This window comes from Ambystoma mexicanum, chromosome 11, assembly GCF_040938575.1.
Source record: "Ambystoma mexicanum isolate Mex_15411 chromosome 11, UKY_AmexF1_1, whole genome shotgun sequence".
Classification (NCBI taxonomy): Eukaryota; Metazoa; Chordata; class Amphibia; order Caudata; family Ambystomatidae; genus Ambystoma; species Ambystoma mexicanum.
In genome coordinates this window covers 195,935,557-196,223,914 of record NC_090934.1, presented here as the reverse complement: position 1 = coordinate 196,223,914, position 288,358 = coordinate 195,935,557, and the positions used below count along the sequence as shown (strand labels likewise).

Genomic DNA, 288,358 nt, shown 5'->3' with positions numbered 1-288,358 from the left:
CTTTAGAAGGGCTTAGGAACTCCCCTAAACAACGTTATCCTCTCCAATATTGTAACAAAAAGCGAGAGCGAATGGCTCCTTGCTATATTTAGCATTTGTCGACCTAACCCCATCATTCAACAGAGTAAATAGAGACACAAGATTGAGAAAAAAGAATAGGCAAGGATGTTGTAGTTTCCTAATCAACATCGTGAGACAGCCCCATAATGACACTCAAGTCCAAGTTCGTCTGAACATCAACGGCTCTATGTCCGGAGAGCTTTCCCCTAATCGTGGCCTAAGGAAAGGTTGCGTTTGGCACAAGAACTTTTAACATCTATATTAATACAGATTTAGGAAAAATGCTGGTCCATTGCTCGTCTCTCCCCCAGCGCCTTTGCCATGTTGACATTCAAAATCTAGTTAACGCTGATAACATGGCTTGTGCAAGCTCCAGCTGGGCTACAAAGATCATTGGTTTCACTGCTTACCCACTTACAGGATTGAAATTTGGTGCTTAATGTTTACAAGATGAAAATCATCACCACTAGAAATAAAATCCCCAAAGCCCAATTGGCCCATAGGAAACTGAAAGTTAGAAGAGGTGTCTTCACTATAATATTTGGGTGTTAGCACCAGGCACAGTATTCCTGTAAGGTCCACTTGGTCTTTCCCAACTTAATGAAATTCCTAAATAGAAGGGACAGACTACATTTTTTACGGTTAAGATTGAATTTACTTCTCACATTGGAGGTTTTAGGTGGCCGTCACAGGTTACTATCGAACAAGCGAAGGACAAGAACAGCTTGGAGTTGTTAAAATAGCTATTTACCACATTTCCCTACTTTTACTACATTTATGGTGTATATTTTGCTCTTTTTGTATGTAACAGATCCACGATTTCACGCAAAAACCTCTGATTTCATATACTGAGCTGTACACATTCTCCACTGACCATTGCAGCACTAAAATATGTTCACATGATTGCAGATATTTGTGGGATAAAATGTCATCTATGCTGTTTTGTTCTATTCGTTTTCTGCGTTCACTTTAGCAATTGAAAGAATTGAAAATTAAATATCCGTATTGTATACTTGTATAATTTATAAACCATAACACGATCAAACAATGTAAAACATAATATATACTAAGCCCCAAAACTGTGCATTTGAGATAATGTCCACGCACTTATAATATTATCCACAAGATGTCAATGTCGTACAACAAAAAACCTTTGCAAATGTAGGTGTGAGTGCAAAATGGATGGTCACAATTCCTGTTCTGTCTGCCTTTTTCATGATGAAAGCAATTCTATCCCTCTTCCCAGGCTAATCATAACCTGTTCATCTTTACAGCCGATATCTGACTGTGACACTGTATTCAATGTGCAAACCATGCCTTGCCAGAGCTCCTTCTCTGCTCTTGGAATACTGCCAAACAAGCAGAGGCGTAGCCAGGATTGTCTATCAAGTGGGGCCTGAAGCTAATGTAGTTGGGCCCACTGCAGTGGCATTAAAATCTTTAAATGCCCATAAAGCGCTGCAGAGTGGGCATTTTACAGATTTTGCGTGGACCTTGCCCGCTCAGGCCTTACCCTGTCTACGCCTCTGCGAATTACTGTCCTTCAGATGCTCGGGGCACTGTTAATTTGTTTGCATTGTTTTAATGCATGTCTGTAGCTTTGTACCTTTCAGTAGAGCAGTGGTCTTCAAACTGGAACCTGGTCCCCCTAGGGGGGCCTGAAGGAATTCCAGGGGGAGCCCTGACTCGTTAAAAATGATTAAGATAACTGTTTTTAATATAACAAATAAGCAGACTGATTATGGTTATATTTTCTATTAGTACCAGGTGAGGGGGGTCTGGCAGCCTCCCAGCCAATGGGGAGGCTCAGAATGTGGGTGTTACCAGACAGTAATCCCACTGTCCTGAGCATCCTCAGGGCTGGTGGCTGCCAGATGCCCTCGCCGGGGAATCAGGTAAGTCTTCCCCTCCCCCCTCCCACAGAATTCCCTCCCTGCCTTCCCACCCCCACTTACCTTCATTTCTGTCCATTTTGGGAACAGACGTGCTGGGAACACTTTGGTCCACAGTGTGTCCACTCCCGATCTGCGACAGGCCGTCATGGAAAGGAAGAAAGGACTACATATAAGTCCCTTCTCTCCTTTCCATGCCAGCAATGTTTTGTTTACCTATTTTTTGAATGGCCGCCATGGACAGGGAAAATGAACTTAGTTTTTCCTTCCCCGGCTGCCATTTATTGACTTTCTTTTTCTGTTACGAAACGAGGGAGCATTTTGGAACAGAACAAAATGCTTTTAGTACCCCGGTCTTATGGGCCAGGGTACTAATAGCAATAAGCCCTTCAAAGGGCGGGGCATCATCACTTCGGGTAATGCCTCAGGGACTTTGTTAAGGCCCTCGGAAATTACCTGAAGTGGTAATGCCCCCCCTGCTCGGGTCTTACTGCTTAATTAAAAGCAGTCACCTTAATCCTTTTTTAAAGAGACTGTGGCACCCCGGATCATTTATTGGACGCTGTAGGGAGGCCAACTCCCAGGTAAGGGACCGGGATACAGAAGCAATACTATTACTCAAGGGGGGGACACAGTATGAAAAGATATGAACACTGTGGGATGTTTCAACCCACTAGTCCAGGCCCTGCAACATTACTGTGCATTGCTTGCAGCAGAAACATCAGAATGGCTGCCGGAAAGCATGCTGCTCGCTAAAAATCACCAGAAAGTGCACAGTAACAATCTGAAAAATAGGCCGCCATCCACTTTTGCCTATGTCAGTGGTAACACTGGAGACCACTGCCAAAACCCATCATTTGGCTGCACGCAGAGCAAAATCATTGCAAAAGAAACACACAGCTGTTTTAAAAATCTGTTTTTCCCTGGCCTGTGCTCTGAGTTCAGACAAAGGGCTCCCTTGAGCTGAAAGGAAATGCTAATTTGGGGTGTCAATAGAAACTGCCCTGGCAGGAAGGAGGCCATGTGACTCTCTGACTCAGCCAAGACCTTGGAGGCGGGCCAGACTGAAAATGTGGATTTGACATTGGATTAAATATATGTTTAAGGAAAATACTTCTAAATATTGTCCCGAATGACAAAAATATGAAACTTAGAGATTATTAAAATGAAAAATGTGCTCACAGTTTAAAACTAATCTGGAATCTGTGCGATGTTCTGAGACTGAACACAAATGTTTTTAATATTGTAGCTAGTGTGGTTGGCCTAGGAACCTGACAAATTACATAAGTATGACCAGATGGTATGTGCATGTACATGCAAAAAATTGTACAGATCCGAAAATGTGCAACCAACCAAACGCGCGAAAAAAACTGTCATTTGTGAACCGAAACTCGTAGGAACATGGGACTTGAACAGAGACGTGCCTTAATCAATCTATCATGTAAATATGTATTATGAACAAGTTGTGCATATGGGAAATATGTTTTTTGGGAAAAATTGATTTTTGAAGTAAAAGCAAAGGGGAGATTCTTCCCTAGGTTGTAAATGGCAGCATCACTATGACACATGATGATACACTGTTCCCTTCTCAAATCAGGGGACAGGGAATTCTCTGACCTATCAGATCGTTAGAGGGTTCGGCATTTACAATCAGCCTCCCCACCCACTTTGGAAAATGGATAAATAGGGACTGTTGAGGACCCACAGACACACTTTCTCACTCATCAACGCATCCCCTGGCGAAGCACCCTACAGGAAGACCAAGACTCCAGATCCAGACTCTAGAACCAGACTCTGGAACCCTGAAGCAGAGGCCCAATCCAACAAGCTGAACCCTTTTCAGCAGGCCTTTAAAAACCTTGCAAACCTGATTTTAACCCCTAAACTTCTGAGTTCCATATCTTCATATTGCATAGTGGGAGGAATGAGTAGTAACAGGGGGAAAGAGTGATTACATTGTCTTTGGTTGAATTCATATCAAGTTTATTTCTGTGTTGCATTCTTTCCTATCATTGCATTTCCTTGAACCCATACAAAGTATTCTCTGCTACATTATTCTTCCTATTCCTACTCCTAATTGATTAAAGAGATTGTTGATATTGTAAGATTACCCATTGCCGATCATTGTTCATATTCATAAGTGTGATATTCAGATATTATCCATATTTATAAAAGTGTGACATACCTTTTATTCAATTCTTGAAATAAATCTTTTAATTTGCAAATCAAACCTATTTCTTGGTTCAGTGAGTCCGGGGGAATTCAAAGAGAGGGGCGTTATATAAGGGTACATCATCCAGAATGAAACAAATTTTTGATATACAAATATATAAATAAGGGTTTCCATTGGGCATCCCATACTAGGCATTGACTTAGCTGGAGCGCTGGATTGAAATCACTTACAATACCACGGCACTAGAGCATGTTGCTTTTCATCCTTAGACAATCAAAAAGTGTGGAATCTTTGCTGTAACCACAGTAGATGCCTGAGCTCTGTGCATCTCCTTTGTTTTTCTCACAGCTTCTAGCTGTCCAGCCACTCAGCATGCTTGGAATGGAGGCTCTAAACTGCCTTTAAAGGATGTATCCTAAGCATACCGTTGAGACTTGAACACTCTGGGAATAAAATGGAAAAGCTGTGCCACAGGAACCCCTAGATGAGGCTGCCCTAACCCCCACTCCCAACACACGCTCCCATAGCGCTAGCCCAATTACCCTGGCTCGTTTGTGTCCTAGGTGACCTCTATCCTCATTTGTGGCCCACATCTATGTCACGGGAGCACTAACTTGGGTGGTGGTCACCTAATAAACAATTGAGCCATTTGGTGTGGGCGCTGATGCGAATCAGAGACGTCTTTATGGGAGGGCAAATACCCTCGCCTGAAGGGACCACCTGGCTGCTAGCTTGAAAGCAGTTAGTTAGGACCCATTATTAACAAAACATAGCAGGATATGATTTATGGTGTGCTGCTGAAGTTCTAAAACTGCTGCATTGTTCACAACTACACTCTTTTCTGATTAAATAATCTGGTAAAGATTTCTGCGTTCACTGTAGAACACACGCTGGTCCAGATTCTAAAACCTTTTTTTGGTGCAAGTGAGGAAAGGCGCTAATGCATCTCATCAATTAATACGACAAATAATCGGCACCCAAATGCATGAATCACAACTGAATGTGCGCATTTTTTACATAATTTTATCATCTTAGATGTCACATTCAGATGACTTTTTTCACTTTCTTTGCTCATTTGCACAAATAAGGAGACATTTCTTCGCATTTCAATGTGCACCCCAAAATCACAAATAGTATGTGCTTTCAAATGTGCAAAAATGAAAGATCTCCCATTGCGCCTGTTTGGTCTAGGAGCAAGGGAAGACAAAATGAGCAATAGGTTAATTTCTTTACCTTTCATGCATTTTGTTTGAATCTGGGAGGGCAGCGGTGTAGCCAATGTTCTCCCACTTGCATTTCTATCCTTCAAAGAAGGATAGAAATGCATTTGTATTTTTTACTACATTTCACAGGTGGGCCTGTGACTCTGAACCATGCTCCAAGAACCCATGTGGGTGCTGGAAGCCTGTAACACATTGGTTCCAGGAGCATTCTCCTGACACTAATGTATTTAAGGGGGCTGGGCAGAGCATCTTTGTTCTACTGGTCAGCCACCTCGGAAATGTGCAAGTTACCGTTCAGATGAAGGTGACCGGCGCTTTTCTGAAATGAGAGTAAATGAGAAAATCTCATCCTTTGCACTTTTTTTATGTGCACAAAATTTTGAGAATCTGCCCAAGTTTGTCTTTTCACTATAGCACAACTCCTGGAGCAGTCTCACCCTCCTGTAAGGAATATATTGATCACGTGCAATCCTGAAAGTTGAAATGCATGTTCAGAAGATCAGTAGTGTGTTTAACACATATTACAGAGATTGGTGCTCATATGCCACATGACAGTACCAAATTCAAGCAAGATAGACCCAGCCTTTGCAATGTCTGGGGTTGATAAATGTGCATGTATGTATACGTTTGTGATAGTAACACCTGCTACACAACAAATCAATATACCTCATTAGACAGTGCTACCTATAAAACGTAGTACGTATTTGACAAAGAAAGATGTCTTATCTTCTCTCATACTGGTGCCAATTTATATCCCATTCCCTGATCCTTCTTTTTTATGTAAGCAATTTGAGTGAAAGGGTTATGTAGAGAATAGAGCTGACCAAATGTCACCGGTACTTCTGCACGTCATAAACACAAGCCGACACGTCTGTGTGTTGGGTAATATAAAGCTTTAAAATACAATAGAAAACCCAGATTAGATATTTTAGGCACACACCAATAGATATTCTGGTACTTTCCTTTTACATAACAGGCTTCTATAAGGTTTTGTTTTTAAATGTTTTCAGGTCAGGTTCTTAAGAGATTTGTGTAGAAATCAAAGTCAGTTCTGCAAACAAAGTATATTATTTTCGTTCATGAAAGCCAAGCATTGACACATAATTGTACATTGCTAAGAACTGGGAAACAATGGGCCTCATTACAAGCATGGCAATCTGGGAACTACAGTACCGGTAAGCATGCCGGTACCTTAGTTCCCGGACCGCCATACTACGTACTCTGCTCGCAGGTGCCGTTTCACCTGCCAGGTTTTTCCTGGCGGGTGTAATGGCACCCGCGAGCAGAGCATGTCAGATGCACCGGCACAACTCTGTATGTGCCGGTGCATCCAACCTCCCCATCCCCATTCAGCCCCATGGGGCAGAATGGGGATCAGGAGGCCCTTGATTCCGGCACCCCGCAAATGGGCAATTACCAGGTCTGCCGAGCTCAGCATGACCCGGTTCTTGCCCATTCACGGGTGCCGGAAAAAATGCAACTCTGGCGGAAGCTGTGCCCTTAATAAGGGCACAGCTACCACCGGAGTTGTAATGAGGCCCAATGTGTCAAGTCCAGACATTGCCGACTGGCTGAAATCCCAACTTCACCTGATAGCCAACATGTGTGACCCTGGGAAATTAATTTAATCTTGTGGTGCCCAACCTGACAAAATTGCCATTCTCTAAGAATTTCAGGTTGTCATACCCTAAAAGTGATTTAGTTCCCAGGATAGTCCCTTCAAAAAGAAATGTCGTCTCACTCGCTCTGTAACTAGCTATAGTGTTGCTTCATGTATAATAATAGGGCCTTCATATATTGCACACCACAAAGTCATTTGTTTCTTCCCTGACTAATATCAGTACAACATTGAAAAAATAGCTCTCTTCTGATCTCAGTCTAGGCTAGCATGCATGCACCTTTATGGTAACTTCTAATTTATAGCAACTATCTTTTCTAAGCAGGGGCTGGGTGAGGGGGATAGCTCAGGGGCAACGTGTTTGTCTTGAAAGTTAGACCGCGCAGCACAACACAGGTTTCTACCCGATCCCAACCTTCTCTCTGGTATTAAGCGTGTCATAAACAAACAATTATAATTATGTAACGGTATGTGCACCTTTCCCAATACGTCCAGGCTGTCTGCATGCTTGAGCAATTTTACATTCTGCTAATATGAATAATATGTCTGTGCTGGGGTAAATGTACCTTTTTATACGGTAATTGATCTGTGTCCTGCATTTAAAACTCTTCCATCCCAGTGCCTATTAGGTAGAAATAAAGCACCACCCATCATCTGAAACTATTGAATTGAAGTGTAGCAAGAAGGGAGATGGGATGTGAGGAGGGTTACATAACCTGTGTGTGTTTTCTCACCCACCCTTTGACTGCCCTTGGCCATTCTAGTCCTTATGGCCATTCCCACCCAGTACCGGCCCATTGAAGCCCAAAATACATCCTCCTAGGACTTCTTTCAGCTAGCTTAATTAAGCTGTAATATCAAACATAATCCTGCCAGTGTTCTTTCTAAACAGTCTTCTCAGAGTAAATGGCTTAATGGCCGCTGTAAGTGTGTTACCGGTGCAGTAAATGAGCTTTTACAGAGTGTGCCTTCAGCCACTTGATTTATAAGCAGTATACATGTCCTTGCACTGAAGTCTTGACAAAAACAAGTATTGGCAAAGGAAACAGTTTTGGCTTGTTTTGATTCCAGCAAGTCTGAAGAGGAGGGTAAGAGGACTGGAAAGGAGTACCCACACATATTTTGATTGCTCTGGGCATCATATCAAGCTATGGGTTGTGATTGCATTGTGGGGGGTTGCATGACCAGAGATTCTGGATCCCTTCATTTTTTGGTTTGGAGAGGGGAGTGACAAAGGCCTTTGTGCCCCATGCCCCATATCTCCTTCAGATGGCTATGTGGTGCTTCAATAGTTTTGTGCCTGCAAAGAAGCTGGTTCGCAGACACAGCCAGCCATGGGCCTCACTTCCAAAATCATGTTTACTTTATTTTCATATGAACAGGTTCTAGTCGTCGTTAGTAATTGGCACATCGACACCACCCACCACTCATTCTCATTTTCACCCAGCTCAGGCCCCGTGGACATTTTCAGAAGCACCATTAACATCCGGTGCAGGGGAACCAACCAATCAGCTCCCGCCAATGCCAGGACTGAAAGGACACTAAGAGCCTGCAATCGGACTGATCTGCTACCTCCCCCGCGGTATTGATGTCACTGTCACGGTCCCCTTCTTTCTCTGCATGCCCTCTAAGCTCTTCTCTAATCCTCCCCATTCCTGTCCTCTCCACTTCAACCAAACTTAGCTTAGTCGCCCTGTGCTCCCATCGACCTAAGGGACACCGACTCATCTTGGTAGGACGTTAATGGCCAAGCCTGCAAATGAGACCGGGTGTTCATGCGACATACAATCCATGTGCCAAACCTTCTCCCAAGCTGTTCATTCACTCCGCATGCACCTAACATCTTACCAGCACTCACAGATGGCTGCAGTGAACTGGCCTATAGAGAACTCTGGAGCACCCTGGGCCTCTTTTGTGCCTTATTTCCATTGGTTCCCATAGGAAAAGGGTTGAGCCTGCTGAAAATGTGTAAAATGGGACCACTTTGAACATTATTTCTATGGCCTTTTTTGGTCCCCACTCCACCCCTGCTTGCAAAACAACATCTCGTTTCCTCAAAGGCATTCAAACATAGACACAATAATTAGCAGGCAGGTGAGTGAGACAGACACCTCTGCAGTGAAAAGGTTGCCAAGAAAAAAATTGTATAAAATGCAGCTGAAAATGTTAAACGGGAAATCATATTGTGCCTCCTTTCTAATGTATATTGGCCTAAGCCTAGTCGCTCTACGAAGAAAACCGCGTTGCAAAGTTCTGATTTTAGATCGACTTCGCCGCCATTTTAGGATCATCCGCCATTTTGATTTCTGTTCATATGTAATTCTGTGTTCTAAAATGGTGGACTGTGTTTCCAACTTGCAACCGAGCCTTCCTGACCTTTGCACCTAGTTAATGGTTAGACTGTCTGCGGGCTGAATGTTTAGACTGGGTAATGAGACCTTGGGCCTCATTACGACCCAGGCGCTAATGGGTTAACAGCACCGTAAAAGGTTGCGGTGCTGTTAACCTATTAGCGCCTAATTACGAGGTCCCTTTGCGGGACCCGACCTTAACGGCTGGTGTAGACCAGCCGTTAATGTAGGGACCCGCAAAGGGACCTTGGTGCTAATTACGGTGCTGCAATTTGCAGCACCGTACTTAGCGCCTTCCCCATTCCCATTGAGCCCTATGGGGCAAAAATGGGAATGGGGAAGGGCCTTGGAGGAAGGGGGAATTACCACCCCGCCAACCTTGTAATGGGGTGGTAATTCCCCCTTTCTCCATGGCGGAGTCGGTAACTTACCGGCATGGACCATGGTGCTGATAGCACCATGGTCTTCCGCCAGGGTCGTAATGAGGCCCATTGTGTCCTCACATATGACAGGCAGGGTTTAATCAATTTACACTGGGCATAACTTTGTTTTAACTTCTGTTCAAGCCACTGGTGGATTTTGTTAATAATCTCTTGATTTCTGATTATATCATTGTTTAAAATGAAATAACTATGCCAGTGCTGCTTTCCAAAACGTTTTACATGGCAGACTTTCAATGCAACATGGAAGCGTGTTTGGTTTAAACTGTGGGCATATTATTTATTTATTTATTTATTTATGTATTTATTTATTTATTGTTACATTTATTTACAGCGCACACAGGCCAGAGGCATCTAGACATTAGTTACAGAAAGTGCATTGTACCATTCACAAGTGCTGTAATACGCATATGAGTTACACAGTGTGTGTTCAGTCTTGTGGAGCCTCGCCTCATGGTACAGGGCCCAAATCAGATGTGCAATAAGCAAAGAGGACAAAATCAGTCAGTGTATACATTCTGGAAGAGCCTTGCCTCATAGCACGGGGGGCTACTTCAGGGTGCAGAAAAGCAAGAAAGACATAATTGGTGCAAATATGTCATTTGAGAGAGCCTCACTTCATTGGCATAGTGAGGTAGGTAGCAGTCAAGAAACACGTGCAGCGCAGGCTGATAAGTCATACAAAATGCAAATTCAGCGCACAGCAGCAAAGTCCGAGAAGAAGTGTGAATGATACATCTAATTGAATTGGGATATGGAACTGTATCGGGAAACCACACCAGTGGTCTAGGGCTGTAGGGATCGGCGCAGCAGGTCATGCTCGCAACCGGTACATGGTGGGGATGATAAGCATAGTCCGTGTAAATTTATTGAAGTCACCTTCAGCCCGTCGGGATGTGCACAAGGGCATGGAGGTCGTAGAGCATGCCATTCGGCGTATCCAGGGGGAAAGAGGAAAGGAATAGGGTAGTCATCAACAGGTCAGGCAGATGTGTGGAGAGGTAAAGATGAGCAACACTGTTGTGGTGTGCTGGATAAGGTAGTAGGGAAAGTGGGGCGCATCAGGCAGAGGCTTACCTTTGATGCAGTAGTGCGATAGAATGTAACAAAGTGTCGGGGGAAATTCTGCCGGGGTCGGCCGGGCCGTCCGCAGACCTCCGGGCAGGGAGGCCCCAACTCCTCCCGTGTATATCTCGGATCGAGACAGAGTATGAGGCACACACAAGGAGCAAGGCAACTTCTGCTGTTTATTATGCAAACGGCAGGGATGGGTCAAGGAGCGCACGCGTTCGTCCTGACACACACAATCGTGGGGCTCGCAGGCCCTTTTTACTGTATTATGACGCGCTACTTGCGTCATGTCAAAAAGTTAGCAAAAAACCTATCGCCACTCTTAATTGGTTGCTCGAGTGGTAGGGTTAGTATAGTACACATATAGAGAATGATATTAGTGGACAAGGTGTAGTCAGGTGGTATATCTGGGTTGTCCCTACAATTAGATACATAAGAATTGTTACATGAAGACTCCTGAGGATTGGCTAATATTACTGACGTCTGAGATAAGAGCCCCATGTTCTGATTGGTGCACCCGTGAGCTCCCCAGCCTGGGACCACCGTTGTTCCCAGCTCTCGGTGTACCTGTGATTGCAACAATGTTTCAATATGGGTACGTGCAAACAATGTGAGGATTTATTCATAGGTGGAAGGCTGACCGCTCCCACTGTAGCAGATGTCCATTGAGCCTTTCAAGTGTATTGGCCTGTGTCTCGTAGCGAGGGACCCAGACGCCTTTTTCCTCCTGGGCTTTGGCATCTCGTCAGGTTCGGCTTGGTCACGTGGGGAGGGACCGTGAAAGAGGCAGAATTCTGCACAATTAATATTGCTTTTTCTACTGCGCGTCTGGTTTAATTTGCCGGCGTGACTTTAACGTTGGTGCGCGGGGTGCGAGGTTGCAACATCGTGCCTTTGATGATGTGTTCTTGGACTGTGAGTTTGCAACATTACGACCTTGGCTGGTTGCTCCACTGGGTTCTTTCTGCAGGATCAGCAACCTGACTCGTGCTTTGTTAATGTCCACGGGAGCTCTTGGTTGAGGCCTACTTGGGCCTGGTGCATAATTAGTCCGTTTGGTGCATAGGTGCTTTTAGGTTATAATAGCATATATTTCCATGACCAGTATCGTGTTTCCAGTATATCTCTATAGTGGTAATGGGTTTCAAGAGAAGCGTGAGCAAGCGTTATAAATGAGTTCATGATGCGTCTTGCGTTTCTGCATTCTGAAAGCCTATATAAAAATAATAAAGATGCACGTCCGTGAATATGCCTGTCGCCTACGTCAGAGCACTGAGTATGTTCTTCGTGTAGATTGGTGTGGAAATGTTCAGTGTGTATATTTGTACAGAAGTGCTTCCCGTTGTCTAGGTCGTCATGGCATCTCTAACGACGTGTGGATTTTAGTCTAGCTGATCCGAACCGCAGGTGTCGGCATGGCCAGTGCGGGCTGTTGGGCAGGCAGATGGACACATCCGTATGTTCCTGTACCAGGGTATTTGGTCGTCTGGTAAATGGACAAACTCTTCTCGTGGCGGGTGTCTGGGCCGTGACCCTCTAGGCCAAGCGCGAGAGGTGAAGGACGGGAGCCTGGTTTTCCATTCTCCCACTTCAGTCCCCCCTCTGGTCGACTTGTCGACCACAAACATATCCTTCTCGTTATCTCCTCTTACTCTCCATATCTTAGTTATCCCTCCGAGATGTCCATAATGGTTTACATGATCTTCAAATGACCAATACATATATTCACATGTTCCTCCAGGAGTACAGTATACCCATCTTCCTATGTAGCTCCTGGGGTTCCTTGGGTTCTCGATCTTCACTGATGGTGGGTCTAGATGGTTGGTGATGATTTGGGTGCGCAGCTTCTCCCTCTCTTGTATTATCACCCCTGTATGCTGGCCATCATCTGCTGGCATCAAGGGGTGCATTCCCACCATTTCCAGCAGCTCGTCAGTCGTGCGTGCCTTCCGGGCTTTCCAAAATCTAATTATGATCAAAGTAGCTCCAGCCAAAATAGTACACCCCACTATTATTTTCAGTCCATCTGACAGCCAAGATGGCATCCATGACCATAATAGTGAAAACCAGCTCTTATCCTTGTTTACACCGTTACTCTCGTCCATCATTTTGGAGTGCATCTGGGCCAATTGTGATACTGCTTCTGTCAGTGTACCATTGTCAGCATCGTTGGCAGGTATGAACGTGCAGCAAGATTGTCCTATCTTTGCACAAACTCCTCCTTCCATTGCTGTGAGAAGGTCCAGTACATATCTGTTCTGTAGTGCTACCATCCTTACAGCTCGCAGCTCCTCTTTAATTGCGTTGAACCCATTTACAGTTGAATTGATGGTCATCATTAGTTCCCATCTGGTTATTTGGAGCCATTTTGCGTTTGCGTATGCTTGCAGTCCCGGATGTATTATTGAGGAGAAAAACATTGCTGCTCTGCTGAATAGTCTGTGTTCTGGCGGTATTGACGTTAGTTCCGTTTCCGACCTTCCCCACAGGTAATTTCCTGTCAGTGGCTCTCCTTGTCGTTTTCTCCTATTTAGGACAGTATCTTCGCTGTTGGTCTTGTTCTCTTGCTCCTTCTGGAGTGGTGCAGATCTCTTCCGTCTCTTATCCCCTTCATCCATTTTAGGAAATTTCGCCACATTGACATGCTTCTTAGGTACCACTAGTGATGGTACATTGACGTGTACCATTGTGCACACACCATTCCACAGGGGAGGCAGTGTATGATATGCCTTTTCTCCACAGGCCCAATAATGGTCCATTATTACTGCTGTTCCCGCTCCCCCCTCAGGTAACTCCATCACGCTTGCACAATTGGTGTTATATCCTATGTCCACCTCTCCTTTATGCTGGTAGCATACTTTGGGCGCAGTCAATGGTAGTATTGTTATTGGGTCTTCATCTTCTTCTACCCACGTGAGCATTGGTACGTACTTTATCCACGTCGTCCAACATCGATGATTGTGTGTCTCGATGGTTGAGATAGTTTCTTTTGTTACCATGTTGCTGCCAATTACTCCTATCTCCCAGCTGTTGTCCAGATACACCTTTCCTGTTATCGTCAGTAGCGGCCTTTCCCATCATCCTTGTTTACCCGGAACTTCAGTGGCGTACCAATCACATGGTAGATACTGCAGTGTTACCTTCTTTGTTTCTCCTTTTGCAGGGCCGCTTGTTATGTATTTGAATGCTTCAGCATGTAAACTGGTCTTGTGGTAACTCAGATAGGTCTTAAGGAAGTTGTTTTCATATGGGTATGAGTCTCGTGTTTTCCATGTCATGTGCACTACTGTTCCTTGAAATCTTCCTTTCGTTTGGAACAGGGCCAAATATATTATGCACTGTGCTGTCTTTCCATCTATTTCAGTGGCAACAAATGTTCGTGAAGCGCTCATGGCGTATGGTATTAATGAGCAAACGTAACAGCTATCCTCAGTTGTCTGCTTACCAATGCGGGTCATGTGCTGGTACCATATGTTGTTTGTGACGTGTGCTGAATCTTGTACATAATTATCAATACCTTTATTGTCAGAGTATGTGTTGCGTTTAACTCTATTTAGCTTGGGTGCAATGTTACTATTACCACCTGACGTAACACCTGTTGCAGCAGGGAACGCGGGTATATTAGGTTTGGGTGCAGCAAAAAAATGGATAGCATAGCTGTACTGCCAGACAGAGGCAGCCAAGAACCCGGTGATCATAAAAATCCCTATTATTTTTATTACATATGCTAATTTCACCGGCATTTGCTCTTACCTTGCTGCAGTCCTGGCAGCGTATTCTTGTGACGTTAAAGTTGCCCGCCTAAAAATTCTCAAAAGTGCTCGTTATTAAATGTTAGTTTTGTTTCTTTAAGCTCTCCCTATCAAGTAGTCATTCAGTGCCCAGGTGAAGAGCTGCTCCCACGCTACCCTAAGTGATCGGTCTCTTAGGACCGGCAAGTATGGGCGGAGGTGGGGCATGTAATTTTCTATGGCCAGGAGGAAGGCTGTGTAGTAGACACGTACCCTTCTCCTTTTTAAGTATGTTGGCCTTTTTATTTCGTATACAAATTGGTGTGACAATTCTTCTGGGTAGTTATCGTCTGGCAGCACCATCTACGCCTGCACACTGAATTCGTTAATTAGCTTTTCTTACAATACAATATTACGCAGTTCCTGTATGTGCGAGAGAAAAAAGAGAACATTCACGTGTTTACATGTGTATTGGTGCAAGCAATGTCCTTAAGTTTTAATTACAATTGTACTTAGCAGTCAATGGGGGGGGGTTTTCTCAACTGGCGGGATTGTTTTTACTCTTTGAGCGTGTGACCATAGGGTGGGCAGTATGGGGATCACCCTTTTCTTCGTCAGTTATTGTCTCCAAGGGAACAATTGGGTCGTCGTCTGTGATGGAACTTTCTTCCGCTGTCGGGGATGTTGTTACTGTCCTTCCAATGGACCTGTCGTTGGCGCTGGGGCGGGTCTGCAGTTTGTAGATTTTTACGTCATGTAGGTGGTTCCAGGCACGCTTATCCTTTAGTTTTACTGCTCTTGTTGATACGTCCTCTACCAGATGGGGGCCAGTGAACCTCTTCTGGTTCCACTTTCTATTGAAATTGCGAAGTAGTACGTGGTCACCTTTGGCAAGTTTGCACAAGTTCTCCTTTCCCAATTCTGTATTTTCGTCTTTTTCTTGGTTGCTGGTAGACCCGCCCCGTGTGCGCTCGAGCTGTTGAGACACAAACACGACACTAGTAATCAAAGAAGACACATATTGATACATTTCATCACCTAACACATTTGCTGAACTTTCGTGGTCGGTGAATGCCCTTGACGTTGGTGTTAGGGGAAGGCGCATTTGGCGTCCAGTAACCACTTCGTGTGGGGTGAGGTGGTGGTCGGACCCTGGCCTGTTTCTAAGTTCAAACAATGCTAACGGAAGGCAATACAACCAACTTTTCTTTGTTGTTTGTTGTATTTTAGCAATTGCCTCCTTCAATAAGCCATTCAGGCGTTCACATACACCATTAGCCTGTGGGTGGTATGCACATGCAAATTTGTGTTTAATGTTCAGCAGGGATGTGATATGCTGGAACATTTCGTTTGCGAAATGTGGGCCATTGTCTGATCTTAACACCTCGCACACTCCCCACCTGGGGAAGACCTCCCTTACTATGAATTTGGCTGCTCTAAACGCATCAGGGTGTGAACAGGGCCCTGCTTCAATCCACCTAGAAAATGGGCATACTACTACAATCATATACCTATTACCTTGACATATGTTGATCATATCAACATAGTCAATGTGAAGGTGTCGAAAAGGTCCTTCTGGCCGGGGTATTGTACCTCTTATCACTTTTAAAGTATGACCGGCCGTAAACTGTTGACATGTGAGGCAATTGCTGATAAAATTTGACACATGAGAGGTTAACTCGGGACAAAACCAATCTTCTCTAATTCGTGCTGCAATTATTTCCTTGCCTGTATGGGCAGGGTGATGTAATTGGCTCAGGGCGGTATTTAACAGTGCCAACGGTATTACAACTTTCCCAGTGCCACCCTGGCGCCATAGTGCGTCAGTTGGTGACATTGTGCATCCTCTTTTCACCCATACTTCTTTTTCTGCCATTGGAGCAGCCGCTTGTAGTTCCATAATCTGTGTGGCTGGGAGATGGGTGTACCCTTCTCTTATTAACATCTCCCTAGCTATTCCCCTCCCTCTCCCTCTCTGTGAGTCTGTAGGGTTCCATATCTCACCAAAATATGCAGCATATTTCGCATGTGCGTCTGCTGCTGCATTTCCCTTTGAGACGTAGTCTTCTCCATTTGTGTGTGCGGTGCATTTTACCAGGGCTAGTTCTTGGGGGTCGTTTATTACTTCAATTAGTTCAGCCAACAAGAGGGCATGTTGTACTGGAGTGCCATCAGCTCTCCTAAACCCTCTTCTTCTCCATTTTGATAGCCCTGAGTGGACAGTTGATGTAACATATGCACTGTCAGAATATATAGTTACTCTTTTATTAAAACTTTCCTTTAATGCCAATATTAGTGCAACCAGTTCCGCGGCTTGAGCAGAGTAATGCTGTGGTAATTGTACACACTTCATAGCCACACACACCGGCGCCTCCATCATTTTTACTACTGCTGCCCCAGTCCTCCTTATCCCATCTCCTTGATCAATAGTTGATGACCCATCAATAAACAAAAGCTCACCTCCCTCTAGTGCGTTTTCTTCAACTTTCCTAGTACATGAGTACATCTCAGTTACTTGGGTGCAGTCGTGGGCGTAATCTCCCTCTTCAATTACTTCTGCTAGGAACCTTGCAGGGTTAACCGTGCTACATCTAACAATTGCTAGTTCAGCTTTGGACAAAATAATCTCATAACCTGATGCCCTCTGTGTCGTTAGTGTGGACTTAGGTTTATTCAATATCGCAAATAGTGCATGTTCCACAAATAGTGTAGTTGGACACCCCATAGTTATTGCTGATGCTTTTTCTACTGCAAAAGCAGCTGCAGCAAGACCTTGTTCACAAGAGAAGTGGCCTAACATTATAGGGTCTAAGTGACCGCTGTAAAATGCTACTGGTTTATAGCCCATGCTAGTTTTTTGGGCCAACACTGCTTTCATCACTGCTGAGTCGCAATGTGAAAATATGAAAAAGCGCCGCTCATAGTCTGGGGATGCCAGTACTGGAGCAGTTGATATCGCGTCTTTTAATTCGTCAAATGCCTCCCTCATTTCCATAGTCCACCCCAACTTTTTCTCCCCTTTATTTGCTTCCTTCAAACCCTCAAGCAGGGGTCCTATGTATGAGCTGTAATCAAATACCCATGCTCTACAGTAGTTGCACAGCCCCAGAAATTGCTGTAGTTCTCTCACAGTCTGTGGCACGGGAGTGCTTGAGATTGCCTGTGCTCTTTGTGGTGCAATCCTTCTTCCATGTTGAGATATCAGTTGTCCAATGTAAAGTACCTGTTCCTGACAGTATTGTATCTTTTCCATGTCTACCTTATACCCCTTTTCAGCCAATATTGTCAACATTTTTAAGGAGTCCTCTCTACATTTACTTTCGTTTGTACTGCAAATTATTATGTCATCCACATACTGTAACACTGTGCTTTCCACCTCAACGTTACCCAAATCCATCTGTATTACTCTATTGAAAATTGAGGGTGATTCACAATACCCCTGTGGTAATCTGGTATGTTTCCACTTTGTATTTCGGTAAGTAAAGCTTGTCAAATCTTGTGAGTCTGGGTGTAATGGTATTGAGAAAAAAGCATTTTTAAGGTCAATCACTGTAAATCGTGATGCTTCTGCTGGAATGCCACACAATATTGTGGCCGGGTTTGCTGTTACTGGATACTCTGCTTCTACTATGTTGTTCAAGGGTCTGAGGTCCTGTATGAAGCGCCAAGACCCCCCTTTAGCCTTGCGCACCGGGTATACAGCTGTGTTACATGGTGATTCTGAGGGGACCAATATGCCATTGTTTATAAGGGCCGTTATGGTTTCATATATGCCCTCATCTGCCTCTTTTGACAATGGGTACTGTTTCACTCTTGGTAGTATGGCACCCTTTTTCAATTTTATCCTTACACCCCCTATGCTTTTTATGCATCCCACGTCATAAGGGCTAATAGTCCATAATGATTTGGGCACCTTTGACATATCTTCCTTAAAAAATGGGACTGGGGTGCCTGCGGGTGCCTCAAGTGCCATTGCAATTTTCTGTGCTACTTGTTTGTGAGCCACTCTTAGCCATATTTCTACACTCATCATGAACACCATTTCACCTTCCTCCTTTTCTTCTGAAAACAGCTCTTCATCTGACACCTGGGTCAGCCTACATCCTTCTGCTAGTGCTATCACCGCCCTCCATGCTCTCCCTTCTTTATCTTGGGCGTGCACAGCAACATAATCAGCTGTTGCAATAATGCTCTCAATGTCCACTCCAAACACCTTCCCTTCCTGTTCATTAGCTGGTGTTTCTGGTCGGAATAGATAGGCTGCTGGCCTCCTCCATATTTTCCCTCCTATCCCTGGCATCCATGCAAATGCCATGTCTGTTCCATACTGGAATAGCTCGCCATCTACTGGCTCTGCCCTAATCGCTATCTGTCCACAGTATGCTTGCAAAATCTGTCGTGCTGTGAGCATGTTAATCCCTGGAGTAGAGCAAATTATGCCATCCTCTGTAAAGGAGATCGTCATATTCAACCTGTTCATTATGTCTCTCCCCAGTATATTTACTGGTGAGGCACTATAATACAAAAGTGGGACTGACAGATCATGATCTCCAATAGATAAGGGAACGTTATCAGTAAATGGAACCAACCCTTTAGCCCCAGAAAATCCTTGGGTGTTCATGGCTTCGCCTGACATCTTAAATTTACCTTCCCTTATGCAAGACCGGGTTGCCCCGGTGTCAACAAGGAATGATAATTTTTTGTCACCTATCGTTACCTCTATGCGTGGCTCCTCCGCACTATTAGGTGTTATTGACAGGATGGGACACACCAAGGCCGTCTGTGGGCTGACCTATTGGGGGTATAATGATTGGCCATTCCCTGTGTAAGGGTTGTGTCCCAACACCGTCACCCCACCCAATTGTGTTCGTTCAGTTTGGGGTGGTGGTTGTATTAACGCCACTTGTTGTTGTGGCGGCGTCAGTTGCTGTGTTATTTGTTGTTGTGGCAGTGAATAGGTTTGTGGCTGTCGTGTTTGTTGTTGTTGGTCACTCCCTTGTTGTGACGTCTGCTGTTGGTGTATGCCCTGCTGTTCTTGTGAGGTCCTAGGTTGTGCTTGTTCATTCCATGCTGGTGTTCCTGGCCTGACCCTACATGTACGTGACATGTGTCCTAATAGTCCGCAGCTCCAACACACGGGTGGTTCCCTGTTTTGCCATGGGAAGCTCCCTGTGTTGTCCTGGTATACGGGTTGCCCTGTGGGGTAGTAATTTCTGATTCCCCCAGCCTGTTGCTGGGTATTATATCCATATCCTCTCCCCCTCATAAACCCTCCTCTCCCTCTGTTATAGCTATAATACCCAGTTCCTTGCATTGGGTACCCTCCTCCCATGTTTGGTGCATGTAATTGCAGAGGCGGCACTTGCTGTATTACACCTTGTGGAGGCGCTATTTGAGCTGGATCTTGTGCAGCCACTACTTGCGTTGGGCTTTGGGCCATTGGTGTGGGCGTAGTTATTAGTGCCCCTTCCATTGTATATTTAGTAAGTTTTTTCTGTACTAATTTGGCCTCTTCTGTTTTCCTGTCCTCCTCCTTTTGTTTCATTTTTCCTTGCCATGTCCTGCAGTGATGTACTATAGTCAGTTGTATTTCTGGCCATGGTTTTGCTTCCATTCCCACTACTTTCTTTAGTTGTTTCTGAACTCCTTCTGGGAGCCCTTGTACTAGTATATGATAAAATATGGCTGGTGTTTTGTCCCATTGTTCTCTAGTTTCCATGCGCCACTTCTCTTGAATATCCTGGATATAATCAACAGGATCCTCATTTTCACCCATCTTACGGGAAGTAATGGCTCCTATGTCTGATGTGTCTGGGTACTGTACTCTCAGTGCCTGCCATAGCGCATGTCTGCAGTTTGCAAATGGTGCGCCATCATGCGATGTGTTTGTTATTGTTACCCCATGGAATCCCGCTCTTTTCCAAATGTCATCCGCTCTGTCCCCTAATATTGATATCAACAGGCCCTTCACATCTCCTACTGCTAGCTTCTGTCCTGCGGTGTGTTTTTCCATTTCATATATCCACTTACCCGCACCTCCACTTAATGATGGGAGCCTACATTTTATATTTTCCTTATCCGTATGTTTCCAGGGTACGTACTGTGGTCTAACCCCTCCTCTCTCCAGCAGTGGCATTACATTCTGTCTTGTGTCACCCTTTACGCTCCATGATATTGAGTCTTCACACCCCTCCTCTTCCCCCATTTCTTTTACTACTTCAAATTCTTCCTTACTACCTTTGCCCCTACCCCCCTCTTCTTCCTTTCCCCTTCTTTCATCATTCCCTGTGTTCAATATGGGTATGTTTATTTGTCTGTCTTGCCTGCGACTAGGGAGGTCCCTAAGCCGACATGCATAAGGTGTAAGTTCGTTCATGAAGGGCGCGAGCTTTATTCTGTGCAGAGAGCGTGCGGTGGTTGAACATGTAGGTAGCGACGTGGGAGGGCGGCGTGATGGGGATGTGGGTGGCGTGGTTTCATTGGTTAGTGTTTCCCCTATTCTTTTCGTTTCCTCCTTACTTCTCTCCATCTCCCCCCATCTTCTACTTATCCAGGGCGAATCTATGTTCGTTCTAGTGAGGTACAGTTTATCTAAGCTTTCCCTTTCACTCTTTCTCCCATCCTTCTCCACTCCTTCTTCCTCCTCACTGCAAAATTCATTCATATATGGCACCCCCCACTCTGCCTTTTTTCCTTTTATTGTTACTGTTTTCAAATCTATTAGGTCTCTTTCTCCCCTTTCGTTGTTACCAACTGTCCCCCCTAGTGCTGATGTCGTTGCTACCTCCCTGCTTTTATATACATCTCCCCATCTTTCACTCTCCCTACCCCTCCCTTCTCTTCCTTCTTCACTTCTCTCCTCCATTTCCCTACTATTTTCCTCCCTTTTCCTTTTTAATTCCTCCATTACTTCGTTGCTCATCTGTTCCAATATCCTTTCATCCTCTCTCTTCCTTTCCCATTTCACCCTTTCTCTTTCTACTATACTCTCTATTACCTTCCCCTCTTCATATTTTTTAGCTGTCTCAGATATTATCCTCCTCCTCCATATTTCCATTTCTTTTTCCTTTTCTTCTTCTTCCTTCTTCTTCTCTCTCAGCACTACTCTTGATACCCTATCTGCTGCTGCTTTTACCCTTTCAGCTTCTCTCTTTTGCTCCTCACTTCGTTCCCTTAATCTTTCCAATTCGTCCTTACCTTCTTTCCTTTTCCTCACTCTCTCTCTTTCCTCCCTCTCAAGTTGTTTGATCAGTTCATTCTGCTCATCCCTTAGTTTTGCTAATCTTTCCTCCAAAATCTCTTCCTTCTGCCGTAGTAGCTCCTCTCCCCTCATTTCACTCTCTCTGGCATCATCCTCGTTTGTTCTCCTTACCGCCTCCCTTTCTTCTCCAGTTAGTGAGCCTCGTAATTTCAACAATATCTGTGCAGCTACCCACTCATCGTTTCCTATCTCTACAGTCTGCTCTTCTCTAATCCTCCCTTCCCCCATTGGTATCTTCCCATGAGCCACATATGGTGGAGGGCTGTATGCCGGGTTTGAGTATCCTTCAGCCGCCCTTAACTGTCCTTCTATTTCTCCTAATTCTCTTAAAGGGTACAACCCTCCTCCCTCTGTTTTCACTCCCGATGTTATAGGTATCTCATTGCTCGGTTCCTTTTTTATGTCGTCTGATTTATCAACCTTTTCTCCTCCCTGTCTTTCGTTCCCCGTATTCTTTGTGTTGTCGCACTCCTTTTCCCCACCCGTTCCTTCTTTCTTAATCTCCTTTTCTTCCGGTGTTTCCCCCATAGTGAACATTCCATTTGGTCCTGGTCGAGACCCCTGGAACATCCTCCATAAGTTAAACACCTCCACGTGGTTTGCCAACTTCTTCCCCTTGTATGTATTGTGCAGATGGTTCAGTAGTGAATGTTGGGCATATGGATCGAAACTACCATTAGGCGGCCATGGTGTTAACATTTTGTTGTCTGTCCCCTGGGTCCACTCTATGCTGTACTTAATTAACTTCTCCCTGTGTGGTGGCAGTGTGGTGCATATGTGCTGTAGTGGGGTAGTGAGGGTGTTCCCCCACCCTCCCGACCCTTTCCCGTATGACATGGTTGCACTCCCCTTGTTACTCTCCCCCTTACTAGCAGTTTACAATATACAACCTTGTATTGCTTACCTCGCCCCGCAAGTGTGGGGACTTACGACAATCCTTTGACAAATTATGCAATAATAATAAATATGATGTTATATTGTATTCCTTCCCCTACGGCCCCCTGCGGCCGAAGCGCACGCAGCCCCCTGCGGCTGCGTACCCCTTACGACGATCTTATACAGTCGTCCTGTTTCTTCGTTCTCCTCCCCCTTTTACACTTGCCGTGGCCGGCGTTCTCCGTGCGCAGCCACGCCCCTTTCCCCTTCTTCTTCCGACCCACTGGTTTATATTTTATCTCCGTATCAGCTCCTTTATCATGCTTCTCTTCCCCACCACTCTCAAACCCAATGTTCCTTATGCTCGCGATATCCTATTAAATCCCTACTGGTGACGTCACCGATTTCTTCGAGCTACTGGTATATTCGTGTTATGTTCTTTAAATTCAAAATACACTTGCAATCTACCCCGCTAACCCCACAGCTGTCTTCCTGTCTCTCCTGGAACAAGGTAATCTCATCAATACTATAACCGGACTGCGCACGCTGCGTCGCCTCGCGTGTGATACGCCCCTCAACAGGAGGGCTTAACCAGCCAATTATCTTCCGTTTTGGGCAACTACGTAACTAGCCACCGCCCACAGGGAAACGTCATCTACCTATCGAGTTTCTTGCTCGAACAATAGGGAACCTCATCTACTCATTGAATAATAAATGTCAAATCGTAGGAAACCACACACCCACCCTCACACGTAGTCGCGATTTAGGCCAATCAGTGTCTTACGAGCGGCTGCACGTGATGTTTTCGTGCCCCGCCCCCCTTTTTCGCGTAACGTTAGCTCACTGTTACGAGCGGCTGCACGTGATGTTTTCGTGCCCCGCCCCCTCTTTCGCGTAACGTTAGCCGCCTGCTCTCGCACTCGTCTCGCTACCATTCATTCCATTAGCAACACTCAGTTAAACCTTCGCCGCTTTACAATACCTCCCTCCTCCCTTATTTACTTCCTCCCCCTCCCTCACAATTTTGCATTGCTTGTTGTGCGTGTCATGCTCACCAAGTTCTCTCGATGCAGGGCCGCTCGACTGCGTGCACCCCTCCAAGCGGCTCGTCACCTCCCCTCGTCTGGACCACGTCTGGACACTCGCCGACCGCGGGCGGGATACTTCTCAACCGGCTCCCGAGGGCCAATATCCGGATTGCGCTGTCCGGTCCTCTCGCAGCTCCGCGATGGTCCTGTAGTCCTCAGAAGGGGGCAACGGCAGAGGGGGCCGCGCCGCCGGGCCTCCTCGCAGCGGGAGTGCCTGGAAAAATTAAAAATAAAAGTCGATCTTAAACAGATCTCAGCAGTGCCTCCAACTTGTCGGGGGGAAATTCTGCCGGGGTCGGCCGGGCCGTCCACAGACCTCCGGGCAGGGAGGCCCCAACTCCTCCCGTGTATATCTCGGATCGAGACAGAGTATGAGGCACACACAAGGAGCAAGGCAACTTCTGCTGTTTATTATGCAAACGGCAGGGATGGGTCAAGGAGCGCACGCGTTCGTCCTGACACACACAATCGTGGGGCTCGCAGGCCCTTTTTACTGTATTATGACGCGCTACTTGCGTCATGTCAAAAAGTTAGCAAAAAACCTATCGCCACTCTTAATTGGTTGCTCGAGTGGTAGGGTTAGTATAGTACACATATAGAGAATGATATTAGTGGACAAGGTGTAGTCAGGTGGTATATCTGGGTTGTCCCTACAATTAGATACATAAGAATTGTTACATGAAGACTCCTGAGGATTGGCTAATATTACTGACGTCTGAGATAAGAGCCCCATGTTCTGATTGGTGCACCCGTGAGCTCCCCAGCCTGGGACCACCGTTGTTCCCAGCTCTCGGTGTACCTGTGATTGCAACAATGTTTCAATATGGGTACGTGCAAACAATGTGAGGATTTATTCATAGGTGGAAGGCTGACCGCTCCCACTGTAGCAGATGTCCATTGAGCCTTTCAAGTGTATTGGCCTGTGTCTCGTAGCGAGGGACCCAGACGCCTTTTTCCTCCTGGGCTTTGGCATCTCGTCAGGTTCGGCTTGGTCACGTGGGGAGGGACCGTGAAAGAGGCAGAATTCTGCACAATTAATATTGCTTTTTCTACTGCGCGTCTGGTTTAATTTGCCGGCGTGACTTTAACGTTGGTGCGCGGGGTGCGAGGTTGCAACATCGTGCCTTTGATGATGTGTTCTTGGACTGTGAGTTTGCAACATTACGACCTTGGCTGGTTGCTCCACTGGGTTCTTTCTGCAGGATCAGCAACCTGACTCGTGCTTTGTTAATGTCCACGGGAGCTCTTGGTTGAGGCCTACTTGGGCCTGGTGCATAATTAGTCCGTTTGGTGCATAGGTGCTTTTAGGTTATAATAGCATATATTTCCATGACCAGTATCGTGTTTCCAGTATATCTCTATAGTGGTAATGGGTTTCAAGAGAAGCGTGAGCAAGCGTTATAAATGAGTTCATGATGCGTCTTGCGTTTCTGCATTCTGAAAGCCTATATAAAAATAATAAAGATGCACGTCCGTGAATATGCCTGTCGCCTACGTCAGAGCACTGAGTATGTTCTTCGTGTAGATTGGTGTGGAAATGTTCAGTGTGTATATTTGTACAGAAGTGCTTCCCGTTGTCTAGGTCGTCATGGCATCTCTAACGACGTGTGGATTTTAGTCTAGCTGATCCGAACCGCAGGTGTCGGCATGGCCAGTGCGGGCTGTTGGGCAGGCAGATGGACACATCCGTATGTTCCTGTACCAGGGTATTTGGTCGTCTGGTAAATGGACAAACTCTTCTCGTGGCGGGTGTCTGGGCCGTGACCCTCTAGGCCAAGCGCGAGAGGTGAAGGACGGGAGCCTGGTTTTCCATTCTCCCACTTCAAAAGGATGGCAGATCATCATAGCTGGACTCACTGGGTCATGGTTGTTGTTACAGCCTTTCATGGACGGACAGGGCCAAACATGGGTCTCAGCCCCCGTCCTTAGAAGTAGGCCTTTGAAGGGGGCCAGCATCACCTGCCGCCTCCCTGGAGGCAGCTCCTTTTGTACGTAGGGTTGCAAGTCAAAGGCAGTCAAGGGTAATCAATCCAGCAAGCCCACATCTGGAGAGAAGTTTATTGTCGGAGGGACAGCCATCTTTAAAGGGCTTGTGGTGGTAATCAAAGACAGCCCAGCCGGGCTTACCTTTCGCATGGATCTCACGTAGCAGGGGTCCAGAAAGCACTCCTGTGCCTCAATCTTAATGCAGCAGGGTCAGACAGGGGGGGCCTGCCCCTGGCCCTAGAAGTAGGCATTGTAAGAGGCCGACAGAGCTTTTGAATGTTGCTTGCTGCCTTAGATGAATGGGGAATTGGAAATCATACCCGACTTAGTTTATTGACCATAAACAACATGGACTTTAGGGACAATGGGCCCGGTTACAAGGTCAGCAGTGTGTTAAAAAGTGGGGGTAATTCCGTTGCCACTATTATTTGGTGGCAACAGACTTTCTGCCATTTTGCTGCACTGAAAAATTCCATGTTTAGAACTTGACATGGAGGATTTAGCCACAGCTAAAATTGTAAAATCTCTACTATAAGGCCAAAAATCTTCTGAAATACCAGGACAGAATGACAGCCTGCAGTTATTGAGCCAAAATCCACATGGAGACCTGCAGACTCAAAAAATGAGGGTTAATATTGCCTTCTCACTGCTTGAAATCCAGTGTTAATTCCACCACATGACCAAGTGGTGGTAATTATAAAGAAATGTACAGTAAATCTTTAATCTAGGTATGTTCCTGAGTGTAGCTAGGATATTGAGCCTGGGTGAATTTTAGCCCACAAACATTATATTTATGTAGCAAATGGATTGAATTTAGCCGTGACCTAAATTCACCCTCCTCTAAACTTAGCTGCATCTCTGCAAACAAAAAATCAGCCAGGATGTGTGGGTATGTATCAAAATCCACGCTCTTCAGAACTAGCCGAAAGCACTGCCACCTGCCCACACAAATCTACTATCCGACGCAATAACATTTGGTCTAGATGCACACATAATGTTTATCCTGCTCTCAGACTCTCCCTAGACTACCTCTCAACACCCATCCGCTACATGCACTACTCTAAGACACATTGCACAACACATATGCCATGAAAATGTGGCTATCCCTTACAACAGAATTTGGTCTAGCTGCACACATAAATGTTTTCTCCTGCTCTTACATACTCTCCAGACTACCGCACCCATCCACCACATACACTGCACAACACCTTTGCCATAAGAATGCAGCTATCCTTCATGATACAATTCAGTCTAGCTGCACACATAATGCCTCTCCTGCTCTCACATGCTCCCTGTACTTCCTCTCAGCACCCATCCTGTTGCTCAGCTCCACATTGGTGATTCGCAGGGACTTGGCCACCCCTACGTATCTTTGTATTGGCTAAAATGCACACACGTGTTCTAAACCACTCTGACAACATTCCCATGCCTGGACCTCTGCCCCCCGAGGAAATTCAACCTATGGCGCGTTGGGGCCATAGCAATGCTGAATGGAGCTATACAAATGACAATTACATTACAACATTGCATTGCACTTTCAAATGAATTATTGACACATTCATTATGTGGGGGGATAAAATTTTAAGAGGGCTTAGGTTGGCCTCCCCAACAATATGTGTAGTTTCTTTATTATAGGGGACTGGTTTGCTCCTTTGTGTAGAGTTATTCACAAGAGTAGTGTGCAAAACAGAGTGATATAACGTCACTGTGCAATTGTAACAGAACATACACTGAATATACTTTGGTCAGGACTGTATGCCATAACCAAAGAGGGTTAGGATGCCAAACCCTAGCATGCTCAATATCTGTGTCATCGAAGTAGATGCACCACTATGGGCCTCATTACACGGTAGGCGGAGGACCAAGGTACTATTAGCACCTTGGTCCATGCCGGTAAAATACTGGCACCGCCTTAGTGGAAAGGGGAATTACCGCCCTATTCCAAGGTTGGCGGGGTGGTAATTCCCCCTTCCCCCATTGCCCTTCCCCATTCCCATTTTTGCCCCATAGGGCTCTATGGGAATGGGGAAGGCGCTAATTACTGTGCCGCAAATTGCGGTACCGTAATTAGCACCCTGGTCCCTTTCGGGTTGGTATTTAATGCCTGCTAAACAGCAGGCATTGAAGTACCTACCCGCAAAGGGACCTCGTAGTAAGGCGGTAAGGGTTAATGGTCACCGGTACCATTACCGGTGCTCGTTAACCCTTACCGCCTTCCTTGTAATGAGGCCCTATTTCTGTGACTTAGGTATATACTGTTCTCTTGTATCTTCCATTTAGTGGTATCATGATTGTCACTGTTTCTCCTGCATTCCTGTTCACTGCTCAAAGCCTACAGCCACAGGAGCAGAAAAGTAATGAGGAGTAGGTGAGGGTCTAAGCATGTCAAGTGGAGGGAAGCAGTGGGCGTGAGGGTGTCAAGCCATAGTGGGCCATTCGAAATAAGTGCTCCTGAAGACTGCAAAGCTCACAGCTAAACACAGCATAATTTACTTTTTTCAATAGCTATTGCTGGAATTAGAAGGAATGAGGTTGGCCCAGATGGGAGAAAAATGGACTGGGTGATAATCATTTAAAATGAGATCAGGTGGCAGTTGGCACTGAAAGTTAAAACATGCCGAATGACCCTCTGTCAAAAAACATGCAGTGGCAGCCTGTGCAGTGGCCTTGTTGGCATACGAGATGGTAATGAAGCTCTACTCTGAATGGTAGATGGAGATGTTTCACATGTGACTCAAGACCACTGTCACTGTTGGAATAATAATAATCTTATCAGGCCTAGCAATGAGGCTCACCATTTAAGAAGCACTGAGAAGAAGAAACTACCCACAGATGGCTCAGTGGATGAACATTGGCAGGCCATGCATAGACTGATGGCACTCCTATCCACTTACACACACACACACACGAACACGCACACACGTCTTTGTGCTCAGCAATGGAATCACCAAATCTGGCATCCACCTATTTGGTGGACCTTACATACCTGCATTACGTCACTTGGCAAAACTGCTCTGTGCATGAAGCACACATTGAGCAGTTGTTGAGCAGTTATACAAAATGCAATGCAGGAAGACTGCCCTGCCTGGATGATATTTATTGTTATTTTAGGGTGTGCAGGCTTAGCAGCAGTCTGGGCGATGGGGAACCTGGGATGTGCCTTGTCCCTCAGGCCATGCCCTGCCTACACCATTGGTTACACCATTTGCTGCTCCCTTCATTGGACCATCTATAAACCATAAATGGTTCTGGCAGTGTTGCCATGTACATTTCTACCACTGTTCAGTGCCAGGGGATGAGATACTCCATCTATGGGGCGTCCAATTGCAGACTCTTTGCACAGAATTTACTCTACAGCCATGCCCAAACCAGTAATCTTGCAGAGCCCATTACCTCTCGGGACAGTACAATTCGACTTTTTTACTTTGCTCCAATGTGCACTGCCAATATCACAGCCAGAAAGATGTGCATGAGAACATAATAAATATGATGCCTAACAAACTCTGTGTGAAAACATATCCTACAGAAAGGTTGTTGCTATTCAAAATTACCCTGCACAAGTGGCACATGGTTATTCAGTCTCAGGTATTAAATTCATTGACATTAGCTCATAAATGTAAGTAGATTCATTTAGTAGATGTAAATCATATTAAATAAAAGACAAATATTCCATCTCTTAAAACCACACCTTTCCATGAGTATTTTTTTCCAAGTATTTTAAGAGCAATCCAACCGATGGTGTGGGGCAAGGGGTCCCTTCTATGGTCAATGGGAGCACTAAGGGGTCCTCAGGGAGCACTGGCATGAGCTGAGGGAGGACTTGCACTTTTTGAGGGACACTGGTGATGCCAAGGATTGACTGTGAAGGACTGACTTCCCACTGGATGGGGATAAGAAATGTATCAAACACTAATGCTTAGTCATATATGTTTGATTTGACTTTGCTAATGGTTAAAAAAGATATATTTTTTATTTGGTAGACCGTGTGACTCCACTCATAATTCAAGATGAGAAAGCGCTATAGCCGTAAGCAGTAAGTGGTATTCAATCCCTTTTTTATGGCGTGCTTAACAGTGAAGAGATTTTCATTACAGGGGATATTGTGATTTGTATAAAGTCAATTTTCTGGATAGCTTTAATGCTGCAGGCATATATTTATGTCTGAATTTATTGATGAAGCAGAAGACCTTTCAAACAAAAACAGCATGTAGGGTGAAGCATGACAAAAGCAGTCCAGTTGCTGAGTGTTTTGCAAACTGGATAGAGGATTTGAGAAATGAGAACAAAATGAACAGGGTATGTGCTAATTAGACACATGAGGAGGAGTCCAGCACTAGCCTTGGGGTGGATAAGTAAGAGGGAACCCAAAACCAACCAGCACATGCGTGTACAGAGAAGGACCCTAGTACCACACACGGGAGGATAGCAGCAGTATTTCCTATTAACAGGACAACAGCATGTGCTCCTACCACATGCCCTGGCCCCAGAGTTTGACAGTAAGGTTTGGTTACATATGTCTCTACTATCAATCACAGTGCTGAAATCCTGTGTGACGATTTAGAACATGTATGTACACCAAGCAAGTGACGCAGTTGCTGGAGATCACGAATGGGAGAGGATTGGACACAGGGTATTGGGAGAAAAGCAAGGTGTTAATGGCCTTAAAGGAGAGGTGGTATTTCAAGGATCTGTGACAAGCAGGTGTATAAACAGGCTGCAAGGACAGCTAGGAGATACCCTTTAGACTGTGCCTTATAATGATGCATCATGGAGGAAGTCAGTGAAGGAAACAAGGGGACACCTGAGCACTATACACTGCAGAATACTCCTACATCCAACCCACATACAAATGCACTCCCACCTTTCAACAGTAATAGCCACTCAAAATCTCTAGTCATAGTGATTACCAGACACACCTCCTACCATACCATGTCACAAGTCAGTCTAATGATCTGGTATATTTAGATTATGTTTGGTATGTTTCTTTGGTACTGCACCAACCAACCAACGACTGTAGTGGTCTCAGAGCCCCAAGGCTTGCCCGATGGTTGGCATATTTGTGTCCCTCCTGGGATACCCAGACCTTAGACTGTGGAGGGGAAAAGAAGCAATGAAAAGTAAGGGGATGGTAAAGAGGCAATAGGTAAAACATACAAACTGGAAGGAAGGAATGCAGAGGGGGGAAGAATGTTCTGTGCTATCCTGGGTGCATCTAAGTCCTGCTAGTGGCACCATCAATCTATTTTGCAGGAAGAAATGTTGTGTCTCAAGTGTTTGGAATTAATTGAACTGTGTTTGAGGCCGAGTCGTTAGGAAATACGGGAATGATAAATAGAAAAATGTTTGGTTGTATGATGGGCTAGCACAAGTGTTTGGTATGGCTACACCACTGCATCACTGCTGGGAAACCTAATCATACCATAAACTGTGCAGATAACTACATTCCCATGACATATGCTAAACCATTTTTCTTAGTCATAAGTTAAAAAAAGAAACCAGTATGTTGAGTAGGAAAATGCCACTCAAACCTTTTGCTTCCCTTCTCATCCTAAAGGCCATACATGCACTGCCCACTCCCCTATTTGACAGTGCCACCATCACTCATGCCTGTTAGGGTAATCTGGCAAGCATGGGAATCCTTGGATCATCTTCCAAACAATAACTATATCAGTCCTTAACATGTGCTCTTGTGTCTTTTATTTTTTTCCTGTCTGTTTTGTTTTGTCCCTACTCTATGTCACATTCTTTATTTTACACCCTCGTAAAATGGCTCACCACCTGTTCTTAGCTTTGTTCTACTGCACAGTCACCCTTTGGGGAAATGCTTGTGTCGCCTGTAAATGTGTTACTGTAAGTCATGTCTGATCAAAACCGACATCCCTATTCTTAGAATAAATACGAATAGACATGTTCCCTATATATTCTGCATGACGCCTTCATAAACGCCAGACAGACGATTCATGCAAAATCACCCTAGTGAGGAACTTGTTCTCCCTTTTGTAACAAGGACACTTCTCTACCAAAATCATGAAAAGAAAATGAATGGGTTGTACTAGGCCATGTCCTAACAGTTACGCAAAAACGACTTCCATTAACTGTTCTCCTTTTCTTACATCAAATCGCCTGCTCAGCATTCAGGCGGGTGTAACACTAACATACTGATTCCATGGCGCATTAGTCCAGCTATCTTAGTCTATTTCAGCCAGATCATGTCAAAAGCACAATAAGCGCTGTTGCTACCTTAAACATTATATTTAAGAAGACAATTCTAACAGTTATTCTTTTGTGCAAGTCATGGGAACCCTATATATACTCTGTCATTTGTCCGACTGCTTGTTTCCATCAATACAATTAAGTTATTGTACTGCTCAAGGCTATGAATCCGCTGTCCAACATCAATTACTCTATTGGTTCATCAACCACCAGTCTACAGAATCACAGTACCCATTTATCAAATGCATGATTTGATGCAGGAACTTTGCTTACATGTAAAGGTTGGAATCCAGGGAATGCCTCCTAAAATGGGTCTCACTCTCCATGTTTTGTGCATGCTATATTGCTGCCTGTATTGTGTCTGTGATCTAAATTCAAATCTCAGGTGACCGTTGCTTCTTTTCATTTATATGGTTAATTCCTCCTTTTGTAGCCCAACTCCTCCTGCTGTATTCATTCTTCCCTTTATATACTAGGTTCCACCTAATCTCTCTCACTGTTGCTCACTGTAACACCCCATCTCAGGAATGTTCCATGTTGTCATGCCATGCAAAGTATATGAACATCCACTGTTTTTTTTGTATATCTGATGCAATCCTCTGCTATAGCTGACCTCTGTCAAGAATCACCTGCATGTTCACCCCTGCAATCTACCAGTCAGTCTATAAGAAACAAAACTAGCACTGAGCACTAACCTACATGTATGTACACATGCAAAGATTTAGGGGAAAGACATCAGACCTCATTCTACTGGAAACCACCAATCAGCAGAAGACGACACTACATTCAGAGTGTATAGAGAGTTTGAAATTGCTGAGAGCTATTTAGCTCCTGTTTAGAGCCAGGGAATCCTGGTTGGCTTGACACCAACAGCTACCAGGAGCTACCTTTGACTCCCCAAGAAGGACTTTAAAGCTTAATCGATCATATATAATTGGTAAGGTTATAGTTGGCATTTTATATGGGAGTCACATTTGTGGTGCATTATATAACAGCTGGTTCCCCAGAGGTAGCTCCTGCTTACTGAGTGATTCTGAATACAGAAGAGCTGCTTCAGCTCCTGCTAGTCAATTCTTTATTTCGCACCTTGATATGATCCCACTACTTATACTTACATGGGTCTGGAGGAAGATCATAAGACCAAACCAACAAGGGCCTTCATTTGTATGAAAACGCACATTCTGCATATTACACTCTGCTCATAAGCCAATATGTGAACGTTTGAAAGACACTTTTCAGTATAAGGGCGCAGAAGGAGGAGACTGACATGCAGGTGGCTTGATTGGGGCTATAGAGTTTTATTCAAGCACATGAAAAGAACATATCTCTAACTTTCCCTACCTCTAAGAGGGGTTTCCCTACCTAAACTAAAATACTTAGGGATTTACCAGAAGGTCGTTAACTTAAAGAGTCCTCCATCCTTTGTCAAATCCTATGTCTGTCCCTTACACTCTCTGAACCAAACAGTGTCTACTCAAAGTTCTTCCTCCAGGAGAATGACTCCCTTCTCCTGGTATTTAGGCTCAAAAGTTCGAAAGGAAACACAAGGGTTTTCTTCTTCAATTGTGTTCCAGGGGGAAAGACTCCCTTTCACCTGGATGCCAGTTCCAAAAGTATAATTCTCAAAATGATAGTTCACAAAAACCCTTGTTCACAAGATTTACCAGCGGGAATGTCTCCCTTCCCCAGGTTGAGAGACCACCATACATTTCACCAAACTCTGCAGGGTGGATGGCTTCCTTTCCCTGGTGTATTTGCAATGATTCCTGGTGGGTGAGTACAAGGTGAATGATTCCCTTCTCCTGGAATGATTCAACAGGATTACACAGTCCAGGGCGGATGACTCCCTTCCTGCGATGCTGCTTTCACCAGTCCTTCTGATTGGATAGTCACTGCTTCATATCTGGATTGATGCAGTTCAACTGCTCTCTGGACAATAGCACACAGCAGGTTCTCTAACTGCAGCTCAATTTCGGGTGTTCCCAAGGACTCAACCCTTTTTCTACTTTTCTGTTTAATCTTTCTATCTGTGCTCTCTTCTTTGAGGTCCCATATCCATGGTAGGTGGAACTTGTTTTACATCTACAACTTGTTAGCCCATTCTTATCGCTTAGACAGCTGCATTGATAAAATACACATTTGGGTGGTAAAAAAGTTGACTGCAAATGAAACCAAGCAAACTGAAATTTTGTTTCACAGAACAGTTGGACCTACATGAGATGTAGACAAATTCCTGCCTTGCCCTACGTTTCTCTGTTGTGTTCATCCATGCACCCAATAATATTGTTTGAATTAAAGAAAGTAAAGAAAATATTCTTCTTTTTGGTAAACAAGCTTAACATAGTTCTCCCTTTTGCCTCAAGGAAAGACCTGGCATCCATAGTGGAGACTTAATGAACTTGCTTATGGGTTAGGGGCATTCACCACACATGTGCTTCCCTACTCCTGCTACAACCGGTGCAAAATATAGCGGTGTGCTTGATTTTAAAACTTTATAAGTGAAACTAGGTCTCAATAATACATTCCTTGTTGTTTTTATGACTGGTAAAGGACAAGGGGCCTCATTCCGAGTACGGCGCTAACCAATGGCGCTATTAACGCCTTGGTTGACGCCGTACCCGGACCGGCAGCGCCTTGGTGGATGGCAGAATTACCGCCCCATTCCAAGGTTGGCGGGGCGGTAATTCCCCAATCCCCATTTACCCTTCCCAATTCCCATTCTTGCCCCATAGGGCATAATGGGAGTGGGGAAGGCGTTAATTACGCCACCGTAAATTACGGTGGTGTAATTAACATCAAGGTCCCTTAGCGCCATGGTTTTTAACACCTGCTAAAAGCAGGTGTTAAAACCTCCATGGCGCAAAGGGAACTCGGAGTATGGCGGTAAGGGATTACCGCCACCGCTCTCGTTAGCGGTGGCCGCTATCCCTTACCGCCATACTCGGAATGAGGCCCAAGGTGCTATGCAAAACTCTACCACTTGTAAGGATGCAGAAGGAGGAGACCAACACTCAGGTGGTATAGTGATTGGAATAGACTTTACTAGCAGAAGTACCCTTTCTTCGAATGGGTTCTGTAGACAGATATGATAACACTGATCCTGTAGGTCGCTGTTCCGATTCGCTTATCACTTGATGTGGTGCTTTGCACCCTGAAGTAAACTACACTGAGAATGGGTGCATGTGGCTGGCAGACGTACCTCGGAGCAGTCATTGGGGAGAGGCGAGAGTTGGTGTGCTACTGCATACTGGGACCTTCTGTCCTCTCTACTCACCTGTAGCCTCACCCTGGTGTGTAGCAGTTCATTGTGGTGCATTGCAGTGCAAATATCTTGGAAACTGTGCATAATAGGGCCTGGACCTCGAGTTTTGTTCCTCGTTTCGGGACCGGTCCTGCTACGACCACATTGATGCTTTGACAATTTCAGGCAACTGTCTCATGTGTGCAGGTGCCGAAATCCAGGGAAAGCTTTGGTGTGTGCAAATGACACATAGCTAGTAATGTCTGGAGGGTTCTGGCAGGTAACTATGCAAAATGTGGTGCAGATTGATGAAATGGTGTGGAATTGTATATGGAACAATGATTCGCCACAAATCCCACCACAAACAAACACATTTTTACTTTTACATATTTAAATGAAGATAAAGATAAAAACCTAGCTTTCCCTAATAGGGGATTCCTGCATCAGCTAAAACAATAAGGCTCTATCAGAATGTCCGGGTAAATCAATAGTACACTTTCTTGTGTCAAAAACCCTACTTCTGTCCCTCACACTTAAAACTAAACTAAAGTAGCCCTTCTTGATCCAGATGAATGAGTCCCTTCTTCTGGACTGAAGATAGAAGTTTACTTGCAGGTTTTGAATTCTTCTCACAAGAAATGGTTCCCTTCTCCTGGTCCAAATTGTCCTCCAATGAAATAGACAACGTTCTAGCACTTGCCTCCTTTTGTAGGCACACTGTCACTCAAGATGACACAAAATACAAAGCACAAAGATAATGTTCCACACCAAGAGTGGGAATTATTCCCTTACCCTGGCCATGTTCACCAGGAGAATGCCTCCCTTCTGGTATCTTGACTTCCCAGGTTTAACACAACTGGGAGGAATGGCTCCCTTCCCCTGGGCTGTTTTCACTTGAATATACAGTTCAACTCTACCAGGGGGAATGGCTCCTTTCCCCTGGTCTCTATCTCACAGTTCAATACTTTCAGTCTTTCACTTTTAGTATTCCCAAACCCAGGTGTATCTGTTGGTTTGGTTTGGCAGACCATGTCTGCTCTCCGGCCAGGTACTGCCATGCACAAGATGACTTGTACTTCTCCTCTCTGGTGCGTGTAGGTCCCAGACCCGTGTTTCTTTACTGCTGTTATTTGGCAGACCGATTCACTCTCCTGCCAGGTACTGCCACAGAGAAGATGGCTTATACTTCTCCCCTTTTGTGGGAGCAGGTCCCAGACCCACATTTCTTAAATGCTTTGGTTTTACAGACCTGCTTCACTCCCCTGCCGGGTACTGTCATGAAGAATGCCACTGGGACTTCTCCTCTTTTGTGGATGCAGGTCCCAGAACCGTGTTTTTCTCGCTTTACATTCGGCTTTTTTAATATTTGTGTTCTCGCCAGGGCTTCCCCTCTCGGTCCTGCTATGTGGGTTCAATGTCTCTGTGGCCCCACCAATCATCCCGGCAATCCCGGTACCCTCAGGGTTGTTGCTGGTGTGCTCCGGTCGGTCTCTGGGTATTCCGTGGCTTCGTTCATATTCTGGCATACTGCGGTGGCTCCACAGACTCTGTCTGCCTTCTTGCTTGCTCCAGACCTCTGCTTAGACAGCTTCCAAGTTGGTCCTTCAGCATCGGACCGTGTCAGCGTTTCCGCCTTCTCGCCAGCATCCTGGTCCGCAGCCTCTTCAGTCTTCCTTGCCAAACCGCTTCCAACCAGTGGTTCCTCTCAGGAGGGCTTGACCAACCGGTAAGGCCTTTGTTCCTTCTTATGATGAATGGGCAAAGATAGCAAGACTGCTCATTCAAGTTCTCACTGGTGCTCTTCATTGTTCCGCGCCTCCTCCTCGGCCCAGCACTTGTGAAGTAGGACTTTCTTAGGTAATCCCTATTTTACTATCCTCAGTATGTGTTAAGCTTTCAGTTTTACAGAAACACATGGAAGTATGGGATATGGAGTTCGGATATAGAGAAGGAGAAGGGGTATATGGTGTGAGTGAAAGGTTGGAATACCACATTCTCCCAAGATGTCCGCCCTTGTCTGCAGAGGAGGAGTCTCTCCCATGAGATCATCCCACTGAATACTACCCCCTGGGGTACTATCGGGTAGCGGCCTCATCTTCCTGGCCACATGAGAAGTGGCTCTGCCTCGGCAAGAAGTGACAACATCTTGTGATTCGTCGCACATTCAAATATGAAAATTGAGCATTTACATATTGGCTGAGAGGATTTACCTTCTGTAAGGTGGCAGAATTTCTAGTGTCCCGTGGTCTCAAGTATACTGTTTTTTACAAGTTAAAGGTCCTATTTGGTATTTTCATTTGAGGGTTTGCTTTATAAAGCATGATGAATATGTAGCATGCCATGTTTTTTTTCTTAGGCTTTCTTTCCCAAAGATTTTTATTGAAACAGATTGAATAACGTTATATGCAAATATTTTTCATTTTTTCCCCAGAGTTCCAGAATCTAGAAATGAAGAATGTGTAGCTGAAAGAAGAGTTACTTGTCAAATTTGTAAGGGTAGCTAGAACCATCACCATTATCACCAGTATCACGAGCATCACTGCAGAAGATACCATTGTTTGTCTTCAGTGAAGACCTGCGGTTCAAATATTGAAGACTCAATAGGAGCAGAGATCGTAGAAGGCAGTGAGTGCAATGTTGAAGATTCAACAGAACACGGACCACATACATGCACTGCTGGAGCAGTGGTTGCTGAGGAAAACTGGAGAACCATGACAAGGGAACTACCAAAAAGAGTAAAGAGAGACTATCTGGGCAAGCCAAACAATGTATCTGATGTTGATATTTCAGTGTTCTTTCCAGAGACAGAAGAAGACTTTGAAACCCAGCATAACAGTGACACTGAAGAGCATTGGCTTATTCCAGAGGTAGAACAAATAGCTGAAGATATGGACGAATGGATTTCTCAAGATTTGGATGAAGCTACAGAACAGCTGGAATCAAAAACTTTACCAACTGACAAAAAAGCCTATCAATTGGTTAGATGGCTATGTCTATTTTTGATGGTGTGGCAAGCCCGCTTTTTTAACTCTGATATTGCAATTGAAGCTTTGTTGCAATTCTTCAAAGATCTGATGTATATTTTTGCTGTTCCAGATGGAATCATTGCATTAATTATTCCCATTCTACCATGTGGAATTTATGCCACAAATAAACTTCTAGGTTGTACTAAAGACCCCTTTACAAAGATTGTTTTTGTAGAAAATGTTACACTTTGTATTCAATCAATGACTGATTTGAGTCCATAAAATGTGTATTTTTAAAATACCCATGGCAGAGAAACCATTATCAAAAAACAACTTGCAAGGAACCACTTTTGAAGGCAGTCACCTTGCCTTCAGGAAAGAAGAAACTATATCGATTTAAATGGTATTGCTATAGATCTATTAAAGACTCTTTGGTAGAAATGGTGATGCGTCCAGGGTTTGAGGATCACTGTGGGCAATGGAGGCAAAGGCATATTCCAGATGGGATTCAGGAGGACATTATGGATGGGCATATATGGAAGGTTTTTAATGGACTAAAGTATGACTTTTTCACAAAGGAAATATCTTATGACCTAATGCTGAATGTGGATTGGTTTCGTCCATTCAAACACGTACAGTATTCTGTTGGAGCAATATACCTAACTATTTTGAATTTACCAAAATCAGAACGTTTTAAGAGAAGAAATGTAATTCTAGTTGGCATTATACCACACATGACCAAAGAGCCAAAAACAAATACATTTCTCTCATGTCTGATTGAGGATTTAAAAGAAGCATGGGTGCATGGTTTAAGTTTGAAGTCACACAAACAAGGCAAATTTACTACTTTTTACCTTGCTCTTATTCGAATTGGTTGCGACATCCCAGCTTGCCGTAAAATATGTGGATTTTTAGGCCATGCTGCATACCGTGGCTGCTCAAAATGTTGGAAATATTTTCCTGGTCAATTTGAAGGGAGTAACTAGGGTGGCTTTATGCGAGAACAGGACTGGCCAGAAAGAACACATGATAAAAATGTTGAGTGGTGTGGAAAAATTCAGAATGCAAAAAGTAGAAAGGAAGCAGAAGATTTTGAGCGACAATATGGTGTACGTTACGCTGTTTTCTTAGGTCTCCCATATTTTGATATTGTACAAATGCACATTGTAGACCTAATGCACAATCTTTTTCTGGGAACAGCAAAGCGAATGGTTGACATTTGGAAACAGACGGGTATGCTATCAATTGAAGATATGAAGGATATTCAACAAAAAATTGATGACTTTGTTGTGCCCTCAGATTTAGGAAATATACCCTACAAGATACAATCTGGATTTGCTGATTTTACTGCGGATCAGTGGAAAAACTGGACACTTTATTTTTCTATTCCTTGTTTGCAAGATGTTTTGCCATCTCAGCACTTGGATGCTTGGAAACACTATGTGAGAGCATGCCATCTGCTATGCTCGCATGTCATTTTGCAAGAAACGGTTGAACAGGCAGACAGTGAACTTATTAAATTCTGTATTTCATTTGAAGAACTGTATGGATCTAACTATGTAACACCTAACATGCATTAACATGGTCATTTTAAATAATGCATATTAAACTGTTGCCCAATCAGTACCTTCTGGCTTTTTAGCTTTGATCGATATAATGGAATTTTGGGAAATCAGCCCTCCAATCAAAGATCTGTTGAACTACAGATGATGCAACGGTTTTTAAAAGATGGCTCGATGTTCTCCAAAGTGATTGAAGGTACAGAGGAAGAAAATAAAATGGTTGAAGACCACCTCAATAAAATGCATGCTACTCAATCTCGTGGTACTCTTAAGGATTTGGTGGCAGGAGACTTTCTAGAGCTTTGCAGGGACTCTTCTTGTGTGACTGCAATTCAGAGTCCACCCATCTCCTCTGGAAGAGCAATAGTTTATCTAAAAAAAAACACTTTGGCATTTAAAACCATTGGTTCTGATGAAATTGCAAACTATGTACGAGGCAATATAGCCCACACTTGACTTTTCAGTTGTGCCATCATGCTTTAAAATAAATCAACTACAGAATAGTGGTGATCTTTTGGGAAGCAAAGAATCAAGAAGATACAGGTCCTCATTTATAATGGCTTACTGGCCAGACAGAAATGGGGCCATTTACTCTGCTCCTGCAAGGCACCAGGTGCTTGCTGCTGGCCAAATCCTATATTTCATAGAACATAATCTTGTGTTCTTAGATGGGTCTATCCACAAACACATTCTAGCAAGAGTCCGGTGGTACCATGAAGTTGATCCCCCATTCAAGAATGACTATGGTTTTCCTGTCCATGTATTCTATCTGAATATCTACAGTCCAGAATTTGCTGCATCCTTTATTCCTGTTCAGAGGATTCGATGTAAAATTATCACAAAGACAGAGACCCTGAAGATCACAAATGTCACTAAGCAAGTTCTCCTTGCCATTCCAAGAGATCACTTTGCAGGCTGTCAGCAAAGTGATCTTGAATGACCGAAAGTAAGGTCTGAAGCAGTAATTGTATAAAGTGTGCGTTTTCTTTTTCCATTTCTGAAGATTATCAGTAGCCACATTCTACCAATGGTTCTCCTCTTCCTTTCTTTCAGAGACATAGTGTAGTCGCTCATTGTGAGCGGTCAGCCACTCTGTGCTAATGGTTCTTGTCTTGCTTTCTTCAAATCAGAGGCATAGTGAAGAGGCTCGGTGTGAGCGGTCAGCCACACTGTACTAATGGTTCTCTTTTTTCTTTCTTCAAATCAAAGGTATAGCGATGGTGCTTGATGTGCGTGGTCAGCCACACGGCTCTAATGGTACGTTTCTTACTTTCTTTAAATCAGAGGCATACTAAGGCTCTCGCGTTGAATGGTCAGCCACACTCTGCTAATAGTTCTATTCTTGCCTGTTTCAAATCAGAGGAATAGTGAAGTCGCTCACTGTGAGCGGTCAGCCACATTGTGCTAATTTTTCTCCTCTTGCTTTCTTCAAATCAGAGTCATAGTGAAGGCGCTCGCTGTGAGCGGTCAGCCACACTGTGCTAATGGTTCTCTTTTTTTCTTTCTTCAAATCTGAGGCATAGTGCAGGCGCTCGCTTTGAGCGGCCAGCCACACTGTGCTAATGGTTCTCTTTTTTCTTTCTTCAAATCAGAGTCATAGTGAAGGCGCTCGCTGTGAGCAGTCAGCCACACTGTTATAATGGTTCTCATCTTTCTTTCTTTAAATTAGAGGCATAGTGAAGGCGCTCGCTGTGAGCGGTCAGCCACACTGTGCTAATGGTTCTTGTCTTTCTTTCTTTCTTTCTTTAAATCAGAGGCATAGTGGAGGCGCTCACATTGAGTTGCCAGCTAGACTATGCTAATGGTTCTCGTCTTGCTTTCTTCAAATCAGAGGCATAGTGAAGGCGCTCGCTGTGAGCGGCCAGCCACACTGTGCTAATGGTTCTCTTTTTTCTTTCTTCAAATCAGAGGCATAGCGAAGGCGCTCGCTTTGAGCGGCCAGTCACACTGTGCTAATGGTACTCTTTTTTCTTTCTTCAAATCAGAGGCATAGCAATGGTGCTTGATGTGCGTGGTCAGCCACACGGCTCTAATGGTACGTTTCTTACTTTCTTTAAATCAGCGGCATAGTAAGGCTCTTGCGTTGAGTGGTCAGCCACACCCCGCTAATAGTTATATTCTTGCCTGTTTCAAATGAGAGGCATAGTGAAGGCGCTCGTTGTTAGCAGTCAGCCACACTTTGCTAATGTTTCTCTTCTTTCTTTATTTAAATCAGGGGCATAGTAAAGGTGCTCGCTTTGAGCGGCCAGCCACACTGTGCTGATGGTGCTCTTCTTTCCTTCTCACTAATCAGAGGCATAGGGAACTTGCTCACTGTTAGCGGTCAGCTACAGTCTACCAAGGGGTTCTCTTTTTGCTTTCTTTGAATCAGAGGCATAGTGAAGGTGCTCACTGTGAGCATGCAGCACACTCTTCTAATTGATCTCTTCTTGCTTTCTTTGAAAAAGAGGCCTAAAGAAGGCACTCGCTGTGAGTGGTCAGCCACACTGAGTTAAGGGTTCTCTTCTTGCTTTCTTTAAATCCGAGGTATAATGAAGGCACTCACTATGAGCAGTCCACCACAGTCAGTTTCTCATTTTGCTTTCTTTAAATCAGAGGCTTGGAGAAGGCGCTCGCTGTGAGCAGTTAGTCACACCCTGCTAAGGTTTCTCTTTTTGCTTTCTTTGAAACAGAGGCCTAAAGAAGGCACTTGCTGTGAGAGGTCAGCTACACTGTGCTAATGATTCTGGTCTTGCTTTCTTCAAATCAGAGGCATAGCGATGGTGCTTGATGTGCTTGGTCAGCCACGCTGTGCTAATGGTCCTTTTCTGGTTTTCTTTAAATTAGCAACATAGTAAGGCTCTTGCGTTGAGTGGTCAGCCACACCCTGCTAATAGTTATATTCTTGCCTGTTTCAAATCAGAGACATAGTGAAGGCGCTCGTGTTGAGTGGTCAGCCACACTGTGCTAATGGTTCTCTTCTTTCTTTCTTTAAATCAGAGGCATAGCAAAGGCGCTCACTTTGAGCGGCCAGCCACAATTTGCTAATGGTTCTCTTCTTTCTTTCTTTAAATCAGAGGCATAGTGAAGGCGCTCGCTTTGAGCGGCCAGCCACACTGTGCTAATGGTTCTCTACTTTCTTTCTTTAAATCAGAGGCATAGTGAAGGCGCTCGCTTTGAGCGGCCAGCCACACTGTGCAAATGGTACTATTCTTGGCTTCTTTAAATCAGAGGTATAGTGAAGGATACACTGTGAGCGGTCAGCCAGATTGTGCCTATGCTACTCTTCAGAGGCGTAGGGAACTTGCTCGCTGTTAGCGATCAGCCATAGTCTACAAAGGGGTTCTCTTCTTGCTTTCTTTAAATCTGAGGCATAATGAAGGCACTCACTATGAGCCGTCCACCACAGTCATTGTTTCTTTTCTTGCTTTCTCTCAATCAGAGGCATAATATAGGCATCCTCTGTGAGCACTCATTCACTCTGTTACTGGTTCTCTTCTTATTTCTTTCTTTCAATCAAAGACATTCTGGAGGTGCATGTTGGGAGTGGTTGTCCTATTGACTTCTTTGAAACAGAGGAATAGGGAGAAGGCATACACTCTGACACATTTGCCCGATTCCAATTGTTTTCTTACTTTCTTCAAATCAGAATCATGGTGGTGGGGCACAATCCGAATGGTCAACTCCTCTATTTTAAGGGTTGTATGTGTGCTTTCTATGATCAGTGACATTGCAAAACTGCCAGCTATTAGCAGTCAGCCTGCTGTGGTAATGTTTTTCTTGTTGATTTCTTCAAATAGGAGGTATGTTGGAGGTAGACCCTTAAAACAGTCTGCACAGCTATGTTTGCTGCTCCATTCTTGCTTTCTTCAAATGAGACGTACAGATTCTCTCACTGAACACTCTACAAATGGTTTCCATGCTTTCTTTAAATCAGACTATTGAACTCGCTCCATTCAAGTTTAAGGCTGATATGATATCATCCTCTTGGGGGGCCTTAAAGCTGAAAGGATGTTTGTAAGTGTATCTAGTGTTATGGTTCTGATCATGCATCTTGGTGACCTGTGCAAAGGGATGGTGAAGATGTCAATGCTGGACACAGTGTCATCAATCTGGCTTCAGATCTTTTTTTGATTTATCTTTGAAGGAGTCATTGATTGTGTTATATCTGGCTGTAGATGCGGGCATTGTAAGAACTCTTAGGAGGATGAAGCACAGCTTTATGGCCTTGTAGAGGGTTTCACTGTTATTGGAAACTCTGGCTACGATTGCTGTGTAGTAATGTATTTAGGCTGTGATGTTGAGGGCCCTTCTTGCATATTGAGTAGACAGTTGGTCTAGTAGCAAAGTCTTCCAGTCACTTGGATTTTCTCCATATCTTTTCTTGCTGGTGGTTTGTGTGTTTATTTTTTGAGCTATTTTGTGTACACAGGTGAAGACAGCTTTGTTTTATTGGCTCGTAGGTTCAGTGGTGTATGGTTACTAGGTGCAGTGGTATGTGTGTGTGTATGGGCCTCTGTGTGTGTTAGATTATCAGTGCATGTGTACTTGAGCTTGCCAAGCACAGTGTTGATATAAGATGATATTGGATGATGGGGCTGAAGGCGGATGTCAGGATGGTGAGGTATTCTTCACAATATGATGCTAAAATGTCTGATGCACAGGCTGAATGTGATGGAGCTGGATGGGTATGGTGAGTTCCGTCTAATTTTAGAGGTGAGAGAATACTGAGTGAGAACAAGAGCGAATGGAAGGATTAGATTCTATCTCTTGCATGGAGGGAGGTAGCAGTCAGGTTGCCCTTAGAAAACCTGCACTTTTAGCTACCCTGGCAAACCGAAAAACGAAAGTCTACCCTGGTGGATTTTCCATATTTAATGAAAAATGTGTGATTAACTTTGTTACTCACATTTGAAACTGTGTTGTTTAACTTTGAGTCTGAGCAACAGCACATAAAGTAGTTATGTGCATACCGGTAAAGTTTTCGCCTTCTCCTTCCATCTTCGCGTACCCCAACCACACAGTATTCCACACCTCTAACCTAAGTACATTTACATTTCTCTATAATGGTATGCATCAGACCATTTTCCACAGTTTTGAAGATTATTGTATGTTCAGTTAAATTCAAATTTTATGTAAAAGCCAATCATAAAGTATGGTAATTATGCTAAGTGGTGGTTTTGAGATACTTGCTATGTGTAAATATATATATATATGTGTGAGTAATATGTGTTTTTCTTACTCAAATGTAACAAAATAAACAATTTATTGAAAATCCGGTATTTATGTCACACATTTCTAATTCATGCCAAGGGCAGCTGCCTTAAAGAGGTGCCCTAGGTGAACACAATGTATCACTGATCTGACAACAAAAACACAAAGTGGCTTGAATAGGACCCACACATTTCAGCTTGCCATGCCAGCTGCATCATTTATGTTAGGCTTCTCTGCACAATCAAGAGCAACATTCAGGTAATAAACAGGTGTATCCTGTCAGCCCTGCTAGCGTCACCGATCGATAATCATCAACAGAGATGCTGCATTTCTGTCTACGCTATGGAGCTCACCAGGAAAAAACTTGGCCTGTTTATGGGCCATAAGTACTTGTACGGCACTGGGAGTGACTGAACATACACTTTTGATAAGCTCAGATTCGGTTCATATGTATTCGCATAAATTCAAGAACAAGAACTGTGACTGGAGCCTAAAGGTATGGCACCAATCCATGAGATGGGATAGCATGAACTGGTTTTACTGTTTGAGAGTGGCACCATTTCACTGTGTTCAATCCGCACTCTTATTATGTTTTTGGGTAAACGGTACCTAAAGAGGATTTTGTATTATTTGTAGCCAGACTCACTCGGGAGAAGGTTCATTTTGTATGCACTTTCTAGTATGCGCATTCTGATCTTCATCATTGTGACCCAGGATTCTTTGTATGGACATGACTGGTGCTGCCTGAGTGTCTTCACTAGTGTGGCACATCAGAATTTTGTGTTGCAAAAAATAAACATTTGTCATTGCATAAGTTTCCCTGGTAAACTGTTCAGTATGGAACTCAATGGCTTCTTTAATCTGTGTGAGATGATTCTTGGAGGTACCTAGTCTCTATCTTGAAGGAAAGTATAGCATGTTGATTTTAAGATTAACCCTGAGTATTTGTATATATTACAAATAAAGCTCTACATGCAGAGCAATTGGTAAAGAGGAGCACAGGTTGAGATTCTCTCTGCTGAGGCATATCTACCCCACCAATGGTTTCTCTCTCTGACCTTGGACATGCAATGGGAAGAAGTTGAATAAGCATTCTTTCCAGCGCCTATTTCTTTCATTTCCTTTTCTGGGTAGTTACGTAAACAAATAATAAACCCCCTACTCTACACAATGACGTGCAACTTAACAGGCATCCTTCCTTCTTAAGATTCTTAAAAGATAATCTTCCTCTGGTACTGTCACGTTCAATGGGGTAGCCAGGATCACTGAACTTACCAAGGAGATGTGGTGGAGCAATCAGACATCAAGAATTTCAGAGAAAGTTTGGCAACCCTTCGAAAGGCCAAGCGCACTTCCTGGTTCTCTTTTATTTTGGCTTGGCTGCAATTGTTAGCTGCAGGGCAGGTCCACACAGGTCAAAAGCAGGAAGGCTTGTTGTAAAAATGTGTTTGTAATGTCAGAGAAGTTGCTTGTATTTCACCCTGTTTGTGAAACCCTTTTTGTAAAAGAAGTGGTACACCCTCTCCCTTTCTTTCTTTTGTATTATCCATCACCTTTGCTGGTAAGTTTGTCAGAATGCGGCATCTTATGAAGCATCATTAAATTGTTCATGTCTAAAAAATTGCTCACCACCACTCAACACTTCATTTCATGGCTAAAAACCAACACACACATCTTGTAATTGTATTTTCCAGTGCTGAAAGCACAAACATTTACCACTCCCCACAGATGACATGGTAGCCACTGAGCTGAGCTCTCTCTCCCATTATGCCACCATGTGGGAGAATTACTACCCAGATGGTGACATGATGAGAGAGAGCTCCACCCAGGATAGTACTTTTCTACCTAACAAGCTAAGCTCACCTGAATCCTGAAGAAAATTTGTTTTGGTAACTTCTATGCATGCCTTATGCACCAATAGGGCCATGGGGGATAAAAGCAATGTCTTTCAGGGTGCTGGTACTGGATGGTGGTAGTACGCGAATTAGATACAGGCGTTGGAAGGGCGGTGGGAGGGCAGCAGTGAATGTTTTGTAACTATATCCCGGCCATGAGCATGATGCTGCGTTTGGGGGTCTGCAAATACATGGTACCAAGTTTGTCCCCACGTTCCCCTGTTTTCTGTAGATTAGAAGTGGACATGTTTTCTTTTTAATGCATGAAAGAATTACATAGATTTAACTATCCTAATGGGCTATGTCATTCCTTGCGTTTGTGGTGGTGGTGATGAGGCTACAACACTCTAACATTTCCAGCTTTTCGAATTGTGAAGCTGTGTTCGAGATACACTGTGAAGGGTTGCTTATACTTTCCTTTCCACCTCTGTTTATGTAGCATTCGTCTGCTCCTAACTATTACTCATTTCGAGATAATTGTTTTGTAGGCTTTGCTTGGATGGGCCATTATCTTTATTTTGATCATAATTGTTATTCTAAGACTCATTAATGTGTGTGGATGGTAGTTGAGATCACGAGCATCCCATGGCATACTCTTCACTGTGCTATTTCTCTCTGTTCTTCAGTATGTGCTATCTGCAACCATCTCCACCTTTGGCCTCAGAGAAAGCAGACTGAACCTCATCCTCTCCCTCCACTGATCAGCCGGGAATACCTGAGTGTATACCTGAGCATATCATTTACCTTGCACACAAGAGTGTGTAGAAGGTGGAGTTGTTGATGAATGAGAGTTAGATCTGTTCATTTTACCGCATACAATTCTGACATCCCCAGAGCAAACAGCACCCATTGTGGCTGTTGTAAAATGACAACATACTGCACACCTCTCCAAACCCCTGGCACATGTGGGTGCTCTGTAATGGTTGGCACTCAGGTTGACCACTTGTCAGTCACAGGAAATGTTATGTGGGTATATATCATGCAAGATGGTCACAGTGATTTTATTTCCCCCGCAAGTACAGCTTAGCCAGCCCAGCCAAAATTCTGTTATTGGGGTGTGCCCGATAAATACCATGCTCAATAAATACACTAATGCCCTAATAATAAAAATAATAATAATAATAATAATAATAATAATAATAATAATAATAATAATAATAATAATAATAATAATATTTGCACACAAGTTTATCTATTTAGCTCAACTCCAATGGCCTACCAGGGTTAGTAAGGAAACACTGAAGAATCTCATGCATGATCAGTAGTTTCACACTGTCCTCTCTATTTCATATTACTTGCAAGTCTACTCAAGATTGTGGCTACTTGGACTATCTGTAATGGAATGGAAGAACACATTGGCCCTCATTACGACCCTGGCGGAAATCAAAAAACGATGGCGGAAATGCAATACCGCCATCGAATAGCGCTCGGTGCGACTATGACCCGTCACCGTAAAGTACGATGCCATTAGCGACACCGTAGTGAACGCCAACGCTAACTGCACCAAGTACGCGCGCGCGCCATGCCAAACCGTAATTAGCACCATGGCACAAGGGTACGCGAATTCCGACCCTAGCGGACATGTACTTAACGCCATCAAGCACGGCGGAAAGTACCATTCCGCCATGGTGAGAAGTACGGCATCGCGAATCAACCGTAAACGGCCCCACTGAGTGCCTGTACACCGCTCCCTGGCCACATAGTACAACTCCCCGTAGGTGCAACAAAGTCACAATGCAACCAGTGAAATGTACAAGTCACCCATGCATGCCAACGAACAAAAGAATCACAAGAGGGGCCAATGGGAGCTGCAGGGCACAGATGGCACGAATACAGAAGCTATACCAATGGACATGACCTCAGTCTCCCACCAAGAAACGCACGCAAACACAGGCACCTGTGACCAGCAATATTCCGATAATCACATCATTCCACCAATCCACCTGGCTGACCGGCATCTGTTACACAAAACCTAATCCCCCGCCCCTGAGCATGACATCATTCAAACAGTCATATTGGCAGCCCTCACCCCTGACCTCACTGGGCTTCGTAGGCAAACGCCCCCAGCACAGTACCACGCAACTATACTCCGAAGCTGGAACCCACTGCAGATCTCCTCACAATACATCGCTCCCCAAATAGGAATATGCCACATCACTTGCAAAGAAGAACGCTACACGGCCCATATCAGAATAGAAATTTAATGCACAACAAATTCACCAAGCCCATACAGCCATTAGGCCATGAACTCCAAAACACATTACACCATTGTGGGCTGCATCCGCAATAAATGACCAGCTACTTCTTGTGTGACGCCCTGTTCCTTCATGGTACACAGGGGCTACATTCTCGTACGAAAAGGCAACATGGAAGCGCCTAGAACCGCAGGGCTGTCCCAATAGGGAGGCACTAGTCCAGCTGAAAGGCCGAAATGTTGCTCCGAGCCACTAGTACTGCGTAAGGGCATGTGGCCCATTGGCGATCGTCCCATAAGATCGTAATGCTGCTCCACTGATTAACACGAAGCAGCAGGTGTCGGGAGTAAAACCCATCTGCAGGAGTGGCATACAGATGGCAGTGGCAAAAGGGGAGGAGATACCTGTCAACCAAAAGAAAAGAAAAAGAATAGAATGGCCATCAGAACTACATTCGAACAACTCACTTCAATGATCACACTAGATCCACAGCCATATGCATGCTAGCCCACTCCAAAGGATCATCACCACCCCAAAACCACTTGGGACTCATAACTATCCATATCGAGGTGAAAACACCATCACAAACGAGTGTACCTGTGCATGCGTCTGTGAAAACAGAATCCATCAGATGGGATTGGTAACGTGCATGGACACAAGTGTCTGAAGGCGCGTCGAGACAGGGAGGGCTCAACAAGGCCAGATAGACGATGGTCCCACTATGGCAGCCCTGCATCACATAGCGCAGGGGAGGCGGACAGATTCCAAGAAGCCCTGTACATGGCAAACACCGTATCAAATCATCTGTCCATGCATCCATTCATCATTCCCTCATCCCGTAATGATAACGCCTGTTTCCATACTCACATAACATGTGAGAACTCCATTGAGTCTGTGCGTCATGCAGCCTGCAAAATCCACTGTGCCCCAGCCCGTAATTCCAGTGTTGTGAAGTAACATGTATTTGGGAACGTCCGGCCTCATCATCCACTTCGCTATTGCGCATCCCAAACTATTCATATCAATCATTGCATCCTCGCCATGGCCCCTGTCCCAAGGACACTGAACAATAGAACGTTATATTTGCAGTCAGACCTGTGGGCATCTCCTCGCCGCTAGCTGAAGACCGAAAGCGCCGCCCTTCGAATTCCTCATTTGCAACATCACGTCGAAAAGGCATCTGTGGCCGCTTGAAATCACAAATTAATCCATCTAGTGCGGCTGTGTGTGAAAATGGCAACTGCCTTCACTCACAAATGGGAGGCCCCGCCCGTCGGTGAACCTCGGTACAGTGATGCATGAGGGCCACCGTTACTCGAGTACTACGTTCCACTGACCCTTCACAAGTCTGTTCGCGACTGCAAAGAATGCATGTGAAACAATGGGACCATAGCCGAATGAACATATCAACCAATGTTACACGGCCATCGGGTACTAATACATGATTGTAATCGCAAGATGCCATTCCTCGAATTGCAGCGTTGTGTGCGGGACGTGCTCGCCCAAAGGGGAGAGCAGCTTGCACAGGTGGAATGAATCACCACAGGTGGAGGCCATACAGCCTGAAAACACATAAATTGCACACCCAGTCTCCTCCCACAACCACACCCACTCCGAAATGCTACCAGCAGGACTCGCGATGTTGGCCCTGGGGGACCTGATAGCACTGCAAGTACTCCAACTCCAAGAAGAAGACGAACACCAACTACAACCGGCCGCACGGAGGAGACGCAGGAGGAGGAGGAGGGCAAGGCAGGGCAAGCAAGGGCTGCCAGCACAGCCACTACCACCACGCAGGCAGCCCGCAATCCCACGCCTCCGAGCACATCCGTTCAACCTCACTGATGAGCAGATCCACACCCTCTACCGTTTGGACCGGGACACCATAGCCGCCATTGTGGACATGACACAGGCTGACCTTGTCAGCATGATAGATAGCCCAACCGCCATCCCACCCCTACTGAAGGTGGTGTCTGTACTCCACTTCCTGGCCACAGGCACCTACCAGCACACAGTCGGACAGTTGCATGGCATTTCTCAGCCACTGTTCTCACGGACACTATTGCAAGTGCTCGATGCCCTCCTGCAGCACGCAGACGACTACATCTCTCTACCACGCTCGGAGCAGGAAATAACCAACACAAAAGTGGGATTCCATGCACTTGGCGGCATACCGGGTTGCATTGGTGCCATCGACTGCACCCATGTGGAATTGGTCGTCCCACATGCCATGGAGGCCCAGTACCGCAACCGAAAACAATTTCATTCACTGAATGTACAAATGGTGTGTGACTCCAACAGGATCATTGCACATTGTTGTGCCCGATTCCCTGGATCAACCCATGATTCTATGGTCTTGAGGAACTCTACAATACCACGCTACATGGAGCGACACGCAGGGAACAGATCCTGGCTACTCGGTGAGTCTCATTTCATGCATGATGATGTGGGGTATATGATGCGGCAATGACCTGGCAGGAAGGGGGGGGGGTGCGTACGTAGCAATGGCATTCCACATAATTCGTTTATCGTCCACATACAGGTGATGCCGGATATCCACTGAAGAGATGGCTCCTCACACCAGTCCGGAACCCACGGGACCAGCATGAGGAGGACTACAACCATGCCCACTCACGTACCCGTGTAGTCATTGAACAGGCATTCGGCCTACTGAAGACCCGTTTCCGGTGCCTCAGCAGGTCTGGCGGGGCACTCCTGTACCGCCATGAGAAGGTTGCAAAGATGGTGATGGCATGTGTCATGCTCCATAACATGTGCGTAAGTAGAAATGTGCCCATGCCCCCTGACGCAGAACTGCAAGCACCTGAAGATGGTCATGATGAGGGTGGGGATGTGGCAGCACCTCAAGGAGTCTGCGAGGCACAGGAGGGCCGTGAAATTCGTCAGCATCTCATAGATGCATGCTTCTAGCACTCACGCCTGGTGGCTGATACATGGACACGGGACTCGTGGCACTGTGTCTGTCTGGTACATGCACAATATGGACTGTACGCCTATGATGGCCTAGTACACAAAGATCATTGTCCACACATCTCATTGTTTGATCGTGCATTGTTTATGGCATATGTGATATCATGTTGAACACCCTATCGACCCGCCACCCAAGTGAGCCCAACACACCCCCTCCACCCTCCTACCTCCCCTCCGAACACCAGTGTCCAAAGATGCTCATTGTCAGTGGCCAGTCGCTATTGCAAGCCCCCTCTGCGGGTATCAGGGGCACCCCTGCCTGTGGAGCGCAGGTTCCTCCCAGATCTACGTTGGGGGCTGCCCTGGACGGAACTTGCAACGGATGATGTCTCTGCCTGCTCACGTCCATGCATGTCCCTAAGGGTTTGTGAGAGCTCAGTGAGCACACGGCGCACTGCGGCAAGTTCGGCACATACGTCTTTGGACGTCGCATGCAGTTCCCCCCTCAGGCTCTCGGTGCTTCTCTCCATTTGGACTCTCAGGCTCTCGGTGCTACTCTCCATTTGGACTCTCAGGCTCTCGGTGCTACTCTCCATTTGGACTCTCAGGCTCTCGGTGCTACTCTCCATTTGTGCCCTAAGTGTCTCAGTTGATGTTTCTATGTCTGCCTTGGTGCCCCCACATCCATCGGCATGGTCCTTGAGGAGCGTGGCCAGTTGCTGCTGTTGCACGATTAACTGGTCGATGGACTGTTCCCTCTGCTGGGCCATGGCCATTTGCGGTGTTGTCACAGAGGGGCTGTTCGCCTCATGTTGCCCTGCCACAGGGCTTGTGGGGGATGGCCAGTCGTCGTCTTGTGGGTGCCCCTGCGTGGTATCCTCATGGTGTACGGGATGGAACAGACAGGGGGATTGGGACAGGTCATGGATGGATCTGACTTCGACATCCCCGTCTTCTGTGTCGGAGCATGCTGCCATTAATGGGGTGTCACCTATGGTGCTGCTGCCACCAGAGGCAGTACCTTCTGTGGCATCCATTGGGGGGACCTGTGGTGGTGCTGTTGTGGGCATGCTGGCTGCTGGGGTGCCTGTTGATGTTCCCTCCTGTGTGCTGCCACTTGATATGTGCTGCTGCCGTGTCTTGATGCGTGCAGCTGAGGTGGAGGGTCTTTGGCCGTCGGTCTTGGCCCTCTTTGCAGGTGTGCTGGTAGGGGTGTCCTGGAGCTCGTCGTTTGGATCGGACCCTGTGGTGGAGTAAAGGAGGGCGAGCGTTATTAATGGGTCTGTGGGAATTGGAATGGCAATGTATCACATGCATTGGGGTGGTACCTGAGGGTGATTTGGGTCGGGGCCTTGGAGGTGCTTTCATTTGTGTGTGGAGTGAGGGTGCAGTTGTTTGGCAGCCTGCAGTTAGGGTGTGCCTGCTGCACGTGTAGTGGGTGTTTTTGGGGTTTTTACTTATTTATGTATTTATTGTGAGTTTTAAAGTGCGCTATCAGGCCAATGTGTGTGGACGTTCTCCTGGCCATGTGTTGCTGTTGCGCTATGTGGACACATGTGAGTCACATGATTGGACATTGTGGATTTGGCATGGTTTTATTTGGGCCACCGGATGTCTGCACTCCTTTCTCCATCCCTCCGACTCCCTCTATGCTCTCCATTCCAATGGTGGAGGCACAGATTTCTTCCCAGGGGGTCAACTTGATGGGTGATTCCGACCCTCCCCCGGTGGCTGTGGCAATGTTGCGGTTGGCAGAAAGTATGCTACGGACGCGTATCCGCAGGTCGTCCCACCGCTTCCTGCATTGCTGTGGGTTGCGGGGTGCGGTCCCCACCGCACTTACCCGCTGTGCCACCAGGGCCCATATGGCCTTCTTGTTCGCAAGTGCCGTCCTGGTCATTTGCGTGGAGAAGACGGCGGCGGCATTCTCCTGGAGGGTCTCTGTAAGCACGGTGAGTTCCTCACGGGAGAAGTGGACCTGCCGCTTGCGGTCGCACGCTTTCTTCGCTACTTTTCCCATTTTTCTTGGTTTCACTGGGGTGGATGACGGGTTGGGATGTGTCTCAGGGTGGTGTTTTTAGTGGTTGTGTGTATTTTGTGGTTTTATAGGTGTACAGGGTGTTGTTTCCCGTTCCGGGCCCATGTTTTTACTTCCGTTTCCGTATATTTACGGTCACCGTACTTTCCGGTTGGCGCTCACTGCGGTGTCCGCTATGATGGGTGGCGGTATTGCACCTAGGGCGCCGTACGGCGGCGGTGTGGGCCGTTTTGGGGTCATTTCCGCCATCGCGGACTTTGCACTTCCGCCATGGCGTGGTGCTCGTGCCCGATGGGTCGGAATGGGCCGCACTTTGCTCCATCGTGCAATGGCGGAAACGCTATTTACGCTGTGGCGGTCCGGTCAGTCACTTTCCGCCAGGGTCGTAATGAGGGCCATTATCTTGCCTGCAATGGAACAGAAAAAAAAACAAGGAAATCTAATTCTTTAGAACGGTTTACAGATTGTTAATCTTTTGCAATTTGGCAAACCGTTACCATATTTCTGATACCATATTTCTGATACAGTTTACTTGTAAAATGTTGTAAAGATGTGATTTTACACACAGTTTATGATGATGTAAACAATTGCATACACTCAACAAACGATATGTACAAATGAACAACAAACATTGATTTTTCAAAGGTTTAGAACGTTATTGTAAACTGTTGTAAATATTTTTCATGGTTTACAAAACATACGCAAACCTTTGAAAACCATACAGTTGATATGGTTTATGAACATGTAAAATATTGTAAACCCAATGTTTCACCTGTAGTTTACATAATTTAGAGTACTTTGCAAACATGATGTTCACTCATCTGAATGTCATGTAAACATAAAGTAAACCTGAAGTATACTGAAGGTTTGCAAGAGCACTGTAAAGTGTTGTAAACATAAAGTTCTGCAATTGTTTGCAAATGTAGGAAAATGTGTAAACCATCGTTTTCATGCAGTGAAAGTATTTCACATCACAAGTTTTAAAAAAACAAGCATTGGCAATGACAATAGTTTTGAAATGTACTGATGTTCTTTGCATGTAGCATTTATAGGCACCTGGGCGCAAGGAGGAGAGTGCAAAGTTCCAAAGGAGGATGCGATAAGGGATGCAGATTGAGAAGGGGTATAGAGCAAGGGAGGAAGCCATTGATAGCGAGTGCCATTGATGATGAGCAAGAGGAAATATGAGCGAGAATGGGTCAGAGTGAGAGGGTAGAAAGAGAGAGTGTGAGAGGTAGGGGATAGGCAGCGGGGTAAATGAGAGTGGAGGAATAGAGGGGGTAGAGTGCAGTTAGTTGGGTAGGGGAAATAAAAGGTGTAGGATGGGCAAGCCAGAGAGAAGGGGTATGGTACATGGTGGGGGTAAAGAGAGAAGGGGTAGGGTTGAGTAGAGAAAGAGGGGTAGGATGGGTGTTGGTACAGAGAGAGGGGTAGGATGGGTGTGTATAGAGAGAGAGGAAGGGCCTGCTAAGAGTCAAAGCGACTTGAAGATTGGAACTTCCATACTCCATACTTTATATTTTGTAAAATATACCCAGGTGACCTCGTTCATAAATGAATTTCCTTTGCGTTCGTTTTCTATTTAAGTTGAGTTCTTGAGTGGCAAATTGGCAGAAATGTGTCTGGCGTGTGTATGCATTACACAGTCTGCACATGGCCCCTTTGGTGCACACAGTATAGTTCGTCATATCCCATTACTAGGGTAATTCCACATTTGAATGGGGTGGTGAAACTGCTGGAGCATAAACTATTATTGCCCCATTGTGCATGATAATATCAGGTGTAAAATGGGTTCTGGGTGAGCGGATCATAATAACACACTCAACATCATATTGCCTGTAAGTGCAAAAGATAGCACGAGAATATGCGTGGGGATTTTTTTCACCACCTCTGACTGAAGCTGGCATTTACATGTGCGCCACACCCCGCATTACATCGATGGAAAGAGTGACCGGAAGCGGAAGTGCCCCATCCCATGAGAGTAGATCCTTCACATCCAGTCAGATTAACTGCGGCTGGGCGGGGCCTGTGTGTGTTAGGGTCAGGAGGCTTGACAGGAAGGTGGATGCGGGGAGTCTGGAATGGAGGAGGGGGGAGGAGGTGATGCTGAATCGGTTGAGGATAGGGCATGTGGGGCTGAATGACTGTCTGTTTCGAGTCGGGAAGCGTGAGTCGAGGGACTGTGCGGTGTGTGGGGTGCCTGAGACTGTGGGACATTTTTTGCTTAGGTGTGAGAGACATGTTGAAGAGAGAGAATTGATGAGGGTTCGGTTGACTGCGTTGGGTGTGGCTGAGCTGAGTGGGAGGGCTTTGCTGGGAGGTGACGGGGTGAGAGGCAGGAGGAGGACCAGTATGATGTTGGATTTTGTGAGGCAGACGGGGCGGTGGGAGGAGTTGTGAGTTTATGTGTGCTAAGTATTGATTGGTGGGTCTGGTGCACATCATCCTTTAGGATGGGGAAGCGCCTGCGTGGGTCCGCCCACGCCTCCGATAATTGAGAAGAAGAAGAAGTAAACACGTGTGTGAGAAGGACGCCTGCACCAGGCGAGCAGCACTGCATACATATCCTATTGTGTACTCAACACCTGGTTAAATCAGGTGGACTGCTCCGTGTGTTTTAAATACAGAACATGCCACCTTCCTACCCCGCCATGCACCTCCTCTGCATGGGGGAGTTATTTTTATTTTTGCAGAAAATACATGCACCCTGTTCATTTGAACCGAACCTATGTACAACCAAGGGCCCCCAGGATTTGCGACGCAAATCGCTGTATTTTAAAAAAGGTTACTTATGATCAATCACTCCTTATCCCCGTGCTGCCCCGCCCAGGTGAGGCAGTGCGAGTCATGGCGTATTTATGAACGTTATTTGTTCGGTGACACAGTTAAAGGCTGACATTTGAAGCACCTTGGACTTATTTTGCAGCACGCCCATTATTCGCAAGCACGCTCTTATGCGGATGTGTTTTGGATGCCTTCAAGCTGTACCAGATGGTTAAAAATAACCTAAAATAGCGTAAAGGCGTTTTGCATTACATAGCATAACGCAAACGTCATCTGTGTCCTCTGACTCATAACATACAGTTATTTAAAAAAATACTTTTTGTCCTCAATTTTTCAAATAGCGTCCTGTAATACACAACCCTCTGACAAACACAGACTAATGTACACGCATGACACGGATGAAAGTGGCACACATCGCCTAAAGTGACAGGGCGCCGCAAAAAGGCCCGAGTGCCACTTCAGAGTCCCTCCGCCCTCCTCACCCATCCTGTCAAGATTCGGACCACAACAGAGTCGAGAAGTACTCCCGAAAAGCACATGTTCCGCCTAACTGCACTCTCTGGCACGTCACCGGCACCGCGGCTGATGTCGTGTAACCCCCAGGAGAGAGCTGCCATTAGGAGCTGGTAGTCGAATCTAAATACTCCTGATTAAAGGCGTCAGCTGGTCAAAATGTATGCACATTAAATTGCGCTCTTATAAAAAAAACCTTGACAGGAAGGGGGAGCTACAAATAACTGTAGCTCGAGAAGCAGACAAGCAGAATCTCACCAGGCATAAAAATAAGAAACATTGCTGTCCTCACGCAGTTCAGAGAAGGGAGGCTTGCCCCCGTCTCCTCCTCCAAAAGAGATCAGCCCGCGGCTCCAGCATTGAAAGTCACACAGACAGACGTGTGGCAAGAGACAGTAATCCTCATTGGGAGAAAATACGTTAAACAAGCCACTATTGGATTCATCCGGGAATTAGTGCTTTGGGGATTTGCATGCCACAGCATTTCCAGTTGTCATGACAACCACAAAGTCTGCTTCTTGACACCCCTTTCTTATCTGTGACAGTGGTGCTGGGGATATTCTGGGGGTCTCAAGTTTGTTCCCTGTGTAACGAGAGGGAGAAGTGATGATCAAATGACTTGTGAAAGCAGGGGCACCTCCTGAAAAGTAAGGGAAGAGGTGTGCAGGTGAACAGAAAACAAGTCACGGGAATAGGACCAGTGAAATCGTAACCCCAATCTATGTGGGCCAATTTACTTGGGCACTCATTTTACTGACCTTGGAAGGAAGAAAGATTGAGCGTCTGGGGCAAGATTGTATCTTATTTAGTACCACCTAAGACCCTGCTATCCACTCTAACAAACCTATAGTTTGCAGTATCGCCACTCTATATCCTGCAATAGGCGGCATCAAGTTAACAGAGGCCTAAACACGTGGGATAATGGGACGGCCCTCTCCTCTGTGCACGTGGTGCATTTACGCAGTGGGCCTGCTTTGTAAACACCTGTGTGGGCCTCTCTTATTGCACGTAGTTCTGTGTGGTCATGCACATACCCGTGTCTGGCTGTGCCTCCCTATTTGTGCGTGTATTTGTGTGTCACATATGCATATCCCGGCTCATGCTGTGTACCTGTGACTGTGCATGTCTTAACGAGATACTCTGTGTTTCCATCTTTACACCTGTAAATATGAACGTAAAAAAAAGAGAGAGTTTTGCTTTGCAACAATAATTTAATCAGACAGGTTGAATATTGCTAATTTTTCACAGAGTTATATCGCACAGAGAACACTACTTAGTACAGAGAAAATATGCATAATACAACTAAACTCGTGGTCGTCGTGCACCATTCGCATAACAGCAACTGGCATCGACTCTAGAAACAAATCGACTGCTCACTGTCAAGCAAGGAAAGAAAGTTCTTCCTGTGGCTCTCAAACTATGTCATGAGTCCTGCGGAAATCAGAACGAGGCTGCGTTTTGCTGGAAATAAGTGGCGTGAAGTTCCAGGGAAGGTTTCTGTCGAATGCAGAGCACCACGTGACTCAGACCATTGGCACGCCACGCCTCTCTCCAGGTGTCGCCGATTTCATGTGACTCTCCACTTGCTCCAGCGGTGAGTGTGCAAGGCGACTCTCCCAGGGTCTCAAGTAAGGGAGTGGTATGTGACTCTCCTAATTTGGTTAGTGGTGGATTTCAAGTTGCTCTCCTGGGGTCTCAGCTGTATGACTCTTCAATTCCCAAGGTGGCTCAGGCAGAGAGGATTTCATGACACCACCCAGATGTCCCAAACAGTGGATATTTATGACTGTCGTCAGGGAATCTGGGACCACTGGGATTTTATTTGACTCTGAAGACATGTCGGTCATAAGCATATCGTATACTTCTGATAGTGCATAAGACAATACTCATTACATTCTTGGCTCACCGCTGACTATCCTGGCTAGGGATGATAGGAGTTAAAGGTTAACATTACTGGAGGGCCTCAGGTTGCCCACCACTGCTTTAGGGAATCTGAGACAATGGCAATTTCTCGTGACTCTACTGGTGTCCCAAACAGTGGGAATTTCACACAACTCAATTCTCCCTAAGCCATGTGACTGCAAAAGTGCATCGGCCTCTGGAGGGCCCATGCCTTTCTCGGGGTGTCTCAACAAAAGTAGCCTTTGTGCACCTCAGGCAATGGCAGTCCCTTTCTTGCAAGCGTTGTTGGAATAGTCGGTGTGTGTTAGCTCCTGAGGACTAATCGGAGGGATCATATTGCCAGTGTGGCAGGGATGTTCCTGGGCATAGGTTGGTAGAGGGGGGTGACAAATAAAGGAGTCCGTTTTCCAAGAGGTTGAAAAATTACTTGTAAGACTTCATGCAGAGCAGGGTCTGTTGGTTAAAGGGGACTGGTTGGCTACTATTTCTGGCTGTGGTTTTGATGGGGCATTTTTAGAGGGTATTACATTATTTGAGTGGATTTTTTGGCAGGTGGAATTCGAAACCGGTGCTTCCTGATAATAAGAGTATAGTGAGGCTTTTCCTGCCAATTCTGAATACCACAGTGGGTAGGGTTGTTTGTTGATAAAGGAAGCGCGTTGGCAGGGGCTTACATGAGGAGGAACCTATTCCATTCTGATGGGACTGTTCAGGAGTCCAGAAGGAGTGCTAACTCGGAATTTTCTCTGTCGAGCTCCTCAGAACTGCAATGTCCATTAAGTTTGTAAGCAAGTGGAGGACGCAGGTCAAAGATTGATACAACTGAGGCTGCGAATCTCAAGATTGCGGAAGTACTTATTAATTCACTCATTTATCCCATTATTTCATTGTACGTGATTTACATCTTGACTACCAAGGATGCAAGACAAAGCTTCTGCTATTGTATACTATATTGCAGTGGTTCATAAAGCACACGTTTGTGTGCACCTTACTGGAAAATGGTTAAGTCCTTCCTCGCAAGGCGATAATCAATAGGAAATCAGTGGTGCACTCAGATATCAGCTATGACTTCCCTGTCTCTTACTATTAGAGTGGACAGTGGTCAATAAGTGTCTCGGTTTAGGTAGCCACCCTGAAAGCACTTTATGGATTAGCAGGTGTAGACATGCCCCAATGGTTCTGCAGGCATGCAGAAGGCTGGAAAAGCAGACTAGAGGTCTAGGCCATCACTAGAGGTCTAGACCCTCGCCATTAGCAGCTCTACAATCAGTAATATGGATATTGAGAAAGAGGGCAGGACTGGGTACACAAGCACATTAGTGGCTGGTTTCGGGACGAAGGGTGGTTCCTTTTTTGTTTGAACTTAAAGGCTTTGGAAAGCAATCGTGGACTCCAAGGGTCAGGGGACTTTTGGGAGCTGAAATGACTCAGGGTTGCATCATCGACACCTATACCAGGAAGCTAATGTGTAGACACCTTGGATGCGGGTAAATGTTGGTCACAGTTACTATAATAGCTAAAGACTGAAATGGGGTCTGATGCTTCAGGAATCTTGATCGAGGTGTAAGATTGCCTTCTTGTGATCGACAGGCTGTGGATAGGCCACTTGTGTTGTAATTTGCTTGCTGACTGTTACATATATGGTGGTTGTGTTTGTTCCACCATCTAGTGGAGCTGAGTTTGTCTCTGAAGTTGTCACAGTTGACACTGGCACATGGAGAAAGGGGCAAGATGGCACCTGCTGCTGCTGCTTCCTGTCATTATAGTTTTCCACTTCCTGCGCCACAAGTGAATGCTCTGTTGTATTGCTGGTGTCTACTGCCCCACTGCTATCGATTGTTATGGTTGTGGTGCTGACAGAGCTGGAGAGGAGTGTTGTCATTTTAGTTTTTTCCCTGGTAATCACTGTTACTGTTGTGTTGATTCTAGTGATCTCCTTGATTATTATTTTTGTTGTTGGCATTGCTTTGACATTCCTCATTTCCGCTGTTGTTATGATTTTGGTTTCTGTTTCAGTTTGTATTATTGTAATTGTGGGCATACGTCTCATTGAAGAAGTGGATTGGACAGGCTTGGATGCAATGCCTCTCACTTTTATTTTTTCTTTCATGCCTGTTTCTGAATCTGTGACTGGTGTAGCTGATGTTCTTGTCGAACCATTGAGTGTTGAAGTATCTTCAACATCATCAGATGTTGAACCGTAAAATGGTGCGATGTTGAGTTTTAAATCTTGAGGTACTGCGCTGTCGCCTGTTGCACTGTCTAGTCTTGAAGATTTGCGTCTCTGATCTACGGTTTTTCTTGTGGAATGTGTTGGCATGATCGGTGTTGAGACAACAATCTCATCAGATGATGAATCATCAAGTGATGACTCTGTGGTTATTAATATGTCATCGGTTGAATCAACAGGCGTCACCTCTTGAGGTGTTAACGAGTTGGATGTTAAATCATCAGGTGTTAACTCTTCCTGTGTTCTGCTGTCAAGTTCTGAGGTGTCAGGTGATAAATCATCCGTTCCTGTAGGGGTAGGTGTTGAAGTATCAGGTGCTTCTGCTATTTTCATTTCCCATGTATCTTTCTTTACTTTTTTCATGTTTTCAGTGGGTTTATTTATTGCCACACTTGTTGAAGTTTGGTTTGTTGAAGACTGTTGTATATTAATTGTTGATCTTGAAACTGGTGCTGAGGCCTTTGCCTTTGTGGTCATTGTTTTTGTTTTTGTTTCAGTTGGTGAAGTCTGAATTCTAGATGCCTGAGTTTTCTTGAGTGGTTTTGGTTCTGGTTTTAGGTGTGCTGTTTTTGTTTCAGCTATTTTCATATCCCTTGTATCTTTCTTTACTTTTTTCATGTTTTCAGTAGGTTTATTTATTTCCACACTTGTTAAAGTTTGGTTTGTTGAAAACTTTTGTGTTTTGTTCACTGATGTTGAAACTGCTGTTGAGGGCCTTGCCTTTGTGGTTAAAGTTTTTGTTTTTGTTTCTGCTGTTGAACTCTGAATTGTAGTTGCCGTAGTCGCGTTGCGTGGTTTTGCTGCTGTTTTTATGGGTGCTGTTTCTGCTATTTCCATATCCCTTGTATCTTTCTTTATATTTTTCATGTTTTCAGCAGGTTTTTTTATTGCCACACGTGTTAATGTTTGGTTTGTTGAAGACTGTTGTGTATTGATTGTTGATGTTAAAACTGCTGTTGAGGCCCTTGCCTCTATGGTCATTGTTTCTGGTTTTGATTCTGTTTTTGAAGTCTGAATTGTAATTGCCCGAGTTGTCTTGCGTGGTTTTGCTCTTGGTATTCTGGGTGCTGTTTTTGTTTCTGCTATTTTCATATCCCGTGTATCTTTCTTTACTTTTTTGATGTTTTTAGTAGGTTTTTTTATTACCACACGTGTTAATGTTTTTTTTGTTGAAGACTTTTGTGTATTGATTGTTGATGTTAAAACTGCTGTTGAGGCCCTTGCCTCTATAATCATTTTTTCTGGTTTTGTTTCTGTTTTTGAAGTCTGAATTGTAATTGCCCGAGTTGTCTTACGTGGTTTTCTTCTTGGTATTCTGCGTGCTGTTTTTGTTTCTGCTATTTTCATATCCAGTGTATCTTTCTTTACTTTTTTCATGTTTTTAGTAGGTTTTTTTATTGCCACACGTGTTAATGTTTTTTTTGTTGAAAACTGTTGTTTATTGATTGTTGATATTAAAACTGCTGTTGAGGCCCTTGCCTCTATAATCATTTTTTCTGGTTTTGTTTCTGTTTTTGAAGTCTGAATTGTAATTGCCCGAGTTGTCTTACGTGGTTTTCTTCTTGGTATTCTGCGTGCTGTTTTTGTTTCTGCTATTTTCATATCCCGTGTATCTTTCTTTACTTTTTTCATGTTTTTAGTAGGTTTTTTTATTGCCACACCTGTTAATGTTTTTTTTGTTGAAAACTGTTGTTTATTGATTGTTGATGTTAAAACTGCTGTTAAGGCATTTGCCTTTATGGTCATTGTTTCTGGTTTTGTTTCTGTTTTTGAAGTCTGAATTGTAATTGCCCGAGTTGTCTTGCGTGGCTTTATTCTTGGTATTTTACGCGCTGTTTTTGTTTCTGCTATTTTCATATCCCTTGTATCTTTCTTTACTTTTTTCATGTTTTTAGTAGGTTTCTTTGTAGCCACACTTGTTAATGTTTTTTTTGTTGAAAACTGTTTTTTATTGATTGTTGATGTTAAAACTGCTTTTGAGGCACTTGCCTCTGTGGTAATTGTTTCTGGTTTTGTTTCTGTTTTTAAAGTCTGAATTGTAATTGCCCGAGTTGTCTTGCGTGGTTTTGCTCTTGGTATTCTGGGTGCTGTTTTTGCTTCTGCTATTTTCATATCCCTTGTATCTTTCTTTACTTTTTTCATGTTTTCAGTAGGTTTTTTTATTGTTGTCTTCTGTGCTTTTGTTTCTAGTGCTGTTGTTGTCTGAGATGTTGTTGTTGTCTCTGTTGTCTTCTGTGTTACTGTTGTCATTGGTGCTTGTTTCAGGGCTGCTATTGTTGTTGCTTCTGGAATAGGAGTAAGCGAAGTAGTTTCTGGATCTGGAACACAAGCAGATATATTGGATCATCTACAGAGAATTAGGGTCTGAATGCTGATACAAAAAGCATTTTGCTCTGACAATAAAGTCCTTTTTTGTCTACTTTCTCTACACGCTTTTATATTCCCATGTCAGATTTTTGCAAATGAAACAAACACAGTAAGTCACTTTCTGTCCACGTAAGAGTTAAAGTCTTTCATCCACTATTCACCAACCCACATGCTCCAAATCCCAGACTCAAAATGGGGATTAACACAGCCACTCCAAAATCAAAATTTTGTGGATTTACTGCCATAAAAGTGGCAGCAACAGTAAATGAGTTTGCCAATATTTCCAAACACATAATGATAACCACTGAATTGAAAATATAAAATAACAACAAAAGTTGAATAATGCCTTTTTAACATGGCATTATTTTCTGATGCTAAAGCCACCATAGCGAGGTAAGAAGAATCAATTCACGGTTCATAATTCACAGTATTTATATTTTGTTATTTGATCATAACCACCTGCAATCTGTTTACATACCCTGAGCCAAGAGAAAGGGAGAACTTTAAAAGAAGCGTGCACAGTACAACATTAAACAATGACTGGCTGTTAGGGAGAATTCTCATTTTATGGCTAATTTCCCTTACCTATAGAGTCCCCCAGCAGCTTTGCTGGATTTGAAGGGTTTGTTTTTTTCTCCTGCTAAGAGTCAGAATCTTTTTTTCACTCTTAGGCATATTTGCTACGTGTGTTCTAGACAGATTTTTTTGTGTTTAATGCCTATGGGGTTTATCTCACACTCATAGGAACCATCTTTATCCACATGTGTTACACAGCACCATCCGTGCCATAACACAGGGGTGTCGTAGGGACCCCCAAACATAGACTCCATACCCTGAGACTGACTACTGTCTCCCAGGGCATGTAAAGTCCCCATTGACTTTACTAGTCACTCTTTATGAACAAAACCAGTACAACCCATCTTACTATGGAGGTACTGGAAAGGGTTAATAGTTTTTCCCTTATGTTCATTTTCGAGAGGGTACCGTACAGTCCCTCTCTCAAAGGTTTCTGGCTGGTGTCAGTGGTTACTACCAAAAATATTTGACCGCAAATATTTTCCTATGGAATTTTCCCATTGTTTGAGGCTACCACATTTACTGACAGCCTCTAACATACCGCTGGTTTATTTTTATATTAACTTTACTCCGGTAGGTTCTACTTGCCAGAACTTTTATATAAATTATTTCTCGTGTCTTTCTCTAAAATCCTAACCCTGGTCGGGGATCCTTTGTTCGTCCTTTTGGCGGGCTTCTCCCAAGAAGCCCTCTTTTCGGCGCCACTGAGTCTGGGCTGGACCCATTGTGTGGGAGGGGGAGTAGGACCCCTGGATAGGGTTGCCTCAGCAACCCATGTCTTGCTCTGCCCTGATAGGCTGGAGGGTCTCCCGCCAGGATGACCACTCCACTGTGTGAGTGACTGCTAGGCTGTATGAATGGGGATCTTTTTGCATAAAAGCAGGGTCCTGAGGACTGGTAGAGCAAGACGTCGCCACTGGAACTAAGAAGCCGAAGAGGAGAGAAGCCAAAGACACCTGCATCAACTGAACCACCGGTGAAGCCCTGCTGCAGCGTCTCACCACTTTTCTCCACACGACGAGAGAAGATCTTCATCTGCAATAGCCTTCTTCCCTTGAGCTGGTGGGGCCAACCAGTTTGCCAATCCCCTTCCCGGACCTGCCTTGGTCAAATTGCCAGTGCCCAGCACACGGAGACCGGATAACCAGGCACCCGTCCCGTCCACCTGGACCGCGATTTAAAGGAGCGTACCTTTTATTTTGTTTGGCAGCACAGGGGCTGGTTTCATCCCTGGGTAGTGCAATAACTCGAACCTTCCTCCATGAAGAAAGCCTCTCTTCCTCTGCTGAATCCCCAGAACTGCAGGAACAACCACCACCGCAGGAGCCTCTTCTTCATTTTAAGGTACTTTGTTCCGCCAGGCCTCCCTTTTCGTTTGGTAGTGCTAAAGGTGTTTTAAATCCTTTACCTACCTGTTGGTTTGGCCGCCCCTATCACCTAACATTGTCTTTCACCTTCTGCAAACCAACTTTTCAAATCGTTTAACAAAGACTTGACTGCAGCTATAAGAACATTTTGCTCCTGGGCACTTTGCCCTGTACCACTGACTCTGGCACAGGCCTATTGACTCTGGCTAAATCTGTTACAACTACCTTCTCTAGATTGCTTCTCACCTAGAAATGTGTTTGTGCACCTAACTCTTATAACCACCTTTTCCTTCCCACTTTCAAAACGTGTGAAGTGCCATTTTGCTCAGTTATCACCTAAGTATAATACATGCTAAAGTACTGCCTTGCCTAAACTTGTTCACAATCTTATTGGGAAGTGTTGCTAGGGTGACTAAGAGTATATTCCTGTATAACTTGTCCTTTCTCTCCCTTGTGAGAAATTGATAGAGTGCCATTTGTGTTTGGTTTTCTCAGTTTTCACTCTTGCTCAAACTTGTATACAATTTAACTAGGGAGTTGTGTATACTGTTCTTGACTGATTTTAACTTGCTTTAAGAACTGTGTTTTATGTGTTTAACTAGAAGTGTATAATATATATATATATAGTCTTTTTATCTTTTTAATACAAAGCTTCGGTCAGTGTTTCCTTGTCCCATAGTACTGTAGTCGTACTGTGTAAACCCTGAATACTGCTCATCTCCCTCTTGAGATAAGTCTGACTGCTTAGCCACAGCTACCAACTAAATCTTTGTGGTACAGACTGATATCAAAGGGGATTTATTGCTCATACCTGTAGTCTTAATCTTCTGTAGTGCTCCCTAAGGGAACTGCACAGGATTCTGCCTAACACTGGTGTACAGCGGTGAGGATAAAAGTATTGGATTTACATTTTAGTGTGCTGCTAGTACCTTGGTTCAATTAACCACAAGACAAACAATCACAAAAAAGTTTATTTTAAACAAAGTCAAAGTATAGAAAGTTACAGCCAGGAGACCCTCCTTACTAATACTGCTGATTATTTAAGGGATCTGTGTAGACAGAGAGGTCTTCCTGTCAAAGACATCAGAAATGATTGATAGACTGTTAGGAAAACAAAGTCTGGATAGTGGTGCTGTAGTGCCCACTACTCCAGCAAACACTTGAAACACTTGTGTATAGGCGCGTTACAAATGCCATATCATAGCATATCATATCATATCATATCATAAATGTAGCAAACATTGAGGATGATAATGTTGATGATGTTATTGTTGTAGCAGATGAGGAAGAGGAGGATAACCATGTCACCCCCTCTGGCCCTCTGCTTGCTCAAAGGCCTCAACCTGTGGCTACTGGACCATTGTCAATTCCCACATTAAGTCCTGAATGTATCACCCTAGAAAAATGAGACTTGAGCTAGAATTCAAAAGAATTAGTGCCCAAACTGAACAGAGACATCAGGTACTAAGGCTCAAATAATTGGAGCTCAATCATGAGCTAGAGATGAAGAAACTGTCTTTGGAAAATGCTTCTCTTCCCAAATCCTATAGATCTTCCAGTCCAAAAAGACCCCAGATGCCTAAAGAGATTGTGGGTATGTATGAACCTAAGTTGGATGTATTAGATTGGTTAGCTATGTTTGAATACAAACATGGGCTCCAGGATATCACAGGGAAACAGTTGATCCCCTGGTTATTCTCTAGGCTCCCCCCTGTTGCATCTGATGTGGTAATGGAGTTGGGGGAGGTGGATAGGATGGATTATGAATATGTAAAGCTAGCTTTGATAGCTAGATTTGGGAAGACCCCTTCCCAGTACTTTAAGAGGTTTAGGACCCTCAAAAAGCATGATGGTACCCCTTGGGCTACCTGGGTGAATGAATGTTTGAAAAACCTAGAGGGTTGGATTAAGGGTTACAGAGTGAATACGTATGAGGGAATGAGAAATCTTGTTATGTTGGAGTCTATTTATGATGCCTGCTCTCCTGAGCTCAGGCAGCACTTGGCTGATTCTAAGGAAATGGATCCTAGAAAGTTAGGCAAGGCTGCTGACTTACTGGTTGCCAACAGGGCCACTCACAAGGAATCTGGGGCAACTCAGAAGAAGGATGCGGGGAAGCAGCCACCAAAAGAGAACCAAGAGAATTATAATACCTCCCATCCCAAAGAGGGCCACAAACAACAAAATAACCAGGGTAAACCCCAAGGGAAACCAAATAGGGCTAGTGAGTCCTCCGGTGCTCAACCAGAGGGAGGTCAGCAGAAGCCACCATTCCAGAGAGCATTTGGAAAATGCTATGTCTGTGGGTCAACTGACCATATCAAAGGAGATCCCAGGTGCAAGGGAAAACCTGCAGGGATCGGCACTGCCTCCTTACTCTTCTCCCAAGAGGAAGAAGTACAAATGGCTAGTCACCTTGAATTCTTTGCTGAAGAACCCTTGAGTCTTCAAGCAACTGTATCCTTAGAGTCGATGGGTCTGGTAAGCAAACGGAATATTGGTGTGTATGACTCCCTTCCAGAAAACTCTAAAGTATATTTATTTATTTTATTTTTTTATTTTTTTTTATTGACATTTATTCAGCGAACACCTGAATTTTATTTAAGTTTCGACTGCCGTTAGTTCGTCCAAATTTCGCAGAAAAGGCTTCCTACAGATCTACCAAAACCTCTGTGCTGGTCAGAGATTGCCCTGTCTTTTCTCAGCAAAACGGGATCAGTGCGGACCTCTAAGTAGGAGATGGAATGGAGAATGCCTCGTTGATCTGTCGGAGTGTTAGTTCGATTAAGTTTGCCATGGCACCATCCACTTGGTGGTTTCTCCTGATATCAGTCTATTCCATAGATAATATTCTTGCATCACCCACGGATTCAAAATCAGAGGTAAAAGGTAGGTAGATCTGTTTTGTTTAGTGTTGGGGCAGAATGTTACCAGATGTTTTAGGGTTTCCTCCACCTCATTTTTTTGCATAGCCGGCAACCCTGTTTACCTGCGACACCCCGGATTGTTAGAATTTCCTGTGTTAACCGTATGTTTAATCTTGTTTTCATGAACAGAATTCTTTTTCTCTTTTCTGGGAATTTGGCAACGTAGTTCAGTGGCTTTTTCAGTTTGTTAAACGTAGGAGGAAGAAGGATTAAAAGTTTATTCGCTAATGCTTTTTCTATCGTGCTGATCCAGTCCATTTCTTCGATTTTTTGTTTGATTCTATCCGGATTTTCTTTTAGGTCTAATTCTGTACATGCTATTTCGGACAACTTTTCTTTTCTGTTTTTGACCCACTTTTTGAGTGGTTTGCATTTACCGCTTTCCAGTTCTTCTTTGATGATGATGTATGCGGGTAGGGAGTCTGCCAGGATTATTTTTCTGTAAAGTCTCGTGGCGCTTTGATCAACTATTGAAGCAAGAGAAACTAGACCCAGTTCTCTTCGAATGGCTGCCATTGACGTTGACTTTGGTAGGCCAAGGATGGCTTTCCAGACCAGACCTTCCAACTTGTACATATCATCTGAGGGATAAAGAGTGAGGCTTCCATTCGGTACGCCAGCGTCAGTACCACTTTTGTCTTGTAGAAGTTGATTGCCGGAATTAATGAGAACTTCCCAAACTTCTTATCAACCATTCTCATTTGTGATGTTAGTCTTTTGGCTTTGTCCTAGAGCATGTCTTGCATTGCCATATCTGTTTGTGAATTGTCTATTTGGACTCCCAGTTATCTGATGTTTTTTACAATTTCGATCTTAATGTTCTCTAGGTGCCAACCTGCTGTTTCGATTGTTTCTTCGGGAGTTTCTCAAATATCATGATTTTTTTTTTGTTTATTTCAAGATGGTTTTCATCAATATATTTTGCCAGGTTAGTTAGTTTACGTCGCAGTCCGATTTTTGTCTGGTCAATCAGGATCACATTGTCCGCATACACGGGATGGTGGTTTTTCCTATTTTCGGTAGAAAGGTCCTGATGCTGATTTCGGAGTGTTGGAAATCTCCCAAGAATGTGATAAATAGGGCTGGAGCCAGGGGGCAACCCTGTTTGACCCCTCTTTTGACCTTGATTTCCTCTGACAGTGTTCCTTGTTGGTTTAGCTTAACTCTTATGGTGGTTTGCGAGTGAAGCACTTTGAGTGGGTTGAGTACAACTTGGGGGCAATTCCAGGTGTCGAGTTTCAACCACAACATGTTCCAGTCTATCTTATCGAAAGCTTTCGACAGATCAACCAAAGCTAAATAGACATTTGCTGCCCCTTCCTTGACTTTTGCTTTCAGGATATTGATTAACAAGATGTTGATTGATGTGGTGCTGTTTTTTTGAAAGCCCGTTTGCAGATTATCCTTGCATGGACCAGTTTTTTCCCAGGCTCGGAAGTGGTCCAGCAGGAGAGAGGAGAACATTGTTCCTCTGATATCAAGGAGTGCAATCGGCCTGTAGCTTTCGGGGTCTTCCCGACTGCCCTTCTTATAAATTGGGATGATGGCGGCTTTCTGTCATGTCTCAGGAATTTGGTGTTTTCTTTTACATTCCCCAAAGATCTTCCCGATCACTTCTGACCACTCTTTAGGGTATTGTTTGAGGATGATGTTTGTCAGGCCATCCGGCCCAGGGGCTCTTGATCTTTTGAGATTCCTAATTTTTGTTTCAATGTCTTCAGGGTTCGACACATTCACCCAAGTCGGGTTAAAGTTGTGCTCTGTCAGGCAGGGAGTTTCCTTAGGCTCGTCGAACTCCATCGTGAAGTACTCTATCCATTTGGCTTCCGAAACTACATTGCTCTGCGTTGTACTCGATGCGGGATTGATGTTTTTTATCAGCGACCAAAATTCGCTTGATTTATTAGTTGCCAATCTTTTCATCATTTCTTCCGGGTCCTGTAGGTATTGTGCTGCTCTTTGTTGTTTACGGCAGCCATCGTATCTTTTTTTTCCAACTGCCAGGTTGCCCAGTCTTCTTTGGTATTTGTTTTCTTTGCCCTTCTTTTTAATTGTCGCCCCAGTTTCCTTTGCTCCACCAAAGCTTTATTATAAGCGTGGTTAGGCTTATCTTGTCCCATCCGTCTTCCTACAGCTGGGTTTTGGTAGGCTAATAGGAGCGGAAGGTAGTTAGGTCTCTCGTCTACCATGCTTAACTGGTTCTACTGAATTTTCTGGTCCCAGGACATTTTGATTTTCAGGATGTCTGCTTCTGTTAGGCATAGTAGTGTTTGTTGGCAGTTTACTTCGGTGGCGATGAGGTAGGCTGCTTTTTCTGGTCTCCTTCCTTGCCATGTACATGAGAGTAAGTTGTGGTCGTTGTTAACAGTTCATAGAACCTTGAAGCTCACGATACTGGATATGAGGCTGGCTGTGGTGAATATGTAATCTAGTGTCGCTTTCGAGGAACAGCGTTTCCAAGTAGGAATGTTGGTTTGGTTCGGAAAGAGTGAGGCTATGTTTTGGGTGTTCCTTGAGCTGATAATTTCCATCCATGCTTTCCCACATTCCAAGGTTGCATCTGTTGGCTCGGGACGTTGGTTGACAGTTGACAGCCCCTGTTGATCTTCATTACAGTTCGCGTTGAAATCTCCACATACGAGGGTTTCAATTTCCTCAAACTCTTCGTAGAGTTGGTCAATGGTTGCTCCCATAGTTGAGGTCGTCCGTTGGGGGTTTCAGTAGCAATTTATGATTGCTAGAAGATTCAACTGACCTCCTTGATTCTTCCAGTTGAGTTGAGACCATGTTGTCAGGATCACCACCATTTCATAGGTTTCCTTGCACTTCTGGGGTTCTGCCAGGACGAGGCCTGTTTTAATTGCTGTTAATAAGCCCGACGACGGTCTACCTAAGAGGCCCTTGACTGCTGGAGAAATTTCCACAGAGAAACTGTCGACCGTGGGTTTGTCTACCAGCCATGTCGCTTGCAGACAGAGTATGTCATATGTGCCTAAGTTCACATCTCCCGAAATCGTTAAATGTGCACGACCTCTCGTGTTCCAGGATCCAGGGGTAAAGTTACCCTTGTCGGACCGCTCCTCTCCGTTGGCTACAACAGTGCATTTCTTGAGGCCCGGCCCTGGTCACTGCTATTTGGCACTTTTCTTGGTCCAGGTCGATGTAAATCAGTTCAAGGGACCTTTCGGTTGAGTTGAATCTAAAGTCTTTGTATTGGTCTTTGTGTCGAAAACTTTGGAAGTGAAGTCGCTTCTTGGGCGGAGTTCCTCGTCTTCCTTTCTTCTGGTTCTTGTTGATCGGTTATCCTGGTTGTAATACTTTTTTTCTGAGGCACGCTTTTGCTTCATTTTTTCGTCTTCATCTTTCCGGATCCGATCAATTTGTCGTTTTTCATTTCTTTGGCCATGCATGGTCGTTCCCCATGCTGTTTCTTCCGCCCTTGGAATTTTCCATCGATTGTGACGATAGAGATCCTCTGTTTTTGAATGGTAGTGCGCTTCATACTTTCTTGGTCTTTTCTTCTCTGTGTCTCGCTCGTTTCTTTCAGGCTTGTTTATTTCAGTCAAGCGGAAGCCCATCTGGTCTAATTCTTTGAATGCGGACTGCTCAATATGTGTGATTCCCGCTGTTTTTACATGCAGATATGCTTTGGCTATTTTATCACTGTGGTATGGTTCCACTAACTTGAGATCTTCAGTTCTTATGTTCCTTAATGATTTAGCTCTCTTCATTATCTGCAAGACTGTTGGTCGATTTAGTATTAGATATTCTTTTTTTGAATCTAATTGCTCAAGCTTGAATAGGCGGGTCTCTTCGTTCCTTTTGGATTCCCTATTCTCTGTTTCTCTTGTTGAGTGCTGATACCCGGGACTGCCTCTGACTCTTGACCTTGCTCTTTGGATTGTCCGTTGATCCTCTTTCAGAAATCCGCGGTTGCTCTGTAGAACATCCCCTTTTTTTTATCACTGTCGCACTCCGGTGCACATTGTCCCAATGTTCATTCTCTTTGCCAGATTTTGTTGGTTCTCCAGCATCTTTTTTTTTGGGTGTTTAAATTGAACTTGTTGGACATCATTGTGTCATCTTGCTTTACTTCTGTTGTATTTTTATCCCAGTGTTGTGATACATTTATTAGAGCCGAGTCTGTCATAAAGTCCTCCACTGTTCTTGGTGATCTTAGTGAGAGGGCGTCAGCTGGGGGTTCTTCATCGAGGATTTGGTTCTCCTCTACATGAGACCCTGTTTTCTTGAGTTTTACAACTGGTTATTCCCTTGACGTCTTATGTCCCTTGGCTGGCTTTTTGCTTGAGGTATTTAACATGTCTTTTTTTTTGTTTTGAAGAAGGTTCTCTTGATTTTTCCCTGCAGCTATAGCCAATGTTTTGCATTCCCTGTTCGCCATCTGAGGTTGTAATTCGTGCGGTTTGTGTAACTGCGAGGAGTGGGGTGTTGACAGTTTTCTGGTCAGTAACTCCATGCTTTCAATTTTTCTTTCAAGGGCCTCGATTTTACTTTCCCAGGTTTTTTGGTGGATGCTTTTCTGATCCTCCATGGCCGTTATGTAGCTTTCTACGTGTGACATTTTTGATATCATGTTTGCAAGGATTGCTGTGTTATCTTGAATCTCCTCTTTTATGGCTTTGTATAATTTACAAAATGGAGCTAGTACAATGGACACCGCGGACATGATTCCTATCATGTCCGGCTTCTTATTTGGAGAGTCTTTCTGTATCGCTGCGGCTATGTCACTTAAGTGGCAATTTTTAGGGGAGGATTGAATTTTCTCGGTTCTTTTTGAAATACCTGGAGTGCCCATTGCTGCACGCTCCGTCGAGGAGCTTAGATCCTGATCCATCACTGTTCGACCAGCCGAAGATCTTAGATTCGTTTGAGAGGAGTCTTGTTGACGTCTGTCCAAGTTCAAAGACTTTGGAGGGGGCGTGCTTAGGAGACCCATCGCCAAGTGGGGATTGGTCCATGCGAGCCGAGGCTCTTTTTCTCCCACGGCAATGTGCCACCTTTGGGCCTCCTGCAGTGATTGTATGGAAAGTGTCGGATGCCTCCTTGCCACCACCCCACCATCTTTTGTGACGGCTGAGCTCGTCTGCACCCCCTTTTTGTTTGTTTTGAGTAGGTCATTTGGTGCTGTGGCCTTCGGGACAGTGTCGTTTTCTGTTATGCCCGGGGCCGTTTGCCCCCCCTTTTCATTTTTGGGGTTGTGTTTTCTCCCATAATTCTTTTGTTCAAGTTTGCTATCTGTTGGGTCTTTTCCTCCGCCGGTTTTGCTGTTGGTGCCCCAATTGGGTCCGTTTTCCTCAGTTTTAACCCCGGCGGGTTTTCTTGTGCCACTTCAAGCATCTCTGCATCGGAAAACTCAGTCTCAGCCGTCAACTTTCTTTTATATTGTTGGGTGAAAAAGGCATTTACTGGGCACGATAGTAGTGGAGTAGGCAGGTTTCTGGGCGTAGTTCCTCTCCTTTTGATCGCCTTTACTCCATCACTGCCCCTGTCCTTCAGATCCTTAGTCGGGAGTTTGTTTGCTTGGTTCGGGTTGTTCTTTGGTGGTTTTTGCCCCTTTTCTGTTTTAGTTCTTTTTTTTCTTTGTTTATTTTCTGCTAACATTAGTTGCTCCCCCTCTGTTTCCTTGTTGGAGTCTTCTAGTTCACTAGCCTTGTTACACGCTGAAATTTTATCTCCATCTTCAAAGACATCATCATTCTCTGTTAGGGAGAAATCTCTGTTAAGGCAAATTTCCCAAACCTAGTGAGTCCACCAGCAGCTTTACTGGATTTTTTGGGGTTTATTTTTTTCTCCTGCAAAGAGTGAGACTCTTTTTCACCCACTGTTAGGCATGATTTGAGAATGTCCTTTGACTATGTAATGTGTTTTATGGGCTATGGGGTCTTTTACTCCATAGGGCTTTGTGTGTTTTTGGTATGTGTGTTACACAGCACCCTCAGTGCAGTAACACAGGGGTGCCATAGTGACCCCCAAACATAGACTCCATACCCTGGGAATGACTACTGTCTCCCAGGGCATGCAAAGTCACCATTGGCTTCACTAGTCTCAAATTGTGAACAGAACCAGTACAAACCATCATATTGTGGAAGTACTGGTCGGGGTAATTCGATTGCCCCTGGGTCTGTTTTCCAAGGGGGCACTGTCCAATTCCCCCTTGTCGAGTTTCTGGCTGGTGGCAATGGATACCACGCGAAATATTCCACCGGAATATTTCCTATGGGATTTTTCCATTCATTTTAAACGCACCACTTTTTGGTGCAACGTTAAAGATACCGCCGGGTTATTTATTTAATATTTTTTTTTTGTTGCCAGGACTCGGTTTTAAAATGGCGTTTGTGTTCGCCTCTGAAACTCTAACCCAAGACGAGCCCTTTGTTCCACTTTTTGGCGGGCTTCTCCACGAAAGCCCTCCAAATGGTGGCACTCTGTCTGGGGTCACAAGGATGTGTGGGAGGGGGATTAGGCACCCTGGACTGAGTTGCCTTGGCAACTCAAGTCGCACTCTTGTGTGATTGGCCCAGTGGTGAGCCGCCCGGCTCACCACTTAGCATGTTTGAGTGACAGCTAGGCTGTTGAATGGGGTTTTTTCTGCATAAAAGCAGGGCTTTGGCGACTGTAACTTCAGAAGTCGCCACAGGACCTAAAGAATCCAAAGAGGGGAGAAGCTGAGCCATCTACAATGACGACACCACCGGTGGAGCCCTGCTGTACGAACTCACCACTTCCCCGATGACAGAGGAGATCTTCTTCCAGGAGAGTCTTCTTCCCCTTGAGATGGTGGGACCAACCAGTTCACCTTTTTCCCCTTCCTGGATCGTCTCGTGGTCGAATCGCCTATGCCAAGCACCCCGGTGGCCGGATAGCCACGCTTCACCACTACCGCGAATAAAAGGGTCGTACCTTTTAACCGGGAAACTGCACGTCAGTGCAACGACCTCCAGCTTTCCTACATGTCGAGATCATCTCTTCCCCTGGACGAAGCTCTGACTTGCACCCGCTGCCAGGAACAACTGCCCCCGCAGGAGCTTTCTCACCATTTCAGGTACTGTGTCCCGCCTGGTCTCCCTTGCAACAGACTGTCCAAGGTGTCCCGTAAATCCTTGACTCTCTATCCTGGGGTGACCTCGGACCTGCTAACATTACCTTTCTGACTTGATCCAACCTCTTTTGACTTTTCTGCAAAGACTTTGAGTGCATTTCCACTGTATGATCTTGGGCACATTCCGCCTTGCTCTCTCCAAGAGTGGGCTGGCCTATGAACTTTTGCTCTACAGTAGACCCTGCCTTTCTTGACTTGCTGTGGTTTCTTAAAAGTGTTGGTACTGTGTGTTTTTCCTATTCTGCCTTTTCTCTCCCTTTTTAAACAAATTATTGGAGTGCCATCTACAGTTACGCTCTCACCTCTGTTTTGCTAAATAAGTGGTGTCTTAACCTAGACTTGTCGAATAATTAACTAGGGAGGTGGATATACTTATAGTGACTGTGTTTGAACTTACTTGACATATTAGTGCCAGTGTATTTTTACAAGTGTGTTTTAAATAAATCATTATATACTTTTATAGCAAAGCTCTGGGCAGTGTTTGCTTGTTCTACTGTATTTTTAGCCCTGTTGTGTATACTCTATATACTGCTAACTCTTCTTGAGAGAAGTCTGACTGCTCAGCCACAGCTACCAGGTAAATCTGGGTGGTGCAGACTGCTACCAATTGGGTTTACTTCTTACTCCTGTGGTCTTAAACTTTTTGCAGTGATCCCTAAGGGAACTGCACAGGTTTCAGATCTCAATGATCTTTTTATTTCCCTTGTCCAGCTTTTTCTCACCAGCTGATGATTTGGCCCTGTTGGGTGAGCAGGGGACTTGGCATTTGTTGGTGTAGTGAATCATCGCTTTGGTTTTGATGATCTTCTGCACAATGTCCGTGCTGTTTATTGAATCCAAAGGCGGCGTTGTTAAATTTTTTACGTTGTTTTGGGAGTGCAGACTTATCGTGTAATCTAAAGATTTGCTGCGTTTTTTCCCCCCTTGTTGCCCTTCCTCACCCTAGCCCGGCAAATGTCGGCTCTCTTCTGGGCTTGCTTCTCCATCTAATGTAATCGATTTGATAGGGGATTTGATAGGGGAGGGGGGATCCTATCACACGGGGCTTCCTTATCCCTCCCCACCAGCGGGGGTGCAGCGTTGGCAACGCTGTCACTGCTCCGCACCTCCCAGGGTTCTGCTCCTGAGGTCCCACCCCTCCACCTCTCCCCACTGCTGAGGTCCCGCTTGGGTCCGGCGAGGGCCGTCCTCCGACAGCCCTCGCACTGGATCCACTCGTCCCGTGAAGGCGGACTACACATGGCAGCGGAGATGGAAGAGGGGCGCGGCCTTCTTTCCTCAGCGGCGGTATCTTCTGCGGCGCTGGTCTCCTTGCACTCGCGGTCGCCGCCTCAACCTGTGCTCCGGCTCCAGCTCCCGGGCCATGGAGGCCCTCCCCTGCCGGCGGCATCGGAGAGCTGGGGGGAACCATCCACGGGACTTTCGGGACTTTCGCCGATGGCCACAGTGCAGGTAGCGGTGATAGCTCTTGTTTCTTACCCCTAGCTCCCTGGGGTACTTCGGTATGGAGGTCCGCCACTTCCCGGGAGCCTTCCAGGTTAATAGCTTCGATGATTCTTACTAGGCGGGAGTTTGGTGATCAGGTCCGCCTCGCTCCTCTCATTTTCATGTTGCGGGGTAAGCTTGGGGGTAGGCGTTGGCATGGCTTTCCCTTTGGTCGCCGTTGCCCGCACTTCCGGCTCAATTGAGCTCTTGCTTCGCATCTGCAGCGGACTGATGCAGACAGGCTCTCCACCTCGGCTCACCAGCTCCGCTCACCACTCTGCGGTGTGTTGGGTCAGATATAGGCACTTCATGAACTATGAAGTGGATAGGCTGCACACTGCTGCAGACTGGCTCTCCACCTCGGCTCACCAGCTCTGCTCACCGCTCCGCGGTGTGTTGGGTCAGATATGGGCACTTTCTGAACAATGATGTGGATAGGCTGCACACTGCTGCAGACTGGCTCTCCACCTCGGCTCACATGGACAGTGTTCTTGTCAATGGTTAGGATACTCCTGCCAGGAGAGACACTGGGGCCAGCAGAACAGTAGTGGATGAAAGCTTTTTCAAGCCTGAGGATGTTGCTAAGGCACCCAAAGGCCCCACTAAATTTTCTGGAGGTCCTGTCCAGTTGGTTCCTATTCTACCAGCCTTCATTCAGTGTAATAACATGACAATGAAGATTCCTGTCAGTTTTCTGACTGAGGTGCCTGGTAGAGTCCTGTTGGGGAATGATCTAAAAACTGTAGGAGTAGTATACAGTACCCCAGGCCTCCCAGTATGGAGAAGCAGAGCCAAACCAAATTTGCTAGAGAGGCCACCTTAAGGGACCACTCTAAGCCTGTGGAACCCTCTACAGAGAACCCTACTACAAGCCCTGGTGTTAGTAAGCTGACCTCTAACCCAGGCAAATGTCAGGCTAGGATATTAGGGAAATGGGAGGCCCAACCAAGCTCCATCATTGTTCCCCCAGTTTTAAAGTCTCTGACTCCCCCTGCTTCTGAGGATCAGGTGGATATACCAACTGGGCCCCCCTCTAGGCCTAGGAGAACTGGTCATTCTCAGTGCTGGTGGACCCCCAGAAAAGAAAAGCCTAAGGCCAAAAACCTTCAGACTGCTGGACCTTCTAAAGAAGACTCCAACCCAAATCCTAGTATTAGGAGGGAAACTCCTAAAGTAGGTAAAGTGAGATCTAAGAGGAAGGGGAAGCATGTACCTTGTCTATCCCCAGCCTCTCCACGCAAGAGGCCTAAGACCCAACCTGCTCCCAACAGAGAGGTGGTGAGGAACCCTGGAGGCCCCTCTAGATCTAAGGGAATCCTTTATAAGGACCCCTTGAAAAAGCCTATCACAGGTTCAGGAGTTGTACCAACTTCCGAGGGACTGGTCAACCAGATCCCCTATAGATTTAAAAAGAAAGATGTTTCTCCAAGGGTTTGTCGGTCATATAGCTTACAAAGGAAAATCTTTAATTTTACCATTGAGCACAGGTCAGGATGTCACCACCAAAATGCTGATGGTCTCTCTAGGATGTTTTGTAACCGACTAGAGGTAAGAGACTCATCCAGGAGTGGATTAGATCCTCCTGTCTCTTAGTCTCGGGGGGCGAGTGATAGGAAGAATTCTCATTCTATGGCTAATTTCCCTTAGCTATAGAGTCCCCCAGCAGCTTTGCTGGATGTGAAGGGTTTATTTTTTTCTCCTGCTAAGAGTGAGACTCTTTTTTACACTCTTAGGCATATTTGCTACGTGTGTTCTAGGATATTTTGTTGTGTTTAATGCCTATGGGGTTTATCTCACCCTCATAGGAACCATCTTCATCCACATGTGTTACACAGCACCATCTGTGCCGTGACACAGGGGTGTTGTAGCGACCCCCAAACATAGACTCCATACCCTGGGACTGACTACTGTCTCCCAGGGCATGTAAAGTCCCCAATGAGCTTACTAGTCACTCTTTATGAACAAAACCAGTACAACCCATCTTACTATGGAGGTACTGAAAAGGGTTAATAGTTTTTCCCTTATGTTCATTTTCGAGATGGTACCTTACAGTCCCTCTCTCAAATGATTCTGGCTGGTGGCAGTGGTTACTACCAAAAATATTCAACCGTGAATATTTTCCTATGGGATTTGCCCATTTTTCGAGGCTACCACATTTACTGAAAACCTCTAACATACTGCCGGTTTATTTTTATATTAACTTTACTCCGGTAGGTTTTATTTGCCAGAACTTTTATATAAATTCTTTCTCGTGTGTTTCTCTAAAATCCTAACCCAGGTCAGGGATCCTTTGTTCGTCCTTTTGGCGGGCTTCTCCCAAGAAGCCCTCCTTTCGGCGCCACTGAGTCTGGGGTGGACCCATTGTGTTGGAGGGGGCGTAGGCCTCAGCAACCAATGTCGCACTCTGACCTGATAGGCTGGAGGGTCTCCCGCCAGGATGACCACTCCACTGTGTGAGTGACAGCTAGGCTGTATGAATGGGGATCTTTTTGCTTAAAAGCAGGGTTCTGAGGACTGGAAGAGCAAGACATCACCACTGGAACTAAGAAGCTGAAGAGGAGAGAAGCCAGAGACACCTGAATCAACTGAACCACCGGTGAAGCCCTGATGCAGCGTCTCACCACTTTTCTCCACATGACGAGAGAAGATCTTCATCTGCAAGAGCCTTCTTCCCTTGAGCTGGTGGGGCCAACCAGTTTGCCAATCGCCTTCCCGGACCTGCCTTGGTTGAATCGCCAGTGCCCTGCACTTGGAGACCAGATATCCAGGCACCCGTCCACTCGGACCGCGATTTAAAGGAGCGTACCTTTTATTTTGTTTGGCAGCAAGGCGGCTGCTTTCATCCCTGTGTAGTGCAGTAACTCAAACCTTCCTCCACGACGAGAGCCTCTCTTCCTCTGCTGGATCCCGGGAACTGCAGGAACTACCAGGCACAACCGCCACCGCTGGAGCCTCTTCTTCATTTTAAGGTACTTTGTTCCGCCAGGCCTCCCTTTTCGTTTGGTAGTGCTAAAGGTGTTTTAAATCCTTTACCTACCTGTTGGGTTGGCTGCCCCTCTCACCTAACATAGTCTTTCATCTTCTGCAAAAAAAACCTTTCGAATCGTTTAACAAAGACTTGACTGCAGCTACAAGAACATTTTGCTCCTGGGCACTTTGCCCTGTACCACTGACTCTGACACAGGCCTATTGACTCTGGCTAAATCTTTTACAACTGCCTTCTCTAGATTGCTTCTCACCTAGAAATGTGTTGGTGCACCTCTTATAACCACCACTTTCAAAACTTGTGAAGTGGCGTTTTTCTCGGTTTTCACCTAAGTATAATACATGCTAAAGTACTGCTTGCCTAAACTTGTTCACAATCTTATTGGGAAGTGTTGCGTGGGTGACTAAGAGTATATTCCTGTATAACTTGTCCTTTCCCTCCCTTGTGAGAAATTGAAAGAGTACCATTTGTGTTTGGTTTTCACTGTGCTTTTTTGCTCAGTTTTCACTCTTGCTCACACTTGTCTACAATTTAACTAGGGAGTTGTGTATACTTTTCCTGACTGATTTTAACTTGCTTTAAGAACTGTGATTTATGTGTTTAACTAGAAGTGTGTAAAATAAAAATATATATTCTTTTTAATACAAAGCTTTGGTCAGTGTTTCCTTGTACCATAGTACTGTAGTCCTACTGTGTAAACCCCGAATACTGCTCATCTCTCTCTTGAGATAAGTCTGACTGCTTAGCCACAGCTACCAACTAAATCTTTGTGGTACAGACTGATACCAAAGGGGATTTATTGCTCATAGCTGTAGTCTTAATCTTCTGTAGTGCTCCCTAAGGGAACTGCACAGGATTCTGCCTAACACTGGCAAAGCCTATAGTTTTGTCATTTTTATAGGCATGGTATAGGCATTTGCCAGACATTACCCTTATAAGCCCAGGTATATAAATCCAGGGTCAATGCAAGCCATTTACCACCAATGGGGTGTCAAAGGGTCACCTGCTCATGGGGGTCATGTAATCTTAGCTCCCCCACTTGCGTTGTGATGAGCGGATGCCTGTGTCATTTTACTGGAACCGTCCGCCTGCATGCAAATTTCATTCAGCATTCTTATGGGCCCTTGCAAATACTTGTTTAGCATTCTGTTCTTCATTAGCAGACCATTTAAATGGAGCGATATGATTGCATCAGTTTCTGACATCAGAGAAAAAAATGTCACTTATCTACCCAAATCTGTACCCTCTCTCAAGACAACTAAAGACAGTTGAACAAAAGAAAACTTTACAAACCATCTCACTTATTTTCACGTTTGCTTATCTCAATCTTACTAGTGTGCTAGTCTACTCCATGGCCTTGCCAACTATGCTTTTTCACCTCTTAAAGTCCTCAACTTGCTGTCCATATACTCTTCAACCTTCACCGCTTCAACTCTGTAAAGACTGGAGGGGGGAATCCTGCTCTCTATATGACAGAGGAGAGGCACAGAAAACCCCAGCCAAGATTCTCGATTTGGTATCGTGGATAAGCAATCAAGGCTTAAGCTCTCAGGAGGAGATGCAGGCTGGTTCTTAAGTGCATTGTAGTCCCCAAGTACCCACAAAGGAATGTCCACGCACTATGTTATTGAAAACATACCCTTTATATAAATAAGGTTCATGTTATGTACACAATCACAATAACACACTTTGTGCTCCAACAATTCTAAAATGGTAAATATATACAGGTTCTATGTGGTATCATTATTACTCTGATTCCATTAAAATGCATCAACTGTAGTCAGTTCAAATGTCATACAAGTCAGTTAATAAAGTGAACCAACAATAGACGTAGGAGGAAAGCAGGTTGGTTAAAACAATAGGCAGAATACTGACCTCTACCAATAGACACAGTTATGTGTGAGAATCCCCCCCACCTGGGCAACTTGTAAATAAAGATATAATACAAGCCCAGTCCATATATTGTTTATGTGAGTCTTATTTTCCTCTAAAAAGATTCTACAGCCCCAATGTAACTGGTTAAGCAGAGTTCGACGTTGGGTCGTCGACGGATCCTTCTTGAGCGGCTCCTTTTAAGGCAGGAGCCACGGATTGTCAAGATCCCACACGGAAATGGTGAACAAAGGCGTCGAGGCAGCAACTTCCGTCTTGGCGGTGTTCATCGACGATCGGTCATGGACATCCTGCGAAGATGAGGTGTGCAGTGCACCTCAAGGACGATAGTTCATTGCCGCAAAGAGTCTATGAAGAACTTTTGCCCAGCAAGGGCGTCTAGTCATAGTCGTCTCTGCGGTCTTCAGGTGGCAAGAAACCTACCGGCGGATACTCCTCGGTGCGTTGACGACCTTGACTTTCTCCGGTGGGACAAATCGGTCACCAGTGATGAGCGAGGGAATCCTTCATTCAAAGTATTCTTAGGCAAAGGACTACTGTGGCTCCGGTCGGCGACGGTAATGGTCTTCAATGTCCGGGCGCTTCGCTTCGTGATTTCAGGGCGTTCCCCGTCTCCAGTCGGCAGCCTTTCAAGGACTGTCTTCCAGGGCGCTTCAGCGAAAGTTAGCTGAATGATGGTCCCTGGTAGCTCAGGAAGAGTTCTCCTAGCCAGGTCCTCCCTTGGATCAGTTCCTTGAAGGCACACAAGCTTTCAGATTGGCAAAGGAAAGCAGCAGCAATTCTTCTTCCAGTGGGTTTCAAGGTTAAGCATCAAGCATCAACTTCAGCTTCTGAACGGTTTCCATCAGTGAGAGGTCCCCAGAAATAGTGTTGGTCTCCCATTTACTCTGGTGGGTCACACTCAGACAACAATCATTCAGAAGGGCATTCAGGCAGGCAGGCAGCCAATCAGGCTCACAGTGCATTCAGGCCATTCTCCTCCCTCCAGACACTCACAACAAGGAATATGTATTGGGACAAGTACCCAGCCATCCAGCACTCCAGACTGCATTCATACAAGTTTCAGGCAGGGCTGTCTCAGTCTTTGTGTCACATTCCAGAAACCAGACACCCATAACAAGAAGAGCATATTGGTCACACACTCCATTCAACCAGGTTCTACCCCAAGTGCGTACCCACAACATATAGTCACTGGGAAGGCTCAAACCGATGGGGCCTGGACTTCCCCACAATACAATATATGAAACGTCCACCCAACAGCCAGTCAGGGGGAATGGACAGAGTCAGGGCTTCCCAGGACTTTGGGAAAAACAAGGTAACCGGCAATAAAAGCAAGAGGCCACAGGGGCCATCTTGTCTTTTATCAGGAATCATCTGATTCCAATGTCAGGGCCTGGGTATCCCAAAATGGAGGATACTCAGAGCACCTGTCAAATTCAGAATGGAGCTGCCACCAGCCAATACCCTGCTCTGTGGGCCACTACCCATGGGTGCCATAAGGGTATCCCAAGGGTCGCACCAAATCAAAAAGAGGAAGAGCTGCACTGCCAGGAGTCCCACATGGACTCCTGGGCAGAAAATAACACAGAACAAACACGAAAAAGGACTACAGAACAATGACAGTGAGACCCTGCCCCTCCAATGCATTTCCAGCATCACAGTCGCCCCCCCAGACTGAGGGTAGAGTGCCTAATCTCCCACAAGATAGACACCCTCATTCAGACGGTCAACATACCTTCTGGAAAGGCCATCTGCATTATCGTGACTCTTCCCTGGTCTATGCTCTATGGTGAAGTCTAGCCCTTGCAGGCTAATTAACCACCTGAGCAGTTTTGGGTTTTCACCCTTCATCTGCATAAGCTACTCAGGGGCTTATGGTCTGTTTGGACCTTGAAGGTAGACCCCGTAAGGTAGGGCCTAAAACGCCTAAGGCTCCAAACTATACTGAATCATTCCTTTTCAACGGTAGCCCACCTAAATTCTCTAACCTTGAGTTGTCTACTGATGAATATGATCGGATGTCCCCTTCCTTTGTCATCTAACTGGAACACGACAGCTCCAATTCTGTTGTCGCAGGCAATCGTCTGGACGATAAAGGGTTTGCTGTAATCAGGCGCACACAACACAGGTGCCCTACACAGACTTTCTTTCAAGCCAACAAAGGCCCTCTGACAGTCTTCTGTCCAATTAACCTTCCTCGGTAATTTGGGCGAATTCAGAGCTGTCAGAGGGGCAGCTACCATTCCATAGTGAGCCATGAAGTTGCGATAATACCCAGTCAGGCCACAAAAGGTTCTTACCTGGGTTTAAGAAGTGGGATTCTCCCAGTCATGTACATCCTGTACCTTACTGGGTAGAGTTTGGATTCAACCCCCTCCCACCTCTTGACCAAGATAAGTGACTTTGCCCTGAGCTGTCTGCACTTGGTGGCCTTGATAGTGAGGTTAGCCCTTTTCAAGGCCTGCAACACCTTATTCAGGTGAGTCAAATGCTCTTCCCAGGTGGAATTGTAGACAGCAATGTTGTCTAAATAGGCCACACAAAAGGTCCCCAGCCCCCTGAGGCCTGGTTGACTAATCTCTGGAAGGTGGCAGGTGCATTTTCCAACCTAAAAGGCATGACTCTAAACTGGTAGAGCCCTTCTGGTGTTGAGAATGCAATATTTTCCTTGGCATGGTCAGTCAGATCTATGTGCCAATAGCCTGAGGTAAGGTCAAAGATGCTCACAAATTTGGCGGCACCTATGGTGTCCACAAGCTCATCAGCCCTTGGCAAAGGGTGCACGTCAGTTTTTTGGTGACGGCATTAATTCCTCCGTATTCCACATAGAACCACCAATCCTTGGTACCTGCCTGGGAACTTGCCTTGGGGACAAGGACCATTGGACTGGTACAGGGACTGGTTGAGGGTTCAATAACACCCAGATTCAACATCTTTGCGACCTCAACCTGGATGGGGTTCTTAACAGTGTCTGACATCCTGTAGCATCTGCTTTTGACAGGTATTCTGTCACCAGTGTCAATTTTGTGACTGCACCATGGGATGAGGCCTGGTGTCAGTGAGAACAGAGGGGCATACTGCCAGAGCAAAGCCCTGCAGGCCCTCTCCTGCTCTGGTGTCAGATCTGGAGAGAGATACACTCCCTCCACTGAGCCATCCTGAGGGTTGCTATGCAGCAAATCAGGAAGGGGCTCACTCTCATCCTCTTCTGCTCTGAAGCTAGCAAGAGACATGAGACTCCAGCTCGCCTATGGAAAGGCTTGAGCCTGTTGATGTGGAATACATGAGGGGCTACCCCAGGGACTCCCATGTCAACCAGATAATTGACTTTGCCCATTTTAGAGATTATCCTGAAGGGTCCATTCCATTTATCTGCCAACGCTAGAGGCTTGGCAGGCTCCATCATAAGGATCTCCTGTCCTGGACTCCAATCGATTTGTAATGCTTTAAGGTCATGCCAGTATTTGTTCAATTCCTGGCTTGCCTTAAGGTTCACTGTTGCCTGACCCATCATCTGTGTCATCCTCCGTCTGAGGCCTAACAAATAGTCCCCCACTTGTTTGGCAGGACCTGGAGGGGTGGCTTCTAAACCTTCTCTGATCAAGGCAAGGGGCCCGCTCATGGGATGGCCACAGAGTGACCAACACCCTCTTCAGGTAGCTCTCTGTAAGTCAACAGCAGGCATGGCAGGAGGAGATCCCATTTCCTCCTCAGGGGCTCTTCCAAAACACCCAGTATGCCCTTGAGAGTTTTGCTTAATCTCCCAACCACACAGTTGGTCTGTCAGTGGTAAGTGGTGGAGAACTTGTAGGTTACACCATACACTTTCCACATCGTTTTCATGTAACTCGACATGAAGTTGGATCCTCTGTCAGTTACAACCTCTTTAGGGAATCAACCTCTGGTAAAAATGTCTGGGACTGCCCTGTAAACCACCTTGGCAGTAACAGTCCGAAGGGGTATAGCCTCTGGGTACCTGGTGGCATGATCTAACAAGACCAGTCCCTTCAGCTGGAGAGATAGACACAGTTTTGTGTGAGGATCCACCCACCTTGCCAACCTCTAAATAAAGATATAATACATACAAGCCCAGTCCATATATTGTTTATGTGAGTCTTTTTTCTCTCTAAAAAAGTTCTACCACCCCAATGCACCTGGTTAAGCAGAGTTCGATGTTGGGTCATCGACAGATCCTTTCCTGAGCAGCTCCCTTTAAGGCAGGAGCCACAGATCATTGAGATCCCACAAGGAAATGGTGAACAAAGGCATCGAGGCAGTAGCTTCAGTCTTGCCAGTGCTCGTCGACGATCGGTCGTGGACGTCCTGCGAAGATGAGGTGTGCAGTGCACCTCGAGGATGATAGTTCGTTGCCGCAAAGAGTCTATGAAGAACTTTGGCCCAGCAAGGGTGTTGAGTCATAGTCGTCTCTGCGGTCTTCAGGTGGCGGGACACCCACCAGCGGATTCTCCTCGGCGCGTCGACGGCCTTGACTTTCTCCGGCGGGACAAAGCAGTCATCAGTGATGAGCAAGGGAGCCCTTCGTTCAAAGTGTTCTTAGGCAAAGGAGCACTGCGGCCCGGTCAGCGACGGTGGTTGTCGACCAGTGATAGACTTCAATGTCCGGGCACTTTGCTTCGTGATTCCGCGGCGGTCCCCAACTCCGGTCGGCAGCCTTTCGAGGACTGACTTCCAGGGCGCTTCGGCAAAGGATAGCTGGTGCACAATGGTCCCTCATAGCTCAGAGAGAGGTATCCTAGCCAGGTCCTATCTTGGATCAGTTCCTTGAAGGCACAGCAGCTTTCAGATTAGCGAAGGACAGCAACAGAAATTCTTCTTCTTCCAGTGGGCTTCAAGGTTAAGCATCAAGTATCTACTTCAGCTTCTGAACAATTTCGATCAGTGAGAGTTCCCCAGAAATACTGTTGGTCTCCCATTCACTCTGCTGGGTCACACTCAGGCAACCAATCATTCAGAAGGGCATTCAGGCAGGTTGGCAGCCAATCATGCTCACAGTGCATTCAGGCCATTCTCCTCCCTCCAGACACTCACAATAAGGAATGTGTATTGGGACAAGTACCAAGCCATTCAGCACTCCGCATTACATTCTTACCAGTTTCGGGCAGGGCTGTCTCAGTCTTTGTGTTACATACCAGAAACCAGACACCCATAACAAGAAGTGCACACTCCATTCACCCAGTCTGGCATGGACTTCCCCACAGTACCATTTATGGAACTTCCACTCAACAGCCAATCAGGGGGAAGGGACAGAGTCAGGGCTTCCCTGGACTTTGGGAAAAACAAGATAACAGGCAATCGAAAGCAAGAGGCTACAGGGGCCATCTTGTCCTCTATCAGGAACCAACAGATTCCAATAGCAGGGCCTTGGTATCTCAAAATGGAGGATACTCAGAGCACCTGTCAAATTCAGCATGGAGCTGCCACCAGCCCATACCCTGCTCTTTGGGCCACACACAGGTGCCCAAAAACAACCTCTACAGCTACAGGTTTGTACCTCCAACCATGGGTGCCATAAGGGTATCCCAAGGGTCTGTACACCAAACCAAAAAGAGGAAGAGCTGCACTGCTCCCACATGGACTCCTGGGAAAAACAATAACAGAACATACACGAAAAAGGACTACAGAACAAGGACAGGGAGAGCCTGTCCCTCCAATGCATTTCCAGCATCACAACCTCCCCAGCCTGACATCAGCTAAACTTGTCATCTGTCAGACAGACTCCTAACAGAGACACTCCTGCCAAAGAAATATAGTTCGAGACATGCAAGAATTTCACAAGGAACTGACTCCTGCTTCCTTCAATGCAGAACTTTGTCACACACCCATTCATGATACACTTGTTTATTAAAAAATATTTTATTCGTTATTCACTAATGTTTTAAAACTAGGCCCAATCAATGTGGCCACTTGCATCTCCAAAACAAAGATCAACACTTGACCTCTGATCTAATACACATTCAAATGTGTATTTTATTTATTTTATTTTATTTGTTCATTTATATAGCGCAGCTAACCCTCAGGTATCAGGGCACGTTGCATATGGTTACACATTGAATACATGACAGACAACAACAACAAAAAGTAGTGCATAGAACAGTTACAGACACTTCATAGATGTGGGCAGTTTACATATATATACAAGTTGCCAAGATGATGGTTGCAATTATGATGTCTCCTGAGTTAGGAGCCAATTGTTTGCATTGTTCCTGAAGCAATAAAATGATGGTTCTTCTCTAAGGGCTATGGGCAGGGAGTTCCAAGGTTTTGCCACTAAAACAGTGAAGCTGCTACCCCTCGCTTTCTGTAATTTTAATGTGGGAACTTTGCGACAGTATAACTGAGAGGTCCTGGTGGGTTGTTCAGAAAGGATTCTTGAGAATTTACAGGCCACATATTTGGGAGCTGAGTTAAAAAGGCATTTATGGGTGAGTGCTAAAGTTTTGAATGGGATTCTATCCCTAATTGAAAGCCAATGTGCATTCCGTCTTGGTGAGTTCTTGGGATGTTTAGAGCAGTTCTAAGGGCATTATTTTGGAGTATTTGCAGTTTTTTTTTATGTTTCGCTTATTGGTTCCTAAGTACAGGGCATTGCAATAATCTAGTTTAGATAAAATAAGCACTCTGGCCAAGGTGATGCAGCTTTCTGTCGACAGGAAAGGTCTGCAGGCGTTTATTAGTTTGCATGTATAGGCTGTGGCAGATGCAGTTGCATTAACTTGTCTAATCAAAGTGAGGAGTCAAGGTAAACTCCAAGTGTTTTCACATCCTTGGATACATTAATGTTGATTCCATCAATGTTGAAAGATTTGAACTGGTTATCTAGTTTATTTGATCTGATCTGGGAGCCAATGAGAAATAACTTCGTCTTATCTCATTTAGGCAGAGGCCATGTGTGGCCATCCATGCTTGGATGATTAGGTTGATTTTGTTCAGTAATTTCATGTCAGTGTCAGAGGGCCTCATTATAAGGCTGACGCTCCCGTAATGAAGGATGCCGGTACAGGACCGGCACCCTTCATTACGGGAGCGCCTATTACGAGGTTCCCTTGCGGGACCCGGAACAGAGTCTGGTAAAACCAGACGTCCTTTCCGGGTTGCGCGAGGGGACCAAGTAGCTAATAACGGGCCCTCTATTTGCAGGCCCGTTATAAACTCCATCCCCATTCCCATTGAGCCCTATGAGGGCTCAAATGGGAATGGGGAAGGGTTTTTCCAATGAGGATTTACCTGGGCCTCCATGGCTGGAACAGCCCGGTAAGTCCTCATTGGCGGAACCCGCTAATGGAGCCCAGTATGGAGGCAACCATGCCCTTATTAAGGGCATGGCTGCCTCCATACTCGTAATGAGGCCCATAGTCTCTGGTGATAGGGATAAGGATTTTGGTGTCATCTGCATAATTATTGTAGGTGACACCCAAATTGTCAAGGTTATCAAATAGGGGCTTAGTGAAAATATTATAGAGCGTCAGTGAGACGCATGAGCCCTGTGGTACCCCGCATGTGACCGGTGCTGGATCGGCCGCTGCAGTGGGTGCGAACACTCTCATGGTTCTGTTGTCCAGGAAGGACTGTATCCACGCGGTTGCTTCGGTTGAGAAATGAGCTGCTGAAGATAGTTGTTTGAATAATACTTTGTGATTGACTAAATCAAATGCGCCGTGAGGTCACGTAAGAGAAGGAGTGCTAGTTTGCCTTTATCTCTCAGGTCACCCATCTGAGTTTTCAGATCTCGCTGGGCTGTAATCTTTAGCTGCCTCTTGGATGGTTGTTGCAGGGAAGATATCCCCCTGGCATCTCAATGGTTTGTGGCTAGTTATTATGCATTCTACACAAGTGATTGGGAGAGGGGAGCATTTAAATAGATTACAAGGTTTTGAGGATGAAGTCTTTGTCTCGGGTGGATATAAGTCAGAGGTGACACTTAGTTTTTTCTTTTACATTTTTGCTTGTAGAAGCGCTAATTTGTCAAGCAAAGCTTTTTGTATGTTAGTGCACCAGGTCTTATCTTTGGTGCACGCTTCTGGCAGTGGAATGGGGGACTCTAGTTCTCTAAGGATGGTGAATAGTTCTCTAGTTCCTGATTTAGCTTTCTTGATTCTGTTATTGTAGGTGTCACCTTTGGTCTGGTGAATAGCAGTTTTGTAGCAATTAGAGGCATTTGTGAATTTTTCTTTGTTCGATGTTGAAGGGAGATTTTTCCATAAAGTTTCAGCAATTCTTTTATTGTTGCGTAAAGTTTTGAGGTTAGGGGTGAACCAGGAGTTTAGGTGAAAGCGTGGCTTGGCTTTGTATATTTTCAATGGTGCTACAATATCAATGGCTTGGTTTAGCATTAGGTTGTAAAGCTCCACTAAAGGTGATTGGACTATGTTAATGATAGGGTGATTGACGATGGTTTGTAATTAAGGTAGTAGTTTCTCTACTGTAATATTACGGTTATTTCTGGTGAGTGCCGGTGGAGCCGAAAAGTTGCGGTGGTTTTGTAGAATGTTGTTCTGTAGGGTGAAAGAAATGTTTGTGGTGGTCAGGTAATGCACATACTCCAATTATACAAGAAAGAAGATCAAAAAAGTGCTTGTGAATAAAGTGCAAATGTCTGTGGTAAAATAATAACATGTTGAACGAGAACATAGGACAAGTCAATCATAAATGACACAAACAAAACATATACATCACATAATTGATTTAAGCTTGTCAGTAGTCGAACTTGACCAAAAGAGAAATCAAGATGTTGCTCTAACATACACATTGCATGCCATGATTAATGTTATCAAAGCAATCAGATTACTGAGATACTACTCTCCAGGGATAAGCTCTGGTAGGGTCCTGGATAGCCTTTAGACGAATCATCATGTGGCTCCTCCCTGCCCAGCCTCTATAGGAAGGGCCAGGGTCTATGTTCTACTGCACATGTGCCTACGTCCCTATTCAATGCGCATACACTTCATGAATTCTCCTGACTCCTCTGAAGAGCCAAGGGGTTAGCAAAAGCTTCCTTCTGGGACATTTCGGAGGGGCAAAGACTTTCAGAAAACGCCTTCATCAGGGCAGGACTTTATAGAAAGGGCACTTCAATCAAACATACACCGTCATTAGAAAAGGTGACTAATATGAAAGTGCTTACTGTAACTGAGTTGCCTGTGTGCATGCTGCTACAGTCAGTTGTTACCCAACTGACCTTTCATCAGCTCCAAACTGAGTACCCACATCGGCTCTCACTCCCAGACAAAGGGTGAAAAGATGGTTTCAAACCCGTCATAATGTTTCTCCCGATTCTGTAATAAACCAACATACGGCACTGAACAAAGTACATTGGTACAAACAGCTGGGGACTCGTCTGTCCAAACCATCACCAACAACAAGTGCCAGTGCCAAAACGTTTTGAGTTTAAACACAGATGAAAGGCAAGTGTTTCTCCTCACTAAACTCCATTTAACATAGCTCAACCAGTATAGGGGCTCTGCGGATTAATAAAAAGACAAAAAAGAGGGAATGTATCATCTCGATCCTTGCTACACACAGCATGCCTGCCCTTGAATCCTATTTGACTATTTTGCCTTCTTTTGTACAGCATGCACAGTATGAGCTTGCTTTGTTTACCAGGCAGTTTTTATTCTGTGCGGTACAGGCTCCCCATATACTACTTGCTGCGGAAGCTGATCAGACAGAGGGCAAAGTCAAAACCTATCCTCATCATCTTCAAAATGATACACAGGCTTGTCCCACCATACCTATCGCCCCATCAAACTCCCTGCTCTCCCCCTTGCTCCCTACAATCATCCTTGGCTCACATTCTTGCTATCTCTTGTGCACCCTGTGCTCCCTCGCATTTCCGCTCTCTTCCTCTCCTCTCCTAGCTCCCATACTCTGGAATGCTTGTCCTCTACTTCTCTGCACTCTCACTCTATTGCTATTTAAGTCCAACTTCCTAGCACTCCTCCTTTCTGAAGAACCACTTGCATAGCATTTTACGCCACCACATCTGCCTGTTCTCCTTTCCCCCTAACTCTCTAAAACAACCCCACGGCATGCATCCCTCACCCCATCATTCTTAACTTAGCATTTCCTCCACTCGCCATCCTATATCATGCTCCTTGTCCCAGGTTTATGTTTCTACCTCCTTTGCATCATATGGTTTTATATCCATATTCCATCACCCATTGTTAGTGACACTGGCCTCCGGCTCTGTAAATCAACGTTAAAAGCTTTTGGCAGCATTTCCTGTGCCAAAAACGCAATGTTCATCAAACAAATAAACGAATAACTAAAATATTTGACACGCACAAAGGGGTTTGCATTCATTGTGCAACTTCAAAGGTTTCTTTGCATCATCTATGCTAACAGGATGTATGCCAGTGTCAAACAATGACAAAGAGTGGGTGATCATATCACACAGCATATTTTGTTGTGCGTATTTAAATTCTGAAAGTGCATTTGCAAAACCCAGAGGATATTTTGAGTCTCACATTAACATATATTTCTAGCAACTAGAGAAAAGAAAATATGTGCTCCTTGGTCTAATTTGCAGACGGGCTCACATTCAGGCTTCAACACCTAACTAAACTATGTGATCCAGAAACAAATATTTGCTCACTCTGAGCTTTATCTGTCGATCTTAAAAGTCCCTGTAAGTGATTCATTCACAGTGCAGTACATTCAAAACGAATCTAAGTATTATTACTATTATTACTACTATTATTATTATTATTATTATTATTATTATTATTAGTAGTAGTTTTGGTTTTAAGTAACCCTTCAGCTTTCATAACAAACTGATTATCCTAGCCAAGTAGTATAAAATTACAATTCTTGTATAGTGAAAAACGAGTTCTCTAAAATCGTTCTAGCAATAAATATTATTTGTATTATTAGTAGCCGGCGACAGTCAAGCAGAATGCAACACGCATTCTGATTGGCTCTCGCCGGGTCCTTACCCGGCCAAGAATCCTTCGATTCTCAGCCAGGACTTCAGCTGCCTTGTCTCCTCGGCAGGGGGGTGTGGCAGCCCCTCAGCCAATGAGGAGGCTTAAAGTGGGGCCATCCCCGCTCCGAGCCTCCCCACGGCTGAGAGGCTGCATCCCCCCCCAGCTGGGGACTCGGGTACGCTTTTATTTATTTATTTTTTTTCCTTCCCTCCCTCCTCCCTACCCGGTAAGGTACCGGCACGGTTCGTTCCGGGCCCCCACATTGCGAGTTTGCTCGCAGGTGGCGGTATGCACATCTGGGTCAGACCAGAGGTGCATAACGCCACCCGCGAGCAGACCAGAATGCTAACAACGATTCCGTCATTAACGGGTCCGTTGTTAGCATCCTCCCAACTCCCATTGAGCCCTACGGGGGCTCGAATGGGGATGTACCGGGTCCCGAGAAAAGGGAATTAACGGGCCCGAAAAAGTCGGAATGGCCCGCTAATTCCCTTTTTTCGGGACCCGGACATGAGTTTGGAGGCAGCCATGCCGCAAAGAACAGCATGGCTACCTCCAAACACGCAATGAGGCCAACTGACATGGGAGACTACGGCGCAGTGACGCACAGAAAGGTATGTTTATTATTATTTTTGTTTATTAAACACTCTTAGCAACCGCGTAGGAACTTATTGAGTGCTGAGAGGTGAGGGGGAGTGCGAAAGGTGGCTCTGGCAGCAACACTCAGGCTGCTCGGAATGCAGGCTTATACAATATAATGCAACCCGCATTCCGAGATTCCTGATTGGCCAGCGCCACCTTCTAGGGTGCTAATGAACGTTTTTTGTGTATCGAGCATCCTGCCTCCTGTAAGTGAAGAGAAAAATGTTTTGGACACTTAATTTCAAGTGTGATTAATTTGTGAAGAGATGAGATTGAAGGATGGAGATGAAGAAGGGAATACAATATAAATAGATATTTCTGGAATAGTTTATTTTTGGAATACATATGATGTATATTTTTGGAATGTGTTATGCATATATATTTGGAAACTTTGTATTGTAATTGTGTATGGTTTTACTTCAAAGCAATATATATATATATATATATATATATATATATATATATATATATATATATATATATATATATATATATGTTTTGCTAACTGTTTTTGCACTTCCTTTGGTTGACAGAAGCGTGCTTCGGACTGGTTTAAGCTATGATGCCATCAGACTTAAATTTGCTTTGTAACATCATTTGTTGCCACTTAAAAAACAATCCAGAATTTAACTTGTACATTCAAACAAGAACCCAATGTTACCATGACCTTTCAGGACTTTGCTAAAAGCAGCAGGAATATTCCCCTTGAAGAAGTTCATCCCATTTGCAAGTGAAGCGATGGTCCCTGGAATGCCCCTCTTCACCCCTATGAACATGACTTCCTGGAGAGTCAAGAACTCAAAAAGTCAATAATTATTCGACAACCGCCAAGTGCACCACTGAATGACACGTATGCAGAGAGGTATTCTCTCAGACAGCCATTACAACCCTATCCAGTGAATGTCTTTAAGGATAAAGGTGCCTCAACAGTGATTATGGATCCATATACCATAATCGAGCACATTGACTGAATGCAGAGATACCACTTTGCTGACGTCCTTAATGACACCACGACATAGCTGCTTTAGTCATGAAGCACACTCGCAGTCATACACAGCTTACACAAATATACACTCGTACACACGAACAACACGCCTACACAGTTCTGTAAATAGAGGACCGATACATGTACATACTGTCAAAGCTTTTATTATTTTCCTCATTAGCCAAGTGCAGCAACACTAAATGCAAGGCAACAAAGAGATCCTAAGGAAGCTTGCTGATACTTATGGCAATCAACCCTATGGAACTACAGGAGTATATAAGGAACCTGGTAGGACCATGTGTCACAAACCTATGGGAAACATAGCACAATATAAGCGTGTAGAAATCATATTACAAGTCTAATGAAAATCACAGAAGGCCTCAAGCTACAGGACACAAGACGAGGGAGGCAGACTCAGGTTGCACAAAATGGGAAGGCCAGGCTCACAGCCAAGGTCAGAGATAAACAAGCATATTCCAAACTTCAATCTATAAGGGACCAGCTGCAAAAAATCAGAATAAATCCTCATAATTGCAGACCCCGAGAGCTCAATTTTGTGGTCCACAACTACGTGATGTGGTCGAGCTAGACAATGGGTATTCACCCGCGGTGGGAAGATGACAGTTTTCAGCAACCCGGACGAGAAGTGAAACAAATGTTGCAACGTGGAGCGCACTCTCATAGGCAAAGGTGCTATTGCTACCAGATGCATTTGGGACACATAGTCATGGTACGTCAACATGAAGAGGTGCACAGAGGGCTGAGAACCAAACTGGGTCCCAGGCCTAGGGAGACCAGATCTAACTAATGAAGGGACAGAAATCCGGGGGTGGACAGCAGAGGACAAGGGCCAATGGTAAGTCTGCGACCCTGCAACAATGTATTAGACACTTTCATGGTGAAGGATTAGACTAGCCACCTGACATGAGAGGGCTAATCAACGGAGGTGCCTATAGGCGATCTATACTGTATACCACTCCGAGCACCCAACCAGAAAGTGGGATAGGTTTTTGTGGGACTTCCCAGGTGATGATGCCATCTGGTATCAAAACTGGGAAACACATCTGTAACTTCTGGAGAACTCTGTCCTGTATGATCCATGTTGGTTTTTATAATAAACAACAGTTCTATCTTTCCCTTGGCTGAGTCCTCTGTTTATTCTGGGGAAAGGTTTGTTGGGCGCTTGAGCACTGGAAGAGTAAGCTCTTAGCCATCCCCAGACTTCTGGCATACCGGTTTTCTCTCCAACAAGTTGGTAGCAGAGGACGGTTAGGCTACGCCTGGTCGGCACAAAGCCGCCTCCCCCACCGCAGAGCCTTTATGGCTGCAGGACAACTTGTGGGTTTCGAGAAGACAGGGAACGCACGCCATGTGCACGGGGCATCAGGAGCCAGCTTGGAAATATCCTGTCTGTGGTCCGTGAAGGGTCCAGCAGACCAGAAGGGTGGCATGGAAGCTTTGGAAGATACGATAGACGAACAGCATCAGCAGATCGTGGAGTATAAGTATTGACTCAGCCAGACAGCAACTAAGGCGAGTGAGGAAAGTGATGGGGTGTGAGGGTGGTATTGAGCATTGTTGAGTACTGTTGGAGTGTTGTCGAGTATTGTCTAGCTTAGTGGGGAAAGGAGCAGAGGTAATTTCAGTGGTTAGGGCACATTCGGTCTTGAGGGAAACAGTGAATCACCTAGATTATTGACTTAAGGACACGGATGACAGAAGTTGCATGAATATTGGATTCCCTGTGGGTTGGGCATTCTAGCTCGGTCCATAGATGACAGTATCCCTGTAGGGTCTAGCAAAGGGGGCTGGCCTAGTTTCGGGAAGTTATTTGTCTGGTTAAGTCTTGAGGAGGTGTTTTAACTGCAAGGCAACGCTCCAGATACAGATTGAACACAGAGAATATTAGTATCCCCTGTTAGGAGGCAGGAAGACAGCTGTGGGTTCATGTGAGATTTTTAAAAAATGTCTATGTAAGTGAGACCTTACCATTGTGTGTGCTGTACGGGATCTTCAGCACTACCTTGTTTAGTAAGTTGGTGATGTCACCCATTAGGTTTGGGCATAGCACTTGGAAAGCACAAGGTGTTGTGGAAGCAATGGTAAGAAACTTGGGATTGACAGAGGAGGTTGTCCAGTGGCGGTGCACTGAAGGTGCATGTACAAGATTGGTGGGTGTGCCTGAGGGGGCAGAGAGTTGCAGAAGGGCGGTGCGTGGAGCACGCCTGGCAGGTTGCTTTGGGGCTAGAGAAGCTCAAGAAAAGTTGAACGAATTGCCATGTTATGTTATAGTTTCTACCAACAGCGGAGTGTCGAAAACCTTGATTTGAGGTCAAGTGTCAGGAAACTGCTTCAGTCCCAACACGTGGGCAAGAATATAACTCATTTACGGGCCAGATTTCCTAGCATTAACTCCTCCTCTCATCTGAGCGCTCAGTTAACTGCGCCAAGTACTCCTAACTCCATGAAAATCTGCCGTTTAGCAATGAAACGTGTTGGAAATTACCATGGAAACAAGATTCTTCCGCGTTCATTCAGTCACATGTCTTTTCACGTTGAACATTGTTTTCCCCTGTCACATGATTCATGATTTCCACTTATGCCCTGCCCATCCTGGAATCACTGCTTCTGAATTTGTTTTCTACGGCCATTGAACTTTGTTTAAGAACTGCTTTCTTGATTACCTACCCGGCTGCGCCCCACTGATTCTTCTTGTCTTGCTCCCTGTCTGTCTGTACTCGAATTGCAGTTTACGACCTTGGAACGCTTTTTGACCCGCTATGCCTGCTGATGTGGTTCTTCTTTTTGCCCGCACGGATATTGACCCGGAACTCTTGACCATTCTTCCTGCCCGCTCAGTGTGCTGTCCATGCACTCATCCAATAACTACCCCCGCACTACCTTACCTTGTAACTCTCTTCCCCACATGTACTTGGACTGCTTCAGGAAATACATTAGGCGTCCTCGTGCCGGCGGGAGTTAGGAGGAGCATTTCTTCGCTGGAACTTGGACTGCTTCTTGGGAACTCTGCTAGGCGTCCTCGTGCCGGCGGGTGTTAGGAGGAGCTTTCTTCACACCATTGGTACAAGGACTTTTGTAACAGAGGTTAGGTCTCACCATCTTCCATTCCTCTCCAAGCCTTCTTCTACCTGCAGTGCCCCACCCTTGGACATATGGTAAGAGGCATTGTCTTGTTATGTCATATTGCTAATTTCCTTGTTTAATACTAACCGTTTATTATATTGTTAACATTTCATAGGATACGCCTATTGCTCATCTTCAGGAACATAGATCTTATTATTGGAACATTACCTGCTAACCCAAAGGTACTAATTCATTGATCTTGCCCTGTCAAGTATTCAAGTGCATATGTTGGTACTAATCTTGACCTTCCTTTACAGGTCACCGGTATCCTGTGGTGTACATCCATCTTTGGGTCAATTAACTCCTCAGGCGATGGTTTTAACATCCATGAGTGGTGCATTGGCAGAAATAACTTGTCGGCTACACGGCGGGTTCAACAACCGGAGCAGAACTCAATCAAGAATCCTTCAGAGTTCTGACATATTCAGAAGTCTTATTTCTGAATGGACGTTTCCACAGACCCGTTGACCACCCTGGCTCAGAAAGTGGCAGACCTAAGGGCTGATATGACAGCTGCTCATGAAGCCACTCAACGAAATCTTCTTGAATTTTGTGCCAGTATGCAACTTAGTGGCGCAAGCACCTCGGGGACAGCAGCACCCTCAGATTCTGCTTCACACGGTCCTTCCAATAGACAGGAGGGTACCCCTGTGTTTATGGCGGCTCAGTTCTCTCTTCCTCCACCGGAACGTTTTCATAGTGACCCTAAGCACTATCGTACCTTCATTAAACAGTGTAAACTACACTTTTTGTGTCAACCTTCCTCCTTTCCGGACTCTAACACCAAATTGGCTTTCATCCTGTCCTATTTAGGTGGTACAGCAGTGGTTTGGGCTAATCCATTACTGCAACAAGAAAGCCAATTGCTTCATGATTGTGATGCATTAATCACAGCCATGTCACGGGTATTCGATACCAGATACAAAACCGAAGCTAATGATTTGGAGCTTCTGTCTTTGCAGCAAAGGGACACCCCTTTGTTGGCTTATCTTGCTCGTTTCAACCAATTGGTCGCAGAAACGGGGTGGCCAGATGAAAAGAAAGCCGCTCTGATCTATAAGGGTTTGTCGGACACATTGAAAGATGTCTTAGCCACGGTTCCGTTGGTGCCCTCCACATTCCCTGAATTATTGGACCTTGTTTTGCAAATAGACACCCAGAGGTCGGAAAGGAAAGGGGTAAAAAGAAGCATGTTCCTCGCTCCGCCTCCTGTATCTGTGCCATCCGCATTGGAGGGGGAACCCATGCAGATCGGGGCTATTTGGGGTCCTGGGGGAACCCATGCAGATCGGGCCTATTTGGGGTCCTTTGTCCTCCGAGGAAAGGGAACAACGCAAGAAGAACAATTTGTGTTTCTATTGCGGTTCCGTGGAGCATTTCCTAAGAGAATGCCTGAAAAAACCTAAGAAGCAGGGAAACACCAAAGACCAGCAATAGAGGGAGCCCCTTTGCCGAGCATGGATCATCAGGGTTCCTGCTTATCAGTACCTTTTGTTTTACATGCCCACTTGACTGTTCTGTCTGAGAATTCATGGTCGGTTCAGCCGGTTTTGGACTCTGGCGCAACTGGGAATTACATTGATGCACAATATGTACAAGACTGGAATATCCTGGTCACCCGTAAGGATCATTCAGAACTAGTCAGGGCCATGGATGGTACCTCATTGTTATCAGGTCTGGTCACTGAACGTACCGTCAACCTTGTCATGACCCTCGCCTCAGGTCATGTGGAAGAGATACATTTTTATGTCATTGCAGCACCTCAGTTCAAACTCATTCTGGGTTTGCCATGGTTAGTGTTGCATAACCCCTTGGTGGACTGGAAATCCGGTATAGTCAGGTTCACATCTAGTCATTGTGAAAATCACTGTTTTGGTCATGAATCCAAAACGTCCAGTCCATGTTTTTATGCTGCTGGATGTAGCATCAGTGGTTGGGGGCATATCCTCTGTCCATCTACCCAAGGAATAGGAAAGGTTTCGGGACATCTTTGATAAGGTAGAGGCAGAGAAGTTACCATTGCATCGCCCTTACGATTGTCCTATCGATCTTGTGGAAGGGGCCAGGATACCCTCAGGGAGAGTATATTCCTTGACACAAAAGGAGAATGTGGTTCTGAAAGAATATCTGGACAAAGCCATGGAAAACGGTTTTATACATCTATCTCATTCTCCGGCTGTCTCTCCTCTCTTCTTTGTGCCCAAGAAGGAGGGGGATTTGCATCCATGTATTGATTATCGGGAACTCAATGCTGTGACTATACATAATCAATATCCAATACGTTTCATATCAGTTTTGCTTGACCAATTGGGTACCTCAGAATACTTCACGGGATGAGTGGAAAATGGCATTTAAGACCAAATATGGCCTTTCTGAGTACTTGTTTATGCCATTTGGACTTTGCAATGCCCCGGCCATCTTCCAGAGATTCATAAATGACGTACTGAGCGACATGCTTGATAGATACGTAGTGGTTTATCTGGATGATATCCCGATATATTCCCTATCATACCAAGAACATGTCAAACATGTATCCAACTGTCTTACAACGGTTAAGAGAAAACTGGTTGTATGCCAAGCTGGATAAATGTTTGTTCCATGTTAAGGAAGTGGAGTTCCTAGGTTATGACATAAATAATGTTGGGATCAAGATGAGTGATGTGAAGGTGAAGGCCGTGTTTGAGTGGCCTACCCCTACCTCAGTCAAAACCTTGCAGTCGTTTCTTGGTTTTGCAAACTTTTACCAGCAGTTTATCTGGTCTTTTTCAGAAACCGTCGGGCCATTGACGGCGTTAACCAGCAATAAACGTCAGTTCATATGGAGTAAGCAGGCTCAACTAGCGCTTGAGGCCTTGAAGGTGGCTTTCACGACCACACCTGTCTTACAACACCCGTATCCCAGACTTCCATTTCATGTGGAGGCTGACACCTCAGAAGTTGCGGTTGGGGCGGTCCTCTCTGAAGTGTGCAGCGATTCTGGTCTCCTACATCCAGTAGCGTATCACTCAAGGAAACTAACACAGTACGAGCAGAATTATATAGTCACGGAACGTGAACTCCTAGCGTTTAGGGATGCATTCAAAGTTTGGGGACACCATCTACTTCGGTACTGTTTCTCCTGTACAGGTGTACACCGATCATCAGAATCTATTTGCATTACAATCATTGAAATGCACTACAGCCCGCCATGCCAGATGGCACAAATTCTTCTCCATGTACAATTTCGTGTTAACTTACTGTCCTGGTCAGTTCAACTCAAAGGCTGATGCCCATTCAAGGTTCTCCATCCCGGACATGGAATGATACCGTCCTTCTTGATAACCAGGTGGTCTGTTCTTGAACCTTGCAACCTACATTGAAATCACTGATACATGAATAGGTGGCTAAGAACCCTATTGAAATCGAGGAATACAACATGGATGTGATCAAGGAACTACCACATGTCCAAGGCCGTGTCTACATTCCTGATCCGGTTACAAGACACGTGGCCTTGCAATGGTGTCACGATTCTTTGGTGGCTGCACATCCTGGCAAACGTAAGACCCTGGAATTATTACAACATTGGTGCTGGTGGCCTTCTATGCACAAGGATGTATCCACATACATTTCCTCCAGTTCTATATGTGCCCAGTGTAAACGTACTACAACCAAATCGATGGGTCTCTTGCAGCCACTTCCTGTTCCTAAACGTCCTTGGTCCATGATTTCAATGGATTTCATTGTAGAACTTCCCCCAGTCTTGGGTTATGACACTATATGGGTAGTCATTGACTACTTTACCAAATTAGGTTTGTTTATCCCTTGTAAGGGAATACCTATCACTCCTGCTCTTTTGAAACTGTTCCTACACAATGTTTTACGTTTATTTGTTCTTCTGGATGTGATAGTATCAGACAGGGGACGCAGTTCACCACCCGTTTTTGGAAACACCTTACCAGTTCTATTGGTATTGAAGACTGCTATTCTAGTGCATATCATCCCCAAACTGGTGGTCAGACTGACGTCTCAATGCTACTTTGGAGCAGTATCTGCATTGTCTTACCCTTCAATACCAGGAAACTTGGTTATTGGTTCTTGTTCATGCTGAGTTTGCCTACAACAACTCCATCCATGCATCCACCGGTACCACACCCTTTCAGGCTTTGTATGGCCAAAATCCACAGACCATTCCCATGGACCTAGCCCCAGACAGTACCAACCCGGCTGTTCACACCTGCCTTCGGGACCTCTCTACAGTACATAAAGCAGTCAGTGTTCATCTAATGGAGGCTCAGGAAATATCCAAAGCTTATGCTGACCGACAGCGTCAGTATGCTCCTAAATATTCTATTGGTTCAAAAGTGTGGTTATCCACAAAAAACCTCTGTATTCCGGGTCGTAGATGCCTGTTGCCTTGCTTTTTGGGGCCGTTTCTGGTACAGACATTGATTAATCCCATGGTGGTCAGGTTGGAGCTGCCTAAGTCTTGGAAAATTCATCCTGAGTTTCACGTATCATTACTCAAGCCTTGTGAGGAAACCACTAAATTGCCCTTCCGGTTGTGGTTCAGGGTTCGGAAGAGGATGAAGTTAATGCCATCCTGGACTCCAAGTTATCCAGGGGCACTAGGTCATTTCTGGTGGACTGGAAGGGTTATTGTCCGGCAGATCGGACCTGGGAACCCGCCTCTAATATCCATGCCCCGCTCCTCATGTCCCGATTCCTTACTTCAAAGAGGGGGGTGTCATCATTGGGGGAGGATGCTGTCAGGAAACTGCTTCCTTCGGTCCCGACACATGGGCAAGAATGTAACTCATTTACGGGCTAGATTTCCTAGCCATAACTCCTCCTCTCGTCTGCGCGCTCAGTTAACTGCTCCAAGTACTCCTAACTCCATGAACATCCGCCGTTTAGCAATGAAACGTGTTGGAAATTACCATGGAAACAAGGTCCTTCCGCGTTCATTCAGTCACGTGTCTTTTCACGTTGAACATTGTTTTCCCGTGTCACATGATTCATGATTTCCACTTATGCCCTGCACATCCTGGAATCACTGCTTCCGAATTTGTTTTCTACGGCCATTGAACTTTGTTTAAGAACTGCTTTCTTGATTACCTACCCGGCTGCGCCCCACGATCCTTCTTGTCTTGCTCCCTGTCTGTCTGTACTCGAATTGCAGTTTACGACCTTGGAACGCTTTTTGACCGGCTACACCTGCTGATTTGGTTCTTCTTTTTGCCCGCACGGATATTGACCCAGAACTCTTGACCATTCTTCCTGCCCGCTCAGTGTGTTGTCCATGCACTCATCCAATAACTACCCCTGCACTACCTTACCTTGTAACCCTCTTCCCCACATGTACTTGGACTGCTTCAGGAAATACATTAGGCGTCCTCGTGCCGGCGGGAGTTAGGAGGAGCATTTCTTCGCTGGAACTTGGACTGCTTCTTGGGAACTCTGCTAGGCGTCCTCGTGCCGGCGGGTGTTAGGAGGAGCTTTCTTCACACCATTGGTACAAGGACTTTTGTAACAGAGGTTAGGTCTCACCATCTTCCATTCCTCTCCAAGCCTTCTTCTACCTGCAGTGCCCCACCCTTGAACATATGGTAAGAGGCATTGTCTTGTTATGTCATACTGCTAATTTCCTTGGTTAATACTACCCATTTATTATATTGTTAACATTTCATAGGATACGCCCATTACTCTTCTTCAGGAACATAGATCTTATTATTGGAACATTACCTGCTAACCCAAAGGAACTAATTCATTGATCTTGCCCTGTCAAGTATTCAAGTGCATACATTGGTACTAATCTTGACCTTCCTTTACAGGTCACCGGTATCCTGTGGCGTCCATCCATCTTTGGGTCAATTAACTCCTCAGGCGATTGTTTTAACATCTCTCAGGGGTGCATTGGCAGAAATAACTTGTCGGCTACACGGCGGGTTCAACAACCGGAGCAGAACTCAATCAAGAATCCTTCTGAGTTCTGACATATTCAGAAGCCTTATTTCTGAATGGATGTTTCCACAGACCCGTTGACCACCCTGGCTCAGAAAGTGGCAGACCTAAGGGCTGATATGACAGCCGCTCATGAAGCCACTCAACAAAATCTTCTAGAATTTTGTGCCAGTATGCAACCAAGTGGTGCAAGCACCTCGGGGACAGCAGCACCCTCAGATTCTGCTTCACACGGTCCTTCCAAGAGACAGGAGGGTACCCCTGTGTTTATGGCGGCTAAGTTCCCTCTTCCTCCACCGGAACGTTTTCATAGTGACCCTAAGCACTACCATACCTTCATTAAACAATGTAAACTACACTTTTTGTGTCAACCTTCCTCCTTTCCGGACTCCACCACCAAATTGGCTTTCATCCTGTCCTAATTAGGTGGTACAGCAGTGGTTTGGGCTAATCCATTACTGCAACAAGAAAGCCAATCGTTTCATGATTGTGATGCATTAATCACAGCCATGTCACGGGTATTCGATACCAGATACAAAACCGAGGCTAATGATTTGGAGCTTCTGTCTTTGCAGCAAAGGGACACCCCTTTGTTGGCTTATCTTGCTCGTTTCAACTAATTGGTCGCAGAAACGGGGTGGCCAGATGAAAAGAAAGCCGCTCTGATCTATAAGGGTTTGTCGGACACATTGAAAGATGTCTTAGCCACGGTTCCGGTGGTGCCCTCCACATTCCCTGAATTATTGGACCTTGTTTTGCAAATAGACACCCAGAGGTTGGAAAGGAAAGGGGTAAAAAGAAGCATGTTCCTCGCTCCGCCTCCTGTATCTGTGCCATCCGCATTGGAGGGGGAACCCATGCAGATCGGGCTATTTGGGGTCCTTTGCCCTCCGAGGAAAGGGAACAATGCAAGAAGAACAATTTGTGTTTCTATTGCGGTTCCGTGGAGCATTTCCTAAGAGAATGCCTGACAAAACCTAAGAAGCAGGGAAACGCCAAAGCCCGGCAAATGGTGGGAGCCCCTTTGCCGAGCATGGATCATCAGGGTTCCTGCTTATCAGTACCTTTTGTTTTACATGCCCACTTGACTATTCTGTCTGAGAATTCATGGTCAGTTCAGCCGGTTTTGGACTCTGGCGCAACTGGGTATTACATTGATGCACAATATGTACAAGACTGGAATATCCCGGTCACCCGTGTTAGGCGGAAACCCTCTCTTCCCTCAGTTCCCTCTGGGACCACTGCAAAAGATTTAGGACTACAGGTGTTTGGCAGTAAACCCACTTGGTAGCAGTCTGTACCACACAGATTCACTTGGTAGCTGTGGCTGAGCAGTCAGACTTCTCTCAAGAAGAGTTAGGCAGTATGTGGAGTATACAACATAGGGCAATTCTACACATTAAGACAAGCAAACACGCAACAAGGCTTCGGTGTAAAGATATAAAGGTATTTATTTATAACAACACATCTATGGAAAACACTTGGGCACTAATACGGCAAACAACTTCAATCGCAATTACTATAAGAAAAAGATCAATCCCTCTAACAATAGCTCGACAAGTCTAGGTTCAACGGCATCACTTATTTGCAGACAGAGGTGTATGCTTTAACCTAGATGGCACTCTAGTATTCGTTAGGACGGGAGAGAAAAGGCGGGTTAAGAAATCAACTCGATACCAATACTTTTTAAGAACAAAGATGCAAGGCAAGAAGACAGGAACCACTGTAGATTCCAAAGTTCAGAGGCCAGGCCCACTCGGAGAGAGGCAATGCGATATGTCCCAAAAAGTATCTTAGTGAAAATGTGCTTCGAGTCTTTGTCGCAAATTGTTATAGGCAGATTGGACCAGTTCAGAACAAAACGTTATAGAAGCTTGGAGGCGACCCTATGGAGAGGCGAGGATTAAGACACCCCACTCTATCCGGCAACAAGAGAAGCCAGGCGGACACAGTACCTTTTTTGTGGAGAGACAGCTCCGGCGGGGGCAGTTGTTCCTGGTGGTGGATGCACGTCGGGTCTTTGCCAAGAGAAGAGATGATCTCGTCGTCGAAGGAAAGTTGAGGTTCAGTGCACCACCAGGGAAGAGACCAGCCGCGGAGTGCTCCGTCACAAGGCACCACCTTTTGGTCGCGGTACAGGGGTAGTGGCTATCTGGTCGCCGCTGTGCTCTGCACGGGCAATTCGACCACTGTGTCCTGAAGCGAAGAAAAAGCAAAGGGGACTGGTTGTTCCCACCAGTCAGGGGAAGAGACTCTCTGGCGGGGAGATCTCCTCTGTCGTCGGGAAGTGGTGAGTCGGTTCAGCAGGGCTCCACCGAAGGTGTCGTTGTTGCAGGTCGGCTCAGCTTTATCCTCGTCAGATTCTTAGGTTCTGTGGCGACTTCTGAAGATCCAGTCCCAAAAGCCCTGCTTTTATGCAGAAAACCCCCATTCATTCAGCCTAGCTGTCAATCAAAACACGCTAAGTGGTGAGCGAGGAGGCTCACCACTTGGGCCAATCACACCAGAGTGCGACCGGAGTTGGCAAGGCAACTCAGTCCAGGGTGCCTAAACCCCCTCCCACACCCCTGTGGTAACCCAGACAGAATGGCACCACTTTGGAGGGTCTCTGTACAGAAGCCCGCCAAAAGTAGAACAAAGGGCTCAACCCTTGGTTTAGGAGTCACAGAGACGAACACAGACGCCATTTTAAAAACCGAGTTCTGGCAGAAAATACCATCCGATAACTTATTTAAGATAAGTAAACCGGTGGTATGTTAGAGATTAACGGGAAAAAGGTATTAATCTCCAACAATGGGAAGAATCCCATAGGGTTATATTCGGGGTCGAATATAACAAGTAGTTTCCACTGCCACCAGCCAAAACTCGACGAGGGGGGACGGGACAGTGCCCCCTCGAATAACAGACCCAGGAGTAATCGAATTACCCCTACTAGTACGTCCACAATAGGATGGTTTGTACTAGTTCTGTTAGTAAATTTAGGTCTAATAAAGCCAATGGTGACTTTACATGTCCGGGGAGACAGTAGTTAATCCCCGGGTATGGAGTCTATGATGGAAGTCCGCTAGGACGCCCCAGTGTTACGGCACGTAGGGTGCGGTGTAACACACATAGAAAAACATATGAGACCCTCTGGAGTAAAAGACCCCATAGCCCATGGAACACATTGACATTCGAAGGAATTACACACATTCATGTCCAAGAGTGGGAGAAAAAGAGTCTCACTCTTGGCAGGATGGAAAAAACAAACTCCAGAAATCCAGCAAAGCTGCTGGGGGACTCACTAGGTTAGGAAATTCAGCCTAAACAGAGAATTCTCCCTAACACTCGCCCCCCCCCAGACTAAGGGACAGGAGGATTTAATCCACTCCTGGATGAATCTCATACCTCTAGTCGGTGACATACATCCTAGAGAGACCATCAGCATTTTGGTGGTGACACCCTGACCTGTGCTCAATGGTGAAATCAAACCCTTGCAGGCAGATCGACCATCTCAATAGTTTTGGGTTTTTCCCCTTTCATTTGCATTAACCATCTCAAGGGTTGGTGGTCAGTCTGAATGACAAAAGTAGAACCATACAAGTATGGCCTAAACTTCTTCAGAGCCCACACGATAGCAAAGCACTCTCTTTCGATAGTTGCCCACCTTGTTTCAGGATCCTTCAGCTTGCGGCTGTTGAAGCAAACGGGGTGCTCCCTACCTTTCCCATCCAGTTGACTGAGTATGGCACCTATTCCTACATTTGAAGCATCTGTCTGCACAATGAAGTGTTGGTGGTAATCAGGAGCTCTGAGTACTGGGGCTTGGCAAAGAGCCTTTTTCAGGTTTTCAAAAGCCTGATTGCACTCCTCGTACCATCTAACCTTCTTAGGAAATTTGGGCGAGGAGATGACATTCAGTGGAGAAGCTATGGACCCATAGTTCTCAATGAAATTCCTGTAATACCCAGTGAGGCCTAGGAAGGCTCTCACTTGGGTTTGAGTAGTAGGTGTTGTCCAACTTTGCACAGCTTCAATCTTACTGAGCAAAGGCCTTATTTCTCCACCTCCTACCTCAAGTCCAAGATAGACTACCTTACTGTGTCCAATTTGGCATTTACTCGCCTTTAAGGTCAGATTGGCTCGTCCAAGAGACTGCAAAACATCTCTCAGGTGGGTTACATGTTCTTCCCAGGAATTGCTGAACACTGCTATGTCATCCAAGTATGCCATGCAGAAGTCCTCCATCCCATTCAGAACCTGGTTTACCATCCGTTGAAATGTAGCAGGTGCATTCTTCAGTCCGAAAGGCATTACCTTAAACTGCTATAAGCCAACGGGAGTAGAAAATGCAGTTTTCTCCTTGGCATGGTCTGTCAGGGCTATTTGCCAATAGCCTGACGTCAAGTCAAATGTGCTGAGGAACTTGGCTGCGCCAAGTTTGTCCACCAACTCATCTGTTCATGGCAAAGGGTGGGCATCAGTCTTGGTGACTGCATTAAGAGCTCTATAATCCACGCAGAATCTAAGCTCTTTAGATCGGCCTTTGGTACTAACACAACTGGGCTAGACCATGGACTACTAGAGGGCTCTATTACCCCGAGATCAAGCATCTTGTTGACCTCACCTTTGATTTGGGTTTGTACGTTTTCTGACATTCGGTATCCTCTGCTTTTGACTGGCAGACAGTCACCAGTGAGTATGTCATGCTGGCCCCAAGGGGTCAAGCCTGGTGAGAGCGAGAACAGAGAGGCAAACTGATTCAACATAGATTTGCACTCTTCTTGTTGCTCGGGTGTCAGATTTGAAGAGAGATTTACTCCTTCAACTTTTTCGTCCAAAGGTAAGCCTCTGAGGAGATCCGGAAGAGCTTCACTCTCTTCTTCTTCCTCGGTTGATGCTAGAAGCAACGCTCCTACATCAGGTCTTGAGGTTGGTGTGGAAGCGGAGCCTCCTTGGGGTTGCCCAAGTCCACCAGATAATTGACTGCTCCGAGTTTACCCACAACTCTGAAGGGTCCCATCCATTTGTCTTGCAAGGCCCTCTGCCTTGTTGGGATCATAACGAGAACGAGCTGGTCTTGAGCGAACTCAACCATGTTAGCCTTTTGATCGTGCCAGTGCTTGACCAATGCTTGTCCAGCTTTCAAGTTATCGCTTGCTTCTGTCATCATGTGCGACATTCTCCTCCGGAGACCTATCACGTAGTCAGTCACTCTGACTGGCTTGGGGAAAGGAGCACTCTCCAACCCCTCCTTAATCAGGGCCAATGGACCTCTGACAGGATGACCATAGAGAAGCTCGAAGGGAGAATATCCTACTCCCTCCTGAGGGACTTCTCTATAAGCAAAGAGAAGGCATGGCAGTAGAAGGTCCCACTTACGCTTAAGGGGTTCCTCTAAAGCACCTATCATGCTCTTCATGGTTCGGTTGAACCGTTCTACCAACCCATTGGTTTGTGGGTGGTACGCCGTTGAGAACTTGTAAGTAACTCCACAGGTTTTCCACATGGCTTTCATGTAGTGGGACATAAAGTTTGACCCCCTGTCAGAGATTACTTGCTTAGGAAACCCGACCCTGGTAAAAATACCAAGGAGGGCCTTAGCCACAGCTGGAGCTGTAACAGTCCTCATAGGAATTGCCTCAGGATACCTAGTAGCATGGTCTACTACAACAAGTATAAACCTGTTGCCTGAGGAGGTTGGAGGATCAAGGGGACCAACAACGTCAATCCCTACTCTCTCAAATGGGACTCCCACAACTGGGAGAGGCACTGAAGGTGCCACATTCTTTGAGCAAACCTTACCAGAGGTCTGGCAGGTGTGGTAGCTCCTGCAGTGTTTTTCTACTTCAGCCCCCATCTTCGGCCAATAGAAGTAGAGAGAGAGCCTTTCCTTAGTCTTCTTGAAACTCAAGTGTCCAGCCAAAGGAATCTCGTGGGCTAACTGCAAGAACTGTGGTCTGTTCTCTTGGGGTACTACAAGTCATTTGTAGTCTCCAGGTGCAGACTCGGTCGGTTCACTGTAGAAGAGGCCATATTCCCAGTGCAACCTGTATTTCCCAGGCTCTTGCCCTTCAGCCTGAGCTTCTGCCTGGTGGCGAAGACCTTCCAGAGTTGGACATTCTCTCTGTCCCTTACTGAAGTCTGCCATGCTGGGTCCACCTTCTGCCAGTAAAGACTGCAGCTCAGGATGGTCAACAGGATCCAGATCTCCAATGAGTTTCTGGCCTTCCATTAGCTCTTCCTCAGTGTCTAATTCTACCACACAGGGTTGTACCTCCCTCTCAGCCTCAGCTGGAGGTGTAGTTATGGGTGTAACTTTGGACAACCGCGGGGAAGTCCTAGTTGGCTGCACTGAAATTACGGCTGCTGGTTTCGGGGTAGAAGTCTTAGGTTTCCCTTTCGCTTCTAATTTCTTCGAGACAGCTGCCGACAATTCCAGTGGAGCAGGAGTGATTTCTTTCTTCATCATCTCCTGGAGAGTACCATGCATGGTCCTCTCTCTTGCAGGTCTGGTTAGCTCCTGTAACCGTTTACTAGGAGGTCTGGGGGTGTGTGATACAACTCCGAGAGATTTCAAATTGTTACCCAACAGAACGCTTCCTGGTACCTCACTCTGTATGCTGACAGGTATCTTCACAGTCATGTCGTTACACTGGATGAGAACTGGTAATTGGGGAAGCATCTGCACAGGCCCTCCAACTAACTTGGTGAGGCGTTTGGGTGCCTTAGCAACATCCTCAGCCTGAAAAAATGATGTATCCACCACAGTTATGCTGGCCCCAGTGTCCCTAATGGCAGGAGTCTCCTGACCATTCACCTGGACACTGTCCTTATAATAATCTTTATTATTATCGGGGATAGAATTATAGACATCTAAATTCTGTTGTTCCCACAACCCCAGAGATGCTAAAGAAACGCTCGCTGAGACTCCAATGGGTTCATCAGCTAGCAGTAGAAAGTTTCCACTTGCCATTTGGACTTCCTCCTCTGGAGCGAAGGCTAAGGAGACAAGCTGGACCCCTGAAGGTTTGCCCTTACATCTGGGATCTCCTTTCACGTGGTCAGTCGAGCCACAAACAAAGCATTTACCGAATGCTTTCTGGAATGGTGGCTTGTTCTGGCCCCCTTCCGGTTTGGCACCAGAAGACACACTATTCTGCTGCGGTTTTCCTTGTGGCTGACCCTTCTGGTTTTCTGGTTTTGTTTGGGGCCCACTTTGGAATTTGAGTTATTCGAATTCTCTTTTGAGTCTTTTTTAGGCTGTTTTCCCTCATCCTTTTTCTGAGTTGCCCCAGAATCCTTATGAGTAGCCCTGTTGGCAACCCATAAGTCAGCAGCCTTAGCTAGCATCCGGGAATCCAATTCCTTCGAATCAGCCAAGTGCTGTCTGAGCTCAGGAGAACAGGCATCATGAATAGACTCCAACATAAAAAGATTCTTCATACCCTCATAAGTGTTCACTTTGTAACCCTTAATCCATCCCACTAGGTTTTTCAACCCTTCACTCACCCAGGAAGCCCACGGGGTACCATCATGCTTTTTGAGGGTTCTAAACCTCTTAAGATACTGGGAAGGGGTCTTCCCGAATCTAGCTATCAAAGCTAGTTTCACACTTTCGTAATCCGTCTTATCCGCCTCCCCCAACTCCATTGCCACATCAGTCGCAACAGGGGGGGGGGGCCTAGAGAACAACAAGGGAAGTAAATCATTCCCGGTGATGTCCTGGAGCCCATGATTGCACTCAAACAGCTTTAACCAATCCAACACTTCCAATCTCGGTTTATACATACCCACTAATTCCTTCGGCATCCGTGGTCTTTTGGGACTGGAGCTCCTAGAGGAACCAGAGGAGAGAGAAGCATTTTCCACAGACAACTTTTTCATCTCTAACTCGTGATTAAGTTCTATTTCCCTGAGCCTTAACTCAGCTTGCTTCTGCTCAGCCTGGGCATTCATCCGTCTGAACTCTAGCTCTTGGTTTCTTTCAGATTGAGCCAAGAACCATTTGTATTCCAATTCGAGCTTCATTTTTTCAAGTTCAAAATAAACAGGGTTACATGTGGGACCTGGTATGGGCCCCGTAGGTACAGCTGGTAAGGCAGGTAGAGGAGCAGGGGAGACAGTTTGGTTAGCCTCTCCTTCCTCTTCAGCCTCTTCATCACTATCATTACTTTGATTTAGATCAACACCATTACTGTTATCTACATTTCCTGGAGAAGTTGGTTCCTCTGAACCAGTAACCAGACTTTGGTTTGCCAGCAATCTCGCTATCAGTTCTAACTTCTTGCCTTTTACAGAAAGATTCTCTTGTCTACAGGGGGCTCGTAAACTCTCAGTATTTTCACCTGACAAGGACTCTTGACTGTAAACTTCCATAGTAGACATGTTTTTGAAAGTTGCTTTTTAGTGCTAAACTTTGTGGTTAGTTATCTTAAAGTGTCGAAAAGCACTCTAAACTGTATACTCGATACAAATCCCACCGCTGTACACCATTGTTAGGTGGAAACCTGTGCAATTCCCTCTGGGACCACTGCAAAAGATTTAGGACTACAGGTGTTTGGCAGTAAACCCAGTTGGTAGCAGTCTGTACCACACCGATTCACTTGGTAGCTGTGGCTGAGCAGTCAGACTTCTCTCAAGAAGAGTTAGGCAGTATGTGGAGTATACAACATAGGGCAATTCTAAACAGTAAAACAAGCAAACATGCAACAAGGCTTTGGTGTAAAGATATAAAGGTATTTATTTATAACAACACATCTATGGAAAACACTCGGGCACTAATACGGCAAACAACTTCAATCGCAATTACTATAAGAAAAAGATCAATCCCCCTAACAATAGCTCGACAAGTCTAGGTTCAACGGCATCACTTATTTGCAGACAGAGGTGTATGCTTTAACCTAGATGGCACGCTAGTATTCGTTAGGACGGGAGAGAAAAGGCGGGTTAAGAAATCAACTCGATACCAATACTTTTTAAGAACAAAGATGCAAGGCAAGAAGACAGGAACCACTGTAGATTCCAAAGTTCAGAGGCCAGGCCCACTCGGAGAGAGGCAAGGCGATATGTCGAGGCGAGGATTAAGACACCCCACTCTATCCGGCAACAAGGGAAGCAAGGCGAACACAGTACCTTGTTTGTGGAGAGACAGCTCCGGCGGGGGCAGTTGTTCCTGGTGGTGGATGCACGTCGGGTCTTTGCCAAGAGAAGAGATGATCTCGTCGTCGAAGGAAAGTTGAGGTTCGGTGCACCTCCAGGGAAGAGACCAGCCGCGGAGTGCTCCGTCACAAGGCACCACCTTTTGGTCATGGTACAGGGGTAGTGGCTATCTGGTCGCCACTGTGCTCTGCACAGGCAATTCGACCACTGTGTCCTGAAGCGAAGAAAAAGCAAAGGGGACTGGTTGTTCCCACCAGTCAGGGGAAGAGACTCTCTGGCGGGGAGATCTCCTCTGTCGTCGGGAAGTGGTGAGTTGGTTCAGCAGGGCTCCACCGGAGGTGTCATCGTTGCAGGTCGGCTCAGCTTTACCCACGACGGATTCTTAGGTCCTGTGGTGACTTCTGAAGATCCAGTCCCAAAAGCCCTGCTTTTATGCAGAAAACCCCCATTCATTCAGCCTAGCTGTCAATCAAAACACGCTAAGTGGTGAGCGGGGAGGCTCACCACTTGGGCCAATCACACCAGAGTGCGACCGGAGTTGGCAAGGCAACTCAGTCCAGGGTGCCTAAACACCCTCCCACACCCCTGTTGTAACCCAGACAGAATGGCACCACTTTGGAGGGTCTCTGTACAGAAGCCCGCCAAAAGTGGAACAAAGGGCTCAAACTTTGGTTTAGGAGTCACAGAGACGAACACAGACGCCATTTTAAAAACCGAGTTCTGGCAGAAAATACCATCCGATAACTTATTTAAGATAAGTAAACCGGTGGTATGTTAGAGATTAACGGGAAAAAGGTATTAATCTCCAACAATGGGAACAATCCCATAGGGTTATATTCGGGGTAGTTTCCACTGCCACCAGCCAAAACTCGACGAGGGGGGACGGGACAGTGCCCCCTCGAATAACAGACCCAGGAGTAATGAATTACCCCTACTAGTACGTCCACAATAGGATGGTTAGTACTAGTTCTGTTAGTAAATTTAGGTCTAATAAAGCCAATGGTGACTTTACATGCCCGGGGAGACAGTAGTCAGTCCCCGGGTATGGAGTCTATGATGGAGGTCCGCTAGGACGCCCCAGTGTTACGGCACGTAGGGTGCGGTGTAACACACATAGAAAAACATATGAGACCCTCTGGAGTAAAAGACCCCATAGCCCTTAGAGCACATTGACATTCGAAGGAATTACACACATTCATGTCCAAGAGTGGGAGAAAAAGAGTCTCACTCTTGGCAGGATGGAAAAAACAAACTCCAGAAATCCAGCAAAGCTGCTGGGGGACTCACTAGGTTAGGAAATTCAGCCTAAACAGAGAATTCTCCCTAACAACCCGTAAAGATCATTCAGAACTAGTCAGCGCCGTGGATGGTACCTCATTGTTATCAGGTCTGGTCACTGAACGTACCGTCAACCTTGTCATGACCCTCGCCTCAGGTCATGTGAAAAAGATACATTTTGATGTCATTGCAGCACCTCAGTTCAAACTCATTCTGGGTTTGCCATGGTTAGTGTTGCATAACCCCTTGGAGGACTGGAAATCCGGTATAGTCAGGTTCACATCTAGTCATTGTGAAAATCACTGTTTTGGTCACGAATCCGAAACGTCCAGTCCATGTTTTCTGCTGCTGGATGTAGCATCAGTGGTTGGGGGCATATCCTCTGTCCATCTACCCAAGGAATACGAAAGGTTTCGGGACCTCTTTGATAAGGTAGAGGCAGAGAAGTTACCACTGCATCGCCCTTACGATTGTCCTATCGATCTTGTGGAAGGGGCCAGGATACCCTCAGGGAGAGTATATTCCTTGACACAAAAGGAGAATGTGATTCTGAAAGAATATCTGGACAAAGCCATGGAAAACGGTTTTATACATATATCTCATTCTCCGGCTGTCTCTCCTCTCTTCTTTGTGCCCAAGAAGGAGGGGGATTTGCATCCATGTATTGATTATCGGGAACTCAATGCTGTGACAATACATAATCAATATCCGATACCTTTCATATCAGTTTTGCTTGACCAATTGGGTACCTCAGAATACTTCACGGGATGAGTGGAAAATGGATTTTAAGACCAAATATGGCCTGTTTGAGTACTTGGTTATGCCATTTGGACTTTGCAATGCCCCGGCCACCTTCCAGAGATTCATAAATGACGTACTGAGCGACATGCTTGATAGATACGTAGTGGTTTATCTGGATGATATCCCGATATATTCCCTATCATACCAAGAACACGTCAAACATGTATCCAACTGTCTTACAACGGTTAAGAGAAAACTGTTTGTATGCCAAGCTTGATAAATGTTTGTTCCATGTTAAGGAAGTGGAGTTCCTAGGTTACGACATAAATAATGTCGGGATCAAGATGAGTGATGTGAAAGTGAAGGCCGTGTTGGAGTGGCCTACCCCTACCTCAGTCAAAACCTTGCAGTCGTTTCTTGGTTTTGCAAACTTTTACCAGCAGTTTATCTGGTCTTTTTCAGAAACCGTTGGGCCATTGACGGCGTTAACCAGCAATAAACGTCAGTTCATATGGAGTAAGCAGGCTCAACTAGCGCTTGAGGCCTTGAAGGTGGCTTTCACGACCACACTTGTCTTACAACACCCGTATCCCAGACTTCCATTTCATGTGGAGGCTGACGCCTCAGAAGTTGTGGTTGGGACGGTCCTCTCTGAAGTGTGCAGCGATTCTGGTCTCTTACATCCAGTAGCATATCACTCAAGGAAACTAACACAGTACGAGCAGAATTATATAGTCACGGAACGTGAACTCCTAGCGTTTAGGGATGCATTCAAAGTTTGGGGACACCATCTACTCGGTACTGTTTCTCCTGTACAGGTGTACACCGATCCTCAGAATCTATTTGCATTACAATCATTGAAATGCACTACAGCCCGCCTGCCAGATGGCACAAATTCTTCTCCATGTACAATTTCGTGTTAACTTACCGTCCCGGTCAGTTCAACTCAAAGGCTGATGCCCATTCACGGTTCTCCATCCCGGACATGGAATGATACCGTCCTTCTTGATAACCGGGTGATCTGTTCTTGCACCTTGCAACCTACATTGAAATCACTGATACATGAATGGGTGGCTAAGAACCCTATTGAAATCGAGGAATACAACATGGATGTGATCAAGGAACTACCACATGTCCAAGGCCGTGTCTACATTCCCGATCCGGTTACAAGACACGTGGCCTTGCAATGGTGTCACGATTCTTTGGTGGCTGCACATCCTGGCAAACGTAAGACCCTGGAATTATTACAACGTTGGTGCTGGTTGCCTTCTATGCACAAGGATGTATCCACATACATTTCCTCCAGTTCTATATGTGCCCAGTGTAAACATACTACAACCAAACCGATGGGTCTCTTGCAGCCACTTCCTGTTCCTGAACGTCCTTGGTCCATGATTTCAATGGATTTCATTGTAGAACTTCCTCCAGTCTTGGGTTATGACACTATATGGGTAGTCATTGACTACTTTACCAAATTAGGTTTGTTTATCCCTTGTAAGGGAATACCTATCACTCCAGCTCTTGTGGAACTGTTCCTACACAATGTTTTACGTTTATTTGGTCTTCTGGATTTGATAGTATCAGACAGGGGACTCAGTTCACCACCCGTTTTTGGAAACACCTTACCAGTTCTATTGGTATTGAAGACCGCTATTCTAGTGCATATCATCCCCAAACTGATGGTCAGACTGAGGTCTCAATGCTACTTTGGAGCAGTATCTGCGTTGTCTTACCCTTCAATACCAGGAAACCTGGTTGTCGGTTCTTGTTCATGCTGAGTTTGCCTACAACAACTCCATCCATGCATCCACCGGTACCACACCCTTTCAGGCTTTGTATGGCCAAAATCCACAGACCATTCCCATGGACCTAGCCCCAGACAGTACCAACCCGGCTGTTCACACCTGCCTTCGGGACCTCTCTGCTGTACATAAAGCAGTCAGTGTTCATCTAATGGAGGCTCAGGAAATATCCAAAGATTATGCTGACCGACACCGTCAGGATGCTCCTAAATATTCTATTGGTTCAAAAGTGTGGTTATCCACAAAAAACCTCTGGATTCCGGGTTGTAGATGCCTGTTGCCTTGCCTTTTGGGGCTGTTTCTGGTACAGACATTGATTAATCCCATGGTGGTCAGGTTGGAGCTGCCTAAGTCTTGGAAAATTCAGCCTGTGTTTCACGTATCATTACACAAGCCTTGTGTGGAAACCACTAAATTGCCTGTTCGCCTTTCCCCGGTTGTGGTTCAGGGTTCGGAAGAGGATGACGTTAATGCCATCCTGGACTCCAAGTTATCCAGGGGCACTAGGTCATTTCTGGTGGACTGGAAGGGTTATTGTCCAGCAGATCGGACCTGGGAACCCGCCTCTAATATCCATGCCCCGCTCCTCAAGTCCCGATTCCTTACTTCAAAGAGCGGGGTGTCATCATTGGGGGAGGATGCTGTCAGGAAACTGCTTCGGTCCCGACACATGGGCAAGAATATAACTCATTTACGGGCTGGATTTCCTAGCCATAACTCCTCCTCTCGTCTGCGCGCTCAGTTAACTGCTCCAAGTACTCCTAACTCCATGAACATCCGCCGTTTAGCAATGAAACGGCGTTGGAAGTTACCATGGAAACGAGGTCCTTCCACGTTCATTCAGTCACGTGTCTTTTCACGTTGAACATTGTTTCCCCCTGTCACATGATTCATGATTTCTACTTATGCCCTGCCCATCCTGGAATCACTGCTTCTGAATTTGTTTTCTACGGCCATTGAACTTTGTTTAAGAACTGCTTTCTTTATTACCTACCCGGCTACTCCCCACACATTCTTCTTGTCTTGCTCCTTGTCTGTCTGTACTCGAATTGCAGTTTACGACCTTGGAACGCTTTTTGACCTGCTACGCCTGCTGATTCGTTTCTTCTTTATGCCCGCATAGATATTGACCCGGAAATCTTGACCATTCTTCCTACCCGCTCAGTGTGCTGTCCATGCACTCATCCAATAACTACCCCCGCACTACCTTACATTGTAACTCTCTTCCCCACATGTACTTGGACTGCTTCAGGAAATACATTAGGCGTCCTCGTGCCGGCAGGTGTTAGGAGGAGCATTTCTTCGCTGGAACTTAGACTGCTTCTTGGGTACTCTGCTAGGCATCCTCATGCCGGCAGGTGTTAGGAGGAGCATTTCTTCGCTGGAACTTGGACCGCTTCCTGGGAACTCTGCTAGGCGTCCTCGTGCCGGCGGGTGTTAGGAGGAGCCTTCTTCACACCATTGGTACAAGGACTGTGTAACAGAGGTTAGGTCTTACCATCTTCCATTCCTTTCCAAGCCTTCTTCTACCTGCAGTGCCCCACCCTTGGACATATGGTAAGAGGCATTGTCTTGTTATGTCATACTGCTAATTTCCTTGGTTAATACTACCCATTTATTATATTGTTATCATTTCATAGGATACGTCTGTTACTCATCTTCAGGAACATAGATCTTATTATTGGAACATTACCTGCTAACCCAAAGGTACTAATTCATTGATCTTGCCCTGCCCATTATTCAAGTGCATACGTTGGTACTAATCTTGACCTTCCTTTACAGGTCAGCGGTATCCTGTGGCGTCCATCCATCTTTGGGTCAATTAACTCCTCAGGCGATTGTTTTAACATCCCGGGGGGGGGTGCATTGGCAGAAATAACTCATCGCTACATGACGGGTTCAACTGCTGGAGCAGAACTCAATCAGGAATCCTTCAGAGTTCTGGCATCAAGTAAGAATAACGCAATGTACCAAGGACAGTACAGGAGTACACACCCCTACAGTGCTTGTGTAAAACCCTTCCGCCCTATAAGGACAAGATTTGTAAATATAGTGCAGAATGGACAAAAAGCACAGAGGGTAAATTGGCTAAGCCATGGCCACAATGCGGATGTTTCTCCAAAGATGTGCAGCAACCACTATTAACACACTTACCGGATACTTCTAAGGGGAAGAAGTTAGCCAATTTTGGGCTCTAGAGGATGTTCCAAGAGAGCAAGGGGAAGCAGCAAGGCATCAAGGGATGCTGAGCCAACAGGAGACACCAGGGCCAGCGTCCCTGCCTTCCGCTCCCCCACCTTCTCTTGCGAGCGAAAAAGGGCACACAGATGACGAGCAAGGGCTATACCCACTACGGGAGCTAAAGGCAGCAGAAGGATATTCAAATCCAGTATTTCAACCTTCACCTGATACCAAGACGGAGGGGTGAAGAGTGGTCATACAAACGGCCAGAGGAAAGGAAGCATGCAGCGAGGCACAAACAAGCACTAAGGAGAGGCTAGGGGGCATAGTCCCAAACAAATGAGTAGGGGGACAGATCCTCCTAAAATTAGAAGGCAAGACAATGGGAGAAGCAGCAGTGGGGCCTCACAGGGAGCAGTGAAGCAAGAGACTGGGCCGAGATAATGGAAGAAGTAGACAGAAGGGAAAAATAAGCAGAAGAGAGACACGAGAGAGTGTAGAGACAAGCAAAGGGAGGAAGAGAAGGAACATGAGCAGCGAGAGGGGAGGAGAGGGAGCTAGAAAAGATAGAAAGATGAAGAGAAGAAGATGAAAAGGCAAAGCAAGTTTTAGTGAAGAGTAAAGGAGAAAGTGGCAACAAGAGAGATACATGAGAGAGCGCACATGCAAGGAGGAAGAAGAGCATGCGATCAGAGATATAAAGGCAAAGTGGGGAATGGGCATGGGAGATGACAAAATGGGAGGAGGTAGGTGGACGGAGCCAGACTGCACAACCAGACAGGACAGGACTACCACTTTTTCGGACAGAATAGATATGAGATCCTTTGAAGAAGGGCATAGCAAATACTTGATTGACTTTACAGGGAAGCCTAGTATGGACATGGCCTCTAGGAGACTGAGCTTTGCAGAGACTTTCTGCAGCATATGGACACTAACTGAGATAAAGACGCAAAGGGAAGTGAGGATGAAGGAAGCGGACAACCCAAGTATAAGTCAAAGGGGAAAACCGCAGATAGAAGTGTGACCTGGAACATAGGAAAAGACACTTGGGGATCTAAGGGAGACAAGGGAGATCAATCACAGCAATCGAGGAATGACCTATGCCTTCTAGATGACCTGGTCCCATGTGTACACAGGCTTAGGGATCTCCCAGGGCGACAGAAGGGGGAACCAAAAAAAGCATTCACTGATATTAAAGATGTCAACAGACATGACAGACAGGTCAGAGTGACACGAGGCGCGTATGGGGAGATTTTGTTCACACAGTTGCCCCTATTTGAAAAGGGAAGGGGCAACCCCAATATATACCAGATAAGCACATAGACAAAGAAAACCTCAGGTGTAGATTACCCTTGTTAACAGCGGGTGTGGGGAAATGGATATATGAAATGGAAAGAATGACAGTGGGACAGAAATTACCCGTGGGGGACGTGAAGGGAATACTAGTCTCATCCTCGGGGAGGCCGCTGATGACATATGGAGAAGGGCGGGGTACCCAGGAGTAACGACTCAGGACACGGCACACAATGGGTCACCATTTGCAGACTGCTGAGCACCTGAAAGGCAAGCTTGTAGGACACAATAACCAGACATGTCAAACATTAGTGCGATTATGGCATGTAAAATGGGGGAAGACGAAGACCCTTACATAATATTCAGATGATTCAGGAGCTTTGGCGCCTTGAAACGTGAGAACCGTGGGATAAAACAGTAGCAATGTCTGAGCACTTAATATGCCAGCAGTTGCCAGAACTGGTGCAAAAGCAACTCAAGAAATTAGTGGGGGTGGAACCAAAGCTTTGGCCAGAAATATAGCTCATGATAGTATACCATTGCAGGCTAATGCAAGAAAACCTTAGGGAAAAGCGTGAGGAGAGGAAGCATAAGGAAGCGAAGTTGGAACAGAGGAAGCTCTCTAGATACGCAATGGAAGGGGGAATGCGCAAGACAGGTTTTGAGGAAGTGGGTGGCTACCCAGAGGATGAGGGTACGGGCCACAAATACATCACAACCAACAAGGATTTCCAGCAGGGTTTTGAGGATATGGGCAGCAGATGCAGCAGGGCTCAGGGGGATTTTCTGGGGATTTCCAAGGGGAGGGGAGGGAGCCACCCAATGCTGGGTGTGCGGACAGATAGGGCACCTAGAAGCAAGGGGATGCCACAAAATGGGGGATGCCATACCAGCCAGCATACCAAGGGGAACAGGACGACTACTATACACAGGACCAAACACAACAACTAGGACAGTCCCCAAACACATACCCGCAGATGCACCAGCCCATGACAGAGGCTGCACAAATGCAAGCGTCTATGCTGCAGTATTTGCAGGCACCACAGATTCCCCAGGCACAGGGTAGCACACAGCACACATACACAGCACAGCAGATACCACAGATACAGAACAGTGCGCAACCAAATGATGGGACAATGGCATGTACGGACTCCATCGCAATGACCCCATTAGGAACCTGATGAGTTCACCATGGTGGGGAACAACCCATTTCTGGGGAACAGGGGTGTCATTATATCCTCGATAGGACAACCCACTGACAGACTTGATGTGTTCTATCCTGTCGATTACACCCAACCCTTCAGAGGAGCCATGCATAGGGGTGACGATAGGTGACAAAACATTTTCCTTTCTTGTGAACATGGGGGCAACTAAATCCTGCATCCGGGAGGGGAAATATAGTTTGTCAGGCGATGCCATGAATTCTCAAGGATTCTCTGGGGCTACGGAAGTGGTTTCTTTCACAGATTATATTACACTTTCTATGGGGGAGCATGATCTATCCTTGCCTCTACTCTTGACAGACCACTGTAAACATCTTGGGGAGGGACATTATGAGCAGACTGAACATGACCATTTAATTTACTGACGAGGGGATAGTGTGCTCCATACCAGGGATACACCTCCTCAATGTAAGGGAAATAATGTAAGCTTATTGTGGACAAAGGGAACGGAATGGGTGCCAGTGGACGAGGAGCTGTTCCAATACTGGACTGAGATTGTAATAGTATGATATGATATGATATGATATGATATGGCATTTATAATTTCCCTACACACGGGTGTTTCAAGGCGCGAGAAGGCCTGGGAGGGGAAACAGAGGGAAGGCAAAGACAACGTTCCTACTAGGCCAGGTGACATTGAGATCACGCAAATGCAGGGGAGGGGGAAGTAGAAAAGTGCAGAGGGAAAGGGGAGGGGATAGTACAGTACATAGGATAACAGTAAAATAAATAAAGATAGTAAATAAATAAAAGTGCGTCAAGTGCAAGGGTAAGTGCAGCCATCAGGTGTCAAGTGCTAGTCGGGGCTGTATGGATAGAGAACAGTCCCCGAGTGCAAGGGTTTCCAGGGGGCAGTGTAGGTGTGCAACTTGTGGGGCAGGGACCTGGGCTCGAGATCAGAGGGTAGGCAGGTAACCAGTGCAATTTCAGTTTCAGTCAGGAGATCAGCAGGGGAGAGGAGGAGAGAAAGCAGAAGCAAAAAGGAGTGTCTTGAGGTGCTTCCGGAACCAGAGATGGTTCTCCTCAAGTTTCAGAGGGTGGGGGGCTGTTCCAGAGGAAGGCCCCAGCAGAAGACAGAGATCTACCACCAACTCGCTGCTTGGAGAAGCGACTGACCCTGAGGGAGTTGGAAATGGATGAGTAAAGAGCTCGAGAGGGAGGATATTTAGGAAGAGTGAGTTGAAGGTATTGAGGTCCCAGACCCCAGAAGGCCTTGTGGACAATGCAGAGGGTTTTGAACCTAATCCTCGCTGCCACTGGGAGCCAGTGCGGAGATTTCAGTCCTGGAGAGATACAATTCCTGGGCTTGAGGCCAAGGACAAGTCTTGCAGTCCTGTTTTGGATGAGCTACTGGGGGCGAAGAGTAGAGGCAGGCAGATTGAGAAAGAGGCTGTTGCAGTAGTCCAGCATAGAGAGAACCAGAGCTCTGGAGACAGTGAGCTTGTGGGGGGAATGAGAGGAAAGGAAGAATACCTCTGAAGAGGTGCAGCTGGTAGTGTGACTTCTTAGAGAAGTCAGAGATGTGAGGAGAGAAGGAAAGTGTGGAGTCAAAGATGGGAGCGGGAAGAGGGCCAAGGGATGCTGGCCAGAGAGTGACAGGAAAGGAGGGAGCAGGTGTGCCGATGAGGAGAATCTCAGTCTCATTGCCATTAAGGCAGGGATCATTGGCGGCACACCACTCCTGGATAACAGAAAGACAGTCAGAGATCAGAGAAGGAGAAGACGTAGCGGAAGGGAGCCTGAAAATGAGTTGGGTGTCATCCATATAGCGGTGAAATTTGGAACAGAGAGCGACAATGCAGTGGGCAAGAAGTGCCAGGTATTGGTTGAACAGCCAGGCAGAAAGGTTAGGCCCCTGGGGAACACCACAGGTTGGACGTGGGAGGGTCGGTCAGAGAGGAAGGAGGTGAGCCATGCCAGGGCCTGACCGGTGATATTCAGGTTATCACAAAGACGTTTGAGCAGACTGGTATGGTTGATCGTGTTAAAGGTAGAAGAGAGATCAAGTAAGATGAGGACACAGGGGGTGTTGGAGTCGAGGTTAGAGAGCAGGCCTTCATGGATTTTCAGGAGAGGAGTGTCTGTGCTTCTGGGAGCTCTGAAGCGAGGCGGATGGTCATGGAGCCAACCAACTGATTCAATGTGAAGGTTAAGCTGAGAGATGGCCAGCTTTTCCAGGAGTTTGCTCAGGAAGGGAGTGATAGAGATTGGATGATAGATAGCCCGGCAGGAAGGGTCGGCAGAGGGTTTCTTAAGAAGAGGGTGCACAAGCGAGTGCTTCAGGGGGGCAGACTCCAGTGGCAAAGGAGGAGTGGTTGCTGAAATCAGCCAGAGCAGGAGCCAGGGTGTCAGTGTGGTCATTGATGGTTTTGCAGGAACAGGGGTGAACCTGTTTTGGCGAGACTTTCATAGATCGGACTTGTCTAGAAACCTTGTCAGGGGAGAACAGGGGAAAAGCAGAGAAGGAGGGAGGAGAGGTGGCCGCAGATGGGCCAGAGGAAGAGCAGGGAGTAGAGGGAGGAGGAGCAGAGGAAGTGAGAGGGGACAGGATGTCCTGAGCTTTAGAGATGAAGTGAGAATCCAGGGCCGTCCAGAGGGCCTGGGAGGGGCAAGGAGAGGTAGAGACTGCAGCAGGATTGGCCAGCTACTTGCAGATTTTAAAGAGGTTGGCCGAGTTGTTAGATGCCGCGGAGACACAGGCTTGGATGTGGGCTCTTTTCCGGGTGCAGACAGACAGCCAGTTTTGCCTTTGGAGCAGGCAGCAGGCCAGTTTGTCAGAGGATGCGCAGGAAGCACGTCATTTCCTTTCAGCCATCCTGCACTTGCGGTTAAGGGTGACGAGGTCAGAGTCGTACCAAGAGTTGCACTTGGCTTTGGGTTTCAAGCAGATCCTCATGACAGGGGCTAGTACATCAAGAGTGTCAGATATAGCAGAGTGGAGCATAGAAAGGGCTGTGTCAGGGTGTGAGTCAGCCAAAGGGACTTAGGTGGGTGAGAAAGTGGCCTCGAAATCATCAACTGACACATGCTTCATGGGTCGGATAACCGTAAAAGGTAGGAGGCAGTGCTGGAGTTGGCTTAGCATGAGGGGTAGAGAGGGTAAGATGGGAGGAAAGGAGACAGTGATCATTCCAGGAAAGAGGAGTGGTGAGAGGGATCAAAAGGGGAAGATCTGAAGAGATCAGAATATCTAGAGTGTGCCTTGCAGAGTGAGTCGGGCCAGAGGGGAGAATAGAGAGTGAGAGAGAGTCGCAGAGGTCAAGAAAGAGTCCAGTGGAAGGACAGGAAGCATCCAGGTGGATGTTGAAGTCTCCAAGAAGGAGGAGTTGAGTGGTTGAGACCAGGAGGGAAGAGGAGAGGTCCGCCCATTCAGAGAGGAAGGCAGAGATCTTCCAGGTGACCGATAGATGGTAGCTGCACTAAGGAAGAGAGAGAGAGAGTGCCAGCAGACGAGGCATTCGAAAGAGGAGTAAATGAAATGTTTTATTTATATCGCGCTCATACACAAGTGTTTCAGAGCGCATAGGAATGACAGAGGCAGGAATCCACTCAGGGAAGAAAAGAGCTACACCCCCTCTGAAACGGTTGGATCTGGGAGCAGAGAAGATATTGTAGCCATCATGGAGGAGAGTGTCAAAGCTCGTGACAGAGCTGGCCATTAACCATGTTTCAGTGAGACCAAGGACATCGAGCTCAAGTCGCTCCGGAGGCGGCAGTTGTCAGAGGAGTGTTTGACAGCAGAGCGAGAGTTTAGAGTGGCAATATGGAGAAGGTTGCTGTCCTAGAAAGACTTCCGGGAGGGGTAAAAATCAGAGGTATGCCGGGCTGAGGTGTAGAAGCAGCCCGAGGGGGGACAAAAGAGGAAGGAGGAGAGGACAAAGTAGCCAAGGAGGAGACTGCAGGGTTCTCCCTGTTTCCCCCTGGCTCTTAGGGATTCAGGAGAAGATGTGGCATCTTCCAAATGAGTACTTATGCAGACCAGAGATAACATTGGATGAAGAGGAAGGGATGATAGTACCACTAGAATTAGCAGCAGTAATCGTGGGAGACGATTGGATAGCAGTGCATGGGACAGACAACACAGGGCGACTATGGCGAGCAGTGATCGCCATAGCTGAAGAATGCAGGTTGACCACAGTCACAGATGAAGAATTATTCAGAGATAACGGATCAGACCATGAGATGGTATTCAAAATGAGCATTACATATTGGGTGAAGATACATTACAGAGAGGTCCCACAGAGAATGGTGATGGCTCTCAAAGAATGGTGATGGCGCTCAAAGCACTGCCGACCTTTCTCGAAGAGGATTTGGCCAACAAACCCAGCATTTTATGGACCACTAGTCCCTATGATGTGGGGCTTCTGAAGGGGGTGGGAGCCATGAAGAAAAGCTGAAGCCAGGAGCGATTTCACTACAAGTAAAACAGTACCCACTCTCAAGGGAGGCAGACAAGGGTATCTATGAAACTGTTGCAGCACTTGTGAACCAAGGCATCCTAGTGACATCAGAGTCATCATGCAACACGGCTGTGTACCAAGTAAAAAAGGCGACGGGGTGGTGGCATTTAATACAGTACTAGCACCCTCTTAATCATTTTGTAGAAGCAAAGTATCGATTAGCTCCCTATCCAGCATCAGTTTTGTGCAGCATCCCAACGGAAGCTGCCAGCTTCACATTCATGTATTTGAAGAATGATTTCTTCTCTTTATCACTACACCCTGGCTCACAAGACTTGACCTATTTTCTATATAGAAATAAGAAGTGGAAACATACAAGACTTCCTCAAGTGTACTGTGAATCACCTTCCATATTCAATAGGGTCATTCAAATGAACCTAGACAACATACAGATAAAGAGCACGGTCATACAATACATAAATGACATAGTGATCTGTAGCAAGACAGAGGAATGGTCCAAAAGCGACTCAGTACGCATGCTGGCAGTGTTAACAGACAAGGGATACAAAGTGCACAAGACAAAATGTAATATTGCCATACATAAGTATTGTACATTGGACAGTTGATCTCCCAAAATGGCAGAGGATGGATGCCACAGAGGGGAGAGACAATACGTTAGACAGAAAAACACAAAACAGTCATAGAGATGCATCAGTTCTTGGGACTATGCAATTAATACAGGGCATGGGTATTTGACTACAGCACATACACCAAACCCTTATTAAGTGCACTAAAGGAAGCACAGAAAGGGGAGCAAATAATACGATGAACAAGAGAGATGACCAAAGCATTTAACAAGCTGAAATAGGCACTATGCACAGCTCCAGAGTTAGGGATCCCAGACTATCACAAGGATTTCTTCCTGTTCTGGCAGAAGTACTGACACAGAAGACTAACCTGTGGCACAAGCCACTAGCATATTACAGCAAGAAGCTAGACCCAGTTATGAGAGGACACTATCCATGCGAGCAAGCTTTGGCTTCAGCCACATTCGCAGTGGACAAATCAGCGAGTATTACCATAGGATGCAGCACCACCCTTTACGTGGAACATGCTCTCTTTGAAATACTGGAAAGGCCAAGGAGTACACTGACAACACAAAGAGCCTCAGGGTATGAGGTGTTACTATCCAACCCAGCCCTCAAGAGAGTGAGATGCAGACTCATTAACCCGGGGATATTTATCACTGACATTCTAGAGGAAGGTGATTACGCACATGACTGCACAGCGAACCTAGAAGAATTTACTGACACTCGCAAGGTACGGGAGGGTGCACTTGAGGGGGGAAACATGCTTTACATTAATGGTTCATCCACAATTGACCAGACAGATGAGGAGAGACATAATGGGACAGCAGTAGTGAGACTGTGAGAAGACAGGATTAGGGAGGTGATGACAAGCGCAAGACTGCCATTGCATTACTCAGAACAAGCAGCAGAATTAGTGGCCTTAATATTGCCATTGGAATGCAGCAGGGGAAAGGAAATGACAATTTATTTAGATTCAGCCTATGTGACATCCACAGTGCATTCTGGGCTGTCACGATGGATGAGGAGGGGATGCAGGCGTGCTGATGGATCACTGGTGCAGCAAACACTCCTATTGGGCAGATTGGTAGACGTCATACATCTCACTGAGCGACTAGCAATAGTGAAGTGCCAAGCACACACGAAAGGGGAAGACTCATTCTACAGGGGAAACGAGGCAGCAGAAGTGGAAGTAAAATGTGCCACATATTTTGGAGACCTAGAACTCGAGGCTCCTTCCCACGCATGTGATTATGCCAGAACAATGATACTCAAAGAGGGGTACAATATATTACCAGCGACACGAATTATGGAGCTGCAAGGAGCTGCACCCAGGGATGAGAAGGACCTGTGGCTTAGGAGAGGGTGTACAGTATCTCCGGCCGATGCCCTATGGCAGCAAAACAGCACAGGGAAAGTGGTTATGCCACTGAACTTGTTGCGCCCAGCACTGACACACTGCAATATCCAACACATGGTGCTTGCCACACATATTGGAGAAACATGGTCCTGCCCTAACTTGGCGGAGCACGTGGCCGAGTTCATGAGTAATTGTTTGACTTGTGAGCAGTTAACTGCATGGCATACTTTTAGAGTTGTGAGAGGGGCCATACATCGCCCAGTTGGTCGATTCCAACACCTCCACGTCGGCTATGTCGACATGATCCAATTCTGCCAAGGCTACCGCTACATGATAATGGTTGTATTTCCATCATCACAATGGATGAGGAGGGGATGCAGGCGTGTTGATGGATCACCGGTGCAGCACGCACTCCTATTGGGCAGATTGGTAGATGCCATACATCTCCCAGAGAGACTAGCAATAGTGAGGTTCCAAGCACACACAAATGTGGCAGACCCATTCTCCAGGGGAAACAAGGCAGCAGACATGGAAGCAAAATGTGCCGCATATTTTGGAGACCTTCTAGAACTCGAGGCTCCCTCCCACGCATGTGATTATGTCAGAACAATGATACTCAAAGAGGGGTACGATATATTACCAACAACACAAATTATGGAGCTGCTATGAGCTGCATCCAGGGGGGAGAAGGAACTGTGGCTTAGGAGAGGATGTAAAGTATCTCTGACTGATGCCCTAGGGCAGCAAAACAACACAGGGAAAGTGGTTATGTCACTCACATTGTTGCACACAGCACTGACACAACTGCATTATCCAACACATACACAAAAGAAGGTGCTTGCCACCCATATTGGAGAAACATGGTTCTGTCCTAACTTGTCACAGCACGTAGCCGAGTTCATGAGTAATTGTTTGACTTGTAAGGTCAGGGAGAGGTAGGAAGGGGGAGGGAGTGAACATAAGCATTAGTATAGCTATGGGTGTTGAAGGGGTGGGTGCATAGCCAAACAACAACCAGCAGCTGTCTGTCCTTCCTCACATCTCATCTGCCTTACCTTCTGTCCCTATGGCAATAGCTTTGGCTTATATGAGGCGCTAGAGCAACCCCTAGTAGATCAAACTGAAAAGTGAGAGAACTGTGGAAATGGCTACCTCGTAAAGTGAACACATGGGAAGAGTTTGGGGATATGAGGGGTTTGACCAAGTGTCGATAGTAACGCCATTTTATCTGACCATGTGATGTGCAAAGTACCACCTCTTTTTCATGTTAGTTTTCAATGGACCCTTCCCCTTTTTATAAAAACATAATTTAGTGCATTGCACAGAAATTAATTTTTAAAATGTAAGTATTCAGGACAACTCTGTTATTCCAGCCTTCTTTACATTTACTTTCCCCATGGTTTCTGACCGAACAACTTGTAAAGTACCATTCATTTACTTCTTCATTTTTCCTGCTTTGTTTTTACTTAAACTCAGCTGCACCGGCCACCAGGCACTACGCCACAGGCCCATGCCTCTCATTCTCCACTGACCCATTCTGAGTTCTTCTCTTCTCACCTGTACAGAACACCTCCGAGAACAGGGATCCTGTGAACTTGTAAATGTAAAACCCATTGAAGCTTTGATCCCCTGCCGGCTTCTGACAGGCCTTGACGAGGATGGTCCCGCTCGGTGTGCAGGGGCCTGTCACCTTGTTGGCCAACAGCCTCACAGCCTTTATCCCGGATCCCAGGAGTGGGTGGCCGCCTTCTTCCAGAGTGAAGGGCTCACCCGAGCCACACCTCACTGGTCCAGTGCAGCCCTCCTGCATCCTTACTCCAGTGAATCCGATGTACCGGTACCAGCCGAATAGGTATTGGTCAGTGGTGAACATTCCAGTGGAGTAGATACTAGAGAGTCTCGTGTTTCCATTAATTGACTTATAATTGGTGCAAGGGTCGCCACACTGGTTGCTCAGACAGTCTCTGAAATCATCACAGGTTGTGCTATCACAAATAACCTGTCGGCTCAATGAGCACAGGTGGTTTCCAAAGTAGTTAGAGCAGGTTGACTGAGGAGTGCACTGGTTCAGGGTAAGATCCCTGCATTCGTCGACGTCGATGCACCGCCTCGTGGTATTACTCCAGGTGGTCATTGGACTGCAACACAGTTCGCTGGTGCATTTGTCAGGAGGAGTACAGCTAAAGCCATTTCCAAAGTAACCGGCTTTACAGGAACACGCTACAAATGTAGAACCGGGATACGCCCCTTTCAGTGTCATTGTGGCGTCCATTTGGTGACAGAAGTTGGCGCTTTCTGCATCTGCAGGACATACAAAGAGAGGAGTATTGTTACATTACTAAATACACAATAGATGTAACGACTAAAAGTGGCATCAGACTTACATTTATCGTCACTCTCCCCAATCTCCATACAGTGAGAGACAGTGCAAAGAATGTGACACAGCTCCAATGCTATTGGTGTTAACCATCCATCTGCCTAACCATCACAAGATCACGATTGCCATGAAGCTTCTATGGGTGATAATAGAAGATAGAAAAGAATTAACCCCACAAGGGCTGAAGCCTTTACTTTCTATTCTTTCTGGTGGAGACTGTTGAAATAAAGGTTTATCGTGACCTCTTCCCACTTCTTTCAAGGTCCATATTGGGACTTCTACTTCTAGAAGTACCTCCCTACTCAAAAACTCTATCTTTCCACTGAGTACATTCCTCTTAGGAATTACAATTTCAGTGTGTCTCCTGTCTCCCTGCTTCCCCTGAGTTATGTTTCTATAAATATCTTGCACCTCTCCTCATTGACATTTGTTTTACATTGTGCACAATTGACACCCCAAGTCTCTGGTTTTAGATGGTGCCACAGTGTTAGACAGGCTGCTTCAAACATGTTATCCAAAACGTGACACATTGCTCTAGCCGTGACCTTCATAGCAGGGCAAATTACACCAGATACCGCCTTGAGAGCTGGACCCAATACTCACAGATGCATCCTTCAGAAGGGGGTGCAATACTCTGGATATGGCATTCAGGGCCACCTCAGATGCAACTGTCAGAGCAAGACACATCAACACTGACTATGTTGCCTCTAAAGCCGGGCACAGTAACCAAATGCATTTGATCTGGAAAGGATAGCTATGGCATCAGGCTTGTCACCTCTTTTAACTCATAAAGAGCTCCCTTTATGAGGGGTCTCTGCGTCCAATTGCTCAATCAGTTCCTCACCCTGGTTGACCACCTGGCTGCTATTTCCAGGCAGTGTTGTCCAGCTCCAGGTCTCGAAGGCCAGATCCATGCTGGTTTTTCAGGATGCCCCTCATTGATACTCATGAGATAAATTTACATAAATGATTCCAATTGTATGCACATTTTCCTCATGAATATTAATAAGAGATATCCTGAAAACCTGTCAGGATTCTGGCCCTCGAGGCCTGAAGTTGGACAACCTAAGAAGAGGTATGTAGTGATGTTATTAAATAGAAAACAAAGAGTGCAATTTTGGATGAACCCAAAACAAAGGAAAAAAATAAACTAATTATACAAGAGTAATTGTGGTTGGGAATGGGAAAAGTGTTTTAAGGTGTGGGGGAAAAGTATTATCAAACAAAAGGGGGTCTTGAGGGGATCCCGCCAAAACTACGAGAAATAAAATGTAATCCCCCCAACCCCGATGTTTTATGTTCTTTAAAAATTAATTCTTTGTTTTTGATTAAAATAAATCGCATGTAACCCTAAGAATTCAGGGTCCACTTCCCTCCCTGACCACCAATTCAAGAAGAAGTGTTCCATTGCTCCTGTAATGCACTCGTTTCAAATCATTGCACTTTTACTTCATTTATATGTTGCCCTTATAACTCACCAACCACATATTTTCAAATGCTCTTGTTTCTTTGAGGCACCTTTCTGACACTAAGTTGAAAATCCAATCGAGATCGGTAATGGCGCCCATTATAAAATACACAGTGCTGTCATTACAAATTGATCCCGGTGGATTACACTTACATTTAGAAGGTCCGCGAATTGCCAGCACAGTCCATAGAGATCAAGGATCTCCATGGGTATCCATAGTGCAGATGTATTGTCCCATGCAGTAAACTACCCAGAGAAACTACATGTTGGAGTTTCCCCACAGCATTCCGGCACCCTGCTGGAAATTATTGGGGAAGTGGGCGAATGAGGGGAAAGACAAGGAAAACGTTCTCCAGTGTGATTTTTGTAATGTGTCCGTCCGACTGGAAGGAAGTTGTTAATGTCTTTGCCTTCCTGACTCCTGTTTCTGCTTCTGCTTTTTCAGTTATATTTCTCTGTCAGCCTGCTGACATGTCCAGTGGCACCTGATGTGCTAAGCATTTTCCCCATCCAATGCCCCCTGTGTCCTCATCTTACTTGATCTCTCTTCTGCCTTCGACACGGTCAACCATGCCATCCTGCTCAACCGTCTCCGTGATAACCTGGGGATCACTGGTCAGGCACTGGCGTGGCTGACTTCTTTTCTCTCCAGTCGACCCTACGAGGTTCAACTCAGGTCCTTCCTCTCCTCCATCTCCATCTCTAACTGTGGTGTTCCCCAGGGGTCTAACCTCTCTCTCTGGCTGTTCAACCAATACCTGGCACTTCTTGCCCATTTCATTGCCGCGCTCTGCCCCAACTTCCAGTTTTATGCGGATGACACCAAGCTCATTTTCAGGCTACCCTCAGCCACCTCTTCTCCCTCCCTCATCTCTGACTGGTGTGCCGCCAATGATCCCTGCCTTAATGCCAGTAAGACTGAGATTCTCCTCATCGGCACACACCCACCCTCCTTTCCTGTCACTCTCTGGCTGGCTTCTCTTGGCCCTCTCCCTGCTCCCACCTGTGAGGCTAAAAACCTTGGGTCATCTTTGACTCCACACTCTCCTTCTCTCCTCACATCTCTGATGTCTCTAAGAAGTCACACTATCAGCTGCACCTCCTCAGAGGTATTCTTCCTTTCCTCTCATTCCCCCAGAACCTCACTGTCTCCAGAGCTCTGGTTCTCTCTAGGCTGGACTATTGCAACTGCCTCCTTCTAAATCTGCCTGCCTCTACTCTCTGCCCTCTTTAACTCATCCAGAACCGGTCTGCGATACCTGTCCTTGGCCTCAAGCCCAGGGATCGTATCTCTACAGGACTGGAATCTCTGCACTGGCTTCCAGTGGCTGTGAGGATTAAGTTCAAAACCCGCTGCATTGTCCACAAGGCCTTCTGGGGCCTCAATACCTTCAACACTCTCTTCCTAAATATCTTCCTTCTCGAGCTCTTCGCTCACCTGCCTCCAACTTCCTCAGGGTCAGTCGCTTCTCCAAGCAACAAGTTGGTGGTAGATCTATTTCTTCGGCTGGGGCCTCCCTCTGGAACAACCTCCTTGCCCTCCTGAATCTTGAGGATAACCATCTCTGGTTCTGGAAGCACCTCAAAACCTTTCTCTTTCCCTCTACTTTTTCTCCTCCTCTCCACTGCTGATTTCCTGGCTGATACTGAAACTGCACTGGTTTAACTGGTCACCCTCTGACCTTGGGCCCTGGTCCCCTCCTCCGCCAGTTGCACTCCTGCACTGCCCTCCTGGCAACAACCGCACATGGGGACTGTTTTCCTGTATCCCTACAGCCACATTACCAGCACTTGACACATGATGCCTGCACTTACTCTTACACTTGCCTTGTTGGCTGTCCCTTACCATTGTACTATTGTTATTTATTCTATCTTTCCATGTACTGCACTGTCCCCTCCCCTTCCCCCCTGCACTTTCACCTCTCCCCCTTCCCATGCACTTGCGCGATCTGATTGACACCTGGCCTAGTAGGATCGTTGTCTGTCTTCCCTCTGTTCCCCCTCCCTTGCCTCGCCGCACCTTGAAACACCTGTGTATAGGCGCATTATAAATGCCATATCATATCATATCATGTCATATCCATTTCTCCTATTCTGCTGGGGTACCAGATATCCTGCTTTATAGCTTTACTCTGCATAAGGTTTGGAACCTCTTAAAGTCCTCCATTTGTTTTCAGCTATTTTATGAGAAGGTAGAGCCCAGTCCCACTGGAATCGGTTTGGATAATCTGTTCAACCTGTGCTTATCTGTAGGATTTGAAGAAGATATTTAATTCAGGGTAGAACAAGCTGTCCAAGAAAATACAGTAAAAAGGACCACAATGAATGGTGTAGGCAGGGGAAGCTTCAATAAATACATTCCCGGAAACACGACATTTTCATTGATAAGTAATGCAAAACAGTTCACACAGCCTTGGAGGTACCAAAGCTTCAAAATTCAATTCCGGTTGGAGTTTCAGTTCTGCAGAAGACAGTGACGCCCATTTGCAGCTCATAGGCATAGATTTAAGAAACAGATGGTCAGGGAAATTTGCACCAGAATCGGCATAGCAGCTGTCTTCTCCATTAGCAATCTTAGATAAGAGTTGAGATGTGTATTTATTTATTTATGCATTTATTAAGCACACTAATCCCAAAGTTATCAAGGCTCTGATGCTGTGTTGTTTACAACAATAAATCTTCCTATTAGCCCTCCTCCATGCTCGCTGATTTACCACAATCCACGTCTTGTTGTGTAGAGTAATATCGCAATGGCTATGCCAACACATTTGGGCCAATCAAATGTCAGGCCCCTCTTACCAGCTTGAGGATCTCTGCGTCACACCTATTAAAAGAGGATTCTGAATGTGGCCTTAAATATGATTTGCATATTGAAATTGACTCTGTAGTGCAAACCACATGGTCTTGTAGTGTCAATGCATGATGAACCATGTGGTTCTTTGCGACCGCAGGGGCATGACGGAAGGGCAGGGGCATGACCAAAGTACAAAGACGTTCCCTTAGGTTGGGCTAAATGAACTGACAATCATGCAGGCAAGCGCCGAAGTGGTGGTCCAATACGCACCACATCTATTCTTCTCCATACTCTAAGTTAGGTTGGCCCCCGCCCTCAGCCTCTCACTCTAAGGTAAGATTCTGTCCAATCAGATTGCCTGAAGGTTCTGGCCAATCTGGTGTATGGATGTTTTAGCCACTTGGAAGGCTGGACAGTTCCTTATGCTCTAATTTACTGAAATGTCAAGCCCCCCCAGCCAAACATACGGGCAGAATTCTCAACAATTGTATAAGAGGAATGGGCATCGTATCGGCCTATCTTGGCCCACTAGACCTGCCTAGTTGCTGCCTGGTTGGTCGCGTGGAATCAGCCGACTCGACCCATCCCACCCCATATAGGACCTCAAGTAGATTGTTACGGTCGTGTACAGTAGCACGCTGTTACACATGATATCTATGGCCTTTTGCTCCAGTACAGGCAACACACACAATGACCTGGAGGCACCCCTGACCACAGCCAGGGTTAGGTGCATCCATCCAAGGCACCCTACATCATAGCAGCAAATAGACAAAATGATCCATAGGCCTCTCCAAACTCTACAGTTCCATTTTCCAACTCTTAGCCTCTGAGAATGGGTGTGGCAGCCACTCTGTAGGCTTTCAAGAGAAAAGGAACAGTGCATAATAACCGGCTCGGTACTCACCGCCGGAAAACGTTCGCCCAACCCAGGCGAGGAGCAATGCGAGTCTCAGGAGCACCTTCATTGCTTTCACAGGTTTTCTTCAACACCTGCAAGAAATCACATGAAGCCTTTGGTCATTGGTCATGCACGCCAGTTTCAGATGCAGAGCAATGAGGACTCGCAGAACCATGTTCCTAGTATAACAGATGAGTCCATTGATGGGCGCCATTCTAAGCACTCTGCAGAAAGCTGCCATAGCAAGACGTGCCCTGGATAAAACCCGCCTCAGCAAAAGCTCGCCCAGGAAGAAATTCACACAAACGCCTTCAAGGCAAAGCACACCATTAGAAAAACCATTACAGCAAAACATGCAGACAATGAGATTTGACTTTAAAAAGAAGTAGACTGTACACAGTGGCCACCACTTCACATAAGATACAAAAAGAATACGGGATGTGTCAGGCAAAATATCAAAGGGTAGTTTTGAATTCTTGGGATTCTTAAGAACTTGGGAAATTTGGAAGGGAAAATACTCAGTTTATGGAATGGAGGTCTTAACAGAGGTGTGGGTTTCATGCCCCTCTTCTCTGAATCGGTAACTCCGCTATCAATGCCACTTTATAGGGCCAAGAAACAGTAGGATTGTTGGTCACCCTCAACAACAATCTGCGGCACACTCCAGCTTAACATTGTTACCAGTGCTTGCCCCAAGAATTATGATGGACTTATTAATAATAATTGGCATTAGGGTACGAGAGATCCCATTGGCAATTAATGATTTCAGCGGGCCTGAGAAACACTGAGATTACTGACCATGCGATTTCCGGCCAGCTGGTAATGTAGTGGCTTTCCTTGCTTACATGTCCTCGTGCTGAGATGATTTTCAAACATAAACAATGCTGGAACAATCTAAACTATATAAAACTCGCAAGCTAAACCAAACTTCATATTTGGGGTTCCACCGATCCGTAAGCGCTCATGAAATTCCCTGCTGCTCCCAACTCACACTGAAGCTCCTTTGCTAGTTGGCTTGGAGCGCTCAAGTTTGGAGGGCCAATCAGAGAGGTGAAACCTCTCAGGGAGATCCGACGGCCCAATCAGAGCTTTGAATATTTGGTGTCACTGGGAGGACATATAAAATGCCCAGGTCACATCTTGTTACACTTTGGGTTGCACATGACTGCTAGAGGGAGGCACAATGACTATGCACTGCCATTGCACTGCAGAAATACACTTTGCACAGTTCCATGAATCAGGGTTTGTGTTGGAAGTGCAAAGTCACTTTTCAGCAGTGCAAATTCACTTTGAACCATGCAAATAATTCCATGAATCGCCATTAACTCTCAGCAGACTGCTTAGAAATAACATTGGCAGGCCAAACAGTGATTGTATCGCTTGTTAGTGCCAGTTTAGGAGATCCCAGGAGAATGTGTTTTTGGTGAGGAGGGGCACGTAGTTGGTAGAAATAGCCAAAGGGATTAACATGCCCATTGGCCGTGAATAAGTGGATAGATAACCATACAACACCTACAAGTTGTGTACCCCTCTTCACATTTCATCAACCTCCTAGCTGTGCTCCAATTAAATCGTTTCTGTGATAAGTGGCACCTAAGCTCTACCTCCCAACCAAAATTAAAAACGGATTCCTTGTATAATTTCTCAGTTAAGTTTTCTATTAGACGTGAAATAATCTTGCGTGACAATGTAACTTTGGTCGACGTGTCTGTCAAATGCAAATTGACAAATAAGGAAGTGAAGATTAAACAACCTTTCAAATAAAGAATATGGAACAGCAGGCATAGAGATCTCGGTGCCGTGGGTACTCAGTAGCCATTTCATGGCCATAGAGAAGGCTTTATCACGTCCAATATCTTCAGTTAAATTAGATCTCTTTTTTCATACCCAGAGAAACTTCATTTGACATTATCCCACACAATCTGAGGAATATGGCTCCATGTTTAAGGATGCCACCCTCAACGTTGCTTGTACCAAATCTGCCTGCGCCTGCAAGAATGGCAAGATTTGCTGCTTCTAGGAGTCTACGTTCTTAGTATTATCAGAAGTGTATACAGAGCTTCAAGCCAGACTCCTCCACCTCCATAGATCTTGACAAGGGATCAAACCCATGTTGCACGACATCACCTTGTTCCCAATATGCGCTCCCTGCTCCTAGGTTATCCTCTTGGATGACATTTGTAAGGGATCCACTCCATGGCAGAGAGGAGACGGCCACCAGGGCCTCTGGAGTGCTATTTTGCTTCTAAGCATTTCTCCCACACTCTCTTCCTGAAGGCATGCGCTTTTATTTCCCCCAAGTCTACTACACTGAGCTCTGTCGCAAAAACACAGTTCACGTTGAAGAGGATTTTGTTTTTCAGACTGCTCTATTTACGGCAATAGAAGTAGTAAGGGCCGTGAGCCAAACAGCAGGTCACATTGGAGAATGATTTCCCGCCTGAGCCTCACAAGCCCAGCCACACCCTTGACGCCTGCAATGGAGTAGCGAGGCTCCTCCCCTACTCCCTCCACAAACTCAGGTGTTGTGAATTCATGTAAACTGTACTGCTCTATTTGCGGCAATAGAAGTGGTAAGGACATGTAGCCTAACAGCAGGTCACATTGGGGAATAATTTCCAGCCCCAGGGATTCTAGGGCTTGTGACTGCAAGGACCAATTGCAAGAGCCTCTGCCTCATACACAAGGCTATCTGGGGTCTGGTCCCCATGAGTCACACTGGTGCCAGCCCATCCTCGTCCAGTCACCCCCAGCATCCCTTACCAGCACTGGCCCACTGACACCATTCCTTGCACTAGCCCAAATCTGGACCAACCCATCCTTGGCACTGGACTCCCCTCCCCCTTTGACCACTTGCACCTGCACCTGTGACGCCCCATCAACATATGCTCAGTCCCTTATGGCCCCCACCCCCTGCACTACACCCTCTCCCATCCCAGTTCCCTCACACCTCCCTCTCCTACACAACATTGCTCCATGCACTTGCACAATAAAAATGACACAAGGCCCAGCACAGCTGTATCTCCTAATTTGTCCCCCCATGTCCACCACCATCTTGCTGGTGGCCCCTGGAAACACTTGCGTACATGTGCCATACAATTTGGCAATGCATGAACTGTAAACACCATGCACAGGTATCATGTCAGATGCTGTTTGAACTGCATGTTGCAAGGCCATAGGATGGCACAAAAGTGACTAACGACGGCATGCCCATCTCACCAGCACAGACACATCATCTATCAGTGATCAAAGTGGACCAAGCACCTCATGGGCAGCCACACAGAGGATGAGAGCCAGGCCATGCCAAACTACCAAGGCTAACAGCATTTGCCAGGCAAGGCACAGTCCCAGGGCATGTCACCTGCCCCTGCAGCAACACCTGCTGCCCCAACGGAGGCACAGTCAGCATCCCCTGAAGCAACATCTGCTGTCCCAATGAAGGCACAGTCAGCAGCCCTTGCAGCAACACCTTCAACCCCAGCAGAGGCACAGCCCCTGATGCATAGCAGTGTGTGCCAACAGGACAGCCATACCCCCCCCACACACACCAGCCTCCCATTTAAATTGGCGCATCTATAGACAAAGATGCTGGGCAGGAGGCCGGTGGCACACCATTGCGGACACCAGAACACATCCCCTACCACCATCCCTCATTCAGCCCCTACCACCTCCAAAGCCCACCTCCACCACCCATCCCCAGCATCCACATTCAGCACATCGAGGAACAGCATGAGCAGATGGCGAGACTCGTGCACCATCACCTGGAGGAGAAAAGGTTGATGCGGGAGGAGACCAGCTTGTTGAGGGAGAGCTTGCAGGCCACTGGCCAGCGCTGTGCATGTGCCCTGCACCACTCATCATGCGCAACAGTCCTGCTGGCACAGGGGGTCCGCGAGGGTGACAAGGCTATCTGGGCACTGGCTGAGTACCTCACCCATTCCCTGCAGATGGCACTAGAGTGCATAGACTTGGCAGGTTCCGACCCACGCTCAACCATCATCACGCCTGCCAGATCATAACAGAGCAGCCAGAGGAGCCTATCCCTGCACCTGTCAGGTTTACCACAGAAGGGCTGTTCCGGTGTTAAGAGGTCACGATAGGGAGCCACTTCCAGACATCAAGTGACACTGATGCTACCTAGGGAGTGTTTTTGGGACAGTGTGTTTGGGAAGCCTTGTCGGAGAGGGATAGTGGGGGGGGTAATTGAGGAGGGTTAGTGGGGTGATTAATCGGGGAGGGTTAGTTGGGGGGTTGTTTTGGGGTTAGTTGGGGAGGGGGTGGTGGGCCACACATTTCATGTTGTTAGTTCATGCAATAACATACATGGTTCTGCATATGAATTCACGTACAGACATTCAATGTGTGTACTGGAGTGCTTTATATTTGTGCTGCATCACATGCAGTGTATGCCGTGGGTCGTGTGCAGGTGCTGTGTGCTCTGAAGTATTTCTGTATGAGTTCATGGCGGGCTTCACACCCATCCCTGTCATCCCTGTGATAGTGCATTTGCATGTCTGCGGCTGCATCCATGTCACTGTCATCATCATCATCCGTCGGAGGCATGTCCAAGTACGGGGGCATGGGAATGTTTCCTCAGATGCACATATTGTGCAACATGGCACAGGCCAGGACTATCTTCCCCATTTCACTGGCCTGTACATTAGTGCTCCACCGGAGCGTTGAAGGCAACCAAACCATGCCTTCAACAGTCGAAAGGTCTGCTCAATTGTCACCTTTGTCCTGGTGTGAGCACGGATTTATACTGTTTCCTGGTGGCTCTGTGGATGTCTCACATGGGTCGTCGGCACAAATGGTAGCACGGGGTAGCTGGAGGCACCTGCAGGTAAAGGGACACAGGGAAAGCCATATTAATGAGTTGACTGGGCAGTTCATGCATGTTGGGATGTGGATGTGCGACACATGCATCTGGGTCTGTGCGCTTGCGAGCCCACATTCTCCTTGCTGCACCATGTGACAGGTAATGCTGGTCAAGACATGTGTGGGATCAGACTCCCAAGGATGGGTTGGTAGTGGTAGGTGGGGCATAGTGACCATCTGCTGTGCTTTGTGACATGACATGTAATGTACCTGTGGTGGAAATACATGTGCCCCTCCATCCGTGCCCCGATTGTGCTGGTGTCCTTCCATAGACTCATGTGGTACTTGCTAGTCATGACCACCCACTCTTGCATGCAGAATGTGTCCCTGTGGGACATGCACTGGTGAAAGTGAACACCCCCCCCATGCCCTGGTGCACATGCAATGTGGTGTGTGTGTGTGTGTTGTTCCTTTGACGCACCCAATACCCAGGTCCACTGTCCACCATAACGTGCTATGTACCCAGTCAGCGTGCTATTGCGCTTGACTGTGGAATCATGTGTTGAACCCAGGAGGAGTGCGCTGCAGTGTGCATTTGATGTGTCCACATTACAGATGACTTGTACATTCATAGAGCGGTACAAATTGCTGTTCCGATACACCTCCTCTGTGGCTTGGGAAGCCACTTTCTCTATTTGGGTGCAGTCCACTGTTCCCAATACATAAGGTATGCCTGCATTAGCATGTAAGCGGATCTTGGTGATGTTTACCTGTGCCTGTGTCGTTGGTAGGGTGATGTTCTGGGACACATGACACAGGAGGGCATCCAGGACCTGCAATTGCTGGCTCGGAGATGCCATGCAGCTCCCTGACTGTTTTCTGAAATGTGCCCATGGCAAGAAAATGTAGCACAGACACTACCTTCAACAGGGGGGGTATGGCAGTCCAGACGCCAATGTCGCTCTGGATGTCGTCCTGGATGAGGTCCACTATTGCAAGGATGGACTCCCTGTTCAGGCGGCAAAGTGTGTGGATCTGCATGTCAGTCAGGGACCAGGTTGTGGCCCTTGTGCGGGGTATAGGTGCACTCATCCAGGGTGCAACCTGCTGGCCATTGTTCCTCTGCATTGTCCTTCTCATCCGCCTCATCCATATTCCATTGCCTGTCGTCCTGTTACCACTTTTGCACCTCCTGCTCATAGAGCTGCACTACTGCATGCAGTATCTCCAAATCCATGACTGCTGCTACGAGTGGGAGCATGGTTGTGTTGGAAGGTGTGTGGGCCTTTATCAGCAGTCCTTGAGCTCATTGTGTGCAGCTGGGTAAATTGGGTGCACTAATGTCCTGTTCCTCCAAACCTGGGCCTGGTTACTTCCAGCTCCGAGGTGCCGGTGTTTCCAGCACGGTTTTCCCGGTGGCACCAGCATTTTTTAATGCCAGTGTTTCTGGGAAAACTGCTGTTGTAATGCTGGCTTCTTTCCGTGGTGCTGGAGTTTCCAGTGCTGATTCCAGAGGGTCCCATTGTTTCAGTTACCTGTGTTACCGGCAACGGTGGCACAGTATCTGCTGTTACCGGCATTCTATCTTTTAGTGCTACGGTCTGGAAATAGTGCCGGTAATCGGAAGTAACGGCACATTGTTTCCTGACAGTAACACCTGTAATGGGAATGTGTGTATGTTTTTGGAGAAAGACTTTTAATACTAATAATGAGGTTGGAATGACTAAAGCTAAGAGGAATTTTGCTATCTCAAAGGAAATAAATGGTATTGTCAGGAAGTCCAAAACTAAAACGTCTGTCCCTGGCATGACTCCAAAACCTACTTCTGTCCCTAACAGTAATATTCTAAAATAATTGTAATGCAATTGTGCAAGGATGGTCTTTTCTCAAAGTAATAAGTGTAAACACAAGAAAGGTTCCCAGTTTCTAGTAGTGAAAAGTGATGAAAAATAATGTTTATAAAAATGCAAGTTTACAAATGCTAGGGATGTGCTCCTTTCTCCTAGACTTTGTCTTATCTTAAGTCACAATTTAGTTCAAGAGGGATTATTGGCTTCACAGTTCATGTGTCCTGTCACCTTGGCACATCCGCTATCAAGTGCAAACTCTCCTTCTTCTATCACAGGATTTTAATCTTTTTATTCTCAGTGTTTTATGGGAGTGCAGGTCTCTGACTCGCAACTTCTTTTTCCAGATTAGTTTACTCTCTTGTTAATCAAATGATCCCTGTTGAATTATCTCTTTGTTTCTCTGAGGGCACCAAACCCTCTTTTGCATACTTGGGTGTGAGCCCCAGACTTGCATTGTTGAATGGTGTACACTTGGTCACTTTTTTATCAAGTCTACCACTCTTTCTCTCATTTGACTTAGAGTCACAGACCCTCTCTTTCATCAGGGTCTCAGACCATCTGGACTTTGGATGCTGGTCCCAGACTATCAAGGTTGTGTGGTATCCATTGGTTTCACTCTCCTGCCAAGTATGCAATTGTCTCTTATTCACATCAGGATCCCAAGCCCTCACTTTAGCTAGGGTCCAAGGCCCTCTTAATTTTGGGTGCAGGACCGAGACTTGCACAGTTGTGTTGCATCTGCTTGGTTCATTCTCCTGCCAAGTTTACAACAGTCTCTGATGTACTTCAGGGCTGCATACTCTCTATTTGATTAGGGTCCCTGACCATCTGGCTTTTGGGTGCACATCCCAGACTTGCGCAGTTATGCTGTATCTGCTTGGTTTCTCATTGGTCTCCCTCTGCTTTCTAAAGGTAGGGTCCCAGACCCTCTTATTCTTGATTTCTTTCTCTCATTGGCTTCCCTCTGACTATCAAAGGGTAGGGTCCCAGACCCTATTATTTTTGGTTTCTTCATTTCCCTCTGACTTTCAAACGTTAGGGTCCCAAACCATATTCTCGGTTCTCAATTGTTTCCCTCTGACTTTGAAGGGGATCCCCCTGAGTTTCATTGTGTAGGGTCCCAGACCCTCTTGTTTTCGGCTTTTTGAGTTCACCCCGTTGCTTCCCTGGACCTCTCATAGCTCCTGGGCAACCCACGTACTTGTACAGCTGTGGTCTTCCTGGAAGCTCCGGTAGCAAAGTGGCATCCAGCGGGATCTGCAGCGCCTCTGCAGACTAAGGCCTCTCTTTGCCTGCATGCTCCATCCCTCCCGCGGTTCGCTTCATGTCCAGTTATGGCTCCCACTTGTCCTCTTTGGGGGACGGCCCTTGCTCTCTTGCGTCTCCTTGGCATCGGAGCTTGAGCTTGAAATCCCATGGATCTCCTGCATCGGATTGTTGTATTCCGTGTAGCCAATCAGTGGCTGCTGGGAACTAGACCTCTCGCTTTATTCCTCTTGAGTGATCCTTCTCCTCCTGATCATCTTCTTCATCACGGTACCAATCCAAAATGTACAGCCACATTACTTTGTTCATCAGGGTTTTCTGCTGTTATGTAACTTGGGTTGGCAACAATAGATATTAGGCACCTTCGTTGTCACAGTATCCGCTTTCAAGCTACATGTGCAATACTCAGTATTATCTGACTTTGGCTGATTTGGTAACCATATATATTAGCTCCATCTATCTAATAGGGGAGCGGAAGGATTTGGCGAAGGGGTTGCACATGGCAAAGGAGATTGACGAATTTGGCAACAATGTATATTAGCTCTTTCATGGGAAGGAGCAACAACATTTATCAGAGGGGTTGGACATGATAAAGGGTTTTGGCTAATTTGCCAACAATATATATTAGCTATTTCCAAGGAGGGATCAGGAGGATTTGTCAAAGGTGGTAAAGCGGACTGACACCACATTCTCTGGTAATGATCGTCATTAGTACTCCAAGGGGAATCCCTCTCAATGTGAACCTCCCCCGGTACACCACCCCCAGGGGGACTACTGTACTGGGGAGGGACTTTCCTAGCGTCATGAAGGTGGTCCCTCCCTGGGAAAGAAGGCACAACATCCTCAAATTTGTCACACACTTCTGGACAGCAGGCCCTAGACTCCTGGGTAATCCTGTAGGGGTATGGTGTTCATTTTCACATCATCATTTTGTAACACACACTTACCTGGAGGGCCTGTAGGAGTTCCTGACTCCTTATTGTGTGTGGCCCTTTCAGCCACAGTTTCACTGCTTACCACTGCTCACAGCATCTGAAAGAAGAGCAAGACACATTATTAGCACTTACCTTTGGTCAACACGAATGTTAGCACCTTTGCATATTAACTTTACTAATCTGATCAAGTCAGATTAGAGTAGCATCTGTGTGCTCATCAAAGTAGCATATTTATGGACAGCCAGCTATATGCAAAAACAACATAGGATATTTAAAGACGCTGTAAAATGCAGCAAGATAGGTTATTGTAGGGTATCCGCAAGAAGGACATTGGGCCTCATTAGGAGTGTGCCGGTCCGGTAACAACAGTGCTGGTAAGCCTACCGGCACCATTGTTACCGTATCGGCACAGTCTGAGTCTGCGGGCGGCTGCCGTCCCGCCCGCCAGGCCTGAACTGGCGGGCGCGACGGCAGCCACTCGCAGACTTTCTCTAAAGTACTTGCACCGTAATTAACGGTGCAGGTGCTTCCGTCATCCTCATTCCCATTGAGTCCTATGGGACTCAAATCGGAATCGGGAATCTCGATTTTCCAGCACCTGACTTCCAGGAACACTGGTGTCATAATACGCCCGTGTTTCCGGCAAAGCCAGGCACCGGAGAATATTGCAAGTCCGGCGGCAACCCGCCGGCAGCACCGGCTGGGTTACCGCCAGACTTGTAATGAGGCCCATTGTCCATGATAGTTAATTTAAGACTATTAGTAAAGCTTAGCTGGCTAATGCTGGCTCCAACCACTCAGTGGAACAGGCTTCTCATTAAGGGACAACAAGCCAATGCCTCGTAAATCTGCACCAAGGTGAGACAACAAGCAAATGCCTGCCAGAACCAAAGACTGGGATGTTAACGTGATCATCTTTAGGAAAAGGACCATCAGAACACAAAGGTATTTAGAGGACATCAGAGAAGTGTGTTCATTAATGTTGTAAATTACTTGTTATCCCTCATCTCATATCAGATTCGCCAAGAAACCCGATAACTATAAAAGTCAAGCTCCAGAAGCTGAACACAGTTCCCACTACCCCCCCCCCGTGCCGTTAACAAAAACATCACATTCTAGCCTTCTTCTGGATTCAGCAGCATTTCTGGAAGAATCCATTGTTTGCTGTGTCAGAACCGTTGACCCATTTATACCTCCCCCTTGGATTCTGTGGAATCCACAGATATGGAACATTTGTCAGCATTGCTTAGGGAACTCAAGACTGAGCTCCAGGCAAATAGGTCAGAGGCAAATCATCTTAGGTAGGATTGTTATTAATTAGGAAGATATTCAACGCCCTCGCTCTCATGATCAATACCATGCAAGTACTCTTAACACCTCAGAGTCCCTCAGATCAGGTAAGTAGCCCCTTAAATTCAACAGTCCATGGAGCACCTCACAATCCTGCACCATTAACAGCCAGTATGCAGACAAATGACTCTTCTTCCATACCTCTGGCCATGCAAGAAAGGTTCAGTGGTGATCCCCTGAAGTATTCTTTATTTGAAACCAACACGATCTACAGCTTATGTCCAAGCATCAGTTATTCCTTAATGATTCAGCCAAGGTGGCCTTCATGTTATCTTATATTAGGATTAACACAGATAATTGATTGGTCAATTCCATTGGTAATAAAAGAAGGATCCGATTTTTCAGGATTGTATGGGATTTAAAGAAGAAATGAGAATGTTTGTTGCACAAAGTTCATGCACATACAAGAGATACACAACTATAAGGATAGGGCTCAACGGATCTTCGTATGTATATCGCAGCATTTAACCAACTCGTAGTTCAGAAAAATGGTCCAAGGTCAAATGCACTTCAATATTGTACTGGGGTGTAGGGGAAAGCCCGGAAGGACAATTTAGATTAATACTGCACATATCTAGCACTTACACACAATTAATTGAGTTAGCAGTTTACTGTTTGAAATAACAGGAAGCGGGTCACAGCAATATGGATTTCAGCATCCTGGTTGGACATTCAAGACCTGTGCCACAAGCTCCACCGTCCAACGAATCACCAAGCATCCCCATGCAAATTGGAGGGGTCCTGGGCCCTCATACTAGAGAAGAATGTGAAATGAGAGTTCAATAGCAGCTGTGTCTTTATTGCAGGAATTCTGGAATTTTTTTAGGGACTATACGGCCAGGCCAATGATTCAGAGGAAGACCATGGGGGTCATCGGAGAGGTAGGTCAAGCAAATCCATTCATAAGAGCATTCTGGTACTGGGAAACTAGTGGGCCCGGCTGTTCCAAAGATCAGTACACCAATTCAGGAGGACACCTTAATGGATTCCCAGAGACGTATAGAAGGCTAACAAGCCATCATAACATCCTATTTTGTTGTTGGTGTGATGGCTGCTGGCAGGAGGATGCTGCGCACAATCGTTGCTGGCAGAACATCATCACGCTGGACACTGCCGGTGTGTGCCTACCTGGGGGCCTCCAAACAATTGATGTATTTCTGACAGCGGGTAAGTGGTTCAGGTTAGGAGATGAGTCATGTGGGGTTAGCCCAGTGTTAGGGAGGGTAATAGGGGCGAAGGTGCACAAACAGGGGTTATGATAGTGCGACCCCCCAAAACAGAGAGAGGGAGAGGGCATGGCAGGGTAATGGGAGAGGTGGGGATGATCTTTTGTGGGGGCACTCTTAAGTGACTGTTATTAGAAGTAGACCCTCCTATTCAAGCGTTGCGAACCTGCACATAGTAAGGCTGTATATTTTTTTAAGTGGATATTTCCCTCCAATGAGATAGTTCTTCCTTGCATAATTTGGACCACATCCCACTGGAACTTTTCTTGCCTTGGGGAAAATGGCAATGCCAGCCAATACGGGTTTCATCCCTGGTCCACCTCCTAGAAGCTGGAGGAGCCCAACATTGTGCAATGTGAATTAACCATAAGATAAGCTCTCCAATCTTATACATTTGGTTCTTAAAGAACTGGCTTTGTTTTGAGGAGTGTTGGTAGTGTTTGTTCCATCAGTGCATGATTTGCTAAAATATTTCAAACATAATCAAGAACTTTAATTGTCACTTTGTCAATACTCATGACAGTAAGTTCTTTATAAGTTGTCTAACCACTTTACAAGACTTTCTCATAGAATGTGTCTGCAGGAGAAAATATATGGGTAGTATGATTCAACTTCTCAAAACCATACTCAAAGATCAGGTTGGGAACATCAGGAACAATGACACACTATTCCTGTTATTAAAACACACAGAAACCTAAATTGAGGACTTTACATTTTTTGGCATTGGACGTGTGTAAACTCTTCCCAGAGTTGGGCAATGTAAGGATTGCAGTAATAAAACTCTGACACAGAGGAGCCATAGTGTTTGGCATGAACTTTTATTATATTATGCTAACTCTAAGGGGGATTTCGCTGCCTCTACCAAAATAACTAATGTCATCGTCAGGATGTCAAAAGCAAAAAGTCTCAATGTCCAATTGTCAGAATCCTAACTCTGTTTCTCACACTCTAAGTTAAAACTAACTTAAAAGAAGGTCTTCCTGGCCCAGAGGAATTACTCTCTTCCCCTGACAAAAAGAAGGTGTGTGGTTTATTTGTTCCTTTAAATGGTGGGGGCATGTCTCCCTTCCCTAGCCTTCCTTATGATTCTGGCGCAGTTCGTTAACGCCTGGGGAATGTCTTCCTTCTTCATGCTTGCAACACAGGTCAACTTCTTCTCTGTCTCTGGGGTCCCCGACCCTTGGATTACCAAGCCTGGTCCTTTTCTCACCGGGCACTATGACAAGAAAGAGGAGTTTGGATATATCTCCAAAATGCTGTGGGTCCCTGAACCTGGTTGGCAGACCTGGCTTCCGTTGGCCAAGTACCACAATGAAGAATAGTGGCTTGGATGCTCCTCCAACCTATAATTAGTCCCTGTTTCAGGTTGGCAGACCTGATTTCCTCCTACCAGGTACAACACCAAAGAGAAGTGGCTTGGATGTTCCTCCAAGCTATGGTGGGTCCCTGACCTTAGTTTACAGACCTGGTTTCCTCCTACAAGGTACTGCAATGATGAAAAGTGTATTGGAGGCTCCTCCAAGCTAAGGTGGGTCCCAAAACCTGGTTTGAAGACCTGGTTTACTTCTATTAGATACTGCGATGAAGAAAAGTAGCTTGGAGGCTCCTCCAACCTGAGGTGGCTCCCTGACCGTGGTTGGCAGACCTCGTTTCCTCCTACCAGGTGCTGCAATGAAGAAGAGCAGCTTGGATGCTCCACCAAGTTATGGTGGGTTCTTCACCCTGATTGGCAGATCTGGTTTCCTCCTTCCTCCTAGTTTCAAACACAGAATTGGTTCACTCGCCTGCCTAGCTATGTGTTCCTTTGTATTGTTCTTGTTGAAAAGTAACTCTGCACACTTTGGTAGGTTCACACTTAAGCGTTATTCTTAGTTACATCAGGATCCTACAACAGGATCACTAGAGGAACACCTTTGGGTCCCGCCACCCAGGCTAGCTCAGCTTCAACTGACATTCAGTGGAGCCTACACACACACTCACAGGACAATATTCTACATAAGCACTCCAACATTCCCTCTGCTCATGCATTCACAGACAAGCACTATACAACATATCTCATTCCCTTACAACCAACACAAATGTAACATACACACAAGCAACATAGCATTACAACACATCTCCATTTCATACACTTGTCTTTATTCCTCCGCTACATCCATCCTCTGCGGAGCGCTTCTTACGGCTTCACCTGTGCATTCATCATACTCTTCCTGTTTCTGATGTTGAACACATAACGTAGACGAAGGTCCTTTACTCGGACACTGCGTTGAGCTTCGGGTCCTGTATTGCGGCTCGGCTCACTTGTTCCTTTGTCACACGGATCACTCTGCTCAGTAGCGCAGCTCTGACGACATCAGCCTTTCTACTGGAGCCTGCAACGGTATTCCAACCATCACCATCACCCATTGCATACTGTGTGACGTCATCATTCTGTGAACCACTTTGGAGCATACACATCTCCTCCTCTCAAGCGCCGTTCCCAATAACACTCGCCACTAATGCCAGTCTTAGTAGCAGGTAGTAACAGCACCATAACATTCTGCATCATGTTCCTGAGACATTTAAACGTACGTTTCTTCATAACGCCTCCCATTTAAGTACGTATTCATCTTGGCTGTCACTTTTCTTAACGGATTCATCACTAGAAGCTTAAACCTTAATCCTTTGCCCTTTTCGCTACAGTACGCTCACTGCAAAATCAGTAATCTCAACCTTAGGGTTAGAAAAGCTCTTCAGAGCCAACCCTCATTCCTTTTCTTGGGCTCTGACCTCCTCACTTGTTTCCATTAAACTCCTTTGCCCCTGTTTCAAGCACAACACATGTTCTTCTTTCAGCAAGTGGCTGGGCATTTTCATCATGCGCCATACTATGCCTTCTTTGCCTTTCCCTTGGGTTCTCGCAGGACTTTCTTAATAATGGGGTTTTCTGAGCTTTACTCTTCCCTTCTATTGCCCTGGATGATGGGACTTACTTCTGGCTCTTTAGGGGGCAGTGGTTCCTCTTCTTCTTCTGCTGCTCCCCCCATCAGCATTCTGCGTCTTCCTCTTTTTTAGCACGCGTGCTCTTAGTTTCAGTTTTCCTCGTTGCTATTGTTGAAAAGTAACTCTGTACACTTTGGTAGGATCACACTTGAGCTTTATTCTTAGTTACATCAGGATCTTGCAACAGGATCACTAGAGGGACATCACTGGGTCCCATCACCCAGGCTAGCTCAGCTTCAACTGACATTCAGTGGAACCTACTTACAGGACAACATTCTACATCAGCACTCCAACATTCTCTCAGCTCATGCATTCACAGACAGGCACTATACAACATATCTCCTTCCCAAACAGCCAACACAAATTTAACATACACACATGCAACATAGCATTACAACAGTTCTCACAGTGCTTTTTGTAGTCTCTTGATGTTACATACAGACTTGGCTGCCTGCCAAGTACTGCTTTCACATGTATCATTCTCACAGTTTTCTTGACTTATTTATTTATTTATTTGGATTTGTAGAGCGCACACACACAGACTTGGTTTACTCTACTGCCAAGTTCTGTCTTCAAATATTTTGCTCTCACAGTTCTCTTGGTGGTTTCTCTTATGTGACAGTCTTGGGTCACCTTCCCTCCAAGTACTGTCATGAAAAAGATTATGCCTTCTTATCACTTGATATCTCCTTTTCTCAGACTGATCTCAGACTCTGCTTCCCTTGTTACAATGTCTAGGTACTCTGTTCCTTGGGATTGCATAGGGGCTGTCCTTTTTCCCCCACTTTTCATTCATTGTGCTTTTTGGGGTTTCTTTCACCCTCTGAGGACCCCAACCACAGTCTCCCGAGTACCTCCAGGGTCTTTAGCAGCACCCATCCGGTTGGTCCCAAGCTTTCCTGCGTTCCTTCCTGCTTCACTGGACATCTGGTATTCCTGTCGGCTTGCCGCAACAGCTCTGTGGCTCCCGACCCGTTTTGGGCATCTCTCTCTTTCACCGAACAGCATGTTCCTGTTGGCCTGTGCTTCTCTCACTTCCCACAGCCAGCCTCTCGGTTTGATTAGCTGTACTGGTGGAACTCGCCCCTTTGGTGTCTGAGCCTGTATCTGCTTTTGCCGGCCTTCTCTGCAAGCCTCAGTGGAGGGTCTGACAAACAGGTAAGTACATTGTCAGTCCTTTTTCTTCCAATCAGTAAGCTCTGTCACTGACTAGACCATTCAGATAGATTCCTCTGAGTGATCTGTGTGACTCTGCGCCTCTTCCTCGTCACAGTTTCTTACTTCAGATCTCCATTGTATTCATCCCAATTTTCCCTTGTCTCAGTCCTTTCTACTTCATCCATACTACAGAAGATAAAAGGATAGGAGGGTAGGGATGAGCAGAATGGGGGTGAAGGAGAGATTGGGGTACAAGTTGAATACTGCATTCTCCACTGATAGTTGTCCCTAGTCCTTTAGGGGGATCGCTCCGCATGATATACTCCCACTAAGTGCCTCCCCAAGTGGGACTTATCAGCCTCCCTGCCCTCAGGGGAAGAGGCTCCATCTCAGGGAGAAAGGACAACACCTCAAGGTTCGTCACAGCAAGATAACTCTACATTTGCCCAAAATGGAGGCAGCGTGGTTTAATAATCTGCAATACTACCACCTTGGACCAAATAAAGATCCAGAACTGTATTATTTCCTTCAATGTTAATAAAGAAAATGGCATCATTTATTGAAAGTGTTTATCTTCTTTGTAATTCTTCTGTTATTTAAATTGTTTTTACTTTTGTCTTTTGTAATTACATTCTCAGTCTTTCTTGGTTCTTTAAGGGTGCAGAAGTAAGCTCTGACATGGAGAGATCATGTTGTTTGCTACAAACCTTTATTTCCAGGCAAAAAGGAAAATAAAACCCTATCTCGCCCTAACTATGAGAGAGATTTCCTTGCCTTAACGGAAATAACTTCTGTCAGAATTTCCAAAGTAAAAGTCCTAGTGTCCAGTGTCAAAATCCTAACTCTGTCCCTTACGCTCTAATCCAACTAAATCAAAATAGATTTTTTTTTTATCCAGAGGATTGACTCCTTCCCCTGGACAACAGGCAGTGCTTTTCTGAATAAGATTTTCCCAAACATGATTTCAGCCACTCCTTTGCTGTCTGAGAAATTGTCACAGCGACGCTTTGGTCACTCTGGAACAGATGCAGGAAAGCACCTAGGTCCACTATGTTCAACTAACGTTTCCAAGTGGCAGTTTAGTTTATTTCCAAAATGGCGCCAACTATTGTAGTGTTATTATGTAGTGAGAGCAGTAGGTGTGCTGCCTTGCAACCCTCTTGATTCCAATCATCTGTGGGGTAATACGCTTGTATTCCTGCATGGGTTAATATGGACATAGTGGGAACATTGGTGGAAATAACCATCACTTTGTTAAGTTGAGTCATTGTTACTGACCTGTGTATTTGTATTTGCACTTGTTTTTGGAGATTGATGTATTCAAATACATTGTTCTGTGTATACTGTTTTTAATGATTTCTGATATGTTTTTAGTATGATTTAGCAGGTGGTTAGACTTGCGCTCTGATGTATTAATCCATGTGATGTGCGTTTGATATAAAGGACATCATTTTTTGATCCAAGTGCTATCTCCTTGTATTTGTTTTGAAGTAGATAGCAAGAGTCCTTCGTTTTGAGTAGGGCTACATATGCATTTTACTTATAGATAGTGACCTTACATTTGCTTGATGACAGATATTCTATTCTCATTTAGTAGGAAGGTCTGACACCGCTCAGTGGGAAAGCCCTTATGAGAATCCTGAATGGTAGTGGACTTACCTCCATCCAAAGGAAACACGGTAATCATGGTTACGATTGATTCTTTTAGTAAGATGGATCATTTCACCCCATTAACCGGTCTACCCTCAGCTCCAGTGATGGCTTCAGTGTTTCTCAATGACATTTTCAGACTTCATGGACTTCCACTTTCCATCACGACAGACCAGGACTCACAATACACCTTGCATTTCAGGTCTACATTGTGCAGGTCATTAGGCATTGAAATCGTGGGGCGAGGGCAGGAGCCCCCCAGCACCCCCAGCCCAGCAGAGGAACCACGCGCCGAGCGGGGAACACGGACAGGGCCTGCCTGACCCTGTCCCCACACGGCGCCTGACTCGCCCATGCCGGGCGCAGCGCGGCCTGAAACCGAGGCTGAGCCTCATTTACATCAGCTGAACCGCCGGCAGGCGGATTACGCCGGCGGCCAGCGCGAAGGCCACTCTAAGGCCTGTTGGGTGCCTGCTAACCCCCTCACTCCACTCTTCCTCATCGTGGGGCGAGGGCAGGAGCCCCCCAGCACCCCCAGCCCAGCAGAGGAACCACGCGCCGAGCGGGGAACACGGACAGGGCCTGCCTGACCCTGTCCCCACACGGCGCCTGACTCGCCCATGCCGGGCGCAGCGCGGCCTGAAACCGAGGCTGAGCCTCATTTACATCAGCTGAACCGCCGGCAGGCGGATTACGCCGGCGGCCAGCGCGAAGGCCACTCTAAGGCCTGTTGGGTGCCTGCTAACCCCCTCACTCCACTCTTCCTCATCGTGGGGCGAGGGCAGGAGCCCCCCAGCACCCCCAGCCCAGCAGAGGAACCACGCGCCGAGCGGGGAACACGGACAGGGCCTGCCTGACCCTGTCCCCACACGGCGCCTGACTCGCCCATGCCGGGCGCAGCGCGGCCTGAAACCGAGGCTGAGCCTCATTTACATCAGCTGAACCGCCGGCAGGCGGATTACGCCGGCGGCCAGCGCGAAGGCCACTCTAAGGCCTGTTTGGAGCCGTAGGAGCCAGGGGCCAGGATCTCTGCCCGTTCAACTCCAGGATCTTTCACTATCAGAAGGTAAAGGCAACTCAAATTAGTTTTATGGACTGTAGATTTATACGAACTTTGGAATTAGATTATGAGGTTGTCTCCTGAAGTTGCCTCTTACATTGCCTGCTTATATTATGTTGTGCCTCATGGTCACAAACAGACCCAACTGATTGTGTTCTGCCCTGATTTATGTTGCGCCTCCAGTCTTTGTGCCTTATGGTCGCAAATAGACCACAACTGATTGTGTTCTGCCCTGATTTATGTTGCGCCTCTAGTCTTTGTGCCTTATGGTCGCAAATAGACCACAACTGATTGTGTTCTGCCCTGATTTATGTTGCGCCTCTAGTCTTTGTGCCTTATGGTCGCAAATAAACCACAACTGATTGTGTTCTGCCCTGATTTATGTTGCGCCTTTAGTCTTTGTGCCTTATGGTCGCAAATAGACCACAACTGATTGTGTTCTGCCCTGATTTATGTTGCGCCTTTTAGTCTTTGGCCCTTGCCTCTCACTGCCAATCTGATCTTAGCTGGCCCCTGTCTATGTACATGGTTGTTGTGCCACCCAGCTCTAATCTCTCACCTAGGCAACCAGGACATTCATCATGCACATCAGTGTACTCCTCCCATTACTGTACACACTATCCATTCGACTCGCCCAAGTTCTCCAGCTGCCTACAGTAACAACCTCCACACTCTGGGTTAAAATGGACCAGCCCTCCACCAGAACGGCCTCCCCACGACCTCTCGCGTCACCTAGAATAAGCCCGGCAGCACCCACTGTAGGCCATACCAACCAATACCTCAACAACCCTGCTTTATGGCTGGATCACTTTGCTAGGAAACCTACACCTAACCAACCCTGCCCCCTCTCTCTTAGAAATAAGAGACTAGGCACCAGATTCCGCCTACGCCTACGCCATACCCACCAAATCACCAGAAAACAAACCCCCCTCTCTCCTGGATCTCTGTCAATGGCCACCACATGCAAACCCACCACCACTAAGGTTAAACTGCCCATGTTCAAAGGTGCCCTCATTAATGCCAGATCCCTCACTGCACACGCACTGGACATAGCTGACCTCATCACCACATCCGACCTTGACTTCTTAGCTATCTCCAAAACTTGGCTTCATGCCGCATCTGGCCCCTTACTAGCGTTAGCCCTACCGCCAAACTACGGCATCACACGATGTGACCGCTCCACCGCCTCTTCCAAAGGCGGCGGTGTGGCCTTCATCCATAAAAATACTCTTGACCTAAGAGTGTTACCTGATTCCAAACTCACATCAGCCGAATTACTGTCTGTCAAACTAGCACTCACACCCAACCAAACAGCCACCATGCACCTAATCTATAGACCCCCAGGACCCGCACCAACCTTTGTCAGTGAAATCTCCACTCTCCTCCTCAACAATACAAAGATCAATTCGCAAACTATCATCCTAGGTGACCTTAACTTAGGTCTTGGTGACTCAAAAGATCCTGTGGCCTCCGACCTGGAGATCGCACTATCCGACCTTGGCCTTACCTTATACATCCAAGAGCCTACCCATATTAAAGGTAGAACACTTGACTGGGTAGCTGGCTCCAATTGCAACATCAAGATCCTTAACAATACCCCCTGTCTATGGTCTGACCATCACATTATAACTTTCAACATTGAAGCCACACCACGAATCCCGTCACCTTTAGCCCCAGCTCTCCCAACTCGAAGCAAAAAAGATATAACCAAGGAGAAACTCCTCCCATTGCTACTCCCATCCCTTAACACAGCCACCAAATCTTACTCTGATCCAACCTCGCTAGCATACACCTACAACCAAACAATGCGAACTGCCATTGACTGCATAGCACCTCTCAAACTTAGAAAGGCTAAACCTCAAGCTTATCTTAACTCATGGTTCACACCACAGTTAAGATTGCTCCGCAAAGCAAAACGCTGTGCCGAAAATCGATGGAAAAGCCACCCCTCAGACGAGCATAAAGACAGTTTCCTTCTAGCCTCACTCTCCTACAAAGATGCCATCATCACGGCTAAAAAAGAATCCTTCAACAACCGCATTATTCAAGCCGATTCGAACACCAAGGAACTCTTTAAAATCCTTAGAGAGCTTGAAACTCCAGTCGCCCCCCCTATCACATGCGTGAAAGATAGTAAATGGTGTGCCAACATCCAAGCAGCCTTACTAAATAAAATCTCCACACTACAAGACAAAATCAAAGATAAACAGGACAGCCTGAAGCGCGACAACCACGTTCATTCCCTCACTAAGGCCCCCTTGCCAGACTCTACCAATATCACACCATTCGCATTCTCTCCACTCACTGTGGCAGAGGTAGAAAATATAATTCTTAGAATTAAGCCAACTAACTGCCAAGGTGACCCATGCCCAGCTCCTACTATCAAGGACTCAGCGCATGAGTTGGCCCCATTCATCACGGCCTTCATCAACTCCTCCTTTCAAACAGGTATTGTCCCGGACAATCTGAAGGACGCTTGGGTTATCCCACTGCTTAAAAAACCTTCCCTAGACCCTAACATTCCCACTAACTTCCGACCGATCACCACTGTACCATTTCTGCTCAAGATCCTAGACCGTGCCGCATACTTTCAGATCCAGAATTACTTGGAAACTAATAACCTGCTAGGTCTACGACAATCTGGTTTCCGCCCCAGACACGGGACAGAGACTGCATTATTAGACCTTAAAACTCAAATCGAGGTTCTAAAGGATCAAGGCAAACTAGCATTGCTACTACTTCTCGACCTTTCAGCCGCATTCGATCTGGTCAACCATCAGATCCTGTGCGAGCACCTCCATTCAGCTGCCAACTTCTCTTCCTCAGCTGCGGCTTGGATCAAATCTTTCCTGAGCAACAGATCCATGAGAGTCTTTGCCCCATCCGCAGCCGCGGACCCCTCCCCGATTCACTGCGGCGTTCCTCAGGGATCTTGTGTGTCACCTACACTTTATAACATTTTCACGAAACCACTCTTTGATGTGCTTGACTATCTGGGTGTCTCCTATACCAACTATGCGGACGACACCCAGATACTCATCCCCATCACTGGTGATTATCTAGGTGACACCAAGGCCCTCAACGACGTCTACTTGGTCATCCAAGCCTGGATGGCCCAACATCAGTTGTGCTTGAATGATGACAAGACGGAGCTCCTGATCTTGGGCACTGCGCAACGCCTGAGCAGACTAGAGCCGTCCTATCAGTCATTCAACATAGATGGTAATATCATTCGTGTCTCAAAAGATACCAAAACGCTAGGCTTCTACCTTGATGCAACACTCTCATTAACCCGACAAACTAATGCTGTCAGATCTGCGTCTGCATACACATGCAAACTTATCGCAGCTTGCAGACCATTCCTCCCTTCGTCTAACAGCGTCACGCTAGCGAGAACCCTCATTATGGCTAAAATTGATTATTGCAGTGCTCTTTATCTTGGCACCAGCCAAGAGAACCTGAACAGACTTCAAACGACACAAAACAACGCCATCCGTGCTGCTTTAAACATTCCCCGACACCACCACATCACAGAAACCAGAAGTAAGTTAAATTGGCTACCTGTCAAACAGAGAATCTCACTCAAAACACTCGCCCTCACGCACAAATGCCTAGCCAACAAAGCCCCGATCTACCTTGGTAGTCGACTATCGCGCCACTCTACCTCACGACCTCTAAGAACAGCCCAATCCCACTGTCTAGCGATCCCCAGATTTAAATTGCAAAAAGCAGGGGGCTCAAGCTTCCCCGTCTTAGCCTCCAAGTTATGGAACTCCCTCCCTGTTTCAATTAGAGCGGAAGACTCTTTCAATACCTTCAAAACCAATACTAGATCTTGGCTTTTCAACCAGCTTTAAGGCCGGCTTCGCGCCTCTCCCCGACCTACCCTGACTTGCCGACCGCTACTTTCACCTATCAGCACTGAAACCACTGTACATATGTATATAATATCCTCTTGCAAATGTATATAATGATTCTTTATTAGACCTGCATATCGGAACCCATGTGTAATGATTCTCTGTTATACCTGCATATCTGTAACCTTGTACAAATTGCGCCCTGATGCCTCCGGGCCTGTTGGTTTGCGCGTTATAAATAAATAAAATACAAATTAGGATACCATCTCTAGACTAACGGACAGACTGACTGTCTCTATCACACCATGGAGGAATATCTTTATTGTTATATTAGCAGAAGTCAAGGCAACTGGTCAGATATGTTGGCCCTTGCCGAATTCGCATATAACAACACCTTACCCTAAACCACCAAGATGAGTCCTTTCTGTTGCCTACCAGGTATCCATCCAAGAACCCTTCCACCCTTTGTGATTCCTGTGACCAATCTTCCCACCTTGGACTCTCTTTTGCAAAAAATATCTGAAAATCATAGGAGGGCTAAAGAGTGTCTTCAATTGTTAAAAGAAAGTGATAAGAATAATGCGGAAAAGCATAGAGAAGTGAATCACACTTGGATTGTTATAGACCAGGTATGGTTAGTCACCAGATACCTACCTCGCTGAATATGTCCATCTAACTTCTCTCCCAGGTAACTGGGCCCATTTCCAATTGCAACCAAGATTAGTCCAGTTGCATTTATACTCTAACTACCAAAGACCTGGAGATGTATCCATCCTTTTTTCCATTCATCCTTATTAAAGACCTATGTCCCAGGTAAATTCCAAAGGCCTCTGCACCACACCAAATCACCCTCTACTAGATCTGAGCCGGAGGAATATGAGGTCTCACGCATTTGTGATTCTTGCTATTATTGAGGAGCACTGAAGACCTGAAAACTTGTTCATCCTTTGTTCAATTCATCCTTGTTAAAAACCAATGTCCCAGGTAAATTCCACAGACTTCTGCACCGCACCAAATCACACTCTACTAGATCTGTGCCAGAGGAATATGAGGTCTCATGCATTTGTGATTCTCGCTATTGTCGAGGAGCACTTCAATATCTATTCCATTGGAAAGGATACTCTCCCCAGGAAAGGACATGAGAACCTGCCTTTCACATGTATTCCCCTGTTTTCCTCAGACGCTTTCATCTTTGTCATCCTTGGAAACCCAGACCAGTTCAGAGAAGGAGGGGTTCATACTCTCACAGTGACGTGATGGTCACTGTGGCAGAGATTAGGGAAAGGACTGAGGTAGTTCCACTACGTTCAACCAGCGTTTCCAAGTGCCAGTCTAGTTTATTTCCAATATGGCTCCAGCTATTGTTGGGTTATTAAACAGCACGAGCAGTCAGCGCACTGCGTTACAACCCTCTTGATTCTGTCTGTGGGGTAAGATGCTTGTATTACTCTGTCTGCTGTGTTCGTTCTCCTTTTGATCCCCCTTTCCTTGGTCACACCTCTGTTTTCATACCAATTTCCTCCTTCCAATTCCTTTCTGCCTACCTTTTCCCTTCTCTGCTCATGGCACTGTCCCTTTCAGCTTATTGGGAGTGTCTTCAGGATAAAGCCTATCTGGGGGGTTTTCTGCATATATTGGCTTTTTCCCATTTTAGGGGCGTTGTCTCACTTGCCCGCCTCCGTGTCCTCCCTGTTTCCTCTTCCTCTCAGAATGGTCTGACCTCTCTTCTTCCCTCTTTGCCTCGACCTCCGAACTTCTCCTCTTCGGGGACCTCAACATCCACCTGGATACCTCCATCTGTGTTTCTGCAGTCTCTAACAACAAAGCCAAACTCTTTTAAATCTGCATGGAACTGGCCAATCCTACTGCACTCTCCTCCTCTGCTGTGCTCTCCCAGGTCTTCTGTACTGCTCTGGGCTCCCATTTCACCACTAAAACTCAAGAAATCCTGTCCTCACTTTTCTCTTCCTCTCCCTCTAACTCTACCAGGCCCCCTTTGGACACCTCTCCTTCTCCTCTTCCTTTTTCCTCCTTTGCTTTCACAACACCTTGCAATGTCCCTAGACAAGTCCAATCTATGAACGTGTTGTGTAAACAGGTGCTGCAAAACCATCAAGGACCAGATTGGCAATCTCGCTCCAGCCGTGGCTGATTTCTGTAATCACTCTTTCACTACTGGATCTTTCCCATCTCGCCTCAAGCACTCCCTTGTACACCCACTCCTAAAAAAGCTGTCTGACGATCCTACATACCCGGCAAACTACTGCCCGATTTTGATCACTCCTTTTCTGGGCAAACTCCTGGAAAAGCTGCCCATCTCCCATCTCCCAGCTTACCCTTCACACTGAATCTTTTGGTTGCCTCCATGACCATCAGTCTGGCTTCAGAGCAGCCAGAGCCACAGACACTGCTCTCCTGCACACCCGTGAAGATCTGCTTTCTAACCTCGACTCAGCTCTCCATCTGTCCTCATCCTCCTTGACCCTTCCTCTGCTTTTGACACGGTCAATCATGCCACCCTGATCAACAGATTCTGTGTGAACTTAGGCATCACAGATCATACCCTGGCGTGGCTGACCTCCTTCCTCCTGAACCGTCCCTCCCAGGTCCAACTTGGGTCATTTCTCTCCGCCACCTCTGTCTCAACATGTTGTGTCCCTCAGTGATCTATCCTCTCACCCTGGCACTTCAATGTCTTTCTTGCCCTTTTGGCCCACCTGATCTCCACCTTCTCCTCTAACTTTCAGTGTTATGCGGATGGCACTCATCTCTCGTTCAAACTTCCCTCAGCCTCCTATTCTCCCTCCCATGTCTATCTACAATTCAGGATTGGTGGATAGACATTCAGGAGTGGGGGTAGATCTCTCTACTCTGCGGGTGCCTCCCTCTGGAACCTCTCAGACTTGGGCCGGAACACCTGAAGTTCCAGAAGCAGCCCAAGACACTGCTTTTCTCCTCTGCCTTCTGTCTCTCTTGTTGCCTTGCTAACTACAGGTCTGCTGCACCAACTGGTTGCTTGGTTCTTTCAGAGTCCCACTTGCAGATGGCACTCATCTCTTGTTTAAGCTTCCCTCAGCCTCCTATTCTCCCTCGCTCATTCCTGATTGTCTATCCACAATTCAGGATTGGTGCACCTCTAAGGCTCTTTGTCGGTAAGATGGAGGCCCTTCACATAGGGAGCCCTGCTCCTGCTTTCCCTCCCTCACTCTGGCCACCCTCCTTGGGCCCTCTACCCTCGCTTTCCTGTGGGGCAATAAACCTTGGTGTCATCTTCGACTCCACACTCTCTTTCTCTCCTCTCATCATGAACCTTGCCAAGAAGGCCCACTTCCAGCTGCACCTCCTCAGAGGTATTTTACCTTTTCACCTGTCGCCAGAGCCCTGGTTCTCTCCAAGCTGGACTACTCGTTGGCCTCAAGCCAAGGGACCATATCTCTCCAGACCTGAAATCTCTCCACTGGCTCCTGGTTGCTGCAAGGATCAAGTTCAAGACCCTCTGCATTGTCCACAAGTCGTTCTGGGGCCAGAGCCCGCACTACATCCAACTCTCTCTTATGAAATACTTTCCTTCTAGAGCCCTTCGATCATCTACCTCCAACTCTATGAGGGTCAGACACTTCACCAGGCAGAGAGTGGGGTAGATCTCTCCCCTCTGTGGGTGCCTCCCTCTGGAACGGCCTCTCTGCCCCTCTCAGACTTGGGCCGGACCACCTGAAGTTTCAGAAGCAGCCCAAGATCCGGCTTTTCTCCTCTGCCTTCTGTCTCTCTCGCTCCCTTGCTAACTACATGTATGCTGCACCAACTGGTTGCTTGGTTCCTTCAGAGTCCCACTTGGCACCAGGATCCTCCACGGCCAGTCTTCCTTGCACTGCCTCCTGGCCTACTGTGCACTTGGGGCTGCCTCCTTGCACTAACCTAGAGTTGCGCTGCCCGGGCTGCACTCATTCAGAGCCATGCTGCTCTGATCGCACCCCCCCTTTTTCCTCTCCCTTGCCCTTTCCCCCACTCCTTCGCCTTGCAGTTCTATTGTCGCACTTGCACAAGCCGACTGACACATGGCCTAGTAGGATCGTTTGTCTTGTCCTCCCTATGTCTTCTCTCCTTTGTCTTGTGGCGTCTAGAAACACTTATGTACAGGCACGTTATAAATGCTTCCTCATATCATATCATATAATACAGAAGACCATCCTTTCTTTGCAGAGCTTACTACGCTCCTTAGTCGAATGAGGTCCACAACTTACTCTTTTTCGCCGGCTCTTCTTAGTCAGCAATCCTATTACTATACGACTGGTTACTTAGTGGTCCCCATCAGTAACCAGTCAACCTAATTATTCCAAAGCAACTTTGATTTGGACAAAATGCTCTTCATCTAAGGATATTAGCCCCCTTCAATTTGAAATAATTTTTTAAGAAGCTGTCATAACCAAACCTTGAAAAAGATCCAAGTGATTGAAGCATGTGTCACCATAGATTGGCTAGATTTGGCTGAAAATATAGAAAATTTAAAAATGATTGTAGTGTATACGGAGCACACTATTTGTGTTTGGCAGTTTCAAGAGCATAAGAGATTTATGAGATACATTTACTATGATTAATGTGAACACGCAATGAATTAAGAGATTGGCAATGGAGAAGCTTGTGCGTTAGTGCACATGTAATTGGTAACACCATACCTATATTTTGTATGCAAATGTTTCTACACCAAAACTTGTTAGATTGCTGTGCAGAGATTATAAGAATTGTCTTTGCTCTCTCCATTTTAGGAATGGGCTAAGAATGTCAACCTTTTTTCATAATTTCCTAGTATATATCACAAGAGTCAATTCACCCAATGCAAATATGTGAGTATCGCAATCACTTATTCGTGCAATTGAAAGATAAAATATAAAGGAACACCATATTTCCTTCTCCTCCCTGTAAGCATTGTTCAGTGGAATATAGCAATCATCCCAGGTCGGGGGGGGGGGCAGACATAGCCAGAAACTGCCAGCCAGCCCGAGCTTAGGGAATCAGCGAGGGCTATTGAGACATTACCGGGCATGATCGCCCCCCAACGAGGGGGTGGCAGCCATTCGCACCCCTGGGTTCATCCGGGATGCAAATGTTTGTTTTTCTTCTTTTCAGTAGATGATCTCTGCGCACATTGCGTAAGCCCATTCTCCTGGGGGGAACAAAATAAAGATGGTTGATGCAATAGGAAAAAGGACATAGGGAGTTATTACGACCTTGGAGGTAATCATGCTGCAATTTGCGGCATTGTTACCCCCTTACCGGGTCCCGGGTCCGGGTTCCTTGAATGAGGAATTACCGTGCCATTCCAACCTTGGAAGACCCGGTAATTCCTCATTCAAGGAACCCGGACCCGGTACATCAGCATTCCTATTCGAGCCCTCATAGGGCTCAATGGGAATGGGGAGGGAGCTAACAATGGGCCCGTTAATAACGTGCCCGTTGTAAGCTCCCTGGTCTGCTAGCGGGACCCGCTAAGGGCACCTGGTTTCACCAGGCGCCCTTTGCGGATCCCGCGAGCGGACTCGTAAGGGGGCGGTAAGGGGTTGGCGGCTCCGGCACCATTACCAGCGCTGTTAACCCCTTACCGCCAAGGTCATAATGACCCCATAATCCCTTTTACCGTTCTATGGAGGCCATGGGCGGGAGGAGCACAGGGACCGGAGAACAAAGCTGTGGTCCAGCAGGTAAGTGGGGATAAAGGGTAGCAGTGGGGAAAGGGAATATTTTGTTTTAGGGATTGGGGCAGTGTGGGGATGTGGGGAGCCAACAGGGAGAGGCTTTGTGTTGACTCCCCATAATCAAGATGGCTCCACCCGTGGAAGGGCCTTGGGTCGCTGGAAACAGCGGGCAGTACAAAATGTAGTCTTGCGTGCTGTGCCAGCCACTTGATTGGCTGAGCACCCTTCCCCCAGGTATGAATGCTACGTGCTTACCTCAGTATGTGCCTGGATTGCTTTTCCATTAGATCAGGAACATAAAACCGAATACTTTGGTTCAGAGATATGTAGGGAATTGCATGTATTACTTTTGGCTCGCGGTGGTCACGCGTGCTCTCTGTCAGTGTTTGGAGCGAGAGCCGTGTGACCACGGGAGACCGTTGAAAAGGCGAAAAATGAATTGGAGTGGAGCAGCTGTTCGGGGCTCCGGGGAGCTCTGTAAAATAAAGGACTCACAAGTTCACGTCCGTGTCGCTTCCACTTCTTTCAAGTGGCGACGAGGAAGCACACACGGAGCTCGCCGCGGAGCCTGGTGAAGTCTCCCTTAAGGCCACGAAGGAAGGTGCGCCGCCGTCAGAGGCGTGGAGGTTAGGCCTCTGGAAACGTGTGAGGAGCCGTGTGGAAGGGGGGGGCTTCAGAGGCTGTCTCAGCGGCGCCGGGAAGCGGGGCGCTGCAGTGGGACAGTCTCCCCACCTCTGTTGCTCCGAGTGACTATACGAAAAAAACAGCTCTTCCTGGTTGGTGCCGCCCACCCTGGCTCATTGGATAAGGAGGTGAGGAGCAGGGAGAAGGGAGGTTAGGCACAACCGGAGGGGGAGGCTCATCAGAAAAGGTGGACAAGGCCAATAAGTGGCCATTACAGTGTGGGAGCGTCTCCAGACATTGAGACTGTGGCAAGACAAAGAGGCGCAAGCACAAAAGATTTTGTTGGGAAACAAGTATATAGTTATTAAAGTGGCATCAGAAAAAAGTGCCACAATGCAGCTTAAGCACTGGGAGACTAGTGCACGTGAAGAAGTGAATATTATTGTCTAGCTGTGAACTCTGTGACATTTAAGGGAAATTAAGTACCAAGACACACATAAAGATGGCTGCAGCTAGTATGTCGCCCCCACCACCATTTCTGGCTGAATCCGGCGCTCCACCAATAAGGTGGGACAGGTGGAAGAGGCTGTTTGACACGTACCTGATTGCCATTGGTGGGGATAAGTTCGCATCAGCTAGAAAGGAAGCAATTTTACTTCACAATTTGGGAACTGAAGGCAGAAGTGTGTATGATGGGTTGCCTGATCCTCCACAGCTGGGCCAAGGAGAATTGGATCAATATTCCATGGCGGAAAGGAAGTTGGAGATATACTTTGAAGCCAAGAAGAACATAACTTTTGAGAGGCATAAGTTCTTCCAAAGGACACAAGGTCCACAGGAGCCAGTGGAGAACTGTGTGGCAGCGTTGAGGTCCCTTAGTCACACGTGTGAATTTGGGCTGCTCACAGACTCTCTCATAAGGGATCAGTTAGTGCGATGTACTAATAATGTGAAGATACAAGAGAGACTATTGTCCAAAGACGCATCACTGGAAGTAGCTATTGACACGGCAAGAAGCATGGAACAGACCCAGAAATATATGACTAATATGAAGAGAGAAAAGTCAGAGGGAGAAGTGGCTGTGGTGAAGGGATTTCGTAAGGGAGTTCCCAACAAGGAAATAAGATGCTACAAGTGTGGAAGTAACCGCCACATTTCAACTAGCATGTTTTGTCCAGCCAGAAACATATCTTGTCTTAAATGCAAGAAAAAGGGTCATTTTGCGAAAGTTTGCCGTGAGTCGGGAGTGGTGCAGAACATTGAAGAACGAGGTAGGGTGCCCGAGCAAGAAGAAGATGGTGCAGTGGGGATCAGCAGCCAGACAAAGCATATACTAGAAGTGTCGGAGGTATCTAATAAAGGTGGTGAACCTTCAGATGTGTTCATAGTCAACGGGAAAGCAATAACAATGAAGGTGGACAGTTGTTCTCCATGGACTTTGATGTCGAAAGCAACATTTTTAGGTTGCATGCAGGGAGATGTGAAGCAACTGAAGGAACACAAGATCGAACCTTATGCGTATGGGAATGTGAGGATTGAAATTTTGGGCATGTTCCAGGCTTCGATTGACTATAAAGGAAGAAGCTGTGAAGCGGAGATACACGTTACTCAAGAAGGTTCGACACTCCTGGGATGGGGTGAACAGTGGAAGTTGGGTATCAGAATCCAAGCGAATGCGTAAAGGCCTATAGATGTGGCTGAGCTGAAGGATAGGTGGGAGAAGGAGTACCCTGAAGTGTTTCAAGATGAACTAGGACTACTGAAAGGATTTGAACATTAGATTCAGCTTTAGGCAGGAGCCACTCCAAAAGTGCACAAGGTGAGGCCAGTGCCTCATGAGCTGAAAGAAAAGTTAAGAGTAGAAGTGGAATCACTACTGCAAAGAGGAATAATTGAAAAAAGTGAAAGCTCTGAATGGCTGTCGCCAGTGGTAGTAGCAGCGAAGGCAAATGGGGATATCAGACTGTGTGTAGACTTGTGAGACTTGAACAGAAATATCTTGATTGATAGACACCCCCTGCCGATAATTGGTGATGAGTTATCCGTCTTAAACAATGCTAAAATATTTTCAGTCATTGATCTTCCTCAAGCATATCATCAGGTTCCACTGAAGGAGGATTGTTAACATTTGACGGCATTCATTACAGTGTTTGGTACATTTAGATTTTGTAGGATGCCGTTTGGGCTCGCTTCGGTGGCAGCTGTATTCCAAAGGGTGATGGAGACGGTGTTGTGCGGAGTGAAGAACATTATTGTATTCCAAGATGATGTTCTGATATATGCGAATTCCACCGAAGAACATGAGACGGTGTTGAGGAAGGTGTTAGACAGATTGAGGGAGGCAGGATTAACAGTGAAAAGGAGCAAGTGCAAGATTGGGGTGCACAGGGTAGAATTTCTTGGTCATGAGATAGATGAAAAGGGTGTGAGGCCTAAGAGGAATTTGGTGGAATCAGTGAAGGTTGCACCGGAACAAGAGAGTAAGGAACAAGTGAAATCATTCCTAGGTTTGGCCGAATATTACCATAAGTTTGTGAAGGATTTTGAAAAAGTGTCGATTCCTCTCAGAATGTTGCTCAAGAAAGGTGCAAAATTTGAATGGTCAGCAGAGTGTGGTGTGGCTTTTGAGTGTATCAAGCAAGCAGTGGGTGAGGCACCATCCATAGGAAGGTTTGATCCTAAGGATAAAATTGTTTTGGTGGTCGATGAGAGCATGCTTGGGCTGGGAGCGACATTGGTGCAGTATGACAGGGACAATACTGAAAGAGTTATTGCGTTTGCGTCTAGGACGTTGAGGGGTGCAGAGTGCAAATATTCTGTTATTGAAAGGGAAACCTTGGCTATGTTCTGGGCAGTAAGCCATTTCAAGTATTTCTTGTGAGGAAGAAGATTTGTGGTTAGATCGGATCACAAGCCCATGGTTCAACTTTTTGAGAGTGGAAGGTGGGCGTTAGGTTCCCAAAGGATTAGCAGGTGGGGTTTGGGGCTCCAAAATTTTTACTTTGATGTGAGCTATCTGCCGGGAAAGAAAAATGTGGTGGCGGACTGTCTGTCCAGGTTGCCGGTAAGTGGTGGCCTTGCGGAAGACAGAGAGGCAGAGGAGGAGTCGGTTGTGGCAGAAATACTGGATGCAGTTAGCAAGGTTGAGTGGACACGGGAAGAGGATATTGATGAGGATCTTAGTCTTATAAAGGGCTGGACTGTGAAGGGATGGCCTGCAAATGGAGATTTGGATAGTAAATTCAATACTTGGTGGGTGATAAGGGATGAGTTGAATCTGTGTGAAGACAGGCTAAGAAGAGGAAGGTGTGTTGTTCCTCCGCAGTCTCTCAGGTCGGTGCTGGTTAATTTGGCTCATCAGGGTCATCCGGGAGAGGCTGCTATGAAAAGAAAATTGAGGCAAAATTATTGGTGGCCGGGAATCGATAGATGTGCTGAAAGGTTTGTCAAAGATTGCATGACCTGTCAAACGAGTGATAAGTGCAGAGTAGTAAAGGAGTCCCCTGTGATACCTAATGTGGTGCCAGACCAGCCTTGGTGCAAATTGGTGGTGGACATTATGGGTCATGTAGCAGGGTTGGGAGGTGGCCAGAAGTTTTTATTTTTTGTAGTGGATTTTCATGCTAAATGGTTTGAATGGGAAGCAGTGAAAGAGGTTACGGCTAAGGAGTTGATTTGTTTTTTAGAGAGACTGTTCCTTAAAGAAGGGGTGCCTAGTGAAATTGTGTCTGATAATGGGGTACAATTTGTATCTGAGGCAATGAAGAAATTTCTTGCAGGTTATAGCATAAAACACACAAGGACTGTGTTGTATAATCCTAAGGCGAATGGTCTTGTTGAAAGAGTAAATAGGTGCATAAAAGGGGGTCTGCAGATGGCCATGAATTCGGGACAACCGTGGAGGGAGGTATTAAGGTTACTAACGTGGAATTACGTCACCACGCCACACTCCGTGACGGGTGTATCTCCTTTTGTATCACTGAAAGTTAGGGAACCTGGAACAAGGATTTGTCCAGGATGGCTGGGGATGGCCAAGGTGGTGAATGTTGATCAGGATCACATTATGAGGCTTATTACGTTGAGTCAGGAGAGAAATAAGGAATTGTTTGATGACAGGATGAGGGTGAAAGAAGAGGAATGGAAGGTTGGTGAGAAGGTGTATGTTAAGAATCCCAAACTGGTAAATAAATGTGTGGAAAGTAAATTCCTGGGACCGTAGAAGATAAGTGCGGTAAGAAGTAATGTGGTTATTTTGGTGGGAGGTGAAGTGTGGTCAAAAGGGAGGTTGGCAAGAGTAGGTGATGTGAATTTCAGTAAGTCTGATGAGAAAGTGAGGGATGGAGTGGTGAAGGTTGGTTACAGTACATTAGGATGGGAGATAAAAGGGGGTGCGGTAGACGGAAAAAATGTCAAGAGGAAAATTGATACTGATGCGGGAGCTAATGAAGAATGTTCGCATAGGACTAGATCAAGGCCTGTGTGGATGAGGGATTACGAAACTTGAAATACCTTGATCTCATTACATGTAATGTGTAATGCAAATGTAAGTTTGTACCATTTTATTCTTATCTGAAGTGAGGGTATTTCCTATATCTTTAGGTTGATCAGTTACATTAGTTATTTTGCTGACTGTTTCTTCTTTGTTGTGGTTAACATTTTGTGTTCTATTATAAGGGGGAAGATGTGTAGGGAATTGCATGTATTACTTTTGGCTCGCGGTGGTCACGCACGCTCTCTGTCAGTGTTCGGAGCGAGAGCCGCGTGACCACGGGAGACCGTTGAAAAGGCAAAAACGAATTGGAGTGGAGCAGCTGTTCGGGGCTCCGGGGAGCTGCGTAAAATAAAGGACTCACAAGTTCACGTCCGTGTCGCTTCCACTTCTTTCAAGATACTAAGTAATTTGTAGCATATTGAATTCAACATTGCTGTATAAGATATCTGATACTACCTTCCTTTTGAGGGAAGCCTTAGGGTTTTGCCAGACCCAAGTCCATAGTTCAATGGGTTTGGACCTACATCAAACAAACAGATCCTGCTCTAATCCTTGTGAATGATACATATCGAGGTAGACTGGAGATCACCCAAGAACTGGCCCTTTCAGAGCAGATGGAGTTGTATATCCCTAAAAACCCATAACAGTGTTTGTTTGTTAAAAGATCCTAAGCAAAGTCTTCCCAGATTGTTTCTTCGTGGCCCCTGCAAATCTAACATTGCCCCCATTGGTCTGCCTCGTGCTGTGACTAAACATTACAGAGGGCCTCATTACGAGTCTGGCGAAAGCCGTGCCGGTAAAACCGGCAGGCTGCCGGCGGACTCGTGGGGATTTACCGGCTCCGGACTTGCCAAATTACTGGGGCATTACAGCCCCGGTGATCCAGTAATTCCAGAGCCAGCATTCTGTAAATCCCCATTCCCATTGAGTCCCATAGGACTTCATGGGAATGGGGAAATGGAAACACCTGCACCATGTGGTTAATGGTGCCGATGGTTCCGCGGCCGGTGGCGTTGCGCCCTCTAGGTCAGACCTGGCGGATGTAACACCACACGGCCACAGAACTTGTAGTTAGCCAGTCTGGAAAACGGAGCCGGTACGGTTTTAACAGCACTGTTAAAACCGGACCGGCTAACATGTAATGAGGCACAGTGTGTCTACCGAACGTAAACCCGAGTAATCAGGATCATTGCTTTTACAGAGCCATTTCCCCCTTGAGTATGTGTGACTTGCCTTTTCTGCTCTCTTGCACAGACGTTTTCAATCGTATTTAAAGGAAATGACGACCAAGTCTTGTGATGTCTTATAAGAGATATAGGTGCCAATCCACTTATTTAGTGGCATAGGTGTCCACACCATGAGGAGCACATCTCTGTAATGCAGTAAAATAGGCAGATGAGTAGGACCTAGGCAGGGAATATGTGGAGTTATATTCTTAAATCGGCTAGCCTCGGGAGTGTCATGCCTTTGACCAGGGAACAAAGGACCAGGTACACTCCGAAACATCAAGAGTAAAGTGATTTCGAGTCAAGGTCTAAGAACATACTCGAGATTACAGGTCACGTTCTTAGTTCTGTTTTAGTATCTCCTGATCCTGAGCTACAATGTGAACATTTCTTCTGCTGCAATATGAGCAACTTCCAGGCTGTTTGTGATTCTTTTGCTCCCCTTCATGTGAAACGGACAAGAAAGCATCACAATACATAAAATACCCATACTCCATGGAATACCCATACTCGTAAAACCTGAAAGCTGGAATACAATAACAAAGAAAACACACGGAGAAAACATAGTGCCACACCCTCTCTTTTTGCCATAAAAATGGCACTAAATAGTTACAAAAAAGTGATTTTTATGGCAAAATCAGACTTTTTAAACATACAACTGAATAATGGCACTAACAAACGAAGAGAATTGTTTGACATTGTTAAACACATTGGCCCTCATTACGAGTTCGGCGGTAACCGAAATCGCGTCGGGGTCCGGGTCCTCGGAAGGAGGACTTACCGGGCCATTCCGAGAATCGCAGTTGCCTCCCAGAAGACACTGGGCTGGTTGTGTTTGATTTGGAGGACTGTGCCCATCTAGATAAAGTCTGTGGCTGTATTTCTGGTGTACTTCCGGTTTCCTGTGGAGTGCCCCAGGGATCAGCACTGTCTTTACTGCTCTTTATTATTTATATTCAGCCTTTGAGGTCACACTTTTCCAACCATGCCTTCAATATCTCTCATATGCAGATGAAACACCGATTTATCTACGTGTCAAAAACTCAAAGGACTCTTTACAGAATATCCTGGATTGTATGCCAGAAGTCAAACAGTGGATGGTGCTTAATAGATTTAGGCAAGATGACCCAAAGAGGGGGACCCTTACCGGTTGGGCAATGTCCCCGGGGCCATAGTTATAAGCCCGAGCAAAGCAAGGGCTCTAACAGAGCCCCAGGGGCATTAACCGACCGGTAATGGCCCTCCTCCGGGGGTCATATTGCCATTAGTACCCCGGCACATTATACCAGGGTACTAATTGCAATTTTTCATGAGTCGAGAAATGGTGATACAACCGTTTCTAGACACGTGAAAAAAAAAATGAAAAACATGGCTTCTGGGGAATTGGAGAAGAGACTACATGTAGTCCCTTCTCCCTTTCTGTGGTGGCCATTCAGATGAATGGGAACAAAAAGTAAACCAAAAAAATGCCCGCCATTGGAACAGGGAGAAGGGATGTATAATCCCTTCTCCGTTTCTGTGGTGGCCAGTCACGGTAGGAACCCCAGAGCCACGGCGGTGAAGCAGAGGCTTCAGAGCCTTCTCGTCGAGGTAAGGCCCGGGTGAGGGCCAATGAGCTTGCTTGTAACAAGCTCATTGACCCTCGCCGGGTACTAATGCAGCTTAATCCATCTAAAACAGAGGTGATCCTATTTGGCCGAAAGCACACACTTACGGATCTCTCTAGGTTGCCATCCCGACCTCCCTTGTTTGTTCTTCCATCTTGCTCTGCACATAAAGTTTAACAAAATGCAGATTGTAATACCATTTAGTGGACTAGCTCAAGATAATATGGAGAGATGGGACAAGCCTGCATCTGGTGTGAACTTAAAACTGGAAAGGGTATTTTCTATAGGCTTCGCCTATTGGGATCAGCATTGTCCCATATTCCTGCCGTGTATCATTTATTTGTAGTCGGTGCATTCTAGGTTAAACATTGGCAGGTATTCTGGAGTAGCAGGTGTCTTGCCTCAAGCCACACAAGATGCTGAAGTTAGATTGGTCTTTCATCTACCAAAGTTGTTTTACTTTTTTATTTCCTAAGTCTGTAGATCTCTGCACTGGCTGCCAGTCAGTCAAGCAGAAGATTATGTTTAAGATTGTGTACTTTGTCTTTAAATGCCTGGATGGTCTTACACCACTCTATCTTTCCAAGAGGATTCGTGTCTATCAGACAGCATATTTTCTTTGCTCCTCCCATCAACACATGCTGGTTAATCCTACATCCCACTTTGTACATTTTCTCTTCTAAGCCCTGGCCTGTGCAACTCTCTTCCAATTGGGTTGCACATTCTGCAAAGCACTTAAGACTCACCTATTTACCTAATTGTCTTTCTTTTGTCCTTGGTTTATTTCATTATGTCATACAATGTGCACCAAGAGGTGTAAGCAAAATCATGAACAGGGTGAGCATAAAGTGTAACTGAAATGTCAGGATTACTCTGGCGACTGCCTCTAGCTAAAATACTAGGGTGAAACTAAAAGTTCAAAATAGATTCTGCTTCGTTCTTGTAAGATTCCAGTAGTCCCTTCCAGGGACTGTGATGTCAAGATAACATTCCACAAAGTCTCCCCTTGGCGGAAAAGTCTCTCTTCAGCAAAAGGTCTGGGTCGAGGCCAAATCATGTCCTAAAGTCCAGGGTGTGGACCATGCGATTTTGAATAGGGTACGAGTGGGGCTAACCACGCTCTACTCTTCACCTTATCTCGCGATGCTAATGTTTATCCCCAGTGTCCTGGCCTCTCTCTTGCTCGCCTCGACCTCCCTCAGCCACAGCCTCTCTTACCACCACTTCGCTTCCTCGCTCTGTCTCTGTCTGGTTTCTTCTCTCTTTGTCCAGTCTTCCTCTCTTGTAATCACTCCTGGTTTGAATGATCCATTTCCCACTCTTCCATGCCATGTTCCTCTTTTAATACATCTACAATATTCCTACCCTCCTCTATGCTGCTCTAATATTCAAACTCTTTACTCTTCTGGGCACAACTGTTACCATCCCCTTTCAGAACCGTTTCCTTATCCCATTCTTCACCCCTTTTAGAATAAGTCTTATGACCCCTTTTAATATAGTTCACATTATCACTTTCTTTCCCCCTTTGAGCACAACTGTTGTTACCCCTCGAGATCTTTCTCTTTATCACTTTCTTCATCTCTTAGGGAATCATTGTTATTGGCCACTTCCAGTTCTTTCTCTTAACCCCTTCTTCACCCTCTTTTCGTGCAGCTACTGTTAACCTTCCCCACATCTCTCTCCTTGTAGCCTTTATCATCTCTTTGACAAAACTAGCTATGTTCTCCTCTTAACCTCGCAAGGCACTTTTATCACAATTCCCAACTTCTTCATCCCTTTGAGAGTAATTGTTACTATCCCCACCATTGTCACACCCTTGGACACTGTTGTCACAATCCCCACCATCCATCCCCTTAATAGCTCCCTCTGGCGATTACACTCCTGCCCTTACCAGTATGCACAGATCATGTGATTCCTCAGTGTAGTCTCCTCCAGCTCCGAGACCCCAGTGTGATCTAGCCTTCTGGACCTCCACTTCATCCTCCTTGGATCAACTCCAACTTCAGATCCTCTTCTCTTTCTTCCACCCTCCTTCAAAGCACTCTCTGGTTATCGGTTCCTACCCTAAACCCCTAGACTTTTAGACTGAGTGCTTTTATAGAGCTAGATTTCTGCCTTCCAGACTCTCTCTGATGAAGGGGATTCAGATGTGTTAGCTGGTATGGGGATGGGTTGCTGGACACTACTGCTAGGGATGTCTGACAGTGCTGGTTTGGGATTGGCTTGGCTGTACCCTTGGATGGTCCTCACTAGTTCTGACAGTCCCTAGCCCTGCCTTCCAGGCTTTCTCTGCGGGATAGGAACCTAGGTGTGCAGGATTGGTATGGAGAACTTGGGATATGCAGTTTACCATCCTGGGTGGATTCCTAGTGTCTGCTGAACTTCACCTCCCAGAACTGTGTCCACCATCTTGACATTCCAAACCCACTCCTCGTCTTAAGGTCCCTGGCATAGAGACTGGGTGATGAGTCCCACTCACACAGATCGCTCTAGTTCTGAGGTGAGCTTGGAGCTGGCTAGTCCCTTCTCTCAGGAAGCCCTATTTCTGGTTGCCACACCCTGCCCCGGCCCTTAGGGTAGACTCACTTAGCCTATATGTTTTTAATTGCACCACTGTGGAGGCCTCGTTTGAGGATTAGCAGACTGCCTCTCAGATTTCCATCCCTAGCTCAGCTCCCTATCTTTATTTCTGAAAATGTAGAAGTGGTTATTTCAGTAAATTTGCCCTTCAGTTCAGTCTTCTATGAAATTGTCCCGTGCTACCTGCTCGTCTGTTTGTGACTATGTCGCGCCCTGATAACTGCGGGCTGTCAGCATGTTATAAATAAATAAATAGATAAATAAATATGTGATGTTTGCAATTATTTATTGAGATCTGAGCATTGCCGTGCTGCCGGGTCCTTGGAACCACGTTTCCTCACTCCACTTAAAGGAGCAGCAGCTTCAGTGTCCCCAATTCCAGTGGGATTGAATATACTGTGCTTTGGGAATAAATTGACTTCCCTTCTCACATATCGTCTACCCATACCAGGTGTATGCCTCTATGGTCTGGCTAAGTCCACTGAGCAAATGCTATGGAAACCTTAACTTTCCTGATCCCCGTCTAAACAAATTCCACTCTAAGGCACCAACCTATCCAAAAGGGCATGCCGATCTATCAGGTCTTCTGTGACTGCTCCCTGACTTTGGGTGGTGGTTCAATAAGGGTGACCAGGGAATTCTCCCAATGCCTCCTCAGGCATATCATCATCTAGCTTGGGGAGGTACCCACCCTCTGGGTCTGCCCACCTAGTACTCAAAGAAATAAGCAAAGGACCTAGTCACAGAAGCAACCTATATGTTACAGATATGACTGATCAAAAGAACACCCTGACACCATTGCTTGTGCAACTGAAAGGTGCATTTAAATCCCCTTTTCTTCCATTCTTCCATACCTTATCTCGGCAATAGTGCCTCAGTTCATTTCCATGGGAGCAGCTAATAGTGGTGGAGGGATACCCCTCTCTGCAAGATGGCGTTTGACACCACCAACTGTTGTGTATTACCCATATTGGTCCTGCTGACCTGATTTTTACAAAGTGTCTGTGCAACACTCTAAAGCACCAAACCTGCTCTATGGGTACTTTCAAGTACACCAGTCATCCCACATATCGTAAGGAAGGGATACCCAGCAGGTAGCCCAGAAGCAACAAGTTGATCGCTGCACCCTAAAATGTTGTCCCCAGTTTCTCCTGACCATGGTGTAGAGGCCAAGAAGGAGGCACTGCACATATGAGACAGCATTGGCAATGTATCCAGAGCTAGAAATATTCTGGAAAACTAGCCAAGACACCTGCTCTGTCAGACATACATGATATGCCATTAGTTGCGGAGGCATCTGCAGAGCGGGCTAAAGCCTGGAGAGATTTGATAGGTTTAAAAGGAACAAGGAACTTGGAGGAGGCTGCTGAGATGATTCTTAAAGCTGCAGATTAGACTACTCCCATCAGGACCACAACACTGCTGTTGAACGCAAAGTAACAGTCTGCTGGTGGCCCCACACTGCTTGTCTTGTGGGAATAAAATGCATATAGACCTGGAGAGGCAGGGATTTAGGTGTACATTAGGCCCAGAAAGTAGGCCGGTTTCACCATCCCAGTGAAGCCCATGAAACTGGTACTATAGTCAGTAATAACAAATACCCATCAATGAATCTGCTCATACTGGGCAAGACCCACTGCACAGTTGCTTCACCGCTTAGAGCTACATAACACCAGGAGTTGAGCTGCGGGCTGGCAAAAGATGCAGAATCTGTGCAGGACAGTTGGAATCAACCAATCGTTCTCCTGTTGCAATGCATTAGGCTGCAATGGGGCTATTCACAGACTGATATCAAGGGCATTAGAGAAAATAAGTAACAGTGATGCCAAATCTTCCACACCTGAACACATTCCAATTGGCTTTTTTTGTTAATGCAAAATCTGCTTGAAAATGATTTGTTGGAAATATTTCATACACATGTCCCTGTGAATACATGCCCTTCTTCTTATAATTTGCCCAGTTGACAAACATGCACTCGTGGGCAAAATAATTGAACCGCATGCCCGGGTTTGTGAACTGGTGAAAATCGCCATCTTCGTGACCTTTGCACAGATGTCAAAAGAATAATGGCAAGTAAGTATACATGCCCAACCTTTCTTTATGAAATACATTGCATTTATCATTTTTGAAAAAGCAAAGTTTATGCTTGATGCCGCCATGCATAATTGTCAGCAACGTTACATAATCGTGGCTGTGTCATTGTCGAATACTTTGCCATCTAGCATTCAGGGCAAGGATAAATAAGAATAAATAAGAAAAATGAACGACAAATGTTCATCATAAATTAATTTACATACATTCTGATTGAAATCCAATGAAGTTACAGTTAATAATGTGCAATTAACAAGAGTCCGGCTGAGTCCAGTTTGTCCAGTACTCTCGTGCGAGTCAGAGAGGAGCTGCAGCAACTGAAGCCTGTGTCCTGTTTCTATTTCCTCGGATTTGTTTAAAATCACCTTTGCCGCGCGGAGCGCGGCGCGGAGTCTGGCTGAGTCCAGTTTGTCCAGTTCGTCCGGGTGCGCCCGGGGCTCGGAGCTCGGACTTTGGTATGGTTGTCCTTCCGAACGCTCCTCCTTTGAGTGGGCCACAGACTCGCCATAAGACTCTGCAGCAGCATCGCATGCTAAATCCTTGGACTGCTTTGCCTGAAAAGTCCACCGTTGGCCTTAAGGTAAGCAAGCAAGCAGTCTCACTGACGACATCGGCTAGTCTGACCAGTCCAACTGAGATTACTGAGACTACTGTTCAAGTACATAGAGACGCCTCCAATTCTATCTCCATTTCTTCGATCCATATGGCACTAAATGCTCTAAACGCTGCTGATGCTGACCTTCCACCTAGTCTGCAATGCACTGCACCAGCTGAGATTCCAAAGAGACCTCTTGTGATGCTTTCTCTCGCCGATTTAGCTCCAATACCGACAGATTAGATTGATGAGATTGAGGTGGCAGAAGTCATACTGTGAAAGCAAATGGCCTTGCCTGACAAGTACTTCTCTCCATTTGACTTAACAGACGCTGAAATTATAAGTGCCTCGATTGCTGCACAGGAGAAATCTAATGAAATCTCGGTGGCGCCAGCGAACAAAATCGATGGCCTTGCAGGCGAAAGTGAATGTTTAGCCATGACGTTGTTAAAACATACAAGTACGAACTTTCCTACAAAACTTAGTGGCAAATCTGATGCGCATCATGATTGTAATCATGCAACGGCGGACCTGACATTCCAACATCGGTCAGTAGAACACCGGTGTCACTGAAAACATCTTTGCCAGCACTTCCACACATGTCCAAGGACGAACGGCGGCTATCCGTGAATCATCAGCCAACTCTGACACCTGTGGACAGTGACTCCAGTTTTTAAAAAAAGGCATGTTTTCTAAAACATGATACCGATCTTGTCCCAGGCAGTCGGAATCCTGGCCACACGTCAGGAAAGTCAGCTAATGATTCTGCAATTCCTATCCCTGAAATGTCTTCTCAATCACAATCACAAAACGGCTTATCTAGTGTAACAGCTCTCCAGCAGCCCCGGAATATTGAGCGATTGCCTGCAAAACTCCTCAATTTATTCAGAGTCAGAAAAACACGAGCTTTCACACACCTCTTTGATGGCACCAGTACTTTTGTCGCCTCAACTCAGGCCGTGACACGGACAACAAGATAAAGACAAAGCTCTAAACCAGCTGCATACAGCTAAACAGTTGGAAGGTTGCTCCAGTGCAAAAAGAACAATCGTCTCAGCTCTGTTAGCAACCCCATTGAAGCTTCCCTCTTCTACCATTGAGCCACCAAATGCCCCCAGTCCATGAAAGGACTGCCAGAAGACGCCAAACTCTAAAATCAACCTTTCAGTGGCCGCAGCAATCCAGCTGCATAACAATGTGCTTGCAGCCTCATCTCAAGCGATGATTCCTTTCGTAAAATTATACGAGTCATTGAATGAAACTATTCGTGATCAAGGGGCACTTTTATCAAACCTATCGAAAAAATTGGATCAAATAGACAATTTCGCCAAGTTTATACATCAACAGATGCAAGTAGATAAAGACTCAATCTTGCATTGGCAATCGCGCCTTGGCGAGACAGGAGAGACATGAGCTTCAGATAAAATGCCTCTTGGAAGTGCTTGGAGAGCTATCACCATTGTTAAATTCAGACTGCAGCCCAAAGAAATCTAAAGTGGCTACATCGATCCCGGTGCCACCGTCCAATACAACTTCCAGGACGCAGGACGTAGCAACCGTTGATCCAAAGCCGGCCCAAAATGAGTGTATAATAATTCATTCTAATGAAAGCTTAAGAGCTCCACAATCTGCAGAGAAACATATAAACTCTATATCTGACAGTGTCTCTCTGATAGTGTTGACAGAAAACAACTCGACAATTGTCGTCGACGATGTCCCTACAAATGAAGAGAGGCAACCAACACAAGCTGCACCTAATGTCGACCTACAGGGAACTTCACTATCATCATTTGGCATCTTTTCAGGCCCAGCTAAAACAGGTGCAGTGGGATGCACCTCAACAATGACAGCAACTATTACAAACGCAAAGCCTTTGACTCAAGTCAGAAAGACTAAGTCCACTATGACAGCAAAGAAAGTGAAGCCTGTAACTCATTCATCTACGAAAAGCTTCATAAAGAATTTAACCACTCTGCCACGGCTGGGACTTTTTAAGCGCCACACTGATGGCGACAAAGAGCCTGCAACGTCTCAAAAGAATTGTCAACTGTTGCCACTGAAAACCTGGAGCAAAACGGCATTGCATAAACTCGGATGATTGTCCATCTGTCACCTCAGCGAAATCGGCTTCGCCCGACTTATGTGACTTATCTACGTACTCGAATTCAGGCGACGATGAGAAGTATCAAACTCTTAGTGAAGAAAATTTGCCTTTTTTACAGCCCCCATCTCGAGCTGCACACTTTAGGAAGAGTCCTTCTCTTTCGAAGCGACAAGTAGCTCATAAACTGAGCTCAATTACGACCAATAAAGCAGCTATAAATTCTTCTGTGGCCACTTCGAGTCTAAATCCAAAACTAATCACAAATCAACGTAAACAATTAAACCGTGCTACATCAAGGCCACAAGACTCTCTTCCTCATCGAGCTGTGGACTACAAGTGCAAACTCAGGTTACAAAATATTCATAGAGATGACAGTGAGTTAAACCTTAACCGAGCAAATGTTCTGAGACTATTTAAAAATATCCCACCTCTGCGGCTGACCAACTCTGATGATATCAAAATCGTGGAATATGTAACCGAACAATGTTCTAACGCTGTTCTACTGCACATTGAATCAGCCGGAGTTCGTAACACTTTACTTAAAGCTGGCGATGATTTGCTGATGTTCGGCTTTGACATCTCAGTGGAACCTGAAAAGCATCATCTGAACGCCAACTCTGAGAATCCTGGTCTTAATTTGGCCGGAATAAAGCCAGTAGACGTCAATCAAATACGTGGTAGTCTGGTTTCTGATGCAAGAAAAGGACACTTAAGTCATCAAAATGAAAAACAAGTAAGTTGCATGAGACAGCAGAAACAAGATTAGCCATGATTGAAACTCCAAGACGAACTTTTCTCCATTCTCTCCTGGAATACTTGAGGGTTTCAACACCTCTTTCAAGGATTTGAGTTACCATTGGATGATGTCTTTGCCATCTGTCTACAAGAGACATGGCTTCCCGAAGCACCAATGAGAGATGGATATTCTAGTCTAGTCAATCCAGCAATTAAAAACACACAAGGTCGACCGAGCGCTGGCCTATTGACGATGGTTCACCTGTCACAAAATTGTTCAACACCGACATGTTCAAATCTGAACCCATTCGTCCAAGGCTCAATCATGCACTCAATGACCAACAACTCAGAGGTAAACTCATCTCTGCTGATCATCAATTGCTATTGGAATCCGGCTAAAATAAGCAAACAGGGTTTTGTCAGGGCAGTCTGTTCTCTAATGGATGATGCAATTCTGAATTACAACAACCTGACAATCATATGCTGTGGTGATCTAAACTGTTCTTGGTTTAACTATGATTCGATAAACCACAGCTATCGCCAACTTGCCTATGAAGACCTGGGCGAGAAAGACCAAAGTTGGACAAATGCTATGGAGATGCGTGACTGTGTGATGTTGAATGGTGCAGTTCGAGGTGATATTCCGGCGAAACCGACCTGGCACCGATTGTCATTGCACAGTATTATTGATTATGTTTGGGTATCCAAGAATTTCGAGTTGAAGGTCCCCACATTTCAATCGTTAAAAATGCCCAATAGTGACCACATGCTGTTAAATCTTGGATGCTAATTGGCAGCTTCTGACTCTGCCCTTTCATATCCAGTACCAGTAGAGGCGAACACTAGCGGGAATCGTCTTCGGTTAAGCGTGAACAAGATTGGTTGCTTAACTGAAAGACTATTGAACTCGCCTAATGGTGTGGATTACATTCCTCTCCTATCGATTTATATATCTAACAAAATGAACCAACACAACCACACAAAAGTCACAAACATTGGTTTAGTAAAGTGATGGATGATAAAAAGAAAGAGCTAAGAAGAGAGGTGCGCTTAATAAAAAATAAAAATAAAACATCTCCATTCAGCAATTGTATGAAGAAGTAAAAGCAAGAAGAGCGACTTTTAGAAACCGGACTCCTTACTCCCCGACGAGATGACAACATGGGAGGGGAGCCGGGCCTTGCGTCTTCGGCTGGCGGTGGGATCCCCGCCGCTGTGCTCCACAGCACCTTCTCCGCCCTCTTCATCAGTTGACGCTGCAGACAGGGAGAAACAAAACACAGGCATCAGGGCACTGTACAATGGACACATACACACATGACAGTTGCACATGAGTGGCATTGGCAAAGCTCAGACATGTCATCACAATCCCCAACACACATGTCATTTCAACTCGCACACATGAGCCATACCACAGCCATATCGCAACTGCCAGCACCATCCATACAAATACAACAGCATGAGCAGGCAAAGGTGAGCCAGACATCACATGCAACACAGGAAGTGCACCACACATGTACACACACAACCACACTTGCATGCATGTGTACACCTCTGCCAAGTGTCGCAGTGTTCAGATGGGCATCCATGTCACATCTGCCCATCAGGCTTCCACATACCGCTGTCACATGCATCCATGTTGCATCACTGTTGCACCCTTGTCAAATACACACACATGCACATGTACACAGTGCTGATACATGCAGCTGAAAACAACATACATGCGTGACATCACGGACATGTCTACTTACATACACATTCATCCAAACATGTGTGCCGACACAACTGCATTTGGCATGCAAGCCTACACACACAAGCACCATCCATGTCTCACACATTCCAGCCCTCGCATGTGTTAGCCCCACGGCCCTGTACACCCCCACCCATACTCGACCCCATACAAACAGAGGTGCAACCTGCACACTACTGAAAATTCACCACACGCACAGCTCACAATCAGGATGCATGTACACTTACCGCTCGACTCCAGGCGGGTCAGCCTCTCAAGGACCTGGACGTGGAGCGCTGGGGATATGCGTTCCAGGACCCTCATCTGTTCTTCCGACAAGTGGCCCCGGCGCCCCTTGGCATCTGCTGCCTTCAAGAGGCGCCGGGCCTTGTTCAGGGTCCTGGACCTGACGTCCTCCCAGCGCTTCTTGACATGTTGGAAGTCACGGACTGCCACCCCCTCCGCGTAGATGGCAGTCACGATGTCAGTCCAGATCCAAGTCCATCCTTCCTTGTCAGCGCGGGAACTTCCGAAGAGGGCATCATACTGACCCAGGACTTGCTCCACCAGGACACCAACTTCGGTGGCACTGAAGCTGGTGCCCCTTTGCCTCTCTGGCCGGGGGTTGTCAGTAGTCTCAGATGGTGTTTGCCCCGACATGACAACCCCAGAGGCAGGAGTGGGTGGGCAACTGGGTCCTGGGGCTGGGCTGTGGAGCGATGGAATCCCAGTCGGGAGTCTTCAGTTCCAGCAGGGGTGGTCACAGCAACAGCACCCCTGGCTGATGTGCAGGCAGCAAATGGCAGGGCACGTGGGCAGCAGGCAGTCAGGCAGCAGCAGATGGCAGGTGGGAGCGTGCTCAGGGCTCTGGGGGGCAGTAGTTCGGCCTTCTGGGCAGGAGCGTGGTCTTCCCTGTGCTTACGCATGGCCAGCTTGATACGGAGTGATTTGGCACGTGAAAATCCTGCACGTCTGCGTGTAAATCGAGGAAAGGCCCTAAGCGCGTATGCACATCAGCACGCATATGAGATTTCATTGGCCCAAAGGCCACCATGTGCAGCTGTGACGTCACGCGCATGGCCGTAGAGAATGGCGCATGTAAAAATGAAGAGATACACATCCGAGTGTCAAAGCGCGTAATTGGTGGAAATGGCCTCATTGCGTATGCGCGTCTGTGACGTGTGTATAAAAGGTACGTGTAGAACGCCATTTCCTTGTACGCGCTTTTCGTGGAGAGCGAGTGGGTGAAATCTGTACTTCTTGTCGGTTCACACGCGATTTACTTCACAGCGTTTCCAGTTCGTACTCCCTGTTACCTCTGACAGCTTTTTCTCGTTTCCTCTTTTTCCTGGGTCTGTTTCCTCAAACAGCTTCCCTACTACTGTTGTCCTGTCTCCTCAGACAGCGTACAATTCTTCTTTTGGCGGTGGTGTTGCCAACGCGCACACGTGCATATTTTTCACGCTTTTGTTCCTGGCGGACGGTGAGTCGCGCACGTATCTAACATCTGTGCTTGCCCCGTGTGTCACGTACCCCTTCAGAGGTCATTCTAGGCTGTGTGTGACACGCATACATTCATTCTTGTGTTCCTGGGTGCCACAGCGTAGTGCAGGTTTATTTTTCCACGCACGCGTTCTAGGAGGGGTTGCGTGCACCTTTCTTCCCTTTTTTGGGGTGCCTGTGTGTTGCGTGACCCGTCATCCTTCCCCAGGGGTGACATACAGCCTTGTTAGAGCACTAGGGTACGATTACCATCTGGTACCCAAGCCCTTTGACCCCCAATTGCCCAGGACAATAGTTCACATCAACTCCCATACGCACAATAACATCAGTGCCATGGTTGGGAGGCGAACAAGCCGTAAGGGTGACAAAGGTGGCCGAGCCCCAAGTGGTGGCCGTGGTGGATCCGGTAGGGAACGTGGCCGTGACTTGCAGGGTGCCCCTAGCCCCCCATGTGTGGAGGAGCAGTCAGGGGCAACCATGCCCCCCCCCCTGGTTGAGGTTACCGTGGCTGACACCATCTATGCTCAGCCCTTGTTGGACCAGTCCACTGTGGAACCAGACCTAGCAGAGGGTGACTCCATGGCTGACTTCCAGGTCAGCAGGTCTAGGCCACGTGCGCCGGTGACCGTTGGTGTCATCAGGCCACGTGGATCAGGGGCAGCTAGGTCATCTGCTGCCCCGCGTAGGCAGGCTGGGGAGGCTGCAGGGTCAGCTGCGGCTCCATCCACCCCACCTCTCACACACCCATCCAGGACAGTGTCGGTCCAAGTCCATCATGCTGACATTCCCCCTGACACCATCACACTTGAGATAATGCCTGCACCAACTCCCATGCTGAGTCTGCAATCCCACGCTCCTGCCCCTAGTGTCCAGAGCCGAGCAGGACACTCCGGATCCCCACCACCTTCCAAGCGGAAGAGGAAGAGTGCTGGTCCAGTAGAGGCTGATGCCCCAGGCATGGCTACACAGTCCGGCCCGTCAAGGAAGCCCAGCTTCAATGAGGCCGAACTGAATGCACTTGTAGAGTATGTGTCCGCACATGACCGTGAAATGGTGATTGTTGCAGCATCCAAGACCACACCTGCACAACGTCAGGCAAACTGGCAGACCATTGCGGACATCATAAGTGCCCTTGGAATCGTGAGGCGCACAGCTAATGATTGCTACAAGCGCTGGAATGACCTGAAGCGCAGGGCAAAGAATAAGCTGGCCTCAAGTCATGCCGCAACTCTAGTGACTGGAGGTGGGTCTCCAGCAGACGACATAGAACTCACTCCACATGAGCAGGTTGCTGGGACCTACGTCACGGAGGAACAGATCAAAAGCGTGGGAGAAGTGGCAGATTACGAGGCATTGTCCGGTGAGTGCACATGCATGTGTGTGTCATCCATGTGCATGTTGTGTGTGGGAGGGCTTCTGTTTGGGTGCCAGGGGAGGGTGTGTGTGCCTGAGTGGTTCGGCTCACCCATGTGCCTCTTCCTAAACATTCTTGGCAACAGCATTTGGGTATAGCAGCATCCCTTCGGCCAACATTAGACATCCAGCCCAACACCACGCCAGTTGCCCTTGGAGTGTCATCTTGCCACTACACTGTTGCTTATTTACCTCTGTTTATTCAGGCAGATTGTTTACATACCACCACTTTTACTCGGGATTTCTCAGTCCTATTGTCACATGTCTGACATGGCTATGGTACAGTGGACTGGCTCAGTTTTGTGGACATGATTAGTTTGGACATGTCCCTGTGCTATAGGACCATTTTTGACTGGCAGCTGCATGTTAAACATTAGAACCATTACAATGAAAATAATCAATCATATGAACAAACTGGACTGAATTAACAATTGGTGACCTCCTCTCCCTCTTCACTTCATGGCTAGGGTACATGCCATCTGTGTGATGGTATGTGTATTTGACCTGCCAATCACTGGCCAATGTGTGATGCCACTGCTAGGCAGCATGCAGCAAATGTGTTCATCTTCCATCTTGGTGTCATCAATGTGTGCCATCTGCCTCCCCATCACACGCAGTGATGGTGCATGCATGGGAGTGTTTTAGTCATGTGGGACATATGTCAATCAAGTACTGTTTCTGTAGCCTCTCAGCCCTCATTGTGTGCCATAGTGCTAATGCCTGTTTCCATTTGTTTTCTTTTATGTCTTTGCAAGGGAAGACGCACCTGATACTGCTGGGATAGTGGAGATGGTGCAGACCCAGGAGGGGTCTGAGGGCCGACCGACCACCAGTGAGGGACGTGGTGTGGTGGTGGGTGAGAACCCACAACTGCTGCCGGTCGTGCTCTCAAGGGGTGTCTCTAGCTGCACCTCCCCCGAGCTGTACTCAGGTGTTTATTCGGATGATGAGACCTACGTGCCGTCGCAGGTGAGTGTTCCTGGGAGGGATTCTGTTCTGTCCGACCCACCTGCACAAGGGTTAGAACCCTCAATGGGGATGTCAGTGTTGGCAGGTACGCCTTTGGTGGTTACGGATGCAGGGTCACACTCCGCGACATCTGATCCTGTTCCCAGGCCAGCAGATCAGAGGGGGAATGCAGTCCTGCAGCCTCAGGCAGTGCCGGCATAGCAAGGCGCAGTTCGCCTTGCCCCAGAAAGGTGTGGTGCCCGCCGACGTGGTGGCCGTACGCCACCTGGCAATACCGCATGGGAGCAATCCATTTACGGTATGGCAACCCAACAGGCAGCATCATCAGAGATGATGGCTCAGGCCATGGATAGGGTGGCCACTTCCATTGTCCCCCCCGAAAGGCTGATGGAGCGACTACAGCAGGCAACCGACTCCATCTGCCAGTCACACAGGGAGGACATGTTGGCGTGCGACAGGGACAGGCGGGTGGCACTGGCGACTCTGCGGGAAGCCATCTCCATAGAGTCCCAGGGCCACAGAGAAGCCCTGAGGCTGGAACTCCTTCACCTCAGGACGACTCTTGTTGAGCTTGAGGCTTCAACAAACCGAAGGACAGAACAGCAGCTGGAGCGTCTCACCCGTACACTCTCAGCTGAGATGCAGGCAACTAGGGCAGAGGTCCGGGCATCCCGTGAGTTGTTGCATGGGGACCTCCGCACCCTCATCCTCCACAACGAGACCTACCACACCCGCATGCTTGCAGCCATGGAGGAACAGACTAGGGTTTTGCGTGGGCTGCCTCCCATAGTGCCACCACCTCCGGATGCAGCTGCAGGGGGTGAGAATAGCGACAGCAGTGATACTCCCACAATAGGGTAGCCGTGTAGGCCATGAGCCCATGGAGGTGTTTTTTTTTCGCAAGATCCACACAAATGGGTTTTGGTATGCACCCTGTCCTCGGACCTCCTGGGTGGCCTCCCCAACCCCCCCGGGCCCATTAATGGCCATTTTTTATTTTTATTTATTTATTTATTTATTTATTTATTTATTTTTTGGGGCAGTGTGTTGCCTTGTGTGGCTCCCATGGGCATACGCTGCATTATGGCTGGGCGCATGCAGGCTTGTCATGGATTTGGTTCAGATGCTTGGGTTTTTGTCACACATACCCCTCCTGCTTCCCGTTTCCATGGGCTTGCAAAGGGTGTGCCCAAGTGACATTGACGTACATGGTGACTGCTGTGTGGGCAGTCTGTAGTCAATACTGTGTATACATTCATAGTGCATATTGTTGTTGTATTGTACACTGCGTGGTGTATTGATATGTGCCGCTGCATCCATCTCATCCTCCATATTTGCAGGTCCATTCCTCATGTCTTCACAATGCGGTCCACCTTGGAACTGGAGTCCATGTTGTAAGCAGTGCACCTACACTCTTGCGTGGCGCTAACACTGTATACTTGCAAGTGTTCGGAGGGCTGTCATCATCAGGTGGTGAGGCTAGCTAATTTTTAAGTCTGTAATGTCATGTTTAAGGTAGGTTGGAGGTTGTGTAGGTGATTGGTATTCTTGGTAAGTATTTGGTAATGTGGGTTGTAGGTCCTGCATTACTGTGAGCATTTCATGTGTGGACAAGTTTCCATTAGGGACACTGTAGCTGCTGACACTTGGGGCATGTTGTGGGGATTCATTTCTTTCCTCTCACATTGCATGACATGCCATGGTGTGTTGTGTGGCCGTGCCGGGGAGTGGGTGGGTGACATGGCACGGTTTTCATGTAGTATTTTGCAAGTGGGTATTCATTTCTGCAGCATGGAAGTGTCTTTTCATGACACTGCATTGGTGGTGTTTGTGTAGGTGGGGATGCACACATTGTGACACTTCCACATGAACAATCTCAGGCTGCTATGGTTCTGACAGTTGGCAGTCCCTTTGTTCGTCTTAATTGTCAGGTCGAGTCATCATTGCTTATCAGATGGTATGTGCCAGGTCTGTGTGCACTCCACTGGGGTGTGATTTCTATGTGAAGTAATTAGCCACCAGCTGCGTACGGGCTTCCTCACCCCGTGCCCTCTCCCCTCCCATGTGCTTTGGGCGTGCATGTGGTTGGGGATGTGGGGGCACCACCATGTCCACGGCCAGGCCCCGGCGTGTTGCAACATTGTGCAGGACACATGCTGCCAATATGATCCTGCACACTACTGGGGGCGCATATAACAGCTGCCCGCCAGACCGGTCAAGGGAGCGAAAGCGTGACTTGAGCACTCTGAATGTGCGCTCCACTATGCCCCGGGTTGCAATATGGGCTGTGTTGTATCTTACCTCTGGAGGCGTGATGGGGTTCCGAATTGGCGTCATCATGTGGGTGCTCAGAGGGTAGGCACTGTCCACTGGTGAGGAGGTGATGGGTATCATTAGTGGGGTAGTGACATAACTCTGCATCTGACATGCATGCATGTGCAGTGGCATTCATACTCACCAAGCAGCCATGTATCGCCATGCCGGCCAGCTTCTAGGTCCCGGCTTAGGGTAGACATTCGGTAAATGAAGCTGTCGTGGGTGGACCCTGGATAGTTGGCATATACTGAGGTGATGATTCCCTTAGCATTAGATACTACCTGCACGTTGATGGAATGCCAGTGCTTGCTGTTCCTATAGATGTGCTCAGATGCCCTGGGGGGACGTAGTGCCACATGGGTGCAGTCAATGGCACCTAGCACTTTTGGAAATTGTGCCACACCGTAGAAATTGAGGGTGGCAGCCTGCCTTTCTGCAGGTGTCCTGGGCAGGTATATGTGCCTACGGACTGATGGGTGTGCAGTGATAATGTTCAAGACCTGGTGTAGGCAGCGTGACTGCGTGGCCTGTGACACCCCATCCACTATGGCACTTGTCCGCTGAAATGATCCTGTGGCCAAGAAGTGCAGTACATTGAGGACCTTCTCCAGGGGGCTGAGTCCTTGGGAGCACAGGGTGGGTGATGTGAGGTCATCCTCCCACTCACTGACCAGGTCCAGTATTATGTGTAGGGGAAAGCTGTACCTCCCATACACCTGGTCATCAGGCATCCCAAAAAGGCTGGTTCTGGGAGTGGAAATTCGGGCCCTCACTATCCTCCTCCTCCTCCTTTGTTAACCCACGGCCACTGCTGCTAGGAATGGTATATTCATCCTGGCGTATGAGCTTGTTTGTTGTTTGCGCGCACTTTTATGCTGCGCGGGTCGACGTATGCCTGCTTCATGCTGGCGTATGTGTCTCAGGATTGGACCATTTTTCGGCACGTCGTAGGCGAACGTGTGAATCTTCCCGCCCACACCAGGAATACACGTAGCACGCTCTCACAGACACAGTCGCGGGTAAATATTCCCGCCCACCCCTGGAATACATGTAACCCACTCTCACAGGCCCAATCGCGTGTGGAAGTTCACGCGCACCCCGAAGTACACGTACCCAGGCCAATCGCATGTGGGACTTCCCGCGCACCCCGAAGTACACGTACAATCGCGTGTGGAACTTCCCGCGCACCCCGTAGTAAACGTACCCAGGCACTGCGTGGGGGTGGGGGTAATAGGGGACATGAGTGGGGGCCTGGTGGAGTCTGCCCCTGGTGGCTGGGGGGTGGGGGTGGTGGGAGACATGAGTGGGTGTCTGGTGGAGGCTGCCCCTGGTGGCTGGGGGGTGGAGGTAATAGGGGACATGAGTGGGGGCCTGGTGGAGGCTGCCCCTGCACTGCGGGGGGGTGTGGGTAATAGGGGACATGAGTGGGGGCTTGGTGGAGTCTGCCCCTGGTGGCTGGGGGGTGAGGGCGGTGGGAGACATGAGTTGAACATAAGTGGGGGCCTGGTGGAGGCTGCCCCTGGTGGCTGGGGGGTGGGGGTGGTGGTAGACATGAGTGGGGGCCTGGTGGAGGCTGCCCCTGCACTGTTGGGGGGTGGGGGTGGTGGGAGACATGAGTGGGGGCTTGGTGGAGGCTGCCCCTGGTGGCTGGGGGGTGAGGGTGGTGGTAGACATGGGTTGGACATGAGTAGGGGCCTGGTGGAGGCTGCACCTGCACTGCTGGGGGGTGGGGGTGGTGGGTGACATGAGTGGGGGCCTGGTGGAGGCTGCCACTGGTGGCTGGGGGGTGGCGGTGGTGGGAGACATGAGTGGGGGCCTGGTGGAGGGTGCCCCTGCACTGCGGGGTGGGGTGGGGGTGGTGGGTGACATGAGTGGGGGCCTGGTGGAGGCTGCCCCTGGTGGCTGGGGGGTGGGGGTGGTGGGAGACATGAGTGGGGGCCTGGTGGAGGCTGCCCCTGCACTGTAGGGGGGTGGGGGTAATAGGGGACATGAGTGGGGGCCTGGTGGAGGGTGCCCCTGGTGGCTGGGGGGTGGGGGTGGTGGTAGACATGGGTGGGGGCCTGGTGGAGGCTGCCCCTGCACTGCGGGGGGTGGGGGTAATAGGGGACATGATTGGGGGCCTGGTGGAGGCTGCCCATGGTGGCTGGGGGGTGGGGGTGGTGGTAGACATGGGTGGGGGCCTGGTGGAGGCTGCCCCTGCACTGCTGGGGGGTGGGGGTGGTGGGTGACATGAGTGGGGGCCTGGTGGAGGCTGCCCCTGGTGGCTGCGGAGTGGGGGTGGTGGGAGACATGAGTGGGGGCCTGGGGGAGGCTGCCCCTGTACTGCTGGGTGGGGTGGTGGGAGACATGAGTGGGGGCCTGGTGGAGGCTGCCCCTGGTGGCTGGGGGGTGGGGTGGTGGGAGACATGAGTGGGGGCCTGGTGGAGGCTGCCCCTGGTGGCTGGGGGCTGGAGGTGGTGGACAACATGAGTGGGGGCCTGGTGGAGGCTGCCCCTGGTGGCTGGGGGGTGGGGGTGCAGGGGGACATGAGTTGGACATGAGTGGGGGCCTGCTGGCAGGTGCCCCACAGTGCTGGGGGGTGGGGGTGGTGGGAGACATGAGTGGGGGCCTGGTGGAGGCTGCCCCTGGTGGCTGGGGGGTGGGGGTGGTGGTAGACATGGGTGGGGGCCTGGTGGAGGCTGCCCCTGCACTGCAGGGGGTGGGGGTAATAGGGGACATGAGTGGGGGCTTGGTGGAGGCTGCCCCTGGTGGCTGGGGGGTGAGGGTGGTGGGAGACATGAGTTGGACATGAGTGGGGGCCTGGTGGAGGCGGCCCCTGGTGGCTGGAGGGTGTGGGTGGTGGTAGACATGGGTGGGGGCCTGGTGGAGGCTGCCCCTGCACTGCTGGGGGGTGGGGGTGGTGGGTGACATGAGTGGGGGCCTGGTGGAGGCTGCCCCTGCACTGCTGGGGGGTGGGGGTGGTGGGAGACATGAGTGCGGGCCTGGTGGTGGCTGCCCCTGGTGGCTGGGGGGTGGGGGTGGTGGGAGACATGAGTGGGGGCCTGGTGGAGGCTGCCCCTGCACTGCGGGGGGTGGGGGTAATAGGAGACATGAGTGGGGGCCTGGTGGAGGCTGCCCCTGCACTGCTGGGGGGTGGGGGTGGTGGGAGACATGTGTTGGTGATCAGTGGTGCAAGGTGACATGTGGGTTGGCTGGTGGGCATGGCCATGGTGGATGGGTTGCCTGTGGGACATGAGCAGGGGTGCAGGGTAGTACCCTGTTGTGTGGGCTGCCTGCAGGGGCCGTGGAGGGTGTAGAGGGAACACCTGGGGCGACCCACATGGCCAAATCACATGTAGCATTCCCCGGCACCACCGAAATACACGTACCCTGCAGAAATCGCCTGTGAATCTTCCGCGCACATCAGAATACACGTACCCAGGCCAATCGCGTGTGGGACTTCCCGCGCACCCCCACCTAGCCAGGCCAATCGCGTGTGGAACTTCCCGCACACCCCGTAGTACACGTACCCAGGCCAATCGCGTGTGGAACTTCCCGCGCACCGCGTAGTACACCTACCCAGGCCAATCGCGTGTGGAACTTCATGCGCACCCCTGAAATCCACATACCCAGCCAAATCGCGTGTTGAACTTCCCGCGCACCCCTGAAATCCACGTACCCGGCCAAATCGTGTGTGGAACTTCCCACGCACCCCTGAAATCCACGTACCCAGCCAAATTGCATGTGAAACTTTCCGCGCACCCCTGGAATCCACGTACCTAGCCAAATCGCGTGTGAAACTTCGTGCGCACCCCTGAAATCCACGTACCCAGCCAAATCACGTGTTGAACTTCCCGCGCACCCCTGAAATCCACGTACCCGGCCAAATCGCGTGTGGAACTTCCTGCGCACCCCTGAAATCCACGTACCCAGCCAAATCGCGTGTGAAACTTCCCGCGCACCCCTGGAATCTACATACCCAGCCAAATTGCGTGTGAAACTTCCCGCGCAGTCAGCGGGTGTCCGTGTTTGTGGGTACCCTTTTGCACGTCATTTGTCCTGGAGGGCCACAGTATAGGACATTCATCATAGCTGTATATAGGTGCTATTTGTTGGCGCACCTTTTGGCGCACTTTTATTACAGGCGCAGGGACGCTACCGCCTGCTTTCTTGTGGCGGTCGTGTTTGTGCCTGTGCTCTGGTTTGACCGTGCGCTGTTTTGCCCTATTCGATGAATACGTGTTGTAGGCGAGCGTGTGGGCATTCCGCGTACTTGCACCCTGTACTTCCCCCGTGACGCCCACATTTTGGCAAGTTGTTCCCCATTCCGAGTGTTACGCCCCGTGTTCAGCCTACTTTTGTTGTGTGCGCCGCGCTATGTGCGATTTTCGCTGTGGCCTGTGCGATTTTCGCTGTGAACTGGCGCACGCCGTTAGATGCACTGCACTTGCACTGCGAATCGCACGTTTTTGACCACTTGCGCTGCGCTAATTATTCCATGAATCGGCCTCTAAATCTTGGACTGCCAGGCAATCTGTGACCTTCGCTCTGCACACTTGGGTAAATTTGCTCCACTAGATGGAGACATGCCGATTTGGTGGTATATGATCTCCTCCGGCAACAATATCAAACAAGTTTGCGCTATTGTTAATTACCTGAATGCACTTTTGAAGTATCCCCTTTAATCTAACTTAAGTGAATCATATTTTTTTTTCAATGGTTCAGGAGGTTGCATTTCATGACCGTTTACAATGAGCTCTGCTGTGAAAGAATGGAGGTTTTCACTTTTCACTTTTCTTTTCCTTTTTTTTCTTTGATACAAAAGTGTTTTCTTTATGTTAAAACTGTAGTTTTTTCAATAAAAAAAAAAATTAACAAGAGCACAGGTTCTGCAGTATATCAAAGCTAAACGCCCCACCATTTCTGTAATGTGGTTTTCAAATGCTCCAGGTTGTGACCAGTGTTATTTGCCCAATGTGCTTACAAATGCACCACCTTCCCTTTATTTCCTGGAAGATAGCCCACCAATCCTTCAGTAAAATGTTCTTTCAATTCTATTTATTTATTTATTTATTTATTTATTATACAAACATTTACAAAATTAAAAACAAGTTAAATCGGATCGGAGGAGCGAGTAGGCGTGACTTCACTGCACAATACAATAGGAAAAGAAGCCAGTAGAAGTATGAAAAGTGCCTAAGTATATGTTCCGTGTATATGAATACCCAAACAAACATACTTGGGATACTAATAGTCCTCAAAATAAGATGATTGTCCGGGCAGGGTCCACAGCATAGAGGCAGCTCCTCCAGGTGAACAGGCACTCCTGGGGCACACCGGGTGGAGCGTGGCCTGGTATCTTTATCGGGATCGGAGGTGCAAGTGGGCGTGGCTTCACTCCATAATAGAATATCAGGAAATTTAGATACTAACAGTCCACAAAATAAGATAATTGTCCGGGCAGGGTCCACAGCATACAGGCAGCTCCTCCAGGAAAACAGGCATTCTCGGTACACTCCGGGTGGCGCTGAGTGGCGCGCACCCCGGTATCTTTATTGGGATCGGAATTGTGAGTGGGCATGACCTCACTCCACAATACAATTTCAGGAAATGTGGATACTAATAGTCCTCAAAATAAGCTGATTGTCCAGACAGGGTCCACAGCATACAGGCAGATCCTCCAGGCAAACAGGCACTCTCCGGGTAATTCCGGGAGGCGCGCGCGTGATGGCGCACGGCCTAGTATCTTTATAGGGATCGGAGGTGTGATTCGGCGTGGCTTCACTCCACAATACAGTTTTAGGAAATTTGGATACTAATAGTCCTCAAAATAAGATGATTGTCCCAGAAGGGTCCACAGCATACAGGCAACTCCTCCAGGCAAAAAGGCACTCTCGGGGAATGTTCTTTTAATCCTAATCATGTTTTGATCAGTGTAACAGGCCTCTTTGCTTTAAAAAGCAATATTTGCAAATACGTTTCACAGGAATTCTTAGTGGGAACAATTCCCAACATCACAGTGAAGTGACCTTTAAATTTTACTATGGTTTGGCCCGTTTTGCAAGTCTTTGCTAGAATAGATTAAAAGATTCCTTAGGGGAGAAACCTAAAATCCACTTGTATTTTTGTTTTAATGCTATAATCTGTGAGCATTTTTATTGTCGAAATGAATTCAAATACAACTTTTGCCACTGAATGTTATGAAACATTCTTAGGGGGGACCTCTGGGCACTTTTAATATTTCTTAAGTGCGGCCATGTTTTTAAATGATTGTGCAGGCCTCATGTTTTAAAAACATCCTGCCTGCTTCTTATTTACCTTAATTTCCTTAACATTGCTTGTACATCCCCAATGAGAGTCAAATTAAGTTAAAGGCCATTGTAAATTGCCTGGAACAGAATTGCACATCGTATAGATTACTGTTAATTACTGCACATTAACATATAATCATAGCAATATTAAGTTTCTATATGTTATACTTTTTGTTTCAAGCTTTTTTCCCAACACTTAAATGCTGATATGTTTTGACAAAGTATAGATGTTTCTCCCGGCTCCATTTGATACACACACTTCACACTTGGTCTACAAAAAAGATTGTGAACCCCTGCCGTTGGGGGTGACAGGTTGTGACACATTCTTGGGGTGGAGGATCATTATAACACAAGCAATGCTACTGAGCAAGATTATAGTGCCTCCCCTCTATTGGAGTGAATTTGGAGGATGCCAAATGCAAGATTGTCCTGGTAGTTCACTATAACAAGCTCAGGTAAGGGAAAGATACTATCCACGGACTTAAACATTCCAAAGCCATCCACCAGGCGGGCAATAACACAGGCTGTGGGTGCCACCTTGAAGAGAGCCAAGAATGATCTGCCTTCGCCCTCAGAATATCTGCTTGAACAACTTCTGGAAAGTTGGAAGTGTCCACCATTTATGAAGGCCACAAAAGAAAGGTTGGACGCAACTGAAGACAAGTGGGCTGACATACTTGCAAGGATGTATTTTCTTGAACAGAATGTTAGCGAGACACAGAATCTTACTTCCCAGCTTGCCAAGCAGGAGGATGGCATGGTAGTTGTAATGAAAGCAGTTACACAAGCACTTCAGGTGTCACAAGTAGGTTCCTTTATTCCTTCTTGTCAAGTTACATTAAGGTGGTACATAGGAAGACCCACCGGCTTCCACCACCCAGGCTTGATCTCTCCAACTGTCTGGGTTATAACCTTTTCCCACAAACACTCTCTCACTCATACAAAACTCTCACCACATTCTCTCTGGCATCATAAGTTCCAGTTCCCTTCCTTTCCCAGCTCTCGCCATTCATCACCTACTGAGCCCTATACAATGCATCACCCTTCCTTTCTGAGCAATCACCATTCCTCACCTACTGAGCCCTATACAACGCATCTCCCTTCCTTTCCCACCTCTCACCATTCATCACCTACTGGGCCTCTTACAACGCATCAACCTTCCTTTCTCAGCTCTCACCATTCATCACCTACTGAGGCCAATACAACACATCTCCCTTCCTTTCCCAGCTCTCACCATTCATCACCTACTGAGCCTCATACAATGCAACAAACCTTCCTTTCTCAGCTCTCACCATTCATCACCTACTGAGGCCAATACAACACATCTCCCTTCCTTTCCCAGCTCTCACCATTCATCACCTACTGAGCCTCATACATCACATCAACCTTTCTTTATCAGCTCTCAGCATTCATCACCTAATGAGCCCTATACAACGCATCTCCCTTACTTTCCCAGCTCTCACCATTCATCACCTACTGAGGCCAATACAACGCATCTCCCTTGCTTTCCCAGCTCTCAGCATTCATCACCTACTGAGCCTCATACAACACATCAACTGTCACTACCCCCATCCAGAAGACCCCATGGCAAGCCCATGGGCCAGGAAGGGTCTCCACTAAAACCAGGTATCCTTGGCCTAGGCCTTCTTGGGGCCAGTCCTGGTGCCTTTGACACCAGGCGCATACTTGATAAAGGACTTGTATTGGGAACTACTTTATTTCAGTGTCAATCAACATGGAACCAAGCTATGCGGTTTAGTATTTTTGGGTGTGGTACCATAGGAACTATTTTACCTGGACTACATTCTTGAAGCTATTTAAACCACGCCCGACTGGGATAACACGCTTCGGGTTACTTTGAACCAGCACTCCTCCCGAACCGACGGATCTGCAAAAAAGGAAGAAACAAGGCATTAGACATTTTTACAATTTAATGAACAGTGCCGAAAGCTTACCTCGCAAGCCGCTCCTCGACGAGCATCGCCTCAGGAATTCCATGCACCGGGTGATCACTGCGACCTGTGGGAAGACAAGACAACAGGTTAGCAAGAGGCAAGGCATCATAGCGCTGCGCTTAGCGCCTACTCACAGCATCAAGGCGTTCTAAAAACACCATTACTTACCGGCGAGAACCAATTCAGTCTATGCCACATATTGGACTTCCGCGCACCTAAGGAAGAGAAAAGACATTAGTTAAACCGAAAAGGCATGCAAGGACTATAATATAGCACAGCAATAAGACCTACCTGAAATACTCAAAGCGGGCATGCATCAGTGAAGTAACTCGATCGCAAACGCCCACCAAGCACAATGCGCCCCTGCCAAGGAGGCAGGACGGGGAACACACCTGCATTAAAAACAAGGTGAGGAGAGGTCCAGTGGGGCTGCGGGTATACAGGGTGGTGGGGGACTGTTTACCCCAGTTGCCCAGTCTTGAACATTACCCACCTGTAGTCCAGGCAGAACCCTCCCGCTGGTCACACCTGGGAACCGCAGAGAAGGATACCTGAGTCCCAACTGCTGGGTGGCGTCCCCGTGGAACCATGTGAGTGTAACATCAACCTTCCTTTCTCAGCTCTCACCATTCATCACCTACTCAGGCCAATACAACGCATCTCCCTTCCTTTCCCAGCTCTCACCATTCATCACCTACTGAGCCTCATACAACGCATCTCCCTTGCTTTCAGAGCTCTCACCATTCATCACCTACTGAGTCTCATACAACGCATCAGCCTTCCTTTCCCAGCTCTCACCATTCATCATCTACTGAGCCTCATACAACGCATCAACCTTCCTTTCCCAGCTCTCAGTATTTATCACCTACTGAGCCCTATACAACACATCTCACTTCCTTTCCCAGCTCTCACCATCATCACCTACTGAGCCTCATACAACGCATCAACCTTCCTTTCCCAGCTCTCACCATTCATCACCTACTGAGCCCTATTTTTATTTTTTTATTTAAAAAGTTGTTTATTAGTTTGTTTAACAGACTTTTACAACATTATAGCACATTTAACATATCTCAACACTCGTTACTAAAATCATTTTTAAAACATATTTTGAGACACTTTACATTTAAGAAATGAGTGCATGTGATTTTCCACATTTTAGTACTCCTTTTTTCATTGTTAATCACAATAATGGATGTCATAAAAACTTTTCTCATATATCTTCCACAAATTTCAACAACTTCCTCGTTTTCCACTTCAACTCTAAGATAACCTCTCAGTTTTAGAATGAGCTTGTAGCTCCTGCACTCGTAAAGGAACATTTCACTTTTTAAGGTAATGACTATTTACCTTTCATTTCCCGTTAATTAATTGGCATTTCTCAGTTGATCTATGTGTACACCATGTTTTTGTTCGAGCTCATACACCAACAGCATAAGGAATTTCGTTAAAGATAATATGGTCTTGATCTAGTTGCCCCACATCATATTTTTCCAACACCATTCCCTTGCGCTTAGGGTATTCCCCATTTTTTCTGAGCCTATCATGCTCTGCCGTGCTGATTCAAAGTAACCACAATAAATGACCAAATGTTTCAATGATTCAGTTAGTGACATAACTTTACAAAAAACGACATGAAGATTGTGTCGTTTTCCAGCTCTTTGATTCCATCTTGATGTATTTTCGAAGGTATGAAATTGATTCAGCTTGAATCTCATATATAAGTCGCTATGTTTATTACATGGTAATTGCATTAAGTACATTTTGCGAGGGGTTCTTAACGTTCAATACAGCTTTGCCTCATAGTAATAAGTCTTAGTATTCATCGTATTCAGCGTTTTGGTCCAATCCAATAAAAATAGGCGCTTTTTGACATGCAGCACCCTACTTTCGAGATCCTCGGGTGTTAATGTCATTTCCTTAAGTAAAATTCCCATTTCTTGATAAAATTTCATAACAGATGGAGGTTTAGATTCTGTAATCATCACCCTAAACTCTTCATATATTGAATTTTTAGGTGGATACATCATCCTTGATAAATTCAACAGTTACCGCCATTGGAATCTTGCAGATAGTGCTGTTATGCCCAATTCCTGCCACAACACACAGTTTGGCATAGATTGGGCCAATCGCAAGGTACACTTCCAATTTTTTCCCTGTAACTGATCTAAGATGTCGTAGATGTCCAATAAACAAAGATCAAGCCCATACAATAAGGCTGGTTCTACTTTGAGCATGTAAAATTCTATGAGAGGACATAACGAGAACTTACAGTAACTCTTATAAATCATCTTCATTTGCGTCACTAAGGAGGATAGCTTTCTATTCAGCCCCTCCTTCCATCTTATTTTCGAGTTTGTATCAGTTATATTGTAACCCAGATATTTAAAGGATAACTCTACTGGAATTATTATGGAGTCAATGGTCCATTTCATTGTCTTTGGCTTCCTTTTCAAATTTTTGAAAATCATTATTTTAGATTTGTTTACATTACATTGCAGATTGTGTCTGTAAAGGAAGTCTGAAAATATATTTAACTTCAATTGTAGGCCATATGGTGTTCTATCAAAGATGAGAATATCATCAGCAAAGGCCAGCCATTTTATTTTTAGATGACCAAGCCTTGCAGGATATGATATCTCCTTTGTCCATATTTCATCAATGTCGCAGAGATAGAGGTTAAACAGGGTTGCCGCTAAATTGCAGCCCTGCTTAACCCCCACCTCCGTTTGTATGGGCCGCGTTGTTGCTCCTGTGGTACTGGTTCTCACTAGATAGGATGTATTATAGTGAAGCCCCGAGATCAATTACACTATATATGCTGGAATGCTCTTCCGAGCCATTTTTTCACAGAGTATTGATCTTATCACGCAAGCAAATGCCGCAGATAAGTCCACCGAGGCCATGAATAATGGGCCTGAGTTAGGAATTTTAGATTGTGCCAGTAAGTGTGCTAATAGTGATGCATTCAGGGCAGTGCCCATATGTGCTCGAAAACCAATTTGGAATTGTGAAAATATTTTAGCTTCACTAATAGTGGTTTGTGGTCCTTGCAAAATTAAGATTGCAAACACTTTAGCACTCGCATCAATAAGTGCAATAGGTATATAATTTAACGGATCTGTTGGAGTTCCTTTTTTCATGGATAGGTACAATTATAGCCTTTATCCATGATTGAGGAGTTGCTTGATTTCTAATAATCTGTTGGATTTGATCATGGATGATGTTAGCCCATAAAATGGGATGTCTATTGATCGCACATGGCGGGATACAATCCGGTCCAGGTGCTTTCAAATTGTTAAGTTTCTTAATAGCTGTTATAATTTCAGATAAGCTCCAGCATGTGAACAATCCCAAAGTAGTGAGTGGCTTGATTGTTTGTGTGCTTGCAAACCGTTCCGGCAGACAACATTTTTGTTCATAGAAATTATGCCAATCATCTTCTGATATAATAGATGTTTGTTGCCATTTCTTGTTATTTTTGTCATCACGCAAAATAGCCCAGGTGGAGCGCCTATCGTTGTGGCACAAGCTTAATATAACCGCCTGGTTAGTAACATTGTATTGGGGCATCTTATCATTTTTGCACCTATTTCTATAACAATTGCATATGCGTCTTTTATATATTTGAAATTCTTCATCAGTCAATTGTAAAGATTTCAATTTTCTAATTTCCAGGTTTTTTGTTCTTTTGGCCACTTGAATTTCTCTACTAAAATTCACTAAGCTGTTATTCTTTGACTTTGCTATTTTTTGTCTAGAAATGAGTTTTGTAATTGCCCCCTTAACCGCTTTCAAGTATACTTCCAATCTTAGTTGTGCATTGGTTGGTAGATTATCGGAAGCTACATATCTTTGTATATCCTCTTCAATTAACGCGTTTAAAGTGTCACAAGTATACACGCTCCATCTCAAAGAGGCTCCTAGCCTAACATTTGTAATTAAAACCTGCAAGGGGTCAATCAATAATCTTGCAGCTTTTTGTTCCAACGTTAAGTGCAACATCTTATGATCGCTGAAACCTGGCGCCGTGATTACAATATCATTACATTTGCAACATATTCCTATAGAACCAACAAAGTAATCAATCACAGAATTATTACAGTTTCGGGACCAAGTAGCTTTTACTTTCCCGGTTTCTAACGGTACAAAAAATAACTCCCAATTTGTTAGAAAAGAATGTCATGCATCCCCACGTATGGAAGCTGCTGTTTTTTTTGGAGTTGTTACTTTTCACTGAGTTTGGCTGTAAATGTCTAACGCAGTCTGCATTAAAGTCTCCTCCTAAAATCACATGAGATTGTGGCCATTGTAGAAAAACGTCATCAAATAAGGCCGCTAAATTCTCCATGATCTGGTCTAATTTAACGTTAGTAGGGTTGTGATATAGGGAGATGACCAGGTACCATTCTTTTTCCTTGGTCCCTATTTTGATCTCTATTTCCACAAATGATTGGTCCCTATAGGTTTTATTAATCACATATCCTAGTTCGTTATTTAAAAAAATAGCAAGTCCCCCCGCAGGCCTTCCTTGTGAACCCTGTGTTGCTCCCATTTGAACGGACTTCAAACTGTTTATCTGAATTGTTAACAAGCTCATGGTTTCTTGTGCGAGGATAATATCTACCTTTTCCTGGGCATTGGTTGTACTTGCCCAGCGTAATAGATTTTTAGTACCACAGGTATTCCATGAGATCACTCTAAGTGATGTATTTAACTGTTGGGTGTTTGATGAATTTTTGGATTCTTTCGAAGATGCCAGTAATGCAGACAACCAAGATCAATCCTTACTAGTCGCAGACATAGCCGCCAGTTGTGCTAAGACTGCCGTTTCTGATAAATTGATATCTATATTTTCTTCCCTGGGATTCGATTGAACTGCTATAGTCAGTAGAGGTTTCTAATTAAATTGAATTGCTTCTTCAATAGATTGTAGAAAGTGTGGCTTCAGCCCTGTCCTTTTTAGTTCTCTTCTATGCTTCCACAATAATTCACCGATGATTGTGGATTGTACTTGGAATATCATCCTATAGTTTTTGATAGGTGGAAGCGTAATCCACTCAATATCTCTAGATGATAGAGTTCTCAGAGCTGGAATTTTTTGGAATGCTCGTAGCAAAAATGACCGATTTAAGCTCTTTTGTTGATTGATGTCTAGGGAACTAATCCATCCTATGATACACGACGTCAGAGGAGTGGGTTGTAAATATTCCTCCCCTTTGGGCCCTTCATAGTTGTCTTTTATTCTATTCATTCCTTCATTTTCCTCAGCGAATTCATGCTCTTGAGAAAGATCCCTTTCATGCTCGTACAATGATCTGTTGGGTAGTAACAAAGGCTGTTCGCCTTTTAAACGATTTTTTTGTTGTATTTAGCATCCTCATTAGTTGCTAATTCACCAATTTTTTGTATTATTTGTTCATCCACTAAACCTGCCTTTTTCTCAATGTAAACTTTGGTAGCTATTTTTACTTCATGGCCATGTACATTAGGCATTTTATCCACCTATTATTTTTCCCATGTTAGATTTTTTATTTGGGATGGGTTTATAAAAGGTGGATAATAATGTCTGTTGAGTCACCGTTAGGGATGATGCAAATTCATTTTGTTTTTGCACAATCATTTGAGCCCTCTCTTTTGCTGAGACATCATCTGCAGTCTCCATTTTTTTAGGGTTTGATTTGCCAATTGTAGTATCCTCACCCTTTGGATTTATTTGGAGTGCTAATCTACTCTCCATTGAGAGTTCCTCCACATTAATTCCTAGGTCAGATGTTTCTTGGTCAATGGGACTTTTCATTTTTTCTTTTTTGATTCCTTCCATTTTTTCACATTTGTTTGCCTGTTTTTGTTCTTTTTTTATTATTATTAGCTATAAGTGGCTTTTTTTTATCTCACCTTTGCCAGCCTTGCGTAGTTGAGTTCTTTTCAAGGCTCAAGGATCTTTTTTCTTTTCTGGAATTAAAGTGTTTGCCATGAGGAATTTTTAAAGTGGCATCTTCTATGGAGTCGCCATCATCTACCTCCTCCTTCTGCTTTTTTTCCTCATCAATCAGTTCTATAAGAACTGATGGACTATCTGGTGATTTTGAGCTCCCTAGGTGGGTTGGTGCAACCTCTTTTGTAGCCTCCTCTCCTATTTCCTCTTCATTCATCTGGTTAAAAAAACATTAGTTGCTCAATTATCTCTGAGTAGGCTGTAATCATCTAACATAATTGTGTGTGTGAGAAAATTTGAATTGTATCCTCAGTGTTATTTGTATTTACAATTTTTGCAAAGGATTGTGGAAATGTATAGGTTAATGAACCTTCTGTATGGTGTTCCTTGTGAATTGGGGCTCCTTCTATGTATTGTTCCTTGTTCACTGAGTCAAGGGCTGTTTGAGTCACAATAGATTTATTGGTCGTGGCCAATAATTTATGGGATTTTACTCCCCCTGTCTGCTTGTAGTTTTCAGCAAATATGAACCCCTCTCGCTTGTTTAGCTTTTCCAATACCTGTGCTAGAGCAGTTTTGATGTCCCTTAACTTGTAATGTGTATAATCATATCCTGTATCGAGTAGGTTTAGGATTCTAGAGATGACTGGATAGTTGGATTCCAGTGTCTGCATTTCTTCTACTGGAGACATAAGTGGAGTGGGAGACGTGGAGTTCTTTGATAGTATTATAGGGAGCATCCCTAATCCATCTTCTGTGGATGTCTCCTCATAGAGCAGATGTTTACTGGGGATGTTAGAAGCAACCTCCCCAAATTCAACTGCATATTCCACATCAACCTTGGCAGTATCTGTGGGCAATGAGGGCTGATTGTACATGGATCTATGTAGGTGTACTCTGGCTACTCTCCCTGCTGGAGCAGTCACAGGAGTTGATGGGCCCTCTGAGACCTCTATTTGTTTTTCCAACACATTAAGGACCTCAGGTGCTAGCATAGAAACATCTGCTGCATCATTATCCTCATAGTTTGCTGGAGGAATTATTGCTTCACTCTCTCTCATACTCAGAAAACTCTTTGTTGTATTTCCTATAGACCCCTTCTCACACTCAAATACCGGATTTTGACTAAAAGGTAGTGGAGGGATCTTCATTGAGGCTTTCATATAGGTGAAAGCCACCTCGTGACAAATTGTGGGCTCTTCAGTCACTTTTTCGTTTGAGGCTTGGAGTTCACTGCACTCAATGTTAGCTAGTTTGTTATCCTTATTTGCCATATCGGCAGATGTACTTTTTGAATTTACTAATTAAGTCATACCATGAAGCGTACTTTAACGCTGCTTTAATGAAGGCTGCCCCTCTTTGTGCCCGCTACGTAGGCGAGCTATCATCCTTTGATAGAATTTATGTTCACTTGGTTTTTGCCCACAATACACGATTGTTTGATTATAATTTAGCACACATCCAGCTTAAAGTGTTCATACAACTGTTTTTCACCAGACTCATACAAGTTTTCCCCCTTGTGAGGGAGGTCTTACAACAGTTGTATCTTTTCCCCACTGCCCCCTCCTCCCTGCTCACCTGCACAGCCTAACATCCCAACAGCCACTTCTGAGGCACTTCCGATGCGTGAGCGCGATGCGCGCGCACACCTCAATTATAGGTTGTTACGTTGCTGCGTGGGCGGGCCGTGCAGGAGGAGTTCAGCAACGGAGGGGAGGCGGAGCTGAAAAAGAAAGTGCATAGCTGTATTGTGACTATTCAAGTGAAGTGGAAAGGTTAGAGTTGCTGCGGCGAAGCCGCGGCTTAGAGAGTTACAAATGACGTTAAAGTCTATCAACAGTAAGTCCAGTGCACAAGCGGGTATTTACTTGAATGTCTGTTCCAGTTACGGCAACACTGGTTGAATGTGCTTCCTCTTGCCGACAGAGCCCTTCTCCTGGATAGAGGTTGGAGCAGAGACAAAACGTACAGTCTGCTCAGCGCAACAGCCACTTCTGAGGCACTTCCAATGCGTGCGCGGTGCGTGCGCACACCTCAATTATAGGTTGTTACATTGGTGCGTGGGCAGGCCGTGCAGGAGGAGTTCAGTAACGGAGGGGAGGCGGAGTTGAATGTCCGTTCCAGTTACGGCAACACTGGTTGAATGTGCTTCCTCTTGCCGACAGAGCCCTTCTACTGGATAGAGGTTGGAGTGGAGACAAAACGTACAGTCTGCTCAGCCCAACAGCCACTTCTGAGGCACTTCCGATGAGCCCTATACAACGCATCTCCCTTCATTTCCCAGCTGTCACCATTCATCACCGACTGAGCCCTATACAACGCTTCTCCCTTCCTTTCCCTGCACCCACACATCATACACACTCACACACTGGAGTCAAAGCTTCTCCTGACAGACCCATGACACTCGTGTAATAGAGATGGAGCAGTACAAACCCCTCTGTGGCAACCAAGAATACGTGGAGGGCACATGCTCTTACCCACACACAGAGAAATGAAAGTACCTCCCAAACAACTAACACTCCTCCCACACACAAGTAAAACTGGATACCAAAACATACAAACCACCCTTTTAAAGAGAGGTGTAACTCTAAAAAATACATGGGGCAAAAGCACCCCTCTACCTCCACTACCTATCATACAGGAGCACACAGACCCAAGCTTTCCCATTGACTACTTCACACTGGAGAGCACAGTCCCATACTTTTTTGCACACCTTTTTAATGACCGGTGTCGCTCTGTGGTCACCACACTCTTGCACTCTGGCACTTTTCCACTGCCTTCCTCTCCCCATTCATCACCTACAGAGCACTATACAACAACAGTGAACTAAAGGCATAATAATAACTTAGCATTTATAGAGTGATACAAAGCTCTGAGCGCTGCTTATTATTACCCACGGTGTGTGGTGCTATATATTGACCTCGGAATGATGAAAGGCTGAGTTTGGCCCTGCCGGGATTTGAACCTGCATGACTCATGTCTAGACGAGCGTTCTACTTGCTATGCTATCGGACCCGCTAAATACGGATTATGGCTACATACAGAATATGGCAAACAAAAGTTGCAGGAACACCCTCTAACTGTGCGTATTGCAAAAGCCACGGAGGGTGTTTACACCCCTGGATTCTTGTAAACATCTATTTCCAAGCTCCTTCTTTTTGAAAATGGACAAGTCCTTCAATATTCAAATTGCGCTCAAATTTGGTCGAACAGCATTCTGCATAACAACACCTCACACACCCGAGTTTTAATGCTGGCATTCATAGCACGCATGTAATTGCGAGCTGCCATGAGAGTAGCAAAATGCTCTGGAGCAAACGCAAGCAATTCTTCTCTCATTATGCGGCACAGGCAACAGTACAGTAGAGAGGAAAACGGCCTCTCTGGCCCACATGCCTGTGCTAAGGAACCTGAACACGGAGGAATGCTTTTCCGCTCCTGTGTTCTAACGCGCCTGCCAATGGGAAGGCGAGATCGCATAAAGACCGTCAAGATTTTACGGTGCTCACTGACCTGTTAGGGCAGAAAGAGTTGGACACAAGAACTCCTGAAGGCACTGCCTGAAAGTGCACAAGTAGATTAAGGGTCAGAAAAGTGACTGTCTCGTTTAGTTGGGCATGGGGGGACAGCTCAGTGGCAACGTGCTCGCCTGGAAAGCAAGACGCCACGGAGTAACACCAGTTCGATCTTCTGGTCCGTGCTTCGAAAACTCTGGGTTATTAATCGCATTATAAATAATGATATCATATGTTATCTGAGCACCACACACGGATAAACGCCTGCACTCGAGCTGACTGAACAAACTGTGCGCTCCGTTCTGAGTGCAACTCATAGGTGGGTTGTGTTTTATGCCCCTGCCTTGAGGAAGTGTTTTCAGACATATGAAAACTGTATCTATTACCCAAGCTTGACTGATGTGATGAATTGCTGCAAGGCGCATCCTGGAATTCTCCAGGGTAATAGAAGTCCTATGTGCAGATATAGTACAGGACATACTAAGGCTGTGCTACCACTCCCCCTTGCAGGGAACACCTACATAAGGGAACTGCGTGCCCTTCACATATTTTGGCTCTGTTTTGATGGTAAAAGGTAGACCTCTGTGAGAATGTTAAGCCCGTCCTTGGGGACTTCATTGTAGCTGCTTATGAGAGGGGAGGCAATTTAACCATCAAGGTAAACAGTCTAGTCACTGCCCTGTGAAGTGTCTGGTTAAGCCTATGGGCCTCATTACACGGTAGGCGGTGGACAAAGGTGCTATTATGTGGGATGTTTTTATCCATGCATCCAAGCCCTACCTCAAAACTGTGCAGTACTGACATGGAAAACATCATGATGGCCAGAGCTTCCCAGAAAATGCACAGGGAAATGCATGAAGAATAGGCTGCCACTCATTTTTGCCGATGTTATGGGCACAGAAGGACACTGCCTAAAACCACCATTGGACTACCCACACAGTAGTCTGAAACCATTGGGAGTGGCAATGCTGATTGCCAAAAGCAAACCCATAACTGTTAGGAATTCATTTTCTTAAATCCCAAAAAGGGGTGCAGTACCAGTACTCACCACTATTTAAAAGCCGGCGTTTTAAAACAACACCAGATTTTACTTTTTGTATAAAACTGAATAAATGAACCCAAAGCAGGCCAAAGAAAGACTTACTGAGAGGTGGATCCAATGTAAAGTTATATTCTGAAGTGACTTGAAGGTTTATAACAAGACTGGCTGAGCTGGGGATTTCAGCAGTTTAAGTAAATTTGGACTGAAAGACACTAAAAATCTAAATGTTTAAATTGACTGAGTGACCTACTTTTGAGTGTCACATAGGTTTCAATTGTTTAAATGTCATAGTTTTAAACTTAGAATCAGCATTCTAGCTGCATATGTAAAAATGTTTAGTTTTATTTGAATGCAGAAAACTGGGGAACAGAAATGACATGTAGCTAAAAACTGGCTTAAAGAGATTCCAATTTTGCCTGGCAACTACCCCCCATCAGGAGTGAAACTTGAGTCACAGCTGTGTTCCCAGGCCTATCTGCCTTTTGCTGGCCACACTAAGGATATGCCATCTCTCTGATAATTGAATTAAGGGGAGCCCCCACAGAATACAGGAGCTCTGAACAAAGCCCTGTCCTGACTCAGGCAAATGTTTTATTGGCGGGAGTCGTAAATGGAGCTTCCTCCTGGAAGGACAGGGGAGGGGCACTGCCTGTGAGAGCAAGCTGGCTTGGCAGAACTAGAAAAACCAGAAATTCAACCTTGTGCTGGGGGGAAACCACACCCCTTTGGGGCCAGAACATAACTCTAAAAAGATGGATCATTCATAGAGCGGACATGTGAACATTTTATAAATGATACCATAATTCTTGTGATTTTTCGGTGCACATTTGAAGACGTGTTAGGACCCGGTGGTATGTTCAGGGGGGTTTTAGCGGAAAAGAGGATATTACTCAAAATGTGTGCATGTGAAAAATCTGACACTTCATCAACTAATGTCCATACTCCTTGCGCACATGTGTGTAAATTTGGGGTAATGTCTGGTATTGCAAACCAGTTAAAAAGTGCAAAATATTGCCATTTCTGAATGCAAGCTCTCAGGAAGAGCAGATTTGGACAGGGTATACCTCCTGTGATATGTGATGGGTGCGTGTAATTTTAAAACAATATGTACCTCTGCAAATATGTATTTGGTTCAAATCTAGATTTGTGTGCAAGTTGACAGGAGGAGTGGACTTTCTGCAGGCTGTAAAATGACATCACTCTGACACAACTTAGCTCCCCCAATCAGGGGAGAAATGAAAGCTTGGCCAATGATAAGTGGAGAGGGGTAGAGCCTAGTGATGCTGCACACACACCCATTTTCAAAACACATAAAAGCAGACAGACAGGACAGATAGGGACCTTCAAATCCATTTTCTGCGGACGCTCTGCTGGAAAATCCATACTTTACCTCCATCAATCTCTCTCTGGCAGTAGAGAAGGCCCGATCTGATCTGGCCTCTTCTGAGCAGAGGCTGCAGAGGAGCCAGGAGTCAGAAAATGATAATAGGCAATATATCATTAAAATAAAAGAGGATATGGGCATCCTACAACAGGAAAAGACAGACCAGGATACCAGATTTCTGGCCCTGCAGAAGGAGCACCAAGACAGTTTGGACTCCTTACTGCAGAACCAGAAAAAGTTGGAGCAACAGATCAATTTCAACAGGGCATGCGCGGAGCAGGTAGTCACCCTGCAAAGCCAGCTAGATAGAGAGAAAGAGGAGAGCAATAAACTGATTCTGAAAGACCTGGATACCCAGGCAGAGTTTGATCAGGAGCGCCAGAAAGCTGGTGCCTTCCAAAGGCAAAGGGACGACCTGGCGGCACAGATGCAGGCTCTTAGTCAGGAAAGAGACGCCTTAGGCCAGGAAGTCTGCCATTTAAAAAGAAAAACAGAAGAAAATCACCTGGCCCACCAGGGACTGGGTGACCTCCAAAAAGAACACCAGGACTTGCTAGAGCACACCAGGAGGGTGGAGGAGGCTCTGGCAAGACAGGAGCAGGCCAATAGGGACACAGCTCAGGAGGTAACCCTCCTGCAGCAAAGACTGGCCCAGTGCTCCAGGACCAATCAGGAAACACAGAGAGAGCATGAGGCTCTCTGCCAGCACAATGATAGGCTCCAACAACAGGTAGCGATGCAGGAGAGACTGATAGAGTCTAGTAAGGCCTTAACTGAGGAACTGAAGGCGCAGGCTCTTGCATTGCAACAGGGAGCAGGGGCGGATAGAGACCAAGTTCGCTGGGAAAGGGAAACTCCTGAGCATAACCTCAGGAGCCCTAGTACCAGAGGCCTTTATTTCTCTCAGTCCCTGGACTCTGCCACCCCCATGTCCCCTGGCGCACATGAGCACAGGGCCACAGGGATGGCAGATTACTATCCCGCCAGAAGCATGGGGCTCATAGGCCAGTACCACCCAGGAATGGAGGGGCGGGCATCCGGGTATGGGCACCCAAGCACAGTGCAATTTGATGGGGAACCCCAGGAGAGTAGGCCCATTAAGGGCATCCTGAAAACCTCTGCCCAGTTAGGTCAGTGGGGGGGGTACTCATCAAATCCTGGCAGCAAAGAGGAATCTGAAGACTCCTCTGAACGGTACAGGACACAGTAGACCAGGTCCCCACATTCTGCCAGCCATTCCCAGGCTCGCAGAATCCGGGAAAACCTGGAAGATCAGACAGGAACCTCTGGGAGCAGTGCCTCTGAGTCAGAGGATGAATGGACCAGGGTTACCCGGACCAAAAAGGCCAATAAGGCAAAAAGGGCCTTGCTTAAGGACCCATTGAAGCAGATTAAGGCAATCAGGAGTGTCATCACGCCTTATCATAAGAACGCCAAGTACTCTGTTTGGGAGCACTTAGAGTTGTTTGAGCAAATGATGGAGACTTTCCATTTGAAGGACAGCCAAAGCTGTATTCAATATGTAAAGTGGACCTTCTCCCCGGAATACTCCAGTTTCTTTGCGGGGCTGGAGGACCAAAATCATTTAAGATGGTCCACCTATAAGGCGGCCATCTTGAAACATTTTTCCATTCATAGAAATCCTCAAGAGGCTCGCAAGGCAGCCTACAATTTGCAATGTGGGGAGGATCAGGCCCCACAAGAATTTGTGCAAGAACTGAAACGTGCTTTTGCGCAGACCACCAGAAGGGTGCGCACAGACAGTAGAGAATTCATTAATACATTTTTTCATGCCTTGCCCAAATACATAATGACCCAGCTCGTGAGGGATTTTCACGAGAAAAGATCTTTAGACTGGGTCATTGAACAGGCTACCCGGATCTATGAGGTGCAGAAACCGGTAGATAGCAAAAGTAATGCCCAGAAAAACCCCAAAGCCAACAGCACCCCTGCTGCTGCCAAGGTGGCAGAGGTAAAGGTCACCCCCGTTTTGGATTTGGAGATGGGGGGGCCTAAAAACCTACCTGCACCTAATAATGCTAGGCCCAGAAGGTCCTCGGGCCAGTCACAGACAGGGAGCCAGGGAGGCAGCCCCACAAATGGGGTCCCTCGCTCTCCTGATTATGTAAGTCCCCGTTACAAGGGAAATCGACCCATCCTGGGTTATGTGTGGACTCCTCCAGCCCAAAGGGGGGGATCCAGCCAAGCACCTAACCCAGGGAACTTCCCTCCTAACTTCCCACCGGAGGGCAGAAATTCTCCAAATCCTGGGCAGAACTTTTTCCCCAGGTATCCACCCAATTTCCAACCCCAAAATCATCCATCCTTCTTTCCCCAATTCCCTGAGCCCAGACAACCTAATCCGGGAGAGGGGAGGCCAAGGGTGGAGGGGTACCCAAATCTTCCCAACCAGGGGTACTACCAAAGAAGGGATAGCTACCCTTCCCGGGATCAGCCCAGGGGAGAAAACAGGGCCCCGTATCAGCCTGAGCGGGTTTCCCAGTTAGAGCGCCAGGTTCAAAACATGGCGCGGGATCTGGGTCACATACTGAGGGCTCAGCAGAACCCTCAGATCGGCATGCCGGCGCAGAACTTTGGTAGCTATTTTTACTTCATGGCCATGTACATTAGGCATTTTATCCACCTATTATTTTTCCCATGTCAGATTTTTTATTTGGGATGGGTTTATAAAAGGTGGATAATAATGATAGTTTGTGACATAACTTTACAAAAAACGACATGAAGATTGTGTGATGATTCCAGCTCTTTGATTCCATCTTGATGTATTTTCGAAGGTATGAAATTGATTCAGCTTGAATCTCATATATAAGTCGCTATGTTTATTACATGGGAATTGCATTAAGTACATTTTGCGAGGGGTTCTTAACGTTCAATACAGCTTTGCCTCATAGTAATAAGTCTTAGTATTCATCGTATTCAGCGTTTTGGTCCAATCCAATAAAAATAGGCGCTTTATGACATGCAGCACCCTACTTTCGAGATCCTCGGGTGTTAACGTCATTTCCTTAAGTAAAATTCCCATTTCTTGATAAAATTTCATAACAGATGGAGGTTTAGATTCTGTAATCATCACCCTAAACTCTTCATATATTGAATTTTTAGGTGGATACATCATCCTTGATAAATTCAACAGTTGCCGCCATTGGAATCTTGCAGATAGTGCTGTTATGCCCAATTCCTGCCACAACACACAGTTTGGCATAGATTGGGCCAATCGCAAGGTACACTTCCAATTGTTTCCCTGTAACTGATCTAAGATGTCATAGATGTCCAATAAACAAAGATCAAGCCCATACAATAAGGCTGGTTCTACTTTGAGCATGTAAAATTCTATGAGCGGACATAACGAGAACTTACAGTAACTCTTATAAATCATCTTCATTTGCGTCACTAAGGAGGATAGCTTTCTATTCAGCCCCTCCTTCCATCTTATTTTCAAGTTTGTATCAGTTATATTGTAACCCAGATATTTAAAGGATAACTCTACTGGAATTATAATGGAGTCAATGGTCCATTTCATTGTCTTTGGCTTCCTTTTCAAATTTTTGAAAATCATTATTTTAGATTTGTTTACATTACATTGCAGATTGCGTCTGTAAAGGAAGTCTGAAAATATATTTAACTTCAATTGTAGGCCATATGGTGTTCTATCAAAAATGAGAATATCATCAGCAAAGGCCAGCCATTTTATTTTTAGATGACCAAGCCTTGCAGGATATGATATCTCCTTTGTCCAATTTTCATCAATGTCGCAGAGGTAGAGGTTAAACAGGGTTGCCGCTAAATTGCAGCCCTGCTTAACCCCCACCTCCGTTGGTATGGGCCGCGTTGTTGCTCCTGTGGTACTGGTTCTCACTAGATAGGATGTATTATAGTGAAGCCCCGAGATCAATGACACTATATATGCTGGAATGCCCTTCCGAGCCATTTTTTCACAGAGTATTGATCTTATCACGCAAGCAAATGCCGCAGATAAGTCCACCGAGGCCATGAATAATTGGCCTGAGTTAGGAATTTTAGATTGTGCCAGTAAGTGTGCTAATAGTGATGCATTCAGGGCAGTGCCCATATGTGCTCAAAAACCAATTTGGAATCGTGAAAATATTTTAGCTTCACTAATAGTGGTTTGTGGTTCTTGCAAAATTAAGATTGCAAACACTTTAGCACTTGCATCAATAAGTGCAATAGGTCTATAATTTAACGGATCTGTTGGAGTTCCTTTTTTTATGGAGAGGTACAATTATAGCCTTTATCCATGATTGAGGAGTTGCTTGATTTCTAATAATATGTTGGATTTGATCATGGATGATGTTAGCCCATAAAATGGGATGTCTTTTGATCGCACATGGCGGGATACAATCCGGTCTAGGTGCTTTCAAATTGTTAAGTTCCTTAATAGCTGTTATAATTTCAGATAAGTTCCAGCATGTGAACAATCCCAAAGTAGTGAGTGGCTTGATTGTTTGTGTGCTTGCAAACCGTTCCGGCAGACAACATTTTTGTTCATAGAAATTATGCCAATCATCCTCTGATATAATAGATGTTTGTTGCCATTTCTTGTTATTTTTGTCATCACGCAAAATAGCCCAGGTGGAGCGCCTATCGTTGTGGCACAGGCTTAATATAACCGCCTGGTTAGTAACATTGTATTGGGGCATCTTATCATTTTTGCACCTATTTCTATAACAATTGCATATGCGTCTTTTATATATTTGAAATTCTTCATCAGTCAATTGTAAAGAGTTCAATTTTCTAATTTCCAGGTTTTTTGTTCTTTTGGCCACTTGAATTTCTTTACTAAAATTCACTAAGCTGTTATTCTTTGACTTTGCTATTTTTTGTCTAGAAATGAGTTTTGTAATTGCCCCCTTAACCGCTTTCAAGTATACTTCCAATCTTAGATGTGCATTGTTTGTAGATTATCGGAAGCTACATATCCTTGTATATCCTCTTCAATTAACGCGTTTAAAGTGTCACAAGTATACACGCTCCATCTCAAAGAGGCTCCTAGCCTATCATTTGTAATTAAAACCTGCAAGGGGTCAATCAATAATCTTGCAGCTTTTTGTTCCAACGTTAAGTGCAACATCTTATGATCGCTGAAACCTGGCTCCGTGATTACAATATCATTACATTTGCAACATATTCCTATAGAACCAACAAAGTAATCAATCACAGAATTATTACAGTTTCGGGACCAAGTAGCTATTACTTTCCCGGTTTCTAACGGTACAAAAAATAACTCCCAATTTGTTAGAAAAGAATGTCATGCATCCCCACGTATGGAAGCTGCTGTTTTTTTTTGGAGTTGTTACTTTTCACTGAGTTTGGCTGTAAATGTCTAATGCAGTCTGCGTTAAAGTCTCCTCCTAAAATCACATGAGATTGTGGCCATTGTAGAAAAACGTCATCAAATAAGGCCGCTAAATTCTCCATGATCTGGTCTAATTTAACGTTAGTAGGGTTGTGATATAGGGAGATGACCAGGTACCATTCTTTTTCCTTGGTCCCTATTTTGATCACCATTGCCACGAATGATTGGTCCCTATAGGTTTTATTAATCACATATCCTAGTTCGTTATTTAAAAAAATAGCAAGTCCCCCCGCAGGCCTTCCTTGTGAACCCTGTGTTGCTCCCATTTGAACGGACTTGAAACTGTTTATCTGAATTGTTAACAAGCTCATGGTTTCTTGTGCGAGGATAATATCTACCTTTTCCTGGGCATTGGTTGTACTTGCCCAGCGTAATAGATTTTTAGTACCACGGGTATTCCATGAGATCACTCTAAGTGATGTATTTAACTGTTGGGTGTTTGATGAATTTTTGGATTCTTTCGAAGATGCCATTAATGCAGACAACCAAGATCAATCCTTACTAGTCGCAGACATAGCTGCCAGTTGTGCTAAGACTGCCGTTTCTGATAAATTGATATCTATATTTTCTTCCCTGGGATTCGATTGAACTGCTATAGTCAGTAGAGGTTTCTAATTAAATTCAATTGCTTCATCAATAGATTGTAGAAAGTGTGGCTTCAGCCCTGTCATTTTTAGTTCTCTTCTATGCTTCCACAACAATTCACCGATGACCATGGATTGTACTTGGAATATCATCCTATAGTTTTTGATAGGCGGAAGCGTAATCCACTCAATATCTCTAGATGATAGAGTTCTCAGAGCGGGATTTTTTTGGAATGCTTGTAGCAAAAATGACCGATTTAAGCTCTTTTGTTGATTGATGTCTGGGGAACTAATCCATCCTATGATACACGACGTCAGAGGAGTGGGTTGTAAATATTCCTCCCCTTTGGGTCCTTCATAGTTGTCTTTTATTCTATTCATTCCTTCATTTTCCTCAGCGAATTCATGCTCTTGAGAAAGATCCCTTTCATGCTCGTACAATGATCTGTTGGGTAGTAACAAAGGCTGTTCGCCTTTTAAACGATTTCTTTTGTTGTATTTAGCATCCTCATTAGCTGCTAATTCACCAATATTTTGTATTATTTGTTCATCCACTAAATCTGCCTTTTTCTCAATGTAAACTTTGGTAGCTATTTTTACTTCATGGCCATGTACATTAGGCATTTTATCCACCTATTATTTTTCCCATGTCAGATTTTTTATTTGGGATGGGTTTATAAAAGGTGGATAATAATGTCTGTTGAATCACCGTTAGGGATGATGCAAATTAATTTTGTTTTTGCACAATCATTTGAGCCCTCTCTTTTGCTGAGACATCATCTGCAGTCTCCATTTTGTTAGGGTTTGATTTGCCAACTGTAGTATCCTCACCCTTTGGATTTATTTGGAGTGCTAATGTACTCTCCATTGAGAGTTCCTCCACATTAATTCCTAGGTCAGATGTTTCTTGGTCAATGGGACTTTTCATTTTTTCTTTTTTGATTCCTTCCATTTTTTCACATTTGTTTGCCTTTTTTTGTTCTTTTTTTATTATTATTAGCTATTAGTGGCTTTTTTTTATCTCACCTTTGCCAGCCTTGCGTAGTTGAGTTCTTTTCAAGGCTCAAAGGTAGGATATTTTTTCTTTTCTGGAATTAAAGTGTTTGCCATGAGGAATTTTTAAAGTGGCATCTTCTATGGAGTCGCCATCATCTACCTCCTCCTTCTGCTTTTTTTCCTCATCAATCAGTTCTATAAGAACTGATGGACTATCTGGTGATTTTGAGCTCCCTAGGTGGGTTGGTGCAACCTCTTTGGTAGCCTCCTCTCCTATTTCCTCTTCATTCATCTGGTTAAAAAAACATTAGTTGCTCAATTATCTCTGAGTAGGCTGTAATCATCTAACATAATTGTGTGTGTGAGAAAATTTGAATTGTATCCTCAGTATTATTTGTTTTTACAATTTTTGCAAAGGATTGTGGAAATGTATAGGTTAATGAACCTTCTGTATGGTGTTCCTTGTGAATTGGGGCTCCTTCTATGTATTGTTCCTTGTTCACTGAGTCAGGGGCTGTTTGAGTCGCAATAGATTTATTGGTCGTGGCCAATAATTTAGGGGATTTTACTCCCCCTGTCTGCTTGTAGTTTTCAGCAAATATGAACCCCTCTCGCTTGTTTAGCTTTTCCAATACCTGTGCTAGAGCAGTTTTGATGTCCCTTAACTTGTAATGTGTATAATCATATCCTGTATCGAGTAGGTTTAGGATTCTAGAGATGACTGGATAGTTGGATTCCAGTGTCTGCATTTCTTCTACTGGAGACATAAGTGGAGTGGGAGACGTGGAGTTCTTTGATAGTATTATAGGGAGCATCCCTAATCCATCTTCTGTGGATGTCTCCTCATAGAGCAGATGTTTACTGGGGATGTTAGAAGCAACCTCCCCAAATTCAACTGCATATTCCACATCAACCTTGGCAGTATCTGTGGGCAATGAGGGCTGATTGTACATGGATCTATGTAGGTGTACTCTGGCTACTCTCCCTGCTGGAGCAGTCACAGGAGTTGATGGGCCCTCTGAGACCTCTATTTGTTTTTCCAACACATTAAGGACCTCAGGTGCTAGCATAGAAACATCTGCTGCATCATTATCCTCATAGTTTGCTGGAGGAATTATTGCTTCACTCTCTCTCATACTCAGAAAACTCTTTGTTGTATTTCCTATAGACCCCTTCTCACACTCAAATACCGGATTTTGACTAAAAGGTAGTGGAGGGATCTTCATTGAGGCTTTCATATAGGTGAAAGCCACCTCGTGTTAAATTGTGGGCTCTTCAGTCACTTTTTCGTTTGAGGCTTGGAGTTCACTGCACTCAATGTTAGCTAGTTTGTTATCCTTATTTGCCATATCGGCAGATGTACTTTTTGAATTTACTAATTAAGTCATACCATGAAGCGTACTTTAACGCTGCTTTAATGAAGGCTGCCCCTCTTTGTGCCCGCTATCATCCTTTGATAGAATTTATGTTCACTTGGTTTTTGCCCACAATACACGATTGTTTGATTATAATTTAGCACACATCCAGCTTAAAGTGTTCATACAACTGTTTTTCACCATACTCATATCAGTCTTCCCCCTTGTGAGGGAGGTCTTTGTCATGATCCCTGCTTCCAAGGGGTCAGGACTTGCCCCATGACCTTGGAAGCAGGCCCATAACTCTGATCCCAGGAACCAGCCAGTCCCTATTGGGACCTTTTGGACCTTGTCCTGGCGCCAGTGGCGCCAGGCTCATGAAGGTGACTGGTCCCGGCACAGGAAGCGCCGGGCTCATATTAGATAAGAGTGCTTGGTGGACCTACCTGTAGCAGACCATGCTGCTTACTTACCAGCTAGCTGGTCTCCTGATCCTTCTCTACCTGGGACTACTTTTTCTGTCTGGGTGGAGCAGGAGCCACTCCCTGGAAGCAGAACACAGGAACTCTTCTAGAAATCTGGAACTCTTTTTCTTACCTGGGTGGGGCCGTGGAAGAAGAGGCCTAAGCACTACAGAAGGCTATTTAAACCACACCCGATTGGTTTCACGTGCTTCGCGTTATTCTGCTTCTGCAGCAGGACGCTCACCGTGTCAGCTCCAGGAAACCTCCAGCTCCAGATCCTGTGAACACGAAATCACCTGCTGGGATCCAACCTTCAGTCTTCTTCAGTCTTCAGCAGCTCCTGCAAAAACAAAGGCACAGGTTAGGCTAAAGCAAAGGCAGCGCATCTACTTACCTAATCCAACGGCAGCATCCAAGGCGCCTTTTTCAGCCTTTCTCTTCCGGCATCCGACATCTGCAAAGAGAAAGAACATCGGTCAGTAATATTTAACTACAAAGACTGCTTACCTGTGTTACGTTCGCTTCCAATCTGTTCGCGCTGCACCTCGGCACCTGCAAAGACAAAAGAGACATTACGGTGCATTCTACAGCGCTAGTGCAGTCTTTCTACTTACGTGCCATTAGAAGGATAATCTTCACCGCCACAGCATCGGAAAAGGAAAAGACATAGACTTTAAAGACTTAAGACTTTTGAAAGAGAAGAGAACAATCTAAAAGGAACTTAAATACTTACAAGGCACGCCTGTGCAATAACGGCGTCTTCGCTCTCAGCTAACCCTCTGCTATCAAGAGGCAGAGCTTGCATCCAGTGAAGCAACTGGACCCAGCGCCCCTGCACAAGACGCAGGATGGAGAGCCTGGCATTTACCTATCTAAGGTAAGCGCAAGTATCAACCCATTTCCACGGGGAAAGAAAGGGCGAGAGGGGCTAGGAACTTTCCCAACCGTCCAATCACTAATACCTTGGTTTACCCTTGCAGACACCTCACTCTTCAGCTTAAACTTTTGGTGAGAAGGGGGCCCTGTCCGGGAGCAAAACAAACCCTGCGCCTAACACTGAAGACGGTATCCCCACCAGATCAAGGCCTGCGCCTCCGAGGGAACCAGGTGAGCGTTACAGAACGCGAAGCCTTACCACATAATTCCCGCCCAGGCGCAATGGAAACCTCAGACACAGACCAATTGGCCCATTTACTCGGGGAGTTGAGGGCGGAAGTACACGCCGCACGTCAGGAAACAAATGCCCTAAGGAGGGAGTTAGTGGTCTCCAAGGAGCGAACAGACGATTTGGCTAGGCAATTGCTGCAAGCCCAAGCTGGACAAACTCCTCTACCCACCCCTAGTGGGGGCCACGCTCCTACAGCTTCCTCAAATCCGGTGCAAATCAATCTACCAGGAAATATACCTTTGGCTCCGCCCGAACGCTTTTCAGGTGATCCGAAAAGGTTTGCTGTGTTCATCAATCAATGTCGCTTGCACTTTTTGTGCAGACCCGCCGCTTTTCCAACGGACCAGGCTAAAGTGGCCTTCGTGCTCTCTTATCTCAGTGGCAGTGCCGCAGATTGGTCTGTTCCTTTAGTGTCTCAAGATGACCCCATTCTCCATAACTTCCAGAACTTCCAAGCCAGTATGGAGAAACTGTTCGCAAGGCACTATCAGGGACAGGCCTTGGACAATGAACTTCTTTCACTACGACAGGGCAATCAAGATCTTCTGACTTATATTGCATCATTTAACAGACTAATGGTGGAAACCGGATGGCCGGAGGATAAGAGGATCACACTGTTTCACAGAGGTCTGCGTGGGGAATTAAAAGACGTTCTGGCTCAAGTGGTAAATCCTCCACAAGACTGTTCCGAATATATCGATCTGGTAGTGCAATTGGATCATCGACTACAAGATCGGAAAGCCGATCGATCCAGATTTGAAACCCGACTTTTTCCAAGGCCACAAAGTTCCACGAAAGGAACTGATTCTGTGGAACTCATGCAAATAGGGGTTGTTAAAGGACCTTTAACCCAAAAGGAGAGGGAAAGGAGGAGACAACTGCAATTATGCCTCTGTTGCGGAAACTCAGGGCACTTTCTTCGAGATTGTCCAGTGAAGCCCAAGAAGAAGATAGTAGGGGCGTCTGATAAAGGTACCGAGAATTCTGAGCCGGGAAACGACCTCGCCCGGCAAGTGTAGAGGTCCCCTTGCCGAGCGTTAAAACCAGTTCTTTGACCTCGCATTTCATCATGCCCATGGTCCTCGTGAGTCCAGAGCAACCTAATTGTATGCATGCCATTAAAGCATACATTGATAGTGGCGCAATCGGGAATTACTTGGACTGTGAACTGGCCGCCAGGATGAATCTATCTCTTTGTCCAAAGACGGTGAAAGACGTCATCACCACCGTGGATGGGACGGAAATAGCTTCCGGACCTGTAACTCACACCACCATGGAAGTAACGTTAGTAAGCCAAGATGGGCATCAAGAGAAGATCGTGTTTGATGTGATCAAGGCCCCGCAGTTTCAAGTCATCTTGGGAGTTCCTTGGTTGGAGAAACACAATCCTCAAATTGATTGGCGAGCAAAGACAATCCTGTTTCCAGAATGCGCTTCTACCTGTTACCCTCAGCCCTCCACCAAACTAGCTGCAACTGTTTCTGAGAGTCCACAACCGCCTTCTGAATACCAGGAATTCCAAGATGTCTTTCGGAAAGTCCAAGCTAATTCTTTGCCTCCCCACAGATCATACGACTGTCAGATAGACCTGATTCCCGGATCCACTCCTCCGTGCAGTCGGATTTATGCCCTCACTGAACCTGAAAATCTCCACCTAAGGCAGTATTTGGACCAGTACCTGGCTAATGGATTCATCCGTCCTTCGAAGTCCCGGGCCTCCTCAGCTCTGTTCTTCGTGCCAAAAAAGGAGGGAGACTTAAGAACGTGTATTGACTACCGTGCCCTGAACCAGATTACAATTAAGAACAGGTATCCATTGCCATTGATCCCAGAACTACTTGACCAAGTCAAAAACGCCTGTATATACACTAAGTTGGACCTCAGAGGAGCCTACCATTTGGTGCGAATAAAGGAGGGCGATGAATGGAAGACGGCCTTTCGTACCAAGTATGGACTGTTTGAGTATCAAGTGATGCCCTTCGGGTTGTGTAACGCACCGGCCGCATTCCACTTCTTTATGAATGACGTGCTCTGTGAACTCATTGACGTGTGTGTAGTTGTTTACATTGACGATATTCTGGTTTATTCGTCCTCTGAGGCAGAACACCGAAAACACGTCACCTCGGTACTGGAGAGGCTCCGAAAACACAAACTTTTTGCAAAATTAGAGAAGTGCGTCTTTCATGTCACTGAGGTCGAATTTTTGGGATTTATTTTGTCGCCTGACGGAGTTCACATGGACTCGAGGAAAGTAGATGCAATCATCAAGTGGCCCTCACCAACATCTGTAAAAGGGGTTCAAAGTATGTTGGGCTTCGCCAACTTCTATCGTAGGTTTATTCCAGACTTCTCTCGGGTAGTCCAACCCATTACAGCTCTCCTCAGAAAAAACAAACGTTTTGAATGGTCTACCAAGGCAGAACAAGCCTTTCAGGAGCTAAAGACTAAATTTACCTCAGCCCCGATTTTAAAACATCCCCGCCCGGAACTACCTTACATCGTCGAGACCGATGCCTCCAGCCTCGCTATGTGAGCAGTGCTTTCACAGAGAGACCCAGAAACCAACCAGTTACACCCCGTGGCGTTTTGGTCTCGCACATTCTCGGCCCCAGAAATCAACTACACCATTACTGATAAGGAACTTTTGGCTATTAAGTCCGCCTTTAAGGCCTGGCGGCATTATCTCCTAGGAGCCCGACACACTGTCACCGTCATTACTGACCATCGTAACCTACAGTATCTTAAATCAGCCAAAGCCCAATCCTCCAGACAACTTCGCTGGGCATTATTTTTTGCCGAATTTGATTTTATAATCACCTACCGACCAGGCAATAAGAATGGTAAAGCGGATGCCCTCTCTCGAATTGGAGTAGATGAACACATGGTTAACCCTGAGCCGTACCTATTATTCCTGAACAAAGAATCCTGGGTCTGATCGGCATGCAATCCATTGAAGAAATTGAAGCCCAGGTTAAACAACTTGTAACTCCAGCAGACATACAAAAATGGCATCTTCAGGGGGAAGGCTTCACAGTAAAGAACGACTTATTGTACTTCAAGGAACGACTTTATCTACCCTGTACTAGCTTACAAAATCAAGTCATCTCTTGTTATCACGACTCCTTAATGGAAGGACAGCCGGGTATGGCCAAGACCTCGGAAAAGGTCAAGCGTCACTTCTGGTGGCCATCTTGGAGAAAGGACATCAGAAACTTTGTCATGTCCTGTGGAGTGTGCGCCCAAAACAAGAGTCCTAAGGAGAAACCAGCAGGCCTCTTACAACCAATTGACATCCCACCTCGTCCCTGGCATACCCTCTCCATGGACTTTATCACCGACTTACCTCCCTGTTCCGGATACAATACAATCCTGGTAATCGTAGACTTATTCTCAAAAATGGCACATTTTATCCCACTAAAGGGTTTACCGTCAGCAGCAATCCTGGCTCGAGAATTTCTTGAAAACATCGTTCGGTTGCACGGCTTTCCTTCAATTTTAATCTCGGACAGAGGAAGTCAATTCATCTCCCACTTCTGGCGGAGTTGCTGTCGGTTGGCTCAAATTGAAGTGAGACTTTCAACCAGTCACCACCCACAAACCGACGGTCAGACCGAAAGGACCAATCAGACTTTGGAACAGTACCTACGCTGCATGCTGCAACAGACAGAAGGAACTTGGAAGGACATCCTTTGGATAGCCGAGTACGCTTACAATAACTCAGTCCACTCTGGAACCAGAAAGACCCCGTTTTTTCTTTTGTATGGTAACCATCCTCGAACCTCTAACCTGGATCCACCTCAGGATCTTGGAACACCAGCAGTTGACCACCTACATTCAACCATCACCCAAGCCTTCAAGGAAGCTACTACCCACCTTCAAAGGGCCAAGGAACAATACAAGAAAGGAGCAGATCAACATCGGAAGGAAGCCCCTCAATACCAAATAGGAGATCAAGTCTGGTTATCCACCAAACATTTACCCCTAAAGGGACCACGCACTTTTAACCCAAGATACCTGGGACCCTACTCTATCACTGCCATAATAAATCCAGTAGCGGTCAAGTTGGATGAAAATGCACCCAGTCTTTCATGTTTCACTACTAAAACCTGTTCAACTAGAAACCCGATTGACTAAATCTCCTGAACCTATCCTAGTTGACGGAGAACTCGAGTTTGAAATCAAATATATCCTGGATTCCAAGATCTCCAAATCGAAACTACACTACCTGATTGACTGGAAAGGCTACGGCCCCCAAGAAAGATCTTGGGAACCTGCAGAACATGTACATGCACCTCGACTAATCAAGAAATTTCATCGGACATTTCCTAACAAACCAAGACCTCCGGAGAAGTCAACCTTGGGAGGGGCCTTAAGGGGGGGTGCTGTCATGATCCCTGCTTCCAAGGGGTCAGGACTTGCCCCAAGACCTTGGAAGCAGGCCCATAACTCTGATCCCAGGAACCAGCCAGTCCTATTGGGACCTTTTGGACCTTGTCCTGGCGCCAGTGGCGCCAGGCTCATGAAGGTGACTGGTCCCGGCACAGGAAGCGCCGGGCTCATATTAGATAAGAGTGCTTGGTGGACCTACCTGTAGCAGACCATGCTGCTTACTTACCAGCTAGCTGGTCTCCTGATCCTTCTCTGCCTGGGACTACTTTTTCTGTCTGGGTAGAGCAGGAGCCACTCCCTGGAAGCAGAACACAGGAACTCTTCTAGAAATCTGGAACTATTTTTCTTACCTGGGTGGGGCCGTGGAAGAAGATGCCTAAGCACTACAGAAGGCTATTTAAACCACACCCGATTGGTTTCACGTGCTTCGCGTTATTCTGCATCTGCAGCAGGACGCTCACCGTGTCAGCTCCAGGAAACCTCCAGCTCCAGATCCTGTGAACACGAAATCACCTGCTGGGATCCAACCTTCAGTCTTCTTCAGTCTTCAGCAGCTCCTGCAAAAACAAAGGCACAGGTTAGGCTAAAGCAAAGGCAGCGCATCTACTTACCTAATCCAACGGCAGCATCCAAGGCGCCTTTTTCAGCCTTTCTCTTCCGGCATCCGACATCTGCAAAGAGAAAGAACATCGGTCAGTAATATTTAACTACAAAGACTGCTTACCTGTGTTACGTTCGCTTCCAATCTGTTCGCGCTGCACCTCGGCACCTGCAAAGACAAAAGAGACATTACGGTGCATTCTACAGCGCTAGTGCAGTCTTTCTACTTACGTGCCATTAGAAGGATAATCTTCACCGCCACAGCATCGGAAAAGGAAAAGACATAGACTTTAAAGACTTAAGACTTTTGAAAGAGAAGAGAACAATCTAAAAGGAACTTAAATACTTACAAGGCATGCCTGTGCAATAACGGCGTCTTCGCTCTCAGCTAACCCTCTGCTATCAAGAGGCAGAGCTCGCATCCAGTGAAGCAACTGGACCCAGCGCCCCTGCACAAGACGCAGGATGGAGAGCCCGGCATTTACCTATCTAAGGTAAGCGCAAGTATCAACCCAGTTCCACAGGGAAAGAAAGGGCGAGAGGGGCTAGGAACTTTCCCAACCTTCCAATCACTAATAACTTGGTTTACCCTTGCAGACACCTCACTCTTCAGCTTAAACTTTCGGTGAGAAGGGGGCCCTGTCCGGGAGCAAAACAAACCCTGCGCCTAACACTGAAGACGGTATCCCCACCAGATCAAGGCCTGCGCCTCCGAGGGAACCAGGTGAGCATTACAGTCTTACAACAGTTGTATCTTTTCCCCACTGCCCCCTCCTCCCTGCTCACCTGCACAGCCTAACATCCCAACAGCCACTTCTGAGGCACTTCCGATGCGTGAGCGCGATGCGCGCGCACACCTCAATTATAGGTTGTTACGTTGCTGCGTGGGCGGGCCGTGCAGGAGGAGTTCAGCAACGGAGGGGAGGTGGAGCTGAAAAAGAAAGTGCATAGCTGTAACGTGACTATTCAAGTGAAGTGGAAAGGTTAGAGTTGCTGCGGCGAAGCCGCGGCTTAGAGAGTTACAAATGACGTTAAAGTATATCAACAGTAAGTCCAGTGCACAAGCGGGTATTTACTTGAATGTCTGTTCCAGTTACGGCAACACTGGTTGAATGTGCTTCCTCTTGCCGACAGAGCCCTTCTCCTGGATAGAGGTTGGAGCAGAGACAAAACGTACAGTCTGCTCAGCACAACAGCCACTTCTGAGGCACTTCCAATGCGTGCGCGGTGCGTGCGCACACCTCAATTATAGGTTGTTACATTGGTGCGTGGGCAGGCCGTGCAGGAGGAGTTCAGTAACGGAGGGGAGGCGGAGTTGAATGTCCGTTCCAGTTACGGCAACACTGGTTGAATGTGCTTCCTCTTGCCGACAGAGCCCTTCTACTGGATAGAGGTTGGAGCGGAGACAAAACGTACAGTCTGCTCAGCCCAACAGCCACTTCTGAGGCACTTCCGATGAGCCCTATACAACGCATCTCCCTTCATTTCCCAGCTGTCACCATTCATCACCGACTGAGCCCTATACAACGCTTCTCCCTTCCTTTCCCTGCACCCACACATCATACACACTCACACACTGGAGTCAAAGCTTCTCCTCGACAGACCCATGACACTCGTGTAATAGAGATGGAGCAGTACAAACCCCTCTGTGGCAACCAAGAATACGTGGAGGGCACATGCTCTTACCCACACACAGAGAAATGAAAGTACCTCCCAAACAACTAACACTCCTCCCACACACAAGTAAAACTGGATACCAAAACATACAAACCACTCTTTTAAAGAGAGGTGTAACTCTAAAAAATACATGGGGCAAAAGCACCCCTCTACCTCCACTACCTATCATACAGGAGCACACAGACCCAAGCTTTCCCATTGACTACTTCACACTGAAGAGCACAGTCCCATACTTTTTTGCACACCTTTTAAATGACCGGTGTCGCTCTGTGGTCACCACACTCTTGCACTCTGGCACTTTTCCACTGCCTTCCTCTCCCCATTCATCACCTACAGAGCACTATACAACAACAGTGAACTAAAGGCATAATAATAACTTAGCATTTATAGAGTGATACAAAGCTCTGAGCGCTGCTTATTATTACCCACGGTGTGTGGTGCTATATATTGACCTCGGAATGATGAAAGGCTGAGTTTGGCCCTGCCGGGATTTGAACCTGCATGACTCATGTCTAGACGAGCGTTCTACTTGCTATGCTATCGGACCCGCTAAATACGGATTATGGCTACATACAGAATATGGCAAACAAAAGTTGCAGGAACACCCTCGAACTGTGCGTATTGCAAAAGCCACGGAGGGTGTTTACACCCCTGGATTCTTGTAAACATCTATTTCCAAGCTCCTTCTTTTTGAAAATGGACAAGTCCTTCAATATTCAAATTGTGCTCAAATTTGGTCGAACAGCATTCTGCATAACAACACCACACACACCCGAGTTTTAATGCTGGCATTCATAGCACGCATGCAATTGCGAGCTGCCATGAGAGTAGCAAAATGCTCTGGAGCAAACGCAAGCAATTCTTCTCTCATTATGCGGCACAGGCAACAGTACAGTAGTGAGGAAAACGGACTCTCTGGCCCACATGCCTGTGCTAAGGAACCTGAACATGGATGAATGCTTGTTCCGCTCCTGTGTTCTAACGCGACTGCCAATGGGAAGGCGAGATCGCATGAAGACCATCAAGATTTTACGGTGCTCACTGACCTGTTAGGGCAGAAAGAGTTGGACACAAGAACTCCTGAAGGCACTGCCTGAAAGTGCACAAGTAGATTAAGGGTCAGAAAAGTGACTGTCTCGTTTAGCTGGGAATGGGGGGGACAGCTCAGTGGCAACGTGCTCGCCTGGAAAGCAAGACGCCACGGAGTAACACCAGTTCGATCTTCGGGTCCGTGCTTCGAAAACTCTGGGTTATTAATCGCATTATAAATAATTATATCATATGTTATCTGAGCACCACACACGGATAAACGCCTGCACTCGAGCTGACTGAACAAACTGTGCGCTCCGTTCTGAGTGCAACTCATAAGTGGGTTGTGTTTTATGCCCCTGCCTTGAGGAAGTGTTTTCAGACATATGAAAACTGTATCTATTACCCAAGCTTGACTGATGTGATGAATTGCTGCAAGGCGCATCCTGGAATTCTCCAGGGTAATAGAAGTCCTATGTGCAGATATAGTACAGGACATACTAAGGCTGTGCTACCGCTCCCCCTTGCAGGGAACACCCACATAAGGGAACTGCGTGCCCTTCACATATTTTGGCTCTGTTTTGATGGTAAAAGGTAGACCTCTGTGAGAATGTTAAGCCCGTCCTTGGGGACTTCATTGTAGCTGCTTATGAGAGGGGAGGCAATTTAACCATCAAGGTAAACAGTCTAGTCACTGCCCTGTGAAGTGCCTGGTTAAGCCTATGGGCCTCATTACACGGTAGGCGGTGGACCAAGGTGCTATTAGCACCTTGGTCCATGCCGGTAAAATACCGGCACTGCCTTGGAGGAAAGGAGAATTACCGCTCTATTCCAAGGTTGGCGGGGCGGTAATTCCCCCTTCCCCCATTGCCTTTCCCCATTCCCATTTTTGCCCCATAGGGCTCTATGGGAATGGGGAAGGCGCTAATTACGGTGCCGCAAATTGCAGTACCATAATTAGCACCCTGGTCCCTTTGCGGGTTGGTTTTTAATGCCTGCTAAAAAGCAAGCGTTAGAGTACCAACCCGCAAAGGGACCTCGTAGTAAGGCGGTAAGGGTTTACCGGTACCGGTAAACCCTTACCGCACTACGTGTAATGAGGCCCTATGAGATATATGCTGATCCAAACGCTGCTGTTTATTGATATTATTGCAGTAGGTGAAATACATACGCTTTGTACTGCTCGATGTTTCCTACCATACTTACTCACATGCTTACTGGTATGGAGGGTGGGGGGGACACATGTACATAAATATTGCAAATAGCTAATCTCTGTAGGACTTGAAGTGTCAGAGGTCTTGGTAATCCCATTTAAAACAAAAGATCCTCGTTGACGTTGGTAAACTTAAAATAGGAATAACGTTCCTTTAAGAGATCCACCTAAAGTCATCAGAGTCAGAGAAACTTATAAGGCAATTGGTAGGGCAGGTAGTACATGCATCGCTATGTGGTAGGAAGGGTAGGATTTCCATTCTGTTGCACAAGACGCGTAAACAGCCTCACAAATTCTTACAAGTGCCACTTTACCTGCAGTGCTTTTTGTAAAATGGTGCATGTCACCATAAGCATACTTCGTACTTGATGTAATGTTGCCACCCAAGGCCAGCTATGCACAGTGAAACTTTAATTTGCCATTTACTGCAAACGTTTGTTTGCAGTAAAATTACTTTTGTTTTTTTCTCCCTCGTACATTATTCTGACACATGATTCTAACTCCAATCCGTTATTTTGATTGGTATATTTTTCGGAATACTTTGTGGCTGTATAGGGGCACAAATTGATGTTTCTGTCAATTCAGTAACCTTTGAGAGAGAGTTTTTATGTGGACTTGGTCTTTTGCCAATGCAGCTATCAGCATTGAGAGTGCTTCAAACTTTGCCATTATGGTATTGATGCTATTTAGTATTTACTTTTCAAGGGGGTCCGGCTCACTCTCCTCTTCCCTATAGCTCTCATCATCATCCTCGCTGCTGGTCTCAAAAATATCAGGAGTGATCGAGAGCTATACTCGGGCGTTTACATCTGGTAGGCCTGATACATCAATGTCACTGACGTTGTCATCACAGCTTTGGGCAGGGCTCCCCTTATCGCCACCCAAGTAGGCACACCTCAGTCCCACACACATCTTTAACAGTGAATTATTATTGTCTATAGTGTACACAGCCGTGTCATCACCCAGATTCACAGTTGTGTGGTTGTCCCCTTCAATTCTCCCCACATGGAAGAAATCTGTGATGTCTGTTTGCATCTGGTTGATTTTATGGGATTATTCGTCTGTGGCAGACATTTTCTTCCCTACTGAGATCTAGGTTTAGTTTTTGGGTTCACGCTTTAAGGCAGTCGCACTTCGTAATGTACTTCTGCAATTTGGAGCAGGTTTCATTCGTAGTGCAGACCTGTGTCGCATTTTCAAAGAGCAGGAAGTCTTGCCTATTAGCTGGTGTACTGTCGATTTTGACTCAGGCAGGACAAACACGCAAAGCACAAGATAGTTCTAATTTATCCTGCTGCTCAACACAAGAACAAATAGCAAATGTGGTCAGTCCGAAGGAAAAACACACTTTTAAAACAGACAGACACCAGGCTCAAAGGGGCAGGCCCCCACAGTCACAGATGGAAATACTTTTTGTAATTGTAATTGGTTATTTGTAACACAGTAGTTGGTTTGTGCCTACACTCCTTTGCGCCACATTCTTATGACAGTCAAATAAATTTCCAGAGCCAAAATTTCTTTGTACAAATAACTCTTGATTTATTTGTTTTCTTATTCGCCCTTTAATGGATGACACGTGTTTCGGCTCATGCGCCTTTTTCAAATCCGGGCTGGTTATATACACAAAGAAAATAAAATAAGAATCAAACAAAACAGAATTAAAAGATCACTTAGATTTACATTCTAACATAGTTTTAAACACATTTCATGAATACTATGGTAAATTTAAGTAAGTGCTTGTACCTAATATCATCCTTAGTTAAACATTGCCACCAAAATGTTGTATTCTTCCAACACCTCGTGAAATAATAGATAGGTCCATCAACATACATGAAAAGTACTTTGAATGGTTAGTATAATTATGAACGTTGTGGAGACGTATTGGTGGGGGCAGGATGGAGAAAAATGTGATTTATTTGATAGTAAAAGTACATCTCAGTTGGTGTCTTACCCTTATATGCTTAAGTCAAAATGCCCCTTTCCCGGGAAATAGATGTGTGATCGGATTAATTCAACGTAGTTCTAGGGTTCAATCCCTCCTGGAAAACAGATCAATTGGTCTGTTAGACTAATAATAGGCGTGTTAATAATTTCAAATTTGCTATTTCCAGCAAACAATATAAAAAAGGGGCTTTTCGAAATAGAACCTGTAGGACAAAATGCGTGAACTGTATAATATTAAGTTGGGAAAGCGATAATGTAAATAGAGGCAAATCCAGATAAAGATAGGGTGTGAACCGAATGCCTATTATGCCTATTGTACTTTTACTATCAAATAAATCACATTTTTCTCCATCCTGCCCCCACCAATACGTCTCCACAACGTTCATAATTATACTAACCATTCAAAGTACTTTTCATGTATGTTGATGGACCTATCTATTATTTCACGAGGTGTTGGAAGAATACAACATTTTGGTGGCAATGTTTAACTAAGGATGATATTAGGTACAAGCACTTACTTAAATTTACCATAGTATTCATGAAATGTGTTTAAAACTATGTTAGAATGTAAACCTAAGTGATCTTTTAATTCTGTTTTGTTTGATTCTTATTTTATTTTCTTTGTGTATATAACCAGCCCGGATTTGAAAAAGGCGCATGAGCCGAAACACGTGTCATCCATTAAAGGGCGAATAAGAAAACAAATAAATCAAGAGTTATTTGTACAAAGAAATTTTGGCTCTGGAAATTTATTTGACTGTCATAAGAATGTGGCGCAAAGGAGTGTAGGCACAAACCAACTACTGTCTAATTTTCAAACGGAGTCGAGGAACTCTATGTCTCCGTGTTGACTTACACCCCTGCGACAATTAATCAATTTAACAAGAAAAATTAAGTCTAACACGACATCGGGAAGATATCATTAGCCTCATCATTACAGGTCGCGAGTGTACACCTCAACATCCCCAACCAAAAAAGTTCCTCCATTAAGTTGTTATTTGTAACACGCTTAATACCCAGAGGTTTCTAAGAGTGGACCGGGGATGAAACTTGGTGGCTCCACTTCCTCTTGCTTTCAATGTAAGTAGTTTCCCCTGAGCTATCCTCCCAAGCCTTACTGATGATAATTTCAGTATTTCTGAGTGCTCCTTCCTGTTGCTCAACACAGAGGAAGGAAGCTGCTGTAGCCAATCCCGAAAAATAGACACGCTTTCAAATCAATCACCAGGCTCAAAGGGGCACGCCCCCACACTCATCTGGTGGAAATTCTGATGAGGAATCAAATATAAAAGCAAAGTGGGGATTGTGCTAAGCACGAGAGTGTACTCAGTACGGAAGTTGAGATGATCAATTTCAAACTGGACTTTGGCACAATTCGGCACAATTGAAATGCATTTTCACTGCAATAAAGCAAACAAAGAGAACACTCAAACCTCCGTACTCACAACGGAGTCAGCCCACAGTTGGCCGGCTGGTGATAGTCGAAGATTTACAGCCAACCAGCCCTGCAGCCTGCTGACTGCCGACTGCACACTTAGAAGCCACACTTTGCAGCCCGCTTCGTGGGAAGAGCCCGCTTTGATGTGGATGTGGGAGGGGCAATTTCCAATCCTTAGTGGAAGTTGAGGACAGACCAGCAGAGTAGGAGCAACCTTATCAAATGCCGACTGCACACTTATAATCAACACTTTAATCTATGCAAGTATAACAAATATTTCCATGCTGTTTGTGCCCATTCATGTTCATGCTGACTGCGTCATTGTCTGTCGATATTCACATGTAAGAACATTCTCATAATGCCAGTAATTATTCAATAAGAAAACATGTCAATGCTGGCTGTGCCAACGTATCTGATTATCCCCACATAACAAAATGCTCCCATTATAGTTGCCAGTAAAAAATGCCATGGGACTAAAGGTAAATGTGTCTAATCTGGCTGCAGCTATCTTGGTCGGTATGGCCAAACAAGAACACTCATGTTTGTGTTTGTAATTTATGCCAGTAGAAATGTCCACGCCACTAGAAAGAAACATCCCCATGCTGCATGCACCAATGTATACACCCACCCAAAAGTAAGAAAACTCATTCTGTTGGCTTTGCACATTATGATGCTAATAAATGTCATGCCACAGTAAGAAAACATATCTCTACTGGTTGAACCAATGTATGACCATACAGCCACATAACAACACTAATCATGTTGGCTTTACACGTGATGCCAGTAAGATATGCCATGCCACAGTAAGAAAACAGGTCTAGACTGACTGCACCAATGTAGGCAACTATGGCCACTTAAGAAAACACATATTGTTGTCTTTGCCCATAAGCATAATAGCATTTGTACTGGTAATATGATCCATTTTGCCAGTGAAAATGCTTCTATACCCCTCTGTAAGAAATAATGGCTATACTGCCTGCACCAATGTAGCTTAGACACCCATGTATCAACACTCATCATGTTGGACTTGTCTATAATTTCAGAAAACATGTATGCTCACTAAAAAAGCAAGTCTATCCTGGTTGCTGCTGTGCCAAAGCGGCTCTCCCTGTCCCCAAATCACAGGCCTGATCTCTGCTCCAGCACACATACAAGAACAGACATTCATAGAGCACATAACCACTCTCATTCACACATACAACCATACAATATGCACTCTTTTAGTCACACGTTCAGTCATACAATGTACACTCTTTCATTCATACTCGCACCAACCCTCACATGCATGCATACACATATACCACATACATTCATATTGCCCTACAGATAATGAGCAAACATTGTCAAATACTCCATACATAAATTAGAATATCAACAGTGCATCTCTGTGCTTTCGCACACACAGCTCCATGGATATATTTGGACCAGGAAGAAACTGCTTTTGTTACTACCTGATTCAACAAGGTACATATCTTTTAATGTGCATAAATAACTAGGTGCAAAGAAATATTTATTACAAAACATTTGTTTTCTACTTAAAACATACTTGTACTCACTTATAAAATACTCTCATCGTGAATGGGACTTACTTTTTTACTCCCTATTTATTTATTTATGTGTTTGTTTGTTTGTGTATTTATTTATGTATTTATGTATTGGATATTTATAAGGCACTTGTACAACAAGACAGTGTTTCAAAGTGCCACTAGACACAAGGGAAGGGAACAAGGGAGCAAATAAAAAACGGAAATTACAATGAATAGATAATAAAATGAACAGCGGTCCTACTAGGCCTTGTGACATTAGGAACGTGCAAGTGCAATGAAAATAGAACAAAAGGGGCTGGGGGTACGTGCTAGTAGGGGCCCTCAGAGGAGGAAGGGCCAGAGGTGGGCCTGTTCGGGAAGCAACAGGTAAGTGCATGGGCGGAGACAACCCCAGCAAAGAGGGAAGTCTGTCGTCCTACAGCTAAGTGCAGGGCGGAGACAATCTGCTCGAAAGGCAGTTGTGGACCCAGAGGGCAGTGCAGTGGGGTGCTGGTGGTGACTGGGCAGGTGGCCAGGGCCGTTTTAGACTCTTGAGGGTCCAGGCCACCAGTCGCAGCAGTGAGTGCAATATATATGCAAAGACACTGGCAACCATTTTAGAGGCAGTCCTCCCCCAGTTAATTCATGTTGACCTAACCAGTTTTATTAAGGGAAGAATAGCAGCATTGATTAGGAGATTACTTTGGTCTGTGTTATCTCTTGCAGTTGTATCCCAAGAGGCAGAAGTGTAATCCAAAGGTGGGCCTCTTTCTCTCTATGTCTTGGGAGAGACAGCCTCACCTCACCGATGAAGCCCACCAAGGCAGAGACACGCGTGTGGGGTGGAATTTGGTACTCTTGTTCAGCAGAGAGTTGCTTAGCATTTCAGTGCTTTACTGAGCTAATGGGTATTACCAGACTGATAGGCAAACAGATATTTCTCCTCTGAAATAGGCAGAGTTCACTAAAACCTGATTGAAGACCTTTCTGGTGGGTACCTTACCATAAAACAGGCTATTTAATCCATCATTGATCTCAGAAGAGGGCCTCTCGCATGTTTGGTGAATCCCAAGAGTCAACGGTAGCCACCCCACTAGACGTGAAGAAAGCCTGGGTGGGGTGAGTCTTTCTCCGCAGAGCTCTTAAGTGGCAATGATTGGGAGTGTGCTTCATCAACCTGGTATTCTGTCATACCAAGCCCCCAAAGCTTGCCTATTTGTCAATGGTACATGCACTTCCTACTTCACTCTCCTTAGCGGAACCCTACAGGGGTGCCCTCTCTCTCACCCTGTATGTTCTCTTGCTGGAACCCATAGTGGAATAGATTAAGCAGATAGAAGTTTTAAAAATGTTACGCCAGATTATCTCTTGACTCAATTGTCATCAAACTTAAAACCACTGTCTAGCTTCTCTCAGTCTTCCCCTCTAGTGGAGCACCTTACCGCCTCCTTAAAACAAGCCATTTCTGATCTGGCTCCCTTGAAGCAAAAATGTATCAAGCCTGAGGTGCACCACAACAGCTGGTTCCCTGACGATGTAATTTATGCTAGACAAGCTAAAAGAGCTTCTGAAAGAGTGTAGCATAAAAACATCAACCCAACATCAACCCCACCTCATTGCGACAGTACAAACTAGCAGTGAAGAAATTTAAGACTGCAATCATCTCCTCCAAGTCATCTTACTACAACAATCGGATTAACAATGCTCGCTCTAATGTTAGTGAGCTCTTTAAGATATTGACAGATTTTCAGGATCCACCGCCCACTTATAATGTTGTCACCAAGGACTCTGCCTGTTATCAGACAATCCATGATGGCTTCTTGGCCAAGATTTCCACTCATAGGGAAACCATTAATAACCTTTTGACAATGCAGGAACCAAATAGTCAATCGACTAGCCCACAAGCCCCTCCCCCTGACATGAACAACATACCATGTTTTAATTTCTCACATTATACCGAAGAACAAGTTACCAAAATCATCCAGGGCCTCAAACCTACCACCTGTCCTGCAGATTGCTGTCCCGTGGATATTTTCAGGGACTCCCTTGAGGTTTTAGCAACTTGGATGACTCGGCTCATCAATCTTTCCTTTGACGAAGGTGTGGCCCCCTCCTCTCTCAATGAGGCTTAGATCATGACATTTATGAAGAAATCCAATGTTGACTCACAGGTTCCAGACAACTACCGACCTATTACGAATGTGCCCTGTATCCATAAGATCATGGATACATTGGCATATTTCCAATTGCAAAAACATATCAAAGACCACAAGATACTCGGCGTATGCCAATCAGGTTTCAGAGCTCAGCACGGGACGGAAACTGCCATGCTGGACCTGAAATCCACCTTGGGCGGCATGGCAGACAATGGTCATCAAGCCTTGTTGATGCTTCTGGACCTCTCTGCGGCCTTCCACTTGGTGGACCACTCGCTCTTGGTGACATGCTTGCAGGAGGTTGCCCACTGTTCCTCTCTTGCCACCGAGTGGATTTCATCATTTCTTGGTCCCCGCACTGTCTGAGTGGCTGTTGGTGAAGAAAGTTCTAACCCCATTTTTCAAACATGTGGGGTCCCACAGGGTTCATGTCTTTCCCCAACATTGTTCAATGTCTATATCCGACCACTTCTTGAAAAGCTTGATGTATTGGGGGTCCGGTATACAAACTATGGCGATGATACCCATATTGTCTTCCAGTTTAGCGGGAATTACAAGCAGGATTCGGCTGCCATCAATGCCATATATAAAGACTGAGCTCTTGATTGTGGCCTCAAAAGCTTGTCTGAACAAATTAGATCCTGCCTATGCCGACTATTCCAGTATTGAAGAAGGTAAAGACATTGGGAGTCATTCTTGACGAGGAGCTATCAATGCAGCCCCATGTTGCCTTTATTTGCTCATCTTGCAGCCTTATCACAAAGCAAATTCATTATATTTGACCCTTTCTTTCCACCAACAACTGTGCTTTGCTTTCCACTGCACTAGTGAACTCCAGGCTTGACTATTGTAATAATCTCCTACCAGGCACCTCACAGGCTATCATTCACGCCCTGCAGGTCATACAGAACATCGCAGTGCGAGCCATCCAGGGACTGCCTAAATGTGCTCATATCTCAGAGGCCAGGAGGTCACTTCATTGGTTGCCTGTTCGACACAGGATTACTCATAAGATCTTAACCCTGTCCTTCAAATGTCGAATAGATGCCAGCCCTACCTATTTCATTGGCAGAATAAAGCCCAAGATAGGCAGATGGAAGCTTCACTCCTCCACTTGCCCCACACTCACTCAACATAGGTACAAACTGGTACACTTTGGAGGTACCTCCTTCAATGTCCAAGCACCTCTGCAGTGGAATCTTCTTCAAGGACATATACGCATGGCCGAAAACCTGGCTCTTTTAAAAAAATAAATAAAAAAGTTTCTTTTCAACCTGAACCCGGGCTGAACTTAGCCTACTTTTCCTTGCTGCGTCTCCCTGTTCCTCCCTATTGTTTGTTGTTTGTCTGTTGTCTCTTTGTGCGCTCTGATGCCCACGGCATGTGGCGCATTACAAAAATTGAAATAAATAAGCAATTGCATTGGGACTGGTGAACAAACTATTAAGGTGTCTGCATATGTGGACAACATTTTAGTATAAAGAAAGACTCTGAGAGAACACTGTGTCCCATTTAGTATCAGTTATTGATGAGTACTCTAATGTGTATTGGGAAAACCCAGGCAATTCCTCTAACTCATTGGAATGTAAGATTGGACATCAGCGGTTGGTACAGAGCCAGATAAGCTTAAATATATATGGTGGTCACATCACTGAGTATATCAGTGTCTGATAATCTCAATTTGACCCTAAGCATAAATTGTGGTCTTGTGGCCTCTTGTGTGACACTTGCTGTAATGTTGCGGGGCCACCTAAGCACTATCAAGATGATGGTGCTGCCTGTAGTTTTAGATCCCTATCCATGCCTCCTGTTCCTTGGCCCAGCGTTATTTTTCGAATCAAGATTAAAAGCAAAGAATGTCAATTAAAAAGGTAAACGAACCAAAGATTAGGGGCAGGTTTGGATTCCCAGATACAGCAGAGCAACCGTCTTCCTCTAAGCCCTTCAATGGATCCAACTATCCTCATTTGATCAAAAGTCACACTAGCTGCCCTGCTCTGACTCCAGAATTACCTGCTTGCTCCGGCATGGCTTGGAGTTATACGCTTTCCGAACCACAAACACTCAATCCAAGCATTAGTAGATGCTTGCTGTGTTCTGAACCTTATGTCACTTGAGGCAGACAGGGAATTACTATGGTACAATGAAAGAATGTATGGTTGGGAAAAGACCAATTGAATTGAAAACCAGAAGCAGAACAGAACATGCTTCACCTTGGAACTGCTTGGAGCAAATTATTTCTGACGTTTGCTGAGTTTGAGGCAAAGTTTGGTCTCGAGGAGGAGGGTGAGTTCCTTCACTATGGTCAGTTGGAGGATCAGAAGGCCTTGGTCAACTCAGATAATCAAGTATGTACAAGTCCACTGGGAGTGTCGAAAGAAAAGGGACAATCAATGTCATGCAAAGCAAAAGGAAAAAAGTATTGTTTGTTTCTATTCGAATCAGAGGAATGGGAACCAATCTGGACTCGACAACACAAAGTCGCTCTGCCACCGCAATGACCCAAACAATGTTCTTTATCTTTTGCAGGACACTACTGACTCCTGCTCAAAAATGGGGAATACAAGTTGGGAGGGCGGTTTTTGTTGTGTGGTGTAGCACTTCAAAACATAATTGCTTCTCCTCCACACATACTAAGGATTCTTAAGTGCTTGTTTGCAGCAAAATGACCTCTATGTTTGAGATGCATTTCCAACTCATGCGACAAAATGGTGTACTGGGTAGCGTGCTTTGGAGAAGCAGTGACATTGGCTCGGTGGATGAATGATTCCTATTGTGCTATTTGATCTTAGAAAGCCATTGCATGCAAATGTAGTCTTACACACTGACAGGATCCACAACCCTTCCCACTTACTGAATGTTGGAATGAGTTATAGAAGGTTAACCTTCTCACTTTATACAAGGTTAACCTTCTCACATTATATAAGGTTAACCATCTCACTTTATACAAGGTTAACCTTCTCACATTATACAAGGTTAACCATCTCACTTTATACAAGGTTAACCTTCTCACTTTATACAAGGTTAACCTTCTCACATTATAAAATGTTAACCGTCTCACTTTATACAAGGTTAACCTTCCCACTTTATACAAGGTGAACCTTTCATTATACAAGGTTAACATTCTCACTTTATACAAGGTTAACCTTCTCACTTTATACAAGGTTAAACTCACATTGTACAAGATTAACCTTCTCACTTTATACAAGGTTAACCTTCTCACATTATACAAGGTTAACCTTTTCGCATGTAAGGCAGCCAAGACTATCTTGACTTACCTGTTTATGGAACCCCCTTATACTCTCCTTATCAATCCTCACCCAATCCTCAGGACAGCACACAATAGTCATCAAATGAATCTTCCACTATGATAAGTACAGCAGTGTGGCCTGAATATGACACCAGGGACTTGTAGTACTTTCCTAGCCATGATTCCCTTCCTCGATTGCCCGGACAAGACTGGCTTTTCGTGCTCATGAGCACATGTGTGGCATATATGAGTTTAATCACACAATCGCTCTGCCCCTCTTCTTGCCAAATCCTTGAGCTGGTGATGCGGTGATGCTTAGATTTAAATATGTGGCCTCCCTCGCCCTTTTCCCATCTTTAACTTATGCCCTTCAAGGCAGACCAGTGGGGCAGAGCATTACACATACCTTTAGGCTTGTTCTTGATGCTCGGCAAAGTAGAGGCAAGCTTCTAGGGACTTTTTTCTGTATTTTGAGACAACATTGGGGTGGGTTGAGACAGGCTCCCCAAGAGGTCTAGTCGACGTGAGAGATGTGTCGAGACAATGGGCCTCATTACACGGGCGGCGGTAAGGGTTAACGGTCACCGTTAATGGCAACGGTGACCGTTAACCCTTACCGCCGTACTACGAGGTCCCTTAGCGGGTTGGTGCTTTAACGCCTGCTTTTTGCAGGCGTTAAAAACCAACCCGCTAAGGGACCTCGGAGCTAATTACGGCACCGCAAAATTGCGGTGCCGTAATTAGCGCCTTCCCCATTCCCATAGAGCCCATTGGGGCAGAAATGGGAATGGGGAAGGGCAATGGCGGAAGGGGGATTTACCGCCCCTCCAACCTTGGAATGGGGCGGTAAATCCCCTTTCCGCCAAGGCGGTGCCGGTATTTTACCGGAATGAGCCATGGCGCTAAAAGCGCCATGGCTCACCGCCTACCGTGTAATGAGGCCCAATGGCTTCTACTAGGTTGGGTCGGCGGTTAAGACAGACAAGATGATTATTTCCACTGAGAAGAATCAGCATTTGAAACAGCAAGACAATTGTTTCCCATGGATCGAGATTAGATCAGGGGTGCCTACGGTTAAAAATGGCAGCCCCTCACCATTGGAACTTTGGTTTCCAGCAGGATGTTTGCAGGAATTCACATGCTAATCTGTAACTGCTATGTTGCTAAGCTACAAGGCAGCTGCTGAGGGTCATTTTGCATCATACTTTTCAGCATTGAGTATTATGAAAGTGATGTTCACTTAGCAGATCTCACTTTTAGGAACAGATTTACCAGTGAACCCTGGGGGGACCTGGGGCCCTTTAAGATGAGGTAGAAATACTTAGAGATGGATGGGGATGCAGAATTTACTCATCAGTAATAAAACTGACTCAGGAAGTTGGCAAAACCTAGTACTGTTTTATTAAAAATTATCTAAAATAGGGAGTTACAACATACATCAACCGACATTTGCTCATTTTCTCGCACTCAAAGCATTTCATGAAAAAACAACATTCTTATACTAAAAAATGTGTCATGACTGACGTCATACTACATGGCAAATAAGAAAAACCTACTAGGGGATGTGATAGGCTTAAGGGGAACATCTAGGTATATGTTCCATACTGACAGGGGTTGTGATTGGGTCTCTAAGATCAGGTGGACAACTAAGCCCATCCCAAGTGCAAGTCATCTTCCGTGTCATACCAATACTTGACACCCTATTGGTTACACAAAGTATAGGGCTCTTTGATACATGGCCCTCTATAATTGGTTGGCGCTCTGGTTCCCTTCTGGAATATTCCACTTGCTAGCTGCACGCAAGCTGGTACCCCAGGTGCTAGCAGGGGCGGCCTGGTCATGCCTGCCCACCCAATTAGCCAAACATCTATCATCACTGCTGCGTTCCGTCATTCAATTAGGTTTTGAGCTTGGCCTTGCAGAGGCTCGCTGTGCCTGAGACTAGAAGGGAGTGTGGCATGGTCTTATCTTCTGGTTTTGGTGTAGCTTGACCCAAAGTCTATTTCCATCTCACCATTTGACTGGAGACCACGTTTTCGAGCTTTTTGTTGCATAAAATACTATTAAATGATGAACTCTTGGCACCTTCAGTGTTTTTCCATTTCACCTCAAACAGAAGTTTGTTTCTTTCCACGTTCATGCAGCTTCTTGATAGACAAGCAGGCCCATGGTCGCCTCGAATCTTGGTGCTGGGCTAGCCAGCCTTTCTTGATTTATCCTTCACCATCAGCTATTTTCAACGGTGCCACACTCAAGCCCTTTACATTCACAGGGTACAAGTTTGCAAAAGTGCATTTTGGAACATCCTGATTCTACACATTCCTATGTATATACATTGGCTCATCGCCGCAATCTATTCACTATGTAGCCAGCCTCAGGATTACTTTGTCTACTGGCGTTAAAGCATCTGTTCAAATGTAAAATGACTTTGCATTTTCTTCAGACTTTTCTTCGCACAAGCAATCAGTATTTTGATCCTGAAATGCTGCTTTACTTCGACACCTCATCCTCAGATCCTATAGAATATCTATATTATTTCTTCATTTGTGTCTTTTCTGGGGGTGTCAGTTCTGTTTTATGTGACGTCACCAGTCTTTTTTCTCATCCATTTTCATACTTCTTCCAGGACTTTTTCCAGAAAGCCATTACTTCTCCGTGAATGCATGTAGGGTTTTGTCAGTGGATATCTTGTCTCAAAGATTCTTTGCGGTGTAAGCATCCTCACTGGTACTGTGCATGTTGCAATTTCCAGCTCCCAACATATGTGCAACATGGTAGGGGTATTTGGCTCCTCCTCTACACCAGCATTATTTTATTCTAGAAATAAAACAAGCTCAAGCTATTTCAACCTTATAGATGTTATTCACTGAGTGTTGACCCATAGACAGACAGTGTAACATTCTTGGGGTTCATGGGTAGATGGTTTGGTGAGTCCATGGACAGAGAGTGTAGAAATCTTGGGGCACATGGGCTAATGGTGTGTGGAGCCCATAGGCAGTGTAGGGTGCTTGGTGAGGCATATGGGTAGAAGGTTTCAGGAGTCCATTGACAGTGTAAGAAACTGTGGGAACAGGGACATACAGTGTTGTTAGCAATCATGGACAGACAACTCAGGGACTGTGGGCACACGGCCAGATGGTATGAAGACAGACAGTGTAGGGTGCTTGGGGAATATGGCCAGATATGTAAGGAGTCCATAGTCAGACAGCACAGGGAGCATTGGGCACATGGAGAGACCGATTGAGCACCTCCTCAACAGAGAATGAAGTGGCTTTGGGGCTCAAGATGGCAATAATAAGAGAGAGCTTGGTGCACATACACCGATAACATGCAGTGTTTTGTTGGGCACATTAACATATGGTAAGAGGAACCCATCAATCCTGGAAATAAACAAAATAAATGATATAGAACTGGCCTGGCACCAATGAAGAGACGTGATAGGCATCCAGAATGCAAGTGGAGAAAACCCTACTGTCAGGTTGACAGCATAGCCTACAAAACACATTCAAGCCAGCCTCCTGAGACACATCTCGGGAGGATAGCTGAGGGGCAATGCGCTCCTCTTGGAAGCAAGATGACGCGGAGCAACACAGATACGATCCCCGGGTCTGCGCTTACAAACCTCTGGGTATTAAGCGTTATTAATAACGCACTACAATTCCAATTACAATAAAGGATACCAATGTGCAATGAACTGTAGGAGGAAAGAGTTGCACACCTCTTTCTGTTCTCTACTTCCCCCTTCTCTCTCTGCCTCTCTCCCGCCCTCTCATTTACCTGCCCAGTGTGCTCTTTCCCGTCTTGTACATCTCCTTCTTTCTGCCATCTGTCAGTGTGAACTGCCGCCCACATAGATTTACTATTGATTCAGGGAGTGTGTTAGTACACTTAAAGAACTCTTCGTTTTGTTAAAAGCTAGTAAATTATCTAGTGCTCATGATGAAATGTCCAAGTATAATAAGCATTGGAAAAGTCCATTTGTCTTGCTTTGTAAATGTCGAGGGTGAGATATGTTTTTGTCCTATTGGGGATCTCCGACACACCTTATAAAAATCAAAGAACTCATCAAAACGTATAAAGAATTGATCAATCCCAACCAAAGCACTTATGACATCACAAGATCGAGTGGACTGCCAGTACCTTTTTCACTGATAATATAGCTAAAATCAAAACCTTGCCGGAGGACTTACAGCATCTGAGAATTCCCCACCCCCAAACTAAGTATTGACACCTGAATTTTCATCTGCGTAAAGAAATATGTCAAAGGCAGTGCGGAACATTCAGGCATCCACTTCTCATGCCCTACCTTGCCCTGCATCTTTTACCAAAGAGCACAGATCTACTCTAACACTATCTTTAACCAAGCTCTGCAACGTATCACCGAATGAAAGTATCATCCTCACCACCCAGCCAAGACACATGGGTATATATCACACTCCATGCATGGATCGGCTATCATACACTACTTAAGGCACATCGCACAGCACCCAAGCCACAAGAATGGGGCTATCCTAACAATATAAATTCTATCTAGCTGCACACATAATGAGTCTGAAGTTCTTGCATTCTCTCCTGGCTACCTCTCAACACCCATCCACATGCCAGCTTGACATGTGTAGCTAGCTTGGACTTGGCCACCCCTATCTACCTTCGTACTGGTGAAAATGCACACACACATTAAAAACTGGTAGCGTTTCTGGAAGGTCTTGATCTCCAGGGCACATCAGAGAACTTTGGAGATAAATTGGAAATTGGACAAAAATATTGGACACCCAGAATAAAACATCATGAAAAGAACCTGTATGCCCACAGCCTTACACACCCGGACATTTCAAAACCTACTTAGCTGCGACAATGTAGGCCTCCTTCAGAGATCTAGCTGTCTTTGATTTACTTGTGCTACCCAGGCAGCCTTCCCTGTTTCTCCCATCGAGGTGTACATGTGGTGGTACTCTTTGACTTTATTGTGGGTTAACCATCCACAGAGGTTCAGCATCTCTATTAGCCAAACATACACAAGGGGGTGATGTAGATCTCCTGAAGGGATCCTTTAAATCATTATTTATGTATTTATTGTTTGCTTGTTAGGCGCTTGTACAGCAACTCAATTCTGTTTCAAAGCACCCACAGGGCAGTTAACAATTAAATACAAAACAAAAATACAAAGGCGGAAGGGACGGCCAAACCAACAATACCTTGTGAGTATTCAGAACATGCAAATGCAGGAAGGAAGAGGGCAGTGGGGTGGGTGCTGGGGTGGTTGCTGTGATGTCCGTGTCCGAGGGTGATCCACAGATGAAGTGCAAGGTAAGGTAAGTGCTTTGCGGCCAGGAGCCTCGGTGGGTGGAAAGTGTGAATCTCCAGTGCAGAGGGTGTGCCAAGGCAAGTGCTGAGGAAGACAGATGCTGGGGAGATTGGGTGAGAATGGTCCGAGGCCCAGAGGATGCTCAAGGTTCCAAGACTCCAATCGAAGCAACTGTGGAATTAGCAGAGGAAGGAAGAAGGGAAGGAGGAGGAAAAGAGAAGAGTCTTGAGGTGCTTTCAGAACTTCAGAAGGTCCGCCCAAGATGCAGCGGGAGGGGGAGGCTGTTCCAGAGGAGGGATTCATCTGAGGAAAGCGAGCGGCCTCATGCTCTCTGTTCAGCAACATGATTTACACACAGAGAGTTGGTGCCAGAGCAGCGTAGAGGTCTAGAAGGAGAGTATTTGATAAGAGAGAGTTACAGATAGTGTGGTCTCTGGCCCCAAACAGCCTTGTGGATGATGCAGAGGTATTTGAATTTGATGTGTGCATCAACCTGGAGCCAGAGGAGGCTTGTGAGGGGAGGGGAGGAGAGATGCGGTCCCTGGGCTTAAGGCCAAGTATAAGTCTTGCTGCCCTATCATGGATTAGCTTGAGGGGTCGCATAGTGGAAGATCGTAGATTCAGGAAGAGGCTCTTGCAATAGTCAAGCCTAGAGACCTCGATTACAGGAATAGATTAACTTTAAAATAAATATCTGGAATGTTGAGATTTCTTATACTCCCTTATGCCACTGGTCTTTGACGCTATGCAAGGATAGATGCCACATGCCTATGTTGACAAAAAATCTTTAATATTCCGACTGCAAGTATGCATGGTTTAGGATCATGCCTTGCCTTGGCATGGTGGTGTTGTAACATTTTCTGTCTTGTTATTCCACTCGTTATTGACTTTGGTGAATGCTGCCACAGAGAGTAAGAACATTATCTTGCTACAGCGCTATAGTCTACTTCCCACATGCACTGAGCTGCTATGGAGGGCTTCTATGTATTATTTTTCTATGCTGATACCATCTCCATCCACCTGGGACGGCGCTGATGACTTGGGTGCAGCTGATCAGGAATAGTTTAGGAGAAATCATCAGCTAGAGTCACAAGTGCAGGTGCGTGTGCATTCAGGTCGTTGTCTGACCACTCATAGCTCTGGGCTCACGAAGCCAGTTGTGCGGAGCAGGTCTGAAGAATGAGTATAATTGAGTATGAGGATCACTGATGGATCCACCAACTTGTTGCTAACCCACAACTAGTGAGCGAATCACACACTCTTATACCACCCTACTAATCCATAAATACGATTAATGTTTAACACTTGTAAAAAGTGAGCACAGAAACTATTCCACTAATACTATTCCCTTTAGTTTCTCTACCTCATCACACTGACAAGAGAAGACTCTGGCAGGCAGGGGTTGATGCAACTGGTAGTGCAATTTACACTTACTACTATGGAGTAATGTGCTCTGTAATCAAAGGGAAGGAGTGGGCTCTGTGCCTATATGTCCACATTACACTGTTGAAGATATGGGACTATATCCCTTTTCTGCTTTTAGACAAACCCTATTGGTGCTGGTACAGCTTGAATCCGAATACTCCTTTCTGGCTTCTCTTCTAGGTTCCCCGACAGAGCCCTGCTCCACCAGAGGACCAGCAGAAGGAGGTGAAGAGCTTGGTGATGATAGGGGAGTTGGTGGGGGAGGGGGAAATGTGTGGTGGGAAGTTGGTGGGTGGAGGGGGGAATGTGTCCTGGGGTGTTGGTGGGGGGAGGGGGGAATGTTCCATGCAAAATAAAGCTTGTTGACACTGGCAAACAAAAATAGCTTGGCAATGGAGATGGGGACACAGATGGGAATCCTCCGAGACCAAAGTGCTTCTGTGCTGTATACAAAACATATGTAGTGCTGTCTTGCGCTGAGACCTAGTAATAGACAAAATATAAATGCTCAGTTGCAATAATTAGTGTCCACAAATTATGCTTGTGTCCAATGAATCCATTTAATTGTTGCAGCAGACACGTGTTTCGACCTATGGTCGTTCTCAAGGCTGTAATGATTTTATAAAACGTGAAATAGAGAAAACTAAATTCTGCATCAAGAGGCAATTGCCATTTACACAACATATAAGCAATAGATTACATACCAAATTATATCCATGGCAGTGGTGTTGCGGAACAGAAGAAATAAAATCAAATTAGCATATTGTCAATCTTAGTAGTAAGCTGAAGCACCAAAAGTTTAATATGACAATTCCCCTGGTGAGTTTCTATTAAGTGAGTAAATGTGCATTGCCACCTCCAAACAAGACACCACACTGTGACCGCACCCTACAAATCAAGGGTGAACATGTGGGCCAATATGCAGAAACTAGAAAACATTAAAAAAAAAGAGAGTGTTTTAGTATTAAGATTGTATTCAGGATTCAGGTTGGCTTTGGTGTCTGTGCCTTGGCTACGGGACAGAGCATCGGCAAGGATGTTTGCTTCCTGGCTATGAACGTGACTTGAAAATCAAACTGCGAGAAGAAATACGCCCATCGGGCGTGTCAAGCATTCTTACATTCCATCTGTTGAAGGATCTTCAGGTTGCTGTGGTCTGTTCGGACTGTGAATCTATGTAAGGCTCCTTGAATAGATGGCGACACTCCTCACAGGACCTCTCTTTCTATCACAGAATAATTCCTTTCACTGGGAGAGAGAGTACGGGATATGTATGCCACCAGGTGTTCCCGATCATCAGAACCTTTCTGTAGCAGAGCTGCTCCTATGGCTCCTCCTGAAGCATCCGCTTCAACAATAAAAGGTAGATTTTGGTTGGGTTGGATTAATATTTGCGCCGAGGTGAAAGCATGCTTGAGCATGATGAAAGCCTGCTCCGCTTCTGGATTCCAGACAAACGGCATCCCTTTCTTCCGTAGAGCCGTTATAAGCAACACTAGGTTAGAGAAACCTGAGATGAATTGTCTGTAAATATTGTCTAGACCCAAAAAACATTGAATATCCTTCACATTCTTGGGTGTGGGCCATTGAAGGATGGCCTTGATCTTTCCAGGATTCATGTGAATCCCCTCACCTGAGAGTATAAATCCTAAATATGATTCGGTGGGAGAGTTGAAGATACATTTTTCAGGTTTGGTGTATAACTGGTTCTGTAAAAGCCTCTTGAGGACTTCCCGTACATGCTGGCGATGATCAGAAAGAGAGGAGGAAAAAACAAGATGTCTTCTAGGTACACTACCACTGTGGAGTAGAACAAGTCAGAAAACAATTTGTCAATGAACCGTTGAAACACAGCAGGTGCATTGACTAAATCGAAAGGCATTACCCTGTACTCAAAGTGCCCAAGGGGTGTACGGAAGGCAGTCTTCCATTTGTTGCCTGATCTGATCCTAAGCAGATGATAAGCTCCTCTAAAATCAAGCTTGGAGAATACTCTAGCCCCTTGTACAGCCTGGAGTACTTCTTTGATCAGAGGCATCGGATACCGGTCCTTGATGGTTACTTGGTTAAGTCCTCTGTAATCGATACAAGGTCTTAGTTCCGTAGACCCTTTCTTTGGGATAAAGAGTAGTGAGGCACCTGCTGGGGACCTTGACTCTTAAATGAGACAAAGTTGAAGATTGTCATCTAGGTACACCGTGAGGGCCTGTCATTCAGGTAAAGAGAGAGGAAACATCCTGCCGAATGGATTGGAGGCTTCTGGTATGGTCTCAATGGCACAGTCTTCGGTCCTGTTAGGAGGAAAGGTATGTGGACGATGGTCCAAAAACACCTCACTGAAGTCCGGATAGCGAGAAGGTATTAACTGTATAGAGGCAGCTGAAATAGAACGCTCAGGATTGGTCAGAGGAAGGTTTTCTGTGGCTTGCAGACATTCACCCAAACAGTAGGTGGACTTGAAGTGTATGGTATTCGCTGTCCAGTCTATAGTGGGATTGTGGCAGCGTAGCCAAGGAACCCCCAGGATGACGGGGAAGTGAGCAGCTCGAATCAGGTAAAAAATAACTATTTACCGATGTTGAAACAGAGTAACCTGGATGTGTTTGTTCTTATACTCTATGGGATCAGAGGACAAAGGAGTACTGTCTACTTCTTCTACAGGAACCGACCGGGTTTTCTTGCAGTTACATTGTTTTCTTCTGCCCACTTTATATCTATGAAATTGCGGCGGCTCCACAATCCAACATGGCACAGACATCCCAGGAGGATGAGGCTGCTGCTGCAAGCCGAACTTGGAAAACCATTAGTCATGTGTCCTCCTTGGATAAAACCAGCAATGTGCTGTTGTAGAGATTCTGATGCTTCTCCCGGACCCTTCCCTGTTCAGGTTCGGGGTGTAGCATTTCCCTGACGACGAGGGGGAACCTCGGGACAGTTCCGTAGGAGATGTTTCTGAGACCTGCAGTACATGCAGAGCCCGAGTTCCTTTCTCCTCTTTCTTTCTTCAGCAGTCAGCGGGCCCCTAGCGGCTCCTTCTCCATGTTGAGACTAAGAACAATCACTTGAAGCAGATGTATTGAACATGGACATCTGTGCAGGTCGATACTTTCGCATATCCTGTTTTATTTCACCTAAGCGAAATTCGATTTGCAGGGAAAGAGTAAACAGAGCCTGAAAGGACTGCGGCCTTGCGACCCGAGCCAACTCATCCTTTATATCCTCATGTAATCCACAATGAAACACCAACTGTTGGGCCGTGTCCCGCCACCTGGAATGAGCGGCTAGTCTCATGAAGGCAGATGCGTAGGTTTGCTCATCCTGAGTCCCTTGCTTGAGATCAAGGATTGCCTCTTATGAAGCATATTGTACCTCTCGGTGTTCAAACCATAGCTTGAACGACTGTGTGAAGACTGAGTTGTCATTTGTAGCACGGTCTGATTGGGTTCTGAATGGGGTTGCCCAAGCCAGGGCATTACCGACCAGATTTGAGACTAAGAATCCCACCTTAGCTTGATCTGTTTCAAAAGCCTGTGGGTGAAAGGTCAAGTACATGAGGAAGGCGCCCATGAATTCTCTTAAAGTCTTTGGATTTCCATCATACTTCCCAAATGGTAATGGAAGAGGAGGCATGTTTCCCCTGCTCTCATCTCTTGAGTTGACCTGTTGTCGTAAAGCATTGTTTTCAAAGAGGAGTGTCTGTACCTCTACAGTTAAACTCTGTATAGCTCCCACCAATTCTTGGTATTGTTCAAGGGTGGCCATTGGTACCTCCAGGTGTTGCATGCTGTCACACTCTGTGTTCCCCTTCCCTCCTTCTTCATCACCTTGTTCTTCAGTGGAGCTTTCTGGGGTATCTGTCTTTCGTCTTCTGTGAGCTGTCTTCTCCTCTTCCAACCTTTTCTTTATCTTCTTTTCGTGCAAGTAAGGACATGTTCCGTTGGAGGCCACAGTGTCGGGGTGTTACAACACCAGACCATGGGGTATCCCGTGAGCAAGTCCTCCAATAGGGAAAAAAAAGCCTCCTGGCTGAAAAAACCCTGGTGTAAACTATAGCGGTAGCTGATGGTGTTGCTCTAATGCATGAAGGTACTCCAGTAACCGATGTTCTTGTTCGTGGGTAACACGTAGTTAAAAGCAAAAGCAAAAGGTCCTTGTGAGTACGGCAGTTCCACTAAGGAAGAACAAGTGTCTGATAGGCAGACACAAAGCAGAGGGAGGAAAAGAGGACAGAAGCAGAACTTGTGATCAGGTATTGGAGAGCGATACCCGAGGCAAAAGGTAAGAGAGAGACTGTTCTAATAAGAGAAGGTAAAGAGATGAGGAGTCCCGAAGTAGAGAGAAGGGCTGGAGCGGAAGAGCGAGAGATGAGGAAAGGGAGCCAGCAGGAATGATCGGTAGGCAGATAGCGAGAGAGAGAGAGAGGACCGGCAAGAGACCGGGAAGCAGGAAGCGAGAGGTAGAGAGAGAAAGCCTGCTGGAGGAAAACAGCACCGGCCGCGAGGGAGAGCGTGAGTGGGGAACTAGCAAGGGAGGGACAGAATGCAAAGGCGGACGGGGGCAAGGGAGAGAGGCAGGAGAGAAGTGGATCATTAGCTCAAAGGAAAGAAACAAACTAGTTTTGGCTGATCCGGGGAAAATCTGCAGGGGCAACACACAGAACCGCGGATGTGTGGGCAGCATAAGGAGGTGGCGGCCATCTTAGAAAACAACTAGACCGCTCGAAATGCAAGGTCCAGGAACATGGCGGCAAAGTCAATGGAGTTTCCACGAATGCCACAGCTTCCAAAGGGGGCGCATGCCACCAAGGTACTCATGACATCATCGAAGCAGAAGAGATACTGGAAAGTCCTACTAAAACTTTCACTAACAGAATAGCTAAAATACAATCTTAATGTATTGATACCTCATTGAATGACTTACATCTCCTTACTCTGATAAGAATGTGGTCCCCTAATTAAGGGTTGATACCTGCATCACCATCTCCTCAGCAGATGAGACAAAGCCAGTGCGAAAATTGAGGGATTGAGGGATCAACTACATGCACCCTTCCATTTTCTGCACTTGTCTACTCTTACCCCATCTATAGCCAAGATCTGCAACATATCACTAAATTAGATCTAAGTGGTAACCAACCTAAAATATCTTACAATCACACCCGTCTTAAAAAGTATTCTGACACAATTTTACAGCATCCATTTTAGAACATCCTTACGTATGTCCTTCAGACCTACATTTTCATGTGTCCTTCTCACTGCTTAGTCTTCATTGTGTTGTGCCTCAAAAGTCCTCACTCTTCCCTCCTTGTTCTCAGACTTAAATTCTCCTCCACAACCCTCCTACTCACACATTTTATGAAATCATCACACGTCACCCTTGGCTCCTCATTTCACTTCCTCCATCTGCAGTTGTTGGCCTCACATCTCATTCTCACTAAATAGGAGCAAACCCGGTGAACACTAGCCCACCCTAGGATGAGGAATGTCTACTCTGTCTGGGTCCGGGGTTTTAACTATCATTATATGTAAGACAGAGCTCACAGGTTGTACCCAAGAACTGACTTGCAAAGGTCAGACACACCTTAAAAAATCAATCGTCATATTTGTATTAGTTGCTAACAAGGTTAAAAGGTTATTAAATCGTAATGTCATTAAGACATAAATCACAGTAACAAACACAAAACATAGGAAAATCATCAATAACAATCAATGAATAATGTTACAAAATCGACGTGTGTACACCTAGAACAACTCCTAGTGTGTACATTTCTGTCATTTTAGTCAGATGAAACATTTTATATCTCTGTTTAAATCCAGACCTTGATCTTGACATGTCTCTGTTCATAAACAATTAATAGCGAAATTCATCAGGTGGATCAAATAAATCACGAAAGTCCTAGTGCAGAAAAAGGTCTCCAGTTTAGTAAGATCTGGGCTCGTGCAACCTTATCAGGTGCTCGTGGGGGCTCTCAACTTCCTTAGTTCAGTTGTAGTAGGCTGGTAAATCGATCCTACATTATAACTGTATGCAACCGTAACCACACTCCCGAAATGGTGAGTAGATACCAGTAACTGGACAGTGCCAAAAGAGCTACTGTGGTCCCCAGATGTGGATCCTCAGATCTCGCTCCTGCAGAGTGTTGTTGGGTAGGGACCAGGTGCCCTTAGCTGTAGGTCTGCGTGGGGAGGCTGCAGGAATCGCAGTAAACCCATTATCATGGTAAAGGTCAGGAGCCTCTGATCAGTATTGAGGTGCCTGTGGCCGTGACATTTGTGCCATCTGTGTCTGTGGCGGTGTTTGCAGGATCACTGGGGATCTTAGATGAGTGCCCGGGATGCAGGCTGCATAGTACATGGCAGCGCAGAGTGCTGTCATTACAAACGATCCTAGAGACTGTCAGCGGCTGGGCACACAATGCTCCTAGCGATGCTCATCCGCATACAGTGTCTCATATCTTAAAGTTTCTCTTCACAAATCATGCATCTGTCACTACTAGTTTTAAATTATCCGTTTTCCTCCTATGCTGTCGCCATTCCTCCTATTCATTTGTGATTCCTGTCTCCCAGTCTTCATTCCTATTTCTCAGTCATCATTACTAGTCCTCAGCCATAAGTCATACTCTGCAGTCATCAGTCCTCCTGCTCATTCATCATTCCTTCTCCCTGGTCATCATGTCCACTTCTCAGTCATCATTCCTACTCCTAAATCCCCATTCCTAGTCCCCAATCATTGTTTCTACAGCTCAGTCATCATTCCTTATGATCAGTCATCATTCCTCCTCCTCAGCCATTTTTTATACATTTCCACAATCAGTGGTCTTCCTCAGACCTTCATACTCCTCTTCGCCACTCATGCAAGGCTTCCAATGTTGTTAGCAGAATGGCTAGCTAGGTGAATGTGCATTAGATAAAAAATCATGAGAGTTGCAAACTCTAAGAAGTGTTGCATGTCTATCCTAATAGAAAAAACAGCCATAGACACTGTTGACCGTTCCTCCATAACAGCCTCCCTTCAAAACATCTCAGGCTTAGTCATTTCTTTGCATGAGATCATTTCTAGAATCTCATATATCCCTCCAGCCAAATTAGGCAAATGCTTGCCACTCCATAGCCGGGCATGAATGGTGCATCATCCATGCTGCCATCATGGTTGTTTACTGCATGTGTACGATGATGGAAGATGATATTCCTGCATTCATCCAGACCTTATGAATATATGCCGATAATAGCCAAATACTTTTCCAACAAGAGGACAACAGACCAAACATTATCATGCCTAACTGCCTCTCATCCATAGACAAATGGCTCAGAACAAAAACCGCCTGCTAAAATGACAAATCCAAGGAACCTCTCCTAGGCATCCTTGACTATGAATTAATTCCTTTTAAGTGACAGCTACGGAACTTTCTAACTGTATGGAGACAGTACTTAAAGCAAACAACAACATTGACCCCTCTGAAAAAATTGCCTGCCTCCTATCGGACACTCCTGATGGACAACTGGGACCAGCTGGCACCTTTAAAACAAAAGATCATGAGAGACAATAGCACAAACCAACAAAGTTGGTCTACACCTGAGCTAGTGGCCATCGAAAGAACAAAACACCAGCCAGAACGATCCTGGCTAGAATCCAAAATGGAAAGTAAGAAGCTTAAAAGGAAAAGCCTTGTTAAAACATATAGATTGTCCACATATAATGCCAAATAAAACGTACTTAATGCCCAAGTCTTAAATGCTGAAAATGACTCAAAAAAACATTTGAGATCATGAGATCCCTGGAAAAACCTAAAGCACAAGTAGTTCCTTTTTCCCACACTACGGCTGATTGTCTTAAGGCTTTGAGGACAAAATAAATAAGGCTAGATAAAAAATAAAAAATGCAGAATCTTCCAAACCAACCACACTCAATAGCCAGGGCACAGGTGTGAGAGGTGAGAAAGCCCCAAGCATTAGACAGCCACTAGATCATGCCGATTTCACCTTTCACCAGTTACTATAGCAGTGATGCAAACTGCATTAAGGAAATTCCACCCGACCTCTTGTTTCAGGGACAGTATTCCAACTAAACTTATTCTGGACAATATCCACATGTTCTGCCCCTTTTTCACAAGATTCAGGAACTCTACATTCCAACAAGTGTTAGTGCCAGATGGCATCAAATAAGTCACAGTGACCCTATTAGTAATATAAAAAGCAGGACTTAGCCCAAGAGACACGGACAACATCAGACCAGTCACAAACTCACACCTTCTATTAAAAAAAAAAATCAACAAGATTGCTTGTTTGCAGTTCACATAATATCTGGAAGCAGCTAACCTCTTACACCCCAAGCAATCCGGTTTCCACCTGCATCACGGGACAGAAAGCGCCCTGATGGACTTGCATTGCAACATGTTGAATATCATAGACCAGGGGAAAGCAGGACTGCTGGATCCCTCTGCCTCCTTTGATCTCCTGGATCACAACCTTTTACTAGCTAGTCTTACCACGTCAGGTCACTGCTCAAAGCATGCCATCTCTTGGGTAAAATGTTTCCTGAGCAACAGAAGGTCAACTCTGTGATGGGGTAGCACCTCTTCTTCCTCAGCTCTCACGGAGGTTCCAGCAGAGGTTGCAAGCTTGTCCCCTGTGCTGTTCAACATTTACATCAAACCACTGTGTGACATTCTGGTGAACAGGGGTGTGATTTTCCCCAACTACACGAATGACACCCAGCCACTGTGCAAGCTTGAAGGGAGATATGAGGCAGACTTAAGCAAATGTCAGTCGATATATGGTACCATGAGAAAATGGATGACGGACAACTAGATGTGCCATAACAACACCACTACCGAGTTTCTGGCATTTGGCCCACACAAATCCAGGACTAAGCTCTTGCTGAAGTACTATAACTTTCTGATAGACTATGAGATTCCAGTTCTCAACAAAGCAGAAACTCTGGGAGTCATTTTAGAAGCATCATTAGGTGCAGAGGCCCAGGTTAATTTCATCAAGCAAACTCTCACTATCCCCTGAAATTACTAAAACAGATAAGGCCGTTTCTTTCTGAAATACATTGTATCTCTCTTGCACGAGCTACCATCCGCCCAAGAACAGACTACTGTAACGCATTGCACAGACAAAAGCAACACTCAAAAACTAAAAGTCCTTCAAAATTATGCCATCCGTACCATAAAAAATGTGCCTCGCAACTCTCATGTCTCCGAACTATGGAGAGAGATGCTCTGGCTACCGTTACATTTCGCATACAGTTCAAGCTACTTACCTTAGTGCACAAATGTGTGCACGGCACTGCACCGCGATACCTCTCAGAAAGACTGAATAAATATGAACCCTGAGGTCCTGGGGAACAGAGTTACTTAAGAGCATCAAAGCAAGGCGCGCCTTGGGCAACGGAAGAGCCTTTGTAACAACAGCCCCTAAAGTATGGAACACTTTACCACTTGCCCTTCGACAGGAAACTAACTTCTCCTGTTTTCAGACGCAACTATAGACCCTCCTGTTTACATAAATTCTAGTAGCTTATGTACCCTTAACTGTGTCTTGTGCTTCTTTTTGTGCACCCTGATGATTGCGGGCAGTATCACCAAATAAATAAATAAATAAATAAATACATACATAAATACATGTAGACTTGGGCATAGCACTCAAAAGGAAGAAAAGTGAATGACCTAGGAGTTCTCGTTGTTTCCTCAACTAATTATCATTATTGTTGTTATTGTTAGGATATCTATTGAGGCTGCACCTAGCTTTGGGAAGCTACAGAGCACTTCACAATCATTGGGGAAGAACAGGGTGTAGGAAGCCGAGAAATAGGGGGTAGCGAGCAGTCGGTGGGCAATTTCGCAGCAAGGGTCTATAAGCAATTAGGGGAAGAAAGAGTAGGGAGAGGAACACCCCCCCACCCCACACACAAATAAACTGTGTCCCTCTAAAGCTCACCTCAAACTTCTCCTGTTTGAAGGAACAAACATTTCCTGCACATGAACCACAAAATAACTTGAATTCCTGTAATGGTATTTCCATAAGCCGGCCGAACAACTCCTAGGCCTAAAGCCTGGGGCCACATCTTCCCTCACTGCTGAATCTGAAATGGCTTCCTGTGGAACCTGGAATCGACCAGAAAGTCATCTAACTTACACAGACAGCCTGCTGGAAACTGACCTGGAAGTTATCGGGGATCATTATGCGCATCTACCAGTGAGACCTGCTCCATGAATTTAAATGCAGCTAAAAAGAACCAGGAAATCCAGAATGGGTGGACAAGGTCGTCAACACAAGTTCCAGGACACAGGAACAACCTTCCAACTGACTTCTCATCTATCAAGGACCCTGGAAGATTCATGATCCGACTCTACCAACACTACCAAGCATCGTACCCCAACACATAACTCCTCAAAAACTCTACGCCCCTTCCAGAAACTCTAACAAACGCCCAGCACTTAATGGACATTACTGAGGAGCACAGAGGACAGTGTGAATGTTTACATATCTTCTCCTGCGAGTGCTGAGTCCTTCTGCCCCCTCCCACATCCTACGCGCGCCCCCTTTTCTTTGCCCCTTCTCCTTCTCATTACCCTCCCCCCTCGCTCCGCTGCTCCCACCTTCTCCATGGCTTACTCTGGGTGCCCTAAAGTGAGTAAAGGTGCATTTTCCGGGGCTGTGCTAATCAACGCAAAAATAAAATCAATGTGAAAAAGGACAAAGAGCGTATGGGGCGTGTGGGCAGAGGGTATGAGGAGTCCTTGAACAGACAGCCCTTGGCACATGGGTAGATGGTATGAGTAGCCCCTGGAGAGAGCAATGGGAGCTTGGGGCACAAAGACAGACTTTGTGAGGAGCTCATGGACAGTTTAGGCAGCCTGGGACACATAGAAAGACGGTATGAAGAGCCCATGGGGCTGCCGTCCTGTTTTACTTTTGTCTGTGTGTTCATGTTCCGGTGCCCTGATGACTGTGGGCTTTGGCGCCTTACAAATAAATTAAATAAAATACAATAAAATACAAATAAAATACAAATAAATGAATAGAGGAGCCCATGAATAGTCGCTGAACATAGGCATACAGTATGAGGAGCCCATAGATGGACGGTATGAGGAGCCCATGGACATGGAAAGAGGAGCCCATGGATAGTCGCTGAACATAGGCATACAGTATGAGGAGCCCATAGATGGACGGTATGAGGAGCCCATGGACATGGAAAGAGGAGCCAATGGATAGTCCCTGAACATGAGGAGCTCATGACAGATGGTATGAGGAGCCCATGGACAGACTGCTTGGTACCTTAGGGTACATGGTTAGGGACCATTGACGATGCAGGAAACTGAGGTCACATGGACAGACGGTTTGAGGAGCCCATGGGGACATGGTAAGAGGAGCCCATGGATAGTCACTAATCATGGGCATACACTATGAGGAGCCCATGGACAGATGGTATGAGGAGCCCATGGGGACATGGTAAGAGAAGCCCATGGCTAGTTGCTGAAAATGGGCATACACTATGAGGAGTCCATGGACAGACGGTGTGAGAATCCCATGGACAAACTGCTTGGGAGCTTAGGGTACATGGTCAGATGGTATGAGGGACCCATGGGCAGTGCAGGGAACTTGGGGCACATGGACAGACAGTATGAAGCCCCCGTGGACAGGCGGCGTGAGAAGCTACTCGTGGGCATATAGGAAGAGCAGCCAATGGACAGACAGTCTAGGAATCTTTGAGTTCATTGACAGATGGTGTGAGGAGCCCATAGGCAGACAGCGCAGGTGGGTTGGAAACATGGAGACAGGGTGTGAGAAGCTATGTAACGTCAGGGCACGGTGCTTCGGGCACATGGACCGTCAACCTAGGGAGCTTGGTACAATTGACAGACTGTGTGAGTAGACATTTGTACTACTCACAAGGGTTGTGCTTGAGCCACATAGACAAATCGTGTGAGGAACCATAGGAAGTTTGGAACATGTGGACAGACGTGTGAGGAGCTCATGGGCATCAACATAGGGAGCTTGGAAGTGGAACACATAGACAACGTAAGAAGCCCATGGGTAAACAACATTGTGAGCTTGAGAAACAAAGACGGATGGTGTGGGGAGCCTATTGAGAAACAGCATAGTAAGCTTGGGGCACACAGATGATGGGAGGAGCCCATGGCCAGACAGCATGGGGAGCTTGGGCGCATAGGCAACGTGAGAAGCCAATGGACAGACAGCAGGGCAATCTTGGGACACATAGACAACGTGAGAAGCCAATGGGCAGACAGCAGAGCACGCTTGAAACACATAGACAACGTGAGAAGCCAATGGGCAGACAGCAGAGGCAACCTGTGACACATAGACAACGTGAGAAGCCAATGGGCAGACAGCAGAGGCAACCTGTGACACATAGACAACGTGAGAAGCCAATGGGCAGACAGCAGAGGCAACCTGTGACACATAGACAACGTGAGAAGCCAATGGGCAGACAGCAGAGGAAACCTGGGACACACAGACAACTGAGAAGCCAATGGGCAGACAGCAGGGAAATCTTGGGACACATAGACAACGTGAGAAGCCAATGGGCAGACGGCAGAGTAAGCTCGAGAAAGATAGACAACCAGTGAAGCCAATGGGCAGACAGCAGAGGAAACCTGGGGCACAAAGACAACATGAAAGGGCAATGGGCAGACATCATAAGTGGCTTGGGGCGCACAGGCATACACTGTGAGAATCCCGTGGAGCACACGGGCAGTGTGTTTATTTATATTTGTATATAACCTGTGACACATGGACATACAATGTCATACTTGCCAACATAACCCCTTCCAATCCGTAGGTGCTTATCCAGTTCTGGGTTTTTCTTTGCAATGTGAGAGCCTCTCTGATATTTGAGGCTTCTGCCCCTGACGGTCCCTCAACCAGCCCCCACATACATTCCCCCACTGGTAAACTCAACGCAAAACTAAACACGTTTCCTGCTTTTTGAATCTCAAATGACTGTACCGCCTCCAACACCTTGGAATATACGACACAGAATTAAAGAATAGCATCATACCAATAACCTCAACTGAGGGCACCGGGTACCCTGTAACCACGGTGACTTGTTTGCAGCAAAGGAGGTTTGTGCACTTTATTCCAGTTTCACTCCCCTCCGCCCCCACCCACCACGCCCCCGTGCCACCCAAGCAAGGGCTCGATAAAATGGATCCGCTGATATTCTGCCCGGAAAACGTTGTTTTATGCTTGGCTAGTTTGCATTTGCGCAGCATGCTAGATTCAGCATGTGAAAAACGTTACATGCGCCCAACGTTTGGGGCTCAGGGCTCTATTTAATTTCATGTTCCAGACATTTCAACATCTTGATATTGTTACCTGGGACTGTCTGTTACTCCATGCTCAACAGAACATCCAAAGAGCTTTCTTTTAATTTAGGATCGATTTTATTTAAAATTCGCTGGTGTTTCCTCGATTTATTTTCTTTATTTAAAAATGTAGGAATAGTTGGCACTTTATATGAGTCTTTCCCTCATATCTCCCTCCCAGGATCACCCTCTCACATTTCTCAAGGGGTTCACCACCCATAGCACTGAGTCGCTCCCTCACATATTTCTTCATGGGGTTCACCTACCATAGCTCCAAGTGTCTCCCTCACACCTCCCTCCCTGTATACCCCTCTCACATTTCCTCAAGGGGTTCACCTCCCACATCTCTTGGTCTTTCCCTCACATCTCCCTCTCAGGATACCCCTCTCATATTTCTTCAAGGGGTTCACCACCCACAGCTCTGAGTCTCTCCCTCACACCTCCCTCCCTGGATACTACTCACACTGTCATCATGGGGTTTACCTCCCACAACTATGAGTCTATTCCTCACATCTCTCTCACTGGATACCCCTCTCTTATTGCTTCTTGGGGTTCACCCCCCACAGCTCTAAGTCTTCCCATCACATCTCCCTCACTGGATACCCCTCTAACATTTCTTCATAGGGGTTACCTCCCACAGCTCTGAGTATCTCCCTCAGACCTCCCTCCTTGGATACCCTGCTCACATTGCATCAGGAGGTCACTTCCCACAGCTCCTAGTCTTTCCCCCCCATCTCCCTCCAGGATACCCCTCTCATATTTTTTCATGGGTTTCACCTACCACAGCTCTGAGTCTCTCCCTCACATCTCCCTCCCAGGATACCTCTCTCGCATTGCTTCATGGGATTCATGTCCCACAGCTTTGAGGCTCTCCCTCACACCCACTCCTGGGATACCCCTCTCGCATTTCTTCATGGAGTTTGCCTCACACAGCTCTGAGTCTCTCCCTCATATCTCCCTCCCATGATACCCCTCTGATATTTCTTCATGGGGTTCACCTCCCACAGCTCTGAGTCTCTCCCTCACATATCCCTTCTGGGATACCCCTCTCACAATTCGTCAATGGGTTCATGTTCCACAGCTCCGAGTCCCCTTCTCACATCTCTCTTCATTGGTCTCACCCTCACATCTCACTAACCGGGCTTCTCCCCCAACATATTTCCGTCAATTGTTCTGGTTTACCCTTTTCAGCTCCGAGTCTCTCCCTCACATCTCCCTCACTGGATACCCCACTCACATTGCTTTATGGGGTTCACCTCCCACAGCTCTGGGTCATTTCCTCATATCTCCCTCCCTGGATACCCCTCTGATATTTCTTCATGGGGTTCACCTTCCACAGCTCTGAGTCTCTCCCTCACATTTCCCTCTCTGGATACCCCTCTCACATTGCTTCATGGGGTGCACCTCCCAAATCTCTGAGTCTCTCCCTCACACCCACTCCATGGATGCCCCTCTCGCATTTCTTCATGGAGTTTACCTCACACAGCTCTGAGTTTTTCCCTCACATCTCCCTCACTAGATACCCCTCTCACATTTCTTCATTGTGTTTACCTCCCACAGCTCTGAGTCTCTCCCTCACAACTCCCTCCTGGGATACCCCTCTCACAATTCGTCATGGGGTTCACATCCCACAGCTCTGAGCATCCTCCTCTCATCTCTCTTCATGGGTCTCACCCTCACATCTCACTCACTGGGCTTCTCCCCCAACATATTTCCATCAATTGTACCGGTTTACCCTTCACAACTCTGACCACTCCCTCACATCTCCCTCTCTGGATACCCCTCTCACATTGCTTTATGGGTTTCAAAGACCACAGCATTGGGTCATTTCCTCACATCTCCCTCACTCCCTCACTGGATACCACTTTCACATTGCATCATTGGGTTCACCTCCCACAGCTCTGAGTCTTTCCCTCACATCTCCCTCCCAGGATACCCCTCTCATATGTCTTAATGGGGTTCACATTCTACAGCTCTGCGTCTCTCCCTCACACCTCCCTCTCTGGATACCCTTCTCACATTGCTTCATGGGGTTCACCTCCTGCAGCTCTGAGTCTCTCCCTCACACCTCACTCCCTGGATACCCCTCTCACATTTCATAAAGGGGTTCACCTCCCACAGCTCTGAGTGTCTCCCTCACACCTCACTCCCTGGATACCCTTCTCTTATTTCTTCAAGGGGTTCACCTCCCACAGCTCTGAGTCTCTCCCTCACACCTCCCTCCTTGGCTATCCCTCTCACATTTCTTCCTGAGGTACACCTCCCACAGCTCTGAGTCTCTCCCTCACATATCCCTCCATGGATACCTCTCTCTCCTTTCTTCACGTGGTTCACTTCTCATAGCTCTGAGTCTCTCCCTAACATCTCCCTTCCTGGATACCACTCTCATATTTCTTCAAGGGGTTCACCTCCCACAGCTCTGAGTCTTTCCATCACATCTCCCTCACTGGATATGCCTCTAACATTTCCTCATGCTGGTTACCTCCCACAGCTCTGAGTATCTCCCTCAGACCTCCCTCCTTGGATACCCCACTCACATTTCTTCATGGGGAACACCTCCCACAGGTTGTAGTCTCTCCCTCACATCTCCCTCCCTGGATAACCCTCTCGCATTGCTTCATGGGGTTCACCTCCCACAGCTCTGAGTCTCTCCCTCACACCCACTCCCTGTATACCCCTCTTGCATTTCTTCATGGAGTTTACCTCGCACAGCTCTGAGTCTCCCTCTCAAATCTCCCTCCCAGGATACCCCTCTCACAATTCGTCATGGGGTTCACCTCCCAAAGCTCTGAGTCTCCGCCTCACATCTCTCTTCATGGATCTCACCCTCACATCTCACTCACCGGGCTTTCCACCCAATATATGTCCATCAATTGTACCAGTTTACCCTTCTCAGCTCTGAGCCACTCCCTCACATCTCCCTGCCTGGATACCCCTCTTACTTCACTTTATGGGGTTCGCCTCACACAGCTCTGGATCTTTCCCTCACATCTCCCTCACTGGATACCCCTCTCACATTGCTTTATGGGGTTCACCTCCCACAGCTCTGAGTCTTTCCCTCACATCTCCCTCCCTGGTTACCCCTCTTACATTGCTTTATGGGGTTCCCCTCACACAGCTCTGGATCTTTCCCTCACATCTCCCTCACTGGATACCACTCTCACATTGCTTCATGTGGTTCACCTCCCACAGCTCTGTGTCTTTCCCTCACATCTCCCTCCCAGGATACCCCTCTCATATTGCTTCATGGGGATCACCTACCACAGCTCCGAGTCTCTCCCTCACATTTCCCTCACTGGATACTCCACTCACATTGCTTCATTGGGTGCACCTCCCACAGCTCTGAGTCTCTCCCTCACACCCACTCCCTGTATACCGCTCTTGCATTTCTTCATGGAGTTCACCTCGCACAGCTCTGAGTATCTCTCTCACATCTCCCTCCCAGGATACCCCTCTCACAATTCGTCATGGGGTTCACCTCCCACAGCTCTGAGTCTCCTCCTCACATCTCTCTTCATGGGTCTCACCCTCACATCTCACTCACCGGGCTTTCCCCCAATATATGTCCATCAATTTGTACCAGTTCTCAGCTTTGAGTCACTCCGTCACATCTCCCTGCCTGGATACCCCTCTCACATTGCTTTATGGGGTTCACCTCACACAGCTTTGAGTCTTTTCCTCACATCTCCCTCACTGGATACCACTCTCCCATTGCTTTATGGGGTTCACCTCACACAGCTCTGGATCTTTCCCTCACATCTCTCTCACTGGATAACACTCTCACATTGCTTCATGTGGTTCACCTCCCACAGCTCCGAGTCTCTCCCTCACATCTCCCTCCCAGGATACCCCTCTCATATTGCTTCATGGGAATCACCTCTCACAGCTCTGAGTCTCTCCCTCACATCTCCCTCACTGGATATTCCACTCACATTGCTTCATGGGGTGCACCTCCTACAGCTCTGAGTCTCTCCCTCACACCCAGTCCCTGTATACCACTCTTGCATTTCTTTATGGAGTTCACCTCACACAGCTCTGAGTCTATCTCTCACATCTCCCTCCCAGGATACCCCTCTCACAATTCGTCATGGAGTTCACCCCCCACAGCTCTGAGTCTCCACCTCACATCTCTCTTCATGGGTCTCACCCTCACATCTCACTCACCGGGCTTTCCCCCAATATATGTCCATCAATTTGTACCAGTTCTCAGCTCTGAGTCACTCCCTCACATCTCCCTGCCTGGATACCCCTCTCACATTGCTTTATGGGGTTCACCTCACACAGCTTTGAGTCTTTTCCTCACATCTCCCTCACTGGATACCACTCTCCCATTGCTTGATGGGGTTCACCTCCCACAGCTCTGAGTCTTTCCTTCACATCTCCCTCCCTGGTTACCCCTCTCACATTGCTTTATGGGGTTCACCTCCCACAGCTCTGGGTCTTTTCCTCACATCTCCCTCACTGGATACGACTCTCACATTGCATCATGGGGTTCACCACCCACAGCTCTGAGTCTTCCCTCACCTCTCCCTCCCAGGATACCCCTCTCATATTACTTCATGTGGTTCACCTTCCACAGCTCTGAGTCTCTCCCTCACGTCTCCCTCTCACATTGCTTTATGGGGTTCACCTCCCACAGCTCTGAGTCTTTCCCTCACATCTCTCTCCCAGGATACCCCTCTCATATTACTTCATGGGGTTCCCCTCCCACAACTCTGAGTCTCTCCCTCACACCCACTCCCTAGATAACCCTCTCTCATTTCCTCATTGGTTTTACCTCACACAGCTCTGAGTCTCTCCCTCACATATCCCTCTCACAATCCTTCATGGAGTTCACCACCCACAGCTCTGAGTCTCTCCCTCACAACTCCCTCTCTGAATATCCCTCTCACATTTCTTCATGGGTTTGCTTCCCACAGATCAGATTCTCTCCCTTACATGTCGCCCCCTGGTTTTGTCTCTCCCTCACGTATTTACCATTTCCCCCTCGCCGTTCAGAATCTCTCGCTCACATCATCCTCCTTAGATGCCCCTCTTACATCTCTCCATCAGGGTTACCTCTCAAAGCTCCGGGTATCGCCCTCATGTTGATCCCTGGGTCTTTCTCTCCCTCACTTATCAGCATGGGTTTTACCATTTTACCTTTAATAGCTTCGAGTCTCTCCCTCACAACTCCCTCTCTGAATATCCCTCTCACATTTCTTCATGGGTTTGCTTCCCACAGATCAGATTCTCTCCCTTACATGTCGCCCCCTGGTTTTGTCTCTCCCTCACGTATTTACCATTTCCCCCTCGCCGTTCAGAATCTCTCGCTCACATCATCCTCCTTAGATGCCCCTCTTACATCTCTCCATCAGGGTTACCTCTCAAAGCTCCGGGTATCGCCCTCATGTTGATCCCTGGGTCTTTCTCTCCCTCACTTATCAGCATGGGTTTTACCATTTTACCTTTAATAGCTTCGAGTCTCTCCCTCACATCTCTCCATGATGTTGTCCTCTCACAGTTCTGAGCCACTCTCTCGCATCTCTCTCTGGGTATGCCACTCAAATCCCGGTCTCAGTTTACATCTCACTGCTCTGAGTCTCTCCCTCACATCTCCCTCACTGGATACTCCACTCACATTGCTTCATGGGGTGCACCTCCTACAGCTCTGAGTCTCTCCCTCACACCCACTCCCTGTATACCGCTCTTGCATTTCTTTATGGAGTTCACCTCACACAGCTCTGAGTCTCCCTCTCAAATCTCCCTCCCAGGATACCCCTCTCACAATTCGTCATGGGGTTCACCTCCCAAAGCTCTGAGTCTCCGCCTCACATCTCTCTTCATGGATCTCACCCTCACATCTCACTCACCGGGCTTTCCACCCAATATATGTCCATCAATTGTACCAGTTTACCCTTCTCAGCTCTGAGCCACTCCCTCACATCTCCCTGCCTGGATACCCCTCTTACTTCACTTTATGGGGTTCGCCTCACACAGCTCTGGATCTTTCCCTCACATCTCCCTCACTGGATACCCCTCTCACATTGCTTTATGGGGTTCACCTCCCACAGCTCTGAGTCTTTCCCTCACATCTCCCTCCCTGGTTACCCCTCTTACATTGCTTTATGGGGTTCACCTCACACAGCTCTGGATCTTTCCCTCACATCTCCCTCACTGGATACCACTCTCACATTGCTTCATGTGGTCCACCTCCCACAGCTCTGTGTCTTTCCCTCACATCTCCCTCCCAGGATACCCCTCTCATATTGCTTCATGGGGATCACCTACCACAGCTCCGAGTCTCTCCCTCACATTTCCCTCACTGGATACTCCACTCACATTGCTTCATTGGGTGCACCTCCCACAGCTCTGAGTCTCTCCCTCACACCCACTCCCTGTATACCGCTCTTGCATTTCTTCATGGAGTTCACCTCGCACAGCTCTGAGTATCTCTCTCACATCTCCCTCCCAGGATACCCCTCTCACAATTCGTCATGGGGTTCACCTCCCACAGCTCTGAGTCTCCTCCTCACATCTCTCTTCATGGGTCTCACCCTCACATCTCACTCACCGGGCTTTCCCCCAATATATGTCCATCAATTTGTACCAGTTCTCAGCTTTGAGTCACTCCGTCACATCTCCCTGCCTGGATACCCCTCTCACATTGCTTTATGGGGTTCACCTCACACAGCTTTGAGTCTTTTCCTCACATCTCCCTCACTGGATACCACTCTCCCATTGCTTTATGGGGTTCACCTCACACAGCTCTGGATCTTTCCCTCACATCTCTCTCACTGGATACCACTCTCACATTGCTTCATGTGGTTCACCTCCCACAGCTCCGAGTCTCTCCCTCACATCTCCCTCCCTGGTTACCCCTCTTACATTGCTTTATGGGGTTCACCTCCCACAGCTCTGGATCTTTCCCTCACATCTCCCTCCCTGGTTACCCCTCTTACATTGCTTTATGGGGTTCACCTCACACAGCTCTGGATCTTTCCCTCACATCTCCCTCACTGGATACCACTCTCACATTGCTTCATGTGGTCCACCTCCCACAGCTCTGTGTCTTTCCCTCACATCTCCCTCCCAGGATACCCCTCTCATATTGCTTCATGGGGATCACCTACCACAGCTCCGAGTCTCTCCCTCACATTTCCCTCACTGGATACTCCACTCACATTGCTTCATTGGGTGCACCTCCCACAGCTCTGAGTCTCTCCCTCACACCCACTCCCTGTATACCGCTCTTGCATTTCTTCATGGAGTTCACCTCGCACAGCTCTGAGTATCTCTCTCACATCTCCCTCCCAGGATACCCCTCTCACAATTCGTCATGGGGTTCACCTCCCACAGCTCTGAGTCTCCTCCTCACATCTCTCTTCATGGGTCTCACCCTCACATCTCACTCACCGGGCTTTCCCCCAATATATGTCCATCAATTTGTACCAGTTCTCAGCTTTGAGTCACTCCGTCACATCTCCCTGCCTGGATACCCCTCTCACATTGCTTTATGGGGTTCACCTCACACAGCTTTGAGTCTTTTCCTCACATCTCCCTCACTGGATACCACTCTCCCATTGCTTTATGGGGTTCACCTCACACAGCTCTGGATCTTTCCCTCACATCTCTCTCACTGGATACCACTCTCACATTGCTTCATGTGGTTCACCTCCCACAGCTCCGAGTCTCTCCCTCACATCTCCCTCCCAGGATACCCCTCTCATATTGCTTCATGGGAATCACCTCTCACAGCTCTGAGTCTCTCCCTCACATCTCCCTCACTGGATATTCCACTCACATTGCTTCATGGGGTGCACCTCCTACAGCTCTGAGTCTCTCCCTCACACCCAGTCCCTGTATACCACTCTTGCATTTCTTTATGGAGTTCACCTCGCACAGCTCTGAGTATCTCTCTCACATCTCCCTCCCAGGATACCCCTCTCACAATTCGTCATGGGGTTCACCTCCCACAGCTCTGAGTCTCCTCCTCACATCTCTCTTCATGGGTCTCACCCTCACATCTCACTCACCGGGCTTTCCCCCAATATATGTCCATCAATTTGTACCAGTTCTCAGCTCTGAGTCACTCCCTCACATCTCCCTGCCTGGATACCCCTCTCACATTGCTTTATGGGGTTCACCTCACACAGCTTCGAGTCTCTCCCTCACATCTCTCCATGATGTTGTCCTCTCACAGTTCTGAGCCACTCTCTCGCATCTCTCTCTGGGTATGCCACTCAAATCCCGGTCTCAGTTTACATCTCACTGCTCTGAGTCTCTCCCTCACATCTCCCTCACTGGATACTCCACTCACATTGCTTCATGGGGTGCACCTCCTACAGCTCTGAGTCTCTCCCTCACACCCACTCCCTGTATACCGCTCTTGCATTTCTTTATGGAGTTCACCTCACACAGCTCTGAGTCTATCTCTCACATCTCCCTCCCAGGATACCCCTCTCACAATTCGTCATGGAGTTCACCCCCCAGAGCTCTGAGTCTCCACCTCACATCTCTCTTCATGGGTCTCACCCTCATATCTCACTCACCGGGCTTTCCCCCAATATATGTCCATCAATTTGTACCAGTTCTCAGCTCTGAGTCACTCCCTCACATCTCCCTGCCTGGCTACCCCTCTCACATTGCTTTATGGGGTTCACCTCACACAGCTTTGAGTCTTTTCCTCACATCTCCCTCACTGGATACCACTCTCCCATTGCTTGATGGGGTTCACCTCCCACAGCTCCGAGTCTTTCCTTCACATCTCCCTCCCTGGTTACCCCTCTCACATTGCTTTATGGGGTTCACCTCCCACAGCTCTGGGTCTTTTCCTCACATCTCCCTCACTGGATACGACTCTCACATTGCATCATGGGGTTCACTACCCACAGCTCTGAGTCTTCCCTCACCTCTCCCTCCCAGGATACCCCTCTCATATTACTTCATGTGGTTCACCTTCCACAGCTCTGAGTCTCTCCCTCACGTCTCCCTCTCACATTGCTTTATGGGGTTCACCTCCCACATCTCTGAGTCTTTCCCTCACATCTCTCTCCCAGGATACCCCTCTCATATTTCTTCATGTGGTTCACCTCCCACAGCTCTGAGTCTCTCTCTCACATCTCCCTCTCTGGATACCCCTCTCATATTACTTCATGGGGTTCCCCTCCCACAACTCTGAGTCTCTCCCTCACACCCACTCCCTAGATAACCCTCTCTCATTTCCTCATTGGTTTTACCTCACACAGCTCTGAGTCTCTCCCTCACATATCCCTCTCACAATTCTTCATGGAGTTCACCACACACAGCTCTGAGTCTCTCCCTCACAACTCCCTCTCTGAATATCCCTCTCACATTTCTTCATGGGTTTGCTTCCCACAGATCAGATTCTCTCCCTTACATGTCGCCCCCTGGTTTTGTCTCTCCCTCACGTATTTACCATTTCCCCCTCGCAGTTCAGAAACTCTCGCTCACATCATCCTCCTTAGATGCCCCTCTTACATCTCTCCATCAGGGTTACCTCTCAAAGCTCCGGGTATCGCCCTCATGTTGATCCCTGGGTCTTTCTCTCCCTCACTTATCTGCATGGGTTTTACCATTTTACCTTTAATAGCTTCGAGTCTCTCCCTCACATCTCTCCATGATGTTGTCCTCTCACAGTTCTGAGCCACTCTCTCGCATCTCTCTCTGGGTATGCCACTCAAATCCCGGTCTCAGTTTACATCTCACTGCTCTGAGTCTCCTCCTCACATCTCTCTTCATGGGTTTCACCCTCTCATCTCATTCACCAGGATTCCCCCTAACATATCTCCATCAGTTGTAAAGTTGTACCCCTCACAGCTCTGATTCACTCCCTCGCAGCTCTCTATGGGTCTCTCCTTCAAATCCCTGTCTTAGTTTATTTCTCACAGCTCAGAGTCTCCTCCTCACATCTCTCTCCACGGGTCTCACTCTCATATCTAACTCACTGGGTTTCCACCCTAACATATCTCCATCACTTTTGCTGGTTTGCCTCTCACAGCTCTGAGTCACTCCCTCACGTGTCTCTCCCTGGGTCTTCTTCTGAAATCTCTGGATGGGTTCATCTCTCTCAGCTATGCACGAATCTCTCCATCAGACCTCTGTTCCTGGTTCTCTCACATATCACTCCTCTATCCCCCCTCATAGCTTCTACTGAGTCTCCCCATCATATCATCCTATCATAACATGGGTTTCCCCCAAACCTCGCCCTATAGATGCACTACCTCTCACATATCTTCCATTGTCTCCTCCCAGGCCACCCTCTCACATCTCATCCTGGATAGCCTTTTTCCTGGTCTCACTCACACAACACCCCGAGCACAACACTGACATATCCCCCATGAAAGCCTCTCTCTCTTAGGGCAATGCATCTACTTGCCCTATCTTATCCGCTGAACCCTACCCACTTGACCTCTACCTCTCCCCAGTAATGTATCTCTGACTTGTTTCTTCCCTCATGAGTGTCTCTCTCCATAACAATATCTCATCCCGCTCAGACTCTAGACTCTTGACTGAGTCCTGCCTTTCCTTATTCCATGCCTCTCACCATTACACCCCCTAGTTAGTTCTGTCTCCCCTACCCATCTCTGCAACACTCATGTCTCTCTTACCTGTCCTTGCCTGTCTCTCCAGCTCCTCTGTCCCCTCTCGGTCTTTCTTCCTCTCCTCAGGTTGCTTGAGGCATTTGAAGGTGAAGCACCCGGAGGAGCTAACACAGCCAATCAGCACTCATCACTGGCCACGCCTCTTCAACATCACTGCAACTTCACGTTGTTCTGACGTCCCGAGGCCAGTAGTCCGATCGCTGAGACGTTTCTGGTGTCTTAGAAAACGCTGTAACATAACATGACAAAGCTTGTTAGCATAACACAGTAACACGAAAGAACATAGCATGAGGAAATCACCTGGTATAACAAAAGCAGAGTGCCTGGGTTCAGTGCATACAGGAGCAGTGAGGGCGTGGCACCAAGGAAGGTGACACATCTTACCCCTGCGGGGGTCTCCTAGAAGTTCACACCTGCTATAAATGAGAATGTGAGCCAAGCCAGCAAGCATGGTTTCGGGGTTGGAACATAGAAAGAGGAAAAGACATACCACAGGGGCATGGGACTAAGGAGGTCATGGGGCGAGAGAAAGCATTTGATCATGACCAAGCATGGCACTAGAAGAGGGCCCAAGACTTGGACAGGGCATGAGTGATATTGAATTAGAATAAGACATGTGGTTAGTGTAGGGTCGAGTCTAGGGGTGATGGTTTGGGAAAAGGGTAGCTTTAAGCCTAAGAGAAAGGCTAGAAAAAGGTGATGATTATAGAGCTAGGGCAATTGACGTAAGCAGTGCATAGGGCTAGAAAGGGTCATGAACTTGTCATAGGGCAGGGGCAATGGAATAAAACATCGAATGAAAAAGCCTCGGAAAAAAATGCATCGAACAAGTGCATTTTTTAAAATGTTTTCCCCAACCCCCGTTTTTTTGTTACACCTTAAAACCAATTTTTATTTAAAAACCTACAAAAAAATGCATTTTATGCTTTTTATTCGAGGGAATCACTGGATACCGAACAGGACTTAGGATCAGGGCAGTGTACAAGTCTAGGGCAGTTTATGAGGCGCGGATAAGACCTAAGGCTAACCAAGGGCTTGAGAGATACACTGAAAAACAGGGTAGGGCGGAGCCTGGCATTAGGATGGGCATGGCAGTGGGTTTGTTCCTAAGAAAAGCAAAGGACATATGGCTGGGGAAGCGTAGGTCAGTGCACTAGGGCAGAGAGTGGGATTAGATCAAGAGATCTGACTAAGAAAGGGTGCGAGAATACACTGGGCACACTTTCACTTGACTGACATTGGTTTCACAGGCGAAAAGTGATGCTTGCTTTAAACAGTACACGACCTTCCTTTCAGAATATGTTGTACATTTTTTTTTTCAAATGCTTTGGTAGCCAAGTTTAAATTGGACAAACAACCCGTAGACTGTAGGAACACGAAAGTGACCATAAATCGGATATATGTGTCAACAACAAGAAATCATTGTCAAGCGTCACTTTTTGTCTGAGAAACACAAAGAGAGCGTGCTGAAAGTATTCTTACAGAACATATCGCTGGGAGTTCCACAGGCTAAGGCAGAGGGAAGAGACTTACATATAGGCAGTTTGGATAACTCTGTTTGGCAGTGTGCTCCCAGAAGGCATGAATGAAGAGTAGCAATGCATTTCCTATTTATAATGAGTATTACTTTCTTTTGTTACTATATTGTCGGCCAGTATTAAGGCTTTATGCAGTGTTTATGGAGACCGGCTCATTAGATTCTTCTGGTAAATTGGCGTAGCAATTTTATGAGGCATTACAAGTGATTAGACATTATTTAGTTTTAATGTTTAGCTCTTGAAAAGGGGGACAAGGAAATCACAAAAACATAATGTGCTTTCACAGTAAATATTGCATTTAATTTAGACAGAATAAATCAATTTAAAACTTACCAATAAAACATTGGAATCAAGATTGTATGGGAATTCAGTTAATAATCATGCAGTTGAGTGTAATCAATTGGGGCGTAGAAAGGTTTGGTTCCACTTATGTCAAATGATAATGGTGCTTTAATATGACATAAGAATACGCGGGACTCTTCTTGCTCCTTTCGCAATCGAGGAGAGGTGAGCACGCTGATCACTCCTGAGCCAACTTTCACAACCAAGGTATTGGGGTTCTTCCCCTCTCCTCAAACCTGTATTTTTCCTCTTTGCAGAAGCCCGACTGTTGTGAAATCAGGCCGGGCCACCTGGCAGCCCATTGGAAGCCCACACCATGTGACTGGACTGCCTCACCACCTCATTGCCAGCTTCCCAAGGAGTCCTAGACCAGTCGGGTGCAAAAGGACCATGGGCCACAGCCCCTGCTCTTACTTTTTTCCCCATTCAATTGTAACACAAAGCACCGCTCCCTCTGTAGTACCTCAGGTCTTTACCCCATAAGCCTTCAAGGTACAATCCCTTTGAGCCCCTTTGCTCACAATGCTCCTGCCAATCCTACTCCCACTTACAGTCCTCTTTCTCTTTCACGGGGCCTTTGTCCACCTCCATAATACATCTTACCACTCCACCTCTCCCTTGCTCCCCTATTCCTCCCATCACTAGCCTACATTAATTTCCATAATCACACCCTAGTCACACCTCTCTCTTCCACCCATGTACTCACACCTCAACTGTTCTAACTGACTCACTTTAGTGACTGCCCATATTCCATGCAATCTTCTTGCACCCTATTTGAACTTGCTCTGAGACCACTTGGACTCCCATCACCTAAACTGGTTGTCATGGTTTTCACTCAAACGTGGGTTTCTCTTGTTTGTTAAGAAATGCGCCTCACTAGCACTGCCTACCTGATTTTCCTGGTGGTTGTGCTTTTGACGCTAAATTGTCTTGTAGAAGTGGAACTGGGGAGTCCTGAACCTGCTCCCCACGCCACAGGACGGCTCTTCCCAGATTTACGTGGTTCAGGAATAGTGCAAGCATTGACTGGAAAGGCCAGGCTGTAGTCTGATGTCCAAAGTCTATGTCCCAGAAATGAATGTTGATAGAGGGCAGGGACTTCTGGAGGATGCTGATGTACCAATGGAGGTCATCCGGAGAAAACAGGCAGAAACCAGCAAGGTCTTTCCAGAGACCGGTAACATGATGCTGGCAGGGAACAGGCTAGAGAGGAAATGGCTAAAGAGGAAGGACAGAATGTCAGAAGGAGGCATGGGGGAGCAAGGCAGAACCACAGGACAAGGAAGGACCAATGGGACCCAGCAAGAAATGGGTAGAAGGAAAGCAAAGGTCCCAAAAGGGAGGCAAGAAGAGCAAGGGCAAGGAATGCAAGATTCCTGGAACACAACACAGGATCAAGAACCAAATGCATTAAGATACAAGGAACCGGGCATCACATGAAGGTCTTATAGCGCAGCACCACAACGAGGCTTGGACAGCAAGCCGTCATTGCCAAGCGCTCTGAACAACACGCATGCACGGAGTAAGGAACATGGCAGTCCGACAATGCGTGGCAGGACCACAATGGCTTCGCCTAAAGTATGCTGCTACCTTGTGGAGCGAAGCTGGGGAAAGCGCTAGCATGGATAGAGGCATGACAACCCAGACAATAAGGGAGGGTGCCGGAAGGCACAAAATGGGAGACCCCTCAACATAAGTAGAGCCGGGTGGGAGGCACCTCGCAGGGCAAGCAGTCTGACACTTTGACCCCTCCCAGAAAGGCCAGGTGGTCTGGGTTTCCATGGATGTCGAAGAAAGAACTCCCGCACCAGATGCGGACCATGAACATGCAAGCGAGGTTCCCAAGTGTGATCGCTAGTCGGGTAGCTTTTCCAATCAACAAAAAACTGGAGAATCCCAAACCTGATACGAGAGTCACAAATCTCCTGCACCTCATACTCGTGGGAACAGCATAGCCATAAGGGAGTGGGACGAGGACAGGTTCACCCAAATGAATCAGGCACATATGGCTTCAAGAGAGAGACATGAAAAACAGGATGTATGTGCCAGGATGGGGGAATCTGCAGCCGGTAAGCCACAGAGGACAGCCGTTCGGTAATCTTAAATGACACAAGAAACAGGCAGCCAGCTTCATGGGCAAGTTGCAGAGAGGCAAGTTATTAGATGACAAACACACCATAACCCCAACAGCGAGTTCTGTTTCTGAGGTGTGATGTCTGTCAGCCTGGTCCGTCATATGATTCTTTGCCTCCTCCAAGGCTTCAGCAGTCTGAAAGAAACTTCTCTGGAAGGGCCTGAAGACAATATATTTAATAGAGAAAAGCCCATGCCATCTGGATAGGCAAGGGTATCGTGGGAAAAGGAACGAAGTGTGCCATCTTTGAGAAACAGTCGACCACAACCATTATACACGTGTGGCTATCTGAGGGTGGCAACTCTACAATTAAATTCAGTGCTATGTGAGGCAATTCAGTGGGCTGTAATAACCCCTAGAGTTTCTTGCATATGTTCTTTGTCTGAGCGCATTTATGGCACATCTTCACATTGTCCTGGACTTCACAGGTCCATCCTGGCCACCAGAATTGTCATGCACTCAGTTCTTGGATCGCTTTCACAGGACGGTGTCCTCCAATTTTCGAACTATGAAAACCCTTGCACTATTGCCACACTGAGGTCAGTGGTTGGAACATACAGACTTGTCAGGTAGAATAGGAGACGATCTCTCTCACTGATGCCATTCCTCCCCCAACAGATCAGCCCTAGCAGGATCGGACAAGGTATCATGAATCAGGGTACACAGATGGGGCGGCAAAGCCAATAAGAAATACTTTAGAGCGATAACTGGTGTGTCCAGGTTGTTGAGTGTCTTCTCATATTCCAAAGACGGGGACAATGTATCCGCTTTCCGGTTCTGTACACCCAGAACATCAGAGATGATAAAATCAAAATGAGAAAAGAAAAATGACTACTGAGCCTGTCCGGTGTTCCGACACTAAGGGAGCACAAAAACTGGAGTTTCCTGTGATCGGTACGGATTTCCACAGAGAACCGACCACCCAGGAGATGATGCCTCCATTCCTCAAAGGATTCCTCGTTCACCAGCAGTTCCTTCTCAACGACAGTATAATTTTGGTTACGTGGTGTCAGTTTCCAAGACAAATAGGAGACAGGATGCTCAATTCTGGAAGTTGTTTTTTTCTGCAGTAGAACCACTCCGATAGCAAAATCGGAAGTATCAGCTTAACCGATAAAGGGCAAGGCCTCAGAAGGATGTCACAAGATGGGTGCAGAAACTAAAGCTTTCTTTAATTCCTTGAATGCCTCTTTAGCATCGGAATCCCAGACATATGGTACCTTAGCAATGCTGAGTTGAGTCAGGATGGTGGTAAAATGTGAAATACAAGGGATAAAATGACGGTATAAATTGCTGAAACCCAAAAAACACTGTAGTGCCTTGAGATCCTGAGTTTGCGCCCATTCAATCATTGCTTTCACCTTAGCAGGATCCATTTGTATCCCTGAGCCACTAAGCACGTATCCAAGGAACTCAATGCTGTCTTGGTGAAAAAAGGCACTTCTCAGCTTTAGCATAAAGATGGTTGTTGGCCAACTGAGACAACACCTCCCGCACATGCTGTACATGATCATCTTTGGTGGAGGAGAAAATGGTGATATCATAAAGGCATATCCACATATTAAGGCCTATCAAGTCAGTAAAGATGGAGTCCATGAAGCACTGGAAGACTGAGGAGGCATTACAAATGCCGAACGGCACCACCCTATATTTGTAGTGCCCACTGGGTGTCTTGAAAGCTGTCTTCCATTCAACACCATCCTTGATTTGAACCAGATGAGGCACCCTCCCTTAAGTCCATCTTAGTGAAGTACTTGGCAGCATGTAGTGATTCAATTATGTGATGAATCAGGGGCAGTGCATACCGATCCTTTCATGCTATTTTGTTTAATTGACGAATGTCAATGCAAGGACGAAGAGTGCCCTCCTTATTGCGTACAAAGAACAGAGGAAAGCCCGCTAGTGACTTGGAGGGAACGATATACCCTTTAGCCAAACATTCTTCAATGTATGTCTGCAAAGCTTCCTTTTCAGGTTGGATTAGTGAATAGATCTTACCATGTGATATCATCTTGTCTGCAACAAGGCAATAGAACAGTCAAAGACCCTATGGGAAGGAAGAGGAATCGACTCAGGTTCCGGAAACATGATAATATTGCTGGTATTTGCTTGGTGTGGTATCCAGGGAACATAAATGAAGCATATTGTCGGGCTTGGAAGACTCCAGAGAAGTGGGGGAAACATTGGAAATAGGTGTGGCACAACAATTTCGGGTACATTGACTGGATGCAAATATTAATGTTTGTGTTTCCCAGTTGATGAGGGGATAGTGAAAAAGTAACCAAGGTAGGCCCAAGAGCACTGGGTAAAACGGTATCTTGATTATAGCAAACGAGATCTGTTCCATGTGGTCATTGATATGAAAACAAAGACATCCAGAATGTTGACGTAGAGGTCCAGAAGATAATGGTTTCCCATTGATCACTTCCACAAGAGCCTCTGTCTTCTTCTGTTTTGCGGGTATCTGGGTTTGGGTAATGAATGCTGTATCAATGTAATTTCCGGATGCACCATGATTGAGTAGGGCTAATGCTTCTTTGTGCCTGTTATCCAAAGAGATCTGGACCTTCAGGACCAGATGGGTTGCTGGTTGCATGGGCGTTAAAGGTAGAAGGACTGGAGGTCTTTGTGGGCTTGTCATCGCCTTCTTCAATAACAGCAAGCCTTATAGTTTTCAGAACGTCTGGGAGGGGGCAAAGGACAGGAACCCAAATAATGTCCAGTTACACTACAGTAAAGACAGAGACAATTAGTGCAACAATATTTCTTTTCTGACTTGGACAGTGGATCTTAAACAGCCCCCAATTGCATTGGTTCTGAAGCAGGATCTGTTTAATTGATCTGAACTACGGGGTTTGTCACGCGCCATGGGTACATTCGCTCGGTTCTCCATCTCTCACCCCATCTCGCTCTGAGACGAGGATCAATCTTTAGTACATGTTCAATCAAAGATGCCAGGGTTCTGGGATCTGTATGTGTAACAACTCATCCTTGTATTCGTCTCTCAATCCCTGACAAAACAAGGTCTTCTGAGTTACTTCTGGCCACTGTGAGTCTGTTGCTAACTGTTTGAATTGATTAAAATAGGTTACAATATCACTACCACCTTGATGGATCTCGATCAAATGGTTCTGGGCTGCAGAAGGCAAATTATGTGACTGAAACACCTCCAGAAGGGTCAGTTTGAATACAGAAAAGCCGTCCAGATAGGGCTGTTGGAATCGACGTATGGTGCTGCCCAGGCCAAATCACTGCATGTTAGGCTCCAAAGGATGTATCTGATCTTGGTGAAACATAAGGTCTTTTTAAATGAGGTAGCGCGTCATTACATGGATGGGCGTGCAGAATAGCTTTCACACCAATATCCAGACTGACTCAGGAAGTTGGCAAACAAACGTTGTTTTATTGTCAATTGTCTAAACCAGGTAGTACAACTGACATCAACGGACGTCTCACAGCATAATCTCGAATCATCAGATGAAAAAACATCCTTATAAAGCAAAAACTCATTATAAGTGATGTCATACTATGTGGCAAACTAAGAAAACTTATTTGGGAAGGTGATAGGTCTACAGGGAACATCTATGTATACTTTCTATATAGGGACGGGCTGTGATTGGGTCTCTACAGTCAAGTGGACAACTTGTGCCCATCCCTTGTGCAAGTCATGGTCAATATTTATTAGATACACAACACATCATTGGCTCTCAAACTATAGGGCTCTTTAATACATGTCCCTCTATAATTGGTTGGCACGCTTGTACCATTCTGGAATATTTGACTCACTCGCAGCTCATAAGCTGGTACCCCAGGTGCTGATGGGTGGACTTGACAATGCCTACCCACCCAATTAGCCCATCATCAATCATCACTCATGCTGTCTACCATTTGAATTGTCTATGAACTCGGCCTTGCACAGTATCACTGCTCATGAGAATAGAAGGGAATGTTGACATGTTCTTATCTTCTAGTCTTGATGCAGCTTGCCCATTTAGTGTTTCCATCCATCCCACATGACAGCAGACCATGTTTGAGCTCCTATCTTAATGATATTAAATGAATACAACTTGGCACTCAAAGTGTCTTTCAATTGCACCTTAACAGTAGCTTGTCTTGTTTCTCACGTTCTTTGTATCTCCTCAAATAGATAACCAGCTCTTGGCTACCCCAACCCTTGACACTGGGCCAGACAGCCTTCTCCATCCTTCTATGATTTTCTGCTGCTTTTCTCTACTGCACCACACTTTCAGCGCTTCTCTTTCACAGGTCCTGGCTTACTAAAGTTGCAACATGAAATATCCAGACTCTCTCTCTCTCTCTCTATATATATATATATTGGCGCCACCGCCTGCAGTCTATTCCCTACATATAGCCAGCGTACATGATTACTTAGTCTACTTGCATTGCAGCCTCAGTACAGTTATAAAGCGATTTATATTTTCTTCAGTTTTCTTCATACATGCAATGTGCATTTCGCACATAAACTGTTATTCGATTCCTTATGTTGTCATCAGGTTCCATGAGGTCTATGCATTCTCTTCTTTGATCATCTTTCTCAGTGTGTCACTCTCATTTCTTGTGACGTCATCATCCTCTTAATCAAACTTCATGGGAGTCGTATGTGCCATGGTGTTCCAAGCTTGGGGGATGACCGAAGCTCCCTGAGTGACAACCATTTGTCGTAAGGCAACGTTCTCCTGTCAGAGGACCAACATTTCTTGGTGGAGAGCTTGGAGTTCTTTGTGGATTTCCTGAGTTGGATCCATATCAGAACTGAGGGATATGCGTCTTAATCTGTTAAGCAATGGGTCTCACTGGCACTGCGTACCTGATTTTCCTGGTGGTTGTGCTGTTGACGCCAGACCATCTTGTGTTGAGAAGTTAGTGCAACACAAAAAAACAACCTTGTACTCTCCAGATTGCAACTGGGGAGTCCTGAATAAGCTCCCCCCGCCAAGGGACAGCTCTTCCCAAGTTTTTTGTGGTGTGGGACCAGTGGAGGCACTGACTGGGAAGGCCAGGCTGTATTCTGATGTCAAAATGGGTGGCCTCAACCTCTCCAATATGACCAAGGCATATCAACTACAGCTGAACTCTACTGTCGCTGCCCACTTTTTGGTCCACCTACATAACCTTTCTACTCATACACACTCCAAATCCATAGACCTCATCTTCATATCCTCCACCCTTAACTTCAATTTTTTTTATCACCTTTCCTCTGCACCATCACCATTCCCACTCCAATCACACTCACACTCCCTCACTAATCACCAATAGCAAATTCAAGCCAGACTCTGTGCTTCACTATTTTCACCGCATTAAGATCTCCTTCCAAACTCTCATCCCTAGCTGCCCACTATATTGAAGTTGAGCTGAACATTGCATTAGCTATCCTCTTTCACAGTCTGTACCCTGCCATCTCCTACACCCAATCGTGTGACTGCCCTCTACTACTCATTTCCCTTGCATTCCAACAGCTGAGAACAAACATGTGCCTCCATCTACAGTGGTGATACAGCAATCACTTTCCTACTCACTTAACTGCTTGTATAGACTCTCTCTTTGCTCTCATTGGCTCTAGCGAATCTGCATACCACAATGGTCTTATATCCTCAATTCTTTCACCCTGCCAAGCTATCCATACCTCGAGGCCATGTGTTCCCCATAGAAACCGCTCCACCTGCTTACACCCTGTCAAGCTAAAGATACTTCCAAGCCATGTGTTCCCCCTAGAAACCGCTCCACCTGCTTACACCCTGACAAGCTATCCAAACTTCCAGGCCATGTGTTCCCCCTAGAAACCACTGCACCTGCTTCCACCCTGACAAGCTATCCATACTTCCAGGCCATGTGTTCCTCTTAGAAATTGCTCTACATTCTTACACCCCGACAAGCTATCCATAATTCCAGGCCATGTGTTCCCCCTGGAAACTGCTCCACCTGCTTACACCCAGAGACACTATCCATAATTCCAGGCAATGTGTTCCCCCTAGAAACCGCTCCACCTGCTTACACCCTGAAAAGCTATCCATACTTCCAGGCCATGTGCTCCCTCTAGAAACCACTGCACCTGCTTACATCCTGAAAAGCTATCCATGATTCCAGGCCATGTGTTCCCCCTAGAAACCGCTGCACCTGTTTACACCCTGACAAGCTATCCATGCTTCAAGGCCATCTGTAGCCACTAAAACTGCTCCACCTTCTTACACCCTGACATGCTATCCATACTTCCAGGCCATCTGTTCCCACTAGAAACCCCTCCACCTGCTTCCACCCTGACGAGTTATCCATACTTCCGAGCCATGTGTTCCCCTTAGAAAACTCCCCACCTGCTCGCACCCTGACAAGCTATCCATACTTCTAGGCCATGTGTTCCCTCTAGAAACCGCTCCACCTGCTTACACCCTGACAAGCTATCTATACTTCCAGGCCATGTGTTCCCCCTAGAAACTGCTGCACCTGCTTACACCCTGACAAGCTATCCATGCTTCCAAGCCATCTGTTCCCAATAGAAACCGCTCCACCAGCTTACACACTGACAAGCTGTCCTTACTTCCAGGCCATGTGTTCCCCGTAAGAACCGCTCCACCTGCTTACACCCTGACAAGCTATCATACTTCCAGGTCATGTATTCCCCCTAGAAACCGCTGCACCTGCTCACACCCTGACAAGCTAGCCATACTTCCAGACCATGTGTTCCCCTAGAAACCGTTCTACCTGCTTACTCTCTGGCAATCTATTCATACTTCCAGGCCATGTGTTCCCCCAAATTTATTCATACTCCCAGGCCATGTGTTCACCCTAGAAACCGATCCACATAGCCTCAACCCCTTCTAACACAGCAAACACAGTCACAGGTAAACAATTAATCACCACCCGCTCACCCTATTTCCCCAAATTACATATTAATGTTTAAGCATGAACCTTGAAAACTCTCTAGGCCATGGTTGGAAATCACTAATTAATGAGAGTCCTTTATTTTAGATCATTTAGGAAGCTCTCAAACTCTGCCCATTACAAAAAGCCTTCTAGAGGATACTTAAAATTGGGGTTGTTGATTTGGAACACAGAGATGGGGGTGTTCTTGTGTGAGTTGCTATTCAACATGCCCTTTGCACAAAGCTGCCTGAGTACGTACATATGTGCCATGCCTATATACATAAATGAAGCAACATGTTTAGACCTAGACAATGTTTACACAGACCTGTCTTCAGGACAGATAAAGTATTTGAGACATATGGCCTAATTCACAGGAGCATTTTATAATGGCAAACCTCCTTTGTAAAACGCTCTGTGAGTTAGGCCCACAGTCAGCGTTAGTATTATGCCAACCACTAACTCCACTTGAGGAGTGGCCCTAGATTATAGATTATAGATTCTGGGTGTAAAATAAACAGAATAGTGTGTTGAAAATGTCATAGTTATGTATATAAAAATATACTGGATGTGTTTGGACTGGGATCATGTTTTTCAAGTTTAGACACTATCCCCCTGAATCCAGAAACCACATTCAAACACCTTTCTATGTATGTGAAAGGCAGGAACGAGCAACATGCTTTTGCTGATCAATGATAACCCACCTTGGTTTATAGATGACTATGAGCCTGCAATAGGCCTAATGAGTTATTGTCTATAAAGTACTGTGGTCCATAAACAGTAAACAACCATATTCTCCTCCTTAATCCATCATCGGTGCTGATAACCAATTCTGTGATTTGTGATAGGAATGTATAAAAAGCAGGTCTCTTAGACTTGGAAAGCAGAGTCGCCACTGGATCGAGAGAACCAAAGAGAAGCTGAAGGAAGACGACTGCTGCAACTACTGGACATCCCGGTGAAGCCCTGCTGCAGGTCCGAATCGCCCTAACTTCGAAGACAGAGAAGATCTGCAGGGAATCTTCTTCCCTTGAGCATGGATGGACCAATCAGCTCGCCAAACGCCAGACACCGATCCTCTCCCTGGTCGAATTTGCTGTGCATCGCTGCAGTGAAATGGATAGCCAGTTGGAGAGTAACCTGTAATGTTATGTTAAATGAATTTCTAAAGCGCAACATTCACCCGGAGGTATCTTGGCGCTAAGGTTGACAGTAAGGAGCAACAGCAAGTACTAGAACAAATGGGTCTTCAGGTTACGGTGGAAGACCAGATGGTTTTCGCTGGCTCAGATTGAAGGAAGTCGGTACCAGGATAAGGCAGCCATTACAGAGTAGGCACAACCGCCAATCCGGGACAGCATGACTCGTGCAACCGCGATCAGTAAAGCCGATTGGGAGCACAGAGATCGGGATGGAACATAGTGGGAGACTTTTTCCTGTAAGTATTCAGCTCCTTGATTGTAGAAAGCGTGGTGTACTAGGCACAGGGATTTAAAAAGGATGCTCTTCTCAATCAGGAGCCAATAAAGTTGCTTGAGTAGCAGAGCCGTGTGACTGTTTGGGTTTTAAGGAGCGCACCTTTTATTCAACGTTTTGTTCCGCTGCTGGCTTCTTCCTTGGGCAGTGTAGGACCCTCCAGTCTTCCTCCTTCTTGTCAGTACAAAAGTCGCTTCGGGAACCGTGAGCCTGCAGGAACTACCAGGAACCACCGCCTCAGCTACAGCATTCTTCTTCTTTTAAGGTACTGTTTGAATCCCGTCGATCGTTCGTTCCGTCTGACCATGGTGAAAGTGTTTTAAATCTTTCGCCTCTCCAAAGGCTTGTCCTTCCCTACCCTTTTGAATAACTTTTCCTCCGACCAACTTCGTTTTGAACTCTTGGCAAAGACTTAACCGCGAACTGCTTTGACCTGTGTGATCCTCTGCAAAGACTCTGAACCATTAACATTGGCCCAGGCCTATTGATTTGAATCCTAGTTGTAGTAAGCCTTTTCTAGATTGCCCTGCCTATCACTTGCTGTTTTTTTTTATATTGGATAACCTTGTCTTTCCTCCCCTTTTAAATTACTGGAGTGCTATTTTGCTCATACTTCATTTTGAGCTTAACTTGTCCAGAATTGATTGGGTGTTGCGTAGTGTATCAAGATTGTGGTTTTCTGCTGTTTTATAATAGTGAACTGTTTTATAATGTATGATGTAAATAAATATATATTCTTTTACTCAGAAACCTTGAATCAGTGTTTATTTATTTGAACCATAGCATTTGCTGTCCTTTGTGTAACTTCTGATACTGCTCACTTTACTTGAGATAAGACTGGCTGCTCAGCCATCGCTACCACTTTACTGTGTAGTACGGACTTGTACCAAAGGTGAATTTGTACTTACACTTGTAGGCTTAATTGTGTGTGGTGTTCCCAAAGAGTACTGTATATGATTCTGCCTAACAACAAGCTATCCATACATCCAGGTCATGGGTTCACCCTAGAAACCGCTCCACCTGCTTACATGCTGACAAGCTAGCCATACTTCCTGGCCATGTGTTCCCCCTAGAAACCGCGGCACCTACTTACACCCTGACAAGCTATCCATCCTTCCAGGCAATGTGTTCCCCCTAGAAACCGCTGCACCTGCTTACACCCTGGCAAGCTATTCATACTTCCAGGCCATGGGTTCTCCCTAGAAACCGCTCCACCTGCTTACACACTGACAAGCTATCCAAACTTCCAGGCCATGTGTTCCCCCTAGAAACCGCTGCACCTGCTAAGACCCTGACAAGCTATCCATCCTTCCAGGCCATGTGTTCCCCCTAGAAACCACGGTACCTACTTACACCCTGACAAGCTATTCATACTTCGAGGCCATGTGTTCCCACTAAGCTATTCATACTCCGAGTCCATGTGTTCCCCCTAGAAACTGCACCACCTAGCCTCAATCCCCTTCTAACACAGCTAACACAGTCACAGGCCAACAATTATTCCCCACCCACTCACCGTCTTTCCCCAAATTACATATTAATGTGTAAGCATGAACACTGAACACTCTCTAGGCCTTGGTTGGCAAATCACTAATTAATGAGAGTCCTTTATTTTAGATCATTTATGAAGCTCTCAAACTCTGCCCATTAGAAAAGCCTTCTAGATGATACTTAAAATTGGGGTTGTTGATTTGGAACACGGAGATGGGGGTGTTCTTGTGTGAGTTGCAATTCAACATGCCCTTTTGGACGAAGCTGCACGAGTACGTGAATATGTGCCATGCCTATATACATAAATGAAGCAACATGTTTAGACCTAGGCAATGTTTACACAGACCTTTCTTCAGGACAGACATAGCATTCGAGACATACGCCTAATTCACTCAAGCCTTTTATAATGGCAAACCCCCATTGGAAAACGCTTTGTGACTTAGATCCCCAGTCAGCGCTAGTATTATGCCAACCACTAACTCCACTTGAGGAGTGGCCCTAGATTATAGATTATAGATTCTGGGTGTAAAATAAACAGAATATTGTGTTGAAAATGTCATGGTTAGGTATATAAAAATATACTGGATGTGTTTGGACTGGGATCATGTTTTTCAAGTTTAGAAACTATCCCCCTGTATCCAGAAACCACATTCAAACACCTTTCTATGTATGTGAAAGGCAGGAACGAGCAACATGCTTTTGCTGATCAGTGATAACCCACCTGGGTATATAGATGACTATGAGCCTGCATCAGCCTAATGGGATATTGTCTATAAAGTACCGTGGTCCATAAACATTAAACAATCATATTCTCCTCCTTACTCCATCACTGGTGCTGATAACCAATTTTGTGATTTGTGATAGGAATGTATAACCAGCCACAGACAAATTAAATTGCATGCAAGGCGTAATTTATGGATTTTATTTTTATTGCAATTTCTTTAATTAAAAAGAAGACCAGACATATAGATTCAGCTATGGGAATAATTTTATATTTAAAGAACGTTATTGTGTTATTGGCTTTCTTGGGAAGCGTCCAAACGCTTTAAAAGAGAGAGGCAGTAGGGCCACCCTCAATAAAAACAAATCTTGGGCAAAAGAGAGGCATGCAACTAGCGCTACACTACTAGCACCGAAGACAGGGTGCAAAGATAGAGTCCTTTTAAGAACTTCATTTGGTCTCAACATGCCAGAGATCTACTGGATTTTGCTTAAACAACTGTGAAAATGGATTCAGATTTAAATAATTAAAAACATTTCTGATCCATAGATCCACTCTATGCCTGCGTTTTCACAACAACCACCACAACAGGTAGGTAGTTGGCGATTCTCTCTGCAGACAAGGGTTTTGCAAGTCTCCTAATGTAAGTCATGTGATTTTGCGATAAAAGATCAGATACACTTTCAATATCTGCAACTCAGAATCTTTACCATTTATAGTTGCAGAATACATGTTACAATTTTGATCACAGAATGCATAATCCTAAAATAATTTGTTGGAAGAAGGATCCGGTCCCTCAGAGATTGAACCGACAGCTGGCATGTCTGGAGTCTAGACCCCTTTTGCAATGGTGCAGATGGGCTAAAATGCGGTGCTGTGCAAGGATACCCAGAGCAATGCCAGTGGTTCAGCTTTATTCAAAACCTTCCACCCATCACTTCAATGGTTATAATGCATTGAGTCAAAGCCATTTCAATGAAAATAGGATTCAAATAAAATAGCTTTCTCTGCAATATATATATATTAATCCTGGGCAAAGGTATTTAAACACTTGAACACATACAAAGTGACATTAAATCAATTGGAAAAGTTAGCAAAGTACATTTTGATTTAAACACCAATCATTTGTAATTGCATTTTGTATTTGCATTTGCATTTATTTGAAGAACAGGGATGTCAATTGTGAACAGAAATGACATACAATAACACATTGAAAGGAAGGGTGTATGTACAATAGATGCAAACAAGTAGTGAGACAGTTCATGGTGGTGCAAATATATTAGTACATCAACCAGGGACAAAACAAAACCAAACAAAAAGTAAGGCAACGGGAGATCATGAACTGTGATCGTGTCGCTCACAGAATTACTGTTTCTCACGTAAAACGTTCACCTTTTGTAGCATAAGTGTACCCATCATACAGTAATAGTTGTCCGTTGTGTACTTTCATTAGGCATTGCAGGCTATGTGTACCCTGCAATCTCTGAAAGAGAAATCAAAAGGCCTCACTGGGAATTCGGAATACTTCTCTTCCCATAAATATCCCCCAAGCAATGAACGCTCAATGAAAATCTGTGTCAGAAAATCCTTTGTTTATTACTACTACGTTTGCAGGGAATTCCATCCAGCATGCCACACATGCTTCCCAGTGATCTTGCATCCAGCATGCCACACATGCTTCCCAGTGATCTTGCATCCAGCATGCCACACATGCTTCCCAATGATCTTGCATCCAGCATGTCACACATGCTTCCCAGTGATCTTGCATCCACCATGCCACACATGCTTCCCAGTGATCTTGCATCCACCATGCCACACACGCTTTCCAGTGATCTTGCATCCAGCATGCACACACATGCCTACCAGTGATCTTGCGTCCACCATGCAACACATGCCTACTAGTGATCTTGCATCCAGCATGCCACACATGCCTACCAGTGATCTTGCATCCACCATGCCACACATGCTTCCCGGTGATCTTGCACCCAGCATGCACACACATGCCCACCAGTGATCTTGCATCCAGCATGCCACACATGCTTCCCAGTGATCTTGCATCCAGCATGCCACACATGCCTACCAGTTATCTTGCATCCACCATGCCACACATGCTTCCCGATGATCTTGCACCCAGCATGCACACACATGCCTACCAGTGATCTTGCATCCAGCATGCCACACATGCTTCCCAGTGATCTTGCATCCACCATGCCACACATGCCTACCAGTTACCTTGCATCCACCATGCCACACATGCTTCCCGGTGATCTTGCACCCAGCATGTACACACATGCCTACCAGTGATCTTGCATCCACCATGCCACACATGCTTCCTAGTGATCTTGCATCCACCTACCAGTGATCTTGCATCCAGCATGCCATGCATGCCTACCAGTAATCTTGCATCCAGCATGCAACACATGCCTACCAGTGATCTTTCATCCAGCATGCACACACATGCCTACCAGTGATCTTGCATCCACCATGCACACACATGACTACCAGTGTTCTTGCACCCACCATGCCACACATGCTTCCCAGTGATCATGCATCCACCATGCCACACATGCTTTCCGGTGATCTTGCACCCAGCATGCACACACATGCCCACCCGTGATCTTGCATCCAGCATGCCACACATGCTTCCCAGTGATCTTGCATCCAGCATGCCACACATGCTTCCCAGTGATATTGCATCCAGCATGCCACACATGCTTCCCAATGATCTTGCATCCAGCATGTCAAACATGCTTCCCAGTGATCTTGCATCCACCATGCCACACATGCTTCCCAGTGATCTTGCATCCACCATGCCACACACGCTTTCCAGTGATCTTGCATCCAGCATGCACACACATGCCTACCAGTGATCTTGCGTCCACCATGCAACACATGCCTACTAGTGATCTTGCATCCAGCATGCCACACATGCCTACCAGTGATCTTGCATCCACCATGCCACACATGCTTCCCGGTGATCTTGCACCCAGCATGCACACACATGCCCACCAGTGATCTTGCATCCAGCATGCCACACATGCTTCCCAGTGATCATGCATCCAGCATGCCACACATGCCTACCAGCTATCTTGCATCCACCATGCCACACATGCTTCCCTATGATCTTGCACCCAGCATGCACACACATGCCTACCAGTGATCTTGCATCCAGCATGCCACACATGCTTCCCAGTGATCTTGCATCCACCATGCCACACATGCCTACCAGTTACCTTGCATCCACCATGCCACACATGCTTCCCGGTGATCTTGCACCCAGCATGCACACACATGCCTACCAGTGATCTTGCATCCACCATGCCACACATGCTTCCTAGTGATATTGCATCCACCTACCAGTGATCTTGCATCCAGCATGCCACGCATGCCTACCAGTAATCTTGCATCCAGCATGCAACACATGCCTACCAGTGATCTTTCATCCAGCATGCACACACATGCCTACCAGTGATCTTGCATCCACCATGCCACACATGCTTCCTAGTGATCTTGCATCCACCTACCAGTGATCTTGCATCCAGCATGCCACGCATGCCTACCAGTAATCTTGCATCCAGCATGCAACACATGCCTACCAGTGATCTTTCATCCAGCATGCACACACATGCCTACCAGTGATCTTGCATCCACCATGCACACACATGACTACCAGTGTTCTTGCACCCACCATGCCACACATGCTTCCCAGTGATCTTGCATCCACCATGCCACACATGCTTCCCAGTGATCTTGCATCCACCATGCCACACATGCTTCCCAGTGATCTTGCATCCACCATGCCACACATGCTTTCCGGTGATCTTGCACCCAGCATGCACACACATGCCGACCAGTGATCTTGCATCCAGCATGCCACACATGCTTCCCAGTGATCATGCATCCAGCATGCACACACATGCCTACCAGTGTTCTTGCGTCCACTATGCAACACATGCCTACTAGTGATCTTGCATCCAGCATGCCACACATGCCAACCAGCGATCTTACATCCACCATGCCACACATGCTTCCCAGTGATCTTGCATCCAGCATGCCACACATGCTTCCCAGTGATCTTGCATCCAGCATGCCACACATGCCTACCAGTTATCTTGCATCCACCATGCCACACATGCTTCCCAGAGATCTTGCATCCAGCATGCCACACATGCTTCCCAGTGATCTTGCATCCAGCATGCCGCACATGCCTACCAGTTATCTTGCATCCACCATGCCACACATGCTTCCCGGTGATCTTGCACCTAGCATGCACACACATGCCTACCAGTGATCTTGCATCCACCATGCCACGCATGCTTCCTAGTGATCTTGCAACCACCTACCAGTGATCTTGCATCCAGCATGCCACGCATGCCTACCAGTAATCTTGCATCCAGCATGCCACACATGCCTACTAGTGATCTTTCATCCAGCATGCACACACATGCCTACCAGTGATCTTGCATCCACCATGCACACACATGACTACCAGTGATCTTGCATCCAGCATGCCACACATGCCAACCAGCGATCTTACATCCACCATGCCACACATGCTTCCCAGTGATCTTGCATCCAGCATGCCACACATGCTTCCCAGTGATCTTGCATCCAGCATGCCACACATGCCTACCAGTTATCTTGTATCCACCATGCCACACATGCTTCCCGGTGATCTTGCACCCAGCATGCACACACATGCCTACCCGTGATCTTGCATCCAGCATACCACACATGCTTCCCAGTGATCTTGCATCCAGCATTCCACACATGCCTACCAGTTATCTTGCATCCACCATGCCACACATGGATCCCGGTGATCTTGCACCCAGCATGCACACACATGCCTACCAGTGATCTTGCATCCAGCATGCCACACATGCTTCCCAGTGATCTTGCATCCAGCATGCCACACATGCCTACCAGTTATCTTGCATCCACCATGCCACACATGCTTCCCAGTGGTCTTGCATCCACCATGCCACACATGCTTCCCAGTGATCTTGCATCCACCATGCCACACATGCTTTCCAGTGATCTTGCATCCAGCATGCACACACATGCCTACCAGTGATCTTGCATCCACCATGCCACACATGCTTCCCAGTGATCTTGCATCCAGCATGCCACACATGCTTCCCAGTGATCTTGCATCCAGCATGCCACACATGCCTAGCAGTTATCTTGCATCCACCATGCCACACATGCTTCCTAGTGATCTTGCATCCACCTACCCGTGATCTTGCATCCAGCATGCCACGCATGCCTACCAGTGATCTTGCATCCTGTATGCCACACATGCCTACCAGTGATCTTTCATCCAGCATGCACACACATGCCTACCAGTGATCTTGCATCCACCATGCACACACATGACTACCAGTGTTCTTGCACCCACCATGCCACACATGGTTCCCAGTGGTCTTGCATCCACCATGCCACACATGCTTCCCAGTGATCTTGCATCCACCATGCCACAGATGCTTCCCAGTGATCTTGCATCCACCATGCCACACATGCTTCCCAGTGATCTTGCATCCAGCATGCACACACATGCCTACCAGTGTTCTTGCGTCCACCATGCAACACATGCCTACTAGTGATCTTGCATCCACCATGCCACACATGCTTTCCAGTGATCTTGCATCCAGCATGCCACACATGCCAACCAGCGATCTTACATTCACCATGCCACACATGGTTCCCAGTGGTCTTGCGTCCAGCATGCCACACATGCTTCCCAGTGACCTTGCATCCAGCATGCCACACATGCCTACCAGTTATCTTGCATCCACCATGCCACACATGCTTCCCAGTGATCTTGCACCCAGCATGCACACACATGCCTACCAGTTATCTTGCATCCACCATGCCACACATGGTTCCCGGTGATCTTGCACCCAGCATGCACACACATGCCTACCAGTGATCTTGCATCCAGCATGCCACACATGCTTCCCAGTGATATTGCATCCAGCATGCTACACATGCTTCCCAGTGATCTTGCATCCAGCATGCCATACATGCCTACCAGTTATCTTGCATCCACCATGCCACACATGCTTCCCGGTGATCTTGCACCCAGCATGCACACACATGCCTACCAGTGATCTTGCATCCACCATGCCACATATGCTTCCTAGTGATCTTGCATCCACCTACCAATGATCTTGCATCCAGCATGCCACACATGCTTCCCAGTGATATTGCATCCAGCATGCTACACATGCTTCCCAGTGATCTTGCATCCAGCATGCCACAAATGCCTACCAGTTATCTTGCATCCACCATGCCACACATGCTTCCCGGTGATCTTGCACCCAGCATGCACACACATGCCTACCAGTGATCTTGCATCCACCATGCCACATATGCTTCCTAGTGATCTTGCATCCACCTACCAATGATCTTGCATCCAGCATGCCACACATGACTAACAGTGAGTCCGCCATTGCACAGAGTCTTGGTACATCGGTTTGTGAGTTCGCTCTGAATCTAGTTGTCAGAGCTGCCAGGTGAGCTCATTGATGACTGCGGGAAGATACGCATGCCTGTAAAAGACGCAGCTACCAGAGTTCAAAGCAATGGTGGTGTCTTTGGGAAAACATAGGGGAGAGGGATTCCGTTTTCATATTTT

The 288,358-nt window shown here is 46.2% G+C and overlaps 1 protein-coding gene across 1 annotated transcript; it reads right to left on the bottom strand.

The window, feature by feature from the left end:
* Positions 1-58,503: 58,503 nt before the first annotated feature.
* On the bottom strand, positions 58,504-267,219 carry LOC138503228 (mucin-2-like). The gene is made up of 5 exons (XM_069622814.1): positions 267,153-267,219; positions 144,233-144,317; positions 135,358-135,443; positions 129,372-130,115; positions 58,504-63,751 (listed from the first exon to the last, which is right to left on the bottom strand). The coding sequence occupies exons 3-5, from the start codon at positions 135,416-135,418 to the stop codon at positions 60,747-60,749; spliced, it is 3,810 nt and encodes a 1,269-aa protein (XP_069478915.1). The 5' UTR covers positions 135,419-135,443; positions 144,233-144,317; positions 267,153-267,219; the 3' UTR covers positions 58,504-60,746.
* Positions 267,220-288,358: the final 21,139 nt, after the last annotated feature.

What these genes read in the sequence shown, in the direction of transcription:
- LOC138503228 (XM_069622814.1), bottom strand. Translation starts at nt 135,418, where the DNA reads ATGAAGGTGCTCCTGAGACTCGCATTGCTCCTCGCCTGGGTTGGGCGA. An exon ending in TGGGCGAACGTTTTCCGGCG is followed by an intron (nt 130,116 to 135,357) that starts GTGAGTACCGAG and finishes TATGTCCTGCAG; the next exon opens with ATGCAGAAAGCGCCAACTTC. An exon ending in CTCGGAGGTGTTCTGTACAG is followed by an intron (nt 63,752 to 129,371) that starts GTGAGAAGAGAA and finishes CTTGTGTTCCAG; the next exon opens with ATCCAGAAACTACTTCGCTT.